Raw genomic sequence first — 288,358 nt, 5'->3', positions numbered from 1 at the left:
GAAAAATGGGAGGGAGGAGAATAATGGGAGAAAACAGCGTCATCCAAAGGACTCAAAGTATTTGCTTCATGCACCTTCATGAACATTTAAAACATATATTTAGGAGAAAACCATAATTCAAAAAGATACATGGACTGCGATGTTCATAGCAGCCCTATTTACAATAGCCAAGACACAGAAGCAGCCTAAATGTCCATTGACAGATGAATGGATAAAGAAGATGTGAGATATATATATATATATATATATATATATATATACACCCACACACATATATATTTATATATTTAGAAATTTCCAGGATACTACTCAGCCATAAAAAGGAATGAAATTATGCCATTTGCAGCAGCATGGAGGGACTTAGAAATTATCATACTAAGTGAAGTAAGCCAGAGAAAGACAAATATCATATGATATTGTTTATATGTGGAATCTAAAAAGAAATTGATACAGGGACTTCCCTGGTGGCGCAGTGGTTAAGAATCCGCCTGCCAATGCAGGGAACACAGGTTCGAGCCCTGGTCCGGGAAGATCCCACATGCTGTGGAGCAACTAAGCCTGTGTGCCACAACTACTGAGCCTGTGCTCTAGAGCCCGTGCTCCACAACAAAGAGAAGCCACCGCAATTAGAAACCCACGCACCGCAACGAAGAGTAGCACCCGCTTGCTGCAACTAGAGAAAACCTGCGCACAGCAACAAAGACCCAACGCAGCCCTCCCCCCCAAAAAAATGATACAAGTAAACGTACATACAAAACAGAAATAGACCCATAGACATAGAAAACGAACTTATGGTTACCAAAGGGGAAAGGGTTAGGGAGGGATAAATTAGGAGTTTGGGATTAACATATACACGCCACTGTATATAAAATAGACAACCAACAAGGACCTACTGTATAGCACAGGGTACTCTACTCACCATTTTGTAATAAACTGTAAGGGAAAAGAATCTGGAAAAAATATATATATATATGAATGTATAACTGAGCCACTTTGCTGTACACCTGAAACTAATACAACATTGTAAATCAACTATGCTTCAATTTAAAAAATTAAAAATAAATAAATAAAAACATACATTTATTTTGATGTACTTCTTATTCACTAGACTTGGAGCCAAAAAACCTGTGTGAATCCCAGATCGTTGGGTCAGTTACTCAGTCTTGCTGTTTCTCAGTTTTCTCATCTGGAGAAAATACCTCCCAGCATTGCCCTGAGACCCTCCCTCATCACATATTCAGGCGCTGTTGGTGGTGCATCTGCTGTGTGACCCCACTGTTTCTTGGGCTGGGAATGCAGCAGAGAACAAAACAGAAAAGAGCTCATGCCTCCAAGAAGCTGATGTTCTCGGGGGCAGGCTTCCAGATTGTTCTCTAAACTATCGAGCATTATGCACAGTTAAGGAATTCCTGCTCTTCAAGGTAATAGTGAGTGGAGCTGTGTATTACAGAGTGGGAGCTAAGTCACAGAGCATAGGTGAGCAATGGTGGCCCTAAGCAGAGAAGGGAGGTCACCTCCCGATTCTGTTCAGATTCTGTTACCTGTGGAAGGAAATGTGCCCATCTGAAAACCTGACTTAGCTGATAAAAGCAGAAGAGCTCTGGAAGAATAGGCATGAAGCTTCCCTTGGAGAAGGATTACAGACACTTTCACTCAGCCACAGCTGCTGAGTCAGGAGCAAACTGGGCCTCTGTGTGATTTGGGGAGTCTGGAGACAGCAATCCTGTTGGAGGAAAATTTGCTCCCTGCATTCAGTCTTTGGCTCCCTCTTGCCTTTCTGACTTTCTCTTAAATCCATGCCTTTCTTAAATCTGGTTCCTCCTCACGTCTTCCCAAACCCACACAAGTGCTGGCACACACGTAAACATTTCAGTCATCATGCTTTCCAGTCGGATTACGATACTAGGCAGCTAGCACCCTTTCCATGTTCTCACCTTTCTCTTGCACTTTACAGAGAGCCAATTTACATGTAAAAAATGTTTTTAACAGAAGCACACAGAGCACTCACTTAAAACATTTATTTTTATTGTGGTAAAATATATTGGGTTGGCCAAAAAGTTCGTTGGGTTTTCCTTACCATCTTATGGAAAAATCCGAATGAACTTTTTGGCCAACCCAATACATAACACAGTATTTATCTTTCTAAACATTTGTGGGGCTCTTTTGGTTTTGCTTTTGTTTCTTTGGTGTTTTTTATTTGTTTGGCCGAGCCGGGTCTTAGTTGCGACACGTGAACTCTTAGTTGTGGCATGCGAACTCTTAGTTGCTGCATGTGGGATCTAGTTCCCTGACCAGGGATCAAACCCGGGCCCCCCTGCATTGGGAGCATGGAGTCTTAGCCACTGGACCACCAGGGAAGTCCCTGTTTTTAAAAGTTTGTAAGCATACAATTCAGTAGCATTAAATACATTCTCAACGTTGTGTAACCATCATCACTATATATATCTAAAACTTCTTCTTTTTTTACTCTTGTGAATTTGTTTTTATTGGGATATAGGGGATGGGTTGGGAGATACCTCTGTGGGTTATGCCCCAGCAGGGAAATGTCCATCCTCATCTCCCTGCGATAGCTTCTGAAACGTTTTCTTTTTCTTGGAGCTGCTGCCCTTGCTGCCAGCAGCCTTTTCAGCAGTTGAGTGGCTCCTCCCCGGAAGAGAATGTCCTCTTTTTCTTGGGGGCACTCTTGTTTCCTGACTCTTCAGGGTCGCTCACTGGGAAAACTTCCACTGCCAGCTGTCTCTTCAAGATCACTCCTGAGCAGCTCCTCCTTGAAAAAAGATTTCTTTTTCTTGGGTTTGGAGAAAGAGACAGATGTATGTTCCATCTCATCCTCCTGAGGAGCCTTCTGGGCTTTTGCTTTGTCTTCTTTTTGTGTCTTTCACTTGTCCCCTCACTCTCCCCCTGGATACCACTACTGTTTTCTGAAGATGCCGGGGCCATGGCAGCCAGTCGTCCCTGCCTTCTCCAAGCATTTCTTCTCCTGCCTAGCTCCCTAGTCATCTCAGCAGCTGCTCCCTCTGCCTGAACCATTGCTTCCTTCACGGTACCCAGTTTCTTTCGTGGACTCTCTCCAGTCTCATAGAAAGACAGCTGCTCCTCCACTTCTTCTTGAAGCTCTTCCCCAAATACCCTCGTGGGCACCAATTCATGAGGCAATACCGCATTTCTTTGCCAGGTATCAGGAGATGCGGCCTTTGTTCTCGGCAGCTGCTTGGCCAGTGAAGATGGAGTGGAAAATGAGACCATATTCTGGGGTGTTACCCTTTGTCTTCAAGGCTCCAGAAACTAGGTCCCTTTGCTGGGCCCAGGGAATCACTCAGACATCAGGACTGACCATACCTACAACTGTTCATTGTCTCCAACAAAAACTCTGTATCTATTAAACAATAAATCCCACTTCTTTCTTCCCCCCAGCCACTGGTAACCTCTACTCTACTTTCTGTCTATGAATTAGCCTGTCTTCGGTACCTCATATAAGTGGAATCATATAATATTTGCCCTTTTGTGTCTGGATTATTTTTTCTGGTGTAATGCTTTCGTCTCATCTGAGTTTTAGCATATATCAAAATTTCATTCCTTTTTATGGCTGAATCACATATATATATGTGTGTGTATATATATATGGTCACATTTTGTTTCTCCATTCATCTGTTTTTGGCTGCCTCCACCTTTTGGCCATTATTAATAATGCTGCTCTGAACATGGGTGTGCAAATACCTGCTCGAGCCTCTGCCTGCAGTCCTTTGGGATATATACCCAGAAGTGGCATGCTGTGGAGCACATCAAAAGGCCACTTCCTTTGCAGTTGATTCCATGTCGCCGAGTGTGCAAGCTGCCTCTCCAAACTGAACACTTCATGTGGGCTTCACTCTGTATGTGAACCACATGGAAACTAATGCCATGACCTTCACTGCACCATGTTTCTTGTGGATTCAGACTTCTGGCTGGGCAGGTCCTTAAGGATTATCTAGGGCAACCCTCTCAACTTCCAGATGAGGAAAGTAAGACTCAGGGAGGTTAAGTGCCCCGTGGAAAGACACTGAGTGAGTAAATAGCAGAACTGAAATTCAAACCCATGTGTCCTGATGCCAGCCTAGCCCCTCCCTGGTGCCACACCGCCTCTCATTTCCATAAGTCTGCTTCCTTTTGCTTCAGCTGTGCAAAGTCTTTACTTATTTGGGAAATCATTATGTTCTCATTCTTTTTAAACTTCTCCAATAGTTATGCAGTTTCCAATTCTGAAGGCTAAAATTATTATGTGGTACCAAATGAGACATTATTTGTGGACATTAACTGTGTAACATGGGAGAGATGCCACAAATCCCACTGCTGACTAAGCTTCTTTCTTATTTTATAAAACTTTCCATTAGCTGGTTTTCCAAATAAAAGAGTTGCTTCCTGGTTTCTGTGGTGATTTCTAAAATTTTGCTCAAACATTAATATCTGTATGAGACCGAACACAAATTCAAAATACCAGAGGTTTGTGATGACCAGAGCTATTACAGCTTGTGATGGACCCTGCGTCCGCCAAATACTTGCCCAGCTCTCCATCACGGCTGACCAGGGCCACCGATCAAAAGGCTCCTGACCCACCTGGGTTTCCGTTTTGGTGTTAACATGAACGCAGCTGCTTGGCTTTATTCGTATTCATTGATTTTTTTCTGCTGATCATGTTTTTTTAATTTTATTTTATTTTTAAGGGCAGTTTTAGGTTCACAGCCAAATTGAAAGGATGGTACAGAGAGTTCCCATATACCTCCTGCCCCCACTAATGCATAGCCTCCCCCATTATCAACAGCCCCCCACCAGAGCGGTGTATTTGTTACAAGTGTTGAACCCACATTGACACAACATAATTACACAAAGTCCGTTGGTGTTGCACATCCTATGGGTTTGGACAAATGTATAATAACATGTATTCATCATTATAGTATCATGCAGAGTATCTTCATAGCCCTAAAAAATCTTCTGTGTGTCCATTGCTCTTTTTGTTTTGTTTTGGGTTTTTTCTTGGACATATTTCATCCTTCTCTAAACCACCCACCCTCAGAGGCATTGCAACTTCCTCTCTTCCGTCCATAAGTCACCTTAAAGCACACTAGTGGTTTCTAGGACTTCCTCAGTGTTTTTCTAGATGTGTCTGATGAAAATGTACAGGCTTTCCTGGAAGAGGTCTGACTGATCTCTTCACTCAACTTTAATAATTCCACAAACCCTGTAGATGTGGTAGGGAGGGTGGTTGCAGACTCTAGAACGAGACTGCCCTGGTTCACATCCCAGCTCTTGCCTTTGTCCTCCAGAAAGTTACCTAACCTCTTTGTATCTCATTTTTCTCATCTGAAAAATGGGGATGATAAAAATATAACCTACCTCATTAGGTAACTATGAAAATTAATTGAGTTAATACATGTATTGGTTCCGGAAAAATGTCTGGTATACATTGTAAGTGTTAAACAAATTATTGACAAAACTCCTGACAACTCCAAACTAGGCATTGCCAGGTTTGGGGGACATAAAGATGAATAAAACACAGATTCTGATTTCAAGAGGATTATTCAGAGGAGAACCCCAAAAATACATACATAGAAAAATATCAATAACAACATTTCATATCCTTATCATGAACATTTTTAAAAATTCATTTATTTATTTTTATTTTTGGCTGCTTTGGGTTTTTGTTGCTGTGTGCAGGCTTTCTCTAGTTGCAGCGAACGGGGGCTACTATTCGTTGCAGTGCGCGGGCTTCTCATTGAGGTGGCTTCTCTTATTGCAGAGCACGGGCTCTAAGCATGCGGGCTTCAGTAGTTGTGGTGCACGGGCTTAGTTGCTCTGCGGCATGTGGGATCTTCCCGGACCAGGGCTCGAACCCGTGTCCCCTGCATTGGCAGGTGGATTCCTAACCACTGCACCACCAGGAAGTGCTATCATGAACATTTTTACACAAGGTAATACTATGTCATTTTTGTGTTCCATATGGAAATTTGTTGCTATAGCATTAGTTTTGAATATCACTGAATAAATACTTTTCATTTAGAATTTTTAAATGCCACCATCCTTTAATTCATCTGCACATTGGGCATCTACTATGTTCTAGGCACTGTATTAGGCACTTAGGATATAAATGTGATACAGACACAAAATGTTAACGTATCATTCTTCCCAGCCTTCCCTCTTCCTCCTCTCTGGGCCCCACTCGAGAGTCTTTGTGGCTGCCTACCTGGTTCCTGGGGCTTCAAGGTAAAGAGGAGAGCTGAGAATTGAGAGAAGTTGACTTAAGCTACATAGTTGAGGTGGCGAGGAGGTGACAGAAGAGATGTGAGGATTTGAGTGAGTTTGGAAGAAGAGAAATTTTGGTGTGATGAGTGATAACTTTGGGGAAATAGATGAGTGAAGAGGAATTTTAGAACTTTTGCTGGGCACTGGGCAATGTAAGTCCTTCTTCCTTGCCTCTTCTAGAGACTTCAGTCAAGACTCCAATTGCTTTTCAGTGCTTTTGGATGTGAAACTGGTACTTCTTTTGAATATGGTACCATACTGAGACTGGCTGCACTAGCCATCTTCTAAGAATGCCCCCAGTGAGCCTTGTCTCCTGGTATTCATGCCCTTGTGTCGTTCCCTCCCACACTGAATAGGGATAAACTGTGTAACAGTAGGATATTGTAGAAAGGAAAGAGTGGACCATATGAGGTTATATCCTAAAAGACGTTGTAGCTTCTACTTCACTCTGTGGATCACTTACCCTCAGGTAAGTCAGCTGCCATGTTGTGAGGATGCTCAAGCAGTCCTATGGGGAAGTCCATGTGGGCAAGAACCAGCTTCCACCCCCACCCCACCAAGAGCCAACACATGAGTGAGACTTCCTAGAAGTGCATCCCCCAGCCACTGTCAAGAAGTGGAGCCTATAGCCTTGGCCGACAGCTTGCGGCAACCTCATGAGAGATCCCCAGGCCAGAACCACTCAGCTAAGCCACTCCCAAATTCTTGACCTGTGTGAGATAGTAAACATTTACTGTTATTTTTAAATTTTTAAGTTCTGGGGTAATTTGTTTTGCAGCAATAGATAACTAAAACACTGAGGGTGAGGTGGCCCAGCTTTATTTTAGTTACGCAAGTATACCTGAGTTTCCCACCTCAGCCCATGAGTACAAAAGGAGACGCAGCAAGAGGGATACTTGGATTTTGCTGCTCTCTTGCCTCTTCTGTCGAAGACCTGGACTTGCAGTTCTGTAAATTAGCTGTTCCCCCCTCCCATAGAAAAATATGCCCCTGGCCAAGCACCAAAGTCAGTGCCCCTGGCCAAGCACCAAAGTCTCCCACAGGGCATCACCCCTACTTTCCAAGTATTGCTTCTGAAGAACTCACTGGACCAAAGCTGGGAGATGCTCTGTGATGAAGTGGCAGGAAGATGATTCTCTCCTCTTCACTGTGCTGCCCTTGAGCTACAGTTTTACAGAGATTTTACGAAAATAATTCCATTTTTACTCCCAACCCTCTCTCTCCTTAGGTCTCAGACATGTGTCCATGGGTTGGGTGGGGACAGAATCAAGTGACTGCTGTTATCAGGATCCTCACCATCCTTTAGTGATTCAGACTTTGTTACTAGGCCAAGCTCAGCATGGCTACGGGTAGCTCTAGGCTGAGATCATGCCAGTTTGGCAATGCTAAGGAAGAAAAGAACTTCCCAGGAAAGGGCTCTAATTGGCTGGGCTGGGTCTCATGACCACCTCTTGGGCTGTAGTGAGGGGGAAGCCAGGGAGCTGTGACAGGCAGCTGCTATGGTCTGAATGTTCGTGTCTCCTCAAAATTCATACGTTCCCATCCTAACCCCCAAAGATGACGGTATTAGGAAGTGGGGCCTTTAGGAGGTGTTTAAGTCATGAATAAGGAGCCCTCATAAATGGGATTAATGCCTTATAAAAGCTATCCCACAGAGATCCCTAGCCTGCTTCCACCACGTGAGGACACAGCAAGAAGGCATCAGATACGAACAGGGAAGAGGGCTCTCACCCAAACACGACCATGGTGGCACCCTGATCCTGGACTTCCAGCCTCCAGAAGTATGAGAAATAAATTTCTGTTGTTTATAATCCGCCTGGTCTGTGGGTTCTGTGTGTGTGTTTTTTTTTTTTTTTACCAACCAGCACCATCTGATGATGGTGTTAATATTTTCTTTTCTTAACATCTTTATTGGAGTATAATTGCTTTACAGTGGTGAATCAGCTATACATATACATATAGCAGCCCAAATGGACTAAAACAGCAGCTTCACCAGGAATACGTGGAATTTGCCGAAGGAACAAGGCACACTCTTACCCTCAAAGCAGCGGTTCCACCGCTGGAGGTCAGACTGGTATGCCTAGACAGGTCTGGAAACCAGAGGATGGCCAAAAGCTCTACTACCTCATGTAGCCTGACACAAAAATGCACTGTGGTCATATTACCCAGCCATGAAAAATAATGAAATAATGCCATTTGCAGCAACGTGGATGGACCTAGGGATTATCATACCAAGTGAAGTAAGTCACACAGAAAAAGACAAATATCATATGATATCGCTTACATGAGGAATCTAAAAAAATGATACAAATGAACTTATTTACAAAACAGAAACAGAGGGGCTTCCCTGGTGGCGCAGTGGTTAAGAATCCGCCTGCCAATGCAGGGAACATGGGTTTGAGCCCTGGTCTAGGAAGATCCCACACACCACAGAGCAACTAAGCCCATGCGCCACAACTACTGAGCCTGTGTACTAGAGCCCACGAGCCACAACTACTGAGCCCACGTGCTACAACTACTGAAGCTCGTGTGCCTAGAGCCGGTGCTCAGCATCAAGAGAACACACCACAATGAGAAGCCCACCTGCCCACCGCAACAAAGAGTAGACCCCGGGCCTTCCCTGGTGGTGCAGTAGTTGAGAGTCCGCTTGCCGATGCAGGGGACATGGGTTCGTGCCCCGGTCCGGGGAGATCCCACACGCCGCGGAGCGGCTAGGCCCGTGAGCCATGGCTGCTGAGCCTGCGCGTCCGGAGCCTGTGCTCTGCAACGGGAGTAGACCCCGCTCGCCGCAAATAGAGAAAGCCCGCGAGCAGCAACGAAGACCCAACACAGCCAAAAATAAATAAATAAATAATAAATTAAAAAAAAATACAAAATAGAAACAGATTCACAGGCATGGAAAACAAACTTATGATTACCAAAGGGGAAAGTGTGGGGAGGCATAAATGAGGAGTTTGGGATTAACAGACACATACTACTATATATAAAATAGATAAACAACAAGGACCTACTGTATAGCACAGGGAACTATATTCAATATTTTGTAATAATCTGCAAGGGAAAAGAATCTGGAAAAGGATATATATATATGTATATATATATATAGCTGAATCACTTAGCTGTATACCAGAAATTAACGCAACATTGTAATTCAACTATATTTCAATTTTTGTTTTTAAAAAGGCCTTCCCTATTTAAAAAACTGTACTGTGTTCATGTTAAATGATGCATTGAGGATAACCAGCCATATCCGGAAAGTGGGGATTTTATAGGACAAATGGTCTGGTTTCTTCAACAAATAAATGTGAAGAAGACAAGGGAGGGGTGTAAGAGAAAACTGACAATGGATTAAAAGATACTTAAGAGACATATTAACCAAATGCAGTGTGTGAACTTATTTAGATTATGATGTGAAAAATCCAACTGTAAAAAGCCTTTTTTTTTAAGATAACCGAGGAGTTTAAACACAGATTGGGTATTAGGTGAAATTAAGGAGTTATTAATTTTGTTAGATATGATAATTCTATTATAGATATGGCTTAAATAAAGCTCTTATCTGTTAGAGGTTCATATTGAAGCATTTACAGATGAAATGATATGCTGACTAGTATTTGCTTTAAAATACTTTACCGTAGGGTCAGCAAATTTTTTCTGTGAAAGGCCAGATAGCAAATATTTTAAGCGTGTGGCCCACATGATTTCTGTCACAACTACTCACCCTTGCTGGTGTGATGCAAAAGCAGGTATAGACAATACAGAAACTAATGGGCATGGCTGTGTTCCAATAAAACTTTTTTTACGAGAAGAGGAGGCAAGTTGGATTTGGCCCATGGTTTTGGCCAATCCCAGCTCTAGTGCAAGGAAAGGAGAGGAGCAGGTAAGTGAAAAAGATTAACAAAATGTTGATAATTGTTGAAGTTGGATGAGGGGTACCTGGTGGTTTATTACACTATTTTTGAATATTTCCACAATAAAAACTTCAATCACCCTGAAGAGATCTTTTTGGAAGGAAAGAGAAGTGTTTGCCTTTGACCTCTCTACTTATCTCCTCCACTTTATTTTTGCCTGTCTTATTCTGTTTCACATGCCCATGCACATACACACTTCCGCTCTGATATATTTTTTAATCAAAACGAACTTTTAGACAGCCCTGTCCTGATGAGGAATGAAGCGGAATTCTATGGCAAATCCTCATGATGGGGTCCCATATTCTTTCCCGGGGGAATCACAGGCTGTTTCCTTTCAGAGCTTTTATACCCTTGTAAACATTTTTCCTAAAATGGAGATTCCAGGCCTCCGGGCCCAAGCACACCACCCTTAGGGAAGCATTGTTGTTTTCTTATTTCTCAGCAGGAAATAGGAATGTCCCGGGGAGGATTAGAAAATTACCAGACAGATCTGGTGAATGGCTGGGAACATGGACTGGAGGGTGGAATCTGGTCAGAACATCTGGGAGTTCAAAGAAAGAAGTATTCAGCTATTCCTCAGCCTCCATAAATTCTCTTAAAAGTAGATAATTATGAAACAGACAGAACACAGTGAAGCATGTTGTCAGAGGAAAGGAATTACATACATCTCACTTGTAACTGCTTTGAATGTGTAGGCTGAGCACATAACGTCATTTCAAATCAGGGGCTGACGATCTACTGAGGAAAGAGGAGCCCTTGACCCTTTTGTTCCCAGATCCTTCAGCAGATGACAGGGGCACCTGCAAAAGCTGGTCCTATCTTCCACCTGCAGGAACAGAATGCTCTCCATCTGTCCTCCATCAGCGTCAGCCGCTGAGCCTCTGCCCCTACCCAGAATGATTTCTCCCACCCTCCATTTGACTTGCAGCTCTTGTAGATGGGAAAAGGTCTTTCCTGACAGCACCAGCTCCTGGTGGCCTCTCCTAACGAGCTTCTCCAGCACATTCTGATGGTACCACCTGTTACCACTTAATTGTATTGCTCTGTGTACCACGGAGGATAAGTAATGCTGGCTGCTGAACTGGATGAACCCCAAATTCTCAGCGACTTAACACAAAAAGTAATATTCACTCACAATACAAAGTGGGTGTTCCTGACCAGGTAAGCTTTCACATAATCATTCAGGGTTCCCCAAGCCCTTTCTATTGTGTGGCTCCACCCTCTTCTGGTCCTTGGAGCCTTTGCTATTGGCAGATGAGGAAAGAGAGCATAGGGAAGTTCCACTTACTTCTTTTGTACAATATCATGTCTGTGAGATTCATCCACATTGTGGCTTGAAGCAGTAGTTCATTCTCTTTTGTTGCTATATAATATTCCATTCATGAATATACCACAATTTATACATTCTACTGCTGATGGGCATTTGGATTGCTTTCAGTTTTGGACTATTATCAACAAGCTATTATGAATTCTCTTTTGGTGTACATATCTATACATTTCTTTTTAAAAATATTTATTTATTTATCTGGCTGTGCCGGGTCTTAGTTGTGGCATGCGGGATCTTCACTGAAGCATGCGAGCTCTCAGTTGCAGCATGCATGTGGGATCTAGTTCCCTGACCAGGGATCGAGCCCAGGTCCCCAACATTGGGAGTGTGGAGTCTTAGCTACTGGACCACCAGGGAAGTCCCTATCTATATGTTTCTGTTGGGTATATACCTAGCAGTAAATTTGCTGGGTCAGAAAGCATGCACACATTAAACTTTAGTAGATATTGACAGTTTTCCAAAGTGGTTATACAAATTTACATGCCCATCAGCATTTCATGAGACTTCCAGCTGCTGCATATACCTGTCGCCACTTGGTACTACTGTCTTGTCTTTCTCATTTAGCCATTCTGGTGTGAGTGCAGCGGTATCTCATTGTGGTTTTAATTTGCATTTTTCTAAAAACTAATGGTATTGAACACCTTTTAAAGGCTCATTGGCCACTTCAGTACTCTCTTTTGAGAATTTCCTGTTCAAGTCTTTGGTCAACTTTTCTTTTGGGTATTCTGTCTTTTTCTTATTCTGGATACGAATTCTTTGTCAGTTATATGGATTGCAATTATATTCTCACACTCTGTGGCTTGCCTTTTCACTCCCTTCATGGTTTTTTTTTTTAACATCTTTATTGGAGTATAATTGCTTTACAGTGTTGTGTTAGTTTCTGCTTTATAACAAAGTGAATCAGCTGTATGTATACCTATATCCCCATATCCCCTCCCTCTTACGTCTCACTCCCACCCTCCCTACCCCACCCCTCTAGGTGGTCACAAAGCATGGAGCTGATCTCCCTGTGCTATGCGGCTGCTTCCCACTAGCCATCTATTTTACATTTGGTAGTGTATATATGTCAGTGCCACTCTCTCCCTTCGTCCCAGATTACCCTTCCCCCTCCCTGTGTCCTCAAGTCCATTCTCTACATCTGTGTCTTTATTTCTGTCCTGCCCCTAGTTTCATCAGAACCATTTTTTTAAAAATTTAGATTCTGTATGTATGTGGTAACATACGGTATTTGTTTTTTTCTAGAAAAATTGTAATGAAATATGGAGTACAGTCTTTTCTTTAATGGGCGGGACTTTTTGTGTCCTGTTAAAGAAATCATTGCCTGTCCCAGGGTCACAAAGATATTCTTCCATGTTTCCTTTGTTATCTTTTGGAAACTTTATTGTTTTACTTTTCACATTTATGTCTATAATTTAGCTGTAATTTATTTCTGTGTTTGGTATGATGTAGCAGTCAAGGCTTTTCCCATTTGAATACCCAAGGGGTCAGCACCATTTACTGAAAAGACCATCATTCCCCTGCTGTATTACAGTGTATCTCTGTTGCAGATCAGTTAATTACACATGTGTGGGTCAATTTGGGGGACTCTATTTTATTATTTTAGTCCCTTTGTCTATCCTTTTACTAATACCACATAGCTTTATTTTTAAAAAATTTTTAAATTTAATTTTATTTATTTTTTTATACAACAGGTTCTTACTAGTCATCAATTTTATACACATCAGTGTATACATGTCAATCCCAATCGCCCAGTTCATCACACATAGTTTTAATTATGATGTGATAGTTTACAAATCAGTAATTTACATCCTCTAACTTTGTTCTTACTCAAGATTGTCTTTGCTGTTCTTGGTACTTTGCATTTCACAATTTGCTTGCCAGTTTTCACACGCACATGTAAATCTGTGGGGATTTTGCTTGGGATTGAATTGAATCTACAGATAAAATTGGGAAGAGTTAACAGCTTTATAATATTCTTCCAATCTATGAACATGGTATATAACTCCTCTTTCTTCCTTCTTCAATTTATCTTGGTAATGTTTTATAGTTTTGTGTGTAGAGGTCTTGCACATCCTTTGGTATGTTTATTCCTAGGTGATGTTTTGTGTGTTATTGATAACGGAATTGTTTTTTTGAAATTTTGCTTTCAAATTTTTTGGTGCTAGTATGAAGAAATACAAGTGACTTTTTTTTTTTAAACATCTTTATTAGAGTATAATTGCTTTACAATGGTGTGTCAGTTTCTGCTTTATAACAAAGTGAATCAGTTATACTACAAGTGACTTTTGTATACTGACCTTGTATCCAGTGATATTGACCCATTTCTTAACTATTTTGGTCTCTCCCACTCACGCAGTTCATTGACCAGAATCCAGTCACATGACCACACCTAAATACAAGGGAGGCCAGGAAAAGGAGTTTTAGAGAACACAGCAGATTCTTCCATACTCTACATTGAGATTCTGACATCCATGCTTTTATTCTGTCACTATGCTACAAGGAACTCTAAAGCTCTTCAAGTCTGAAGACGGTGTTTTAGCTAATTTATAACTTGCAGAGTCCTTCAGAATGCTCTAGTTGGAAAAAGACTGCTTTACAGAGTGTAACAGTTACACTCTGTTACTTTGGATAATCGTGTGGCCCCAAGGTGATCATAAACAACATACAAAAAATTGCCTTAAAACCACATGGCAGGATCCTGCTCCACAGTGGACATAAAGATCATTCAAATTATGCTTATGTTTCTATGGTTCTAGACTGGCATAGAAATAAAGCACATGACACACACTTAATGAACCTGCAGACCATACTCCCTACCCCACCGCTCACTTTTAGTATAACTACCCAAGGAAGAAATTACACATAAGCAAGTTGCTTTATCTTTTGAATGACTTGGTTCAATTTTTGCTCTCATAAGGTTGTGATCTCACGTTTTAATTGCTGTTACCAGATACAAATGATTGACTTGCTCAATTAATCTAATTTGGTTATAAAATGGCACAGCCGCTAAGCCCACGACTCAGTCACTGAACTCTGATGACCTGTGTTGGGCATTGCTGAGTCCTGATTGGCTGAGGGTGGTCTTTAGTCTATCAACCATGAATACAAAATACGGTTAATGGATTCTGTAGTGATCAGTTGTGCTCTTATATTTACACAGAACACAGTTTCATTTGTTCTGAGTACACATCTGACAATGTTTAGGTCAATCGATTCTAAGGCTGGGATGCTCCAAAACAAAATGTCTCCCCCCCAGACAACAGCTGGAAACACATGAACAATTCTGTCACATGTTCTGTGTAGATCGTGCTGGTGTCAACAAAGGAGAAACCTGAGTGTGAACAGAGCATTGCCCATTCTCACCGAGGCCGGGAAGGTGTTTGATGAAGTCTACCATCAAGGTCTGAGGCTCAGAAGCAATCCTGCAAGGCTTTGGACCTCCAAGGAGCAGTCACGGGCCCTGGGTGTCCCTTCCAGAGCAGCCACGTCTGGCTATGCCTCACGCCCCCAACCCCATGTCTAGCTCAGAGAGGGAGGGTAGGAAGTGTTTGTGGAAGGAAGAACGGGCTCAGGGGTCATTAACGAGCCCTACGGAACTTTATTCTCACTTTCTCTCTTCTTCCCTGTCTCTCCTCTCCTCTGTTCCTCACTCCCACTATCATAGCAGGTGTTTAGCTAAGAGTTTCCTACAGAAGGTCTTCTCACCTCTCATACTCCTTGCTCTACTCCCCACTTCCACCCCCAAGACAGAGGGCTTTTCCCTTAGATGGCCTTCCTATTCTTCGTTTTGTTTTGCTTCAATATGTTTAAAAGTGTTTTCCCCCCATGTGTTGCTGAATCACATCTGAGCTTTAATCAGTGGCTTAAATTAAAATTCTAAGGCCAGAAATAGGGGATGGAAGTGCTGAAGACAAAGTAGCTTCCAAAGACACCCTCCTCCCCCCAAAAATCCTTATAGCCTTTCTCCTGCTCCACTGGGTCAACTGAAGTTCTGGGCACATTCTGGTCAGAATTCTTGGTGTGCATGTGTTTTGGGGAGTGTTTGTTTTGTTTTGTTTTTCAGGAAAACCAGGATGGTGGGGCAGGGTAACCTTGGAATAACAGAGAGGGTAGGACTAGGACAGAATACTCCCATGATCCTTGTCTCACTTAGGGCTGGACCCAGCTGAAGGGAGCAAAGTGGCTTATCTAAAACACATGCTCTGACAAAAGTATTGGGCTAATAATGGGTTAATAAATATGTTACCACTTTTCTAGATTTCATAGAATTTTGGAACCAAATTAAGAATAGTAAGAGTCATCATTTATTGAGCATTTACTACATGCCAGGATTTTTTCATCCTTTTAACAACCTTATGGGGTAGGGTAGATATTACTATTGAATTGAGGCTTTCGCCCATGTGCCATAGCCGGTTAAGGGTGAAGCTAAGGAAAAGGACAGTTTTGCTCATCTACTCCAATGCTATTTGATTGTTATCATTTCCATGGAGGTAACATAATTGCAGGGCAAATGGGATCTTTTCAGGAGGCAAGTATTGGAATTTAATTTAACACAGTCCTCTTAAAGGTTAAAGCAAGGTCTAACTAATTATCTCTATATTCTGGCCAGTTGAGTAATTCCTCCCTGGAGCCCCTTGAAAAGGCAGCCACAGGTCTTGGGTCCTGGGTGCCCCTGCTGAGGTGCCCAAGTTCCGGCACCAGTAAAGTTTGGGACTGAGTTCGAAGGACAGGGCCCACTGACATTCTCAAATGGTCCAGCAGGTGGCAGTGTTTCCCACACCAGCAGAGCCGACCGGGGTCTACTCTGAGAGCTCAGGAAGAGACCTGAAGACAAATTTGTAGGGGCAGACCATACCACCTGCCTGGATTTTTTTGTTGTTGTTGTCTTTTTCTACATTTTACTTTTGAAACATTTTAGTAAAAATAAGCAAGGTAGGCTTTCGTGAAGATGGCAGAAGTAAGAGCAGGTGCCTCCTTTCTCATGTCACCAGATGCCCTTGGCTATCTAAGCCCCTCACTGTGATGTTCCCAGTGGAGCTGTCCTGCTAGAAACACCCAGGAAGATTATTTCAAATCCTCAACTTCCTCCTCCTGTCCTGCCACCCCAGCACCTACTGCCAGTTTGCTGCCCCACTTCCTTGAAAGCCAGCTCCCACCATTCAGCACTGTCCTTCTTAGCTGCGAGTCTCCTGGGAAAACCAAGCACACTTCCTGGGGGAGGCGCTGTCTGAGAAAAATCCTGGGACCCAAAGGAGTAACTAATGGCCACAGCTGTTGGCTGTAAGGAAGACCCGTCAGGACTGATGGAGACTTTGCCAGGTCCTTGCCTGCACGGCCCTCTGGTAGCTACTGCAAGTCCAACTACAAGCAACAGTGGGCAGTGTCTCCTCCCCTGCCCACAGCCTCCATATAAATATTTCTTTCTACCATCTGTCACACAGCCTGAAGTCTCAGTACTCGAGACATACTTCTGATTTTGACAATGGTCAGGTTTTCAAGAGCTTCCTATTAAAAATGTAGATGTAGCAGGGAGGGCATCAAACTGGGGTATAAATGCTATGGCAGTGGAGAGGGGCTGCCTCATGGGAATTGGTAATTGACAAGAGTGTAGATAAAGATGGCAAGAAACTCTTTGGTAATTTTCCTAATGACAATGTAGAACATTTTTATATGCAAAAGCTGAATTAATTTTAAAGTTAATTAGGAGCTAAACAGCCCGAGAAATTTTGTTTTTAAATAACAGGCCACTTTAAATAATGCTTCAGAGGCCAAAGTTTTTTTAAAAAAATCGTTGTACAAATTCTGATGTCAAACTATCTAAGCTTTGCTATAATACTGTCTTCTCTTCAATATGTGATGGTTAAAGAATGAGGTTAAATGAAGGTGTAGTATTGCAGGGGAGCATTTTAAATCACAGAAGTAAAATATTATAATATTTATAATTATGATGAGTTTAAGTTTAGTTTTATGGGGAAGATTTTTTCTGCCCTAAAATTGTTCCTGAAACGGCAAGTTGTTTCCATTATTAATAGTTGAAGTTGTTAGGAAAGAAAGAAAGAAAGAAGGAAGGAAAGAAAGAAAGAGAGAAAGGAGGGAGGGAGGGAGGGAGGGAGGGAGGAGGGAATAAAGAAAACCTCAGAGTTTTGGTTGGAGGGACAGGCTCAGCCAGGCAGAAGATGCTAGGAAATTTGGGGGGAAAACTTTTAATGTCTAGCCTTTACCTATTATCAGCTAACTGTTATCTAGATTGTTAAATGCCTACTGTATGCCATGTGGTATAATAGATACTTTGTATACATCATTTTGTTTAGTATTGGACCATTTTATGGATAGGAAACCGAGGCTTCACAAAGTTAACTTGTCCAAGGTCACCAAACTTATAAACACTAGCCAGGATTCAAACTAGAATTCAAGCCCAAATTCAAGACCTTTCTGCCCTTCCTACCTGACCCCTCTGCCGTTATGCCAGCGAACCCAACATCACAAACCGTGGAGAAGTGACCAGAGACTAGCAATCTCCAAAAGTCCCCATAATATTTGTCTCAAGATTTTATTGAAATGCAAGGACACCATTCTTATAATCCATTCCCCTGACTTCCTGAGTTGTCAAATGGTCCCCATGAGAAATGCTATACTTGGAAGGATTGTATGCTTCTGTCCCTACAATCAGGACTAGTATTCTGACTTGGAGACTTCCACGCAATGCAACACATTATTCAAAAGGGTGATTTGGCCAGCCTCTGAGACACATAGGCATCACTAAGCTCTGATTCAGATTCCACGCACTTTTTTTGTTCTCAGCACATGCAACTTAGCACTCCTGGCAGCTCCCATCCCCCGACATACATATATAGGTTTGGGTGCCCACACGCTTGCTGACAGGCACTTGGCTGTCCAGTGGCTCCAGGGAGGGTAGGAGACATTAACTCGTCCATCTTCGAGTGATGACAAAGCGAATGTTGTTGTATGCAACAAAGAGGCAGTTTGTTTGGCTCTCAGGCATCGGTGATCAGCGCCAGTCCATGGTTCCATGTAATGGGAATGATACTTCTGAATATATATTAAACTGGTATGTTTTTCTTTCCACTTAAATCGTGATGTTCTGCGGCTCTCCACCCATTTAATCAACGGGTTTCCATGCTTCAGGGAAAGAGGTGCCAGTGAAGACAACCAGGTCATTGCTCAGCTTTGGCCGCCAAATTCTTGTTTGTTTGTTTTTTAATCCCTTGCAAGGCAACAGTGGCCTCCAAAGTGGGGTGTGGCCAGGGTGCAGAAAGAATATTAGTGCTTATTTCTATTTTCATTTTTATCTTATCTTTTAAAATGTCTGTTTTTGGATGGATGCTTTATAAAGCATGTAATGTATTAATTACTACAGTATTAAATGTATATAATTCTAAGACATACACATATGATGCACATATATATCAAATATATATATATATATATATATATATATATATATGTACATATTCAGGTTTTTTTTACTGCTATGGGGGGGAATGCATGATCAAAAAACTGAGGCCAGGACTTCCCTGGTGGCGCAGTGGTTAAGAATCCGCCTGCCAATGCAGGGGACATGGGTTCCAGCCCTGGTCCGGGAAGATCCCACATGCCGCGGAGCAACTAAGCCCATGAGCCACAACTACTGAGCCTGCATGCCTATAGCCCATGCTCCACAACAAAAGCCACCACAGTGAGAAGCTCGTGCACCGCAATGAAGAGTAGCCCCCGCTCCCCGCATCTAGAGAGAGCCTGCGCGCAGCAACGAAGACCCAATGCGGCCAAAAATGAAAAAAATAAATAAGTAATTAAAAAAAAAAGAATCCACCCGCCAACGCAGGGGACACAGGTTCGAGGTGTCTTCCTGGTTCTTCCTGGTCCAGGAAGATCCCACATGCCATGGAGCAACTAAGCCCATGAGCCACAATTACTGAGCCTATGCTCTAGAGCCTGCGTGCCACAACTACTGAGCCCATGTGCCACAACTACTGAAGCCCACGCACCTAGAGCCCGTGCTCCGCAACGAGAAGCCACTGCAATGAGAAGCCCACGCACCGCAACAGAGTAGCCCCTGCTCGCCGCAACTAGAGAAAAGCCCATGTGCAACAACAGACCCAACACAGCCAATAGATTAATTGATTAATTAAAAAAAAAACTGAGACCACTGATTTTGAAACTTTGTTTTAGGAGATCATTTTTCCACTAAATTTTAAAAGCTGCCTTTAACTATCAAAAGTAATGCTTGGAGTTCTCTACATTGACTTTTACTACAAAATGTACGAAAAGAATACTTAAGTACAACTCTTCTAGGGGAAAAGTAGATAGCACCTTCAGTGTGGGAAAGTGGTAGTAAGAGGAGGAAGAAAGGCAAATAGGGTGTGTGTGGGGACATGTCCCACTCCCCACTTGGGCCTGAAACCCTGTTGGGTAAATCTAGGAGACTCCCAGGGCAATGGGGTTACCCCTCCTTTCCTCAGGCACCTTAGGAAAGGTCAAACATGGGCCTCCCAGGCTGAAGATGGTGGTGAGGTAGGTGGGCTGCAAGGTGGTCTCACAGAGCCCTGAGCCTTACAGTGGGAATACAGAGGCAGCCAAGTGTCCCAGTCCCTCAAGGGGGTTGAGTAAGGACACAGGCCATTGGATTACAGAAAGTTGGAGGACAACGAGAGCCCACAAAATGTGAGAACCAAGTGAGTAGAGAAACTATAGACACAGGAGCCAAAAGAACCCAGTGAGACCAGCTTCACCTGAATGAGCACTTGGGAGGCACTGGATGTTCAGAAACCACACCCAACCAGCCACTCTGCAGTGAAGACCAAGAAGGACATGGACGACCGCTCCCAGACCCTCCACCCCCATGAGGTCATGTGCATCTCCCCTTCCACTCAGATGCTTCTACAGCCAAACACCATTTGTTATGGGTTGAATTGTCTACCCACCCCCACCCCCCCATTCATACATTGAATTCCTAACCCCTAGTACCTCAGAATGTGACCTTATTTGGAAACAGGGTGGTTGCAGATATAATTAGTTAGGATGAGGTCATACTGGGGTAGAGTGAGCCACTAGCCCGTATGACTTGGATCCTTATAAAAAGGGGACATTTGGAGACAGATGCACACAGGGAGAACACCACGTGAAGAGACACGGGGAAAACATAGCCTTTTACTAGTCAAGGAGAGAGGCCCGGAACAGATCATTCCCTCCCGGCCTTTGAAAGGAACCAACTTTGCTGACACCTGACCTGGTACTTCTAACCTCCAGAATTGTGAGACAAGAAATTTCTGCTGTTTAAGCCACCCAGTCTGTGGTATTTTGTTACAGCAGCACTCGCAAACTAATACCATCTTTGCTAAAGATGCAAGGTAGATGGGGAGAAATCTGAAAGACTAGACCTTAAATTCAAGAGGGGCTGGGAGAACCTGGAAGGGACTGTTCTAAACTAAAAGAATGTGAGTTCTCTTGAGTTACCTTTCATGGACCAGTGGAAGTCCTCTGCCCGCAGCAGAGAAAACAGAGGCCTTCGCGGAAGATAAGCATAGTCGCAGACATAGAAGCCTGGCCTTTTTTGCACATCGGAGTGTCCTGAGTATCAGCCCGACTAGTCTCAAGTCTCTGAGATTTCAGCCTACCCTGGTCTCTCTCTCCGCGTGACCAGAGCCCACCTCCCAGGTATTTTATGGTTTCCAAGCTGGTCGCGTATGATATCATAGTCTTATAATAGGTCCCAGCCTCCTCGCTCCTTGCTTTAGTCCAGGGAGCAGACTCCTAAGCTGTGTGAGGGGCAGCGTCGTGCTGGAGCTGGTTTGTACCAGCTCACAAGAGCCGGCTGTTGAATTTTCAGGAATTTTGTGAGCCAGTCATTAAACATAGCCATTATTAAAAATTAAATTTAAAAACTTACAATCAAGTCGATTATATGTTTTCAAAAGTAATACTCAAAAATCCTCACTTCCTAATACTTTATTATATTTTACTATTAGATATGCTTCTGAGGTTACTTGTATCTATTACACCTCTAGGGAAGTATTTTGAATTGCTACTGTGCATCTCTTTCCAACCCCGTGTTCAGTGAAATCACATTGAAGTCAACTATGGTGGGAGTGTTTACACCACAGAAATTGGCTACATATCAGTGCCCCCTCCCCACCCCCAGGAGAGCCAGTTGTTAGGCGTTTACCAGCACACACACCATTGCGTAGATGCTGACGTGGGCCTCGGGCTCTTTGTTCTGATAAAGTAGTGCATCAGCTGAGATACCTGAAGCAATAACTGTTATCAGGTGTGCCCAGATCTACTTTGTGCTTTAAACTACCCAGGAGCAAGGAGAACAAATCCAGCCTTCCACAGTGCAACAGAGAGAGACACTCAAATAAGTGTGACCCCATTGAGACCACCCGTGTGTTCCCAGATTTTGGGTGGGACACTAAACAAATAGCTACTGGCCTCAATACCTGTTGAAGAACAGTGTTGAACCGGGAACCTCTGAGCTGGCTTCTACCTAACCATCCCTATTGCTGTAATATATCAGGACTAACTCTTCTAATCCTGCTTCCCTGAAGCAAGAGAACAAGGGAACTCAAAGGGCCCCAGATCTTCAGGACTGAATCAGCGGACTCTGCAATCTCCTCTATAAACACCTCTCCTCCACTAGCTAATGCTGTATTTTAACTAGCCAGCGAGCTGAGTCCTTGGGGATTCAGCTCTCTTTGCATAGTAATAGGTGTAAAAATAGCAGGTGACCCCACTTCAGTGACAGGTGCCAGGCAAAAGTGTTTCTGGGACCACAGTAGCATAGCCAGGCATGGGGGCTGACCTGGGCTCGTACTTAGCTCCTCCGCTTACAAACTGTGTGGCCTTGGGCAAGCGATGATCCTCTCAAGCCTCCATTTTCTTTTTCTTTCTTTAACATCTTTATTGGAGTATAATTGCTTTACAATGTTGGGTTAGTTTCTGCTGTATAACAAAGTGAATCAGCTATATGTATACATATATCCCCATATCCTGTCCCTCTTGCGTCTCCCTCCCACCCTCCCTATCCCTTCCCTCTAGGTGGTCACAAAGCACCGGGCTGATCTCCCTGTGCTATGCGGCTGCTTCCCACTAGCTATCTATTTTACAGTTGGTAGTGTATATATGTCCATGCCACTCTCTCACTTCGTCTCAGCTTACCCTTCCCCCTCCCCGTGTCCTCAAGTCCATTCTCTACATCTTCGTCTTCATTCCTGTCCTGATCCTAGGTTCATCAGAACCATTTTTTTTCTTTTTTTTAGATTCCATATATATGTGTTAGCATACAGTATTTGTTTTTCTCTTTCTGACTTACTTCACTCTGTATGACAGACTCTAGGTCCATCCACCTCACCACAAATAACTCAATTTTGTTTCTTTTTATGGCGGAGTAATATTCCATTGTATATACGTGCCACATCTTCTTTATCCATTCACCTGTAGATGGACACTTAGGTTGCTTCCATGTCCTGGCTATTGTAAATAGAGCTCCAGTGAACATTGTGGTACATGTCTCTTTTTGAATTATGGTTTTCTCAGGGTATATGCCCAGTAGTGGGATTGCTGGGTCGTATGGTAGTTCTATTTTTAGTTCTTTAAGGAACCTCCATACTGTTCTCCATAGTGGCTGTATCAATTTACATTCCCACCAACAGTACAAGAGGGTTCCCTTTTCTCCACACCCTCTCCAGCATTTATTGTTTGTAGACTTTTTGATGATGGCCATTCTGCCCGGTGTGAGGTGATACCTCATTGTAGTTTTGATTTGCATTTCTCTAATGATTAGTGATGTTGAGCATCCTTTCATGTGTTTGTTGGCAGTCTGTATATCTTCTTTAAAGAAATGTCTATTTAGATCTTCTGCCCATTTTGGATTGGGTTGTTTGTTTTTTTGTTATTGAGCTGCATGAGCTGTTTGTATATTTTGGAGATTAATCTTTTGTCAGTTGTTTCGTTGCACATATTTTCTCCCATTCTGAGGGTTGTCTTTTCGTCTTGCTTATGGTTTCCTTTGCTGTGCAAAAGCTTTTTTTTTTTTTTTTTTTTGCGGTACGCGGGCTTCTCACCGCTGGGGCCTCTCCCGTTGCGGAGCACAGGCTCTGGACGTGCAGGCTCAGCGGCCATGGCTCACGGGCCCAGCCACTCCGCAGCATGTGGGATCTTCCCGGACCGGGGCACGAACCCGTGTCCCCCGCATCGGCGGGCGGACCGTCAACCACTGTGCCACCAGGGAAGCCCTGTGCAAAAGCTTTAAAGTTTCATTAGTTCCCATTTGTTTATTTTTGTTTTTATTTCCATTTCTCTAGGAGGTGGATCAAAAAGGATCTTGTGATGTGTGTCATAGAGTGTTCTGCCTATGCTTTCCTCTAAGAGTTTTAAAGTGTCTGACCTTACGTTTAGGTCTTTAATCCATTTTGAGTTTACTTTTGTGTATGGTCTTAGGAAGTGTTCTAATTTCATTCTTTTACATGTAGCTGTCCAGTTTTCCCAGCACCAGTTGTTGAAGAGGCTGTTTTTTCTCCATTGTATATTCTTGCCTCCTTTATCAAAGATAAGGTGACATGTGCATGGGTTTATCTCTGGGCTTTCTATCCAGCTCCATTGATCTATATTTCTGTTTTTGTCCAAGCCTCCATTTTCTCATCTGTAAAACAGGGGAACAAGGGAGATGTCAGAATTTGAATGAGCAAGAGATAGAGATTTAAGTATATATTTGTCAAAGTTACAATGTTAACCAATGCAATACAGGGGAAAATAGTAATTTAACTATAAAGAAATAGGAGGGGTGTCATAGAAGTGGTGACATAATCTAAATCCTTGCTATGACAGCAGAACATCAGACGTCAAGCATATTATTTAGAGATCAAGAGGTAGCCCCCAGAGGCAATAAAAACATAACAGGTAAAAGTACTTACCTTTAGAGTTTGGGATTCAAGATGGGGAGAGATGTAGCTGTAGCTTTTCATTGCCGGATTTTCCAAAGGTTTTGCTTTTTATTTATTTATATTTTTTGGCTGCACTGGGTCTTCATTGCTGTGCACGGGCTTTGTCAAGTTGTAGGGAGCAGGGGATACTCTTCGTTGCGGTTCATGGCCTTCTCACTACGGTGGCTCCTCTTGTTGTGGAGCACGGGCTCTAGGCATGCAGGCTTCAGTAGTTGTGGCACGCGGGCTCAGTAGTTGTGGCACACAGGCTTAGTTGCTCCGTGGTATGTGGGATCCTCCCCTACCAGGGCTCGAACTCGTGTCCCCTGCATTGGCAGGTGGATTTTTAACCACTGCACCACGTGGGAAGTCCCTGTTTTGCTTTTTAATCCTGGTCATGTATTACCTTGATTTAATTTTTTTTTTTTTTTTTTTCTGTATGCGGGCCTCTCACTGTTGTGGCCTCTCCCATTGTGGAGCACAGGCTCCGGACGCGCAGGCTCAGCGGTCATGGCTCACGGGCCTAGCCGCTCCGCGGCATGTGGGATCTTCCTGGACCGGGGCACGAACCCATGTCCCCTGCATTGGCAGGCGGACTCTCAACCACTGCGCCACCAGGGAAGCCCAATCGGGTGATTCTTAAACGCCCAATTCATCCATTCACTCATCATCCACTCAGTAAACAAATATTTATTTAGTGCTTACCTTGTGACAAGCACCGAGGATAAAGCAGTAAACAGAACAGCAGAGCCTCTTGGACTCATGGAGTTTATATTCTCTTTTCACTGATGAAACTTTTGTGGGGACCTCCCCCTGGCAGTGCTGTTCTGATGCCTCTTGCTGGGAAGATAGTGGTGAAGGGCACAGACAAGAACTTTTAGATTTACAACCCTGCTGAATAAATCCATGGCTATCAGTAAAAGCTACTTCCACACTCAAACCAAAATACTCGCAGCTCCCAGGCAGGCTGACAGCCCCAGAGCCCCTGTCTCAGGCACAGGAGCCCTCCTGGCCTCCTCCTCTGGGCTCAGCATTCCCATGCGCTGGGCTGCTTCTCCCCCTCCCTTTCCGCCTCCCTGGTCCTGACACAGGGGAAGAGCCTGAGCAGGCTTGGGACACTCCTGTCCTGCCTGGGCTGTTGTTAGCAGGGGAGTCAAGGAGAGAAAGTACTGCCAGGGCGTGCAGGGTGAGGCAGGAGAGGCTGACTCTGGGTTGGCAGCGACTGGGACACCCCAGGTCAAGTGCAGGGAGATACTGCAGAGGCTCTGAGACGGACCAGGGACCCAAGGTCACAGAGCTCACCACACACATCCTTCCTGGTATTTTCTCTCCAGGAACAAATTTTTGACTGTAAAATCCTTTGTAGCAGTGCAAGAGAGGGAAGATATAGTGTTACCTCAAATAAAATCTTGTTACTGGGTTATGCAGGCTCCACACAGAACCCAGAGGCTGGGGCCAATCAGCCCTTGACTCTTTTTTCCAGTTGCCTATGCCCACACCTACAAGATAAACAGAGCTATCTGGCCACCTGACCTCCCGTGACACAGCAGAGTCCCAGCACTGACCTTCAGCCTTCTTCCGCAGCATCTCTGGGGTCTCCCCGACCCTCTCATCTTCCACCGCACCTGGCCTGGGCACCCAATGCTATTTCCCTCAGCCTTCCCCTTCCCCCACACTCTGCCTAGCTTCTGTAATTAGCTACCATTACTTCAGTAACTATGCGTGCACTGGGTTCCTTGGGACTGGCATGGGGAGCTGGGATTTAGGAGCTGCTTCACCTTCAGGGGTCTGGGTCATCTCTTGATTTAATTGGCCTTCTCCTACTCAGTTAAAGCAGTTGAAGGAGAGAGTCTGCAAGAACTTCAAAGTAAAGGAGGAGGTCACAGCTGGGGTCCCTGGGAGTAACGGGTTCACCCTCACTTTTATGCAGAGCGGAGCGCCCTTAATTTCTTCTCTCCCTTTCCGCCCAGATAACCTCCTTGGTTTTTAAGATTCAGTTCCAACAGCTCCTCTTCTAGGTCACAGTCTCAGAGCCCTCCAGTCCACAGCGACCTCAAGTTGCTCTGAGTTTGTAGAGCTGTCACTGCATATGTAACAAATACAATCACTGTTGCTGCGTGTCTTCTCCTGGGTTGAGAAGTGGCCCCATTGGTTATTGGCCACACGGGTCTCTGTGGAGAGTACGTTTGATTGCAGAGTCTACGTTGGCAAACTCCTTGGGGACAGAAGCCATGCCGCTACCTCTGGAAACTGCTCTCGCCCCTTGGCGTCTTGATAGTAGTGGCAGGTACGGATTTCCTTGCTGATTGATGGCTGATTAAAGATGGAAACTTGCTTCGTCATTTGATTTCACTCCTGGTAAGACTGGGAAGTAGCTGGCACTTTGGGGAGGAACCCAGACCTTGATTATTCTTTGCATCATATGCTGTTCCAGCAAAAAACTGAGGCTCAATAGGAATCCAAAGGAGTGGAAATTACAGGGAACGTTGTGCTTTTCTAGGCTCGTGTTCCAAAGCGATGATAAAACATCCAAGTACACTTCCATTCCTAGCTCAGAAACCACAACAGATGGGGGAGCAAGTGTGGGCAGTAATTAGAGGCCAAGGTGAGGGAACAGAGTCATCCATCGGGCCCTGGAAAACCTCATCAAAGGAAATCAACATAGAGAATAAAGCCTCCCTAGGTTTGTTTTGGAAGAAAGTTCGGAGTTTTATGTCCTGGCTCCTACAAGTACAAGAGACCTGGCACTGGCTTGGGCCATCCAAATATGAAACCCAGTGATTATGTGCTGTGGGCAGAGCCAGCCTGGTTTCTCAATGCCACATCCATTTCCTGTGGTGGGTGTCAGGTCTACAAGACACGGTGGTGCCAAGTTTTCTCAGCTCCCTTCTCAGTGTGGGGAAGTTAGAACACAGCCGAAGAGAATGGTCTGGAAGCACACAGTGAGCCACTGTGAAGATGGGTTGAACAAGATGGGCCAGGTTTCAACCAGAACGGCTAGTTCTTTTTTTTTTTTCCTTATAAATTTATTTATTTTTGGCTGTGTTTGGTGTTCATTGCGGTGCACGGGCTTCCTCTCATTGTGGAGAATGGGGGCTACTCTTCGTTGCGGTGCGCGGGCTTCTCATTGCGGTGGCTTGTCTTTGTTGCAGAGCACAGGCTCTAGGCGTGAGGGCTTCAGTAGTTGTGACTCACGGGCTCTAGAGCACAGGCTCAGTAGTTGTGGTGCACGGGCTTAGTTGCTCTGCGGCATGTGGGATCTTCCCGGACCAGGGCTCTAACCCATGTTCCCTGTATTGGCAGGTGGCTTCTTTACCACTGTGCCACCAGGGAAATTCCAGAACGGCTAGTTCTTTCTGAACAGAAGCAAAGCCATGGAACACGTTCTGGTGGAAAAACCAGTCTGGGGGGAAGTGGATCTCCTGGATCAAGAGGTACCAAAGGCAGGAAGAGAATAAGGAAGCACCTTCTCTGATCTGGACTAGTGAATGGTTTGGCCAACTTCATTGTCTTTCCCAAGGACTGCGTGGAAGCATCCAGGGATTTCGTTTGTTTATTTGTTTTGTTTTGTTTTAATATTTATTTATTTAGGCTGCACCAGGTCTTAGTTGAGGCATGCAGGGTCTTTAGTTTCGGCATGCAAACTTTTAATTGCGGCAAGCATGCGGCATCTAGTTCCCCAACCAGGTATTGAACCCTGGCCCCCTGCATTGGGAGTGAAGAGTCTTACCCACTGGACCACCAGGGAAGTCCCTCCAGGGATTTTTGAATCCTGTGAGAGGTTTAGGGTCCATATTAGGATCCATATTAGAGAGAACAGTCCCTGCTCTCTCCCTTGGCCTTAGCATTGGCAAACTCTGTTAAGGGAGATGGCTCCTTCCCCTTTGTCCCACCAAATCAACTAAATAAAAATGACCTAATTTGGCAAAAATAGTCATTGGGTACCTTCACATACAGGAGCTATGGGAGTGGGAGGTACCCAAGAAAAATAACTTGTGGTCCCCACCATTTTGGAGCTCAAGGAAGGAGATGGCCACTGGAGATGCCAGCGCTGGGAGGGTCCCTCCAAAAAGGAGTCCTTCCCAATGTTATGCACCCCCATGGAGCAACACTCCAGGGTGTCTGTCCCCTTATGCCCATGTGACTGGGAGGCACAGCTCCTGGGGTGAGGACCACCCACAGAGCTTCTCTGAAGTCAGGGTCTTCAAAAGACCGACACAGAAGTCCTGTTAGCTCTGCCCTCTGAAGTTTCGAGGATAGGGCCTTGCCCATAGCGAGTGCTCAATGATCTCAGTAGGCGATGAGTGCAAATCTGCTTACCTCATGTAAACCCTCTACATTTTTAGGAGGCACCCGCTACTGACGTGTGTTACTCAGCATTATGGGAGTTACATTCTTTCATACTGTGGTTGGCATGCAGTTTACTGCCTTGGTGGAGAGAGACAGCCAGTGAGCAGGAAAACAGTGTGCTGCTGCTTCTTTTTTTACCCCACTATGGACATGTGCCAAAAATTCCTTACCTTTTTTCCCGGCTTTATTGAGATATAACTGCTTGAAATTTTTTTAAGACGCAAAAAATTTTTAATGGTTTAACTTAAAGAATAATTTAAACTATTACTTTAAGATTGCATTTGCTGGGACTTCCCTGGTGGTCCAGTGGTAAAGACTCCACACTCCCAATGCAGGGGGCACGGGTTCAGTCCCTGGTGGGGAACTAAGATCCCACATGCCGCACAGTGCGGCCAAAAAAAAAAAAAAGATTGCATTTGGTAACATTTATATTAATATTTGTTTATGGGAGCAAATCTGGAAGAAAACCAGAAAATTATTCAAATAATTTTTAATCTCTTGTAACTGCATAGACTAGAGTTAGTCACTGCTATCTTTCTCTTTTTTATATATTTATATTTTTTTATTGAAGTACAGTTGATTTACAGTGTTGTAGCTACTTTTCTAGAAGGTATGAATGCTTCTAGAAGAATGCTTCCAGTATTCTTTCTCTGCCTCCTCTTTTATTTTTAAAATTGAGATCCTATCGGGGGTGTGTGTGTGTATATATGTGTGTGTGTGTATGTATTTATATAATGACTTTTATTTAGTCACATTGTAATTAATGGCAACACATATTTCTTCATACACTCCTAAAACCACTACCACAAACAAGATATAGAATATTTCCGGTACCCTAAAAAGTTCTCTGTGCCCTCTCTTGGTCATTCTCTCAATCCCCAGCTCCAGGCAACCACCGAGGGACTATCTCTCACCATAGATTAGATTTGGGTTTTTTTAGTGTTTCATATAAATGGAAACACACAGTATGTATTCTTCTGTGTCTGGCTTCTTTCATTCAGCATAGTGTTTTTGAGGTTCATCCACATTGTTGCAGGTACAAGTAATTAATTCCTCTTGATTACTGAGTAGTGTTCCATTGTATGGATACACTACAGTTTATCTATTCACCTGTTGATAGACATTTGGATTGTTTGCAGTTTGGGGCTATTATGAATAAAACTGCTATGTACAGGTCTTTGTGTGGACATGTGCTTCTTGAGTAGACATTTAGGATAGACTTGCTAGATCATAAGGTAGGTATACATTTAAATTTGTATATTTTTCAAAAGTCAAAGTGTTGGGGCTTCCCTGGTGGCACAGTGGTTGAGAGTCCACCTGCCGATGCAGGGGACACAGGTTCGTGCCCCGGTCCGGGAGGATCCCGCGTGCCGCGGAGCGGCTGGGCCTGTGAGCCATGGCCGCTGAGCCTGCGCGTCCGGAGCCTGGGCTCCGCAACGGGAGAGGCCACAGCAGTGAGAGGCCCGCGTACCACAAAAAAAATAAATAAATAAAAAAGTCAAAGTGTTTTCCTAAGCATTTGTACCATTTTACAGTCCCACCAGTTGTGTACAAGTGTTCCAGTTCCTTCCCGTCTTCACTAACACTTGATATGGTCAGTATTTTTAATTCTAGTCATTCTGTTGAGTGTGTTATTATATACAGTGTTTTTTATTTAACATTATATCATGAGTATTCCCCATGATATTAAATATTCTTTGGAAACACCATTTTGTGTGGATGCATTATAATATCATTATGTGGGTGAACCATACTTCAGATAAGTAATTCCCTACTGGTGAACATTTAACTTATCTGTTGTCTTCTTCATAAATAATGCTGTTAAAACATCTTTGGCAGAGTAAGTGGTTATTTCCTTAGGATAAATTACTCAAGTAATTCTTTCTTATGGTAGAAAAATACAGAAGCAAAAAGAAAAAAATCATCCAAAATTTTACCACTGTGAGAAAACCATCTTCAACACTTTGGGGTATAGTCTTCCCACCAACTAGCTAACCAGCTAGCCATCTACATTTTTTAGAGTCCATTTTTTTGTTCACTGCGCTAAACTGCATCTCAAAATAAGGTCAATTTTCTTTAAAGCTATGTCCATTTTAAAAAATTAAAAAGGATCATAGTAGAGAATGAACTTTTTTAGGGCTCTTGATACATATTGCCAAGAGCTCATTTCTAGCATTTTGGTGCAAGGAAAAGGGATCCTAGCATTTCATCTATCCAATGGGCAGCTTTGGATGTTCCCAGTGGAAGGGGTCTGAACCTTAAGGATAATCCCCTACCTTAAGGGCAATCCCCTGCAAATCTCTGGGCAGACTCTAGAGACGTTATCTCTACAAATCTCAAATGGAGCCTTAACCCTCTCCAGAAGAAGCAGAATGTACAAAACTAGGAAGCAAAAAACAAGCTTCTTTTTACAGGCACTCTTGTCCCCATGGAATATACATGCATAGTCTATGAAGCATTCTGATGGAATTCTCCCATTTCTGAACTTTGCAATGAATGTACTGCTCCAATATAAAATAAAAAATAAAACTAAAAAACTTTTTTAATTAAAAAAAAAGATAAAACAAATAAACAAACAAAAATGTACTGCTGGACACACCCTCTCTGGACCCAGGGAGGAATTTCCTAAATGGTGGGTGTGTACTAAAAGCAGAGAGAGGCTCTGAACTGGACTGTGGAAACAGGTCCTGACAGGGAAATGTCTCATAGCCCCCAGGCTGGTGAGCACCTGGGGAAGTCACAAGGGTAGAAACCACCACTCTCAAGAGGGGAAGGAGGGAAGAGAAAAATTCATTTACTTGTTTGTTTGTTTTCAACCAGAGGTTATAGTTATAGGAGTGTACACACAAGCAATCACTTCTTAGAAGCAACACTTAGAAAATGTGCCCATGTTGCCTTTGTACTTCCAGGCAATGGATTAGGTGCTCTATGTGCTTTGACCACTTTAATATTCACAGTGACCCCATGAAGCCATTAGTATTTTTACCCCATTTTTTAAGACAAGGAAATAGAGGCTCAGAGAAGTTAAGTAACTTTCTTGAGGTCACACAGCTCATGTGTGTGACCTGAGACTCTCTGACCAGATCCATATTAGATGGACCCACATAGCCCCATAATCCCCAGTCCTTTCCCTCTCCCTCATACTTGGCAGCTCTCTGAACTGTGCCCCAGTAATACCGCCTCTGCTCTGTTCATCATATTCATACGTGCATCTACAGCTGGTCACACTGGTGCTTGGGAAAGTATATACACCAGGATGTAAGAAATATGAGTGATTCTCCCAGGGCTCCCAGGTGAGGGAGGCAGCATTGTATAACGCAAAGGGCACTGGCCTGGGGATTAGAAGGGCTGAGTCCTATCTCGAGATCTGCCATAACAGCCTAACGACCACAGGTAAGTGATTTAACCTCTCTGGGTCTCTGTCAGTTCCTCCAGCATCATTTCCCCATTTAATCACAAGGCCTCCCTCAGGGGTCCTTGTGGGGACTAGTTGAGACTATGTGTTTCATTATGAAGCCTCTTGAGCCACTCAGCTGCCAGAGCAAACTGCTTGAATGGAATCCAAGGTCTGTCCATTTGCTGGTTGTGGAACTCCGAGTAATTTATCTAACTCGCTGTGCCTCAGTCTCTCCTCTGCAGAATGCACCTACCTCATAGGGCTACTGTAAGGTTCAAAGAGGTCATTCCCGGGACAGAGTAAGTAGTAGATACATGTTATGATTGCTATTCATAACATGTAATCTGTACATCCCCATACTTGGGCTGGTTTTTCCTGTTGCGTAAGCCCCATTCTGCCTGTCTCACCCATGATGATGGCGTGAATTTCACACAGGCCTCTGATTCTCTTCATTCAGAGATCTGCAACAGGGCAAGACATACTTGGTGTTATCTGAAAGTGTTTAAACCCAGAGCCAGGAAGACAGTTGACTACTGCCCCCAGCTCTTGGTTCACCGCACAGTGATTGTATCAAGGGCAAGGTGCTCTCCCAGAAATACTCAACACTAGGATGGTGTCTGGAGTGCAGTTCCACTGCGTATGTGTTCCTTTGTGATCTGAAACCAGGGAAGAGCCAGGGCTGCAGGAAGAGTGGGAACAGCAGGGGAGGGCGCTGTACAGACATTACTCGTCTGCTCTTCATTTAAAGACTGAGGAGGGCATGGTATCCTTGCTCCTGTATTTTAATAAAATTGCCCCAGTGGCACGTTGCCTGAAAACCTGCAAGCGAATCACACTAATTCAGACCAGGTGGACTTTGTAAAATGTCAGCATTTTCGACTATTTCATTCAATTCAAAATATTTTCTAATTTCCCTTGTGATCTCTTCTTTGACGCACCGGACATTTCCAGAAATCTTTCTTTTATTGATTTCTAGTTTAATTTCACTGTGGTTAGAAAACATACTTTGATTTCAATTCTTTTTTGTTTGCTAAGGTTTACTTTATGGTCCAGATTATAGTGGGGCATATTTCACGTGCACTTGAAGAGAATAGGTATCCACTATTGGGTGGAATATCCTATAAAGGTCAATTAGGTGAACTTGGTTAATAGTTTTGTTTTGGTCTTCTCTATCTTCACTGTTTTTCTGTCTGCTTTGTCTGCTTATTCTATCTTGCTACTGAGAGAAGAGTCTTGAAATCTCCAACTATAATTGTAGGTTTCTCTATTTCTTCTAATAGCTTTTATTTTAGATGTGTTGAAGCTCTATTATTGGGTACTACACATTTAGAACTGTTATGTCTTCTCAATAAAATTATTTCTTACCATTATGTAATGTACCTCCTTATCCCTGGCAATATTTCTTATTTTTGAATCTACCTCAGCATTCTTTTGATTTATCCTTCTCTATCCTTTTACTTTTAAACTATTTGCATCTTTATATTTAAAATGTGTTTCTTATAGGCAGTATATAGTTGGATCTAGCTTTTTCATTCAATCTGATCATCTCTGCCTTTTACTAGGGGTGTCCTAGACTATTTATGTATCTAATTATTGCTATGTTGGATTTAAATCTACCATCTTGCTAATTGTTTTCCATTTGTCACATCTTGTCTTCGTTCCTTTTCTCTCTTTTTCTTCTTTTGAATTACTGTTTTTTAATTATTCTATTTTTACCTCCACTTAAACTATTTGAATTGAAAGTATTCCCATACATACTGAAGCCTTTTAGCATACAGATTCATTTAATGCATTGTCAACTAGAAGTCCTTTTTATTTTAATTGAAAGAACAGTGGACTTTGGAATCAACCAAACCTGAGTTTGAAATCTGACTCTGCTGCCAACTGGCCATCTGGCCCTTGTCACCTTAATCTCTATAGGATTCAATTTCCCCATTTGTAAAATGGGATGATCATTACTACTTTTCAGACTACAAAGAGAATCAAATGAAAAAATTAATTACAGTATCTAGCATGGGCCTAGAACACAATAAATGCTTAATTAATGTTCTTTGCTTCCATTTCATTTGTTTGTTTTCTACACAGCTCTGTTTCTAAAAGAGGTTTGAGCACTATTAAGGAAGCAAATACCTGGCCTATTTACTACCACTCCTGTATCTTCCTTTGAGCCCAGCGCAGACATTGCTAATCAATCACAGTGTTGTTTTAAATATATATAATAAAAGATTATATTATAAATAAATATAATCTTTCTTTCTTTTCTTTCTCTCCTTTGTTTTAAATGCATAATCTTTCTCAACATTGTGCCAATCAATTGGAGATGGGCCAAAATATAAAACCTATCAACCACCAGAGGACTAGCACATCAACCCTACTTAAAATCTTTTCAATACATTCATAATTTTAATTGGGTTAAATCCCCTCTTCCTCTAACAATTTTTTATCTGTTTATTTATTAAGCCCTTTGCTAAGGTATATTGCAAGGGAAAACTTTAGTTAGTTCAGCTCCAGTGATTTCAAATGCTGAATCAATGAGGTTTTTACTTGGCATCTGTGAAACCAGACACCAGAGAAGAGAAGGGGGAGAAAGAGTTGCTGGCCAGAGGTCAGGGGCAGGGCGGCAGGCCAGCTCATCAGACTCCTTTTAGAGCCTGACACAAGCATGTGATGAGGGCGTGGCGTCCCGTGATGGGCACCAACTATTCCTCCTGGGGCCTCGGGTGTCACTTAGCTACAGATGGACAAAGAACAATCTGTCATTTGCTTTGAAAAAAAGCCTTGACCTTGCACCACAGCAAAGCACCGCACAGTCCTCGTTCAGCTGCTTCTCCCCCACCCAGCCCTGAAAATAAAGCCTTCCTGTCCATGTTGCCGGGGCCGTTCGCCATTCCAGAGACTTGCTGGTGTCCAGGGACAGACATGCAGCTTTGTCCCCCAGGATCCTGAGCCTGTTGGGTGGGGACCAGCGTGGTCAGTGGTGCCACGGCTGCCCTCCTTGTAACCGCAGGAGGGCCTGACTTATAACAGGGTCCGTTTCTTTTTTTTTTTTTTTTTTTCGTTTCTTGTTATTGAGGAAAACAGCAGGAGAACAACCTCATTGCCTGGAGGGAGATTAGGAGAGACCCCTGGAACCACCACTCAGCCTGACTCGGCAGGACACCTGTGTCCTCCTCTGAGCTTTCCTTCCTCTCTTCTTACCATTTCTCCTACTATTCCTGTCCTAAAAACCTTCGGAATGAAACCGAGCAGGACCCTGTGGGGGCTCCTGAGCACGGAAACCTTTCCATGTCCTCCGTTTCTTGTTGGTAGGTCAAGGGATACATATAACGATATCTCTGAGCTCTTCTGCAGAACAAAAACCCCCAACAAATGGAAGATGCTAACTACTTGATGAAGCCTTCTTCAAAGATCAGGAGACCACCTGAGGCCAGATTAAGGGAGTACAGGCCCTGCACACACCCTGATCGTTATCAGCAACCCCGCCCTTGAACCATTGTTAAAAAACTCCTCACCAAATTCCCCCAGGTTAGGACACACAGTTTTTGAGGCATGAGCCCGCTGTGTCCCCCTTTGCCTGGCAAAGCAATAAAGCTATTCTTTTCTACTTCACCCAACACTCTGTCTCCAAGATTCAATTCGGCACCGGTGCACAGAGGCCAAGTTTTCGGCGTCAGTAACAGCAAGTAGGGGGTTGAAATTTCTTGAAGTTTCCCACATTACATGTAGAATGGTGTGTGCTTTCACCAGTTTGGACCGCTGAGATAAACGGGGAAGAGTGCTTACATCTCATACACCCCTGTGATTGGGCGGCTATGACCAGAACCCTTCCAAGCGAGGATCCAGAAAGACTGCCTTCTCTTCCATTTCTCACAGACAGGACATCTTGCTCTGGCATTTATTATTTTACTATTTAGAAGTTGTCTTGGTCCAAATGTGTAAGAAGGGCAAAAGATAAAGGCATAGATGGATACACACACATGCACATACACACCAGGATTCTTACTCAGAATTGTTAGTGGTGCTTTTGAAATCTTTCTGCAAAGCAGAGGTGCAACTTAAACCCATGGCCTTTTGAGTTCCTGTTGCCTCAAATACTGCTTCATGTTCATATCCATCTAGAAATGTCACAGATTTATGCCCACTTGACTTAGTCAAGTAATAATGGTAATGTATAAAGACAATAATAATGGTAACAATAACAAAAACCCAGCCCCTGGACCCAATAGAAGCTGTCACTCTCTAGACCTCCTTTCAGCTTCACCTGAGAAATTCTCTCTGCTCTCCTCTTTCTTCAAAGTTCACTTAAGTGTCTGGGCTTCTGTGAGCCTTTGGTGATTCCCAGGCAAAAATCATCATTCAGGCTCTATGCTTCCATGGCAATTTGCCCCTGAAATTTGTCTTCTGTCACGTGATATTAAAATGAACTATTTTTGCTTCTTCTTATAAGACTGTGAGGTCTTTAAAGGCAGAGAACAAGTCATTTGTTGTTCCAAGGGCCCAGCACACGTCCTCGATAATGCTTAGTTGAACTAAATGGAATTTATTTGAATTGAGTTAAACTGGCTCATTAACACAAATTTCAGACATGAATATATTCCAAGGTATATGATATGAAGGTTATTTGATAATATCTCTGCAATATCAAAAGACCAAGGAGCAAATATTCTCATGAGCCATGTCCAGGTTTGCAATCCACCTGATCGCATATGCGTACTGTGTGCAAGGCAGTCTCAGCTGGGTGCACAAGATTTATAATTTTGTGTTATAAGAATGTGATAAGGGGCTTCCCTGGTGGCGCAGTGGTTGAGAGTCCACCTGCCAATGCAGGGGACACGGGTTCCTGCCCCGGTCCGCGAAGATCCCACATGCTGTGGAGCGGCTGGGCCTGTGAGCCATGGCCGCTGAGCCTGCGAGTCCGGAGCCTGTGCTCCGCAATGGGAGAGGCCACAACAGTGAGAGGCCCGCATACCGCAAAAAAAAAAAAAAAAAAAAAAGAATGTGATAGGGACTTGCCTAGTAGCGCAGTCATTAAGAATCCGCCTGCCAACGCAGGGGACACAGGTTCGAGCCCTGGTGCGGGAAGATCCCACATGCCGCGGAGCAACTAAGCCTGTGCGCCACAATTACTGACCCTGTGCTCTACAGCCCGCGAGCCACAACTACTGAGCCCACGTGCCACAACTACTGAAGCCCGCGCGCCTAGAGCCTGTGCTCCACAACAAGATGAAGCCACCGCAATGAGAAGCCCACGCGCTGCAACGAAGAGTAGCCCCCACTCGCTGCAGCTAGAGAAAGCCTGCGCACAGCAACGGAGACCCAACGCAGCCAAAAATAAATAAATTAAAAAAAAAAAGAATGTGATAGAGTGAGGCAATTTTGAAATGATGGCTAAAATATTGTGTGAGATGTTTCGTGTAGATGCCATGTGTTGTTCACAAAGTTGTCTCAAATTAGAACTATAAATTTAACCATAAGTTCGAGACAGTCTAGGAAAAGATTCAAGGATCCCCTCCAGGAGTCCATTCTAGAAGTTTTACCATCCTTAGTGATCAGCCAGTAATCACATCCTTTCGGGGCTTGCCTACGTCATCTCATAGTATCTTCCCCACAACCTTATGAGGCAGACAGTATTGACCCCCCACTTCTTAGATGGGCAAACTGAGACAGGATGCGGGTAAGTCAGGCTCATAGATATTAAGCAGGCTGGCTCCAGAGTCCATGGTCTGTACATTCTAGGTGTTATACACAGCTGCCCTGTACACTAATCTACTTCAAGCACACATGTCCTCAGATCTAAGTCAATCCAAATTACTGCATGTTTATCTCTTGATTTCCAGTTGTGTCTTCTGTAGAAAAGAGAAAAAGATATTCAGCACTCCATAATCACACCATGAATATTTGAAGACAGTTCTAAAGTTGTTTCTGAGTTTTCTTTCTGCAATTTAAATAATTCCAATTAGCTTAATTTTTCTCTCAGAGATTTTTTCCCCCCCATCTCATAAGTCACCCACATTTTTCAGGCGCATTTTTTTTTTTTTAGATAGACTTCCAAATTATGAAGATCCAAACTGGATAGGAGTATTTTCCAGTTAAGGCCTGACCCAGGCCATATGCGGGAAAAGTATTCAGGAGTTTTGCTTATCTTTTCCTCATTAACATTCCAGTATCATGTTTTTTTGTTTGTCTGTTTTCTCAATAGTTTCTCTATTGCTAATTCTGTACTTGTGACATAGTTGTTAACTTTGAAAATCTCATGTTTTTTTTCACTATAGCTCTTGTGAGCCATTTTTCATCTTGTATTTGTGGTATGGGTCATTTTTTAAAAGTGTGTCAAGGCCAATCTAAAAGGGTCACAGGGAGTTTAGTTCTCACTATTTGGGATGTTAGCAACTCCACCTAATTTGGTATCATCCACCAACACAAGATGCTTATTCTCAACTCCATCATGTGGGTCACTGAATAAAGTATTTATATAAACCTCTTTTCCCATAAATATAATTTCCTAGCTTCCAGATTGCCTGGAAGTGCTGAACTGAATTAGTTTAATCCTTTCCAAGAACTGTAGTTGATTATCTGAGCTTTAGGCCGACTTACGAAAAAAAAAATCAAGATTCACTTTTGAATTTGAAGAAATACTGATGTTTGGCCACTGCTCAGTTCCTGGAAGACAACCAAAGTTGAATTTTTTCTAAATACAAGAGAGACAGCAATGTTCTTTGGAAGCAAAAGCTTGGCCTGTATATACGGAACTCACTGAGAGGGCTCTGCCCCTCATCTTCTTTCTAGACATTCCTTTCTAGACTGACATTCCTTGCAATCTGGTAGCAAGCCAGGGCAACGATAAACGTAAGGACTGGAAGTCTTTAAACACAAGTTTTTATATTGTTTATTTTATATCTTGTGTCCTAGAAAGGAGAAGACAGGCCTTCTTTTATAAAGGAAGTTGCATGGTTTTTTCTTTGCTTTCATGTTTGCAGGGCCAACTGATGCATTGCTCATGCCAATAAACCCCAGACCTGGAGAGCCACCTGGAGAGTTTGGAAAATTCACATGGTCGGTCTCTCCCTAGACTTCCTGAATCTCCATCTTGTAGGTGGTTTTTTTTTTTTTCTTCCAGTTTTATTGAGATATAATTGACATACTGTACAATTACAGTATGTAATTGCACAGTACAAGTACAGTACAAGCACTGCACAAGTTTAAGGTGTACAGCATAACGATTTGACTAACATTCATCATGAAATCATTACCACGGTTTAGGGAACGTCCATCATCTCATATAGACACAAAATTCAAGAAATAGAAAACAAATGTTTTTTTCCTTGTGATCAGAACACCCAGAAGTTACTCTCAACAAATTTCACCTATAACATAACACAGTAGCATATTATCACGTCGTACATGACATTCCTAGCACTTATGTGTCTTACAACTGGAAGTTTGTAACTTTTGACCACCTTCACCCCATTCCCCCTCCGCCCACCCCCACCTATCTCCACATTCCGCCTTTGGTAACCACCAATCTGATCTCTTTTTCTATGGGTTTGTTTCTTACTTTTGAAGAATAATTGACCTACAACACTACGTTACTTCCTGGTGTACAACATAGTGATTTGATATTTCTATACACTTCAAAATAATCACCATGATAAGTCTAGTTACCATCTGTCACCATACAAAGTCTCGGGTTCTCTGGTTGTAGGGCTCGAGGTCCTAGAGCTGATGTTGGCCTACCGGCAGGTGGGGCTGAATCTCGAGAATTGGCTGCAGGGCCAGGGGGCCTGGGGCTACTGCTGGCCCACTAGTGGATGGAACTGGGTCCCAGGATCTCTGGCTGCAGGGCCTTGGGAGTCCCAGAGCTGATGTCGGGCCGCTGGTGGGCAGGGCTGAGGCTTAGGGGCTCCTGGGGCTGGGGCCCTCCCCCGCCCCACTGATGGGTGAGGTTGCATCCCAGTGCTAGTACCAGCCCATTGGTGGGCAGGGCTGGGTCCCAGGGTAGCCGGGGCCCTTAGAGGAGCCTAGGGCAGCTGACCTGCTGATGGGTGGGGCTATGTCCCAGCCCAGCTAGCTGCTTGGCTAGGGGCATCCCAGGACTGATACTGGGCAAGTCTGGGTCCTGGGGCTCATAAGCTAGAGGGAGGATTCTAAAATGGCACTTGCCACCACCAGTGTCCTTGTGATAGAATGAGCTCCCCAAAATGACTGCCACCAGTGTCTTATGTCCCCAGGGTGAGTCCCAGTTATCTCCTGCCTCTCTGGGAGGCTCTCCAAGGTCAGCAGGTGGATTCGACCCAGGCTCCTTTCAAATGACTATTTCTGCCTTGGGTTCCAGAGCATGTGAGATTTTGGATGTGCCCTTTAAGAGTGGAGTCTCTTTACCACAGCCCTCTGGGTCTCCTAAAATTAAGCCCCACTGGTATTCAAAGCCAAACGTTCTGAGGGCTCGTCCTCCCAATGCAGGACCTCCTGGCTGGAGAGCCCAGTGTGGGGTTTGGATCCCTCACTCCTTGGGGAGAACCTCTGCAATTGTGGTCATCTTCCTGTTTGCAGGTCCCCTACCTGCAGGTGTGGGTCTTGACTATACTGTGACTCCACCCCTCCTACCCATCTCATTGTGGCTCCTTTATATTTTCAGTTGTAGAAGATGTCTCTGCCAGCCTTCAGGTTGTTCTCATTGATAGCTGCTCTATAAACAGCTGTCATTTTGGTTGAGCTCAGGGTCTTCCTACTCTGCTGTCTTGGCCACACCCTTGTAGGTGGTACTGAGATGTGGGGGAAGGATATCTCTATTTTGTAAAACCTCCCCAAATTGGTTAAATCATTTGTAGTTAAATCCCTGTAATGAAATACCAAGTAGCCATTTGAAAAGGGAATAAATCTACATGTGCTTATATGGAAAGGTCTCACAGTAGCCACACAGAATGCGCAGTAAGTTCCCATATGCCACGAATTCATCCTGAATTTTTGATATTTATATATACTTACATACATAACATATATGTATACCGTGTACATTTAGATGCGTCACCAGAGGCACCTGTCAATCAGAAAGAATGCCACCTCTAGTACCAGAGCACCTGTGCCCAGTGTAACACCTTGAGATTACGGATTGTAGGGAAGAGAGAGAGGGTCCCAGGGGAGGGACCAGGGAGCCTGGGGCCTCAGGGGGCTGGGAGCAGTGTTTATTTACCAACTGACATGGAAGTATTTCATCATTTCCACAACTGGGTGAGGCTTAGTCCTGCATTTACATTCATAAATCAGTCCTGGAGGGATACCTAATAACCTGAAACTAGCAGTCTATCAATCAACACTGGCTGATTTAAGAAGAAAGAGAATTTACTGGGAGTACATTGGGTAGAATCACCAGGAAGGCTTGGAAAACATACAAGAATTAAAGGAGAGTGGACAAGAAGCTATAACCACAGACAAGACCACACTGCCGAACCAGTCCGGTAGCCCCCTGCTGCCACCACGCCTGGTGACTGGAGGCTGCCACTGGCACCACTGCCACCTGCAGACTTTGGAATACACTTTGGAAGCACTTAGCGCGTCACCTTCTGACTGTTTAGACATCACCTTCCCCCTCACTGGAGTGTGAGCCCCTTGAGCATAGGAACAGCATCTAATTAATCTCCCAGTTTCCAGACCCCACCCCAGTCCCTGGCACAGAGTGAGCAGAATGCTGAATGCAACAAATGAACAAATAGAATTTAATTGCCAGATATTAGACGAATATAGGCAGAGAGAGTGACAGCTGTATCTGGCCGTGTCACCTTAGAACCTCAGAAACGAACAGGTACACACGCTTTCTCACCCTCCATTTCTACCTTATGGCTGGTCAGATGTGGTTTCAATAAAAACACACGGCTTGGGTTTCATGGTGGATTCATTCTGTATCTTTCTCTAAATTGAACATTCTTTTCAGCAGAGATTTATATAAAACCATGGTGCCATGAAGTGACTATCTTAATTTCAAATGTGAGATCAAGATGAAGTGAATCTAGGGGCCAACTGTACTTGCATCTGTTTTAGAACTTTTGTTTTAATTGCCCACACACATTGAAAGAATATCCAACCACACCTCTGAGCCATTCCTAAGCAAGCAACTAGAAATCAAACTTGCTTCATATCTACCAGGATTCCAGAGAGAAGAAGCAAAAATAAACTCTGTCTTAAGAGCTGCAGTGATTTCCATAAGAGCCACATCAAAGCCAGGAGTTGAGAACATATATCAGAATTCGGTCTTCACTGGACCTGCGAACACACTATGTAACTCTTTCAAGTTTCATCTGCTTTTTTCCAGGCCATGGGGAGTTGGAAGATGAAGGATAATAACATGCTAATAACAATCACAATACAAAAATAGTAGGTGGTCTTTATTTATGATTATATACTAGCCACTCACAGAAAAAGACCTGGTACAATTAACTATAAAATGTATAAGCTCAGAGAAATGAAAACTTATGTTCACACGAAAACTTGTACGTGAATATTTATCGCAGCTTTATTTGTAATAGCTCAAACTGGAAACAATCCATATGTCCTTTGAAGGATGAATTAAACAAGCTTCGGTACATCCACATCACAGAATACAGCTCAGCAATAAAAAGGAGCAAACTATTTTTTTTTAAGTTTTATTTTATATTGGAATATAGCTGATTTACAATGTTGTGTTAGTTTCAGGTATACAGCAAAGTGATTCAGTTATACATACACATATATCTATTCTTTTTCAGATTCTTTTTCCATATAGGTTATTACAGTCTTGAGTAGAGGTCCTGTACTGTACAGTAGGTCCTTGTGGTTTTTTTTTTTCCTAGCCGTGCCACACTGCATGCGGGATCTTAGTTCCCCGACCAGGGATAGAACCCGTGCCCCCTGCAGTGGAAGTGCAGAGCCCTAACCACTGGACCACCAGGAAATTGCCCTCCTTGTTGATTATTTATTTTATATATAGTAGTGTATATATGTTAACCCCAACCTCCTAATTTATCCCTCCCCCCACCTTTCCCCTTTGATAACCATAAATTTGTTTTCTAAGTCTGTGAGTCTGTTTCTGTTTTGTAAATAAGTTCATTTGTATCATTTTTTTAGATTCCACATATAAGTGATATCATATTTGTCTTCCTCTGTATGACTTACTTCATTTAGTATGATAATCTCTAGGTCCACCCATGTTGCTGCAAATGGCATTATTTCATTTTTTTATGACTAAGTAATGTTCCATTGTATATATGTACAACATCTTCTTTATCCATTCATCTGTCCATGTCTTGGCTATTGTAAATAGTGCTGCAAAGAACAAACTATTGATACATGTAACATCCTGGATGAATTCCCAGAAAGTTACATTGAGTGAAAAAAAACCAATGCCAAAAAGTTAGGTACTGTATGATTACATGTATATAGCATTCTTGAAATGAAAAAATTATAGAAATGGAGGAGAGATTAGTGGTTGCCAGGGGTTAAGGAGGCGGTGGGGACACGAAAGAAGTGTGTGGCTGTAAGTGTAACATGAGGGATCCTCATAGCAATGGAATGTTTTGTATCTTGACTGGATCAATATCAATATCCGGTTGTGAAATTGTTCTGTAACTGTGCAAGGTGTTACCATTGAGAAAACTGGGTAAAGGGTTCACATGTATTATATCCTACAACTTCATGTAAATCTGCCATTATTTCAAAATAAAAAAAATAATTTAAAAAAGAAACAAAAGAAAAGGTATAAGCAACACAAAGTTGTGAAGATAGAAAATAAAAATCTGAGAGACCAAAGCTCTAAGTTCTTATGATTAAGCAGTAAATTTATTTCTGTGCTTCCTTGAAGCAAAAGATAAAGAGGAAACCAAGATAAGTCATATATTCTTGTTCTGTGATGAAAGTAATCACAGAAAAGCTTTTCCCCTGGCAGTCAATTCTAGAAGAGAAATGAACTTAAAATAGAACCTTCATGTGGTAATATATATTATATTGAGTAATATATTACCATCTGCCTTGATCTAGAATTTATGACAAGGTACTGTTATTTTTATTATCTGCGCTACTATAATATAGTTCCTTGAGTTGGGTGATGCGTTTACTTGAAGAAACTCAATGCATTTCACATTATATTATTTCTGTGATAAATCAGAAAAGGGGAAGCACAAATGACCAATATGAAGAGGTACGCATCCTTACTATTAACAGAAAGTATAAATTAGAATGAACATAGAATTCCATTTTTCACTACCATAGAATTGGCAAGGATTCAAAGGAATGGTAATGCCCAGGTGAGGGGTGAGCATTCTCATACACAGATGGAGGTAGCCTTGCTTTGGGGCTAGCCTTGGGCAGGAAATTCAGCAATCGTAAGGTCTTGAGAAGGAGTGTGCTCTTTGATGCAGCGATATCATTCACAGGGTTTTATCCTAAGGAAAAGAGCAGTAGTTTGAGAGACAAGGTATGTATACAAGACAATAGGTGACTGGGCAAGGACACTGTGACATACTCATACCACAGAATACCACAGGGCAATTAAAATCATGTTTTAGATGGGTACTGGCTGAGTTCACGATGTATTTCTCTCTGAAGGAGGGAGGCTGCAGACAAGGGTACACTGCACGACCTCATTTTTGTTTGTATATAAATGCACACAAATGACTGAAAGGAGATTCACCTAACTATTAACAATGAGTTATCCTGAGTGATGAGATTATGGGCATTTATTTTTCTCTTTGTGTTCTCTAAGGTTTCTTTTTACACTGAACAAGGATTACTTATGTAAATTAGGCAGATGATATCATTAAAAATTATTTCCAGAAGAAATACAGGTTGATATGGGGCAACCACCAATAGACTTAAGACTTTGATTCTAAATAGCTCCAATGTTCTGACACTGGCCAGCTGATGGAGGACAAGTGTCCCCCGCAAAGGTCCTAGGCGTGGGTGGCTATTTTTGTGCCAGGTTTCAGTGTGACCTGAGCTCTTCGGCCCCAGCGCATTCCCCTTTTGCTCTGCTTAGGCCTCTGGAGACACAGGAGAAGGAAATGAGAACAAATCATTCTGCATAAGGAGGACAAGGGAGGCCAAGGTGCAAAGCAAGTGGTGCAGGACACCAAGCCCCTTAGCATGGCTCGCCTAGATCACCTTGGGCACCACCTCACAGAGAGAAACTCAGAGGCAGAGAACAACTTTATGAACCCACTGTCAGACACAGACTGCTCTGGAGACGTCCTGCAAAAACAAGAGCACAGTTCACCCTGTGCTCTCAGTCCCCTGAAACTGCTTGCTTTCTGGAAACTGAAACTTGTTCAGAGGGAGGAGAGCTCAGTGGCAATGGGCTTGGAGGAGGCACATTTATTTTTCTTTCTTGGTATGAAAATTAGCTAGAGTTCCCTGGTGGCCTTGTGGTTAGGATTCCAGACTTTCACTGCCGTGGCCCAGCTTCAGTCCTTGGTCAGAGAACTGAGATCCCACAAGCCACGCAGTGCAGCCAAAAAAAAAAGTTAGCTGGAGATCAAAATGCCATATGCCAAGTTCTAAGTAGGGTGATTTGTATCTATGATGGAACTGAAGCTCAAAACAGAGGTAAAGGGCTTCCCTGGTGGCACAGTGGTTGGGAGTCCGCCTGCCGATGCAGGGGGACACGGGTTCGTGCCCCGGTCCGGGAAGATCCCACATGCCGCGGAGCAGCTGGGCCCGTGAGCCATGGCTGCTGATCCTGCACGTCTGGAGCCTGTGCTCCGCAACGGGAGAGGCCACAACGGTGAGAGGCCCGCGTACCGCAAAAAAAAAAAAACAAACAAAAAAAAAACAGAGGTAAAGATGGAAACGCGGACATGGTTGGACAGGCTGAATCCTAGAAGAGGATGATGATTCAAATGGTATAGGACCCTGTAGCCTGAACAAAGGCGGAATAGAAAGGGTTTTGCAGCCCCTGGAAAAGGTTAAGAAATAAGATACCATCTTTCCCACGTGAGGAAGTCCTCATTGCTCCCCTAGCAATCCCCACAGCCCAGCTCAACTGCACAAGGCCCCATCACCACCCGATTTTCAGGTCTGAACCCTGTGAGAACCCCAGGAAGCATCCCCAGATACCCCCACCCCATCTCTGCCTATCCAGACCCCTCACATCTTCCAGAGCCGTCTCTATGCCCATCTCCCAATCCCTTGACCTGAGAGGCCCTCTCCTTTAAGCCCTACTGCATAGTGTTTCTTGATTTCTGACTTCTAGCCTCCTTTTTGCGCACGTGTTTATCTTATTCTTCCGCTTCTGCGCCGAGGGCAACCTGAACAAAGACCATATGTGGTCCAGCTCTATGCCCACATATCAGGTGTGACATAAGTATTTGCTGAATATTTTTTTAAATCAACTTTTTACTTTAGAACAGTTTTAAAGAAAAATTGCAAAGATATGATAGAGAATTCCTGTATCCTCACATCCAGTTTCTGATTATTAACATCTTATATTAGTATGGTACATTAAGGAACCCATATTGATACATTATTATTAACTATAATCCATGCTTTATTAGGATTTCCTTAGTTTCTACATAATATCCTTTTTGTTTGTTTGTTTCAGGATCCTATCCAGGATACTAGATTAGATTTAGACATCATGTGGACATTTCTCAGACTTTCCTTGTTTTGTTTTGTTTTTAATCGAGATATAATTCACACACCATAAAATTCACTCTCTTAAAGTGTACAATTCAGTGATAGTCTATTGACAAAGTTGTGTAACCATTAGCACTATCTAATTCCAGGACATTTTCATCACCCCCAAAAGAAATCTTGTTAGCAGTCTCTCCCCATTCCCTCCTCCCCTTAGTGTCTGGCAACCACTAATCTACCTTGTCTTTATGGATTTCCCTGTTCTGGACATTTCATATCATTGTAATCATAGAATAGGTTGCCTTTTGTGTCTGGCTTCTTTCACTTAGCATGATGTTTTCAGGCTTCATTCACCTTGTGCCATGAATTAGTACATCATTCCTTTTTTATGGTTGTGTAATATTCCATTGCATGGATATACCACATTTTTGTTTATTCATTCATCAATTGTTGGTCATTTGGTTTGTTCCACTTTTTTGGCTATTATGAATGATGCTTCTTTGAACATTTGTGTACAAGTTTTTGTGTAAACATATGTTTTCAATTCTCTTGGGTATATATCTAAGAATGGAATTGCTAAGTCATATGGTATATGCTTAACTTTTTGAAGAACGGATAAGCAGTTTTCTAAAGTGGCTGCATCATTTTACATTTTCATCAGGAATGTTGTGAAGGTTCTGATTTCTCCACATTCTTATCAACACTTGCTCTTTAACTTTTTGCTCATAGCCATCCTAGTGGGTGTGAAGTGGGATTTCACTGTGGGTTTGATTTGCATTTCCCTAATGACTAATAAAGTTGAGTGTTTTTTCATGTGCTTTTAGCCGTTTGTATATCTTCTTTGGAGTAATGTCTATTCAAAGCTTTTGCCAATTCTTAAATTGGATTATTTAGTTTTTATTGTCAAACTGTAAGAATTCATTATGTATTCTGAATACAAGACCTTTATTACATATAGGATTTGCAAATATTTCCTCCCATTCTGTGAACTGTTTTCACTTTTTTCTTTATAACAGCTTTATTGATATGTAATTCACATGCCATAAATTAATCATTAAAATGTACAATTCCATTTGTTTTAGTATATTCACAGAGTTGCTATACAATCATCACCCCATTTTCTTGATAGTTTTCTTTGAAGCACAAAAGTTACTAATTTTGATGAAGTCCAATCTATCAATTTTTTCTTTGGTTGCCTATGTTTTTGGCGTCATTCATATTTAAGAAACCATTGCCTAACCCAAGATCATGAAGGTTAACACCTATATTTTAGAGTTTTCTAGTTTTAGTCCTTGCATTTAGGTTTATGGCCCATTTCAGTTAAAGCTTATATACAGTGTAAGGTAGGAATCCAACTTCATTCTTTTACATGGGAATATCCAGTTGTCCCAGCACTGTTCGTTGAGAAGACTATTCTTTCCCCATTGAATTGTCCTGGCACACTTGTCGAAAATCAGTTGGCCATAAATGTATGGGTTTATTTCTGGACTCAATTCTATTCCATTGATATAAATGTCTATTCTTATACCAGTACTAAACAGCCTTGATTTCTGTAGCTCTGTAGTAAGTTTGAAATCAGAATGTGTTAGCCCTCTAACTGTTTTTCTCTCCAAGACTGTGTTGGCTATCTGACTATTACATTTTCATATTAACTGTAAGAAAATTAAAGTAAGAAATTTCAAACTGTCTTCTAAAGTGGCTGCATCATTTTGACTCTGCAATGAATAAGAGTTCCTGTTGTTCTGAATCCTCATCAGCGTTTGGTATTGTCAGTTTAGCCATTCTAATAAGTGTGTAGTGGTATCTCATTGCTTTTTTAACTTCCATTCCCTAATGATAAATAACATAGAGCATCTCTTCATATGCTTGTTTGTCCTGAGTATATATTTTTTTTTGATGAGGTGTCTGTTCATACCTTTTGCCCATTTTTTGACTGGAGTGTTTGTTTTCTTGTTGTTTTTAAGAGTTCTTTGTATATTTTGCATACAAGTCCTCTATCGGATACATGCCTTGCAAATATTTTCCCCCAGCCTGTAGCTTGTCTTTTTGTTCTCTTACTTGAATATTTTGAATTAAAAAAAACCCTCTTGGTAAGCTTTAACAATGCGCCTGCTTAAAAACCATTAAAGGGTACCCATTCAAGACTGCTGCTTTGTGAATTACAAAAAGGGACTCCACCTGGAAAGTTCCAGAATGAGGTGAAGATATGCATTTGGATCTCATTCCCCATCCACTTCCTTTGCTGGTGCCTTTGTGCAAGACAAAAACTGCACAATCACACTGGAACAACCCACATTGATCTTAAGTGTATCCATAATAGACTTATAGAACCCTCCATGATAGGGCTCTTGCTTATTCTCCAGCCACATCTCATCCTTCTACCCTTCCTCTCTACGGCCTCAAAAGCCTTATCTCAGCAACTTGAAGGAGCTTTGCTTCCAGCCTCAAGACTTTCATATGTTTCTTCTGCCAGTGTGGCGGGCTGACTTTTCAGATGACCCGCAGTGATCCTTACCTCCTGGTGTCCATGGCCTTGGTGGTCCCCTTCCCTGGTGAGTGGGCTAGACCTTGTGACTTGCTGCTAGTGAATAAAGTAGAGCAAAAGTGATGGAATAGCACTTCCAACATTAGGTTGTAAGTGACTAACTTCTGTCTTGCCTGCACATTCTCTCCTCCTCTCTCACTTGTTCTCGCTAATGAAGCCAACTGACATGTTGCAAGCTCCTTTTGGAGAGACTCGTGTGGCAACGAACTAAGAAAGGCCTTGGGCCAATAGTTTACGAGGAGCCGAGGCCTCAGTCCAACAGCCTGTGAGGAACTCAGCCCTACCAATAACCACCTGAGTCATACTGGAAGCAGATGAGGCCTCTCTTTTGCAATATTCATCATCATTGCAATTAGTTCATTATCTGAGTATTCATTTCCTATCTGTCTTCCCCAAGACTGTCAGTTCCAAGTCAGAGCTGGCTATATTTTTTCCATACTGAACTCCCAGGACCAAACAGGGTGCCTAACACAGAGTGGAGATATAGCAATTGTAGAATGAAAAAATGAATCAACAGTTAAGGAATTAATAAATGAAGTACACTGAAGCCTCATAGGTCAGAAAGGAGGCAGGAAAAAAAAGCCCGGTGCCCTAGTAAAGACAGTTATAAAAGTCCCACAGTTCCCAGGGTTTATTTTTTTTAAATATCAAAAAAAAAAAAACCCAAAAATCAAACCATGTCAACATGTTCTAGATAAAAATTTGTTATGACAGTGTGTAACCAAATGCTCTATGTAAATAAAAAGTCCAAGAAGGGTTCGTTCATAGTCCAGGATTTTTTTCTCCCCGCCCCTTTTTTTTTCCTCTCCCCCTCTTTTTTTTTTCCTTTTCTTTTTCTTTTTTCCCCCCCTCAGGATTTTGATTTTTAAAAACTTTGCAGTTTTAACAGGAATAACAGGAATTGACCTGGAACATAAAGGATGAGAGTGAAGGCAGAGTGCCTGTTGAACAGAAGCTGTCCCACATGATCGACAGGCTGGAGCTGCTGTTCCTCTGCTCTTGATATTAAATCTGGAAAAAGGCATCCAGTTTTTTCCGTTAAATGAATTTTTAGCTAAATGCAGAAAGGAGGATTTTTGAAGTTTGGGGATAAACCTGTGGCCACAGAAAGGTAAATTCAGACCAGTTATTTTAGTTGGCGAAACTCCTATAGGACTTTTTAAATGATGATACTATATAATCAGCAGCCAATGAAAGGGTTTCATCAGCGGGCCCTAAGCTCCACTGCCTACCAAATAATATCCAGCTCACTCCCTGGTGGGGCATGTGGAGGCTCGGCTGACCTTTGCAGCCCGCTTTTCTTCTGCTCCCCCTCACACACCTTCCCCCTCGCACACCCATGGCTCTTGCCTTCCTCTGTCACAGGGCACACCTTTTCATCTCTGTGCCTTCGCACATGGTCTTCCTCTGCCTGGCGGTCCCCCTTTAGTGCCACCCAGTCCCTGCAACACCAGATTCAAATCTCAATGCTCCCAATTCCCCCAGAAGTGAGGGCTCTACTGATCTGTCTCAAAGGGCACTTGGATTTACCTCTTTAATGGCCTCTAACACATTCAATGGTTGTATCATTAGCAGGCATGTGTTTTACTGATCCTCTCTACTACTCAGACCAGAGGATATGGTCTCTGTCTTGATGACCTTTTTTCCTTACATTTTCCAGCACAAGGCTTTGAATGGAGCAGGGGCTTGAAACATATGTGTTGTTAAATGAATAAATGAAAACAATGAATGAAACATATATGCTAAAAGGCTTTTAAATGAGTCAGATGTACTTTACATCCCAATGCCAATAATAATATAGCCATAGAAAGAGTTGTGTTTTTTTTTGTTTTTTGTTTTTTTTTCGATACGCGGGCCTCTCACTGTTGTGGCCTCTCCCGTTGCGGAGCCCAGGCTCCAGACGCACAGTCTCAGTGGCCATGGCTCACGGGCCCAGCCTCCCCGTGGCATGTGGGATCCTCCCGGACCGGGGCACGAACCCGTGTCCCCTGCATCGGCAGGCAGACTCTCAACCACTGCGCCACCAAGGAAGCCCCAGAAAGAGATTTAATGTTAAAAATATTTAATTTGCCTTTTTATGAAATTTTGTTTTCAAATGTACCAATAACACTCTCTCATGAAACAAAAAGGAACTTATAAATGAATAAACAGAATGTTTCTTCACTAGTCCACTAGAACACTGACTAAATGTCCTAATACATTACTCTAAATGGTCATGTAAAAGCCAAGGAAGTAAATAAATAACAAAGCAAACTATTAAATATAGGAAAAGGAGCTTTTCAAAAGCTTTCTAGAATTCTTTAGTCTATTGTTGAACTTATAACAAAATAATTTGAACAAATTTTAAAGTTTAATAATAAACACTAGTCCTGTATAAAGTGATTAAGTCAAAGTAGTTTACTTCAAATACAGGAATTACAGAAATGGAATGTACAGATTATTTAGGGAATGTTGTTTGAGAGGACAGCGTTCTCATGACTAAGTCCAGCGTATCCTGAATCCTCATGTTATTTCTTTCTATCATGGAAGACTGTCTCCCAGACTTCATGCTTTCCTCTGTATCGAGGGGGATAAGGGTATGGGGGTTGAACTGACATCGCGGCTCCCCCAGGATGCCAACTCTGTGGAAAGAATTATTGGTATAGCTGAATATTTGCTGAGGCCAAAGACTAAGGTATTGGGTTGGCCAAAAAGTTTGTCTGGGTTTTTCTGTAACATCTTATGGAAAAACCCAAACAAAGTTTTTGGCCAACCCAGTATATGGCTGACTTGTGCATGTGTATAAAGCTAAGACTGATACACACACACACACACACACACACACACACACACACACATCTATTTCTTAACTATGGGTTCAAAAACTCGACCCATAGCAAGATTTTGTACTGGTCCTTCCCTTATTTTCCAAAGATGACTCTTCTAATATTGAAAACCTCAGTCTTATAAAGTCTGCTACTCACTTCACCAAATTAGAACTATTTGAAGTCTAGCATAACTTTGTAGTTTTTTCTAGTCTAGATGGGTATACCAAGAGCTGATCTGGAAAGAAAACATGTTGAGAGGAGCAGGGGATGGTAGGAAGATGATGCTTCCAGCTTTGTTCAGCTTTCTGGCAGAGGCACCATGTCTGAGCCCTTGCCCCTCCTGGATCCCACCTAGGAAGCAACACTCAGCCTTCTCTCCTTCCTCTCTCCTTGGGCCACTTACGTTGGCATGTGCACAGAGTCCAGATTTTCCTTGTGCTCTTGCATCCGGACTGGGAATTTCATGCCTACTTGACAGTACTTTTTCTCAGAGATATTCTGAGCTTTTTCTCTGAGAGAGGGCAGCAGAGTAGACATGACTGGAGAGCGCATGTTAATGGCTTTTTTCATCGCTGGGCGCTTTGCCATCATTCTCCTGGGGGTGGGGGTGACATTTAGGTCACATCATCTTGTTTTCTAGAAATGTCCTTGAGCTTAGGAGAGTCAAAAGGTCATACCTGAATTGTACAAAAGTCATGCGTTTCTTTTCCCCTCCTGACTCTTCATCCTCGCGCTTCCTTCGAGGAATGTTGAACATGTCGGAACGAAAGAGCCTCCCTATTTCTTCCTCAATCTCTGTGAAGTGTTGACGTCGGAAGACAATCCAGGCTACATACGTACAGAAAGTATAACAGGACTACGACAGAAACAGACGAGACTCGGAACCCACAGTTACGACATGAAAAGCTCCCACCTGTCTCTAGAACACTACTAAGTAGACACAAACCCAGGTGCCCTGCTCTCTCCACATGCCTGAAGGGCTGCGGAAAATTATACATGTACTCACCTTTGCAGAAGGAAAATCAGACCAAAGATTTAAGGAGTGGCACACAGCTTATTAGTATCCTTTGTAGAAAGGATATTCATGAAAAACAGGTGCCTGACAAATGTCTATCGCTTGTTGCTGTACTTCATGTTTCATATCAAAGAGCAGAGCCCCTAAACGTAAGTGACTCACCTCAAAGAATTTCCAGTCTTTTTGTGTATCTGATATTTTCCCCCTGAAATATAACAAATCACAACTATAGGTTGGAAAGGGAAGTTCAATATTTCAGTGATCTAGGCAACCCCTTATCTTCAAAAGGCCTTTTGCAGATCGTTACCTGTGGTCCCGTACCTATTTAGTCACATAAATGCTATCAAAAGGCATTGATAGGGCTTCCCTGGTGGCGCAGTGGTTGAGAGTCCGCCTGCCGATGCAGGGGACACGGGTTCGTGCCCCGGTCTGGGAAGATCCCACATGCCGCGGAGCGGCTGGGCCCATGAGCCATGGCCACTGAGCCTGCGCGTCCAGAGCCTGTGCTCCGCAACGGGAGAGGCCACAACAGTGAGAGGCCCGCGTACCGGGGGAAAAAAAAAAAAGGCATTGATAATGAGTGCCAATGTCTTTTTCTTCAACTTCTTAGGTTACCCAGATCAAAACCTCTAGTGTTTGGTCAAAAGTTAATCAACATATCCTGTGATAAACCATAATGGAGAAGAACATGAAAAAGAATGTATATATATGTATAACTGAATCAATTTGCTATACAGCAGAAATTAACACAACATTGTAAATCAACTATTAAAAAAACTAAAAAACCCCACTAAAGTGGGGTTCATAAAAAAGCTAATCAATATAAATTCAGGATAAACAAGCCAGCCCTCGCTGTATTCTTCCAAATGTTTCTAGTAATGTAAGTGTTAGGGACGTGAGGAGAGTGGAAAGGTGGTGAAGAGGTAACACAAGGTGTTAGTAGGTATGGAAGTAAAGAACTAGAGGCTAAGTCTAAAATAAAGGAAAAGAAAAAAAATCTTAAACAATGGTTATGGCTATTGGGTACAGAAAGAATCAGAAACAAAACAGACACAGGTCTATCTGTGCCATACAATCAACTGGCTGGGAAGAAGAGTGCGCTCTTCCTTCTGAATGAAGTATGTAGACCGAGCCTTGTCTCTTAAAGGTAGGCAAACACCCAAGAGTCCTTGCAACACAAATTCAGTGTTAAGGGTACTGGCACGGGCACACTTAATAAACTTGGCCTCCCTCTCCATTCAGAACACAGGCCATTCTAATTCTGATTGCCAGCCTTGGGAAAGCAGGCATGGCCAGGGGAGGACTTGAGAGTTGAATGACGGGGCTATGCACCTGCACTCACTTGATCCGTCTTGGGGGCCAAGGCCAGACCCAGGGCACACCAAGGTTGATCCTGGGTCTGCTTCTGCTTTTGCTTTGGGTTTCCTTGGAGTAACTGACTCCTAGGATTGGCCCTGGTATCAGGTTCTCCAGAACTGTCCCGACTCCCATGGTCTGCGGAAGTTGACCCAAACTCCTCAGGACCTCCAGCTTTTTCACAGAGACTTCATGGTCTGTATGGGCCCAAACTAGCCCTCCATTTGGAGGAACCACTGAAGAGGTGGTTCAGCTTTTACTGGGGTGGGTCCCTCCCCTCTGGCTGATGCTTCATTTCCTCACGTGCAAGTCTTCAACAAAGAATTAAGGCAACAGGAATTACAGTGAACATTTACTAAATATGGACTGTGTGCCAAATACTATGCTAAGCCCTTTACATTTATGATCACATTTAATTCTCATAAGATTGCATGGTTATTCCCACTTTACAGGTGGGGAGACTGATGTTGAGACTGAAGTCCAAAGACATATATTTAATTAGGGACAGAGTCTGAACTAAAAATCAGGCCTGTCAGGTCTCCACATTTGTCCTTGTAACTCAGAATGCTAGGAAAATAAGCTTTTTCTTTAAAATATTTTAGAGATGAAACCATTAAACAACAGAGCCCAGCAGAAACTTTTTAGGACAAGCCTCCTTCTGTGTCACCTAAAGCCTTTACCCAGCAAGAGTGCTTCTGTGGATTCCCGCCCTTCCACTGCCTCTGCCAGCTGAAACCAGAGACCATGCACACCTGTCAAGTGGAAACCAACCAGACTCTGGTTTTGGAATACTGAGTTGGCCTGTGTCCTTGAGAGAAGGTTTAGAGCAGTATTTATGCTGGCACAACCCAAACCAGCACCATCTCAGCAAGGTTTTGAAATGACAGAGTGATTGACCAGGAAACACACACTTTCTCTCCTTTTCTTTCATTTTTCTTTTTTCAAACATTAGAAGAGAAGGTACCATGAACCTTCTCTCCTTTCCCTCAAGTTGTCACAAAACTGGGACTTCTTTCTCTCTTAAAGTCCAGAGCAAACTGATACAGCTCACAGTTCAGAAATTAAGAACAGAATGTAGTGGGTTTCTTCTGACCATTATTTTTTTTTTTTTAATTTCTTTTGACCATTCTGATTTAGCTCTGCATGTAAAACTGAAATGAGTTCAGGAAATGGAGACAGAGTACATTTGGGAATGAGCACATTTAAATCTTCCAGTTCATCTCTTGCTGGTGAACACTGAGTCATTTTCCTTTTTTAAAAAATTATTTTTATATTTTAATTTTATACATATAAAATAACTATATATTCTATAATTTTAATAAGTACATAATAATTATAAATTGGTTACAAATTTAGAAATGTACTGAGTATAAATAACAAACTTAGGCCCTCCAAATCCTCTACAAATTGAAACAGGGTTGATAACAGCACAATCCAATAGAAATATAATGCAAGCCACAAATGTAACTTAAAACTTTCTAGGAGCCACAGTAAAAAGAAACAGGTGATATTAATTTTAATAATATATTGTACCCCAACCCCCCAAATATTATCATTTCAATATGTAATCAATATTTTAAATTATTAATATTTTATTCATTTTTAAACTTTTTGTATAGCATATATTTTACACTTACAGCACATTTCAACGTGGACCAGCCACTTCCAAGTGCTCAGTAGCCACACGTGGCAACTGGCTGCCGTGCTGGTCAACAAAGACGCTGTACATTTACCCGTGAAGGCGGAATCCAAAGGAAAGAGGGGAAAGCCAAGCTGTTGGTAAACCCAGAGATTCAGTGGCCTGTTATGTGCTTTCTTATTCCTTCTTGCTATATTAGACTCTTAACTCTAAACTAAAATGAGGAGAGCTTATATTTTTAGTCATTCCTGAAGGGGTGCAAAGCCTAGGGCCAGACCCATGGGGTTCTGGGCTGGAGAGAGAAAAAAACTGTGCTCCCACTTGCCCCCTGCTGCCTTAGGTGAGGTCAGGTTTAAATGATGGTCAAGGCCTGCTCTGTACAAGGGAAGAGAAATTTCAAAGGAATGTGTTTGGGGGAGGGAAAAGAGGCCTTGGTGCAAGTGACTGGAGGTGGCAGGGGGAGGGCTTAAAGATGATTTAAACACCTGAGCTTCAAAGAAATGCCTTTCTCCCCATCCTCGTCCCCACAGCTAGCCTCTTTGGTCACCGGTCAGGTGACAGCTGCACTGACCGCAGAGGAGGAGGGTATACCTCCTAGGTAGAGGTGGGGTTGGAGCCAGAATTGGCCATAACCAAAGATCAGATCTAATTCTATGGCTTGTGCCATGAGGAGGTTTTCTTATCTACCATGGAAAACACAGAGAGCTTTTACTGAACATGTTCATCAAAATTTTGCCAAAGCTTTTGTAATATCAGGATTTCACAGATGCATTTAGAATAGAAAGGCATGTCCTCCTACTTCTCAAGAAACATGAAAGCACTAAATTAACAGCCCCCAAATTGCTGGTTCTACTGAAATCGTTAATTTATCTCCAGGGATAAGGTGTTCTAGTCCAATATTAAGTATGCATACATTAGAGAGAAAAATCAGAAAACACACATGAAAATGCACTCATGCGAATATCAGCTTGTTCACATTGGGAAGAAGTTAAATAATGATATGTTAAAATCAGGTAATCACTCACAACCGGCCAAACACTGTCCTTATCTTCTCCTAGATAAAAACAGCCAAAAGAGCAATGTAAACTTCATTCAAGGACACAATCAACACCCACCGCCAGTTAACAACTTTTACTGGTAAGGACATGCTATAATCTGTTTTCCTCAATATCCTTTGTTCAGCAATTTGACCTGTATAAAATTTGTTATGTGAATGGTGGCTGGTGAGCTCCAAACTGATTCTTCTCCAAACTGCTATCCAACAAGCAGGAGGAAAGTAGGTGACATTGCCTACAATGGCAAAAAGACCAACAGCTCCTGGAAATGAGCTAGTACTAAACTGAGGCAATCACTTGCAAACATGAGTTCCTTTAAAAGTTTGTATAAAAAATATATTGTAATAAAAAGGTACTGTTAAAAGTACAACTTAAGTGGAGGTTCTATATCTAGGAAACTAAAAGATATGATAAAATCTCTAATTATGGGGCTTCCCTGGTGGCACAGTGGTTGAGAATCCGCCTACCAATGCAGGGGACACGGGTTCGAGCCCTGGTCTGGGAAGATCCCACATGCCGTGAAGCAACTAAGCCCGTGCACCACAACTACTGAGCCTGAGCTCTAGAGTCCATGAGCCACAACTACTGAGCCTGCATGCTGCAACTACTGAAGCCCGCGTGCCTAGATCCCGTGCTCCGCAACGAGAAGCCATAGCAGTGAGAAGCCCTGTGCACCACAACGAAGAGTAGCCCCCGCTCACCACAACTAGAGAAAGCCCGCGCTCAGCAACGAAGACCCAACACGACCAAAAATAAATAAATTTATTTTTAAAAAATCTCTAATTATGATACATTTACAGTTTGTTTATCATCCCCAAATTAGTTTGCAATGCCTACGTTCTTTTAAAAATTGAACAATATGGGCAATAAATTTTTAAAGTTTTTTTAGAGTAGGTGTTTTTTTAACCTTGTTATGGACTGAATGGTTGTGTCTCCCCCTACCACCCTAATGCATATGTTGAAGCCCTTAAACCCCCCAATGTGGTGGTGCTTAGAGGCAGGGCCTTTGGGAGATAATTGGGTTTAGATGAGGTCATGAAGGTGGGGCCCCATAATGGGATTTTTGTCCTTTTAAGAAGAGGAAGCGAGACTAGGGTTCTCTCTCTCCACCATGGGGGACACAGTAAGAAGGCAGCTATCTGCAAGCCAGGAAGAGGACCCTCACCAGAACCTGACAATGCTGGCATCCTGGCCTCAGACTTCCAATTTCTATCATTTAAGCCATCCAATCTGTGACAATTTGTTATGGTAGCCTGAGCTGACTGATACAAAACTTAAATTCTAGTTTTCTTAATTAGAAGTGACGCTTTAAAGAGAGAAGAAATTAATGTTGAGAAAAGGTGATTTTTACAAGTGATTAAATAGGAAAATTTATAAAGCTATTATTTTACTATAATACCTTTCTTAAAAGTTCTGTCAAGAAGAGAAAACACCACTTCTTCCTAAATAAGGGAGTCTGTGGCAAGCTGAATCTCTACCAACAGCTCTAGGGACCCGGAAAGGCCTTCTGTATTTGGGCCACAGGAATGTTTTTTGATGCTTAACTCTCAATCCCCAATTTTAAATCTCTCTCTATTCCTTCTACTACTACACCTCACAAGAAAGTTCTGACCAGGCCAAAGGGAAGCCTTCAAGCCAGTCACCCACCCGAGGAGTCCCATGTCTGGCAGGAATGAGCCTGCTTTAGTGTCCCCGCTGCCCTCAGACATTGGCTGGAGACAGTCCATGGGAAGAGTGGCCTCAGCACAAACCTGGTAGTGGATTCAGAGTGCGGCAGCAGGGGCCGCTGGTCAATTACACCCTGCACTGTAGCAGATCTGAGTGGCACGTTTTCATGGCTGCTGCACTGGAAGACAGCACTAAACCTGTCAACTCCATAAAAGAACTGAACATAGCAGTGAAAACTCTCAAGAGCAGAAATGATGTAGTAGAATAAAGAATGAATGTTGCTGGAGATGTATTAAGAGGGCATTCCCAAATCATGGTAAACCACACAAAGTGAATCACAGAGATGGTAGACATGGGAAGCAGTCTGAGTATAGTTACCACTGTGGACAAGACAGGTGCAAGAGAAGAGAAATGGCCAACAATGCCAAAATATAACCAAAAAACAAAGACAATGAGCCTGAACTGAAAATACATTGATATAAACATTAATAAACATCAAGTCCCTATTTGAGAGAAATCTCACATGCATTTTTGTTTTTAAACTTTATAGACCAATGTATGTCCTTATAAATAGCCAAGAAGAGTGGAGAGAACATATGCTTGCCCCTTAGACCCTGGAGAAGCCTGGAGAGAACCTATTCCAACTAAACAATGAAGTTATTAAACCAATACAGTCTCTGTTCCACCTGATGTTTCTCTTTGTAGGTGGAAGGAAAAGGTTTCAAGACTCAGAAAAACTGAAAAAAGAAAAAATTTAACCACATGGAATTGTTATAAAGTTCACTACATGAAAGGGTAGAAATCCACACTCTCATGAAAGACATTAAAATGCGGATAGAGTAAAATGTCTAGTAAAGGTTAATGGTAATGATAAAAAATAAAGTAAAATAAATTGGAAAAACCAGGTGAGAACAGCAAAGTATAATATAGAATTTCATTAAGTGTTTTAGATTCTCAAACTATAACAAAGCAGTGAGGACAAATCATACAACCTTAAGAGAAAACAGGAAAACAGTAAATATTATAGTCTAGGTCTCAAAAGATCCAACAACTTGTTTGATAATGCAAGGCACTTTTTTTTTTTTTTTTTTTTTTGGCTGTGTTGGGTCTTTGTTGCTGCGCATGGGCTTTCTCTAGTTTCAGCGAGTGGGGGCTACTCTTTGTTGCAGTGCCCGGGCTTCTCATTGCAGTGGCTTCTCTTGTTGCAGAGCACGGGCTCTAGGCGCACGGGCTTCAGTAGTTGTGGCACGTGGGCTCAGTAGTTCTGGCTCGTGGGCTCTAGAGTGCAGGCTCAATAGTTGTGCTGCACGGGCTTAGCCGCTGCGTGGCATGTGGGATCTTCCTGGACCAGGGATCGAACCCGTATCCCCTGTATTGGCAGGTGGATTCTTAACCACTGTGCCACCAGGGAAGTCCTCCATAATGCAAGGCACTTTTTAAATCGCCCATAGTCCCTTTACTCTAACAAATTATCTGTTTTTCCATTTATTTTCTTGTCCATAGTAACATCTATTCTTGAACAGGACTTTCAAAATTTAAACATATACATCATATTTAAATATGCATTCTCTTTGACCCAGGAATTCTACTGTAAAAAATGTATCTTTAGGACAAACTAGACAAGTACATCAAATATAGGTATAAGAAAGCTCATTGCAGTGTTATTCCTAATATTTAGAAAGGAAATATTCCAACTGTTCATCAATAAGTTAAATATATTTGGAATACCAGGAAGCCATTGAAGGTGATGTTGTAGAGTTATATTTACTACCAAATCCCACAGATTAATAGCAATAACAGTAATAACAACAAAAAAGGAATAATAATAGCTAACTTTACTGAACACATAGTATGTGCCAAGGATGGGTCTAAGTGTTTTGTATGTATTACATCACTTAATTTTCACAACTGGTCTATTAGGTAAGTATGTTACTGGGTACGTTTTACAGGTGTAATGTTATAGAATAATAAATCCTATTTATTTACGTAAAATTGTGTGTCTGGGTGTGCATATAGAGGTGTTTGAAAGGGTAATAAATGAAATGTTGACAACAGATTTACCCTTTCCTTCTTATGTACTGATTAATTATTGTACACGACTATGCATTAATTTTATAAAAAGAAAGAACAAAACTATTGTTGAACATATAGGGAAACAAGGAGTTATTTTCTCGACATGATAAATAATTCATCACTTAAACTAAGGGTCAAACAATAAGTAAATAGCATGTGCTAGCTTATTCTCTTTTAAAACAGAAAAAAAATAAGGCTGACTTCAGTCACTTCTTTAATGGTATTAGATACAGGAAATGCTACTACTATAGCTAATTAAAAATTTTAAATATGACTCTAGGAAAAAATGAAATTAAAAACTACCTTTTACAGATGATATGATTATATACCTAGAAAATCCTAGGAGATAAATTAAAATTGTACATAGGCAGGAAATGTGTTTAACATATGTGTCATAGGTTATGACATAAACTGATAAAACCAAATGCATTCTTACATATTTTTGTCATCAAAAATATATTACCAAACATGCATCAACAGGGAAATAATCAGTTAATGATAATAAGCCCGTAATGTCCATGGTTTAAGAACTATTCCATTTTTAAAAAAGAATATGGTAGATCTATGTGTACTAATCTTCAAAAATATCCAAGATTTACAAGTGAAAAAAGCACATTTCAGAATGACAACATAGCATTATCCGATGTATTTAACAACAATGTAAGTGCATACGTATAATTGGATAGAAAACCAAGAGGACATACATTGAGCCAGAAGTAACAGTACTTACTTCTGGGGAGAGATTGATATTGAAGGATGGTGGAGGAAGTAGGAGACTTTAACTTTTAACTCTACAATACTAACTAACTATAAACTATATACATAACTATTTAAATTTTTTACCCTTAGGATATGTTCATGAAGTACTTATACAATTAAAAACAAATAAATAAACCAAAACTTCACATTGGTATTTAAAACATTGATTACGTGAATACATAAGTGCTAATCTAATTTAGGACCACAGAAATTTCTTTAACAATTACTATGTAAAACTTTAATGGACAAAATAAAGAACAATATGAATAAATGGAGAATACAACTTACAGCTCTTTGAGAGGATTCAAGATAGCAAAGATGACACTATTTCCTAAGCTAAAGTATAGGTCTTAATACAATAAACAATAAAAGGTTCTTGGTAGATATTGCTTAGAACTTGTTTAATAGTGAAATTGATCTCAAATAGGCAAGATCACCAAATACAAGGTTTCTGGAGGTAATAGGAGTGAGTACTTGTTTTCAGCTAAATCACCTCCTTTCCAGCCCAGCTCACTGCCTGCACTCCCTGAGGTCCACTGCTCTTCGCCTTTCCTGCTTTGGGTGCCCAATCTCTGTCTATACCTCTATTGCACCAGTCACTAGTCTCCTTACCTGATGACTCCTCCAATAGACTGTATGCTCCTTGAAAGGAGAGACCATTTTCCTTGTACCCTGGCACTTAGCACCACAATTACCACAGAGCAATAATGTTTGTTGAATAAAGCAAAGCAAAATACAAGCTGTATAGTTCTGATGTTTAAAAGAGAAAAACTAATCAAAAAAATTCAATAGGAATTCCCTAAAATGGGTTAAAATATTAGAAAAATTCAACATCTAATAAACAAGAAATGTTACAGTGGAAAAAATCACTAATAAATATTACAGGAAAGTTGGCTATTAGTAAAGAAAAAATATCTTAGATTCATAGCTCATCTGATCAGATATAGCAAATTTCAAATGGATCAAAGCTTTTTTTTTTTAATCCTATTTTTAAAAACTAAGAAAGAAAGGCGAGGAGTTTAGCCTGGAAATGAACAGAATGAACCCAGCAATGCAAGAACTTGTATGACTATTGAATAGCATCAGAAACAAGGTGGAAATGTTCAAATAAATAAAAACTTAAAACATTTTCATAATGTGTAAAAACGTAAATATCAAAATGAAAGCAACAAACTAGAAAAAACAAGTAACCAATCCTTGCTATATGAAATATAAATTATACAAATTCCCAGTTTCCACTTGATAGATGGTTAAAACTAGAGGAGGAACAGGCAATAAATTATTTTACGCAAAAAAAGAACACAAACTCTATAGTCATGAAAAATATTCAGTCAAATAAAATATCCTTAAGATTTTTATATACCTTTAAGCTATCAAAAATATTAAACTAATAAAAACAAGTATGCTTATTGCTTATGGTGATAAAGAATGTTTTAACCTTTTTAAAGGACAATCTGGCAATATGTAACAAGAGCTATAAAATTGTTCATGCCTTCCAGATAAGTACATTCTGGGTAATAAGCCGTAAGTAAACAGCCCAAATGAACAAAGTTATTTATATAAAGATATTCAATGCAAAAACATTAGAAAGCAGAAAAACTGAAACCACACAGATGTACACAAGAGGAATTGTTAAGCAAACTGGTATATTATACAACAGAATGACTACAGTTGTTATTCAAAGTGGTAGGTGAGATTATATAAGCAGAATAATAGAAGGTACACAGAAAAAATGTGGAACACAAAAAAGTATGTACAATACAAATATTTGTATTTTGAAAATGTGGGGGAATGTGGAGAGAGAGAAATCATGTATTGGGTTCTTTTCCAATAAAGTTTTTAAAAAATGTAAAAGGTCTGGCCATGACCATGGCATGGATCTTGAGCCTGTTGTGAAACTACTACTTAAGAGAAGGAGATTTTGGGTTAAGGATTGGAGTTTTCTCTCCTGTGACCCCGAATTTTCCTGTGATAAGACACTTTAAAATTTTAATTACAGTAGTGTATGAACTGTTATCCTAAGGTAAAAATTGCCTTCCCACAAACAGGGTCATCTTACAACTCCCACCTTACGCACTTATACCCACAACTGTTGCTGCAAAACAAGCAGCAGGAGGGGAGGGGACACACCCAATACCCGCTTCAACACTGGCCCATCACTCAGCCTACTGCCCAAGGCAGCCAAGTGGCCCTTGTCAGACAGCAAGAAGCCTTCCTGGCAGAAAGCAAGATTTCATTGAACTGATATAACCTGAGAGAAATTTAAACCCAAATAGTAGAAGGTTGTTAAAACATCTGCCACACCTGAAACTAACACGATATTGTAAACCAACTTTAATTTGAAAAAAGAAAAAAAAATATCAGCCAAGATTCTGGGATTCTTCCTATATTCATTTGGCTCTCTCAAACAAGACGTCACATGTGTTTGGGACAGAGTCTCAGTTGAGCCCAGTGATTCTGTACAACAAAAGAGGAACCTTTCTCAGGGGCACCAAAAGTCAAAGCTGAGGGTTGTAAGGATGTGGATCTACACACAAGTGAAGATCTAACAAAATCCTAAGTGGGGACGTACTTTCCGCAGCACATGTGATGCTTATCAGGCATTCCCAAGCCCAGGACGAGGACACAGTACTTCTGTGCCAAGTATTTCTGTGCTGCTTCTAACTTACTGATAACCAATTCCATCTCTTTTTTCTCTACAAGGCCCCTGAAAAGAAAAACAATAATCTGGATTAATGTTGGCAAATGTCTATATTAATTAGTAAAAAGTCAGAAGTATAAACTATTTTGAAAGAAACCTGAGTCAACACACCTCACTTATCATTTCATTTATTTTATTTGAGCTGTGGCAGAGAAAGTTCCTCAAAGCCCTTTGATATTTATCATTGTAGTCAGCATCTCAAGTTTATGCTGAATATTCACTTTTTTAATAGATTCTTTATAAATTGTATATGTATTCTCAATTTTATACACAGGAAGTCCTAATTTATATAGAACAGCTCAACTAACAAATTCCCTATACTAGTTTCTGTGGCAGTTAGCAGCCAATTTTCCTGCTGTTTTGCTAAAACAGCCATGGAGACTCTTTCCCACCTTAGCTTCCCCTGGGTTTCTGATGTTATTACTAAGTTCGGGGGCTCAATGTTTGAACTACTCAATGTTTGCCCACCCTCAGTTCTGTGTTTGCTAAGGAGGCATCTGTGGAATACCACTCTGGGAACTTTGGCATCAATTACAATCACCTTGCTTCCCTGTGAAAACACAGCCCCAGTTCCGATTGAATTGCAAATGTACTTTCTAAAAGGCAACCTGTTTTTAAGTTACAGCATGTCTGAAGCCTAATTTTAGACATTTTTGCCGTACAGTACAGTAGGAGACATTGCCGACAATACATTCCAATGATTGCTATTGAAAAATGAAGTGTCACTAACTTTGTCCCTGCCTTTTTATTTTCAGAAAGATAAAAGCCAAACGAAATGCACCCTAAACAAGAAAGACAACCTGCCCCTTCTGATGTTAACCACTAGACTGACCGCATGAGGATAAGCTGTGGGGAAAGGTGGTGGGTTTAAGGATAATACGGATGTTTCAAAGCACAAAACATTATCACTGTGGTGAGAAGGCCTGTGAGTAATTGGAATAAAATGAGTTTCTGGAATAGATAAGGTGGGTTCCAACTTTAAATGCCCAAATATCATATAAACCCAACATACAAACCCACGAGCACCCCGGTGACCATCACTGTGCCTGCCTCCCTGTTGCCTTCCCTCATCCTCACCCCTGCTTTGCCAGGCCTGCCTATAGTTAATCTCTTCTTTTGCTGTTGAAAACAAAGCAAACCAAACAACAACGAAGAAATGCTTTGAAACGTTTCCACCAATGGTTCTCAAGTTTTAATATATGTAAGAATTGCCTGGGGTATTTGCTAAAAAGTGCAAATTCCCAAGGGCAACCCCTCTTCCAGATTTTGGTTCAGGAGGTCTGGGTAGAGCCTGGCATTTAAAATAAACCCAGGGGGCTTCCCTGGTGGCGCAGTGGTTGAGAGTCCGCCTGCCGATGCAGGGGACACAGGTTCGTGCCCCGGTCCGGGAAGATCCCATGTGCCACGGAGCGGCTGGGCCTGTGAGCCATGGCCGCTGAGCCTGCGCGTCCGGAGCCTGCGCGTCCGGAGCCTGTGCTCCGCAACGGGAGAGGCCACAACAGTGAGAGGCCCACGTACCGCAAAGAAGAAAAAATAAATTAAAAAATAAACCCAGGTATAACCCTTTGGAAAAATTTTTAGTAATAGTTTCAAGTGCCATACAATTGGTCATAAACTTTGATCCAACAATCTCTCCTGGAAATTTATTCTTTGTAAAAGATCATCCAAAGTTAGGGGAGAAATCTAATGCATGAAGATATTCAATGCAATTATTATTTATCTATTTGACTATCAGAAAAACTGGAGACTCCCAAAATATATAAAATAGAGGGATAATAGGAGTAGTAATACAGGCTGTAGTAATAGAGCCAAGTACTATTTAAGGATTTGACATTAACCTAACATATGAGTCCCCCCGTGGGATTGAAGCCAGGCACCAAAGTCTGTACCCTTAGCCACTATACTACATTGCTTCTTAATAGGTAGGTCAATAAGTTATTAACATACAGTAGCTTGATGGACAGTTATGCCACCATTAAAAATTATGATTACAACGATTGTAATAACTTGAAAATACTTATGATGTTTAAAACTGCATACATAATTGTACCTTTGTTCAGAAGCTGTAAGTCCTAATTACAAATGGATAAACTCAGGGACAGAGAGTCGAGTTCATTGGTAAGGGATGTGGGGACACCACACAGTGGTTTAGGCAGAGACTTTGGAGTTAGAGACCTGGATTCTAGCCTCAGCTCCATCACTAACTTGGCATGTACAACAGCCATTTAACCTCTCTGAGCCTTAGTTTCATCATCTGTTAAATGGGGATAAGGGTTTTTCTTCTGGAATTAGGGCATTTAGTCATCTAAGACCATCAAAGTGTATCTTTAATATCCTTCTGTAACTCTTCCTGCTCTCCTCTCACAGGTTATAGGCTTTCCTTCCAAGGGCCAACCACTAGGCTAAGATAATATGCATTAACTCATCTAATCTGGACAATAACTGTAAAGTGAATGCTACTATTATCCCTATGTTATACCTCACTATTTTGACGGAAATTAATTTATTTCTTAAAGTTATTTATATCCAGATATCTCAATGTAATTTATATTTGTTTCTATTATAATAAATAAACCAACTGACTACTGGAAGCTTGAAAATGAAAAGTTGTTATGCTTTTTTTAGAATCACACCACAGAACCACTAATTTTAAGGCTTGGATTTTTCTTTGTCATTCTGTAACTGATTCCTTCCATGAAAGTCTACCATATATCACTGGGTTCTAATAATTTTTAGTATATTTTATTTTATTATTTTTTAATAAATTTTTAAATTTATTTATGGCTGCGTTGTGTCTTCGTTGCTGTGTGCGGGCTTTCTCTAGTTGTGGCGAGCAGGGGCTACTCTTCGTTGCGGTGCACAGGCTTCTCATTGCAGTGGCTTCTTTTGTTGCGGAGCATGGGCTCTAGGTGCGTGGGCTTCAGTAGTTGTGGCATGCGGGCTTAGCTGCCCCGCAGCATGTGGGATCTTCCCAGACCAGGGCTCAAACTCGTGTCCCCTGCATTGGCAGGCAGATTCTTAACCACTGCGCCACCAGGGAAGCCCTTTAGTATATTTTTAAAATAACTAAGAAACCTTTCTTCTGTTATCTATTTCTATAAATTAAGAAATGAAACAATGTCTTTGCTTTTTTTAAAAATTTTTATTGGAGTATAGTTGCCTTACAATATTGTGTTAGTTTCTACTGTTCAGCAAAGTTAATCAGCCATACATATACTCATATCCCCTCTTTTTTGGATTTCCTTCCCATTTATGTCACCACAGAGCACTGAGTAGAGTTCCCTGAGCTATACAGTAGGTTCTCATTAGTTATCTATTTTATACATAGTATCAAGAGTGTATGTATGTCAATCCCAATCTCCCAATTCATCCCACCCCCCCACAACGTCTCTGCTTGATTAGCAACAATCCACAGAATTAGAAAAAAACATACAAAATATAAGCTAATATGCTATCAAAATCTAATAAATTTCTTCTTTGGAAATAGTTAAGACTCCTCAAACCTTCTGAGCCCACAGCTGGCTTGAGCCCATTTGCTTGCTACCACAGAAACACTTCATGTTCTCTGGCTGCTCTGCTAGATGTTGCATATTATAATGGCTTTACTGTAGTAGTAGTGTTTGAATTATTTATTTGGTTCTTTACAAAACTGCTATCCCAAGACATTTATCTATCCACAAAATTTTTCAAACTGCCTGTTTATATGCAAGGATCTTGCATTTTGAAAACATTCTACAACAACAAATTGATGACTCTATCCAGCATTCCTAACAGCAAAATCACTGGGTCGGTTCCACATATAGTGGGGAGGGCAGCCTGGGCACTGGGAAAGTTCCATAGCTTGCAAAGGTCACCAAGCCTGAGAGGCATTGTTCTGCTCTGGATTCTGAGTTCCCAGACTTTTGCCCTGTATAGCTCTGAGCCACCTCCACCTAAAGTGATTAAATTCTTCACATGTAGCCTAAGAAGTCGTTTTCTTTTATGATATATAATATCATTTTGGTCATATCTGTTAATTTTTTAAATTCTTAGTTTTTTTCATTAGATGCTTACAAACCCTTTAGCAAGAACTTTGTAAGCAAGACAAACACAGAAACAATATCTCTATCTGCACTGTCCAATATGGTAGCTGTGAGCCACATGTAGCTACTGAGCACTGACTGTGGCTAGTCTGAATTGAGGTATATTGTATTTGTAAAATAGACACCATTTCAAACACTTACTACAAAAAAGTAAAGTATTTCATCAATAACTTCCTAGTATTGACTACAGGTTGCAATGATAATATTTTTGAGTCATTGGGTTAAATAAAATATCTTGTTAAAATTAATTTCACCTGTATCTTTTTACATTTAAAAAATATGGCATCAGAAAAGTTTAAATTACATATATGGCTCTCACATATTGGGCATACTCTTCTATTGGGCAGTGCTGGTCTACATTATTTGCAATATTTAGTTAACAGAATACCCATCTGAATTATTCAGTGAGACTTAAAACTGATGAACCCCTTCCTGTAAAATGTTTTAGCATACTCCAAGATTTTTAAATTTCCATCATCTCTTTACCCTAGACAAAAGTTAGTTTTAATACTGGCAGTGATAAAGCATTAAAGTGCACTACAGGGAATTCCCTGGCAGTCCAGTGGTTAGGACTCGGTGCTTTCACTGCCAGGGCCCCGGGTTCGATCCCAGGTCGGGGAACTAACATCCCGGAAGCTGCGTGGCATGGCCAAAAATAAATAAATCAATCAATAAAAATAAAGTACACTACAAAATTCTACTTACACCACACAGCTTTTGGGTTTCTTTTCCTGTGAGATTTTTTCCAAGTAATAATATAAATAGTACAACAATGCCATGAGGAAATTGTCAAGATTCTTATTCCTATGGGGAAATTAAAAGAAAATAATGAAAACATATTTCAAACATAAAGCTTGTCATAAAAAAATATATGGGCACACAAGAATAAGTAGAAACACATGTTACCATACCCATCACACAACTAATTTACCATTTAAAATTCTATCTACTATAACTGTTGAAGATATAAGAAACCTGATTTTCGTAAACAAAATTTTTTGAGAGGTCACAACTGAATTATAGTTTTGCTTACCAATTAGTTTTCATTTTTAAAGTGTTTTTATAATACAGGTAATTTTTTGTTGTTGTTTAAAAAATGTACACAAATGTGGGCTTCCCTGGTGGCGCAGTGGTTGAGAGTCCGCCTGCCGATGCAGGGGACATGGGTTCGTGCCCCGGTCCGGGAAGTTCCCACATGCCGCGGAGCGGCTGGGCCCGTGAGCCATGGCCGCTGAGCCTGCGCGTCCGGAGCCTGTACTCCGCAACGGGAGAGGCCACAACAGTGAGAGGCCCACGTACCGCAAAAAAAAAAAAAAAAAAAAGTACACAAATGTAACAAGTAAAAAGACTCTCCCCTCACTCCTTTGTCACCATCCTACTCCTTAGTGGTAGCCACTGTTAAGAGTTTGGCATGAATCCGTCCTAAACCTTCTAGAGCATAGGCAATCACATATAAGGTCCTCCCCCACCAGCACACATACATATGCATGAATATATGTCTTACTTTTTTTTTTTGGTAACAAATGGGATAATGCAGTATATACAAGTCTTTGCAACTTGCTTCTGTCACTTACCTGTGTAACATGGACCTCTTTCCATGATACCATGTATAGATTTTCCTCACTTTTTTAAACAGGTGGATAAAGTATGCTATAGCTCATAATTTATTTAACTAATCCTCTACTGATGGATATTTGGGTTTTTAAAAAATATTATAGACAATGCTGCAGTAATTATTCTTATAGCCACATCTCTGAGTAACTTCCTAGAAGTGAAATTGCTAGGACATAGAATATCTGCACATTAAAGTTTCATAAGTTTTGCTCTCCAAAAAGACTGCATCGATTTACAATCCTATCTCATTTGTTTTAAAACTAGAAGGCTTTGCTTTCTTTCTAAATATTCTTACAAGATTTTTGCTGCTTCCTTTCTAGCCCCAAATGGAAATTCTTACTCTGGCATGCATTCCTTAACCATACCTTGAGAGCAAGATGAAGATGACCATTGCAGACTTTTTTTTCACAGTATTGATAACTACCTGTCCTAGGTTGGGTTCTCCCAGAAACACACCATGAGACAGATTTGCGAGTAAGTAGTTTACAAGGAAGTGATCACAACAAACATCAGTAGGGGAGTGGGGAGGTGAGATGGAAAGGGGGTGTTAACAAGTTCATTATCACTGTGGACCAATGTAGTTCAGTACCATGAGGGACTCTAGGAGACAGCGTAGAAAACTTAGAGTTATCCTGACAGATGGAAGCTGGGATATTTATCTACCAACTCTCCCTCCAGCATATCACTGATTGGAGGCTGCTTCTCGGGCACTGACTTCCTAGTGCCCCAAGCTTGTCCTGTAGCCCTGCAGGCAGGCTGAGTGTGCTCCTGCCATAGAATAAAGCTTCAGGCAGAGAATCTCAGGTGTTTGCCATATGCAGCCTTTACTGAATGCTGAGGGAATCTGTGAGCGCTGCCCACAGCATAGGATACCCAACTCTCACTGAGCACTTACAAGTGCAGCTGCCAGGAGAAGCACCTTCCACGTACCGCCACGTGGAGACACCATTACTTCCAATTTTGTATCCAAGGAAACTGAGGCTCAGGAAGATCAAAAAGCTCACCCAGAGTCACACACTTAGTACTTGTTGGGGCTGCCAAACCTAACTAGTGGAGAAAACTGATCTTCAGTAAATGAGTATACCCTTTAACCAACATATACATAGCGCAGTCTCAATGGGACTCTGACGACGTGCTCACCATACTCCTTGCCCTGGACTTCATTTGGGGCTCCTGTAACTTCTGGCTTCCTCTCTTTGGTCTCAGTCTTGGAAACTGAATCCTGAGAGAATGGCTTGCATAGAGCCAGCCCTTTCTCCAAAGATCAGATTTGTCTTCATTTATCAGATGGGATGATTTCAAAATAAAAGATCTAAAATGTCTCACAAGCATTACATACCTCAGAAATGTTGTAAAAGAACAGATATGCTGCATCTCAGTATCTTGTAGCAAAAGCAAAGCAACAACTGAAAGGAGAGAAGATGGACAATTGAAAGAGGGACAAAGAGCTGCCTTAGAGGTTGACACCAGGTAATACATGTAAGGATGATGAAGCAGTTACTCACGTTTAGCATCGTGGAGTGTAACGTTGCCCTGCTGACTTCGTTTCTCTAAGCCTTTGGGTGACTTGTCGTCTCTTAAAGCAAACCTTTTATCTGTCAACCTGTTTTGGGGATATAACAGTCTATAGTAGTGCTTTGAAAGGTTTTAGTTGTATTTTATCTACCCTGAGGCACATGAGGTGTTTACTATAAAGTAAGGAGACCCTGAGTGTCATGTGTGGGTTTCATTTAATGTAGGATCATTTTGGAATACATTTTATTAAACATTGTATTTATTATGCTAGGGGTAGGAGGAATGCACACTGCCTTACATAAAAGGTAAATACCAATTTGATCCAAAATAGATCATTTAAATCATCTATTTTTGGCATAGCTATCATTTTCATTTTTTTTAAAGAAGCTGAAAATTTGCTAATAGCCAAATTATCACAGGGATACATTATTGGGATGATTGTAACTCCCACCATAATTGTGAAATAGTGCATGTTCCTTCCTTGATGGCTATTTGCATTTCAACCTAGGATGATGGGAATGATATTTTCTTAGCGTCTGCAGAGGCTTAAGCCATTCTGCTGAGAGGTGCTATCAGCAACACTGCCATGGTGCTAAGTTAAGCTACCTGTCTAAAGCTGGACCATCAATTTCAGCAAAGTGAACTGCTTTGCCTTTCTTTCCTCTTTCTCTGAGTTCTACTGCAGGTGTAAAACTGTAATAGAAATGAGAAAATTAGGAACTTAACCTTTTCCCCGGGGGAAACTAATCAGAGCATGACCATAGCTCATGGAACCTGAGGACCAGCACATATTGTGAGTGTCCTGGAGAGAATCTGAGGCACAGCTGTACTTAATTCATGTATTTACATGTAGTACAATCATCTAAAAAAGATGAAAAGATCAGACTTTATATTCAGCCTTTACGTATCACTATCCCCCTGAATACCACCATACACAAAACATTTCCATCTGAAAATGCTGCAGTAACTTCAGAAGAAACAGAAAGCTCGTGATCAGTTTGGAAGGATTTTTTGATTTACTGAGTACTTGTTATGTGCTTCTAAGCATGACCTCATTCAATCTTCACAGCAACTCTATTAGGAAAATATTACTATTATTACAATTTTTACATATGAGAAAGATTGAACCTTAGAAAGATATTAAGTAACTGGACCAAGATCACTTAACAAGTGCCAAAGCCAGGACCGGGCACAGGTTCTCTAGCCACAGAGCCATGTGTTTACCCACCAGGCAGTCCTGCCCCCCAAGCAGCCACCTCGTTATCACTGCTGTGGACTCTTCTAGAAGCTTGAGGATCTCGAAGAAGGTTTCAGGACCCTTTACTTAACTCAGGGTTGCTTTGACTCTATAGTTTTTGTGCAAGCATTACCAAGCAGTAATGGGCCTAACTAACAATGGACCACAATTAAGCAACAAATAAATGTGTACTGAGGCCATACTCTGTGTCAGGCATTGCTATAACATTGAAAATAAGTGGTGCGTGATTACAGTCAATGCACAGACTCTCAGGATTATCAGCAAATGCTTAATAGGAAAACAGAGAAAAGCGTTTTGAAGACTAGAAGGATGTGGTTCCTGCCTCATAGAGAGTTCATTTTCTAGAATTGTGGTGTCTACCAAATACATTGGTTTGGTGACCATTGTGGATTATGACGTTTATTTTTCTGCCTGAAACAATGCCATGTTGATAACACCACCCAGAAGCTTAATCTCTGCTCACAGTTACATGTCTCTCTGTTAAGTTTAAGCATAGATATAGTAAGTAGACGCACTTTTCCCCAGATTTTAGTCATTCCCTAATCATGCATATATACTCTTTATCATCTCTTTGTCAACACAACAGTTTTGAAACAACTTCCTTTAAAATTTTTCTGGGATTGGTTACCCACAAAATCATCATTTTAGAGAAGTACCTCCCATGGGAATGATAAAGTTAACCAGTTTGGTACTTTCTTCTTCCAGGAGTTTTTGCCAACATCCTGGCAATATTCAGGTTGTAGACTAGGTTAGAATCTAAAAGCATATACATGATATCACCTCAAGGGAATGATTTTTTGTATTTTTCTTTCTTTTCAGACCACTGGCACCAAGTTGGTTAGTGGATGTAGAAATTTCTAAACTTTTCATTCTTTCTTGTCCTCTTCTTATCACTGGTCTCCAAGAATTGGGTATTTAGAGGGAAGGTGTGCTGAAATACTGAGGAGGTGGCAGGAAAAAAGAAATGAAAGGATACCAAATGGTGTTGGTGGGTACCTCCAAAGAGAGATGGGGCAGAGAGGAGGCATAGTGATGAAGAGAGCTATCTTCCACAGCTGTATACTTCTGTATTATTTCAGGTTATTTTAATAACAAGAATGTATTGATTATCTGCGTTCCTAAAAAAAAAGTTGATAGAGGAAGAAACAGTACATTGTTGATACATTCTGTTGACAGGCCATTTAGATAGCCTTTAACAAAATCCTCAATTCCCCCAAACATTCAGACATTTTCTAAGAGCTCTCTGAAGTCCATTCTACTTGCTGGATATCTAATGTGTGGCATTAATAGAACCACCCTAAACAAGAACACAAAGTTGTTTTCAGTTTTCTCTTGGACCGTCACAACATTTTGGCCACTTACAAGCCATTGGCTGTTAACTTTCCTAACAGGCTAAAGAAAACTCAGGTCACCAGCCCTTCCCAGGGTTTCTCTTCTCTAGAAGATGAGGGAATATAGATAGAAACACCCAATTTCAGTTAGTGTCAAATGAAATTGCTTCCCTCCTAACCTTGCCTCAGTCCCATCCCTATAATTCAACATTTTTTGCCCTATTAGTTAGTTTGCCTGAGTTGATTTGAGACAAGAGAGCCTTAAGATAAGGAAAGGATACATTTGGATCAGGTCTATGAACTAAGTCAAATGAACTTAGAATTATAAAATCATAAGATCATAGAATTTGGGGGTTAGAAGACATCTAAAAGATCATCTGGTACATGGCTATCATTTTACTGATGGAGAACTAAGGCTCAGAGAGGCTGACCATGTCTCAGTATTTGAAACTTGTGGCAGGTAGTGCCTGCTCTTAGCCAGTAGTCTGGCATTTACTGCGAAACCTCTAGTCCTTATTCTCTGACCTCTGGACACGTCTTCCCACACTTGCCTGAATGGCTTTTCACTTGACTGAAGTCATTCTCCGGATCAGATGGTGAGATGGATGTCTCTTTGTGAGTGTCCTGCCATAGCTCTAAAAGCAGCCTATGTTCACAGTGCATTTGGAATCACTAAGAAGCATCACTAGTAATAATTAAAAATTGTCCTTTGAACTGCACCTCTGATTGGCTCCCAAACCACAGTCTGACCTAGATCTGTACCTTCTTCCGGTCTCCGTAGTCTCCCTCTCAATCTGGCAACACATTTAGAATCACAGACCACACTGTGTTGATGTGATTTCCTAATATCACAGCACAGTCACATCATTTCCCTTTGCCCTGAAATAAATGAGAAAAAGCAGTCGTATTTTCTCCTAGAACCCATCACTAAAATGCGGAGGGCTGGACCACTCCTGGCTTCCACACCAGTTAGAGCTCTTCAGTGGTTACTAGAGTCTTTGGTTAGGCTGTGTTGAAAAACAAGAGAAGTTCGAGGCTTCTGGAGGTGTAGTTTCCTTGGCTGTATGTCCTCAGGGGAGTCCACGACCTTGGCAAACACTCAGACAGGCGGCTGGTTCTCTCCCAGCTGGGAGTAGGGGGCACTTGCAACATGAATGGCTAGGACTACAGACACTGTGTCAGAGAGAAGCATGCCTTGTTGGTTGGCCCATTACTTCCCCATTTAAAACCTTTCAATCCCCCCCCACCCCCGACCCCATGTGGCCTCTGAATAAAGTTTAAATTCGTCAGCATGGTCTGTAAGACCTTTCACGATCTTGCCCTGGTTTAAAACTTCTACTTCCTCTCTTAACACTCGCCTGGAGCTCTACACCCAGCGTACTGACCACTTGCAGTCTCAGATGTGTCTGGGCCTCTGCACGTGCTGTTCCTTCTGCCTAGAACGCACTCTCCTACTCCACAACCAGAGCTCCCTTTGCCTTGCCAACACCTTCTCCTCCTCAGGTCTTAGACAGCGCCTCCCCTGGGAAGCCCTCCCTGTCTCTCCTGTCCACTGGCTTCAGGAAATGCCCCATTTAGGTACTGGGTCAGGGCATTTGGGTGAATGCAGGTTTCCGGAGCCCTGGCCCAGCCCAGTGTGGCAGTGGTGGCAGTTACTGAGGAGGGAGCTGGAAAGGGAGCAGCAATCTCGGGGGAATGAGTCAGGGTCGGTAGCACTGCTACCAAAAGATTCTCCTCCCAGTAGTAGCCTGGGAGGGTCTGGTTTACTTTCAGTAAGGAGAGCGGCATAGATATATCTTCCTGCACCTTCAAATTCCCAAGCTTTCCTGTGTCTATTACTTCCTTCCCACCATACTCAGCGGAAACTCTGCTTCTACCTTTTCCAAGCTAATCTGCGCTCTTGATCCCATTCCCACTTTCCTTCTCTTCTCTTCCATCTCTTTTTTCTACCCAAACAAACTCAAAATTTTCCTACCTTTATAACAAAAGCAACAAAAGTCCCTTCCCTTAGTACTGGATCCCCTAAAGGCTACTGTCGCTTTCCTTTTTCACTGGTAAACTTACTGATGAGAAACTAGCAAAAATAGAGTACTCTTTATCTCAGATTCTTCTCCTCTAGCTACTGTAATCTGATTTCTACTCACTGCCTTCCTGAAATGGCTTCTCACCTAAGTCCCCAGCGACCCCTAAATCCAAAGGCTTCTTTTTGCCCCATCCTGAGCTCTCTTTAGCATCTGACATTGCTGACCACTCCCCACTCAAATTCCCTTTCTTATTTTGCCTTTGAAGGTCTTTGTGTGTCTCAGGGCTTTCCTCCTGACCCTTCTAATCATGCTTTCTCTTCAGTTAGCTCCTCTTTCTTTGCCTGTCTGCTATTCCTGAGGGCCACGTGAAGATACCTTTCAAAACCTTAAGACATACACACGGATTAAGAGACATATCAAACCAACTGCAATGTATGGAAATTGTGTGGATCCTGACTGGAACAAACTTTTAAAATATTAGACAATAGGAGACATCTGGATACAAACTGCATATGTGACAATGTTAAGAAATTACCTTTTGTATTTTTAGGCCAGTAAATAGTAATTTAGTTATAGTTTTTAATAGAGTGCCTATTTTTTTTGAGATATGTACTGAAATACTTATAGATGAAATGATATGATATCTGGAATTTACTTCAAAATAATCAAGGGGTGGAGAAGATGAGGGTATAGATGATACAAAGTTGACCTTAATTTGGTGACTGTTGATGCTATGCTATGGGTATGTGAGGGTTCATTATCCCATTCTCCCTACTTCTGTTTATGTTTGAAATCTTCCAATATAAAAAGTTTTAAATATTTATATTTAGTTAAAATTTTAAAAATAACACTATAAGAGAAAAAAAAGCTGGCAACAAAGTCAGATGTACAATGATTTCAGGTACTGGAATTATCAGTCACAGAATGTAAAATAAATATAATCAGTATGTTGAACACAAAAAAATAAAAATAAGGTGGTAAGCCTTAACACTGGTGCACCGGTGGTCTTTGGGGGCAGAACTGTGGCAGAACCCCCCACTTTCTACTTTGTACATTTATATACTTGTTTTTCAACAAGTATGTGCAACTTTGTAATGAGGAAAAAAGATACGGAAATGGAGAGTAAGTTAAAAATGTATGTGTGTGTATACATACATAAAAGAAGATTTGGAAAGCTATACAATAACTGTTACCATGTTAACAGTCATACTCTTTATGTGGGATTGTCAAGTTTTTTTGGTTGTTTTCGCTTAATGGTATTTTCTGGTTTTTAAAAATAATATGATATTTTAAAACTTATTTCATAATTTTTAGAAGTAGGTATTTCCTAGGCTTCTGGCCTCAGTCAGTTCACTTTCCACTGTAATTCTGCACCGGCCCCTCTCAGGAAAACCAAACCCCTGCTTACTGAATTCTTGACCTGGACATCTCACAGGCAGGTCCAGTCAGCCTGTGGAACGCGCAGATACACAGGGCCGACTGTACTATGTCATTTTATATAAGGGACTTGAGCATCTGCACATTTTGGGACCCGCAGGGGGCGGGGGTGTCTTAGAACCAATCCCCTGCAGATACCAAGGGCCGACTATATCTCAAATTCTGCACACTGAAAAAGTAACCTTGTTACCTTTCACCCCTCCATAAACATACCGGATCTGCCACCTTCCTTGTCTCAATAGACAATGCTGTCACCCACTCAGTGACCCAGACGTTCTTGCCTCCTTCCTCCCTTTGTCTCACAGCCAGTCTTACCAGCTACTTCCCCCTGCACACAAGGCCGGATTTATCTGAGTTGCCTTTAGCATGACTCTTTGACTCTGTTCTCCTGCAAGTCTCCATCTCCCCCTTAGAGTAATGCATAATTGTCTTGTCTCCCGAGTTCTAATCTTGCCCCTCCACGTTACTATGGGAGAGGGCTTTCTAGAGCACAGATGCAATCCCATGACACATGCTCACAAAGGTTTGTGGAGTGACACCAAACAGAACTGGTGTGAGAACAGTGACTGAACAAGCCTCTGCCTCTGCAGCTTCCATTCTTACCACTGTCTCCTCTCCACCTTCTCTGCCTCAGCCCTGTCTCATCACCATGAATTGGGGTGACATAGTGTCTGCAGCATTGTGTCTGAAAAAAAAAAGAGCATGTTCCAGCTCATGAGTCCTCTCTGACTTCAGACCTACATTTTAATGTGTGATGGGACATGCTTAGACTTTAAAAGGGAATCAGTATCTACATTTCCAACAAAGCCAAACATTAACTTTGGCCTAAAACATACAAAAGTCTGCTTTCCTTTTCCTTAACCTCACCCCTAGCAGCTGGACTCCCAAGGTAATCCTAATACTCGGGTTTGCCACACAGTTGCTTAAACACAAAGCAGCTCCACTATGAAAAGGTTGCCCCCATCTATTCTTCATGGTAGTCCTTTCCCCATCTTTAACTACACCCAGTTTGTGTACTTGACACAGTCTGGTGTTTGGGGGGTTTTATTTTTACACTGTTTAAATTGAGGTAGAGCTTCCATTTATGCAGTAAAGCACATAAATCTTAAGTGGACAGCTTGATGAATTTTCTTTTTTTTTTTTAACATCTTTATTGGAGTATAATTGCTTTACAATGGTGTGTTAGTTTCTGCTTTATAACAAAGTGAATCAGTTATACATATACATATGTCCCCATATCTCTTCCCTCTTGCGTCTCCCTCCCTCCCACCCTCCCTACCCCACCCCTCGAGGTGGTCACAAAGCACCGAGCTGATCTCCCTGTGCTATGCGGCTGCTTCCCACTAGCTATCTATTTTACGTTTGGTAGTGTATATATGTCCATGCCACTCTCTCGCTTTGTCACAGCTTACCCTTCCCCCTCCCCTTGATGAATTTTCTACTATGTATATACCCATGTAACCACCACCCAGATCGATATATAGTCCATTTCCAACACCTCAGAAGGTTCTCTTGTACTTTCCCCTGCCAGTTGATAACCCGCAAAAAGTAACCACTATTCTGACCTCTATCAATAGAGTTCTTTTCTTTTGTCTGTTACTGTAAACTTTTATATAAATAAAATCATACAATATTTACATTTTTGTGTCTGGCCTTTTTCATTCAACATTATGTCACACAATCTACCTTTTAAATCATACCATCCCATGTATATTCTCCAAAATCAAGTGGGGAATATACATGGGAAATCAATCAAGCCATTTTAAAGAATAATTTGGTAACGAACCAAAAGAAACTTTAGTTTATGAATATGAATGTTTTATGAATAACAAAGTCAGTGTGAAACTGATATCTGTAAATTTGTTAGTAGGATCATACAGGAAAAAGTGCCACTTGGGGTGGGTTATTATTAGATTAGCACTGAAAAATTAGTTTGAAAAATACTACAAAATAACTTCATTTATAAAGATCAGTATGTAAAAAGTATGGTGCAATTTTTATCATAAGAAGAGAGGATTGAGATGGCCTTTATATATATACGAAGACTGAGAAAAGAAAATATTGGCACTGAAAATTTGCACCCACATTTTCTTGTGCTTTACCGTGTATATTTTGACTCCTGTGATTATCCTGTCTGTCTAATCTCAGAGCTATCTTGCTGTCTTTGTCACTATCTCACATTCACTAAGTATGATGTTTCAGGAGCTACTCGACTGAATCTTCTGTGACATATCTGAGAAGAAAAATTGAACTCACTGCTGTGGAAATGACAGATTACTCAAACACCGAAATAAATATTCCATGAAATGTAAACTTTTGATTTTGACTTTAATATAATGGTTAGCCTTTAAATTATTCATGTTTAAGTGCTATTAAATATTTAATTATATTTATAATGTAACTATAAATTACATCTGCACAGCCAACTCCTTTTCTGACCTCCAGCCCCATTTGACCAACAGCCTAAGAGATGTGTCCACATTATAGCAACCTCAAACACATCACCAGTTTTGCCTCTTTTATTCTGTATATGGGGGAAGGGCAATCCCAGCCAACAAATCACCCAAGCCAGACACCTGGGAGCCAACCTAAGCACCTGCTTCTCCCTCTCCCTTCACTTTCAGGCACTATATGGTATCAATCAATTCTATCCAAACATCCTGTCAATTTCATCTCTTGCATATTTCTTAGTCCTGCACCCTTTTCTCTCTGACTCTGTTTCTTACCTGGATAACTATTTATAAGCCTCCTACAATTAGCCTTCTAATTGGCCCTGTGCCTCTAGTCTTCCTCTGCTTGAATCTATTTGGTTGATTGTACTTGTTCAATAAACATTTGGTGAGTGCCTACTCTGTGAAGTTCTGCAGATGGCTCCAGGGACATGAAGATGACTAAGACAGTTCCTGCCATTGAGGTCTTGCGGTCTATCAGAGGGAGACAGTGTATAAAGTGGAAAGGACTTGGATAAATCTTGGTTCAAAATGTCAGTTCTGCTGCTTACTGGCTGGATGACTTTGGTTCAATGGCTTAGTCTCCCTGAGCCTTGTTTCTTCATCTATGAAATGGAAATATTAGTGCTCACTTTCCATGGCTGTTTTAAGACTCAGAAAAATAAGCAAATGCCTGCGATATAACAGGTGCACAGCAGATAGTGGCTAGTTTTGTTAGTTTAGTGATAAACACTTTTAACAGAGTCAGTCTTTTCTCAATGGAGAATTAAAATTAGTTTTTCTAACCTAATAATTTTACCTTGTAAAATTTACGGTCTACTGCAGCAGGTATAATATATGGTCCCATTAATGTAAAACTCTATTTCTATAACTCAAAAAGGCAATTTTATAAAGTAGTTAAGAATATGGGCTGTTAACCAAGTAGACCTAGATTTAAAACATCTTAATCACCTCTGAGCTGTGTGATTTGGCCAAGTCACTTAGTTTCCTGCACCCTTCTTAACCCTTTGACATCAGCTTCTTCACCTGTAAAAGTGGATTAACACCACGCAGCTGTTCCAAAGGCTTGGTAAACTGATGAGCACGGTGTCTGATACATAGGAGCAGCAGATAAACGTCATAAGAAGGGGATGTCAGGAAGGCTGCCCAAATGGTTATCTCTGCATGCTGCGATTGCAGCAGATCTCTATTTTATTCTTTATACTCTTCTGTGCTGCTTGAATTTTTTTTATCCCAAACACACGTAATGTTCATAAAAGCTGTAATAAAGTTTTGTTAAAATTTACCTTCTGAATTCAAGAGTTCTGGTTTCATCTTTCCAGTACCACATCCCTAATCGTAATCCCAACTGCTGTAAAATGAAACGATTGCGGCAAAGATAAAGGTTCCATTTACAATCCACATGTCACAATGAACTTTTAACAATAATTCTCACTAGTTGCTGTTTAACTCTATTCAATAAAGATGTAGCGTCTTAAACTGTTTTGTTTTTTTTTTTTTAACTTGAAGCCAGGATTTTATCTTTTTTGATTGTTTTGGGGTGTAGTTTCACTAGAAAGGAAGGAAGGGAGGAAAGTAGGGGAGAAAGGAAGGAAGGGAAAGAAGAGAGGAAGGCTAGGAGCCTGTGTCATCTCACCATAGTAATTTACTGATTAACTGGGACTTAGACCACAATAAACTGGTGCCCAAGGCAGCCCCAATCTTTCAGAGGAGTTAGACAGCAACTCTAATCCTGACCCCACCCTTCGGAGGAAGTGGGCGAAGTACCAGGTTATCCTTTCCAAGCCATGGTAGCTACCAGCCTCCAGCCTCTCCTCTGGGGATCCCACCCAGGGCAGGACCGCTTCCTCCGCAGGACGGCTATTTATTTTCCAGCCAACCAATTAGAGGTGGTGCGGTGGAACTTTCCTATACCTAGATATCTGTGGGGGGAGCCGGAATTCAATTCTGACCGTTTGCCGAACGCACCTCCATCGTCTGGTTTTTGTAGACAACTAAGCCCAGGTCTCCTCGAGTGAGGTTCGCCCCAGGCTAAGGCGGCGCCCCTGCCTGGGGAGGACTGAGAGCAGGGCCTTGGCCGAGGGAATGGAAGGCGTCGCTGCACCGCCACCGAGCCCCCGTCGGGCGCCGCGGGCGGGAGGGGGTCGGCTTTCCACCCGCCACGGGCTGGGGGCGGCCCAGGTGCACTTACATCCGGCTAGTCGGCCTGCGAGTCCAACCGCCGCCTCCTCGAATAAAACTCGGGCACACGATACGTGGTCTTCCGCTGGCCGCATTAGACCGACCGTCGCGGAGGCAACTAACTGCCCGTGAGCGCTGAGAAACCCCGCCGACGTTGGGCGGGGGCGGGACCCTGCTTCCTCCGCGGCGGTGGCGGGTGGGCGTCACTGCTGCCCATGCTGACACCTTTGGCTGCTGTGGCTCCCTAGCGTCTCACAGCAAAGCTGCACCGGGGTTCCTTCTTTAGAGGTCAGTTCTTCGTGCCTTCCCACCGAGAAGTCAACTGCATCACTGTTTTTTTTGTTTTTAATTAGAATAACTTTTTTTGTTTGGAGTGGACAGAGCAAGCTCCTATTCCAACTCCCTGCTCCAAAAATCCACTTAGTATGTTATCCTCAGATAGAAGATGTATCAGATATTAAACTAATAAGAACAGATACTACACTTGATCTTAGCCAAAAGGTCTTCAGTTCCTTAGGGAAGCTTCCCCTTTGTTCCAAAGTTTAATAGCACTAAATGAAGTTCAAATCCAGGTTAGAAAAATAAAAACAAATAAAATAAAATATAAAACATACAGGTTGGGACTAGGTTAATTTAGGGCGGGGCGGGGCAGGAGGGGAGCAAGGGAGGAAATAAGGTTTTCAAAACTGGGTTCTGCTGCATAACTAGATGTGGAACCCATTTGAAGATATCCAGATGAGGGGTTTACGAGGCTCTTTAAGGAGTAATGTGTGTAAAGCATCACCCTGTATAAGTACTCAAAATTAGTGTCTCTCAAAGTAGAGAAACTTGCTTTGTATCAATGGGTTTTCAACTGATAGTTCTGTATTTACACTTTTCAAATCATGTGTCTTGTAATTTCTTCTTGCAACTGAGTTGATATGCAGACTGTTTGGTATTTTTTTCCTTCCATCACTGATGTAAGCAATGCTAGATGACACTACATGACTGGGAATGCCTAATATATTCTGCTTTTGTTTTATCCCCACAGCTTAATTAGCGTTAAAGAGATGGTTAGTAAATAGTGATTGTATACTCACATAAACTTTAAAAACATAGCAATAGATATCCCACTGCTTCCCCTTCCCTCCATCCTCCCAGTCTCACTACTTGGTAACACACAATCACTGGTCACAGTCGTATAAAATTGTAATCACCTAGATTCATGTTCCACTCACTTGAGTCCACTGCTGGTAGCTGTTCTGTTTGGCTCAGATATAAGGAAACCTACCTGTATGCTGGCAGTGCTGCTTTCAGGCTGTAGCCTTAGAGGCTGGCTTATTACAAGATGACTCACTTAAAAAGAATTTAGCAAAATATCCCAATCACCAAAAGCTTTTCTCCAAGCAGGGTATTTAACTTTGGGTGGGAAGAGGAGAAATAATGAGTTGAAGCTCCAAAAAGGACTGAGAGAGACCAAGGACTCTCGATAGTACCCATTCCCCACACTTCCAGGCAACTTCTTCAGTTATCTCAATGAGTGAAGAAATGCTAATAGAAAACCAAAGATCTTTTATACCTTACCATGTTTAACTTTAGGCTAAAATACAAAACTAAGGTAAAAATAAAAGCGTTGAGAACCCAGAACAATGACCTACAGAGAAGTTACATGACAAGTTACGTCACATGTGGTAGAGGGACATAATATTTAAAGGAAAGCCTCGATAACTCTTAAGGAACCATCTTATATTTCTGTATCACTAGGCCCTAACAAAAGAGGGAATAAAAAAATTGTTTTTATGGCTCTAAATTATTATTTATTTTAAAAGTGACCCACTCATTTCTTAGGTTAGATTTTTCACCAGTTAGGTTTTTTGTTAAATGGCATGAGAAACTCACAACCTAAAATGGAAATATAATTTTCTTTAAAAAAAAACCCAAAGAATTCATGATGCTATAAAGTAGGGATAAAGGTGCCATCTAAATATTTAATAATTTCAAGTGTCCTGTGAGGGAAAGTTGTTTTTTTTTCTTTTTGGCCTAGTTAAGATAAATTCCTCAGGGTCAAAGAACTCAGAGCATATGACATAGAACTAAGTTGCTGGTCTCAAATTTTAGGCCCAAGATATTAACTGGATATAATGCATGCTTACACTATGAAAAAGTCATAATGGACATATTTTCAAAGTGTTATAATTCTACTTTTAAAACGAACATGTAAGAAAACAGCAATGCCAGTATTTGAATCAGCAACTCCATTTTTGATTGCTTATTTCCCCAACCTTCAATTCACAAACATCCCTATCTATACTTAAAGGGGTGGAGGAAAAGAGTCTATGACTTCATTTGTTCTAAGGGAAAGACATTTCAACATTAAGTATTACTCTATTAAATTTTAGAAATACATATACCCTAAAATATTTCCATCCCAAGAGCTATATCAAGAGTAAAAACTTGTATCTTTCTTTAAAGATCCATAATTTTTCTTCAAGGATTTAAATTCTGTATCTAATTTTAATGCTTAAGGATAGTTCTTCACAACAGTTTTCTCATACCTACTTACACATTATACAGAAGCAACTGAATATTCCTGTTGTTCCTTAACCTAAATATATGTATTTCCTTAGCAATTGTCTTGTGACATATGGATCTGAGACTCTTTAAAATTTCAATTCCAGTGTTCAAAAGCAAGGGAAATATACCCCACAATACAACTTTTATAAACTACATTCAACTTAAAGTAGATGAATACCTTATCATGGGCCCAGTATTTGAGCTTCATAAAAAGAAATCTTTTGATTTCATCTAGATAGCCAGGTTATTATATTCATGTTTAAAGTTGTACATAGGATAAAGAAATTCTTAGCTCTCCTTGACATATTGAATAGGTGATACATTAAATATCCTATTATGCATGCTAAATTTAAAGATGTAAAAAGCACTAATATCTCCTAATACACAAGTCAAGTGCATGAATTTCCATTACACATATCAAATTAATGATAAAAAAACTTAGGGTAAGCTTGTTTTGAAATTTCATACATCTGAAATACTGTAAACAACCTGCTATGTCTTATTTTGACAGGTGTATAGATTCATTGCCTCAAAACAGCCATTTTGTTAATCAGACATCCAGATAAGAAAAAATTAAGTCCCCATTCTGATAAATGTACGTTTTCAATCCCTTAGCATTCTATACGTATTGCATTAGCTTTAGTCATGACCACTAGTCCCTAGCATAACATTACTTTCAAGTTCAAGTGATGCTAATTATTCCTTAAACTGTAATGTAGCCTCATCCTAAGATCAAGTACTTTTTCCATTATCATTTGACTACAGCTGATCTAAAATCTGCTAAGGAGTTCCCAGGAGTTATCGAGTTACCAGTTTCAACTGACCCCTGGAAACACTGAACGGCTACTTCAGTGGCTTTATCTTAGCAATATTCAGATCTAGGTAAATTTGAGAAGACAGAATTAAAAACACTCAAGGCTAGGACTTTTACAAATTACTTTTCAAAATAATGGAAAATGAAGTATCTACATAGATTGATGTTAGTGTTACAGCAGGTTACCAGAGACCAGGCCAAAGAGAATACCATTGGTCATTTTTCTGATACTTTAAAAACTAATCTCTCCCAAACTGAGGTCTAAAATGAGTCATACTAATACCAAATTGCACTTACAGAAAGACTCCATTATACTTTATATACTTTGAAGTTAGAGCAAGGGATAAACACTTTCAATAAAGGACTAATAAAAGGTTAAGAATGAGTGTTATCTTGGTAAAAACTCATGTTAAACGTCACTCTAAGGCTACTAATCACCTGATTCTGTTAGTACCAAGGTAGTTTGTCAAATATTTATACGATGCTATCTGCAGTCAATGAAACACCCTAAACGCCTCCTTGCTGAAAACTTTCCACCCTGGCATGAGCACTGAAAAACCCAAGTTATGTCCAGCTTTCAGAGTGTAAAGAGCAACTACCTTTTTAAAAATGTTTATTTTGAAGCAATTTCCAGCTGCCTTTTTACCTCCCCACCCCACCCAAATGAGACCTGCTAAAAACGGAAAAAAGTATACATAAAAAGAGTCAGCTCTTCTGTGAGAGGATCATTACTAAAGCTCAATATTTTTAGGCTGCTTTGTTCTCTCGTTTTTATATTATTTCAAAAATTAATCTCTGCATGATATGGAAGTGTCCACTACTAAATTAAAAATTAGCTTCTATAAGTCACTGTTATGAGCAACATGAAGCAAATCTACATCACTTGGAAGAAGATATTAAAATGTCTGTATGGTGAAAACACTAGGTTAACTATGCATTTTCCAATCAGCTTTTACTGAATTTCTTCCACATTCTCCTTAAAGAGAATCAATCAGAACAAAGCAAATGTGTCATTCCACTAAAATATGAACCCCCCCCCCCGCAAGGATATGGATTTTAAAGCTTAAGCCCAGGATAATGGATCTCAAAGGGTTGTAATATTCCTATGTGACAATCGCAAATCGGAAATACTGAAAAATGGACAAGTTGTATATTGACGAAATACAGGACTATCTTGCAGTTTGTCTTTTAAAAAAGAAATATATTCTAGTCATTTAAGGCAGGTATTGAAAATGCATTATGATTCTCAAATCAGAAGAAAAAACTATATTATCTTCCTCTAACCTGCAAGTAATTTAACTGCTGAAAACATATTCTTCTTGAATTTGCCATAAGCCCAGAAGTTGAGCTGTTTTACTAGAAAATTAAAGTTAACAAATTTGACTAAATTTGGAGTCAGTATTAAGTGGCTTTAACGTTTGCCTGCTGGATCTTGTTTCAGGCACCTGTATGTTGCAGAAAGACAACACCTGCCCCAGCTTTCGTTTAGAGAAAGAATCTTTCTGTACTTAACCCTGGAACATACCTTGTATTCTGTTGGAATATTCAGGTGGATTTTCACTTGAATACTTAAGCCAAGCCTTAGGAGTTTGGGTATACTGTCAGACCCCAGTCTGGTTTCTGTATTAAAAGGGGGGAAAACGTTTACCCAGATCTTTTCCCCTTAAGTTGCTGGTAATTCAAAGCAGGAACCTCATCAGAAAATTAGGCAACACTGAGTTAGATAAATTTCATCTTCTACTAATATCTTAGTTAAAGACTCACATGGGTAAAACAGAAAGAAGGGAAAATTGAAAACTCCAACACAATAATTTTTAGATCAATTTCAGCTTTACTTTTAAATTTGTACTTATGCATTTGTTTATAAAAAGTATGCCTGTCCTTAACATTACTGCAATGTTCACTTTCCTCTTAAAGTAGTACATAAAAATAAACAATTCAAGCTTCTGTATATTTTATTGTTACCAAGCTTCCACGGAACATGTGTGCAAACTTCAGGTTTCCCATCTCAAAACTCCACGTACAAACTAAGCTAACCAAAAACGCTCAAGTCAGCAAATACGCAAAATGCATTAAAGAGAAACCTCAAATAATGTTTTAAAAAGCCAAACTTTAGAACTAACCTTTTATAATTAAACTAAGTTGTTGCACCTTTCCTTTCATATGCATACACCGGGCTAAACACTTCCAACAATAGATCTCATACTTGGCACAAGGACATTTCAAAGAAAAAACAAAAACAAAAGGAAAAAGAGAGAAAGGAAAAGAGGTTTACGCTGACTCGAGTCCAAGTTTAGTCCACTTCCTCGATGGTCGGTCCCCCGGAGGCTCCTGAACCACCGCTGCCGCCGCCGCCAGGGCCGCCTTGGTAAAGTTTGCTGATGATGGGGTTGCAAACTCTTTCGAGCTCTTTCTGCTTGTGTTCATACTCATCTTTTTCCGCCATCTGGTTTCGGTCAAGCCAGTTGATCACCTCCTGACACTTGTCGAGGATCTTGCTTCTGTCCTGTTCGCTAATCTTGCCCCTCAGTTTCTCGTCTTCCACCGTCTGCTTCATGTTGTAGGTATAGGACTCCACGGCGTTTTTGGCGGCCACTCGGTCGCGATTGGCCTCATCTTCCGACTTGTACCGCTCCGCCTCCTGCACCATCCGGTCAATGTCGTCCTTGCTCAGACGACCCTTGTCGTTGGTAATGGTGATTTTGTTTTCTTTACCGGTGCTCTTGTCGGCGGCGGTGACGTTGAGGATGCCATTGGCGTCGATGTCGAAGGTGACCTCGATCTGGGGGACCCCGCGGGGCGCCGGGGGAATCCCGGTCAGGTCGAACTTGCCTAGCAGGTTATTGTCTTTCGTCATGGCCCGTTCGCCCTCGTACACCTGCACCAGCACGCTGCTCTGGTTGTCTGAGTAGGTGGTGAAGGTCTGCGTCTGCTTGGTGGGGATCGTGGTGTTCCTTTTGATGAGTGGAGTCATGACGCCGCCAGCCGTCTCAATGCCCAGCGACAACGGGGTCACGTCGAGTAGCAGCAGGTCCTGCACGTTCTCTGACTTGTCCCCGATGAGAATGGCCGCCTGCACCGCGGCTCCGTAGGCCACCGCCTCGTCAGGGTTGATGCTCTTGTTCAGCTCCTTGCCATTGAAGAAATCCTGCAGCAGCTTCTGGATCTTGGGGATGCGAGTGGAGCCGCCCACCAGCACGATCTCCTGGATCTGGCCCTTGTCCAGCTTGGCGTCGCGCAGCGCCTTCTCCACCGGCTCGAGGGTCCCGCGGAACAGGTCGGCGTTGAGCTCCTCGAAGCGGGCACGGGTGATGGACGTGTAGAAATCCACGCCCTCGTAGAGCGAGTCGATCTCGATGCTCGCCTGAGTGGACGAGCTCAGGGTGCGCTTGGCTCGCTCGCAGGCGGTGCGGAGTCGCCGCACGGCGCGCTTGTTGGGTGCAATGTCCTTCTTGTACTTGCGCTTGAACTCCTCCGCCAAGTGGCTCACCATGCGGTTATCGAAGTCCTCACCGCCCAGGTGGGTGTCGCCAGCCGTGGACTTCACCTCGAAGATGCCGTCCTCGATGGTCAGGATGGACACGTCGAAGGTGCCTCCGCCCAGGTCGAAGATGAGTACGTTCTTCTCGCCGCCCGCGGAGCCCTTCTTGTCCAGGCCGTAGGCGATGGCCGCCGCCGTGGGCTCGTTGATGATGCGCAGCACGTTGAGGCCCGTAATGGTGCCCGCGTCCTTGGTGGCCTGGCGCTGCGAGTCATTGAAATAGGCCGGGACGGTGATGACCGCGTTCTGCACCTTGCCCCCCAGGTAGGCTTCGGCGATCTCCTTCATCTTAGTGAGGACCATGGAGGAGATCTCCTCCGGGAAGAAGGTCTTGATCTCTCCCTTGTACTCAACCTGCACTTTGGGCTTCCCTCCCTCGCTCACCACCCGGAATGGCCAGTGCTTCATGTCCGACTGCACTGTGGCGTCCTCGAACTTCCGACCGATCAGCCTCTTGGCATCGAAGATGGTGTTGGTGGGGTTCATGGCCACCTGGTTCTTGGCGGCGTCCCCGATAAGGCGCTCGCTGTCGGTGAAGGCCACGTAGCTAGGGGTGGTGCGGTTGCCCTGGTCGTTGGCAATGATCTCCACCTTGCCATGTTGGAAGACCCCCACGCACGAGTAGGTGGTGCCCAGGTCGATGCCGATAGCCGGGCCGCGGGCAGACATCCTGACTGAGACAGGCAAGTGACGTTAGACGACAACACCTAGGGCAGAAAATCCGCTGCCTCAAGTAACGGCCGCCTCGCACCAAGCACAGCGAGCGCAACAACCGTCTCCCTCTCCCCTTGCTCGGCTCCCCACTCTTATAGTCTCCTCCCTGCCGCCTTCAGAGCCAATCCGCTCTCGGGACCGCCCGCCACAGGCTTGCCTGGGCCGGAGTGACCCGCCTGCGGCCCAACAGACTTCTAGTTGGGTGAGGGGCGGGACTACGGCCCGCGCGAGGATGCGACGGGCGGACGTTATGCAAGTGAGGCCCCGCCCACGCGCCCCAGGTGGTCAGTTGCCTCCGAGGCTCACTAGCAACCGGCGGCTTGGGGGCTTCAGGCTCGCGCCCCACGCGTTTTCGCGATCTTCGCCTTTCCTAAGGCGGGATTCGTCGACGTCCGTTGGATTGGCAGGAAACGCGGCCAATAAGCAGCGCGGACTCCCAAGTAGGGTGGGGAAGGAAGTGCTGGGGCGTGGCGCCGGGAGGAGGCGCGGAAGGGGAGCGCCGAGAGGGGAGCTACCTTGGCCGATCGTTCAGTTCTTAAGGCCTGAAATGCCGTCCAGTTCCTAGTGTGTCCACCAACCTAGCTCGTAGGGGCGGGGTAATTCATTCTGAGTTGGTGGCCAGTAGGAACTAGGGCCAGAGCAGGCATTTTTCTTCCGCCGGCGCGTGGGCGTTGGCTTGGCTTGGCCTGGGCGTTGGCTTGGCTTGGCCTGGGCCTGAGGGCCGCTCTTGACCCCTGGGAGGAGCGGGCGTAGGGGGGTTAGACAAAGAGAAATGACGCGGAAGTTCCTAGGCTGGGCCGTCGGCCTCCTGGAATTTAATTTTGCGTGCTTCGCAGCGTCTCAGTGGGTGTGAACGCTGGATAAAAACTGCCTGGCGGGCGGGGACAGCAGGAGCCCGGGAGAGCGCCCGGAGAGGCCGACCGTTTTTCCGCGCCGCGCGCGAGGCGGCCTGCAGAGTGGGAGACGAGATTGGTTGCAACTCGTCTTCCCAAAAGTGTAAACTTTCTCGACCTCGCTTTCCGTTTTCCCAGCTTGTCCTGCCACTTTAAGCGTCCTAGTATCACCTCCCTGTTCTCTCCACTGCTTTCTTTATTTTCCGTTTCAAGTGCTTTAAACGCCGCTTTGAGTTCTTCACGAGGAAGTCTATAGTCAAAACCCACAGTTTGAAGTACCATAAAATAACCCAGCCTCAACGCCTCTCACGATTCTCTCAACCCCAGGTTAAGCATGCGCGATCATGTTTATGACTGAGTTATGTTTATGAATGAGCTCAACTGAGTGAGATTATTTTCTTTAGCTATGCTGAAGTTACACTAGAGGCGTAAACTCTTCAGAGAAGGTAGATGAAAAGGAGCGCAACTTATTCTATAACGTTTAAGAGTAATATATGGGAGTAGGTCTGGAAGTATTGTCTGGCACCAAGTGATAGGTGGTAGAAGCAGTCTCCTATAAATGGGCTCCGGAAGGAGGACAGTAACAAAACAGCGATAACCCTTCACATTATGTGGGGAAGTTGGAGACAGTCATTCAATTAGCTTTAAGAAGTCCCAGGATGTGAGGTAAAAGACAAATGCAAAAATAATCTGTCTTTATGAGGTTGAAAGCCCAATAAATAGATAAAAATAATTCGAGGGGCTTCCCTGGTGGCGCAAGTGGTTGGGAGTCCGCCTGCCGATGCAGGGGACGCGGGTTCGTGCCCCGGTCCGGGAAGATCCCACATGCCACGGAGCGGCTTGGCCCGTGAGCCATGGCCGCTGAGCCTGTGCGTCCGGAGCCTGTGCTCCGCAACGGGAGAGGCCACAGCAGTGAGAGGCCCGCGTACTGCAAAAAAAATAAATAAATAAATAAAAAATAATAATTTGAGAGAAGTGCTATAGGGAACACAGAGGCGGGGGCACATCCAGACAGGGTAAAGTATGTTCCTGAGGGCTTCCTGGAAGAGGTGACATGCCTGGGCCAGGTGCTGACCTTTGCCGTTCTTTGCATGGGTTGTAGCATGGGCAAAGACGAGAGCGGCGTGAGCTGGCGGCAACTACAAGGTCAGTGCGGAAGATTAGTGTCACTACATGGGGAGGGATACGAACCAGAAACAGTCTCTTCAGGAGGACAAGATACATTTAAAAGCTTTATGTGCCGTGATATTTTTCCTGAGGCTGTGGGAAGGGGAAACTCCTTTGAAGGAGGCTAATGTATAGTTAATATCAAAGTTGTTTAGGACAGTGCTCGAGAAAAGTTTCTGAGAGACGCAAAAGTTATCTGTGACCAAAAAGTAATGTTGACAGAATCCAATTAAGTCAATCAATGGACATTCAAGTTTCTTTTATCTAGTTGTGTATGTAATTTCCAATTTTTAAAAACACATCTATTAATTTGTAAATCTCATTTCACAATTCACATCTCTTTTTCCACGAAAGAAGTTCAGGAAAAAATTTGAACCAGGAAAACTTTTTTTTTTTTAATTAGGAAAACAAAGATCAAACCAAGAAGTTTCTATTGAAGTTGCCTTAAATTTTGAGTACAGATTTCTTGATTTTATTCTTAGAAATTCTTGTCTTTTGTGTAGTTAAAAAAGGGAGTGGAGGGAATTAGTGGGCTGGAGAGCAATACAAATTCTTTGTAGAACTAATGATATGATGTAATTTAGGGACAGGGTCCCGACTACAACTGAAAGCAGAAGAGAATTGTGAGAAACACAATCTCTTCAGATCTCTTGTGTTCAGACAGTCCTCACACGCTTACCTCAAGCAAAGCAAGATTGCAAAAAAGCAGACATGCCAGTTCTTAACGCAAACACTAAAATTACAGCTTCAGAAGGGAGAGGTTCTTTTGTATAGTAACTATGTCCTGTATGCACAGTTATTGCAAACAAATCTTGCAATCTAACTACCACATTCATCTTTTTTTAAAATTTATTTTATTTATTTTTGGTTGCATCGGGTCTTCGTTGTGGTACATGGGCTTCTCATTGCAGTGGCTTGACTTGTTGTGGAGCACGGGCTCTAGGCTCATGGGCTTCAGTAGTTGTGGCACGTGGGCTCAGTAGTTGTGGCTCGCAGGCTTTAGAGCACAGGGTCTGTGTCCAGTAGCTGTGACACACGGGCTTAGTTGCTCCGCGGCATGTGGGATCTTCCCGGACCAGGGCTTGAACCCGTGTCTCCTGCATTGGCAGGCGGATTCTTAACCACTGCACCACCAGGGAAGTTCCACATTCATCTTTAACACAGCTTTCTGAAACCAGAGTAGCAATTTTATCTGTATTTTCATTAGGTATATGTATTTTTCCTGCTGTAACTTTTCACCTAGTAAATTGATATTTCATAAGTTTCATACTTTAAATAGCATCCTGAGCTTTTCTCAAAAAGACACAGTATTTGCATTTTTATTTCCTATGAAATAAACTTTTACAATCCTAGAACATTATCATATACTGACCATTCTTGGAGTTTTTATATTTTTCCTTATTTGTATTGATTTTTAAAAAATGTTCTTTTCTATTTGATGATTGTGGCTCATAATTCATTAAACATGTAGCCCATTAAAAATGGTCAAATTAGCAAATTTATGATCCAGTGAAATTCATCAATGCCAGTAATGGTGCGGCAAAACAGGTAAACCCTACTGGTGGGAATGTAAAATAGTACAATCTTTCTGGAGGGCAATGTGACAATATATTTTCTTTACCTTAAGTATGATCATACCCTTCATTTAGCATTACTCTGTGGAATTTATCCTAAGGAAATAATATAACATGCAGGTATATTATTTATGATAACAATGATAAAAGAGAAATGGCTTAAATATCTGACAATAAGAAAATGATTTTTTGAATTATAGTCATGGATTATTATGTAGCCCTAAAAATTGTTTACAAGATTTTTAATGATATGGGAAAATGTTCTTGGTATAATTAAGGGGAAAAATAAGATACAAGGCTTTTGTATATTCTTATCCTATATGTAGGATAATCATATATATGAAAATTGCATAAAAATGGTTATCTTTAGAGGGTAGGATTATCAGTAATTTTTCTAAATTTTCTTGTACTTTTACAATTGATTTTTCAAGCTTGACTATTAACATTCAACTGAAAGTTTGCTAATCCTACTGTTTACATAGAAATTACTACTGATTTTCAACAGGTGTAATCTGACAGATTATAAATACTAGGGTGTTTCAAAATATTTTTAAAATCCAAGGACTGAGATTTTATACAGTCTAGAAAAAGCAAGAGCTTTAATATGTATCAAATTTTCTCTGATTAATTCCCCATACCCAGAAGAGTACCTGGAAAACAGTAGTAATTTACTAGCTCAATGTTTATTAAAAGTGACCTGAGGCATATTATTTAACAACAAAAAAAAAAAACTGGAAATAATAACTTGTTTTTTCCTGTATAAGAGGAAGGTTCTCTGCCTACCTCTTATATTTCTGAACTAAATAATACTGCAGAGACCAAAAGTTGAAACAAATTTACATCTGAAAATATTTGTACCTAGAGATACAAAGATGAATAAGATGAGGTCTAAAACTGTGTGCTTGGGTAGTCAGGCCTGCCCTAAGGAGACTAAGTGAGCAAGAATACATTTTTTTCCAGAATTACTAGGAAAAAAATTTACAGATTTTCTGGAACCCTCTCAATCCCTACCCAGGCACAACCTTCATAAAGGTTGTGGATTGTTTTGAAGAGGTAATGTTGGCCCGAAGAGAAGGTGGAGTCAGTAGCAGCCTATAATTTGAGGACCTATCAGCAAACTGGAGTTCAACTATTACATTTAAGATCTCTATAAATACTACAATTTTATAATTCTTTGGATGTACCTTGTCCCAAAACATTTCTCCAGTCACCTGTCACTCTAGGAAAAATTTCACCATCTGTTTCTTTGAGTCTTAAGAAACTCAGTCTTTGAAAGTTCTAATTGAACTGTAGATACACAGTAGCCTGGGGTAGGACACTACCATGCTTAGCCTTGTATGGCTAAGCATGGTAGTGCTTGTATGGAAGGCTAAGCGTCCCAAACCTGGAAGAGAGGCTTTTCCAGAAAAGAAGTGAATCTGTGCAATAGCAGACAAACTATACCTTCTTCAGTTTTGTAGAGTGCTAATCTCGAGGACAGACCTTTGTGGAATAGTCTGAAATAATCTGAAAGAAGTGAAGCTGTTGTCTTACAAGTGGAGACTAAGATTCAACAGGCCATTATTGCTAATGCTTATTAACTTCTGTGAAATTATGGCAATTATCTTTCAGGACTTACCTGAAATGAAGAGAAATCTCATTGCTTATCACTTGAAAAAAGAAAAACAACGTCTTAAACTGAAAATGAACAAAATGAATTATATTGGTAAGGAAGTTATTTCTCTGAATAAATTATTTTGAGAAATGGATTAACCCTCTAAAAGAACTAAATACTATGTCAGTGGATTTTTATAAATAATTATCTATTTTTATATTATGAGGAAACCTAATTTGTTGCCGTTTGTGTTTGCTCTGAGATAGTACTTTTCTAGTCATTCTATATTGAAAGAAACCAGGATTTGGAAATAAGAATTTTAGTTAATCTTTGTGCACTTCATAAGCTGCTCAGAAATACCATAATTAGCTATATCAAATACTTTATTATTTTGGTATTATAGAATGAAAAGGATTGATAACTTTTCAATCAAATAATTTTTTTGAAAGAGCCAGGTTGGAAAAGTACAGTATAAATAAAAGTAATATACAGACATTTTAACTTCTGGACATAGAGGAGGAAATTTTATTAGGTAAAGCAATGGATTAAAAAAGTAACAAAAATTCTCTATGTAACCCAGTAACTCCATTTTATACTAATATACAGAAAATAATCACATTATGGAATGCATTTATATCACTTATAATTACTGTAATTCATTACATTTGTAGTTTAGTACAGTCAGAATTTAAGCCATATTTCTTTTGTAAATCTAATTCCACCAGTAAATCAAAAATTATCTGTTGAGTTTCTATTATATTGATCTGACACCTTTAACAATTGATAGTATTCATCTTTACTGTTTCCTATTTATTTGTTAGAAGTCTGCAGTTCTATATGCTTCTTCATGTTTCTAGATGACTAGCTATAGTTTTTGTTTTTGTTTTAGACTCTAACACTTTAAGCTTATTTGTTATATTTCTCTTAAAGCAGGTGAATTCATATGAATTTGAAGTCTTTAGTGGATTTCTCATCTCCCTTTTCACCCCTGTACCCATTATCACATTCTAATTAACTCTTTCTGATTTTTTGTTAGTCTAATTATTAGAATGAATAGTCATGTTACTCCTACTTTATAGCTAGAGATGTTAATTGACTTAAATTCTTCATCTGCTATTATATATACTCTAAGTTAGATCTCTTTGTGTAACTCCTTATTATAACATTTGAAAACGTAGGCATAAAAACAAAATAAACATTTCTGAAAATATATAACATCTTGATATTGCAGAAGAAACAATAATAATAATATTGATGATGATATTGAGTTGGGTATGCTGTTAACCAAAACTACAAATATACTCACAATATGGAAATAATATGGCTATAAGATTCATATGGTTGAGAAATGTGTATCTATCTATCTTCAGGTTAAAATATTATCAAACATTTCATTTTCCCATGAAAGGTTTTTTAAACATGTTAACCATTGTTTCATTCAATACTTAGTTGAATTTTATCTTGAAATTTTAAAGCTGAGAAGCATGGTATTTTATATCAATACCAAGAAAAATGTTTAACAGAAGCTTATTCTGCCTTTTTAGGTTACATTGCTAAGTTGAGAAGAAAATAATGTGTCTTAAGATACATTCTTCTTGGTTGTCTGTGATTTGTGAAAATATACCACTGTTGAAATAATACCACTTCTGTTTTTCCTTCAAGTAACAGACTTAAAAGGGAGCCTCATTAATATTAATAATCAAGTTTGTGACTGGTATATACAGTGAAAAAAGAAGAAAGGCAAATGTTACATTACAGTAAGCAATAACTAGATTATCTTTTCTTGGTAAAATATTGGTCTTACACGATTTTTTCTCTGTACCCACATCTTTTTTTTTTTTTTTTGCGGTACGCGGGCCGTTCACTGTTGTGGCCTCTCCCGTTGAAGAGCAACAGGCTCTGGACGTGCAGGCTCAGCGGCCATGGCTCACGGGCGCTGCCTCTCCGCGGCATGTGTGATCTTCCCGGACCGGGGCACGAACCCGTGTCCCCTGCAATGGCAGGCGGACTCTCAACCACTGTGCCACCAAGGAAGCCCATCTTTTTTTTTTTAAGATTATTTTTGATGTGGGCCATTTTTTTGGAAGTCTTTATTGAATTTTGTAACAATATTGCTTCCGTTTTTATGTCTTGGGTTTTTGGCCGCGAGGCATGTGGGATACTAGCTCCCCAACCAGGGATCGAACCTGCACCCCCCTGCATTGGAGAGTAATGTCCAACCACTGGACTGCCAGGGAAGTCCCCACATCTTTTTATTTATGCTGTAAGCTACAGATTTTGGGGTGAAATTTTTGAAACTACATTTCATGATATGTAAACTGTAATTCCATTTAAGTTTAGAGTTATATGCGTTTACACAGATATGTGATTACCTCACTTTATAATGTATTTATAGTAGCCTAGCAAGCCCTTTTCTTTTAGGAGGGATTCTTTATAATTAGTATATAGATAATTAGTATATGGAGTTTTATTTTAGTGTAGCTTTAACCACTGATGTTGTATGAATATTCTAGTTATTTTTCTTTAGCTGATTTTTCACAACAGGAGAGTCACCATGAATCGATTTTGTCACAACAAAGTGATTCCAAAGTAATCTTTACTGAGTTTTCTTGGATCCTTGCAACTGGAACTTTTGGGGTTGATGAGGTTTGTCAGAAGACAGAAAAGATGCTGTCACTTCAGATCTGATATTCCTGGGTCTGGACTTAAAGATTATCTGTTGAAGATTGATTCTTCCCCATGTCCTCTCCAAATTCAGATCTCACTTCTCCAGAGGTTTAGAAGGCCCTATTTGACCACTGCCACACAGAAAAAGACAAAACTCAAGAAAAATAATATTACAAGTTGACTGCTCTACAAGATACAACATAATTCTTAGGTCAGAATTTCATGACTTGGCACCAGGCCAGCACACTGTTACTAGAATAAAGAATGGGAACAAAAGCACAGATCCTAGAACTTAGATTTATTTAATTTATTCCCCAATGTAACTCACTGTACCCTTTAAATATAAGGTGTTCTTTTTACCAATATAATTTTTCAGCTATTGGGGCACCTTTTTTTTTTTTTTTTTCTTACGTGAGCTAGAACGGGTAGGGCTCATAAAGATGTAACAGAAAGATAGGAGGGCAGCCAGGTGGAGGAAAGTAGGGAGGAAGGAAGCAGTTAAAAATTGTTTTCTTAAAAAAAAAAAGTGTTTTCTTTCAACTAAAATAATTTTACAATGAACTTGTTAATAGCAAATCTCTGAATGAAACAGATCTAACAAGTTCGTATTCTTTTTACTGAGTGCCTTCAGCCATCAAGCTAACATTGTTTTTCTTCAATGTTAAGTATTTTACACTCTGCAAATGAAAATAAAGTACACACACACACACACACACGCACACACACACACACACACACACACACACACGAGGAAGAACTTTCCTTCAAATTCCTAAGCTGCCCCAGTGATTCTGGGTAGAATTATATTTTTCACAGCAATGATTTGCCCTAATTTTGTAAAAAGGAAATTGTCTCTTAAATATTTTTTTCCACATCAGGGAACACATAAGCATTTGAAAGAAACGATGACTTTCATAATCTGGATGTTTATATTTCTGTCATCTAAAAATGAGCTCTGCTGATTCTGATTGGTAGAAGCAACTGGTTGAAGTAGAATAAAAACAACATAGTAACTTTAAAAATAAAGCTTAACTGGGATTTCATAAGCTGTCTACCTAACTATTCCTTTCTCAAATAGGTAAGTACAGAGTTATGCAAATTTTCTCAGATAAAATTATTAATATTCCTGACTCATGAAATCATGTCTTTTACATTTGCGTCATCCTTTGGCCCTAGAGTTTCCTGTGATCTTTACTTATTACAGTGGTGATTAGTACATTGATACATTTAATTCAGAGCCAAATACTGAATTGTAATCTTCACACCATCTTTTTTATCAGCAAATGAGTAAGATGATGAGTAAAATTATAAATGGCTTCCTGCCCACTAGTGATCTGTGGTGGATTCTGATAGAAAGGATGAACAATTCTGCCACTAATAATGGACCTCAATGATTTGGTTCTCCTAAAAATAGTAAGAGAGCAACTTATATGGATTTAACTTCTTAATGCTAAAGTCAACTAAGCACATGCATGTAAGTATGTAAGTGGTATTAAATTGTTCAAAATTAGCATGAATTTATAAGCCGCTATTGTCATTTAGTTAATATTTATATTTACCAATATTTAGAGACACAAACATTCTAAACCCTTGCACTTTTGCCTCTTACCCGCATATAAATTTATAAGTGGCTAAATTTCACCTGGTCTTATTATGAGACTCTGCCCATATGTTACCAAGGAATAGGTCCTTGAGTTTGATAGAAGGCAATGAAAGTGGGCCACCTAAGTGATTATATAAATATTATCTATGGAATCTTCACCATTTATTCTTCTATTCTCACTTCAAAAAAAATAACATTTGGCAGTTGGTAGAGAGATCATTAAAGTAGTAGACTTAACATAGTAATAGTAAAACCTATTGTATAGGTTTTAGAAATCAGGCAATAGATGCATGAAATTAAAATCAGATTAGATTGGGAGGGGCGTTGTTTCACTTAAACCATTAGGCTATTCATTGCTTAAAGGTTTGCTGCTAGGTTAGGGTGGATATTCAACTGTTGTTTCCTGAAATGTCATTTCTTTTACAAGTAACATTGTTAAGTTTACACTAGAAATACATAGGTATTTTTGGTAAATTGAATTATAAATGGCTAGAACCGACTTTTATTTTTAGACAAACTTAGATTGCTCTATAAACTTTAATCAATTACAATATGGTAATTAAGTATTTTGTTTTGTTTTTTAGCCAAACAAATGAAAAATTTCTTATCCACATCATCTGTTAAGGCAAAAAGAGGAAAGCTGATTACTCTGGGGTCCTGATTTTTTGTGGGAAGATTTTCAAATGATTTGAGTTAGTCTACTTATCAGTCTCATAACTGATAAAAGGAAATGGTGACTGGTGGGAGAGATTAAAACATCAAGATCGGGAATAGGGAAAACAGAGGGGCAAAAAGTCAGAGGTAGAAATATAGAAGTTGAACTCAAATTAGTTTTTAGTTGAGCACCTATCCTGGGCCCAGAAAAATGGCTGATATACCACTTAATGTTTTAAGTTTAAATAAAGGAAAATTAAAACATAAGAGTAGTTAGTAATTATTTCTAAAGATCATTCTGAATGATCCGCTCAAATACAGATGTTTTGTTTCGGACTGGTGTATTTTCACATTATTCGACACGTTCATTAGGTACCCACTATTACCAGCGACCTTACTAAGCGCAGTAGATGACACATGATGAACAAGGAGCACAGTCTCCTAGAAGCTTTGTCACATGTGTTACTGAGCTGAAGAGGCCTTTCTTTGTACTTTTTGTTAGGCGGAATGTGTAGCTTAGTGGTTAAGTAGGAATGTAGAAATCAAATAGGCCTAGTTTCAAATTCCAGCTCTAGTATTTAGTTTCTGTGTGATCTTAGGAAAAATACTCAGTGTCTCTGAACCTCAGTCTCCCATCTGGAAAATTAGAATACTTACCTTATAAGGCTGTGAGGATTAATTAAAATTAATCTATAAAGCGTTTAGCAGAGTACAAAGAGTGCTAATGAAATGGATGATGGGATTACTGAGAGCCCTGGGATGGGTGGTTCATAGGTTTCCAAATCCGGGCCACAGCTTCAGGTTCTTAACACCAAATCTAACTCTACTTGCTTCAGTTCCCTGGCATTCATCCTGTCACCCCATTTACTGCACCTCAGGTATCAGGAGATGGGAGACATTCCACAAGGATATGTTCCCACAGTGCCTTTTGATACCCTGGGATCTTAGGCATTATCAATGTTAGGATGCCTTTACAGCACAGGCTTGTATCGCTGAGAAGCATATGTTACAAAAGAGGTGGTGGTGGTGAGGAACTGATCAAAGTAGATTAATGGCAAAAAAAAGAAATGTGTAACTCATAAAACCCATTTAGAATTAATATACCAAATTGCTTTATTCTCAACTATGCGTGCACATACACACTCAGGTTTTCTCTTCTGGTTGGTACTAATTTAGTGTTTTGTTAACAACAATGACAAGTTTAATGTTTAACTTAACTGTTAGACTGGTTCTTTGGGGAATTTTCCAGAGATCTATTAAATACAGAAGTTCCTTAACTAGTGATATAGAGGAATAGGTATTGTTTAATCAATGAGAAAGTTGCCAACCACCACGAGCCTCTCTTCCCACTCGTTTTAGAATATAAACTTTGGTATATTATCTCACATATTTATGCATATCCTTGGCATGTTCATAAAATGTTTTATTAGGCATTCTGTAGCTCTAATTGAATTAGTTTAGTCAAATTGTTTGAACCTATTAAATAACTTCCATTCTACTCACCTCACCTAGAAAACTTCAAATGTTTATTTTTTTATTCAATTTTTATACCTTGTTCATATTTTTGTTCTCAACTACAGTACTTAAGTACGATTTTTACTTAGTCTATTATTTTTCCTTTTAATTGGTGCTGACTACTCTAGAAAGCTCTGTCCTTATTTTATTTTTTTGCGGTACGCGGGCCTCTCACAGCTGTGGCCTCTCCCGTTGCGGAGCACAGGCTCCGGACGCTCGGGCTCAGCAGCCATGGCTCACGGGCCTAGCCGCTCCACGGCGTGTGGGATCTTCCCGGACCGGGGCACGAACCGTGTCCCCTGCATCGGCAGGCAGACTCTCAACCACTGTGCCACCAGGGAAGCCCTGTCCTTATTTTAATTCTTTAATTTTTATATCTAGCCCCTGGAATCCTTATGTTCTTTTTTCTAATTTTTGTTCATACTCAAACTTCATGCCTTAAAAATTAGCCATGTACCATTTTACTCACGTGAGTCATTTCTCTGAATATTTTTACTTTAAAAATATGGGAGAGATTAAGACAAATTTCTGAGTTGTAATCCACTACTGCTTTAGTTATGCTTTATTAACCTCTCAGATTCTTAGTCCTGTTTACTAAAAAGTTATAAACATCTGAGCTGCACTGTAATTGGTGCCGAGCTTGTTAAGCACTGACTCCATTCCTCCAGGATTTCTGTTGGAGTAGAAAAGGCCCGTTAAGCAAGACTCTATGTGAGACAAAAAGAGAAACAAGATTCCACATACATCTATCTAGATTTCCCCTTCATTTTCAGATTTGGAGCCTAATCACATAAATTATAAAGGCAGGAGGAGAAGGCAACTTCCACAACCTTGATTCATTGCCTTCACAGCACTGGAGGGCAAGAAGCAATAGTAAGTAGGTACAGCTCTGTAGCTCCACCGCGGGAGAGAGAGGAAAGAAGTGAGAGGAAACAGGGCTGGAGAGAGGTGTTGGATAGTTTTAATTCTCCCTAGTTTTAAAAGGCAAGTAGTCTTTAAATGAACTCTTTGCCTTAATAAGGAAAATTGTACATTATACTCAAAGAAGCTTGTGCTGCTGTAGCTAGTTGCAAAACAAAACAAAAGGTGTGTGTGTCCTGTAACATGAAACTGGGAGAAAACACATCGTGAGGTATGGCTTTCTGAAACTATAAACACCTCAGTTATGTAAACTTAGAGATTATTTTTAATGTTTATATATTTGCTTGCTAATTCTTGGCTGTTAGTATGTGTCTAAAACTAAACCCCCTTTCCTAATGGATTAAACAATCCTTTTTACAGAGTGGTAGTATTTAGAAAGACCCCTATTCTTTAATGGTGGGAAAGCCATTGCAATAGAGGTTTTGAAGAGGGTCATGGAAAAAAGTGGTCCCAAAGAAAATGATGTCCGCTAAGATGCTATATAGTTTGGAAATTTGTTTTGAGTCGATATTCTCTCTTTACTCTCTGATGGTCTCTGGGTTAGTTACAGAACTCTTATTAGGTTCCTATCAGTAATATATATACCATATTTCATTTAAAGTTGTATTTCAGATCTAATTACTTGATAAACTATTGTACCCAAGGCTAAGATGAATCAATTTTCTTGCTTTTTCTACAATATGGCTTTTAAAAAATTCCTGATTTCTCATTTATCTTTTTGTGTATTTCCCCCATCTCTACTTGTTCTAATACTGCATGGCTCCTGTACTATTTCAATTCTTACTTAACACCTCAACGTTTCCCCACAAATCTCTGAGCTCACACTCTTTCAACTAAACCTATGCTAGTCAATATGTCTCTCAATTCTCTTGGCAACTTGTTCTTTTATGCAAATTGTATACAAAAATATGACTTGCATATCTTAAAAATGTGATGTAAACAAAAAGAACAATACCGTTAAATTACTGTTCATAATCACAAAATTATACTTTTAAATACAGGAGTTATTTAAAATCCCTTTCATTATGAGAAGGGCATTATAATGCAAATATAGGAGTTATTTAAAATCCCTTTCATTATGAGAAGGGCATTATAATGCAAGTAATTCACATTAAAAGGCATTCTATTCAACAGATATGTTGATTGTGGGCCAGTTTTGCCAGTGTTTTAATTCACATGTAATTCGTGTAGACCCTGTGTCAGCAACAACTAACAGTAATACTACTTTATCTTAAAAATGATAAACTATTTCCACTTATATGTTCTGTGATTATTTTACGGTTCTCAAATTTTAGTCCTTTACAGAAAAAAAAATAAAGCATGTTGATAAACTGCAATTTGCCATAACACATTCTCTCTCCAAATCTTAGTATAAAACACAAGACATGACTTTTGCACACTCTACTTTGATAGAACAACCAGATTTGTAATTGATTTCTTTATTTTATTAGATTTGTCAATATACATGGCAGCTTTCTCAAATCTCAAAGTTCCAAAAGTATGTCATTTTAAAGGTGAAAAATCATTTTCCTTTAGATGTCATATTCCTAGAAAGCTATTAAAGTCTATTTATAAACAAAAATAATTCATAAACTAACACACTTGAGAAATCAGAATATTTTAAATTATTTTAAATGAATACAAGATATGCCTTTTTAATTAACTATCATAGTTAAATTTAATATCACAAAACAAAATGACTTGTCCCCACTAATTTCTCAAGTGGGGTAAAGTCATTGGGTTTTACACTTAATATAAGTTTTAAATGTGATTATTAAATGATAATATTTTATCAATTATAGGAAATATTCATTTATAGGAATTTCCTTAGGTTCATCAATCTTTTTAGGCCAAGTTTGAGCCCATGTCAACCTTCAAGGTTAGATTCAGTGCACCTAACCTGCCTATTAAGTTGTCAATTTAAGAATACGAATTTCATTGACAAGACAGGGAATAAACAGTGGCTAAATCACTGTTCAACTTCCAAAAAAAAAAAAAAAAGCTACAGTGAATGGGATAGTTTCAAATAACTAATTATTTAAAACAAACAATTTTTAAAAAAAATTTAAACAGGAATGGCCAATGATGCTGGGTTTAAAATTTCACAGGGTAACTTTAGAAAAAAAAAAAAACATAAAAATAGTGAAGTCATCACCTTATTGATAAAAAACTAAACTTTAATAGTCACTGAAGGGGTAACAACCACTTGTAGTCTACATTTAAAAGTAATTTTAATCATAGCTAAAACAAACTAAAAACAAAGAATTCTATTAAAAATAACAAAAATGATAAACATTTAATAACACCTAAAATGTAGATACTTAAGATCCTAAACAAAAAATATTAAAGGTAAAGGGCCTTAAAATTTTTTTCAACAATTCATCTTATAAATTCATTTTCTAAATAGCTCATATCCTTTGCTTTGGTGTTTTGTCTCCTATCAGCTAAACATTATACAGTAGAAAATCACTTATGTTCTTTTCAAATGCTTGGCATTATAATGTGATCTCATATCTTTCCTCAAATTAAACTTTGCTCCACATATTCCACATGTATACAGGTGAACATCCATGTGCTGTTCCAACTGTTCATTGTTTGGGAATATCTGAAAGCAGACCTGGCATATAGTCTCACCAGCAGATAAATGAGAAATCATATGCCGTACATGGTCATGTTTTCTGAAGTTGCCTTGATCACAAATGGAACAGACATACCTGGCCATGCCTTTGTGCATATCATTGTGGAGTCGCAACTGACGTTCCCTTAAAAACTGCTTTCCACATGTCTGACAAACAAACTGTTTTTCCTTGGTGTGAACAGTATAGTGTTCTCTTAAGTGACACCGCTGATAAAATCCTTTCCCACACAGATTACAAAAATGCTTCCGTCTGTGATCCCTTTCATTCTCTTCCATGATGGCACTCTTGAACATGTCTTGGTCTAGGCAACTAGACATATGTTCAACCACTAGATTTTCAGTTTCAAAACGCTGGCCACAATTAGGACATCGAAAAGGACAGGCAGAATGTTTAAATAACTGCTTTTTTGGGATATTGTTTATCTGGAAATGATTGTCCCTAAAATCATCCAACATTTCAACAAACATATCCCTGATTTCAGACTGTTCGTCAGGATTCTCTTCCATGTCCATCTTCTCCTCAGTACTTCCTAATCCGTTCATTGTCAGGTCTTGGGGCTCTCCACATCTCTGGGCATGTTCCTGAAGCTGTCTACCCTTCACAAGTATTTGTCCACATTTGCCACATGCACAGATATTTTCGATGTGTTTGGCTAAGTAATGAGATGACAGGTCCTCCTCAGTTATTGTGAGCCCACACAACTCACAGGATGCGTTTTCAGTATCCTCTTGTACTGGACTGCTGTTGTTAGGGGGCCTCATATTTTCTAAACCACCTCTTTCATCAGTGTTTATTGACATCCGAGGTTTCAGAGCTTTCCTCCCACTTTTTTTAATACTGACATCTTCTTCAACATAGTATCTATAAAATGTCTCTTCAGGTTCATCTTCTAATTCATCATTGTCAGTGGACTCATTACAGTCTTTATCAGTAACTTTAATAATGTTAAAGTCTTTCAGTTCATCTGTAGGGATATCTTCTGGTTCCATCTTGATAATGATTCTTTTCCTCTCAGCAGCTCTGCTTTTTTCTTCACTGGCTAGTTCAGACTCCACTGTGCTACTTTTTCTGCTTCCAGTGGTTGAAGTTGAGTCATCAGCAGCCTGGCTTGTGTCTCCTCTGTATTTGTCCGTCTGTGCAGAAAATGTCTTAGAAGAATCCTTTTCAACAAATTCAGCTTTGATATTACTGTCTTTTCCATCTCTAATATCCACTATTCTGTGGTAGGATCTTGTATTTTGGTATGAATGTCTGTTAGTACAGGTTAGCACATGCTCATCTAGTAACTTCTCACAGCTAAAGCCAAATCCACAACTATCACAGGTAAAACTCCGTCCAAAGCGTCGTGAGACACGTTCTTTTGGAGTAGATAATTTGGACACAGAACTCTTCTTACATACATCAAATAATGGTTCAGGAAAATTACCTAATTGCAAAGACTCTTCATCAGGCTCTCTATTATGTGGTGTATTTACTGTTGAACTTGGCTCTGCACACCATCTATTGGCTTCACTGCCATTTCTAGCCACAGTGTCTTCATACATTCTTACCCCAAATATCATTTTGCTGTTCTGGTTGCTAGAAGCAGAAGATGAACATTTTGAACTAGAACAATCTGCATCCTGTATGTCTTCTAAACAGTCAGGAACATTGTACAGCTGTAGGTAGTTCATTGCCACTTTAAACTGCTCAAAACTGGAAGGAGCTGTCATAATTTTTCCTAAATACATAAACTGCAAAATAAGATCAAAACACTCAGCACTAATTTTCATGTTGCTGAGATTCAGCTGTGCAGTACTATGCTGATGATTCATGAAAAACATTCTAAAATAGGAGCTACAGGCAGCTAGAACTGCTTTGTGTGCTTGAAAGTAAATGTCATCAATTGCAATACAACAGTCACAGAGGAAACCCCATTCCCTTTGGTTGTTTAGCTGCTGAAGGACGTAGCTGCTGTGGCTGGGCTTTGCCATCTTCTATTAATTAGAGACCTATGTAAAACAAAAATATTAAAGTCAGACAGGATATCAGAAAAGCACTTAAAAAAAAGAATAATTTTGATCATGACCTGTGACTTGTGTGAATTTACTATTACAATCAAGGTATGGCTAGCTTTCCAGTCTAATGTAGTAAAGAGCAATAACATATACCTGAATCATTTTTAAAACTTGAAGGTGAAGATACCCAGCCATTTATTCAAGCATCTCGTTTTTATTTTAAGAAATACAAGCAAAGGTATCAAAAGCAAAAACCATACAGTTTTGGTTTCATTACGCCTTTAGGGAAAAAACGTATACTAAATTTGAAAGGAAAAAAGACACTAGTTTAAAAGTACTTGAAAAAAAAAAAGTACTTGAAGGATACAAACAATGAAAGTTAAATAAAATAGCAATTTAAACTGAAAGTTAGTAATTCAGTCTCAGAGTATTAAAAACTTCTTAGATGATTGATATAAAGGAATGATTGCTCATCCTTAAGTGTGATATGGGTATTCTGGTTGTGTTAAAAGCATCCTTATCTTTTAGATACATAGACTGCTGTATTTATTGATGAAATATCTAAGATATGCTTGCAAATAATCCAGTGGGGTGGGTGTGGGGGCTATAGATGATACAAAACAGGCCACGTGTTGAGAACTATTGACGCTAGGAGGCAGATATAGTTCTATTTTTGCGTGGTTGAAAATTTCCTTAGAAAAATTCTATTTACAAAAGCTTATTAGATTACATGGAAATGGCACCAAGCAAATAGGTTTGATCAATGCTCCTCTCTTTTCTTGATTATTGGAGAGGCAATAATTCTATAGAGTCAGAGTATCTGTCTTATATTGCTTGGCTTGCACTTTACAGTGCATCTATTTGGGAAGGAGATATCTATCCTTAGATTGTAAATTTTTCTTCACTTTTCAATCATTAAAAAAATACAAAAGTAACACACGTTCATTGAAAAAAACTGAAACATAAAAGTACATAGGATAAAAACACACCTTAGGTTGCACACCTCTTTCCAGAGGTAACCTCTCCAATCGTATATCTTCAAATCTGTTTATGCTATACCTACAGAGTCAACAGCTATTGAGTACCTACTACGTGCCAGGCACATAGTTTTGCTTTTGTTGTTGTTTTTGTTTGTTTTTTACCTAAATGGTATTGTACTGTATACACCTTTCTGCAACCAGTTTTCTTCACTTATCAACATATAAATATTTTTAATGTATGGAGCTGACAAGGAATAAAGAGAGGAGAGGAGAATATTAAAAGCACTGTAAGTCCTATTACATTACAAAGCGAAAATAAGATCAAATTTTAGCCTTAATTTTTAATCTGTACACATAATACTTCAGAATCTATCATCTACTCAAAAACAAGTTCTTACACAATTTGACTGAGCATAAGAAGAACATTTAACAAGCTGTTCAGAGAAATAAAACGTTCACTCTTCAGTCCACAAACCCTTCATTCCCTACAGTAGAAATTAAAAGATTATCTAACTTCACTAACTTCCACTTGTTTTTTATAAACTGTTTGTCCCAGATCATATGTGGATGACATACCCCTTTCCCCGACTACCTAAGGCCACTCTGCCTCCTTCTTCCTGCCTGAAGACAGGGTAACACAGTAGGCAGGGGCACCTGGTGAAATGAAGGTGGCTTATAATGAGACCTGCTGCCTTCCTAAACTTGCAACCTCTAGGCCTTTTCTGTAAGCCAAATCAAGTATTTCAAGAAGGTACAATATTTCAGCCTTGTGTAACTCAGATATCTGTACTAGAATTGAAGAGTCATGCTCAGTATGTACCCATATACAAAATGCAATGTATGCGCAGATCTTTATCAATGTGTTATTTATAACTTGAAATGCCTCACAATAAGGTAGTTGTAAGTAAACCAAGGTAAATCTACTTCTTAAAATTCACCATCATGTGGCCTTTATGAAAATTATATTTATGAATGAAGGCTGTAGAAGAAAATAAGAAAAGTTTTCAGGATGGAAAGTCAAGTAAATAAACACAGGCTATGAAATTATGTAACGATTACAATTACATAAAACAAATCCAAACAACAAAACCTTATTCAAAGGGTTAAAACACACACACACACACACACACACACACACACAGAAAAATACTGACCCCAAGCCCATTTTTTGTAGGATGAGATTTCTAGGTCTATAGACATTTTACAGGATTCAGAGAGACCTTTAATGAAAAAAGAGGTAGAGGGATAGATATTATCTCAATTTTTTTTCCCTAGTAATAAGAGCTGTTCAAAAATGAAACGAACTCATCTAGAGGATAATGAGTGCCCCGTGTAGAAGCAGGGATGAAATATTGTTGAGGACAGTATGGTACAGTGAAAAGAGCACAGGCTTTGGATCAGACAGGCCTGAGTTCCAACCTAGCTTTGCCACCTTAGGTAACTTGTTTGTCCTCATTGACTCCAAGTTTCCTGAACTGTCAAAGTGGGGATAATAATACCTCAAAAAAGTGGCATGGACATATATACACCACCAAATGTAAAAGAGCTAGTGGGAAGCAGCCGCATAGCACAGGGAGATCAGCTCGGTGCTTTGTGACCACCTAGAGGGGTGGGATAGGGAGGGTGAGAGGGAGACACAAAAGGGAGGAGATATGGGGATATGTGTACATGTATAGCTGATTCACTTTGTTATACAGCAGAAACTAACACACCATTGTAAAGCAATTATACTCCAATAAAGATGTTAAATAATAATACCTCAAAAAACATATCAGACATTAAGGTTCATAGGAGCAATGTGTAAACTGTATAGTGCTTGGCACGTGATAATTAATGGAAGTAACAGTGGCAATTGTGACAGTGGTGATGCTTCCTTAAGCGTAGGAGGTAAGTTTGACGAGATAATCTTACAGTTTCTTTCCATATAAGAGCCCCGCAGTATGAAAGCCAATAGTTTATCTGTTAAAACTTTCAGGTTTTAAATGCCCTGTGCTTGAAATAATGACACGAAGAGCTTAAAAGTTCCAAGGACCCTTCTAATCTAAAGGAAAAGCAGTTTTATGGTCAGCAACCAAAATTAATGCAGCTACATAGAAGACCGATATGATAGACACATCTGTAGCTATAGTCATAATTCAATTAGTGAACATACATTCTGTATTAACATAAACAAGACACTAAAGCATATAAGAGCATCAACAGCATTTTAACACACACTTATTAATTCAACAAACATCTGTTGAGTATTTTAGTGTACCAGGCACTGTATAAAGTACTGAGAATCAGCAATAGCATAGGTATTCTATAATCTCAAGGATACCTCACTGAGGGGAATTTTAACTTGTTCTAGACGAGTGACTTCATTGAACGTGTACTCAGCAGAGTGCCTACTCTGTAAATGAAGGCACTGTGCTGTGGTGGAGAGAACAGGGCTCCGGGTCAGACACACCCGGGTATGAATCCCACTGCCTCCACATCCCTCTGTATTTCTATCTTCGCCTCGTATGGCTGGAAGCTGAACAAGTACCTTTTTGTCAAAAATTAATGCTAACACTACAGCTCCTAGGCTGACCTAAAACTGTAGTTTCTCCCATGTTATTATGCAAATGCCCAAGTTCTGAGTAAAGTGGATTTTAGGGAGAGTAACTTTTAAAAGCAATCATTCACACATTGTACCAACAACTCTGTTCTTGTTACACCTCATTCAGAAAAGCTTTAAGAAGGCTTAATAACAGCAAAACAAAAACAAATAAACAAAAAGGTGGGAGGTGGAATCATGGGTGAAGGATCTAAATTCCTGTGAGACTTTTAGCTTGTTATGTCTTGAGAATAATTTTTGCATTAAAATGTTTATATTTCACTCACTTTTATTAATTAAACAATAATTTCATTCAAATTCCAAGAGGTTTGCTCTCTTCAATTTTTAAATTATCCTTAATAATGCTACCCAAAATACTTAGTGAACTTTGTTATAGTAAAGCTTGTTACCTGTTTTTAATAATTGCTTATATTTCAATTCTTGTTTTTATAATGGCATTGTGTGATTGCTTTTGTTTGTGTTACTAGCTACATCACTGGTAGAACAAGTTTGTACAGCTAGAAGTTCTTCAAGGGCTGGGGTTGAGAGCAGAAACTTCAAACGTGATCCAAAGCCAAGGGTTCTCCTAAGGCTAGGATACCCAGTGTGGATGCAGTTCTCCAGAGGAATAAGGAGGTAGGTGATGCAAAAAAGTTTACACTGAATTTAAAAAATTTTAGTTTGAAAAAGTTTAACCAGCTCATCTCAAATTCAAAAACAGCTACCAAACACATTAAGAATATTCAGTAATTTAGATATTCATAGGCTTTTAGAGCTTAGAGATCTAATCTAGTCCAACATGCTTATTTCATAGAAGGACAAAGATGTTGTGCTGTTAAACAATGTATCAAGGGTTAACTGTGGTAAAGTATTATAGGTACTAGGATTCCTGCCCACCCAGCTGGGTACTAACCACTGAACTGTGGTTACTACATGCTCCTTGGTATTATGCAGTGTACCCCCATATGTAAAGAACAGTCAGCAAGGACTGGGCATGAGTCCTTATCATAGCGTTTGTTAAGGCCCTTGCACAAGAAACTACGCCCTCTGAACTCTATCTGTAATGTGGTTATACCTGTATATGCACATCTAGTCTCACTCAGTAGACGTGTTCCCTAAATTATACTCTGTAAGCTGTTTCAGTAAATTTCTCACTGACACAGTAAGGTTTCAGAAATACTTTTCCTTCTTTGCTAAGTCTCTTAAATGGAAAAAAAGTTTTGCTGGACGTTTCTTTTGCCTTAGCCTTAGTGAAATGATAATTTAAGGGTCTATAAATAAGCATATAAAGTGAATGAAGAAGCAACTTAAAGGAATTTTTGAGTGACTCCTTCCATAAGGTAAACAACCACCCTCTGCGTCCCAGACTTGCATTATCAAGGACATTCCCCTGAGAAATATTTGCATAGCCTCAGTGAGTCTACAGTTCAGCGTCCCAATCTCTGAACTACTAACAATTACCTCTGGGTCTCAAGGGACATTGAAGTACCTACATTCATTTCCTTGTACCTATTTCTATGTCTTATATGACTGAATGTATGTATATGGATTTAACCTGTGGGCTATAGACTAGCTTCTTAAGAAGCTTGAAATGTAGTGAAAGGATTCTCCCCTGTTTATAAATCAGAGTATCAGAATGTATTGAACACCTACAATGTTCCCAACATGGCATAAAGCATTGAGGTGGAGAAGGATGGTATACAGTAGAGCTAATTACATATGAGGGATTACATTTTATACCAAGAAACGATTTGAGAAAAATTAAGTACTGAATTATATTGAATAAAGTTCAGTATGCATTTAGAAAAAGCATGACTTGTACTAGAACAGTAGTGGGCTTTAGGAAGGATTTGAGTGAAGTCTTGATGAATAAGTAGAAGAAAGAAAAATAGAAAGCGGTGTGGGGTATCTGTATCTGTATTGGTGTGTACGTTAAAAATTGGGGAGAGGTACACAGCAGCATAAACAAAAGCTTGGAAATGTAATGGGAGGGAAGGTAAATTTGTTTTACTGGCCTTAGTACCAATGTGCCAGGATCTAGTCTAAGCAGGTGTGTGTGTGTGTGTGTGTGTGTGTGTGTGTGTGTGTGTGATATCTGCTTAGACTAGAGCCTGGCGCATCAATAGTGAGATATATATATATATACATATATATGTATATATATAGTGTATTATATATAAAACGTGTATGTATGCATTTAAATATGTGTATCATTTTATCATTTAATCCTCAAAACAAACTCTACAAAGTACGTACTGTTTTAAGACCCATTTCCAGATAAGAAAACAGAACACAATGTTATATAACCTTCCTAAGGCCACAGAGGACTGGGTGAGATTAGAACACAAGCAATATGACTCTTGAGCCTGAGATCATAGCCTTAACGACTTTGCCACCTATAAAAATAAGGTCACCTTGGCAAAATTCTTTCCTAGAATTCCATTTTCTAGGGTATACAGTGTTCCAATCTCTAAATTTAAACTTAATTCTTTAGGTTTTCTCCTTGAGGTTTCTAAGAACTGGCTGTACAGGCTCCCAAAGATAAAAGGTTTTAATTCCAGGCATTGAAATTGGACAGACATGACCAAGTTTAGAAAATCTTATTCACTTTTTAGAACAAGCATCCTGGCTGATTATTAGACTGCAAATTCAGTACTTAGTACAGGAAGTTCTGAAATTGTAACTGGGTTATGTTCCAAAACTTTATTTTTAAGTTAGTTATTTGGAACTTGAAACACATATTCCCATAGAAACAAAGCTATAAATGGTGGCTCCATTCTGTGCTCACACCCTAAAGTCTTTAAAAACCCAAATGGAGCTGTGTGTTCATTTGTCCTAACTGTGCTGTAGTAGTACTTGCATCTTTAGGACTAACAGAGGGACTGTACAGCAATGCCTACTACACTCAACTCTTCAGGATGGGGACGAGGCTAAATGGCCTTTGTGTTCCCCGTGCCTAGCACACTGCCCATGTAGTTGGCACTTAATGCATGCTTGTTAAATGAAAGTGTTAAAAAAGAGCCCAGGGAGCAGACACCGATAGATTTGAATACCAGCTCTCCTACTTATTCAGCTATGAATTTTCTTCACCTCTCTAAGCCTGCTTTCCTCATGTATTAAATAGAGATAATCATACTTCTAAACAGAACTCTTGTATAAACTAGAGATGACAAATGTTTGTCTTTTCAATCCAAGAATAGGATTTTTCTTAAACATTAATGTCATCATTGTGAACAAAGTTCACAGAATTTTACCAAGTGATGATCAAGTTCAACCCGCTACATCATAGATAAGAAAACAAATGGAGGCCCTGAGTCACGTACTCAAAGTCACGTCTTGTTTTTGTGGCTGACAAGATGGGACCTTGGTCTCCTCAATCTTGGTCTAGGGCTTCCTTCTATTCTAACAGCTGCCCCCATATATAGCAACACCTAGCTGTCTGCTTGCTTCTCTGCATCAATTATGTCTTCCTGAAAAATAGCTGTTCAAATTTGCAAGGGTTGTTTGCACCTGCACAAAATGGCCTGAGGCTGTTATGCTCTTGGAGACTGTAGTTTGTTGGATGGTATTTTTCTGTCTCCCTACTTGTCAGGCCAACAGCTGTCACTTGTAAAAGGTGTGCTGATCTCCTGCTGCCCGCCATTTCAATCTGTTATGAGTTATGAAATTAGACAAAAACTCATTGAAACTGAATCTACATAAATAATTTAATTTTCTGTGAGGACCTAGGGCAGTGTTCTAAGAATAAGATAAGGTTTTAATTCATGCACTTTGTTTAATCTATCTTAATTGTTGACAGGCAACAAATTGCCTTACTCTTTCGCTTCAGGTCAGGCCACTGGATAGCTGGGGTTGTCAACCAAATAACTGAATAACTGAGGTGTTACTGTAGTTAAGCTCTTAGGTCTGGGAAATGAATTCATCCACACAGAAAGCAAAGGGAACATAGGGATTCCTGAAATTTTCCTCTCTTCCTCCAGGAGTGGAAGAGGAAAAGCATTTAATTCAGGCAGTCTAAATGTTGATCTGTTTATCCTAAAGAGACAACATGGCATCTTCTGACCACCAGAGGGCACTGGGGTGAAGAGCAGGCTTCTCTCAGCAAAAAGCAGCTTCACCAGGAAGTCCCTTTTTGCACGTGGCATTCGTATTCTTAGGGTTCATCTTGTGGAACTTCTATCTATTCCAGCGTACTCACGCTGTGACTTTGTCTAGGACCCACCTAAAACTGCTGCTCCCCCTTCTCCAGCATGCACCAATCACCCGGGATTCTTGGGAGTCACCTGGGACTTCTTCCTCATAATTAACTATTAAGTCTTGCCAGTTTTCTCACTATTTCTCAAATTTGCCCCTCGATTCCATCTTTACCTTCCCTGTCCTCTGAGGCCTCTATCATTACCCCTGAATTATTACAATAGACTCCTTAATTGGTCCCTCAAATCCATCCTTCACCCTCAGATGATTCATAAAGAACAAAAATCAGACCCTGTTATTCTGCTTCTGTGGGTCCTTTCACATACCCTCAGACTGAAGAGCAAACTCCTTCCCAAGGGATACAAAAGCCCTCCGTGCCCCCCCATCTAGTCTCCTATGTGGCTACTTCCTGCTTCAAACTTCTGTTCAAGCGGCATAAAACTACTGGCCACCACCCCATCCTCCAAGCCCATATACTTCATGTATTTCTTACCTCCATTTTTACTCATGCTGATTGGTTCTTCTGTCTGAACCGGCCACATATCTTTTAAGAATCAGTTTATCACCTCCTCCAGAAAGCCTTCTGCAAGACCTCCCTCTCCCACTGTTTTAGGTTTTGATATTACTCTGTGTATTATCTCCTTATTTTGCACTTATTATGCTATTTTTTAAATCATCAGAACAGCAACATAAAGTAGATGTTAAAGCACAGACTAACCAGACTGCCTGGGTTCAAATTCTGGCTCTGTCACTTATTAGGTGTGTGAACTTGAGCAGGTTGCATCCAATCTGTGCCTCAGTTCTCTCATCTGAGAATTGGGATTGTAATCCTTCCTAGGGTTTAGTTACTGTAAGACAGTGTGTCACGGAGCAAGCGCTAAATAAGAATCAGCTACCACAATTATGTATATGTTGGTCTCCCTACTAGACAATGAGCAACTTGAAGGCCAATATTTTGGCTTGTTCGATTCTCTGCAACACAGTGTGTGTACTCAGTAAATGTTGCTGCATGAAAACTGGTGAGGCAAGGGGATATGGGGATATATGTATACATATAGCTGATTCACTTTGTTGTATAGCAGAAACTAACACAACATTATAAAGCAATTATACTCCAATAAAGATATATATATATAAAAGAAAACTGGGGCTTCCCGCAGTGGTTGAGAGTCCGCCTGCTGATGCAGGGGACACGGGTTCGTGCCCCGGTCTGGGAGGATCCCACATGCTGCGGAGCGGCTGGGCCCGTGAGCCATGGCTGCTGAGCCTGCGCGTCCGGAGCCTGTGCTCCGCAACGGGAGAGGCCACAACAGTGAGAGGCCCGAGTACCGCAAAAAAAAAAAAAAAAAAGAAGAAAGAAAACTGGTGAGGCAGCTCTAAGATGATGGGAGGGACTACCCAGTTTCCTTCTTTCAGCAAGTCCACACATAATATTTTTTAACTGTACTGTTTCCAATTGTGTAGCTCCAAGTGCTACATTTTTAACTCTAACCAAAATCCTGAAAATTTCACCCTTATCTAATTAAGTCAATGAAACCAATAAAAAGAGTATCATAAAAAGTATGTTCATGCCAAGAAGTTTAACTCCATTTTGGTCTTAAATCTATTTAACATTTAAGATTTCCCCTCATCCCAAAGCAACTAACACAGCAAAAGCCTTCATGCTTTCATACGTGCTATTCCCTTTGCTTAGAGCCTTTTCAACATCCAGCTCACTCTCTTCAGGACATTCTTTCTGATTCCAGAGTAAGGTAGATGCCTCTTCTGTGCTTCCAAAACAGTCTATACCTACAACTATAGGGTGAAAAATAATGTATCATCCAAACTGGGATGCTATGTCTATCATCACACTCACAGCAGGGATTATAATGATATGGTTCCCCTGCTTTGCTGTAAGCTGCTTGAGATCACGGCACTTAGTCATTGCTGTATCCCCTGAGCCTCTAACAGTTGCCTGACATTTAGTTGATATTTGATCAGTTTTTGAATGAATAAGTGTTGAAGAAAGGAAGTTTTATTTTGCTTATCAATTTTTGCATTATTTCAATTATGGCAACGTTTATATAGTAGTCAAAAATCTACAAAGTGATTTCCCATACATTATACAACTGATCCTTATAACAACCCCGAGGTGGGTATCTTTATTATCCTCATTTTGTGAATGAGGAAACAGGTTCAGTGGTTGGTACTCAAGCGCTCATCTTGTAAGATGGGACTCAAACTCTGACCCTTTTCATTCAGAGCCCTAAGTTTCTGTTTTTGTAAACCAGAAAACACTCTTTCTGGCAATGACTATTAACTAACATGTCCCCTTGGACATTCTAAGCCTCCCAGAGTCACCCCATTCTCATAAAGCCCCATATTGCAGGCAGAATGCCCTGCGCTCCCCATCTCTGCTTCCATCTTCTGACTCCCACGGCCCATCAGAGGAAGCCCTCCCCTAATACAAAAGATTTAAAGTGAGGATGGAGCTCTTCAGTTATCTCTAAAAAGGATCGCATGCATCTCACACAGACAACAAACAGAAAATCTGGTTGGCAATTTAATTCTTTCTTTAATTTGCCGATTTTATTTTGCAAATGATTTGTTCCCAACACTCTCAAATAACAAATGCTGTGATTTAACTTCTATGTACTATTTTGGGGATTTGTTTTCAGAACATCAATTACTTCACAGCTTACTCTTCTTGAATATACCAGGCTAAGGAATAAGTGATTCTGTACTCTAAGACTTCTTATACAGTTGGCAACTATACATGGCACAATATAAGTATACTTAGAAATCTATCTTAAATATGTACCGTCTCCTTCTAGGCCACATCTGAAAACCACAGTCATTAATCCCCTTCTTTCCTCTAATTTCCTTTCCTTGATGTTTGGTATGCTACCTCTGGATATAGATCAAGAGGGACCTCTCATCCCGTAACAGCACAGGGATTATCTTGGCAGTGGCCTTAATGGCAAGTATACCCACTCCTTCCCAACTATAGATTATGAAACTCTTTACAAATGTGAGGATTTTGTTTTAATGAGTTTGGCAAGTATAAATCAACCCATCAAATGCTTGACACCAACATTAACATTAAAAGTGTGAGAACTAGCCCACCAAGCTACAGTAAGTACTTCATAAGGACAAACCTACAATAGCAGCCCTGTTGCATTTAAGCTCTCATGTCTGCTACTTAATCATAGAATTTTAAATCAGTCCAGTGCAAAACATTCCCTTTCCTCTACCTGGCCAATTCTCACCAACCTGAGCAGTGAATAGAGAACATGAGCCCATGAATCATCACGGCCATCCCTAGCCAGGGTGAGGCACACACAGCAGCACAGTATGACCAAATGTTGCTTTCTCTCATTTTAAACAAGAAATTGACTGTTAACAGAGATTACCTCTGGGGAGTGGGAGTCAGAAATGACTTTCATTTTTGTTTTTTATCTCCTTCGGTATGGGCTGAATTTTTACAAAGAGCATGAATTTTATATAAAAGCATTTCCATTCTCAGAAAAAAGAGACACTAATCCCTTTTAATTTGGTTCCCATAAGAGTATAAGAATAATGTCAATATTTTATGGTAAGAGATACCAGCACAAGAAGAAAAAATCAGGAGAAAAAAAATCCTATAGACACCAAAATGACCTCTCAAGCAAATATATCTCAATTTTTTTCAAATATATCTCAATTCTTTTTTGGAAGACAACAGATTGTGGCTTAAAAGTAAAAATCTATGGAAAATTTTCTGCATTTTTATCCCAAATGGTTTCCTCCCCTTTGGGCCAGAAGCTTAATAGGAAAGGCTTAGCACTTTTCCTGGATGGAAGAGAGGCCTGAAAGCAGGCACTTCTTTTCTCTTGCACATTAGAATGTCTGTCCTGCAAGGAACACAGAAATACCCTTAAAAAGCTCCATGGACTATACCTTTCCTGGAGCCTGGCAAAAGAGGAGAATGAGGAAACAGTACAAAAATTTAGCGGTGTTAAAGCGAAATCAAACACAAGGTCAACAGCAAGTGGCTGAGACTGTGCTCTGCCCTGCTAAGGTCCTGGTTAAATACGGTTTCTCTTTTCTCCGACAATGATGCAACCAGGGCTCCCCACTGCCTCCAATTTAGGCCGTGTTGGGGTAGGAAGAATAGAAAGGCTTCAGGTAAGATTGCTCAACGTGAGTTATTTTTCTATACCATGAAAATTTGGTCGTAATGGAGAAATCTACTTTTAAAATGAATGTAAGATGCTGATTGAAAGCTCTACTTGCAGACTGTCATTATTTTATCAATCTTTGGGAAAGCACTGCACCTCCACTAGGCTTCAATTTTCTCTGTTTAAGATGAGGAAGCCCCATCTAGCTTCCAAATACGTTCAGTTATTATTGAGACTTTATTATATCCAGCAAGTGATTCAAAAGGAGTTTTGAGGGTCTGATGGCCAGCCATCATTCAAGCTTCATCGTTTTGTATTCCAAGTGTCCTCATCATATCCATTTGCAATGACAAAATTTCATAATTTCAAAGGAGCGGGTGGTGATTGCTTGGGAGTTATCATGAGAACTGCATCCTTCACCAAATCTGCTCCAGAGTGCTTTGAACTTCAGCTCAAGAAACTGATTCTAAGTCTCAGAAAGCCTGGGACCACTTCTTGGGATCGAGTGTCAAAGGGAAAATTGTTCCTGGCATAGTTTTCCTGCCGTGATACATACTGCATGGAAATATACTTAGGCCAATAAATAAACTGCGTGTACCTACCACGTTGAAGCTTGATTTAGGAATATTATTACATACAGACAAATTCCATACTGTCCCCAGAAAACATCAAGGACTTTCATCAACATCTCCCTGACGCTCCCAATTTGGAAAATGTCATGTCAACCTTTCAGATCACGCAGACGCGCTGCTTAGGTAGGAAGGGAGACTGGGAGGGTGGCTGAGCTCAGACCCAAACCTACATATTTTATTGGTAACAACTCCTGATCTACATCCAACACATTTACCGAACACTAATAGAACTTCTAGCAAGCGCCCACCACTGGAAGCGAAAGCACTCTCTTCCCAAGAAACAGATCTTTCCACCGAAAATCCCCAAACCCGAGACCTACCACTTTTTACTGAACAAAAAGCTTGTGTGCCGGGAGGGAGTGGGAAAAAGCGTGGCAAGAATTTGCACGGCTCTTACGCCTCCTCCCTCGGAGCGCGCCCAAGTCTGCGGCCTCGGGCTCCGGGACACTTCCCCTCCCACCCGCCAAGGAGCTGCGGCTGTAAGTTGAGAGAAGCGGGCTCTGGGCACGTCAATCAACCGGGTCCTCCCGCCTCCCGTCTACACCTCCCCTCCCCCCTCAAAAAAATAAAGGCAGAGAAAGAAAGGAAAAAGAAGGTAACTAATTTGGGAACTAGTCTCCGTGGGGGCTTCGCCTCCGACCCAGGGAGGCCACACGTCCCCGACCAGGCGCGCCGGCGGGCGGCGGGATCAAGCAGGCGGCCCAGCAGCCACCCGTGGCCGGGTCCTCGCCGCGCGCCCGCCGCGCTCCGGCTCCCCGCACTGGTCGGCGCCGCTCCGGACCCGCACTCCGCCAAGCCCGCTGCCCGCCGCCTTCCGGCCCGGGCCAAAGTTGCGCAAATAGCCCCACAACTGGCAAATACTCACCGGCCGCAGCAGGAACCGGGGCTGCGGAGATTTTAGGGAGTTTAAGGCAAATCGGCCACGGGAAAGGCAGGCGGAGGCAGAAGGGCCGAGAGCTGCAGTGGCGGCGGCGCGCGGCGCTCGGGCTGGGCTGCGCGGAGAGGCTCTGGCTCTGCCAGGGACTGTGCTGCAACAAAGGACTTCCGCTGCCGCACAGCCGCGCCTGCCGCACCGCACTGAGCCGGCCCCGCTTACGCGGCGACTCCGGGTCTGCCCACCAGTTCGCTGCGGCGTCCGCCAGCCTTCCCCTCCCTCTCGACCGCCCACCCACTCCGCCGCTGGCTGCTAGGGGCACCCGCGGTCGCCTGTTTGTTGCAACAAGTTTCTGCGTCGGGCTCCGAGGAGGCTGGCGCAACCCGCACCGCGGGGGCCGGCGCGGCGGCGGCCTGACCACCCCTCTCGCCCCTTTCCCAAGGGTAGGCTTGGGACCTCCTCCTCCTCCTGTTTGCACAGCTGGATGAGACTGGGCTCCTCCCGACTCCCCAAGGGCAGGATGCTGCTTTCCCACTCCGTCCAGATGTCAGACCCCGGCCCCAAAGGGCTCAGCAGCTAGGCCTTCCCTCACAGTACGTCCCTGGCGTTCTGGGGGCGCCGGCACCCTCGCCCTGAGCCGTGCACGGCCAGTCGATTCAGGATCGCCCATTCCCCGCGCGTCCCCCACCCTTGCCTTCCGTGGGCCTGTCCGCCTCTGGCCTTGAGTCACTTCCCCCGCCATGCTCCACCCCGCCCAGCCGGCCTCCCCTCCCAGGCTCCCGTGGCTCAGCTTCCCTGGCCCCGCGCCCTCACCCCTCTTTCCGCGAACACGCGGGAGCATCCTTCCCCGCCCCCATCTCCTAACTGAGGGGGTGCTTGTGCTTTTGCACACCCTGGGGAAAGTCCCCGGGTCACGCGGTTGTGTGTGGAGAGCCTGACGCTCAGGCTCGTCTCCACGCTTCCGCCTACAGAGTCGCGACTAGCAACCGTGGCGAAGCCACCCGGAGCGCGGACCTACCCCCCTCCCGGCCACTTGAGCGGGCGGGCGGGCGCGCGAGCGCGCACCTACGCACCTACGCACGCACGCACGCACACCGGCCCCCTCCCCACCCCTCTGGTGCGCCAGCTACGAGGCGTGCGGTCACGTGGGCCCATCCCTGGACGGCTGGCGCGGGAAGCCGCGCGAGAGCGGGCCGCGGGGTGCGTGAGCCGCCGCCGCCGCCGCCGCCGCCGCCGCCGCCGCCGCCGCGTGACGTACGCGGCGCGTGAGCCGCCCCTCCCGCACGGAGGAGTCAGGCGGCCGCCCGCCGCGGCGGCCTCTGGGTAAGTGATGAGGCCCGGCCCCTGTGGGCCGCCCCGGGCTCAGTCCCTCCCGTCGCGAGTCGCATGGGGCGGCGGCCTGCAGCTGCGTCGGTCGCGGGACAGATGCAAGTAGCTGGGGAGGGGGGTGCTTTTGGTCTGTATGAGATGTCAGTCAGGGCAGTGGAGGAAAATGGCAACCGCGAGTGAGAACTGGGCGGAGGAGGTCCAGAGCTGCCCTTCGCTGCCCGCACCAGGCGGCTGCCGGGGCCTGACGCAGGCCCGGAGAGGGCGCGGGGGCGCATTAAAGGCACGGAGTCCTTCCGGCTGCCAGTCCGGGTGCGACCGGCGCGGGAAGCCCCGACGGGCCTGAGGCATTCCCCATGCAGCCGCACCCCCGACCCCTCTCGCCAATGGGCGGGTCTCCAGGTGCCACCTGCGGGACGCTGCAGCCACTGTCCTCCCTTCCCCACCCCCGTTTGTGATTACCCCGTCTCTAGGGCAGGAAGTCCCCACCATCCCCATAATTGTTTTCTTTTTTCAGATTATATTAATCTCACTCTAAGCAAAGTCAGTTTTTCTTTTTAAAGCTTGCTCCATCTATCACTGCCTTCTCTAGCACTCATTATTTGGAGAAAGCAAGCAGGCTGTTGTCAAGCGCCTCTAAGCTGTACCTAGAAATTGACAGCAGCTAACATGTTTCATAAATTAACGCCCCAATGGCATGCATTCTCTTGAGACTAAAGTCTTTTTGGCAAAGCTGTTGATTCTCAAAGGATGTTGTGAAGTGTGTAAAGTACACTTTGTAATCACAAATTTTTTTTTTTTTGTGGTACGCGGGCCTCTCACTGTTGTGGCCCTTCCCGTGCGGAGCACAGGCTCTGGACGCCCAGGCACAGCGGCCATGGCTCACGGGCCCAGCCGCTCCGCGGCATGTGGGATCCTCCCGGTCCGGGGCACGAACCCGTGTCCCCTGCATCGGCAGGCGGACTCTCAACCACTGCGCCACCAGGGAAGCCCTGTAATCACAAATTTTAAAGCTGAAAGGGGCCTTATAGAAAATGCAGTTCATCCCTCTCATTTTACAGATGAGGACACTAGGCCGAAAGACGGTGTAGCTTGATCGAAGTCCCATACCTCTTCACTAACTGGACCCCAAGGCTCTAGATGCCTTGGTCGTTACGCTCCTCGCCACAGCCGGAGTGCGGTGCCAGTTTAACCCACGCACCGTAGAGACTATCTGCCAGAGGTGATTATGCTTGACTTGATTCCGGTTATTGAGAAATCAGACTTGGCTAGTGTGATGGCTCTGGTATCCTAAGGAATGCGGTTGACTATTTCTAGGTGGAATAAGCTGCCTATTAATGTACTTTGGGCTCAAAGCTTGTCGTCGTCGTCCCCCCCCGCCCCCAAATTCAGCCCTATTCTCTGCAAGAATAACCAAGATTTACAGCATTGGTTGGTTCCTTGGGTAAAGGCATCAAAGACCTCTTTAGCAATCTGCATGTGCTTTAATTAAGTGTAAATTATTAATCCATTATCAGACATCAGCGCCTTAATAGGGAACAAAACACCGATGGGATAGGAAGCAGAATAGATGAGTTCTGATGGCTGGGAGGTTATCAGGAAGCAGTGGAGCATCACAGGGATGGTCAGCAAGAAAAGAGGAGGGGACCTCACATGACTTGCTACACCTTTTTGCCCAGCCCTGCTCTGAATGTCTTGGAGGTAGTAGAGGGATTCTGCTCAGGTGTGGTCACTGTTTATTGAGTACCTGCAGTGGCTAGCTGCTTTCATAGATGAATTTTGAATACTTAGCAAAAAGGAGGTAGTATTGTCTCCATCTTACAAGTGAAGAAGGAGTCTCAGAGATTTACCTGGCTTTGATGATGCAGTCATTTGCAGTAGAGTTCAAGCCTAAATCACTTTATCTCCCAAGTCTGGTCAGTGCTCTTTTGCATTAGATCTTGCTACCACTTCTAGCCAGGAAGGGGATGAGAGAATCGCCTGTGGCTGATTTATTGGCGCCTGTGGTTGCCCAGAGAGGCTGAGCAGGACTTTCAGCTGCCCTCTATGCCTTAGAAAGTGGAGCTGTGTGCTTCCACCCTATCTCCTGAGGGGAATGCGAAGGAGCCAGGCTGTCTAGCTGGGGAGGAGGGGCCCGAGTGCCTTGGCCATAAATTACCCTGGCCAGGGCTGTGCTGGGAAGTGTTGCATAATGCCCTCCCCACCACTGAACCGAAGTGATTTATTTACTATGGTCCATAGATGGTGCTTGACCATCTTGTTAAAGAAAAACTTCTCCATTTTAGTAATAACAGGGCCAGAAAAGCGTTGAGGGTTTTTTCCCCCTTGTCTTAAAAAGCAGCACAGGTGCTCTTATCTTGATAAATTATAAAGTATTTCTGCACCACTTCCTGTGCCCCCTTTCTGCTTATTTATTCCAAATTGCATGTGAAATTCAGTCTTTTCAGAGAAGAATGCTAAGAAAAATACTGTTCCAGTTTATAGTTACCAGCACAGGCTGTGGAGTCAGACGTAACTTTTGATCCCCACTTTATGCTATTTGCTAGTTGTGTGTCCTAAGCCTAGGTTTTTTCCTCATCTGTAAAATGGAAATAAAAATAATACATATAGTCATGGTGAGGGTTAAAAGAGATAATGTGCATAGAGCATTTAGCACAAGGCCTTGCACATACTATTTATTCTGTATAATAATAGCTATCGATAGTAACTAAACAGTATTTCCTCTAGGATAGAAGAGATATTGCTACTTGAACTTGCTTAGGGAAAGTGGAGGAAGAGGAAAGAGAGTAACAAACATCAGTTTCAGGATTATTGGTTGAATTTATTAACACTTCTACTTTCCCTTTGCTAGTAGGAATTTTTTTTCTTTCTTTCTTTTTTTTTAACCTTACCTGGAGAAAAAGTGTTTATAGTGTTTTTAGTTATTTTTGAAAATTTTCTAATTCATTTCTTCCCTGGTTACAAATCAGTCATATAATGACTTTTTGTTCCCCCTAAAAAACCCTAGGCACTTTAAGCAAAGGGTTTCATTAGCCCATGTGGATAACGTGTTTGTGGAACATTCCATGGCAAAGGAAGTAGTGGTTCACCTATATTCAGAAGTTATAATCATTCTTGTTTATACCGTATTCTAGGTGTGTACTAGCATTGTTGTTTTCCGGCTTTCTCCTGTCCTGTGAGTAGCTTATTCTTCTTTCAGAAATGCAGACTTTATTTTTTTAGCAGACTAAGAAGAATCTTTTCCTTTCCTTTACGGGGTTCTGATATTTTTAAAGTCCAGTAGAAATTTGCCCTCACTGGTGTTGGCATTCTTGTTTGCCTGGTGTTGCGGCTTTATCAGGCATCCCACATGTTGGTTAGATGGGGGTAGAGATGTAGTAGGCTGGCTGTGTCTGCCAACAGGCAGGAGGCCCCAAACTAACGTTTCCCTGTTCCGTTAAAGGTTTCTAGAGCATGACTGCTCTTCCTGTGTCATTTACCACGTCTGCTTCTTACCCTCTTCTCTTATACTCTCAGTGATTTTCATAAGCAAATGCCTAGAATTACTGCAGGTTTTACCTCACACAATAATTTTCAGATTTGGAATTTCCATGTCATTTTCAGATATTATGAAAATAGGTGTAATAGTGTATGAGAGAGTTAAATACACCTCTTTTTCCTAAGTACTTTTTAAAAAGTTTGAAAATGTTGTGTTCCTCGTCCGCCCCCAATACCCATCCTACTAGTTTGGGAATATTTTTGTTTCTTAATCTGGCTAATATTTTAGTTTAAAGTTAAAATTAGAATTACAGTAGTTGATTTTTGTTCATTTAATGTAACTGGTATAATTCCCACATTTTGAGCACTTCTTGTGAAATTGCGTCTTTTTCTCTGTAACTTTAGTTTGTGAAATAGTCTCTAGGGTTTCCTTTATCCGTTGTTCTTTTAATGCAGTGGTTCTTCATTGAGGCATTATATTAGAATCACCTGAGGAGCTTAAAAAAGGATCTGTGCCTTACCCTCAGCAGTTCTGTTTGGGTTCATCTGGAGTAAGACTCAGGCATCAGTACAACTCTACATGGAAGGTTTTACAATGCAGTCAGCAGTTAGAGCCTCTATTCTGGGGTAAAATTATTTCTGCAAACATTCTCTTGGTTATAAAACGTTACACCACCACAATCATGTGAAAGTACATTAAAAAGTTAAAATCCTTGTATAAAGTCTTATTATGTAGCACTTTGGGTATTTCTCCTTTTACCTTTGTATTTATAGGCATGAGTAAGTATCTCAAAAAGGCTGTGCACATTCCTGGGCCAACTTTCCTGTCTCCATGTCTTAACAATAATTAATAAAGTCACAGTGGTGAGAACCACAAAGAAAATATCTAAGACTTTGTTTTCCAAAGAAACAGATGTCTTACTCCTTTTGTTTCTTCTTTTATTAAAGATTCTTATAGCCTGCAAGAATGAAAAGCTGTGTATTATAGGACTTTATTCTGGCTACCATAGATCTGAGAGTCCAGTCTATTATAATAGATTTTTAAAAATAAAATCAAAGATGTTGGGTGTCAAGCTAAGTTTGAATTCAGCTAACAAAGATACTAGTATTAAGCTGTTCTAGCTTACTTAGTTTGAGCTAACCCAGCGTTATTGCAATCTAGTAAGTAAACAAGGTTTTTGTAGTCTCTTAAATATCAGTGCTATTATTATAAATACCACTTTGATAACAGATAAAGCATTTTAAGATGTAGGACCGTTACATTTGGCTATAGTATTCGTAAATATAATGATAGGTTATTTTTTTGCAACCTCTCTCACATTTTGAATTTCCACCAAAAATTCTCACATGTGACTTCTAAGATGTTTCTGTATACATAGGAAACTTTGGCTATTCCACATACTAAAGAAAATAAAATGAGTGGTCAAAAAATGATGAGCAAAGGCTATATAAAAAGCTTAGCTAATAATCTGCAAAGTAAGTTACATTAGAAAAATGTTCTGAATAACTTTGTGATGTATTGGCTCTATTAACATTAGGTAAAATCTGGTTGTGCTGCCTTAACACATGAAAGGTCTATTATGCAAACAAATCTGGATGAACTTATATATGTGTGTGTGTGTGTGTGTGTGTGTGTGTATATATATATATGACTTTTTTTTTTTAACAGATTTGAGTTTGTTTCATGTTATAAACTTGGAACATTTACCCCCTTATTTGATTCAATATATTTGCAACGTCTGCCATCAGTATATATGTTGAAAGTTCTAGATGGGAATTTTGAAGAAAGGGCACTGAGTTTAAAGTCAGACTTGAACTGAAGTTCTACCAGCACCATTTAACAGCTAGTTGTCTGACTTTGGGTACCTTTCCTGCCTTCTCTGAGCCTGTGGTTTCTTAAGCAGAAAATGGAAGTAATACAGTACCTGCTTCACTACCTCATAGGATCAAAAAAAGATAGAGTAGGGCAGAGGTTCTCAAAGTGTGGTCCAAGGACCCCTTGAAGGTTCCTGAAACCCTTTCAGTAAGTTTACAAGTATCTCCCTTTTGCCAAGGCCAAATTGTCTTAATACATTTGAACCAAAACAACATGTGGCAACAGATTGATTGCAGAAGCAGAGAAAAGAACCCAGCTGTATTTTTTAAAGCCAGGTATTAAAGAGGATTGTAAAATATAAAGCAATGCCATCCTTCTCACTTAAAAAAAAAATTTTTTTTAGAATAAATGTGTTATTTATATTAATATGTAATGGGTTTATTGTTTCAAATATATTAAAATTGAAAAAATTTCTCTTAATTCTGCATATGGTAAATATTGATAAATATAATCCACATAAACAGTAGTTCTTAACAGCCCTTAATACTTTTCTTAAGAGTGTAAATGGATCTTGAGACCAAAACTTTTTAGAACTGTTGATAAAGGGTGATGGCTGAGTTCCTATCAGGACAATTCTGCAAATAAAAATTATAAACTTGAAAAAAAGTTTTAAAAACGACCAGATGGCATTCAAGAGTGACAAAAAGCAAGCAGAAACTGGAATGAGGTCTATGCTTGGAAGAATGGAACAGCTGTGAATAATTTTCCATTTTTATGGCTTTTAGCCTGAGAGAAGGTCCCAGTTGGGGACATGAGGGGATGGCTAAAACTGTGATAATAACCTGTAGTCTTACTTGCTTGAAGAAAGGAGGACAGAGTTCAGAGTGACCACACAGGTAGAAAGTAAGGAGGAAAATCCTAGAAAGGATGTTGGGGGGGAGACCCCAAATCCTGTATCTAAACTCAGCTTGGATCTCTTGCCAGCCCCTAAACGTATACTAGTGTTGAGCAGCCTCCAAACAGCACACCTAGCACTAAAAAAAAAACACCTCCTAGAGAAACGGAAGTAAAAACAAAAACAAATGGGACCTAATGAAACTTAAAAAGCTTTTGCACAGCAAAGGAAACCATAAACAAGACCAAAAGACAACCCTCAGAATGGGAGAAAATATTTGCAAATGAAGCAACTGACAAAGGATTAATCTCCAAAATTTACAAGCAGCTCATGCTGCTCAATAACAAAAAAACAAACAACCCAATCCAAAAATGGGCAGAAGACCTAAATAGACATTTCTCCAAAGAAGATATACAGACTGCCAACAAACACATGAAAGAATGCTCAATGTCATTAATCATTAGAGAAATGCAAATCAAAACTACAATGAGATATCATCTCACACCGGGCAGAATGACCATCATCAAAAAATCTAGAAACAATAAATGCTGGAGAGGGTGTGGAGAAAAGGGAACACTCTTGCACTGCTGGTGGGAATGTAAATTGATACAGCCACTATGGAGAACAGTATGGAGGTTCCTTAAAAAACTACAAATAGAACTACCATATGACCCAGCAATCCCACTACTGGGCATATACCCTGAGAAAACCATAATTCAGAAAGAGTCAGGTACCAAAATGTTCACTGCAGCACTATTTACAATAGCCAGGAGATGGAAGCAACCTAAGTGTCCATCATCAGATGAATGGTTAAAGAAGATGTGGCACATATATACAATGGAATATTACTCAGCCATAAAAAGAAATGAAATTGAGTTATTTGTAGTGAGGTGGATGGATCTAGAGTCTGTCATACAGAGTGAAGTAAGTCAGAAAGAGAAAAACAAATACTGTATGCTAACACATATATAATGAATCTAAGGAAAAAAAAAAAGAAAAAGTCATGAAGAACCTAGGGGTAAGACAGGAATAAAGACACAGACCTACTAGAGAATGGACTTGAGGATATGGGGAGAGGGAAGGGTAAGCTGTGACAAAGCGAGAGAGTGGCATGGACATATATACACTACCAAACGTAAGGTAGATAGCTAGTGGGAAGCAGCCACATAGCACAGGGAGATCAGCTCGGTGGTTTGTGACTACCTCGAGGGGTGGGATAGGGAGGGTGGGAGGGAGGGAGACGCAAGAGGGAAGAGATATGGGAACATATGTATATGTATAACATTTACTTTGTTATAAAGCAGAAAGTAACACAGCATTGTAAAGCAATTATACTCCAATAAAGATGTTAAAAACAAAAAACAAACAAAAAAACTAAACCATGGGGAGGCAGAACTTGGAGTTTAAGTTCAACCTAGTTAATTTGCAAAAAACAAAAACATCAGTACGCTTTAGAAGAATATTACAGTACCTAGAGTCTTTAGTTATCACAGTGTCTAAGATATTTTCCACAATGACTAGACATATGAAGAAACAGGAAACTGTCACCCTAATTAGTGGAGATTGACCCCAAGATGACCCAGAGGTTGGAGAGAACATTTAAAGCAGCTACTATAACTATGCTCAAGGATGTAAAGCAAAATAAGGTTGTAATGTGTGAACAGACTGGAAATCTCAGCAGAGAAGTAGATACTAAGAAAGAATGAGATGAAAATTTTAGTCCTGAAAATATATCTGAAATAAAGAATGGGTTAGATTAGGAATGACGGTGAACTTGAAGGTAAGTAAATGATCTCATCTGAAGCAGAAAGAGAAGTAAATTATTGTGTGTGAAAGTTCTCTATAAACTTCAACACTCTATATTAGCATCAGGGATTAATAGGTTTCTTTCAAGGCCTAAACTCACCTCTTCCCTCTGCATATGGACTGACTTCATAGTTCGTAAAATCAACGCCATCTAAGAGTACACTCAAATTCTCTCTCCTTACCTCAACCATCTGCTTTCCACCATCAGAAAAAGAGATTGCTTTTTTCTCCATGGCTACCTGCTACACCTATACTTTTAAAATTAATTAATTAATTAATTTTTGTCTGTGTTGGGTCTTTGTTGCTGCGCGTGGGCTTTCTCTAGTTGTGGCAAGTGGGGGCTACTCTTCGTTGCAGAACGTGGGCTTTTCATTGTGGTGTCTTCTCTTGTTGCGGAGCATGGGCTCTAGGCATGCAGGCTTCAGTAGTTGTGGCATGCGGGCTCTAGAGCTCAGGCTCAGTAGTTGTGGTGCACGGGCTTAGTTGCTTTGTGGCATGTGGGATCTTCCTGGACCAGGACTCAAACCTGTATCCCCTGCATCGGCAGGCGGATTCTTAACCACTGCACCACCAGGGAAGTCCCTACACTTACACTTTTGATTGCATTCTTTCTGGCTTCTAGAGATTACACCCCTCTTCAGCCTGAAAGTCTTTGATCTGCAGTTCCCTCAATGTCCTGTTCTGTCTGTACCTACCCTTTATGACCTCTGCTTTCTGACATTCCCCTGCAGTCAGATATTTTGCTCTTGCTGCTTTCCCGGACTGTTGTCAGAGGTCACCAGAAACCTCTTGGTCAGCACACTTGGGGGTGTTTGTAATAGGCCTCATCCTGTGTTTCTCTGCAGCATTTTATACCGTTGCTACCTCCTCCCACCAAGGTTCTTGCGTTTTCTGTATCTCTCTCAATGACAATATATTTTCTTATTTCTCTTCTTCTGTCTAGTTGTACTATTCTTGTCTTTAAAGGATTCATTCTTAGCTTTTTTCCCCTCTTATTTCACTCAGTAGTCCCATCTAATCCTGGTGACTTAAGCCTTGTTATTGAAGAGAATCTCCTTTCCAGTGCTGCCTGTTGTCTCCACAGGTAGCTAAACATTTCTACTCAGATGTCCTAGAGTGGACACATCGAACTCACTGTGTCCAAAATGAAACTTCTCTCTTACGAAGCCAGTTTCTGTGCTTCTCCTCTGGCGTTCTGCTATGCTACCTTTGTATCAACCTAGCACATGGCAGTTACTCTGCAAATAGGACCCGAAGCAATGAATGAATTCTTCCAGTTACTCAAGCTGGAATTCTGAGACTCACTTTTGACTTGATCTTCTCTGTGGCTGACCATATCCAGTCCTCTGCCAAGTCATGTCAGTCTCCATCTGGTATATCTTCTTGTATTCCTTTCTTCATTCCCACTGCTGTTGTTTGGATATTGCAGAAGGCTACTTGCTGGTCTTTATTTCTCCATGCCTTTCCCTTGCTAATCTTTTATGTGTGTTGCTACTAGAGCAGTTTTGATTCCCAAGCCTAATGATGGTGATTTTACTCATTTTTTTTTTTTTTTTTCTGTACGCGGGCCTCTCACTGTTGTGGCGTCTCCCATTGTGGAGCACAGGCTCCGGACGCGTAGGCTCAGCGGCCATGGCTCACGGGCCCAGCCGCTCCACGGCATGTGGGATCTTCCCGCACCGGGGCACGAACCTGCGTCCCCTGCATCGGCAGGTTTACTCTCAACCACTGCACCACCAGGGAAACCCTACTCATTCTGTTTTTTTCTGCCTAGAATGCTATGTTCACCTTCTGCCCGTTCATTGAAATCCAGTTCAAATGGATTATTTTTCATTGGGTTTCCTGTCATTTATCTCTCCCTCATAGTGTGTTCTTCAACTGCTGTTATTGGCACTTACCACTTTTACTTCATGTCATAGTTACTGTGTTTTATATTTTATCTCCCCTATTAGCCTATAATCTTGATTGCAACATCATTGTAATTTTTTTCTGTCCCCGTGCCTTGTACAAGGCATGCTTTCAAATATTTTCTCTTTATTAAATTTCTCTTCACAAAATATTTGTTCGATAAGTGAATTTAACTGTTACTCATAGAACATTAACCACAGATTTTTGTATATGTGGCTTTTTAGTGTGCTATTTTCATTTCCACATGGTTCAACAGTTCACTATACTAATGTACTATATGTATAAATATATATATATATATATATATATAGAACTGTTGAAAACATTTATGATCTGAGGGCGGTTTTTTGGGACAGTTTGTAAGACTGGTTTAAGGTACTTCAATTTGAACCATTTTATTGAATCTAAGACATGTTTTCACATTGAAATCTCCAATATAGAGTTTTATTTTGGTTTTTTAATCTCCTTATAAATTGGTGGTATTTTAGAATCAGGAAGATGTGGTAAATAACAATAAATATTGACTTTTGGTTAAATGGCCTTTTGGAACAATACCCACAACCTGGATTTTCGTTTCTATTCTTAGAAGGTAGACTCAGGTCTTTGTAGGTTCTGTTATCTTATTTTTTATCTCATTGCTGCTTAAAAGCTTTTAAAATGAGATGGTATGGGAGAGTTTTGTTTTGTTTTGTATTTTTACTCGGGGGGAGGAGTAAGGGAAACTACTATGTTTGAATTAGTAGGATTTTTGAAAGTAATGGTGCCGAAAGCTCAGTTTCTCTGTACACTGGTGCAGAATCGAATCTTGGAGACAAGAGTTTTGGGTGAAGTAGAAAAGGATAGCTTTATTACTTTGCCAGGCAAAGGGGGACACAGTGGGCTCTTGCCTCTAAAAACTATGTGTCCCAACTTGGAGGATACTGAGAAGTTTTATAGTAATGGTTCCAAGAGGGCATTATCAGCTCATGGACATTCTTCTGATGGGTTGGTGGTGAGGTAAGTAGGAGTCAGCAACATCAACCTTCAGGTTCCAGCTGGTCTGGGGTCTGCATGCTTGTGGGCAGCATACCATTGTTAATCTTAACTTCTCCCACCTGGAGGGGGTTTCAGTATCTCCAAAACAGCTCAGAGATGTTGTTGTGTGTATCCCTTGATGGGGAACCAAGACCTTGCACAAAGACTGCACTATTGTTTCTATGACTGTTTATTTCTCTCTGGTCTAGCATCCCCTCGTTTCCCGAATTAACAACTGCTTTAATCTGCCTGTTGGAATTCAGGGAAGGTCATGGAGGCTGAATGAAAGCTATGTCTTGTAATCAAAGAAATGGGGGACACAGAAAGGCTTTGTGCCCCAGAGCCCCACAGGGCCCTGCTCAGTATCGAATGTATGAATGTAGAGTTAAAAGAAGCAAGTTGCAGGATTCCTAAAGTATAATATTATTTGTATAAAATTTTAAAACATGCAAAACAATACCAAACGTTCTTAAGGAATCTGAACACATGCAGTAAGAATGTGATAATGTACAGGAGAGTCATAAACACCAAAATCAAGATGGTGGTTACCTTTGGAGGCAAGGTGGGTGGGGGGGTAGAGTGTGGGAGAGATGCCAGCGTGTCTCTACCCTGTTTGTAATGTTTACTTTTTGTGCCCAGGGGTGGGTGCTTGTTACCTTGTTCTCTTTACCTACTGTCTGTCTGAAATATTTCAACATTTTCAAACAGTATAGTTCCCCCCACCCTTAACTCTCTGCTCCCTAGTTTCCCTCCCAGAAGCAAAATTGGTTTCTTTGAACCTTTCCAGACATGTGTATATAAACAAGAATATATTTATGTGTAAATTCCCCCACCTTTAAAAATAAAATAACCACTATCACTTTTACATAAATAGTAGTCTTCTCTACACAGTTTTACATTTTGCTTTTTTTACTTACTATGTCTTGGAGATTATTCCATATTAGTACATTATATATGTAGTTTTAATAAAAATAGATTTAACCTTTTATCAATAATAATTGCCTTTATCTTTACCAGTTATAATCTAGACTTTATCCACTAATAAGTATAAATGTTTGTTTTGCTGTGTCACATTTGCTTAAGCAGTAGGAAATCTGGGTTTCTCCGTGGTTCTTCTTTGCAGGCTTCCCAGGGTGCTTGATGTGTAGACTGTTCCCTAGGCTCCTTCAGTTGATGAGTCGTGTTTTTTTCTGGGAGGTGGAGAGGGAGGACATTGGGGCTCTGGAGTCCATTTGCCTGGGTTTACGAGCAGCGTGATCTTGGGTCAGTTAACTCTCTGTGCTGATTGTTTCTTCATCTGTAAGGTGCATTGAGTATTTCCTTTCTCATAGAGTTGAACTGAAAATTAAATGAGTGAAAAATGCCTGACATACAGGAAACAGTATAAACCGTTGACTGTTTTTATTATATTATCCACCACTCAGCATTTTACTGTCCAAGCTACTGCGAGTCTTCAGACAGCTAAACCCACACTCTCATCACTGACCTCCTTAAGACTTTGGTCTCTCTGGTTAGTAGGAAAACTTCATTTCTTTTTTTAGGACCTGTTTTTTTAGAGGAGGTTCTCCCAGCACCCCAGGGATGCCCTTTCTACCACAGGTGCCTTCTCTCTGCACAGTTGAGGTGGAGAAGGTGGAGGAAGGAGAAGGTGGCACAGCCTCCCACCTCCCAGGGCCCTCACGAATGTTCTTGCTGCTCTGCTCACATTAGACTTCTCCGCCAGAATTCTTTTGCATGTTCTTCCTCATGCGTGATTTTTTCCCATGACACCAGTGGTCCCATCCTTTATTCTACTTCATCGGGAACCTCCATGCTTGTATGTGTCTGAGTCCAGTTAAGGTCAGCGCTTAGGTTCTTTCCCATTGGGCTCCAGGCCCCGTGTGAATCTGGGGATGTGGCTTGACATCTATTTTAAGGGCTCCTGTGACTGATAAGTTACCCAAACATTATATGATAGGAGGCCAGTGTCCCCTGAGCATAACAGAGGATCCCTAAGGAGCAGTGACAGCTCTAGCCCAGGCTGGACACACTGTAATGTTATTAACATTTATAGTCAACATTTGAATAGTAGTTTCCATTACAAGGTGCTTTTCACATAACTTATCTCATTTGGCCCTGAGGCAAGGATTAGTACCTCATTCCCATTTTTGCCAGTGAGGAAACTGAGGACTAGAAACTGTGGTTGCATGGATAAAAAAGGACAGACTTCCTTTCACGTCTTTGTCACCACACCAAGCCACCTTCTTGCCAGATTTTAAAAAGGCCACATTTTATCATTTCAGCAGGGTTGAAATCAGTTGTCATAATGGGGTATTTAATGTTAGCTAAGTTTGGGGTAAAATTAACAGTATTGAAAACTGTTGAATAATTTCATTTAAATTTAGGTCTCCTTGTATTCTGTAGGTTTGTGTGATCTATAGCCAACCTTGTAAAAAAAAAAAATCTATATTATCCTTTTTCTCAGAGCCGCAATGGACACAGCTAGCCATAGCCTTGTCCTTCTGCAGCAGCTGAACATGCAGCGAGAATTTGGTTTTCTGTGTGATTGCACAGTTGCCATTGGAGATGTCTACTTCAAAGCCCACAGAGCAGTGCTTGCTGCTTTTTCTAACTATTTCAAGATGATATTTATTCACCAAACAAGGTAAGGATGTGCTTTTGTAAATCAGAAGTATTTTTGATACTGTGATATAGCTAAGCCTTATTATCTCATTTTGGGGATTCTTTGTTACAGGATCACCTTAGGAAATAATAAAAATTTATAATTTTTTTACACATCTGTCATTAAACTCTGTGTAGGGTTCATGGTAGAAGATAAGAATGAAAACAATAATGGCTAAAATCTATTGAAGGCTTATACCAAAAACAAGCACTAAGCATTTATCTAATGTAAATTCTGTTATCCATACTTTTTTAGAGAAAAAGAAACTGTAACTGAGTCGTTAAGTAACTTGTCCATCTAGGATTATACAGCTAATATATTAAACTCAAATGCAAATCAGTGCTCTTAATCACTAAGTCATTGATTTCTATTCCATAACACTTTCATAGCAAGGTTTCAATGTCATAACTCTGCCCACTTTATATTCCGTATTACAGTTCAAATGTCGTTTGTTTCAAATGTTTTTTCAAAAAAAATTTTTAAAATCTAGATTGCCCCAGCATGGGGTATTAAGGAGGGGGCTATAAAGTGGTATCCAGATTCTGAGCTCTTGGAAGAAAATAGCTTTAATACCTCCTAGGTTAAAAGTGATGCAACACTGTATGATTTTTTTTTTTTTTTTTTTTGCGGTACGCGGGCCTCTCACTGTTGTGGCCTCTCCCGTTGCGGAGCACAGGCTCCGGATGCGCAGGCCCTGCGGCCATGGACCACAGGCCCAGCTGCTCCACGGCATGCGGGATCCTCCCGGACCAGGGCACGAACCCGTGTCCCCTGCATCGGCAGGCGGACTCTCAACCACTGCACCACCAGGGAAGCCCTGTATGATATTTTTTAAAAGACCTTACATGGTGGGACTTCTCTGGTGGTCCAGTGGTCAAGACTCTTTGCTTAAAAAAAAAAAAAAAAAAAAAAAAGACTCTTTGCTTCCAGTGCAGGGGCCATGGGTTCAATCCCTGGTCGGAAACTAAGATCACATGCCAGGTGGTGCAGCCAAAAAAAAAAGTTTATAGTCTAAGAGAGAGGTAATGCATGTAAAGAAAATAATTGCAGTGTAATTGATCTCTTTGCGCCTCAGTTTCCTTCTCTGTAAAACACTAGAATAATATACCCACCCCATGGTATTGAGAAGATTAAATGGATTAATAATATTAAAATGCTTAGAACAGAGCTTTGCACCGTTAGCTGCTGCTATTAATAGTTACTGTGATGTCTATAATAGAAGTGCTGCACAAGGTAGAGTGGAGTGTCAGCAGCCTTATTTTGAGAAGGTTGGCACAGGTTTCACAGAGGCTCTGAATGTTGCAGGATCAGGAGGAGTTTTTCAGATGTTGTAGAGGAACGCAAAAAGTTACAGTTGCAGGCAAAGGGGGAAAATGCATGAAAACATATGCAGATATGAACCAGGCTAACACATTCAGAAAATGGAGTAGATCAGAATGATTGGAATATATGACACAAAGGGGAGAGGAGGTTAGAGTCGGGGACAGGTCATGGGTAGTCTTTTCTGCCATGCAAAAGAGTTTCCTCTCCGACTTAAGGGTCAGTGTAGAAACTAGATTAGAAACACTACCTTCACATAAGCCTCATCTGAGAGCAGTGAGTTGGTTCAGCTCTTAAAGCACCTGTTGTGTACCAGGCACCATGCTAAACTAAATCCAGGCGATACAAAGGTAGCAGGCCTACTTTGTGGTATCTCTGTTGAGCAACTAAAAATCCTCAGTTAAAAGAGCTCTGTGCTGATATAAAAAAAACCCTGCCACAGACCATGGCAGTGAGGTAAGAAGTCACAGGTAAGAGTGAAACCCAAGAGGGAATCCTAAAATGTCAGGACTAAAGAAATGGATTGCGGGTGTACTGACACTTGCTTTCTGATGTATCGACACAAACTTTTGCTTCAGGGAAGGTGAGTGTATCAACTGATTCCATTGTTCCTTGTCATCCAGCATTTCCCTCAGGTTGTTTTTATCCTAATTTTGCAGGGTGTTTCCTGATTTCTTGTTACACAGTTATTTCCATCTATTTTCTGAATTCTAGATTCATATGTGAAAATTGGGCTTGAGATTAATTTAAACCTTTTCAAAGTTACACTTGTATTCGTTTGTGATTTAAAGAGTAGATATATTAATACAGTTTGGAAGCCAAAATAAGGTTAGTGTGATTTAAAATTCTAAATAGTACCAATTCCAATAGACCCTTTTAAATTTTTTAATTATTTTTTATTATGGTACAATATATGTAAACATAAAATTTGCCATTTTAACCATTTCTCTTTGTACAATTCAGGGGCATTAATCACATTCACAGTGTTGTACAACCATCACCAGTATCTATTTCTTTCTTTTTTTTTTTTTTTTTTTTACCAGTATCTATTTCTAAAACTTTTTATCACCCCAGAAAGAAACTGTAACCATTAAATAATAACTCCCCATTTTCTCTACCCCCAAGCTCCTGGTAACCTCTAATCTATTTTCTGTCTCTATGAATTTTCCTAATCTAGATGTTTCTTATAAGTGGCATCATATAAAATTTGTCCCGTTGTGTCTGGCTTATTTCACTTAGAATGTTTTCAGGGTTCATCCATTTTATACCGTATATCAGAACTTCATTCCTTTTTATGGCTGAATAACATTCCATTGTATGTATATGCTGCATTTTGTTTATCCATTCATCTGCTGATGGACACTTGGGTTGTTTCTAGCTTTTGGCTAATGTGAATAATGCTGTAATGAACTTTGGTCTATAGGTATCTATTTGAGTTCCCGATTTCAGTTCTTTTGGTTATATACCCAATAGACTGTTAAGTTTCTTAAGAGCAGGGTACCTATTTTATTCATCATTTTTCTACCCCCTGGCATGCAGTTTAAGTGCATATCACTTAGGAGTCACTAATTAAATGTTGAACTAATCAGAATATCTGTGTTTCTTAACTTTAGGCAGTAGATTGAATACATGAAGACTTGTTGCTGCGCCATAAAACTGGTATACAATGAAAACTTAAGCTTTTGTTGCTGAGTTTCATCAAGGCAGATTACTAAGTTAGAACTTCTTAGGAAGAAACTTCTTTAGCCTAAGACTGTGTACTGTTAACTAAAAGGCCAACCGGGTTGTTTCATTCTGTGTGGGTCTGTTTTTTTGTTTTTAACAGTGAATGCATAAAAATACAACCAACTGACATCCAACCTGACATATTCAGCTATTTGTTGCACATTATGTACACGGGGAAAGGGCCAAAACAGATTGTGGATCATAGTCGTTTGGAGGAAGGGATTCGATTTCTTCACGCCGACTACCTTTCTCACATTGCGACTGAAATGAATCAAGTGTTCTCACCAGAGACTGTGCAGTCCTCAAATTTATATGGCATTCAGATCTCAACGACCCAAAAAACAACTGTCAAACAAGGGCTGGAGGTCAAGGAAGCTCCTTCCAATAACAATGGAAATAGAGCTGCTCTCCAGGGTGACCACCCCCAGTTGCAGCTCTCTCTTGCTATTGGGCTGGATGATGGCACTGCAGACCAGCAGAGGGCCCATCCTGCTGCCCAGGCCTTGGAGGAGCACCAGAAGCCCCCCGTGTCCATCAAGCAGGAGAGATGTGACCCAGAATCTGTGATTTCCCAGAGCCATCCCTCACCCTCTTCAGAGGTGACAGGCCCTTCTTCCACTGAAAGCGGTATCAAAATACACCTATGCCATTACTGTGGGGAACGTTTTGATTCCCGTAGTAATCTAAGACAACATCTCCATACCCACGTGTCTGGATCCCTCCCATTTGGTGTCCCTGCTTCCATTCTGGAAAGTAACGACCTTGGTGAAGTGCATCCACTTAATGAAAGTAGCGAGGCTCTTGAATGCCGCAGGCTTAGCTCCTTCATTGTCAAGGATAATGAGCAGCAGCCTGACCACTCACACCGGGGTGCCACAGAGCCTTTGCAGATCAGTCAAGTGTCTTTGATCTCCAAAGACACTGAGCCAGTAGAATTAAACTGTAATTTTTCTTTTTCAAGGAAAAGAAAAATCAGCTGTACTATCTGTGGTCATAAATTTCTCCGAAAGAGCCAATTACTGGAGCACATGTATACACACAAAGGTAAATCTTACAGATATAACCGATGCCAAAGGTTTGGTAATACATTAGCCCAGAGATTTCAGCCATATTGTGACAGCTGGTCTGACATCCCCCTGAAAAGTTCTCGCTTGTCGCAAGAACAGTTAGACTCACCTTGTGCCTTAGAGTCAGAACTCACACAAGAAAATGTGGATACTATCCTGGTTGAGTAGCAGTTTCTCCTTCAGGATTTTTGTATCAGTTCTGAAAAAGAAAACTCACATACTTTTTTAAATTCATAAATTGTTTTTCTCCTCAAGTTCTATTGACTTTTTCTTTACCATTTATCCATAGTTTTAAGGTTGTATGTATTAGATCTTCTTATTGTAAGATATATTGATACATAGCTACTAAAATGTAACCTTCAATTAGGGCTGTGAAGTTTTCATAAATTAAATCACAATTTAGAAATCAGAAATCAATATAGAAGTATGGAAGTTTTTCCAGGTTGTAGAATCTGTAAAATCAAATTGAATATGAAATAAGTGAAATCTTTTTTAAAGAATATTCTAGACTATCACTTCTGGTTAATGTTCCACACGAATTAAGCCCTTATGAGGATTATTTTAAAATATTTTCTGCCATACAGGGAATTAATAGTTTTTAGTGCATAACTACATGTTATAATGTATAAATCATTTGTTTTAAGGCATAGCTATACCAAATCATGAGTAGTTTTAAATTACTTTTTACTTACTAGCTCTGCAACATCTTATGTGGCTTTATTTTTTTTAACACTGAGCATACCTCATTTTCAATAAAAAATATTTAAGAGAGAGAAAGGGAGAAGAGTCAGAAACACACACACAAACTTAAACAGTAAGATACATACACATAGATAAGCATAGAAGTCCCTGGTGTTAGAGACAGAAATTCAGATAGATCTGTGTTGACTGACGCCCTAGTGTTGTTATCTTAATCTAGAGTGTTTTCTTAAAGACCTTAAGGGAGGGGCTTCCCTGGTGGCGCAGTGGTTGAGAGTCTGCCTGCCGATGCAGGGGACACAGGTTCGTGCCCCGGTCCGGGAAGATCCCACATGCCGCGGAGCGGCTGGGCCCGTGAGCCATGGTCGCTGAGCCTGTGCGTCCAGAGCCTGTGCTCTGCTAGGGGAGAGGCCACAACAGTGAGAGGCCCGCGTACTGCAAAAAGAAAAAGACCGTAAGGGAGTTTGAGATTTTTATGACCAGAGGTTTACATGAGCTTATGAGGTAAATGATAAAATACAAATTATCTTTCTACCCACAGTATCAGAAGATTTTATAGGCTACCTGGGTTGACATTAATTTTCTAATAATCACCTGAAAAGGTAATTTTTCAGTGGCACAATTTAAACTTTTTTCTGGTCCATAAAACCAGTAGAGTAGATATAGTCAGTGTCCTAGAACTATCCATGTGTCCTAGAAAATCCATGACAGCCTTCCCTCTATGAATCAACTTAACTCCCTTTTATATTGGTGAAACTTACAAAGCTAAAATTCCAGAAAAATTAAAATTGGTGGACTGAATGATAGATTCTCCTGCTCTGTGTAGCTGGGAAATAGCTGGTTAAACTTCACCACAGAGTATAGACGTAAATTGTTTCTGAGATGTTTAAATTTAAAATACTAGATAGTCAAGGATAACAAAAGAGAGAGGCTTCAGAACAGCCTTATCTTTTTTTGTATGCTGCCCTGCTAAATTCTAAACCTCACAGGTATCTTAGTAAATTTAATAAATTTGGTTTGTGAAGATTAGAATTAAACTACGTACAGAAACTGTTTGATCTCCTTCCTGACTGCTCACTTCTGCGGTTATTTCCTGACATCAGAGTTCCTCAACAGTATCCGAGTTCAGTCAGGATGTAGCTCAAAGAGAAATCCAGCTCATTCTGAGGGCACAAAGGTTTTCTCTGGGTTATCAGTGAGTTTAGGTGAATTATGAACTGATAAGTTTTTCTTAAGGAGTGAATGAAGAAAACCAATGGGCATTGTCTAAGGTGGTTGAGTTTCTGTCGTAGACATGGATGGGAAGCCTTGTGGGGCTCAGGTTGACACATGTTAAGAGCAAAATCTAAGTAGCTATTGATACAGAGTCAGTTGTATTGGGAGTAGTTAAAACAAATGTATTGCTCTTTAGTGTCAGAACTGCATCTAATCTTATATGTAAATCATTTAAGTAATTATTCAAACTCATACTGTCCTCAAAGACTTCATCTCATAGGATGATCACAAATATTAACATTGATTTCATGTATCTTAGGCTATTCTAGATATATTCCCTAGCCTTCTTCAAGTAAAGTTTTATTTTTCTCATTTAGATAAAAATTTTCCTAATTTTTCTCTTCTGTTTTCTTTCCTACTTGCTCAGTCATTAGTCGTTGACACAAAAAAGTGTGTATAGCTAAAGGGTGGGAGTAAGTGTGCATATGAATTGTGGTGTAGGGCAGCAGTTCAGGCCAGAGTCTGGATGTGGCAAAAGTTTGCTTTTGGCTGACTGTTCATGATAGACAACATTAACTTAAAGCAGAGATATATCTACTTTTGTTGGGAGTTAAGAAAAGAGTGCTTAACTGTATTTTTATTCTTATTCATAAAGTTCCTTTTAATATTAGGAATTCAAAACAAATGTTCTTTTCCCTCATCTTCACAGTATTCTGTCTGTATTAGGAAGTGGGAAAATGATTACTCCATTTTATAAGAAAATATCCCAAAACCTGGGTTCCAGAGAGCCAGTGAATCACTATTCACTGTGGGAAATGACCCGTTTTATCTTTTTCATTCATTCAACAGGAATATTTTTAAAATAGCTATTTTATGACTAACACTGTGCCCTGAGTGTATTTTTTTAAGACATGATTCCTCACTAAGAAAAATCTACTTTGTATAAAAAAGTCCTTCCAGCAAAACCCTTTAGTTTTGACTACATCATTTGTAAAATGGAGCTATTATCTTAGCCATATAGTATGGTTTGCATGATGATTACCAAACTCTTAAAACTGGAAATGCTGTGTACACCTTAATGTATTGGGCAAGTACTAGACAGACATTTTCCCTTTGGATCAGCTTAGAATTTTCCCTTCTTTCTAGATCCCACATATAGTTGTTCTCTGGAGGAAAACAGGCTGTTTCAGTATTTGTCCTTATTAGCCTATTGTCAGAACTCAGTATCTGATAAGTGCAGTCTGCCTTATAAGAAAACCAAAATTTCTTGATTTATCTCCTGAGATTATTATCTCTTTCTCTGATTTTCTGACTTCCCATCTGTAAAGTGTCTGTAAGCAATCCCTACCTCACAGGGGTGTTGTGAGGATTTGTATTAAAACTGTGTTAAGTTCTATCAGTATTACTGGTAAAAACCAACCATATAAAGAAAACTACATTCTACATGTTTTCTGCAGCTAAACCTATTAACTTTAGTATTCCAACTCATAAATTCTAGAATGTCTTAAAAGCAGTCATGTACTACTTAATACTCAATAATTAATTGGCAGAATTCTTATTATTATTATTTTTTTTTACAAATACTCTAGAAACAGCAGTGTTGCTAGAATTCCTATTCTACTTACCATAGTTTAACCATCAGTATTTCTCTTCAGCCTTTAACAAGGAGGATATTAATTCTTTGGTGTTATTGGGAATGAAACTTTGCCAAGTGCAACTTTATTTAAAGTTCCCCCAAACATATTATTTACATATAGGAAAAGGAACAAAAGCAATGGAGAAAATACCATTTTCATTTCTCTGATGTAGGTCATCTAAAAAGTAGATGTAGACCAGAAATGGAGCAGGGCAAATAACCGAGTAATTCATTATGTTTTGTCAAAATAGTAAGGCTTCACTTAAAACTGAAGGAAATACATATTAATCATGGAAGAAGATAGTCTGGAAAATGTATAATTCCACTGATGTTTATTTGCACAGGCAAATTCTTGATGTTGTAACTCAGATCCTTGAGAAGTATCCATTTGTTTGTAGTAATTGAGGTAAAAATAGGCGATGTGAAGAATTTTCATAATGTAACTTGTATCTTTGTATGTTTTAAACTAAATGTAGCTCTATGGTATTTTATTATAATTAAATTTTGAATTCCTAAGAATGAAATCTGTACGTTTTTATTCTTTGCTGTACTTCTGTGTTTGTATGGTTGGACTTTTTTGAAAACTGGTGAGATTATACAGTCCTATGCCTGGCTGTCTTAAACATAAGGAATTACAAACTGTGATTTTTGTCTTCAAGACCTGGAAGAATCCTTTGTGCTTCAGTGTATATCTGTGCCACACTTGATTAATTAGTAGATATTGCTCCAATGCAATTGATGTTAACTGTCATCAACTCTTCTATTTTGTGCCAAATAAAGTCATTTAATCAGATTAAATAACATATCAACTTAAAATACTTTCAAAGAAACTTGGATTTCAAAAACCTGTACCAAAACAAAAAGGCAAAAGGGAATTCCCTGGCGGTACAGTGGTTAGGAGTCTGCCCTTTCGCTGCCGAAGGCCTGGGTTTGATCCCTGGTCGGGGACTTAAGATCCCACAAGCTGCACAGCACGGCCAAAAAAAGAAAAAGAAAAAAAGCAAAAACTTGTACAATGAAAAAGGGCCCCTGAAGAAATCTTCAAAGTACTAGTAATAGTAACACATAATACAGGAGACTGAAATCAATAATATATTGTATGGTTAAACTCTTCCACCTAATGTATTGTGAGTTTGCTTCAGAAACATTATTTCAGAAAGTTTCGTATTCTCCATTTGGAATGAAAACTGTGAATTTCATGTATTTTATCATGACACATAAATTAATGTGACTTGATCATAAACAAAACCTTTTATTAACTCAGCTTATAGAATGTGTTCTTATTTTACAGCAGTGTCTGCCAAATGTTGTCTTCCTAGTGTTGAGGTAAGTAGTCTCTATACCAGGTAACATTTTGGATGTGTGATGCAAAAATGCATCAGTGAGTCCAATTCTTACCAGCCATAATCTGTGTTAATAGAAAAGTGGTGTCCTAATCAAGTGCTTTCCAACTGCCATCTCTGGAAAGAAAGGTACTATGTAGTCATTTCCCAGAAGTTTCTTGCTTTGCTCCTTCCTTTCTTCCCTATTTTCTCTCTCCTCCAGTAGCGTAACCTGCAACAGTGGTTCTTAGCCAGGACGTATCAGTCAGGTTCTCCAGAGAAACAGAACCACACTGCGTGTGTGTGTGTGTGTGTGTGTGTGTGTGTGTGTGTGTGTGTGTGAGAGAGAGAGAGAGAGAGAGAGAGAGAGAGAGAAAGAAAAAGATTGAGTGATTGATTGATTATAAAGAATTGGCTCATGCAGATATGGAGGCCAAGTCCCAAGATCTACAGTTGGTAAGCTGGAAACCCAGGGAAGCCAATGGTGTAGCTCCAGTCCAAACTTTGCAGTTTGAGAATCACAAAGGCAGGAAAAGACCAATGTCCCAACTTAATAGGCAGAAGTTACCCTTACTCTCAGGAGGGTCAGCTTTTTCTATTCAGGCCTTCAACTGGTTGGACAAGGGCCACTCACATTAGAGAGGGCAGTCTGCTTTACTCAGTCTACTGATTCAAATGTTAATCTCATCCAGAAACACAGACACATCCAGAATAATGTTCGACCAAATATCTGGGTATCCCATGGCCCAGTCAAGTTAGACACATAAATTTAACTATCACACGGGGTGGTCCCCTTGCACCATGGTGAAATTTGGCAATGTGGAGGTGTTTTGGGTTGTCACAGCTGGGTGGGGTAGGGGAAAGTTGCTGCTGGCATCTAGTGGGTAGAGAGACCAAGGGTGCTCTAAACATCTCACAGTGTAGAGTATAGGCCCCACAACGAAGAGTTTTCCAGCCCAAAATGTCAGTAGTGCCGAGATAGGCTACTCCTGGTCTAAAAGGGCAAAGTAAGTTTTGTGAGGATTGTTAAGAGCCAAAGGATACAAAACTTAAATTTAGCGATTTTTGTCCCAGTCATCTTTGAAGTTAATACAGTTCTCATGGAGTATGAGATGTGTTTGTTCAGAATTAAATTTCTATCTGTATTCACTTTTATGCCATCTTTTCAAAGGTACAAAATGTGATTATTAAAAATCATAGATGTATTAAGCAACAAGACAGTTTTAAGTCTGTTCATAATAACCTTTGAACTAAACAATTGTGTCTGTAATAAGGTCTCTCTGAAATTAAAATGTGATCGTAGTTTGTAATTTGTGTAAATATTTAATCTGGCCAAAAGGTGGCACCAGTGTACCTTTTAAAAGCCTATTTTACATTATGCTCAAATTTGGCATCACTGTTTGCTTAATTCACATTTATTTAATACTTAGCTATTCCTGAATCTTGCTTCACTTTATAGAGTCATGACTAATGAGAATCTTCCTTGAATCCCATAATATATTAGGTACTGAAATATATTGACATCTCTCTTTGATCAAGATGCTTCCAATTTACCTGTACAGCAGCAGATAACTTTTTAAAATATCACATTTAGTGTGCTTGTTATATCAAGCATTTCTGCGGATTCTTGTAAGTCTTTAACATTAAGGCTTCGGAACTTTAGTCTCAATCACATTTGTTCTTCTAATCAGACATCAAACTCAGTTTTTGGTGTTCTGCCTGGTCAAGAGATAAATCCAGGGACATTTGAGTAAATACTCCCTAGTTTCTTACCTCTTGCTTCTTTTCTTCATAGCCACAACCTCGGAGTTTGGCCTGTATATTATTTTCTGAAATATACTTTCTCTTTCAACTGTGATTCAACAACTGGCTTTCAAAGCTGCTGTTCTTTATCCCTTTCTTCCCTCACTTCCTTCCACCAGTTTCATTCTCCGAGACGGCTGAGACATTCTCTAATAGAGTTCTTGTACCTTCCAATACTGAGTGAATACAGGCTACCCTTTCCTCCCCATAATTTCTGCTTACAATTTACTATTAATATTATCCTAGGACTTTGCACCTCATCACCAAATGCTTCTCTTAAATTTATTTTACAACTGATTAGCCAACTTGGGCTTGGGCAACTTGGGAGAATGAACCTGCTTCCTCCCAGATAAATTCTCTTCCAGTATTTATATAATGTTGAAACTTTTTTCATTGAAACAACTTGGTGATATTCTATCAAAATAATGGAAATAGAGGATCTTCCCTTAAGCTATTAGAAAACCTTGGTGTCCTTTTATGTCAGAAATCTGAAGGAATAGCGGTGCTCTGGGAGAGCTTCTCTGCACAACTGAACTGGTCCTTGCTCTCTTGGGAGCTGGGGGAGAGGCTTGTGCAGGAGGGAGGCCTGGGAAGGAGGCCTTCATCAGCTACAGTTCTTACCCACTGTCTGATCTATGTTATTACTGAATTTCAGGAAGGTTCATGTTAGATTTTTGTGGACCAAACAGGCCTTTGAGGAATGAGATCTTGTGAATTTAGCTCTGCCACATTTTTCTGTAGTGGAAGCCATATGGTACTTAGTCCAAACCATATGTAGGAAAGTACCTAATTGAAAAAAAATTTTTTTTTTGGTTTCTGGCATTTGTACTAAGTGCCTTGTAGGGAGGAAAATCTAAAGAACCTATGGTGGTTCTATAGGAAAAGGATACAACATTTGCAAAGATAAGGGAAAAGGTTTTAAAATGCAGACCAAAGATTCCAGTGGAGTGAGTCTCAAAAGATTTTTTTACTGGACCGGTTCTCATTTCCCAACATTGCCCTTCTTTCACATATGTGCATAGTCTGTGCTGTGAGCTCGGTGGTACCTGTCCTCTCTTTCTATCACAACATTTTAAAGTGTGGGAGGAAAGGCATATAAATGGAAGGCTCCTTTTTAAAATTTAAAACATTTCCTGTTTCACTGTTAACATCACCAGTTTTGCAGATCTCTCAAACTGGTGGTTATGTTCAGACCCACCACATAGAGCCATGCAAATTATGCACAATAAACTCTAGGGGGCGTCACTCACCAAATGCGTGCTTCTGGAGTTGGGCTGTATAGTTTGAACAGCTGTGCAAGGCAGCCGTGCCTTTCCTTATCCTGGTTTAAATGTTGAGTCTAAGAAGCCCTTATTTTGAATTTCTGCAGCAAGTAGCAGTTTTCACTGATGCAGCCAGGAAATTATATTGAACTAAAATACACAGGTGGTATAAAGAACAATGAAATCAGAATAAGAAAAAATGAATACTCTCTAGGTGACACAACTATGTGTTTGTCAAAATATGTAGAACTGTGCACTAAAAAGGGTGTATTTTACTGTATGTAAATTGTACCTTAATGAAAAAAAGGTTAAGACCACCCAGATAAATATAGAAAGTCTTGGAGCTTAATGAGCCATGATGATTATCATTCACTTTTAATCCTTCCATAGGTCAGAAAAAAACACCAGCCAGATATTGAGTATAGAGAAGAAAACCCATGAAACTAAAAAGGTAATTCTGAAATTCACTCTGAAATAAGCCAAATTACTGATAAGGCTGTTTGTGGCACATCTGAAAGGTTGACTTTTTTTCACCTGAATTGAATAGTGAGTGACCAATTATTTTGGCATTCCGTGCATGTTAGCCTTCACAGAGTACAAGAAGAGTTCTAACCAGTTATTTTGATCAGGGGGATAGAAATACTCTAAGTTTTGGGTTTTTAAAAATAATTTTATTTATTTTTGGCAGCATTGGGTCTTTGTTGCTGCATGGGGGCTTTCTCTAGTTGCAGCGAGCGAGGGCTACTCGTTGCAGTGCGCGTGCTTCTCATTGCGGTGGCTTCTCTTGTGGAGCACCGGCTAGGTGTGCGGGCTTCAGTAGTTGTGGCACGAGGGCTCAGTAGTTGTGGCTCGCGGGTTCTAGAGCGCAGGCTTAGCAGTTGTGGCATACGGGCTTAGTTGCTCTGTGGCATGTGGGATCTGTGTCCCCTGCATTGGCAAGCAGATTCTTAACCACTGCGCCACCAGGGAAGTCCTCTAGTTAAGTTTTTATGCCACAAATGGCTATTCCACATGGAACCTCTGCATTGTAATTTATATATGAGGATATTTGATTGGTTTGAGCATGCATGCCTGTAGCTGCATTACTCTTACCTGTGACTGATCACAGATATGGTCCAGAGACCCACTTGTAGCTATACTGACTGGACCTTCCTGTGTTCTGAAGGTACAGACGTCAAAGTAGGGATTTGGGAATAAAAGGTTTGAGTACAAGTGTACAAATGACTGCATCTGCTTTTGTGTCACCCTGTGCTCCCTATCTCCCAGGAATATGGAATTGGAAGGCCTGTTTTTTATGGCAACAAGTATAGCTGTGAAAAGTGTAGGAAAGGCTAAATCTCTGCCCTATAATTGCACTGTCATAAATATCAAGATAAGGCCAAAAGTCCTATTTGAGTTTAGCCACGAAACAAATTGTGAGGAAAGTGCGTCTCGTCTTGCTAACATGCAGAAACTGCTGGACACCACTACCATTGCTATTATGATAGTTTGGAATTTACAGAGACAGTTTTAAGTTTGGGAGTTTCCCAACCTAGGAGCCACCATCCTCCCCTCACGTAGGTTTTCCTTAATTGTTCGTGGTGTCTGTGCCCAGCTTTGCTGAGGATTTTCTGTGAATGTATAGTGTGCTCATGTACATATATACATATACTTGCTTTTTCCCCTAAGTTCAGGAACTTAGCCTCCAGTGATCTCAAGCTTCAGGGAAAAAAAGAAAGGTGTGTACTTCTCCAAGGGATTGGGAACTCCAGAATTCAGCGTTAAGGGCAGAATTGCCTGAGAGGACAAGTGTTGCAAAAGGTTATGTACTTTTCTCTTAAATTAGAAAGATGTGATTTAATAAAATTTTTTAAATTCTGCAAAGTGTGAAATATTAAATACCCTATGTACAGTGTACCTTAACAGGACATTTTATTTTGGAACAAAGTTTAGTTTTAGGACTTTTAAGATGCTATCAAGTTTAAATTGGTCCCAAGATTTGGAAAGCACATTCTTTCATAGTGCCTATTTACTGTCAATGGGCTGTGCTTAAGAAAAAAACAGGGTTGCTGATGTTAAGGGAAGAAAATCAGTGTCTTAATAAACACAGAACTTTTGAAACACCCAGCTTTAGCAGGCACCATCTGAATAAGCATTTCCACATAAAGATCGCTTAGTAATTTGGAAAACCATACAGATTATTACCAATTTATAGGTTAACACAGAAAAGACAACTAGTGACAATAGCAAGAGACGATGAAAACAAGTACACTTCTGTCAAATTCGTAGATGGCATCAAGGTCAGAATTGCCCTTTAGATGGAATTATTTCAGTGAAATTGAATTCAAGTTAGAGGTGTTTGTGTTTCTCTTTGCTGGAGGTGGGCTCTTTTAGGCATGTCTTGTAAAGTTTGGCCAACACTCAGGAGAATAGAACTTTTGGTGGTACTAACTCAGTAGTTTCAATCAGTGTGATCTTTATGGTTTTAGGAAATTAATGTACTATATACCACGTTTCTCTTAAAAGATTTGGATAAATAAAATAAACATGAGCCAATATAACATTTATTTTGTATTAACAGTACATATATTAATTCAGGTTGAAACCTTTTTTCTACAGAGTATGATTTCTTTAATATTCGCATCTGATCCACAATAATATAGTACTAATTTTAATGAGAAATACAAATTGGAACTTCTGCTTTCATAATAGCTCATCCACTTAACATTTTTACAAAGAACTACTATAAATATGAAACATTATGCAGGCTTTTTTCTGCACCTGTTCACAAATCAGAAGGAATATACTTTTAAGCTATTTAGCAACCGAATGCTATCAAACTGCCCCTGTATTTATATGAGCATCTCCCCATACCAGACAAAATGAATCTCTTTCTCTTTAGTCTCCATGCACTCACGATGCTGCATTACTGTGGTTCTTTGCCTTAACCCCTGTCCAAGTTTCAGCTGCTGCGGCTCCCTAGGTTGAGCTCTTCGAGGGCAGGGAGCCTGTCCCCTTTATCAGTGTTTGGCATGTGTCATACCCAACACATGTTGAATAAATTAAATTTAATCTAAATTTAAGTAGTTTCTTTCTGTTAATTTTTTGTAACTAAGTAAGGATTACAAAAAAACTTCAAAAATGTGCCATAAAATGTACTATATATTGAAATTTTGAATTCTGTATAATGAGAAACTTCATGTTTGTGAAGCAATAAAACATCATAGGAATTTGAAACTAAGAAACGCTAAACCTTAAATGAAGATGTTTAAAAATGCAGAAAGGGCAGGCAGAAAAGTCCACCCCTAATGTATTGAGTATCAGGTGAAATTAGAAAGCAGACTTCACACATCTGAATAAAGTTGACATTAAAGGGGTATTGTCAAACAATGGGATTCTAAAGCCTAATAATTATGTTAATTCTGCTGTAAATCCCCCCCAAATTAATTATTAACTATAAAAAATAAGGCAACTTGAAGTTAGAAACTTATGAAGTTAACTCTGGATTTTTTGCAGAAGCCAGATTCGACTGGTGCCCTCTCATGATCCATTATTTCTAAAAGCCTTTAGCTGGAAGGCTATTCACACATATTGGTGAAATAACGTAATCTCTCAGAAATAAATCAGAGTTTTTAAGACTTCATTAAATAGTAGACCAATTAAGATCACAAACTTCGTGCTGTCAAATGGATTATCTTCAAAGAAAATTATGCTGACAGCTTTTCTGAAGAACTCCATTTGTGCCAAATGCTTACTGTTCCTTGAGGTGGAGGAGGTGGCAGGGAACATGATTCCTCTTTGAATGTTCTTCTGTTTTCTGCTACCTTTACTTAAATGTGACCAGGGACTATTTTTATATCCTATAAAGTACTTTGAGAAAATGTTAAGTGAATAGTGCTACACAAAATAGAGGAGGATTTTTGTATTCGCTTGTTGTAAAGCAAACTGAATAATACTTGAATCTTAAAAGGGGGAAGATAATGTGCTGAAGAAGTTACCTGATAAACCAACCAGCCTTGTAAAATTGAGTTCAAAGAGAAACTGAATCCCAGCTACTTAATAAATGTTCACTAAAAGCAGCATTTATACCGCAGCAAATTTAAAGGAAAATTAATGTGGTGTTATTAAATTGCCTTTTAAGTGATATTTTAATATTGTCAAATGGATGTGAATTGAATAAGAACCTATTTATATTCATTTAATGTCTTGCATATAAGGTCAAATTGCTTAAAATAAATACCATTAAAATAAAAAAAAATTTTATGAGAAACTTCTAAGTCATCTGATTCCTAATTATTTCTATAACAACAAAACAATTTAGATCACCTTGCAATTCATAGTAGTAGGATTTGGCCATGTAGCAGATATAATCAGATTGAGACCAATTAATTTCTGGAATCCTTTTTCAAACTGGATCCTACTTATTTAATTCACCAGATATTCTCAATAGAAAAGACTGAGGAGAAACCACTTAAGAATGAATGCAAATAGAGTACACATTTCATCACAAAAACTATCAATTATAATACATTCTAACCAAATATGTACCACACCACAGTGGAAAAAAATAGAAACCTAGGACTACTTAGATAAAATGTTACTTTCTTAGAAGAATTTCATTACACATATTTACCTCACGTTTTTAAAACTCCCAAATAAATATACCTGCACATTTCAAAATATTTTCAATAACTGGTAAATGCTATACTTTTTGCTCATTCATAAGAAATTACTAAAAATTTACAATGAAAGTATATGGCTTGAGCCATCCTTGCAGTAAATGAAGGCAGGATTCTTCGAAACACTGTTAAATGCACCAACTTTAATCAGTCTTTTTAAATTGCTCACTTTTAAATATGTAGTTGCTGGTAGCTGTCCAAGGCCATTAGCACCACATATAGTGAATTAAAAAGAGTTTTTAGGGAGGATGACTTAGCATTCTTTTTTTAAAAAATGTTTAAAAATTATACAATTAAATGAAATTGATTTCTTGGGTCATGTTTTGAAAGATCCACTTTTCATCTTGTGAAACTGAAGGATTTTGGTAGCTTCCCTCTTCCTCCCACCCCACCCCCCAAGGTTATAAGCATGAAGGTAGGAAAATCTGGGGGAATACGGGGAATACATTTACACTTCAGCAAAGAATCTTGCTAATAATATCCATTATCTGGTTCAGTTCCAAAGTCAGATTAGGTTCTTCTGCCAGAGGTCTCAATATGTACTTACAGGAAGAAACAAAGATTCTATGGGACAAATTAGCACATACTTTCTGTATGCAATCCATAAATAATGCAGGAAGTCACCAGATCATTTGAAATCATCTAATGTACATTCTTTTCTCCAAGAATGTACAAATACCTTACAACTCAAGCAAAAGCTCTTCATTACTTCATCTACTTTCAGAGTGACACTGTCACTCAGTTTAGACAGTGGAGGACTGTACAATAGGAACCCTGACCTGTGAGGTACGGAAGTGTGTTGCAGTATTAGGGCCATTTCACACAAGGAAAGGTTGAAACAATTACTTATTTTTTCAAAAAATATGACAATCATTGAGATCGATGATTTAAATAACAATAAAATGCAAACAAGCCCTTCTCATTGTTATATTAAGTTCATTTTTTTTTTTTTTTGTAAGGGACTAGCTGGACTAAAAGTACTGATGAAAAAGTTTATTTTCAATATCCGTGTAAAATTTTTACTGGTGTCTCTCAACACATAGGCACAATGAAAGATGTATTTGGCTCATTCTTAGCCAAGCATGAATATTTTCACTAAATTATTATGATTTCCTATGACTTTTACTGCCAGGTTTGCTTTGAGTCCACTCTCCCCTCTTTGAGGAGAGATTGATGAATACAGTCTCCAGAGATTTAATCTTGCAAGATGAATCGTGTGTTATATGTGGTAATTTGTTACTTGGGAAGTTTGTCTTCTCCTGGATGGAAAATAATCCACTTTTTGTTGTTTTAATTTTAAAAAATTATTTATTTTTTGGTTGAGTTGGGTCTTTGTTGCTGCGTGTGGGCTTTCTCGTTGCAGTGAGCGAGTGCTACTCTTTGTTGCGGTGCACGGGCTTCTCATTGCGGTGGCTTCTCTTGTTGCGGAACACAGGCTCTAGCTGCGTAGGCTTCGGTAGTTGTGGCACGCAGGCTCAGAAGTTGTGGCTCACGGGCTCTAGAGCACAGGCTCAGTAGTTGTGGTGCACTGGCTTAGTTGCTCTGCGGCATGTGGGATCTTCCCTGGACCAGAGCTCGAACCCATGTCCCCTGCATTGGCAGGCGGATTCTTAACCACTGCGCCACCAGGGAAGCCCTGTTTTTTGTTTTTCAGCAGATGATCCCATGCGCAAGTGGATTTTTTTTTTTTTTTTTTTTTTGCAGTATGCGGGCCTCTCACTGTTGTGGCCTCTCCCGTTGCGGAGCACAGGCTCCGGACGTGCAGGCTCAGCGGCCATGGCTCACGGGCCCAGCCACTCCGCAGCATGTGGGATCTTCCCGGACCGGGGCATGAACCCGTGTCCCCTGCATCGGCAGGCGGACTCTCAACCACTGCGCCACCAGGGAAGCCTGCGTGCGCAAGTGGATTTTTATACAGGTCTGCTTGGGGCAGAAGAAAGATGGAGATGGAAAATGCACTCCCTGTTTCCACACCTTTGCACTTGATAATTATTTGCCTGTTTGAAGTAATTTGTGAATGGCTTTTGTAAGGAACTTGAGCAAGACTAGAAAACCACTCATGTTTAATCAAACTATTATTTTTTTGGTTTGCAGTATTTTTTTTTTTTTTTTTTTTTTTTTGCGGTATGCGGGCCTCTCACTGTTGGGCCTCTTCCGTTGCGGAGCACAGGCTCCGGATGCGCAGGCTCAGGGGCCATGGCTCACAGGCCCAGCGCTCCGCGGCACGTGGGACCCTCCCGGACGGGGGCACGAACCCGCGTCCCCTGCATCGGCAGGCGGACCCTCAACCACTGTGCCACCAGGGAAGCCCTGCAGTATTTTTTTGAGGTAAGACTACTACCTAGGAGTATAACAGCTATAAGTCACACATTCACAAAAATAGCTCACTTATCACCATTTTATACAACATAAAAGTGCACTGTAAAAAAAAAGTTGTTGAAAACAGAATGCGACGTTAACCTATACACAGTGTTGAACTTTTAAAAAGAAACCAGGCTTTGTGACATCAGAGGACATTAAAGAGCTTATGGCATATGGCAAGTGCTCGATAAATACATCTTGCTTCTCCCAGGCAGTCTAATCTCCACAAACCATTTTAGCAATTTCCTGGATATTACTTTTCATTGCAATCTGTACTGACTTCCTCCAATCCAGAAGTGGCTACATTTCAGTGATAAGGGAGGGTTTTACAACTTAATTCTTTAGCACTTCTGGGTTTGAATTGTACCTTTAAATTCTACAGATGTTAAATCTCTCATTTGTTACTGAATAAGAAATGCCACAAATATGTAAAATAATTTACCATTAAGCATTTTTTCCCTCCCATGATATGGAAATTAAGTCACTGTAAAAGATTGCTTTTTGCATTTTCATCAGAGGCCATTTCATTAACCAGCTGTTCTATAGATAACTGGATAGCATTCTTGACAAGAGAAGAAGCTGTTTCTATTAAGAGTGTTTCATATTGTTCTGAAGTTCTACTCTCAAAACCACTATCATTAGCAAAAACCCCCACTTGCTCATTTTCGATTGAAATTAAGAATTGCTTAGGGACATTTTTAGATTTCTTAACATCAAATTCACTGATTTCAGTGTCTGTGATAATAATAGCAATTGGCTCCATTCTTTTGCTTTCTTCTGGTTTGGGTTTTTCTGCAGTGATTTCATTTACTTGAAAATCTGATTCCTGGCTCAGTTCAGTATCTTTCGGCTTGCTCTCCTCAGCAACAGTCTCTTTACTTTCACGGTCTTTCCAATCTGGTCCACTTTCTAGGATACTGTTTCTGGCTTCTTCCAGAATTTGTTGATCTGGGACTGCAGGTGAGGGAGGGACATCAGAAACCACTGGGAGCTGGTGTTCTGTGTCTGAAGTTTCCAGTGGGCTTGCTTGCTGAGGTTGAATGCTTTGTTTTTCCTCAAGCGTTTCAATATCTTTTTCAAGGATTAGAGTTCCTGTTTGAATAGCAGAATGCCCTGTATCTAACTCAAGTTCTACAGAAATCACTTTCTCTCCAGGAGAAGTTATGCTGTTGTTCACATTTGATTCACAGACCTCATCACTCCCTTTCTGTGAGACATCTTCCCTTACATCCTGCTTCGACTTGGTCTTTGCTGCCTGGTCATCTGATTGGGTCAGAGTTTTTGTATCCAAACTTCCAGCCTGTCGTTGGACTTTGATACTGCAGTCTGAGTCTTCTATAATTTTGGAATGATTACTTCTTTTCTCCCCTTTTGTGAATTTTATACAGGGAATCTTGAGTCTGGATTTTGCCTTTTTTTTAGAATTATCATCCTTAGCATTGATTTCAGGTTGCACTTTGGCCTCAAAGGGCTTTTGCTGCTTTGAAGAATCTGACCTTTTGCTGCGTGTTACAAGGCGTTTGATGGAAGCCCAGGCCCCCCCGGGGGGCTCTGGCTGATAAGAAGCTCCAGCTTCTGGGGGACACTTCCTTGCTGCATCAGCAGCTTCAGAGCCAGCTTTGGGCTTCATTGCTTTGGCTGCTTTCTTTCTTCTCTTGAAGCAAAGCGTCGATGCTTTTTCCTCCTGCCTCTCATTCTGAGGACTAACTTCTGCTGATCTCTTCTCATCCTTGCTTTCTACTTGTATTTCAGGAACTGTGATCTCCATTTTTATATTACACTCTTTCTTTCTCTAGAAATCTATATCCTCTCTTCCTTAGCGGCCTTTTATGACAAAAAATAGGCAAAAATATCACACTAAGTAAAATTTCTTCCCAATGTAATCACTCCTTTCGTCTTACTCCATACAGTTGTTTTAGGTGGTTTTTCCAGTTATAAAAATGCCTTGTTTCACTATCACTTGTAATTTCTCTCTTTAATTTCTTCATGAAAGCCCTTTTACTGGATAGATTTTTGTTTTATTTAAGGGTCAACCTGATAAGAGAAAAGAGAGTGGTATTTTATTTCACCATCAGCCTACTGTTTTCTATAGAGACTATTTCAGTTGAATGCATATGGTTCTATTGGGCATGTTTCCCATATAATAACTTACTAAAATGACTGGAGAATAAAAATTGGGGTTTACTTTTGCCCTATCCAAAAGATTTCAGTGTGAATTTCTTTTGCTGTCTGTTTGTTAAAACTTCATTTTGGATTACTCTGCAAATCTGATATTATTTTATCAGTTCTGGAGTTGTGTTGTCTTTACGAATCGTTTATGACTCTGAATTGCAAGTTAACAAACAAAAACCACCACCACCACCATGAACAACAAAAAACAATGAAGGGCAGGGTGTAATTTTTATTAATGCAATAAAGAGCTCTGAAGTTGCAAAGGATCTTGGAGATTATTTGAGATTATTCAAGTTGAGCCAGATGAAGAAACTGAGCTCCAGAGTGGGCAGCTGGCCTGCTAAAAGCCACACAATTAGATGAGGTCATAGCCAGAGTTAGAACTGAAGACTTTGACTCTCTAATGTTCTTTCCATTATACCATAAGGTTTCTGTTCTAAAAATGTATGTTCCATGAAGGAGGTGCTACTTTTCATACATGCCTTGGGAAATTTTTAACATTACTGTCATTCTCCACTCTTAAATCTGTTTGTGTAATTTTGACTTTTTTTTCTAAGTATCTGCAGTTCAGACATTTTCCATAATAAGCACATAGTTGAAGGTCAGAGTGAATGGTAATAATAGTTGACATTTATTGAGCAACTCCTGTCTATCAGGAAGTGCTAATAAGCACTTTTACATACATCTCTAATCTTCCCACAGCATTACAGAGTAGGTGGTGGTATCACCATCTACAGATGAAGAAATTGAGGCCTAGAGAGGTTAAGTACCTTGCTCTAGATTATACAGCTAATCGATAACAGAGCTCAGATTCAACCCAAGATTGCCTGTTTCTAAAGCCCGTCCTCTGGAACTGGGTTTTAAGAGTTTCATCTGAAAAATGAATTGTTTGGAGATGCTAATCTGCACTAGACTCGCTAGTCAAAAAAATTTTAAAATTGCTTAAATGGTTGTGTTACCATAATGTAGCCCATCAACTGATAACTGAACCAAGACTAGACTGAGTTCTTGCTATTTTAAAATTTAAGCTTTTGCAGTTCTTTATATTTTATTTTCTTGGTTCTGGAACTAATTTGAAAGCCAGAAATAAGTTGATAAGATATGCAATTGGCAAACTGATCAGTTACATATAAATATAAAGGTATATTTTAAATCAATCCACAGAATGGTATGAGGGTACCAATGAATAGAGACGTGAGGTGATCACCTAAAAAAAAATCCTAAGAATTTTAGTTGATGGATGTCCTAAAATAAGCAAAGGGACTCTTTCTTTGTACTGTTTTTTTTTTTTTTTGTAAATCCATCACTGTTGGAAGGTTTATTTGGGTAGCTCTTGATTCTGTGAACCACAGAAGGAATTGGAACTCTGAAAATCAGTTCATGATCTAAGTAAATATTCTCTTAGGTTGAGTGTTACATACTCCATGCCCCTGACAGAAAGGCAAAGTCATCCTAGAACAATGATGGAACTAAAATATGAACATTTTACAGTGTCCCTCCTCATATGATGTTTCCATAAGCACAAGAACCACAGCTGATTATAGCTCCTTAAGTCTCGTCACCTCTCGTGAGTTCTCAGTGCCTGAGAGTTTTTATTAACCAGAGGCTGTATAGCTAATAGAAATACTGAAATCGGATCATGTTTAGGAATGTATCATTTGAAACTAACCTGGATTGCCCAAAGACAACTGCTTGAGAAGCTCACTTAAATGTATATCATGATGCAGAAATAAATACCCAAACAAAACCTAACTGAAATGGGGAAAATGCAGCCTGTAGATACTAAAACTTTGCAGGACATTAGACTGCAAATGATTCTCCCTTAACCTGCACAAATAGTTTTATCGCCTGGGCAATCTTAAAGTCCCTGTTGTAATTTCCTGATAGAATCGCAAGTCTACTGCCACAAAAAATACCCCTTCCCCTTTTCCCGTGAGCAGAGAAGCACGGAGGCAAAGAGCAGCCACTTCCCGGGGAAAGCAGTGAATCTCTCCCAGCGCCAGGTGTGGACCACGAAGCTTTCTCCTGGAGAAGGGCGTCTCTCCTTCGGCTTGAATCGCCTTATGGCAGGAGCTAGAGCGTAACAGAAAGTACTCAAAAAGGAAAGTGCTGGGGCGGGCGTGGAAGACATAACCCAGCTTCAAGCTATCTGCACAATTATAATGTCCAGGAACCCGGCACTCTATTTTCCCCCAAAAGGGCAAAGAAGGAAAAAAGCTACCAGCAACACGAGCTGTAACGCGCAGAGGATAGGTGTGGGCAGAGCTTTTGAGGGTCGCGCTGGCTGGAGATTTCTGCAGACAAACGACCTTCCCGATTCTCACTCCGGCCACCTCGGGCGGCCCGGATTCCCGGTGTCCAGTGGGCACCTCCCGCCCACTTTTCCGCGCAGGTGCACCGGTCCGCACCCTTTACCTGCAACCTACTCGCCCTCTTCACTTACCGCGGGCGCCGGGGTCCCTGGCCGACGCTGTTGCCGAGGTCGCGGGGGCGCTCGCTGGGCTGGGCGCACGGGTAGGCGGGAAGCCACGGTCGCACCCGGAGCAAGCAGCCCTCTGCAGAGAACGCAGCCCCGCGGCGCCCCCTCCCCCAGAGGGCGGGGACAGACAGCCGGCTGCACCAATGAGCGCGGAGGGTGCGGGCGCGGGACGGGGCCGGGCTAGGGGCGGTGGGCGCGGGGGAGGGTGAGGGGGTGATCGGGAGGCCTTTCAGAGAGCAGTTCGCCCAGCCACGGGCGCTCCCAGCCTGGCGCGAATCCCCGGCGCGCGACCACATCGGGGGCCACCGAGAAAGAGAGGGCTGGCAGATGGGGAGGGGACCAGGGTCATAAGCCTCCCATTTTCTCAGACGCAAAGTAGCAAAATCCAATTTTAAATTATGGCACTCCCATTATAAATCGCCCCACTGAATATTTAAGTCACAGCAGATACCACATTTTCAAAGTAGGATTCAAAACTGTGCAGAGTGAATCTCGTTTGGCGAGAAAATTACATGGACTGAGAGAGAAAAACCTCATTACACCCAAACCCACTCCTGGAAAAGTTTTGGTTATCAAAGGGTTCATTGCCAAATCCTCTCAGAGGCCCAAGACACAAACCCGTGTCTTCATAAGTATCTAGAAGGCAGGCAGAGATGATGCAACCTGTGTGCCATCGAGGTCAGAACACAGGAACCCAGCCCCATCCATCCTTTATACCTTATATATATTTCCAAGAATAAGTAGCTTACAAGTTATCCATGTTTCCCTTCAGGATATTCCTAGGTGCCTGCTTAACCTTGTTCCTCTCAAGCAGGGCGTGGAGAATAGGAGACAGCTTTCCTCACAATTCCAGTCCTGATCAGAGCAAAGGGCACAGGCAATATCTACCCTCCTGCCTGACTAGGCAGGCTGTGTATTTTCACACATTTTGAGTCTTTAAACAAGTTCCTAGCCTTAGTGAAAAGCACCATAAGCATTTATTTGTACACATAATCCATTGTGTACAATGCATTTAACACTAATGAAAGGTGTTACAATGAGAGTGGGCTTAATGTTACCTACAACGGCATTCCTGGGAGCTCCAGAGGTGAGGTCCCGTGGGATGCACAATTCCTGCCTTCTCCTCTGGCCCCTCCCAGGCAGATGAAGAACCTATTAAGATGGAGGGAAGAACTACTGAAAAGTAGTTGTACTTAACTCTTTTCTTCAATAGGATCATGATCTTTGAGAGTAAACCTCAGTTACCCATTTTTGGATGTTTTTCCAGGAATATATTTTACCTCTAAGTTTCTATAGCTTCCACTGAAACTTATTAAGCAAAGCACTATTAGGACACAACAGCAAAGCTGAATCTAAGCTGTCAAGATCTTAGAGACAAGAGCTGTAAAACAGGAAAATCCATAAGCATCTAATTTATAGTAGTTATAATTAAGAATTCAATTTATCTTTGTTCATTCATTGAATACCAGGCTGTGAAGATGTTTTATATCCCCAGATGAGTTACTAACCCTGCTTACTGTCAGTTTTGAACTTTAAACAAGCCAAAAGAAATCCATGCCACTCATAACCAACTGAGATGCAATTACTTATTGAGATCCAAGTTTTCTCAAATCTAGCAGATCTGGGAGTTTGCAACAATTTCAGGCAAAAATAAGATGAGCTTATCTAGATGAAGACAGGGTAGAATAGCTGTGTTATTAGGAACTAACTGGAAATGAAATCAGCGATAGGTTAAAAGCAATAAAGGCTATCCTAAGGACTTGTAAGATCTTATCCCACTTGCTTTTCTTAAAAAAAAAACCGACTACTGAAAGGGAACTGAAGAGTGGTTTGAGGTAAGAGGTGAATTGATTTTGTATTTGAAGGGCAGATTTCTGTAAGGTGTATTACATATAACTCATCTCCAACCTCCAACACACACACACTCACAGAGTACAGAACTATAAATAAGATACTGCACTGTCGTTTTTCTTTAGAATACAACTAGAACCCGATGCCATATCTGAGTTAAAAAAAAATGTATCCAGTACCTCATACATGAAAGAAACCTGTCATCCTTGAACTCACTTGTGACAGTTAGTAAGTTATTACCCATATCATTGTCTGCTACTCAATTAGTAGCTTTTCATTATATAATGAGAAACAGGCTCTAAATATATCTCCAATCTGATGAGAAATTATCCTACCTACAGCTTACCTTGTTAACATCACCAGATACAGCGTGCCAATAAAATCACTTGCTTATTTATCTGATCTCTACTGATCATACCGTTTCTCCCATCCTGGTCCCTATTCACCCACAGCCTGGGCCTGTAGCTACCAAACCATGAAACAATGGTTAAGTGTCCATCAGAAGGACTGTTTAAATACTCCACAGCCATATGAAACAAGATGAATCCCAAACTGCTGATGGAGTAAGACCTCCAAGGTATATTGCCAAGTGGAAAGAGCAAATTGTACCATTTGAATTTTTACTGAAGGCATATTTTACTTCTAGGAAAATTCTTGCATTAGTCCATTCACTCCAAGCAATACCTGGTAAAGACAATTTGGCTTATTATATTAGGGCTGTTTATAATTTTTGCCTTATAAACCTCCACTTACCCTCTCCCACCAACTGTGTTCACTACTTCTATCAATATTAAAGATTTAAACCCACACAGCAGGGACTTCCCTGGTGGTCCAGTGGTTAAGACTCCGGGCTTCCAATGCAGGGGGTGCAGTCGGGGAACTAGGATCCCACATGCCGTGGGGTGCGACCAGAAAAATTTTTTAATTAAATAAATAAATAAACCCACATGGCTTTTGGTGATATGAGGAAGCCTAAATTCCTTAAGGTGATCTTTAAGTCACCACGTCTGACAATAGACTGCTTTCTTCCCCTGTTTACAAATTGAATTCCCAGAAAGTCCCATCCAGATGAGGTTTTATAGGACATTTTAAAAAACACTAGAAACAATGAACTCTGTGCAGACAGGGCCCAAATGATGCTTTTGAACAGGAAATGACATCACTGAGTGTGTACAATGTGCCAGGCAGTATACAAAGCATGGTGGAGCTGGGGCTCTGTGCTCATGACCCCTTTGCCGTATGCCCTCCGAAGCACTGTCATCATTTCTTTAAACTGCAAAACCGGCACTATTACAATCACACCTAGGGGATTAAAAATAATAAAACCAAGGACACCAGGAAAAACACTGCTCTGCCCATGCTAGCAGTCTTTTAGCACTGGCACCGGTGGGGATGCAACATCTTCTGGAAGGATCCAATGCAGGAAGAAGAAGGGGAAAAGGGAGGAAAGATGGGAGAGGAAGAACAGAGTTAGAAGATAAAGAACAAGAAGAGAAGTGAAAACATGTGAGGGAAAAAACATCCTGTAGGGAGGGAGAGAGAGCTCAGGCACAGGGCAGAAGCTCAATAAACATGTGCTGACCCAACAGAGCAGAAAGAGCTACCCTACAGTTAATGCTGTATGACCATCCTTCCTGAGGACTTAGTAAAAATAAGTTAATGCTGGGCTTCCCTGGTGGCACAGTGGTTAAGAATCTGTCTGCCAATGCAGGGGATACAGGTTCAAGCCCTGGCCCGGGAAGCTTCCACATGCCGTGGAGCAACTAAGCCCATGTGCCACAACTACTGAGCCTGCGAGCCACAACTACTGAAGCCCGCTTGCCTAGAGCCCGTGCTCTGCAACAAGAGAAGCCATCGCAGTGAGAATCCCGTGCACGGCAACGAAGAGTAGCCCCTGCTCTCCGCCACTAGAGAAAGTCCGCACGCAGCAACGGAGACCCAACGCAGCCAAAAAAATATATAAATAAAATAAAATTTTAAAAAATGGTGCTAAAGCTGTGACAGAAACGGGAATTCTAAGGAAATTCAGGACAAAAACCTGTGTAAGCAATACTTTCTCGGTGTAAAAAAAAAGAACAATACAGAAAAGTATATGACAAAAAGGCACGTCCTCCGGATTCTACTTCTCCCTCAGCCCTCTCAGGAGGTCTCCTGTCCTCCCAGAAACACACAAGCCATGCACCTTTCCCCCTTTAAACACAATGTATCATATAGTACACACTACAACTTGCTTCTTCAGTCCCAGGGGTCTCCCGGGTCACACAGGACAGCAGAGCTAGGGCAGCAGTCTGTTAATGCTACAATTTATATTTGAACACCGAGATTGCAAAATTATTTACTTTTATTCTATGGATGCAGTAAAGTAATTAGGCATGTGCATGAATGATTTGTGTTGATTTATACACAATGGTGGGAATTAAGACTGAAGAAAGGCTTCTGGGAAAACTCCCACTACTTATTTTTCAGAAAATCTTCGGGGCCGGGACTGACTTCTCTCAACTTCCACACACTTCCCGATAGGAGGCCTGAATAAACACTAGCCAAACTTTCAAAGTTGCTTCTTGAAGATGGACAATCTGGAAGGAAAATGAAACAAGAAATAGTTTTTTCTAAGCGCTGAAACATCTCCTCTTCCCTTCCACATAGCACCATCACCCTCTCTCACTGTCAAAGTTGTCAACATTTACCTCCCTTCCCACTGCCAGCTCTTCTGGGGTCTGTCCATAGACTTGAAGACAATGCACAGCATTTACATTATGGCTGTGTGAATACTGTTCAAGCATGGTACCAAGCATGAGCCAGGATGACATTTCTGTGTGCTCCCCCAGCATCTAGCACATGGTCTCTCTGCTGTGTAAGCAGAGGTGCTTCTATGAGCAACCATCCTTACAGTTGCCCAGATGATGGCCACGGTTTGCTTCCACCTGGACCTTTACATTCTTAAACAATGTTAGAGCTTTTCTTTTGCATAATTACCCTTTTGACACCCTTGTCTTTCTAGCTCTCTCTACTCTTTCTCAATTCCTCCCTTCTCCTCTTCCATGTGGGATTTGTAACTCTGGGTCACCTGCAGTTGTCAGGACTCCCCTTCTTTACAGTCCAGACCAGGCTTTGGTTTCCTGAAAACCGTGTCTCCCTTTTCTTTGGTCTTCGCTGTGCTGGAGTACACTGCTAAATCCCTTCCTAGGAAGAGGCGTCGGGGTGCCAAACTGTGCGTGTCTGAAAACCTCTGGATAGATTTGGTGGGTGTAAACACAGGTGGAAAGTCATCTTTCCCCGTAGACCTGGAGGGCATTCCTCCACTGTCTAGGAGCCTTTTACTGCTGATAAGAAGACAGGGGTTCAGGCTAATTCTCAGTTTTTTTCATAGGCAAAAGCCATTTCTTCTTCTTTGGAGAGGATTTTTAGGATTTTCATCTTTGATGTTTCTGAAATTTCACCTGGATATGTCCAGGGGTGGTCCATTCATTGTGATGAGTACTTGGGGGCCCTTCACTTAAGACCCAAGAACTCCTGGACTGGTCCTGCTTCTCTTTTCTACTTTCTGGGACATTTACTCACTCTTGTGTGCCAACTGTCTATTCAGAGTATGCAGACCTTCAGCTGCTCCTGCCCTCCAATGTGCCATCACCTCCAAGCCCGGAGCCTCCTGGGGCTCCACAGAGGAGGTCTAACCTCCACTGGGGTCCCTCCTTAGTTCACTGGATGGCGCCTTTCCACCCTACGCTGCCAAACTGTGATGAACCCTCTGCTCTCCTTCCAAAAATGCTGAAATGTAAGTACTTCATTCATTGGTTACACTACTGCCCCCTCTCCTCACTGACGTCTGGAAAGAAATCTTTTGAAAGCACTGAATTTGCGCTTTCATAGCTTTAGCTGGAGTCCTATAATTCATAAACATGCCTCATAAGGAAAAAAGCAGAACTTTCACCAGAAACAACTTACCTGTTTAGAACAGCCCATTCACCTGCTCAGTTTCAGGGTCCAAATCAATATCATAGAAACAGGGCCGGGTAGGGAGTCCAGGCATGGTGCTCATCTAGGAGATGCAAAATAGCATTACAAACAAACTTAATATGATTTTTTTTTCACCTTCCCTTCAGCTAGAAAGCTCAAGGCACAAAGACAGAATATTATTTTATAGTTAACCATAAAATGGCACTCTTCATGTTACATATTAAAAACTAAGTCACTGATCCTGTTATGATCTCAGAGAGAAACCCTGGAGTCCTCCAGCAAACCAAACACCAGATTTCCTCATGGGCTCCCACACAAACTGGTGCAATAAGAGGCTGAGGAGGTGCCTCCACCTTCGTCCCACAATGGCAGGTGCTGGGGGGGCTGAGGAGTCAGTTATTCACCCCCTCGGTCCTCACATCACAAAACCAAAAGGAGGTACAGGGCTTGTCTGCTGTTTAATTTTGTTTTAATGAGTCTTGTGTAGATACCCATATTATTTTTGCTTCAGCAACACAACATTAGGAATCAGTATCCTTTAACTTGGGCCAAGACATTTCTGTACCTAATCTAGATGGTTTTACAATCACTGTTCTTACTGGTCCAATTTGGCCTTCTAAACCTGAACTTGCAATGCTCATGTATTTTATTTACACTTGCTTCTTTTTCTAAAGAGCTGGCTTTGACAAACATCTACTTAGATATAAATCTGTAAGGCTTGTAAGTGGAAAACTCAGTATATTTTTAACCTGTAACAATGTCCTTTATAATGAATACATACATACAAGTTTCAAATCAGATCTAGACAGGAAGAGTTTAAGTGGAACTTCTACAACTTAACTATAAAAATGTCATAGAGGGCTTCCCTGGTGGCACAGTGGTTGGGAGTCTGCCTGCCGATGCAGGGGACACGGGTTCGTGCCCCGGTCCGGGAAGATCCCACATGCCGCGGAGCAGCTGGGCCCGTGAGCCATGGCCACTGAGCCTGCGCGTCCGGAGCCTGTGCTCCGCAATGGGAGAGGCCACAACAGTGAGAGGCCTGTGTACCGCAAAAAAACCCACAAAACCTGGTTCTGACATCTGAGCGCCAATCAATACTTCCTAGAACGTACTACAGGTAGCTGTCATGGGTCTCTGTTCTCACATTCTGTAAGAGATAAGCAACTGCTGAGCGCGGGGACAAGGAGGAAAAAGGAAGGGACTGGTCCTCCGCCCTAGCCTAAGAGCCTGAAGATGACACTAAAGATGAAGGACAGGGCTTCCCTGGTGGCACAGTGGTTGAGAGTCTGCCTGCCAACGCAGGGGACACGGGTTCAAGCCCTGCTCTGGGAAGATCCCACATGCTGCGGAGCAACTAGGCCCGTGAGCCACAACTACTGAGCCTGCGCATCTGGAGCCTGTGCTCCGCAACAAGAGAGGCCGCGATAGTGAGAGGCCCGCGTACCGCGATGAAGAGTGGCCCCCGCTTCCTGCAACTAGAGAAAGCCCTCGCACAGAAACGAAGACCCAACGCAGCCAAAAATAAAAATAAATTAATTAATTAAATAAAAAAGATGAAGGACAGGTGCCCACTGATGTAGACACGCACGTGCACATGGGCAGAAAATTCTGAAGATAATTCCCAAAATAGCGATTAGTAGAATTATCAGTACTACTCTTTCCCAAAGAGGACTTTTTTCCCCTTAAACATTGGTCATGTTGATAATCAGAAAATGTTTTTAAAAGAAAAGAGTACGTGTACATACATATAGGAACTTAGATATAAAACTCCAAAAAGAAGCCACCACACCTTGAATTAGTACATAAAATGCTCTCAAGTCCTCTGAACCCTGTTCAGGCCCCAACAGCGATCAGAAACCCTGAAGAACAGTAATTGTTAAGGCGTCTAGATTATGTGCGGAAACGTCTTGGTCCAGGTGGGCTTCTAAGGTGAGAGTCTGTTCTGGATGAGAAAATCCCAGCCTGACACTTTCAGCTTTGCTTTCGTCTCTACAGCCACCCCTCTGCACCCACACATCAAAGTAGCAGCGACAATACTGCTCCTTCAGCTGCTAGGTGCTGATAATTTCTCCGGAAACAACACACGTTCTGCAGTATTCGAGGTGCTGGGTAAATGGTTTAACGTTCCTACTGAAAGGGAATTTCTACAAACCCCAGGCACTGATGAACCTCGGAGCAGAGCGACGCATGCCTTGTGCCTCTGGAGGGAGGGGCTGAGGGGCACTGGTGCACACACCCTGTCTGACCACCACTGTGACGCGATGATGCTGCCCCACAGAGAGCTGACAAGAGCAGGGCTCACACCTTTAATAACCTGCCCAAGGCCAAAACCAGCAGGGGTGAAAGTGGATTCAGTTTTAATGTTCCGTACTTTCAACTATCATATCACCTCCTACTGCTTTCTTACTATACTGAAAGAAGCTCCAAAAGGAGGTCTATTGGTTTCCTTTACTTGTGTATTGGCTTAGTTTACTATTTCGATCCTGTATTGTGGTAAGAACCATCTGCAGATGTAGGATACTGGGCGGATCTGTGGGGGAACCTGGGCCCAGGATCAATGCAGACTCTGGGACAAAGTTAGTCCAAACTGCAAGTATGTCCTTAAGCTTTCCTCTACCTCCCTATTAGCAATTTTCCTCCTTAAACATGCACGAAACCTGTAAGATAAGATTTGATAATCAAATCATCTCAAAGTGTAAATAAACCCCCTCACCTTTCATATCTACAGGGTTCACTCACATTTTAAGGGGAAAATTCTTTACTCAAAAATGATGCATTCCCTGAATTTCAGGCATAAACTCCAGGCCTGTCGAGAAGACCTGGGAGGTGCAGAGCCTCAAAGGGGCTGTTGGGAGGACCGAGTCAGTCTGTGAAAGGTGCCCAAAAAAGTCAGTTGTGATTATATATAAGCACCACTACAGCCTACCAATCAAGCCCATCCTGGATTCAGTCAAGGTCATACTGCCACTGGGAAACAGTATTATTATTCAGTACAAGCAGTCATAGCATCATCCTTGAACTGAGACCAAGATGGTCCATAGCAAGACGATTCATCGTAACGGGCCCGACTCCAGCTTTCTCCTCAGCAATGAACTCTGCTAATTCGGCATTTGCGTGATGGCTTCAGTAATCAATTTAAGAAGCACGGGTAAACAAGCAGCGCTCTCTGCTTGCAGTGCTCACTCACCGTTCCCACCAGGGGGTACAGAAAGCCAGCCCCAACGCTGGCGCGGATGTCGCGAATGGGGAGGACAAAGCCAGTGGGCACGCCTTTTTGCTCTGGGTTGTGAGACAAGGACAAGTGTGTCTTGGCCATGCAGATGGGCAGATTCCCAAAGCCCTGGGGAAAGACAGGAACAGAAGTGGGACAAATGAAAGGCTGGCAACGCAACCAAGAACATCCGGGCACTGTGCTGATATGGCTTCTGCAATTTATTTGAAACATCCAACTCCCTTTACATACATCTCTACATCACTGCCCTCCTCCAGCTTAGGTATTACTGATTAGAAAAAAAAAAAACCTTTGTTGGGTGAAGGAGGTAAGCACTCACAACCATATCCCACAAGTGAATATTTCACTTTCATTTATATAACCAGTTAAAAATGATAGCTTGGAGCAGACATGAAGGTACGACTAAAGGCTCTCAATAAAGACACCCCATATTTCCTCATGGCTTTCCCACGCTCACATACCACCTCTGGGTAGATAAAGAACTTGGGACCAGACCACCTAATCCACGCTCAGTATTTAAGAGGGGAGAAGGCTGCCGCCCAGAGGAGGGAAGCAATGCCTGGTGGGCTGGAAGAATGCAGGGATTCTGACCCCAAGGCCTGCTGGATAAAGAGCTGAAAGAACCAACCAAACATCTACCTGCTTTGTGTAGACTTCAGCTTTGTGCTGTGCTTCCGGGAGCAATTCAATGTCATCTGCCCCATAGATCTTCTGTGCAATGATCCTGATTTTATCCTCAACTGGGAGCTAACAGACAGGAAAGAGAGGGGAGACCATGACTAGACACCCATGAGGACACGAACCTTTACTTACAGCCATGCTCCAGGTCAGAGTCCCCAAAAGGGCCAGAGAACTTTTTATACACATACACAAACAGGCAAATAGTTTGAGGTTTATTGGATTAGAACTTTGTTTTTCTACCAAGCCCCAGATTTTATACGTGGAAAATGTCCCACAGGTGTAAAATTACTGTGTGTGTGTGTATTTAAGACCTCACTGTCATAAACAATACTGCTCACTACTCAAGAATAACTATTTCTTCATAAATAAAATATAATGCTTCAATAACGAAGATCAGTCTCCTGTCAAAGCAGACCTGGGATACTGTTTATGAACTAAGGCAACTGATGTCCATTCACAGACCCCCTGGTGTGTACAGGACAGGCAGATGCTATCTTTAACACAACATACCGATTGTTAATTGCTGCTACTTAGAAATTGTTATAAAAACAAGACCATCTACATATATATATATTTCTTTAGATCATCTACATATTTAAACAACCTAGTGACTTACACAACCAACATGCAATGGGTGTGGTGGGAAAGGATATGCTTTCCATGGCACCTGTGCAAACAGTGCAGCAGAGGGAGGCCAGTGGTCCAACCAGTGACCTCTAGGTCTAACAAGGAAGCCCAGGGCTGCTTCCTCCAGGGCAAAGCTTTTGGAAGTGGGGCCTGGCCTCTTAAATGCTCCTGGAGCCTAGCTCAAGGCACTAGGATTCAGAGCAAACAGCACAGGGAGAAACTACCCGAAGGAAATGGGAAGGACAGCTACTCACAGGTAACCTGGGGGAGCAAATCACTGAAATTAGGCAATATCAGACTCTATGCCCCCTAGCAACTAAGGCTAAGAGAACACTGAGTTTTGTTTTGTGAAAGAAATATCTTAAATAATGAAAATAAACATTTTCTTTTCAACTAAACAGTGATCATTTATGAAGGGGCTTTGTATAATGGATATAAATAAATATAATTGTCTATTCAATTACAGCTTTATAAAGATCCAACAGGAACTACTTTCATATGCCTCTTATAATTGGAGCTCTATAAATGCCAAGGCATATTCAGAACTTCTGAAGCAAAAGTACTTCCGTTGAAGAGTGATTTAAGACCAACAGATGCTTAGGACAAAAAGTGGCAGCCTCCTGTTTGTCAGAACAGAGAAAAGTTCCAAGTAGAAATGGGTTATAAAGTCCTCATTACCCCACTTCTTCCAGGCTTCCTGCTCGCCTTCAAGGACTGAGTTTCCTAATTCAGGTACTGTGGATGTGGCTTAGAAAGGGTGCCTATAAATGCTTTGTATTTGTGTGCAAACTTGTGTTTAGGGCATTTCCTAAAAAGATGGTTGGTTGAACAGGTTTTCAAACCAGTCTATAAAACTAAAGCTCAACAGGAAAATGTCCATGTCAATAGGAGAATGTTAATTAATTGTAACTAAGATATAAGAGGATTCTACCTGCAAGGGGCAAAGAAAACAAGATTGTTAAAATTCAAGAGTAATAGGGTTTCTTCCGTCTACCTTTTTATGGCTATTTTTGAAAGTTTATGATTATCTTCTAAAAACCAAGCCAAAAAGCAGCCTAGATAATACAAGCAGAACTAGCTTCAACATCCATCCCATGTTCCTAACAGTTTCCAATTATTGTGGGCATACTACTGAATGTCTAATCACATCCTGAAATACACAGAGAACTGAAAACAAAATACAACCCTATAATAACAACATTTTTGTGAACTGTCTTTACTGCATCCCAGAATAAGCAGTGCTTCTGCCTGAGCCAGATGTACCATAATTTACTCAGTGATGGAAAGAATGCTGAAGCCTGCCAAGGTGCTTTGGTTTTGCACCTGAGTGCTTCTCTGAACTTGAGGCAGCGCCCGTACCAGGAAGTGCACTTCGGACCACACTGCTTTCCCCTATATTGGGGAAAATGTTTCTGAGTTTGATGTAGTCCCTTGCCAATTTGCCATGACTCTTGCTTCTATATGTAACCCTCTCTCTCCTGCCAGCAAAGGGACTGTACTGTGAGTCTTTTCAAAGTTAGGATGTGAGCCAACCTCCCGGGGTGTTCTTGCCTGGACGCCCTCCTCTGCCCGTAAGCAGCAACGTGCGTTGTTAAGAAAGCTGTCTGGAGTTGAGAGTCCAGGCTGTGGTCGTGTAACTCACCTACATGGGAATCAAACCCACAGGTTGAAGCTGCTGAACGCAGGCTCTAAGCAGAAGCAGCCACACAGAAACTGCACTGTGCTTTTTGTTTTTTTGCATACAGCAGGTAACCCACCTTGAGGTCATAGAGGAGCTGGAAGCTGCTGGGTGCCTGAGCTGCCCTCTGGACGGCCTGAGCCAGCACCAGGGCGCCCTTGCCCCCTTCTGCCCAGTGAGTGCACTTCACAGCATCAAAAGCCCCATGTTCTTTGGCGAGGCGGGTGATGAGGTCCAGCTCGGCCTCCGTATCTGTCCTGTAAAGGCAACGCTTCATGTTAAAGCACTGACGATGGCTGGAGAGGACAGAATCTGTCATGTTTTTGTCATTAAAACCCATGTGAATTACCCACTGATAAACAGACACTAATCAAGTAATACTGCCTGGGTTTGAACCCTGGCTCCACAATTTACTAGCTTGGTGACTTTCAGCCAGTTACTTAAACTTTATGTGCCTTGGTGTCCACATGGGTAAAATGGGCATAATCATAGCACTTATTTCATTGGGATGTTATGAGGCTTAGACGGTAAATACATGCAAAGTACTTAAAACATTCTAGGCACATGGTAAGGAATCGATAAATACTAGCTTTTCAAAAATTTTGCTTCCTATTTTGCTGTGATTAGACCATCAGAACAAAACCAAAACCAGCATTACGATAACTAAACAACCCACACAAGTTCTCTTACAGGAACACTTCCAGCTCAATACGTTTAACAAATTGTCAAGACAACATCCTACCAGGCCTGGTGAACTAATGGAACTGTGTAGGGCTATGACCTTCTCTTAGCACAAAAGGCCTTTAAAGACCAAAAGGAACAGTTAACTTCTGGCCTGTGTGTTACCCACTTCACCTGGTGGAGAAGGGCACCCACAGGAGCCAAATCTGACTCTGGACCCTCAGCAAGTGAGGTGATGAGTCCCCTGTGACACATGCGGTGCCTGTCATATGGCAGGCTCTCATCAATAGCTCCCAAAGACAGGCTTAATAAGCAATAGCAGTAACTGATGAAGAGAACAAAGCTAAAAGCTGGGCTGTACAATCAGCACCAGGAGATGTTTGCTGGCCATTTCCCACAGTCCCCCTCGACTCTTACACTTTATACTTACTTGAAGGCGTTCACGGCCACTACCACTGGAACTCCAAACATCCTGGCATTTTCAATTTGTTTCTTCAGGTTACTGAAGCCTTTTTCAACCAGCTCCAGGTTCTGCAGAAACAACGGTGGAAGGTCTGTGAGGTCGGAGAGCAGAACTGAAAACAGTTGCAGGTTCTTCTTAAAAGAGAAACTGTCTCCTTGACCCAGAAGCCACTCACTGTCAGGACAAGCCAACAGAGACATGCTGGAGCCTGCAGCCCTAGGGTGAGCTGTGCTCCTGTCCTGGCTGCCCTGAAAGGGTGAGATTTGCTGGTGCATCTGCCCTCATCGTGCTGTATCTTAATAGCTTATTTGCTGTTTGAATGGAATCAGCTGCCTTTAAATAAATTATATCTATGACCCCTGTTTTATAGATTGTATGTACTTATATGGTACAGCGGTACAAACCGACTCTGTTCAGCATGGCACAGACCCTGCCATCAGAAGACAGGGCCTAGCATACATAGTGTGTGGCATTTGTCAGAAAACATGGAGTCGTCAGTGATGCTTTCACGGGTTTAAATGAACTCAACCATAAACCTTTTTTTTTTTAAATTAATTTTTATTGGTATATAGTTGCTTTACAATGTTGTGTTAGAACCATAAACCTTCTTGTGTCAGAAATGAGATAAATACCATTTTTAAGAACCAAATACTATGAAATTTAAAGGAAAGTAATTAAGGAAACACATTTTAAAATATTTTAAAATACGCTTCCTGGAGCACTGCTTGCAGCATGGGAAAACTGCAAACAATACAAAGCTCCTTCAGTAGGGGACTGAGCCAGTGAATCATGACATACACACTCGATAAATATGTATCAGGTACATGTTATGAAAAGTGCGAATATCTGTATTAGCATGGAACCTCTCAAAGATGTACTGAAATGGCAAAACTACGAAGAGATTAATTAATCCCATTTTTGGACAAATACAAAAATACATGTGCATATTCATGGAATTTTTTTAAATGTTGAGAGATACGCACCAACTGTTAACTGGGGACTCAAATCATATATATATTATATTCTTGTATTATTTAATTTTTTTTACAAAGGGTATATTATTATATAAGCTTAAAATATATTAAGTATTTTAAAAATGAAAATATCATAGTCTTATATAAAAATAAGTACACTAGATTGTGAGTAAAACCCGGCAGTAATAGCGCTTGGTTTGTGGATTTCATAAAACAGCAGAAAAAGGTAAGATACAGAAAACAACTGAGATCATTATAAGCATGATTTATGCTTTTTCCCCCTTTAATAATTGAAAACTGAGATTAGAATTTAGTTGACATTCTAAAGAGCACAGCTAATTCCTTACCTCTAGTCACATGAAAACCAATTAATACATAAGATTGAGAACAGTTTTAAATAAGTAGAATTTCTTAAATGAAGACACCAGCTGGGCCAGTGAGGGGCAGTTGCTCTAATTAGATGCAGGAAAGGCTGCGGGGTGGCAGGAGGGCCAGAACTGTGAATTCCCCTCCTACGCATGAATCAGACAAATGACCATAAAAGGCAAATCATAACTCAGAAGACAGGCAAACTGAAGGCACCAGCAATTCTTTGCTAGCTGCTTTTGAATTACTTCATTTGGGGGCTGAGAAGTGACCCTGTACTGCCTGACAATTTAAAAGCCTCCAAAAAAGGCAGAAAAACTTGAATCAACAGTGATAGCAGCCGAGCTTACCATCTCATTCGGGGGCCTAATCTCTCACATGATAACCCCAAACTGGTGCTAGAGATGTTTCTTCAACGGTTAATGATATAAATATGAAAAGGTTTGAGCTCACAATTCCTTGAGCCCCTGCTTAATGCCATAAACCAAATTAGTTTATGAAAACTGCCTAGAAAAATAACCAGGATGCTGACCCTATCTTGGCCCCTTAATATGGATTTAGCTCTGCAGAGGAAAAAGCATTTCAAAAAAGGCCCCTACTTGCTTCTGATATGAACAGCATTTGAGAATCAACGAGCTAATGCAGGGAAGACAAGGAAACTTCCATGAGATTAGTGCAGGCTTTCTCAACCTCAGCACTACTGACATTTTGGGCTGAATACTTCTTTATAGTGGAGAGTGTCCTATGCACTGTAGCATCCCTGGCCTCTACCCACTGAATGCCAGTAGCACTCCCCACCTCAAGTTGCAACAATCAAAAATGTCTCTAGACATTGCAAAATGTGCTGGGGTGAGGGTTGGGATGGGGGGTATTGCTCCTGGTTGAGAACCAACCACTGGTCTAGGGGAGCGGTTTTACTGACATCCTATGCGGGCAATTGCTTTATGAGGCATTTCTTCCCTGTTTCATTTAGTACAGTTCTTCAGCACACTGCAGGCCTGTTAGCACACCCTGCTCCCAAGAGCAACCCTGGGTCATAGCGACAGCCCAGTCATTTCTAAATGGGCCAGGTTGAGAAATGCTGATTCAGAATGTGGTGCTTTCTAGGCCAAGTAATTAGAAGTGACTGAAGTTACCTCCTCTATGTAAGCCTTGGGCAGAGGAAGTCCAGCAGTAACCTGGAAGGAAAAGAAGCAAAGTCAGAGGCATTTTCTACTTCAATTAGAGTTCGGCTTCAAACAGTGCTTTGCTATGTGTTAAAGGCCATAAGCTGCATGCTTGTGGGATACACAGCAGTAGAAGGTTGTTTTCTGCCCTAAGGATTTAGAGCTATGACCAAAACTATGGCACAGAACAAAAATGACTGCTTTGAGCAGAGTGGGAGACCTTCATGGCCTGAATTGAAGAGGTGAGAAGGGATGAATCTATGAAGGCAGGTGAGGGAAGGGATGTGTCCTTGGCAGGGGCAATAACCCCAGCGAGTGAAGCACACAGCAGTGGGGGTGGAGGTAAAGCTGAGTGTAGAGAACAAGGCAGCTGTGAGCCCTGCAAAAGCCACCCTGAGACATCTGCCGTGAAGTCAGATGCCCTGCGGCGGGTCCGTGAGCTGGTCCATGGAGCCAGCCCACTCCCTTGCGGGGCTGAATGGGGCACGTGAGCAACAGGAACAAGAGGGAAACAACACACAAGGATTTTCTTCCTCTGTGGGTGCTCACTGTTCCAGAGGTACCTGGTGGGTCAGCCCTGCTGCATCCACAGGGAAGTGCAACAGGGGTGAAGGCGCCAGTTCCAGGGACCCCAGTGGGCAATGGACAGTGATTAAGAAGCCTTCAGCTTGCTCTGCTCCCTTTCCTCAGAGACACCATGGTGCTCCAACTCCAAAGGGGCCTCTGAGAGGCGGGGCACGAAGCAGGGACCTGAGCCCACGGTCCGGGCCACACGTGGCTCCAGCAGGTAACAGGAGCAGCAGGCGAGGGTCCCGGCAGAGCTGTGCGCAAAGCTCTCCTCTCAGTGCTGCCAGCTTACGCGCCCACAGTGTTTTCCAGACATGAGATCAGGAGAGGAGGTGCAAAGGCGTGAGGGTGAGTGAGGGGGTGCAAGAGAGAGAAATGTTGGTTATGATCAGGAAGGAAAAGGGAGTCCGTCCTGCACGCCTAGCAGAAAGGGGCATCCTGGGTTAGGCGGGGACGAGTACAACTGCAGAGGTGTGCTGGGGTTGTGAGAGCAGTGGCTCTCCCCTTAGTGGGGACCTAATCCTTTCATGGGGTCCAAGAGTTCAAGACTATTCCCATAATTCTAAGACATTATGGCTCTTTTCACTCTCATTATTTCCTGAGTATACAATGGACTTTTCCAAAGATTATGTGACATGTGGTACCACAACAAATCAAATGCCAAAGATGAGACTCCATCAGTCTTCGATTAAGCCAGATACTGAAGAGATCTGAAAAACGTACAATGCCTAAATGTTGTTTTGGAAAATACAGTCACTTTTCACTTAAAAAAATGTTATTTATGTTAATATTTATGTCAATATTTAATTTCTAATATAGTAAATATCGCCAGACATAACTCACCTGAACAAAGAGCTCTTTTAGGCCCTTAATAATTTTTAAGAGCGTAAGGAAGTTCTGAGACCAACATTCTTGAGAACTGCTATAACAGGAAAACCCCTGATCACTACGCTAAGAAACAGTGATTTTCTTCTGTAGGTGAGGGAGGTCTTATTTATCAAGTTACTAGACCAGCTCCCGGAGGACAGGAATTTAATACTTCAACCAATTTCTGAAAACGAGCACCATGTCTTCACATGCAGGTGCTGAAGAAAAGGTGTTAAAATAATAGAGCAGAAAGTACAATTTCTAAGCAGTATGAATTCAGGAAAACACAAAGTTCAGGTTGGAGCTGAAGATAAACCATGCTCACCTGTTTCTCCCCATCACCTGGAGGCAGTCTGGAGCTCCTTCTCCCCTGACTCCAAGCTGTTAGCGGTCCTGCCCAGCACCCACCTCCCAATAAGGGGCTGACCTCTATCTCAGTTAAATGGTTTGATTGGCTGGCTGCCAGCATCACCGTTAGCGGGATTAAAAAGAACAGTCTGAACATAAAGGAGTTTTTTGTAAATATAGCCAAGCACATGTCCTTGGAGGGGTTTTGATATTATCAGGTGTTTTGCTCTGAAAGGTAGGCCATGAAGACAACCTCGGCCCTCTTAAAATGTCAAGAGCTGGTACTGCCTAGAAGTGATAAGGCGGCCAGCACAAGAGCCGTCTGAACATCCCCTGCTTCTGGCAACCCATTAGTCATGAGGACAAGAGCAGCTTAATGAAGAAACTGGCACAAGTCATCCAGTTTCCCTTTAGCCTTCAGAACATTTCTGAGAACCAGCCTCTTCCAACTCCTGATCCTCACCGTGGGGCCGCCTCCGTGCATTTTCAGAGCCCTGACAGTGGCAACAAGCACCACCACATGCGGGCGGAGACCAGAATACCGGCATTTGATGTTAAAGAACTTTTCCATTCCAATGTCTGCTCCGAATCCTGCTTCAGTCACTGTCACGAGAAAAGCAACTGTAAAAATGCCATCCCAACTTCCTTGATGTTAAAAGAAAAAACAGTCTATCACCGATTTCGCAAAAGCACTCGCCTACAAACCCTTCGGGACCAACAAGCTTGAGTGCAATCCGGTCTGCAATGATGGAGGAATTCCCGTGTGCGATGTTGGCAAATGGCCCAGCGTGAACAAATACTGGAGTGCCCTGTGGAAATCAAGACATCGTGAGCGAAGCTGCGCATCCTGCTTCAAAAGGGACCACTCGGTAAGGGGACCAAAATTAGCTGGAATCCAAAAGAAAAAGACTTCCCAAGGGAAAGTATGAAGCCGCCTCTTCTAGATTTCAGTAAAGTCCCAGTCACAACTATGAGAAAGAATGGGAAGAAAGAGATGACCAGGGAGAGAAGGTCTCTGACTCCCCAGGAACAATCTGCTTTACAACCAATCCAGGAAGGCAGGAGTCACTCTGCTCACCTCTAATGTCTGCATGAGATTGGGCTTGATGGCGTCCTTCATGAGTACTGTCAATGCCCCGCTCACTCCCTGCAAAACAAAGGCATGAAGGGTTGATTCCCACCAGCAAAAAACCTACCTTTTGAAGCCAAAATTCAACATTCTTAGGTCTTCCTTTTTTAGCCATCTTGGACCAATGAGTACTTTTACCTAAACTAGACCACCCATTCATTTGTTTATTTATTTTTCAGGATATACAATAAAGTTGCCAATTATCTTAACGGAGAAGAGAGAATGAAAATGACATCCATATGTAAATTCTGGAAAAATACATAACCCTGGAAACAAGCATCTCAGTGAAGCTCTGTTGCTGATCGATGTGGATAATCCATTTTAGACTCATTTACGGTATGGAAACGCTAGTTCCTAAGAATACTGAATTATAGGTAACTTTGGTGTCTGGGCAGAAATGTCTGTAAACCTGATTTAATATGTGTCTCCGGTACCTTAATCTGAAAATTTACCCAGGAGTTCAACACCAACTCTTATATATCAGGTCCCTCTTTTTAAGCCATCCAACCACAGATGAACAAACTGGTATCATTGTAAGATAAAGCTATGGATCCCACTTATATTCAGTTTTAATGAGTTTCTAAGTTCCTGGCTTGGTGTAAAAATTTAAAACAATTTCTGTTCTTATACACATTAACTATGAAAACAGGAAATTAATATTTCCCCCCTTTTCCGGATTCATCTGACAGACCGCTAATCATAGGCCAACCATTTTGGTGTATGTGAACACAAACAGGCTTTTAAAAAAGTAATCTAGGGGACTTCCCTGCTGGCGCAGTTAGGAATCTGCCTGCCAATGCAGGGGATGCAGGTTTGATCCCTGGTCCGGGAAGATCCCACATGTCGCAGAGCAACTAAGCCCGTGAGCCACAACTACTGAGCCTGCGCTCTAGAGCCCGTGCTCCGCAACAAGAGCAGCCACCGCAATGAGAAGCCTGCGCACTGCAATGAAGAGTAGCCTCCGCGCGCCGCAACTAGAGAAAGCCCACGCACAGCTACGAAGACCCGACGCAGCTAAAAAAAAAAAAAAAAGTAATCTATAAGATTATCTCATTTCAAACTCCATAATACCATGTAGATAGTTCAGAAATAATCCTGATGTGGACAATGAATATAATAGCAGGACCATTAGAAGAACTGGCTGAGCTGTTCCCAATGTGGTCATCAGTGTGGATATGGTGCCGAGCCTCATGATGAGAGGCCTCTGTGCAGGGAGGCCTGTCATGGGGAGAGGCCGGGGGGTGACTCAAAGCTCAGCTCTAAGGGCCTCACATGGACTCCTGATGCTCTCTGAAACCGAAGTCAGACACCCTCTCTTGGAAATACTCACAGGCTGAAGATACTGCTCAAACCACCTGTGGTCTATTATTGGAGCATACCATCTATCACTCACTATGGAGTACTTTTTATAAACTTCATAATTATATAGTGAGTAACAAGATCATATGAATTTATTAGTTAATTGCAGCATCTTAAGTATGCCACAGTTTTTGTCAGTGGTAACTGCTGAGAAATGCTGGGACAACAGACGCAGATGGATTGCCAAGTCTGGAGTGCCCGGCTACCCACCAGATCTTCGGTACTAATGGGCTCCCCTTTCTTGCTGGATGCCACCACCATTTTGCTCAGTCTCTCTCTCATATCTTCTAGAGAACTGGTGAGAGCCAGGACAGCCATGATTTCACTGGCCACGGAGATATCAAACTGGGCCTGTTGGCAGGGAAAAGACACATCAGGGAAAACTGTGTTAAACAGAAGCGTGGATTGCAAAAGTAATCCTTGTTTGCATCCCAGGCTTAAACAAATAGCTTAAAAGGACAGAATAAAAGAACAGTACGAAAAGAACTTAATGAAAATAACCTTCCAACAGCAAAAATTTGTAATTAATTATTCTAAGACCTTGAGTAGTCGATTTTTACGCATAAATGTTCTAGTAGGACCAACGATCCCTGTGAAGGCAGCTTGTAATCATGTGATCATGGTTTCCCTAACATACAAGGGACTAACTCAGAAGCTCTTACACCGAAGAGACATACTGCAAAATGGCCACAAAAAAGAAGCAATTTTAATCAATTCATGTACAAGGATATTCACTTGGGGCACTCCACCTCCAGGAAAAAATACTGGGGGAAAAATACACAGGTGACACATGGGATTTACTGCAAAAACTGTCAGGAGTGCTCAATACCACACACCTACTCGCTCTCATTTTACAAGGGAGAAGGCAGAACAACACCTGGCAGTATCAGCTGATCAGGAGGGAATGGAGGAGGATAGAAGCAGCAAGGATCTAGTGCCCATGAACTAATTTACTTAGAAAGGAACAGGCAGTTACCGTCCGTGTGTGCCCCTTCTCCGTGGGAGCCTGTCCAATTGTGATCTTCCTCAGGAATCTGTCATTGGTATCCAGCACTACGGTAGAAAAGGAAGATACAGTAGAGAGGGAAAATACAGCAGATATAGTAGAGAGGGAAAAGGACCATAAAGTCAAAGGAACCAGCAGAATTTTAAGCAACAAATCTAACTTAATGACTATAATATTTGATTTCAAAATTTATGGTAAAGCTAGAATATGGGTCCAAGTTTAGAAATGATGTTTTCATACCATTAATGTGCAGGAATTAAAGACAAGACGGTAGAGTGGCTTGGTTTATTCTTCCTAGAGAATTCAAACAATTAACTAGAAATCTGGAATCCGTTTCAAAGCATATTCCACACTCCACAAAAAAACAGAGCAGGCCAGTTTTTCAAAAGGCCGAGGTTTATGTTGTTCTGTGGGATGACTCACTGATCTTACATAACCCTGAGACACACAAGGCCCATAAACACAGGGCAAAGGCAATGCCTTTTGAAGCAGGCTGGGTAACAGACCTGCTCTTTCCTTTAGCACACTTAGAAGAAGTAAATTTCCATTCTGATGACAGAACATCTTTCCAATTGCATACTCTTGAAAACATGGCAAAGATCAACCTACTAACTAATCTTAATCCCCCCACCTCCTAGGTCTAACTACGGTGAACATTTTAGTGTATTCCCAATTTTGTTTTTTGTATGACATACCAAAAATAACAACAAAACACAAAATGAAAAACAGCAGCAAACCAGTTCACACTCTTTTAGGGTGGGTCAAAGAGGAGAGGCACTTTCAAGGTACTTGATAACATGCCAAAGTATTTTCCTTAAAGACTGTAATAACTTAAACACTAAAAGCAGTGTCTTGTGCAGCACTTGGGGAAACACACACACCACCCCATTTGATAAGTGAAGGATGTAATGAGTTGTTGGAGTTTATCCTTATTTTTTTAAAAAAAATAGTGTCTAGTTCCTTGCATCTAATTTCTGTGTATAGAACAGCCAGTCAATGGGTATGATCCATGTTTTCCCTTGTCTGCTTCTACTTTCTTAGAAAGCATGAATTACATATAAAGCAAAGGAAAAATGATTGTGATAATAAATTTTCAAAATGGATCTTTAGCTTATTCCTCATAAAATATGATACCATATGTCTAAAGCTATTGAAGCAAAGGAAGAGAAAGATCAGTGTGGTTTTAGATATTAGGAGAGTTGCCTTAAAAATGCCATTAGCTAGCACAGTTACTGAGCCAATGACAGTCACAAAAACAGTCAATAAATGGCCTGTCAGCTGCATTCTGTGCATCTAGATGAAAATTTCTTCTCAGCAGTGACAGAGTTTAGACGCATACACTGTTGGTACAAAATAAAACTCTAAGCCATGCTAGTTGACACAGACAAAAGCAACATCTGGCAGTGAAACCAGGCAACTCACTCACCAATCTGCTGGATGTTTAAACCTTGAAGGCTACCTACTTTGTTACAAGAGAGTTTAAGAAAATGAGGTAAAAGTGAGCAGGCAAGCTCCAGACCTACAAGAAAAATCAAGTCACTTATGCCAGACAAGAGTTCTAAGAATAAAGGGCAACATGATTTAAGAAGTGATTAAACATCACTTCTCTACTTAATGACACCAAAACTTTCTGCATAAAATGAAAGTTGCAAAATGTTATTTTTGGTTTATGTATGAACTTCCTTAAAACCCTCCTCACGCCAATGAACACTGAAGAGCCAGCAAAATGTCCAACTAACCAAACAAAAGGAGGTTTGATTACAGCTAATAAGGAGGGAGACTGATGGAGGTGGCCAGGAAAACGAGTGAGTCGCCATCTTAGTCAGGCCTTAACCATGAAAATACCAACACACAAGCTATGGACCTCCCATTTTATCACCTCTAAGGGAGGTCATGGGGCGTGCAGTATAACCAAACCAATGGGGTGTACACCCTGCTCTGGTACCTCTTTGCCAAGTTATAGTTTCTGGATCAATGTCCAATCTTGCAAATCTGTATATCTCTTCATCTGTCAGTGTGGTAGGGTCAGTCTTTTCAATGCCTAGTCTCTGAAGAGGTAGGAAAATTAAAAAATAAGACAAACCAAACAAAAGCAGATATGATTTAAAAAAAAATTTTTTTATCCTTATCTCCAGATAGGGGAAATATAAACCATGTTAAATTCAGAAGGGAAAACTATGATCCCTTTGGCTAAATCTTTATTTCCCATTCACACATGTACAAAGGTATTATTAACATGTTTGTCCCTATCACTGAGCACCAAAGGCATTTCCCTAAACCAAAGCCCTACGTAAACATAGTGACCAAAAAGTGTTGTACCTAACTCACCATATGCAAACATATTGAAAGGAAAAGCTTTTTCAATCAAACAGTTGAGAAGCCCAAGTCACATGCAAAATTAGAAGGGCAAAAACAAATATCGATCAATAAAAATCAATGTAAATCACTTTAAATGCTTTTTAAAAAACTAATATGCTGACCTTTTGAATATATTTAAAGGGATAAATAGTCCTTTCGATGCAGAAGAAAAGAAGAGACATTGCTCTAGCACAGTACATGCTTTTTAAGTAGTACTATCCTTTCACTGCCTTCTTACTATTCCAAAAGGCACAAGAGGGGTTTGTTTCTTCCTCCTCACGGAACTTGGAAATTTATTTATTTACAATGTGTACCATGGTCAAATACTGAAATGGAAAATGCCTTTAAAATGTACTCTCTTTTTCTCTTAACTCCTGGTAGATCTGAGTGGCCCCAGCAAACCCTACTCTTCCCATAGTTCCCTTCCTGTGTTATGAGGACTTTTTTTTAAAACCTCAGGTGTGTTTTCAGAGCTGGTGCTCACTGGCTTGTCAAATAGCATCACAAGCCTGGAACATGACATTGTTTACAGAAGTCAGCAAAACCCTCAGTCACTAAGCTGAGAATTTGCTGTTGACAACCCTTCTTGACTGAGTACCTGGTGGGTAGACTGTGATAATACAGCACAAGAGAGGATGCCTGGGGACCAGGAAACAGAAGATCGACGTTCTAGTTCCAACCTGGTGAGGGGTGCTGTGGCCATTGACAAGTCCCTTGATCTCAAATCCCAGAGCTTTTTAAAAGATCATTTAAACGTTGAGTCCAGCCCCTCCCCACACCTGACAGAAAGTTCCATCAGCAAAGGTAAGATTAGAAGTTGCCTGCTCTTCTACAGTACTTGCTGCCTTGCAGAACACAATTCTTTTACATAACAAGGTAATAGCTGACTTACCTTATGCAAGGATGTTTTGTGGGGTGTGAGAACAAGAGAAGCTAAAAAATATCAAACTGTGTAAAAGTCACTTTTTCTCAAGTCCAGAGAAAAATGCATATATATAAATGTGACAGAACTGTAAAGCAAGTAGGGCAAAATGTAAATCATTACTGCATCTGGAGCTTGTGTACTATTCTTACAGCATTAAAATATAAAGTTGCAAAAAATTAAAAATAAGGTGAATGTAACTACTATTGATAACTAGGTAGCACATACCATTTATTGAATGCTTATATGTGTCAGGCAGTCTAAAGAATATTTACAGATATATAACATTTCTTTCATATGTAAAAGTAACACAAGAATATATTTTGAATTTTATTTTGAAAATTTCCTTGTGCTACCCCTTTATAGCCACACCTTTCCCCAACCCATAACTCCTGGCACCCACTGATCTATTTTCCATCACTATAGCTTTGTCTTTTGAGAATGTCATATAAATGGAAGCATACAGTATGCAACCATTTGCGGCTAGCTTCTTTCAAGCAACATAATGCCTTTGAGATTCATTCAAGTTGTTGTGTGTATCAGCAGTTCATTCCTTTTTACTGTATGGATGTACCAGCTTGTTTATCCATTTATTACAGAAAGATATTTAGGTTGTTTGTAGATTTTGTTTCTATATGAATACAAGTTTGCATTTCTTTTGAGTAAATACCTAGGATTAGAATTTCTGGGTCATATGGTACAGTGTACGTTAAATAACTATATATTTGTAATAGAAGTTCAAATAAAATACAGAAGCAACCACTCTTGCTTAAGGCCCTGATGCTGCAAAGAGCAGGTATTCAAACTCTAGAAGCTGCTATGTTGCCACGCTGGCAACCTGACTCCTATATCCATGCTATAAAGAAGTGTCGTTCTTCTTAGCTGAGAGCAGGTCCTCAGTGCTCTATTGATCCTGGGACTAACCACTAAAAATTCAAAGATAAGTGAGAAACAACCTCTGCCACCCATCTTTATGTATATCATAACCTTATGACTATGGTTATGGACGAACTTGTCCAAAACAGGCTACTCTAAGGAGATTATAACCTCCTTATCAATCACCTAATTTCACACAATATCAAAAATGAACAAGGGAAAAGCTTACCCGTAACCTCCGGATTTGGATATCAGAGAACTTTCTCACTCCATTTACTGATGGTACCAAACGATTAAAGAGGGCCTTAGAGAAAAGGAAGAAGAGGGCTTTTAAGAGAGAGGAACGCCACTGTCTTGCTACCTGCATTATTGGTACCCAAGGGTCCAACATTAATTTGAGTGCTTCAAACCTTCTGAAAGTGCCCGTGGGGGTCTCAGCAGCCTACCTTGTCTGTCTGGGTCTGTTCGTGGAACATCCGGGCATCGATGGCTGCAGCCACAAGGTTATTAGCCGCAGTGATGGCATGGATGTCACCAGTAAGGTGGAGATTAAACTGCAAAAGGGTAGAAGCCACATCAGTCTTCCAACTTCTCTGCATCTTTTCACATTCATTCTATTGCAGCCAAACCAATCCCTATGTTAAAGCCAATGGAAAACTGATGGCAGCACAGCTAGTGGACAAACACCAACACAGCTATCTCTTGAAAACAAATTACTATCTATCCTCAGAAGGAACACTGATTTTCCCTAAGAGACATGGCCAATAACCATAAACGCCACACCCCTGGGATCAGCAGCAACGCTGGATTAGTAAGAACACACTCACGTCCTTTAAACAGTGAGCAAGAAGTACACTGGAGCGACCCAACTCCATGCCTATACGCTGCTCCCACTTCTGTGGTTATTACTTTGAATTCACTTCATGTTTGTTCTTCCCTATCTTATGCTTCATTTAATCACTTGCTTATTATTTTCACTGCAAGCCAGGCTTTGAAGTCCTTGTCATGTCAAAAAAGTAAACTGTTGGGCTTCCCTGGTGGGGCAGTGGTTGAGAGTCTGCCTGCCGATGTAGGGGACACGGGTTCGTGCCCCGGTCTGGGAGGATCCCACATGCCGCGGAGCGGCTGGGCCCGTGGGCCATGGCCGCTGAGCCTGCGCGTCCGGAGCCTGTGCTCTGCAACGGGAGAGGCCACAACAGTGAGAGGCCTACGTACCACAAAAAAAAAAACAAAAACAGTAAACTGTTTAAAAGTTGGCAAATTAAGATGTTTTTCTCTGAAGTACTGCTTCTGTTGAGCAAACAAGTCATTTGCCTACTAAGATCTCTACAATAAACTTTAATCCCAGGAAGGAAAAACTATAAAAAAAGGTCTGATCCAACCAAATCCCAGACCACATTACCTCTTCCATAGGAATGACCTGTGAGTAGCCGCCGCCTGCAGCACCACCTGGAGGACAGGTCAAGGTTGAAGACTCATGTTAAGCACGTTTCACCATGACTTGCAAATCAAATGAAAGCAAATCGGTTTTTGTAACTGCTCCGCATATTATTTACTTTTTACAACCATTTGGACAGATTTGATCAAGTGCTTTCTAATTTTCTTGACCAAACTAAACCGCTTGATCTTGTTCACTCTGAATAGTCTCTCAACTGAAATCTGAATCTAACTGACAAAACCATAAACACATAACATACCTACTCATTATCTTTAGAAACAGGTTCCTCTTGATTCCTAACATTTGTTAAGAAAAACCCAGCCTACAGTTACATAAAGGCAAACCTGTTCAATTTCCTACCCTCATAAATGCTATTCTGGCATTTTAAAAAAGGAATATTTAAAATAAACACAGCAACACAAACACAGAGACTGCAATTCTTCCTAAATAGGACACATATGGTAGAAAACAGCTTAACTGCTAGATTTTTGCTGGCCCATTTGGATTACTAACCAAAATCCAGTTAAAAATGTCCAGGTTTACAGTGAGATAAATGTCAATCTGAGGTAGAGGTTTTGTGTGGGGTTTTTTTGTGGGGCAGAGATCATGCAATGAAAATGGGGCAATTTGTGATAAGAGGAAAAGGAGCATATTGGGTTCAATAAGGGGGAAAAGGCTCATTCTGAAATAAAAGGGGGTTATTAAGCTCAAAAGCAGAACTAAGTTAACGCACTTATATCAAAACAATAGGCTGAAGAAGGACAAAGGCGTACCCCGTGTCAACATTTGTAGTAATTGTTAGAACAAGCGGAATATGTGATACCCTATCGCCAAGCAAATGATGAAGCTGACTCTGAGAACCTATTTTAATTAATAAAAATAATTTTAATTAAATGAACATGTTTGCAGTACTGCAGCTATCAAAAACTGAAGGTGAAGTACAGTTATTGATGTTGTGTTTTCATCTAATCAGAAGAAACATTGGGTTGATGGTATTATCTTAGAGCTTGAAGTAGACGTGGGGACTCACCCTGGTACTTGATGATACTGCCTTGAATTCAAGCTACCTCTGAATCCCAGTTGCTGCTATTGTAAGTGGAGATAAAACTAACCATCTTAGAAGATAAAGTAATAGGCATAAACTGCTTAGCACAAAACCTGGCACGAAGCCTATACTCAATAAGCATATACTTTTCTTATTCCCTCAGTGTGAAACATCTGTAGGGTTTGTCTTTGTCTCTAGAAAGTCAGCATCGTGATCAGCGGCTGTGATTACCTTTATTGTTACTATGAGAGTCGACTATCGGTCATATAAAAGCACCCCTGGCTACATATTACCCATCCCAGAGAATCCCTGCACAGTATCAGACAGTGACAGCAGGAGTTGGGGTGATCCAATGAAAGCCTTCACCAAAAGCACCATGATGCTCTTCTGGGATGTGATGAAGCTGTTTCTAGTGTCTAAATGAGCTGAAGACCCTGCACACATTCATGGGCCAAGTGGGCCAGGAGGACTGAAGGAGGTGCAGGCGCCCTCTGGCCACCCAGGTCTGGTCTCACTAATACCTTTTATTCCGAAGGTGGGGCCCTGAGAAGGCTGTCGCACACACGCGAAGACATTCTGATGGAGATGGGCACTGAGGCCCTGCACCAGCCCAATCGTGGTTGTGCTTTTCCCCTCTCCCAGGGGTGTTGGAGTTATTCTTCAAGATGAAAGCAAAATAGGAAAATTACATTTATGTAAATTAAATTCATGTGTAGCACTAAGTCAGCTCTGATCCTAGAGAGTGACTCTTAATCTGAATAACCAGAAAGATGAAACACATGAAAGGGATCTTTTCCAAGGGTCTTAGTTGTAACTTCCCCCCAGTTTGAAATTAAAAAAGACTTCTGCATTTTAGCTCTTCTGACAGTTAGGGGCAAATATACTCTACTTTGTAAGAGACACTGCTATACTTTTAATTTCTCAATTTAGTCTCAAAAACTAGCTTTTAACTCAGCCAAACAAAAAAATAGATGAATCCTCAACAGATCTACAGAATTAATGATCTGGGGTTTAAAAAAGGCAATTCCATCTGAAGATCAGGTTTTAAGATTCAAACTCTTCCACCTACTAGATGAATAACCTTGACAAATTTTCTCATCTCTATAGAGTTGTCTACTCTTCTTCACAGGGTCGCTGTAAGGATCAAATTAGATAAAATACATATGAAAATGCTAAAACCTGGGCTTCCCTGGTGGCGCAGTGGTTGAGAGTCTGCCTGTCGATGCAGGGGACACAGGTTTGTGCCCCGGTCTGGGAAGATCCCATGTGCCTCGGAGCGGCTGGGCCCGTGAGCCATGGCCACTGAGCCTATGCGTCCGGAGCCTGTGCTCCGCAACGGGAGAGGCCACAACAGGGAAAGGCCCGCGTACCACAAAAAAAAATTAAAAAAAATAAAAAATAAATAAAAATCTAAAACCAAATTAAAGGAACCTCCACATATACATGGCTAAGCGCAAATGCAACCCCTGGTAATAATAATCAGGACTAATATTAAGATTCAACTGGCAAATGGACAAAAACCATACCCGGTCACCACCACGTATTTCCCGTCGGGCTGGTGCTTCAGGCGTTCCAGTACTGACAGCAGGACTTTGGCCTTGGTTTCACCATACAATTCTACCTCTTCAGAGCTCAGACCAATTTCTCGAGCCAGGTTACCAATGGGCTTTGGCTTGCAAGACCGTGATATATCAATGTCACTTAGGAGAAATATAGAAAATATGTATCAACCTTTATTCACGGGACTCAATCAATGCCATCCTAGTAATGACCCACCTCAACCACGTTCGGAGGGGGCATACACATAACCATGGTATCCATCAGCTAAAACCCCACCATCCACAGTGTGAAAAGAGCAAAAGCTTCTTTTTACCTTGGCACGGGTGTCTTCAGGTTAAGTTTGTTATACTGAATGATCCACTTCCCTGGCTTAAATTTCTCCAGGAAACGCTTTGCACTCTCTACCGTGCTCTAAACAAAATGACACAAATGGACCTGAGAAGAGGTGATGATTTTAACCTCCACCTCAGTTCCTAGTCCTGGTCACTCAAGTTCAATCACAAAATGAACAGCTTCAGGATCCGCCTGTTAACATAATTCAATTCGAGGCCGGAGTCTATAGGCAGCAGGATGCCCTGGGCTGCGCGCCTCACCCCCACCAGCTGGTGTGTGTTACAAAGGGCAAGAAGCCAAAACATACTGAGTGAAGCCAGGCTGCTCGTACTTTTTTCCCCTTAAGTTATCACATTCCAGAGTAAATCAGAATCATGCTACCCCTACTTCCCTCTATTAATACGATTGATTCTACTTCTCTCTACTTCCATTTCCTTTTTTTCTTCAACAGATTCACATCCTTACTTAGATTCTGAGTAGGTTCTATGACATTTCTACTTGGAGAGAAATGCAGTACCTGGAATTCTATCAGCTTCGTAGAACTATTACAAAAACGTCCATTCACACTTACCTGCATTAGCATCACCACCGTCATTGGCCCGACGCCACCAGGAACAGGAGTAATGAAGCTTGCCCTCTCCTTGGCCTCCTTGTATGCCACATCACCCACAATTTTCCTCCCACTTGATTTTGTATCATCTGGTCAAAGAGGTAAAAAAGTCAAAGCACAGTCTCAGAATCACAATCTTCATGTTTATTTCTAAGTTATGTGATCGATTACAACAGCTTGTTCCAAAAACTAAGTCGAGTTTAGGGTGTGTAGTCCCATCTGGTTCAAGTGCCTACTTTACTTAAAAGCTGTGGGATGTGATAAAAGCTCCCCATTTATGATAAAAACTCTCGAGAAAGTAGGCATAGAGGGAAGTTACCTCAACATAATAAAGGCCAAATGTGACAAACCCACAACCAACATTGTTCTCAATGGTGAAAAACTGAAACCATTCCCACTAAGATCAGGAACAAGACAAGGTTGCCCACTCTCACCACTCTTATTCAACAGAGTTTTGGAAGTTTTAGCCACAGCAATCAGAGAAGAAGAAGAAATAAAAGGAATCCAAATTGGAAAAGAAGAAGTAAAACTGTCACTGTTTGCAGATGACATATTATACACAGAGAATCCTAAAGATGCTACCAGAAAACTACTAGAGCTAATCAATGAATCTGGTAAAGTAGCAGGATACAAAATTAATGCACAGAAATCTCTTGCATTCCTATACGCTAATGATGAAAAATCTGAAAGAGAAATTAAGGAAAAACTCCCATTTACCACTGAAACAAAAAGAATAACATACCTAGGAATAAACCTACCTAAGGAGACAAAAGACCTGTATGCAGAAAACTATAAGACACTGATGAAAGAAATTAAAGATGATACAAACAGATGGAGAGATATACCATGTCCTTGGATTAGAAGAATCAACATTGTGAAAATGACTATACTACCCAAAGCAATCTACAGATTCAATGCAAGCCCTATCAAACTACCAATGGCATTTTTCACAGAACCAGAACAAAAAATTGCACAATTTGTATGGAAACACAAAAGACCCCAAATAGCCAAAGCAAACTTGAGGAAGAAAAATGGAGCTGGAGGAATCAGTTTCCCTGACTTCAGACTATACTACAAAGCTACAGTAATCAAGACAGTAAGGTACTTTAAAAAAAACAACAACACAACAACAACAACAAAAAAAACAGTATGGTACTGGCACAAAAACAGAAATATAGATTAATGGAACAGGATAGAAAGCCCAGAGATAAACCCACACACATATGGTCACCTTATTTTTGATAAAGGAAGCAAGAATATACAATGGAGAAAAGACAGCCTCTTCAATAAGTGGTACTGGGAAAACTGGACAGCTACATGTAAAAAAAATGAAATTAGAACACTCCCTAACACCATACACAAAAATACACTCAAAATGGATTAAAGACCTAAATGTAAGGCCAGACACTATAAAACTCTTAGAGGAAAACACAGGCAGACACTCTATGACATAAATCACAGCAAGATCCTTTTTGACCCACCTCCTAGAGAAATGGAAATAAAACAAAAATAAACAAATGGGACTTAATGAAACTTAAAAGCTTTTGCACAGCAAAGGAAAACAGAAATGAGACGAAAAGACAACCCTCAGAATGGGAGAAAATATTTGCAAATGAAGCAACTGACAAGAGGATTAATCTCCAAAATATACAAGCAGCTCATGCTGCTCAATAATAAAAAAAAAAACAAACCAACAACCCAATCCAAAAATGGGCAGAAGACCTAAATAGACATTTCTCTAAAGAAGATATACAGATTGCCAACAAACACATGAAAGGATGCTCAACATCACTAATCATTAGAAAAATGCAAATCAAAACTACAATGAGGTATCACCTCACACCGGGCAGAATGTCCATCATAAAAAATCTACAAACAATAAATGTTGGAGAGGGTGTGGAGAAAAGGGAACCCTGTTGCACTGTTGGTGGGAATGTAAATTGATACAGCCACTATGGAGAACAGTATGGAGGTTCCTTAAAAAACTAAATATAGAACTACCATACAACACAGCAATCCCACTACTGGGCATATACCCTGAGAAAACCATAATTCAAAAAGAGTCATGTACCAAAATGTTCATTGCAGCTCTATTTACAATAGCCCGGAGATGGAAACAACCTAAGTGTCCATCATCGGATGAATGGATAAAGAAGATGTGGCACATACATACAGTGGAATATTACTCAGCCATTAAAAGAATCAAAATTGAGTTATTTGTAGTGAGGTGGATGGACCTAGAGTCTGTCACACAGAGTGAAGTAAGTTAGAAAGAGGAAAACAAATACTGAACACTAACACATATATATGGAATCTAAAAAAAAAAAATGGTTCTGATGAACCTAGGGGCAGGACAGGAATAAAGACGCAGACAGAGAGAATGGACTTGAGAACACGGGGAAGGGGGAGGGTAAGCTGGGACAAAGTGAGAGAGTGGCATTGACATATATACACTACCAAACGTAAAACAGATAGCTAGTGGGAAGCAGCCGCATAGCACAGGGAGATCAGCTCGGTGCTTTGTGACCACCTAGAGGGGTGGGAGGCAGACGCAAGAGGGACGGGATATGGGGATATATGTATATGTATAGCTGATTCACTTTGTTACACAGCAGAAACTAACACAACAATGCAAAGCAATTATACTCCAATAAAGATGTTAAAAAAAAAAAAAGCTGTGGGATGACAGGTGTTTGCTATCTCCTAGGGAGAAACTTACTTTACCTGCAAAATTCCACAAGATGCTTAAGTGGTTTTTCAGAACCAGGAGAAACCTTTTGTCTTCTGTCAGGTGGCAAATAAAATACCAACTGTGTTTTATTCTTAAAGCCAACCACCAAGTATACAATGAGCACCTTTTAAAATGTTAATTTGTCAAGGCCTTCAAAGGAATTTTTTGGGTGCACAAAGCTCCAGCTATATCGCAGCTGCCAGATATGGTTTCTACAGCAACTGTCAGCATTTTGTAAGCTCCAGGCATGAGCTGGAGGAACAATTCAACATCCAATTCCAAAGACGAGCAGCTACTTAAATGTATGCAAAAAGGCAAAGAATATAATTACACTCCCGTTAAAAGGATACAAGAACAACTACAAATCTTAGCAGCAAAGAATAGCTATTCAAGAGAACAAGACCCCATGATGCATCACTGCTCACTCACTCCTACACTTGGCTTCAGTGCACTTCCAGGAGGGGCTGGGGACAGGGCTAGACCTTGTGGTTGGTTCTAAGGCAGGACCTGGTAAGATCTTAGCCATTTCACCTCTTTGATCAGATTGCCACAACTAAGAAAGGAAGCCTCAGGATTCAGCCAAAAAGCCAGAATTAAGCGACTTCGGCTCTAGGATCAGCTCTTTCACTAACCTCGAGTCTCCAGCCCCTGTGGGCTCCTTACTGATCAGAAGTCTAAAGGGGCAAAGAAGGATGAACACTACCTATTTCACAAGCTTGAGGAGAATCAAGTAAATTGTGTGTGTTTCTTGAGATTGAAAAAACACTCTCCGGGCTTCCCTGGTGGCACAGTTGTTAAGAATCCGCCTGCCAATGCAGGGGACACGGGTTCGAGACCTGGTCCGGGAAGATCCCACATGCCACGGAGCAACTAAGCCCGTGCGCCACAACTACTGAGCCTGTGCTCTAGAGCCCGTGAGCCACAGCTACTGAAGCCCACACACCTAGAGCCTGTGCTCCGCAACAAGAGAATCCACTGTAATGAGAAGCCTGCGCACCGCAACAAAGAGTAGCCCCCGCTTGCCGCAACTAGAGAAAGCCTGCGGGCAGCAACAAAGACCCAATGCAGCCAAAAATAAATAAATTAATTAAAAAAAAAAAAGAAAAAACACTCTCCAAACATAAGGGTTTCTCTTCCTACCCTAGATAACATTAGATATTTTCTATATGTACTCTCAGGAGCTGGTGAACACAACCCCTTGTGATGGTTTCAGGCTTCTAGATTATAAGGCAGCAAGCTACGGCAATGGCAGAACATTTCCTCTCATAATCACTAAGGTCGTTTCAAAATGCCAGGGAAATAACGGTTGAGGGTTGCCCTTGTATGGGTTTCAATTGTCTAACACACCGAAGTTAGCTAAAAATACCCCTGTACCTCCTTCTATTTATGAATGTTAGTCACTTTCTCCGTGTGTTTCTGCACATACAGGAGACACGTCAATTACTGCACAACCTCACGCTGCACTGGGTGAGCTCAGCTCTGCTCCTTAATCAAACGCTATCAGGGCTGGCTTCCGTGCCCTCTGATGTACGTACAGGTTTCACGGAAGGTGTGATGTGGTCAGTGGAAAAGTGACTCTGTCTCTAAGCACATGGCTTCAGTAACCATCAAACGTTTTGCTTATCTATCCCAGCCCTAGAATTTCTCTTTCATCTGGAACTATTAGTGCAAAACTAGTTAAGATCCAGCTGAGGGACTTCCCTGGCGGTCCAATGTTAGGACTCTGCGCTTCCACTCCAGGGGGCATGGGTTTATAATCCCTGGTCGGGGAACTAAGATCCCGTGAGCTGCGCGGTAGAGGAAAAAAGAAAACCCAATCCAGCTGAGCCTTGAGTCCTTCACATGTAATTTGGGGGCCCCAATAACAGGGTCCAGTATAGAAGCCACTACGCTGGATAGGTTGAGACTGGATTGAGAGGGGTTAGGAATCTGTTCCCCCCTTTTATAACCCTTCCAAATAAAACACTATTAATCCAGCCCTTTTCAATTATCTTTAGTAAACCACCAGGAAGAACACTTTTACACGTTTCTCTGGCCAATACTTTCTGCTCTGTACTTGAATCTTAAAAAAATATCCTCAAAAAGAACCCCAACAAAACAAAAACCCATAACAAAAAAACAACAAAAAACTACGTACCTTAATTCATCCTTAATTTGGAAAATAACTTAAGATGTTATCCCTGAAAGGACCCTGCAAACGATTTAAATCAAAATATGAACCAAGAAGTGGCCCTGTTGTGGAAAGTGGTGTTTCAAGAATGAACATTTGAACCCTCCTACACTGTTGGTGGGAATGTAAATTGGTACAGTCACTATAGAGAACAGTATGGAAGCTCCTTAAAAAAACTAAAAATAGAGCTACCATATGATCCAGCAATCCCACTCCTGCACATATATCCAGAGAAAACCATAATTTAAAAAGACACATGCACTCCAATGTTCACTGCAGCCCTGTTTACGATAGCCAGGACATGGAAGCAACCTAAATGCCCATCAACAGAGGAATGGATAAAGAAGATGCGGTACATATATACAATGAAATACTACTCAGCCATAAAAGAGAATGAAATAATGCCATTTGCAGCAACATGGATGGACCCAGAGATTGTCATACTGAGTGAAGTAAGTCAGAGAAAGACAAATATCATGATATCACTTATATGTGGGATCTAAAAAAAGGGGTACAAATGAACTTACCTACAAAACAGAAATAGAGTTACAGATGTAGAAAACAAACTTTGGGTTACCAGGGGGTAAAAGGGGAAGTGATAAATTGGGAGACTGGGATTGACACATTCACACTATTATATATAAAATAGGTAACTAATAAGGACCTACTGTATAGCACAGGGAACTCTACTCAATACTCTGTAATGGCCTATATGGGAAAAGAATCTAAAAAAGAGTGGATATATGTATATGTATGCCTGATTCACTTTGCTGTGCACCTGAAACTAACACAACATTGTAAATCAACTACACATCAATAACAATTAAAAAAAAAAAAAAAAAGGAATGAACACTTGCAAAGAGCAGTCCTTAGGTCCTCCTGCTCACCCTCGGATCTGTAACAGTGATCCTGCCTTCCTTGGGGAACAGTAACGATACTTATTCACCTATATCCCCAGGGTCAGAAAAAGTACAGCTGACCAGGAGGAAAGGTACTGCTCTGACCTTATTCATACTTTACCTTCTACATGAGGAATAAATGTGAATAGGAGGTTAAGTTTCATGTGTAAGTCATACGAGACTCAAGAGCCCTACCCAGGTTTTTCTTCTTTCCTCTCTCAAAACCAGTCTAAAACAAAAAAAGTCAAAAGCAGAAATATGATACAGAAGATGCAAGGTTTTAAACAGAATGAGCTTGAATGTCACGTTGCAAGTACTGAAAGTAAGGAGTTGTAGGAGAGCGATATCTTTATCACCCATCAGATAATTACACTACAAGAAAAGGAGTGATCAATTATGAGCTACTGTCTTAAAAACATGGTACGGAGAGTGGGAGGGAGGTTAAAAACGGTGAAGGCTTGACAGTGACTCATGTTCCTGGCAGCTTAGTGACTATATTTCAAACTTGAGATGGGAGGGGAGGAAAAAGAATATTCTTGCTATAACTCTTTTTAACATTCCAACAGATATGGCTGCCAGCAGTCAGAAGGCACACGCTGGACACAGCACCTAGAGGCAGACTAGTGGAGGAAAGGCACAGGACACCAAGCATGATGACATACAATGAGAGAAACACCAAGTTCTGCGGGAGGGGAGGCAGGGAGAGAAGGATTTTCAAAGAAGGAGAGATCACCTCTTGCTGAAGGAAAATCAGACAAGGTTTGGAAGGAAGAATGGACATTTTGGACAGAGAGGAGGTGGGGAGGAAGTCATTCAAAGTGAAGATCACGGTTGCGCTTTATTCAGTTGTGTAGACCAAGGCCTGGAGTGGTGCCTGGTGCACAGAAACAGTCGCTTGATTAAAAATTGTTCCTTTTTTGAACCCACGAGGTATGTATACAAGTATTCACTGAATTGTCCTTTCAGATTTTACATTTGAAAACTTCATGAGGAAAAGAACAGCCTGCCCCACTAAAGATGCAGGCAGAGGGGCAGCAAAGTACAAACAGGCATGTGCAGGAGAGCATGTGGTCCATTTTACAACAGTTTAAGACAGGTATTCACAAAGTGTGTGTAAGAAAGAAGGCCACAGAGGTGGCTGAAACTAGTATGGGGCTAAGGAGTCTGGCAGGTAACATGGAAGAAAGAGGCTCACAGGTCCACATCAAGACCCATAAACATGGCAAGAGTGCACAGATGGATCTGAGTGGGAGTCAGCTGGCGGTAGGGAGACCAGGGAGAAATTTATAGCAGTGCATCCAGCAGAGAGGGTGACTCTCAGTGGTGACACTGAGAACAGAGAAGAAAGGGAAAAAACTCATAAAATTTAAAAACGGATCCATACATGGAACGACTGGGAGGGAAACTAAAAGGTTTCAGACTTGTGGGAAGGAAGAATGGTGATGATATCACTAACCAAAACGGCGCAGTGAGGAGTAACTTAGGGACGAGGATACAAGGACAGTTTTGGACATGACTATAATGTTGGCTTTATCCTTGACCTAGAAACAGCCCAGGCCAAACATCTTTGCAAAGCCCTAACTAGAGGACTCTTGACACAATGTGTCCCTCTCCTGGAGTCTCACAGTGCTTTGCAAAGATCACACTATATTTTAACCATCCTTTGTTAAAATCCATCTCTACGTGATGATAAAAGCGAGAAATCATCTTGCCTCCTCTCCCACCCTCTCCCTGGACAAGGTCATCTTGGACTGCACGGCACGGCACAGTGGCTAAGATCACAGGCTCTTCCTGCAAGGGGCAACTATGCTGTCTACTAACTTCACGCCCCCATGTGTAGGCTGATCACTCTAAACCTTAGCACTTCAAGCCTAAAATGGGACAAGGGCTTCTCGCTTGGGCTTCATCTTCCTCTGCCCAGCCCGCCTCCAGAAACCACCTTTTTCCCCCAGCAACACTCACCTGGGACATAATTGATTCCACAGTCGATGACTATTGCCCCAGGTTTGATCCATTCCCCTTTCACCATTTCAGGCTGACCAGTTGCAACTACCAGGATGTCACCTTTACTTACCTAGGGAAAGACAGTTCTGACTTCAGAAACTAAACAGTGAAACATAAAAAAAATCTAGAAGTGGAAAGGACATCCGTAAGCTTTGTATGAAATTCTTCATTGTCGTCAGCTATTTTATGCAGGCCACACACTGTCTCTGACAGCTCTTCATATACTGTGCTCATTCCTACACACGTCAAAACCTCCCCTTTCACTAGATATTTTACTGAATGGGGAACCTGATGAGAACCTTTGAGACAGGGAGGAGTACAGGCTTGGAGCCACAGGCCTGGGACAACGTCCCTGAATTACATGACACCTGGAGACTGCCCCCTCTTCCCCAGAATGTGGGGACCACCACCTTCAGCAGAGCATTGCTTGGGGAGGATTAAAGAGGTGCTGGGCCTCTCTGCTGGTCTGTCGCCACATTTAAGAGACTGCACTGTCAATGGGATGATTCCTGGGAGTCATTCCTGGGAATTCCTGGGCTCAGGAATCTGATGCAGGGGTCAAGAACAAGCTGTGACCGAGGTCACAAGACCACTGTCCATAACCTGCTCTGGACACCTCCACCTCTGAGACCACCCACTGTCGCATACGTGGGATCTGGCTGCCATGGGTCAATCCCAGTTCCTATACTGCTAACCCCTATATCTACCATGAGATGGACTGGCACAGAAAGAATACAGTCCAAACAAAAATCTGCATAGACTTGGACAAGTTTTAAATTTGAATTTGTTTCTTCATCTTGTAAAACAGACAAGAATCACAGAATTGTTAGAGGGGTTAAACGCGGTAATGAGGTAATAAAGTACATGGCAGCTTCTGGCACTTAAATATGAACCATCCCCATTAGGCAAGAACCCCTGCCACACACAGGAACGGGCATGCAAACGCGTGCGCGCGACCCCTTACCTCCTCGCCTAGGTGGGCAGTCTTGGAGTGGCAGGTGGTCACTGTGGCGTGGCTCCACAGAAGCAGGTCATGCATTGGGGCACCAACTATTTTACTGCGCCCGACCACCACAGCGTGCCTTCCAGCGATCTGCACCCCTGAAAGAAAAGCCAGCGTGCATCAGAGAACTGGGGGAAGCTGCCCTCCTTCGCATATCACCTAAATGGGAGAACTCAGGACAAGTGCACAAAAGCAGGTTCTTAGCATCAAAAAGCAACCTTCCTAAAACCATCCCTTCGTTGGCTACTCAGGGTTTCAGCTACAAGTTGGGACTTGTACATGTGTCCTTCTTGCTGTGGGTTTCTGAGAGGAGCTTAAGCCAAGATCCATTCATCGAGCCATAGGAGAGTGGGGAGAAAACCTACACTCAAATCAGAAAGAAACCCTGACATACAGCTAAACAGCCATATGGAAAAAGAGGACATATTACATTACATGGGAAAAACAGTTATAAGAAACAGGGTGAACGTAATGGGGTGGAGGGAAATTAGATTAGTATCAGTAACTCTTTAGTTCCTCATCCAAATTTCTCTTTTGGCTTAGGGCCTGAGCCACAGGGTTATTTGCAGGGAAGTGATAAAGGGGAACTTAACTGTAGTAAAAAATTTTCTTTTTGTTTACTGAGCACCCATTCTTCTGGCATTATCCCAATGTCCTTTTCAGGACTGACATACTCTCCTCAGTAGAGATGGTGTGGGTGAACACCCAAGAGTGAACAAGTGACCATATTTCATCCCCTGGACAATGAGATCCATCCCATGACTCTTAGGCACAAGGATGCAACAGGCTGGAGCTGCTCGGGGCCACCAAGTAGAGCTCAGAACGAGCCACCACGCAAAGGGGAGCAGAAATAAGGTCCTGAGGACTCTACTGAGCCCTTCTACCCAGCCCCACTGAAGCAAACTCTTCCTTAAGGCAGCTTGTGTTTAAACTGTGCTTCTTGTGTAACATTAACTCTATCCAAAAAAGGCAAGTTTCTATATAACGCTAACATCATGAACATCTAGAAGTAAAGCCCTCAAAGTGTGAAGTGTTTAGAAGGTAACTTTCTATACTTTTTAGGGTACAGTAAAGGACCTGAAGCTGCATTAGGGCAAATGGTTGCTTCAATATCAACAAGAGGAGGTGGGGAGCCTACAGCTGCCACGGCTCATGGGATTTTTTTCTATCAAGTTGGAACACACTGTGTGCTAAACATGCCGTAGAGTATAAATTTTGCTGTAGGACTGAACAATAATAGCTGTCCGAAGGCTTACAGATTGACCTTTCCTTGCCAGCCACAGAAAGTTTTCACGTACGTTAGCTAACACTTTCCACTTTAAATTTCTGATCCACTTCTTTTAAACAGGGCACACTTCCTTGTAAAAAATAACCTCTGCTAACAAGTATTCATGATGAAATTAAAATACCAAGAGGCTGACTAGGTAACAGGGTAATACAGCCAATTATCCAAGGAATCCATTTCCTAGATCTACAATGGTGACTCGGGGCCCATTCTGGGATTCAGACTTTTCACTCTGCACCCTACAGACTATCTGAATCTTTATTATCATATAGGTTACTTTTTCACACAAAATAAATTGCTTTGAACTCAAATAACTCTGAGTTCAAATCTTGGCTCTGCTGCCTCTTGGACAAATTACTCAATCTCTCTGAGAATGTCTTCTCAGCTATTAAACAATAAGAATACCTACCTACTTCATAGGGTTGTTGAGAAAATTGAGAATTTAGGTAAAGAAGCCCCTAGCACACAGGTCCTGTGCCAATCAAGCCCACTTATTTAGGGCTCACAGTGTATCTCCCCTATACCTCTGAAGGTCAAGACCAGGCTCCATGAAATGGTGCTTTGTTTTTGTCTGTTTGTTTTCACCTGTCTCCTTGATGAGTTCCAAGCATCCTTTGGGTGTACAAGGGATGAAACAGTCATTTAGGTCACCTCTAGCAAGTTTTCCAGCACTGATGCTAGTCAATCTAAAACAAGGAAAGTGATAGGTGTCTTTACTCTTTAGAACCAAAATGATGTGTTCCTGAAGTAGAAATATATTATAGTCGCAATCATGCAATATGGTACAGAAAGCCAAGTCACACTCACCCGTCCACATCCTTTTCGGGTGCAATAGCATTGACCAATGCTTCAGTGTTAATGGGATTCTCTGAATCTAAAGGTAGCTGCACTATGAAACCATGCACATTGAGGTCTTCATTCAAAGATGTAATGCACTTTAACACCTAAAAATAATACCACATACAACTTATATACCACATAGAAATCAACAGTGTGGAGAAACACTTTCCAAGTCAGAAGTCCCATTTTCCCCCCGAGAGTTTAACTGTAGTCCTCTCAGAATGTACCTTGCCTTGGATCCTGAGAGCAACTCTACCTTAACACAGAATGTAACCTTCAGGTGTCTTGCAAGAAATCCAACAAACAAAAGAGCTAAGAACTTTAATAAACTATTACTGCAACAGTAAAATCCATGGTACCATCACCCAAGTCAAGATTTCTGTGATGACAGAAATGTTCTGTAATTTGTACCTTACAATAGTGGCTACTAAAATACTTGAAATGTGGCTTGGTTCAACTGAGGAACGGAATTTTAAACTTTATTTCATTTTAATTAAATGACCACATGGGGTTAGTGGCTATCCTGCTGGACAATGCAGATGTAGAACATTTCCACGACCTCAGGAAGTCCCTTTTCCCTCCTGCCGCTTCCCAGTTAATCCCCCACAGTTCTGACTTTACTAACCCATGATCTGTTCTGCCTATTCTTGAACATCACAGAAATGAAATATACATTTCATTTTTCAAGTGCAGGTAACAACAGGACAGTGATCAGTTTTCAATGAACATCGCAGGTGATTTGCAAACAAATGATGCAGCAATCACACTGTGAGTACCAAACATTCATACCTAGCACTGCCCCATTTACTCTGTGGGTATTTTCAAAGATTTCCTGAAGGCTGAGTCTGTGAAGAAAGAATTACCTGGAGGTTTCTTGTATGCTGAATGCATCAGTCCCTAAAGTTGCACTAAACTAAAACCAGAGAGGAAAGCACTTCAGCTGCCCTCTTAACAGTTGATTCTTAACAGCTCACCTCAGATTCTGTGGCCGTTCGCGGTAACTTAATGTGCGTGGCTTTGATCCCGATCTGCAAGAATGAACATTTAAAACAGGTGCATGGCAAAAGGACTTGAGACATGGGCCCATTTCTTCTACAGATGTGACTAAGACAAACCAGGAGGTGGCAGGCATCATTTCACCCTCATATATCCTGAAGAACGAGTCTCTCACTTTGACCCATCCATCGTTTACTTGTTAACTGTCACCACGGCACTTAAGCAGTTTTATGTCCACTATTCCTGCTCTTTATTTGTTTTTTGTTTTGTTTTGTTTTGTTTTTGCGGTATGCGGGCCTCTCACTGCTGTGGCCTCTTCCGTCGCGGAGCACAGGCTCCGGACGCGCAGGATCAGCGGCCATGGCTCACAGGCCCAGCCTCTCCACGGCATGTGGGATCCTCCCGGACCGGGGCACGAACCCGTGTCCCCTGCATCGGCAGGCGGACTCTCAACCACTGCCCCACCAGGGAAGCCCTATTCCTGCTCTTTAGAAGCAAGCAGATCACTGATTAGAAAACACTCCAGGGCAAACCAGAGGCTGAAGCTCTGTCACCCATTTCTAACTTGCAAAATACATAAACTGAAGTCTGCTGTGGGCGATAAAAGTTTTTGTGGGGGGAGCACAAAGGGGAAGGGGTGGCAGATAGGACCTGGGGAGGGGGAGGGGTAAGAGTGGAGGGCGGGGGCATTGGTGCCGCTGTTCTGGGCTTTACCTCTTCAGCAGCCTTCAGCTTCACATTTATATAAAGATTAGAATCATCTCTGTTGCCGACCTAGAAAAATAAAAACATGCAAATCAGACGATTAGGGAAAGGCAAAGTGTATGGAAAAGCTTCTAAAATTTTAGTTTTGATAAAAGGAATATTTAATCACGAGACTCCTGTTAGGGTGGACCTAATCCTAGCTCACACGGAAGAGACGCCCATGCCAGGCAAAGGGCAGTCTGCTGCCCTCAAGACAGAGGAAGAAGCACGCAGAAGCCAAATCCCCTGCCCCACCATGCTAGGTGTCACTATGTTCCCTGTTTCTTTAATCATGGACATATTTAGTTTTCCATTGTAATCATTTATCTAAAATTTTCCTTTACAAATATTTTTCCACGTTTTGGTGGTTGACATTTGTCCTTTTCAAAGTTGAAATGTCCTCTCGGGGTGATATGCCACAATAAGTTTAGTTTCTCCCAAAACTGCAGAGGGAAAAACGGTACGTCCTTGACACCAAAGGTAACTGATGCATGGTTGCTTTAAACAGGACAACTGTGGAGAAAGAATCTGGCCCTAGGAACAGAGTATCTCCAGGTCTGGTCACGCTGATGCTGTTACTGGAAGCTCCGCTCAGGCTCACAGAACACGGCCTTACTCTTAGCTGCAGGTGTCCTTTATAGAGAAGTCTCAGTTTTGCCAGTGCTAATTTGAATTTCAAGAGCCAGATGAATGCGGTGAGGGGAATTTGATTTTTCTATGGGTTATTTGCACCTAAGTGCATTAGGTGCTTCCTGTGGGGCTTCCCTAGAATTTTAGTGCCTCTCATGTTTTGTTTTCGTCATTTTATATATATGACCTCTGCCCCTATCATCCAACCTTCATTGATTCAGTTACCAGATTTAATACACTCTGGGATTTTTAGATCAAAGTAGGAAACAGAGTACTGTTTTTTCATTTTTATTAATATTGTAAACAAAGAATTTTGCCTGCCATTTCAGTTCTATAAGGATCAAGTCATTAGCCCCTGCAGTTGCTGACCTGCAAGTACACCCTGAAAGGAATTCAGGGTGCAGCATTCCATGTTTTGGAATATACGGGCCCCTTAGATAGTTCAAATGCATGTCTTAGGAAGAATTTCAATGACCCCAGATTCTTGCATCTTCCCACACATAGAAAAGCCCTAAAAGTATTAACTGAGGGGACTTCCCTGGTGGTGCAGTGGTTAAGAATCCACCTGCCAATGCAGGGGACATGGGTTTGAGCCCTGGTCTGGGAAGATTCCACATGCGGCAGAGCAGCTAAGCCTGTGAGCCACAACTACTGAGCCTGCGCTCTAGAGCCAGCGAGCCACAACTACTAAGCCCGTGTGCCACTACTGAAGCCCACGCACCTAGAGCCCATGCTCCGCAACAAGAGAAACCACTGCAATGAGAAGCCTGTGCACCACAACGAAGAGTAGCCCCCGCTCACCACAACTAGAGAAAGCCCGCGTGCAGCAGCGAAGCCTGACACAGCCAAAATTTAAACAAATGAATAAATAAATTTATTTTTTAAAAAAAGTATTAACTGAGATAGCTGATCCTGTGACCAGCAGTAGCCTTTCACTGAGATCTTGACTGCCTGTATCTCCCAGCCCAAATTCACACACACACACACACACATTATCTATATACTGGCTCCTCCCCTACCTCTTTGGAGCAGTTTCTCTGAGCAATTAGAGACTGTCACTGTCTCCTAGGCTATAGCACTCAGTAAGACACTGAATAAACTCAACTCACAGCTCTCACGTGGTACGTTTTTTAAGTTGACAATATTTATAACTACAATTAGTTATTACGACTTAACTCGGAGATTAAATGGTTTTATCACTCACTGCCGGTTTTTTTTATATAAATTACAACTTCTCTGTTCTATGCTTTATCTTCACCTCTCATGTAGCTAAGTGCAACTGTAAGTCACTTTTCCAGGAATGGCGTGTGGGCATTTTCCTGAGTCTGTGTGCACCTGAAAATATTTCTCTGCTGTCTTTGCACTTGAAGGCACGTTTGGCTGAGTTTGGAGTCATGACATTTTCCTTCAGAGTTGCTGTCTTTGGCATCTAGTGTGACAGAAGTCTGAAGTCTTTTGTTGTTGTTCCTTTATAGGTAACTTTTCTGTCTGAATGTTTTTGAAGGAATTTTTCTGAAACTCCAAAACTACCACCAGTTTTTTAACAGAAAGCTTAACAGTTATGAGCATATGTCAAAATCTTACTGTAATCCTAATGCAAAGAAAAAGACCTCTTAAGATCCAGTTCAAATATTCTCATCTAGGCATTTCATAGGGAAAAATGGTTATATAATCATTGATAGACTGGATGCAAAAAGAATGTTCAGTTGAAGAACAGTAGATTCTTGACTGACAGGCAAGTGGGTGGATGGCCTACTGGTTTCCCAGAACAAATCTTAATCCCATTATAGTTTATTAAAAAAAAAAAAAATCACTTAAGCATTTTATCAGAAATACCAATTTCTTCCTTGAAGGAGGTGAATTACATCATCCAAAAAACGTCCTATTGAGACAGAAAAGGAAGTGGGCAGGGCACAACCATTACAAGAATGACACAACCATTAAGAACAGGATACCACAAAAATTGGTTAGAACACATTAGGTCCAAGATGGCGGAAGAGTCTACTTCCAGTGGACCTTGAGCCTCATTATACACTCATTGTAATACATTAGCATATGCTAAATGACACACCCATGGGTGCCATGACAGTTCCGAGGCTGACCATAAAAGGCCCAAAAGCAGCATGATGGCCCAATTCCTGGAAGTCCCTGCCCCACCTCCAAAATACCTGGACTAATCCTCCCACTTGTTTGCCTATGAAATTACCCAGCCCATAAAAACTAGCCACCCCCACACCACGGAACCACTCTCTCCTTTTAAGATGGCCTACGCTGTCTATGGAACGTGTACCTCTCTAAATAAACTTGCTTTCACTTCACTATGGCTCACTCTTGAATTCTTTCCTATGCAAGGCCAAGGACCCTCACCTGGCAGCCTGTCTGAGGGACTCACCCGAGACCTGGGATATGACCATCCTCTTGTGCCCCATTTTTCCTACAACACTATCTTGGAACAAGTTAGGGATTTTTTTTTTTTTTTTTTTTTTTTTACACCAGGAATCTACAAACTGTTTCTGTAAAGGGCCAGGCAGCATATATTTTAGGTTTTTCAGGCCACATACTCTGTCATACCTTCTTTTTTAACCATTTACAACCTGAGCAGTTTTGGACATGGGCCACAGTTTACCAATCCCTGTTTTACACCATAAAATATCTTGGGTATTGGTCTACTGATTAATTTTTCTTCTGCTCCAGGAGCCTTTTGTAAACATTCAGGCCAATTGAGTTTTTTTTTTTTGTTTTGTCCATGTCTTTTGTGAGGACTGAATAATTTACTATCTATAAAGCGCTTTAGGGCTTCCCTGGTGGTGCAGTGGTTAAGAATCTGCCCGCCAATGCCCGCAAGCCACAACTACTGAGCCTGTACTCTGCAACAAGAGAAGCCACCACAATCGCACACCGCCAAGGAAGAGTAGCCCCTGCTCGCTGCAACTAGAGAAAAGCCCATGCGCAGCAATGAAGACCCGACACAGCCAAAAATAAATAAATTTATAAAAAGCACTTTAAATAATACCTGGTAGGAAGCAAATGTTATTATATTATTAATAACTATTTTATGGAAATACAGCCTCATTTGTATCTCTCTTTTTTTTTTAAATTTTTATTCATTTTTGGGCTGCGTTGGGTCTTCGTTGTGGTGCATGGGCTTCTCACTGTGGTGGCTTCTCTTGTTGCAGAGAATGGGCTCTAGGTGTGTGGGCTTCAATAGTTGTGGCTCGTGGGCTCCAGAGCACAGGCTCAGTAGTTGTGGCACACAGGCTTAGTTGCTCCGCAGCATGTGGGATCTTCCCAGACCAGGGCTCAAACCCATGTCCCCTGCATTGGCAGGTGGATTCTTAACCACTGCGCCACCAGGGAAGTCCATCATTTGTATCTCTTGTGATGAAAAGCCAAGTCTTAATTTCCATTAAATATTTAACTATTTGTAAGTTATCAGTCCGCTGTTTTAAAAGAAATTCCAACTTGTAGGTATATATGCCTGGACCAGATCCTGAATACCCTTAATACAATGCTAATGAATTAGAAAAACGAATGGGAAAAGCAAATTGATTTTGGAGACAGATAGAGCTGGGTTCATATCCAGACTCAGTACCTTCAGGTCTGTGGCTTTGGGCAAGCTACCCAAGATCTTTGACCACCAGTTACTGTTACTGAACACAAGTTAGGGTGCTCCAGGCACAGTGAGGCCAAACAAACTGAAATGTCGGAGTTTGGAGCAAAGAAAGGTTTATTGCAGGGCCAAGCAAGGAGAATGGGTGGCTTGTACTCTAAAACCCCAAACTCCCTGATGGTTTTGAGGGAAATGCTTTTATAGGCAAAATTTGGGTTGAGGGCTACACGGTGTGTGACTTTCTTTTGATTGGTTGATGGTGAGGTAACAGGGCTGTATTCCAGGAATCTTGCGCTCAGCCTGTAGTTGCCATCCTCCACCTGGGGGTCTCAGTTCTTCAGAAGAACTCAAAGATATTGTTATGTATATTCCCTGAGGAGGAACTAGGACCCTGCTCCAAGGCTGTGCTACACCACTGTTTCTAGACTGTTCCTCCCATGTTTCTGCATCCCCTCCCTTCCCTGATTAGCAACTGTTTGAATCTGTCCTATGGAACTCAGGGAAGGTCAAGGAGGCTGAATGAAGCCTATTTCCAACAAACAAGATATGGGGGACACAGGAAGGATTTGTACCAGGGAGGGCCCCACAGGGTCCTGCTCGGTTTCATACATCTCCCATCTTGTAGGGGTAGTATAAAAGTCAGAACCACTCGTAATATATACAAATCATTTGAACTACAGCAGTCACTCTACATAAGCAGTACTGTTGTTCCTTCTGTAAAGGATGGGGAGAGTGGGTGTAGCTGGATGGCAGATTTGCATTTTGACAAGGGCTACATTTGCAGTTAAAAGGACTGAAAGCATCCAGATCAGAAGCCTGTAAGCAGTTGACCAGTGGCCCAGAGGGAGGGAGCAGTAGAAATCAAAAGGAGGGAAGATATCCCAAGAGCTTATGAGAGGCATTACCAATAGGACCTTAGTCCCTAAGGGGATGTAGAGAGCAGGGAGATGCCCAAAAGAGACAGCTCAGGTTTCTAGTTTGAGTGTGTGGGAAAATGGTGGTGCCTGTCACCAGGATGGAAAAAAAACAAGAGGTCTGAGGTGGCACAGATGTGATTACAACATAATCTGTGAGCCTTGCATCATAGAAAGATGTTGATTCTGGTGCTAAAGTACAAGATTAACATATTCTACCACTGTTTTATTGCAAGGACATAAGAAACAAGCTGCAGAACAGTGTTTATGTAACAAAAACACTTTGCAATCAATAAATTTAAAATAGGAGTTTGGAAGTCAATTTTTAGAAAGCAGGAAAAAAAAACCCTCGATATTGCTACAAAAAGGTTTACAGAAACATATTTCTTGTCTACGACATTTACTCATTCTACAACAAACAATTCACAAGAATAAGCCAAGAAATAACTGGTCCCACAAAAGTACCAAGTGGACACCCACAACATATACCTTCGATTCTTAGTAATTTGCAAAAATGGAAAATCCACCACAGCACAGGACATACCAGGCAGAACGACAGGCCTTCTGTGCTTTTCTTCTCAACTAAGGCCTCTCAGATAATGAATAGCAATGGTGGAAAATATTTAAGTACTATTCACTCTGAAATTCTTGATGAACATGGATCAGAAACTTAGCAAGGGATTAAATGATATACATGGAGACATACATACAGAGAGAAATGTGAAGTGAGGAAGCAGGTGTTTCTGAAGGGAATTTCAAATGCAAGCTATCAGCTTCCTGTCATCCCAATCAACCCTTCAAACATTCATCTGTACATCTGGCCACATGACACATATTTATTAAATACCTCCTGCCTATTTATTGAAGGCCTCTTACTCGATGAATCTGGAGCTCTTGAAAGAAACCTCAGATAAGAAGTATTCTCCCATGTAGCTATGGGACTGGGGGAGCTCACTTAGGGAAAAAATAAGGTAGAAAAGAAGTCTGAGGGCTGAGCGTTGAGGTATTCGAGTGGTCTAGGTATCAGGAAGGTATCAGGAACAACAAGCAAAAAAGATTAGAGAAGGAGTGATGTCCTAGAAGCCAAGAGCCTAGAACCAGAAGAGATCCAGGTTTACAAGTTCCTGACCTACAGCTGATATCTGGGGTCAGATAAAACTGCGTAAGGCAATGGTTCCCAAAGTGCGGTTCACACACTTTTGCCGGAACCCCAACACCCTTTCAGAAGATTTGCGAGTGCCATAATACTATGATGTCATTTGCCTTTTTCACTGTATTGACATCTGTATTGAGGCTGCACAAGTTAGGCTGTGTAAGACTGCTGATGACTTAGCACTAAATCAAGACAATGGCACCAACCTGTACTAGTCACACAGTCTCAGTAAAAAAAAAAGACACCAATTTCACTTAGAAGTGCTCTTGATGAAGCAGTAAAAATTATTTTTATTAAACGTTGACCCTTGAGTACATGTCTTTTTAATATTCTGCATAAAGAATGGGGAAGCACTTCTGCCGCATACAGAAGTGGTTGTCACCAGGAAAGGCACTTGAGCTTTCTTGCCTTGCAAGCAGAACTAGCAGATTTTTAAATGGAGCACCATCTTTACTTAAAAGAACAACTGACAAATAATGATTATTTGGGCTTGAATATCTGGCAAATATTTTCTCAAAATTGGATAAAGTGAGCCTGCTACTTCAAGGAAAATAAGTAATAGTATTAATTACCAATGACAAAATTTGAGCTTTCAAGCAAAAATTGGTATTTACGTACTCCTGTGAGCTTGACAACTTCTTAACACTTAAAGACTTTTCTGATAAGTTTGTTGGTGATATTAATGATTATGATTTTTAAATATTGCATAATGAAACGTGTTAACATTTGGAAGACCTGCATAATTCAGTGAACCATTATTTCCCAAATGGGGAATGAAGGACATAACAAAACCAGACACAGGTAAATAGCCATTCAAACTGCAACATGAAACAAGATTTTGATTTAACAAAGTATGAAAGTTCACTGATAACAGTTTCAGAGTCCACACTGCAACTACCTTTTAAAAACTTTACTTACTGAGTGCTTATAGTATTAAAGAAAAATATCCACAACTATCTGGGAAGACTATTAAAAGAACCCTTCCTTTTACAACCATACGTCTGTATAAGGTCAGATGTTCTCCATATATTTCAATCAAACCAGCATAGCAAGAGATTGAATATAGAAGTAGATGGGAATCCAGCTGTCTTCGATTAAGCCAGACAGTACAGGGTTTTGCAAAAATGTAAAACAATGCCCCTCTTCTCACTCAATTTTGTTTCTAAAAGTTACTTTGTCATAAAAATGTTACTTATGCTAACACACAGTGAGCTTACTCTTGGCATTTTTAAATATACAAATGCCTTTAAAACTCTTAGTTTTAATTTATAAATAGTATATATCAATGGATAAATCCGTATAAACGAAAGTTTACTGGTGTAAAGGGGTCCTAAGACCAAAGGTCAAGAGATACTGGATTAGGGAAAGGTACCCACAGAGAACAGTAGAGGGCCAGGACAGGCCAACACATAGAAGTTGAGCTGAAGAGGAGGAGCCTGCAAAGAGAAACTGAAAAGGTCTGAGGTTTCACAGAAGCCAAAAAAAAAAGAGGAAGAGCTTTGATGTGCCTGTTGTCTTAAATGCTATCGAGAGATTGAGAAAGGAAGAAAGATATTAGTAGAAATACACTATCACAATACCTGTAAAATTGCCAGACCTGGTGTGAAACCAGGTGCTTGCTCCTTCATCTGAATGACTTGGTTCTTCAGTCTCTCCCTGATTTGCCTAGAGAAACAGGAAAAAATTGGAGTTAACATTTAATGTTTCAAGCCACAAATAAAAAATGTGTATTACTGGATGTATTTCTCTTTTAAATTAAAAACACCTTAATTAACAGACATTACCTGATATAATATGTACCCTGTACAACCCATCAGTTTTCCAGGCCTCAAGTAGACATGGATCTTTTCTAACTCTTACTGACACTGACTGGGCCATGGGGTATGGGCCAGTTTAAGACATACTAGTTGAATATATAAAATAGACAATCAACAAGGACCTACTATATAGCACAGGGAACTCTACTCAATATTCTATAATAACCTAAATGGGAAAAGAATCTGAAGAACAGATACATGTATACGTATAACTGAATCACTCTGCTGTACACCTGAAACTGAAACATTGTAAATCAACTAACTCCAATATAAAATTAAAAATAATTAAAAAAAATACTAGTTGATGGCATTCCAAATCATACAGTGAACAAATAAAAACTTGGACCAACAGTTCTGGATATAAGCTTTTTTTTTTTTTTTGTGGTACGCAGGCCTCTCACTGTTGTGGCCTCTCCCGTTGCGGAGCACAGGTTCCAGACGCGCAGGCTCCACGGCCATGGCACGGCATGTGGGATCTTCCCGGACCGGGGCACGAACCCCTGTCTCCTGCATCGGCAGGCGGACTCTCAACCACTACGCCACCAGGGAAGCCCTGGACCAACACTTCTGGAAGGCTGCTAATCCTCATCTTTTTCAGCCTTTCCACTCTTCAGGTGCCGGAGGAAAAACGTTTGCGGGAAAGAACTCAAGCTCACACCTTCTGCTCAACCTACCCTACATAGTAAGATGATCACAGGGTATCCACATAAGGCTGAATGATAAATCAATGAATCCCACTCTGAATTCAATATGAATTTACAAATTATATCCTAATTCACAAAAGAATTTTCCTTACTCAAGGTTGAAAGTATAACCTCATGTGAAACAAAGATACATCAATTTACTAACACACAACTCTCAACAATACAATAAGACATCAAATAAGTTACATTACATCTATAAGTAAACATTCAAAGTAGTCCAACCTTGTCCAGTTACGATACAGTTATTAACTTGAACAGGATCTGTCTCTCCTGAAGAACCAGTTTTGTCATTTATCTTTTTTCATCCTAACCACACTTGACAAACAAATATACCCGGACATTAGCAAGCATCTCTTCCCTCATCCTAATTTGGTTACTCCCTTCCCCAGTTCTCCACACTTGACAAATATCTGGCATAAAAAGGCACAGGAGTCACAAAAATAGATTATGTGTATTAGCCTAGTAAACAGTAAGAATGTTGAAAGATACAAGAAGTCATACCGAAGACTTCAAAATCATCTAAGCTAATAGCCTTGTTTTTTCAAATCAGTATTCTATAAATCGTATCATTCAAAAGAAGTATTAATGGACTGTTGGATTTCCTTTTACTGGGATTTGACCTGAACAGAGTACACAATTCTGCTCTGACACAAGAAAACAGGAGATGCTATAGCTGCCAAGTTTTCCCTAGGCTGCCACTGAAACTCCCCAGCAGTTCCAGCCACAGCTGTTTCTCCTGCATGATGATCAGAAGTGCTGCCCGGGGAGCTGCAGAAGGTCTGTCTCTCCCAGGGGCCAAGTTTCCAGACTCCACTCTCTCCTCTCCCCTTCCTTCCCCCAACCACTGTATGATCACAAAGTGCTAGGCAAAGGTTTCCACTGCTTCTCCTTAACCCTCTGGACCCAAACAAAACCCACGGTTTGGGGTGGGGGTGGGGGTAAAGACCCCACCATTCCTGGCACAATGTGAGACAGTAAGGAGACAGAACAGTGAGAAGAAGTGAACACGTCTGAGACTCTCAATAACCCTCTGAAGTACGCGAGGGAGAAAAAGCTTTCTTATTCCTGCTCACAGATGTAGACACGGGCTCTAAGCAGTCAGGTCGGGTGGCTTTCCCAGGTCCAATTTACAGAAAGAACAGCAAGTGCAAAGGCCCTGAGGGCGTAATTGAGGCCCAAGGGGAAGCAGTAATCAAATGAGGTATACAGTCATTTATTCGGAATGTGATGGGAAGCCATTAGAGGGTTTTCAACAGGGCTGACATGATTGGACTTACATTTTTTTTTAAATAGATCTTTATTGGAGTATAATTGCTTCACAATGCTGTGTTAGTTTCTGTTGCACAACAAAGCGAATCAGCCATATGCATACACATGTCCCCACAACCCCTCCCTCTTGAGCCTCCCCCCCATCCTCCCTATCCCACCGGTCTAGGTCATCGCAAAGCACCCAGCCAATCTCCCCGTGCTATGCTGCTGCTTCCCACCACCCATGTATTTCACATTTGGTACTGTATGTATGTCGATGCTACTCTCACTTCACCCCAGCTTCACCCTCCCACCCCATGTCCTCAAGTCCATTCTCTACGTCTACCTCTTTATTCCTGCCCTGCAACTAGGTTCATCAGTACCAAGAATATGGAACACTTCATGAATTTGCATGTCATCCTTGCACAGGGGCCATGCCAATCTTCTCTGTATCGTTCCAATTTTAGTATATGTGCTGCCAAAGTGAGCCCTGGGCTTACATTTTTAAAGGATTATTCTGGCTGCTGAATTGGGAACAGACCCGAGAGGGAACGGTGAGAATCAGGGACAGCAGCAAGAAGTCACTGCAATTGCAAAATCCAGGCCAGAGGGGATGGTGCCTTGGATTAAGGTATCAGTGGTAAGCTGGCAAGAAGCAGATGTATTCTAGATATACTAAACATGAAACACAGAGGAAATGCCAGGGCTACAGATGACTCTCAGGTTTTGGGGTGTGTGAAATGGAGCTGGGAAGACGGACAACTACAAATACTTTAAGAACAGAGCAATTTCATACTGATACAGTGAATTTATTTACCAAATCTTATAAGGATTGTAGAATAAGTAAGCATTTGAGACCCAAGGAAGGAATCTAGGGACAAATAAAAATAATACTTACACCCAGCAGGTAGCAAGCTATAGGAACCCAGTACTACAAGGTGGTATAGGTGGAAAATGTTGTTTCAGCCCAGTAGGTTAAGAGCAAAGAACAAAATGTTCTGTATTTTCTATGCTATAATTTAAATGGGTCTAAGTACGCATTTTTTTTTCCCTAAAAAAGATTATAGCTTGAGATCAGTTATACTGACTCCCCTAAACTTTTTCTAAGAAGCAGGACTGTTTTAAAAGTTGCATTAGCAGGGATATTCTTCCAACTACCAAGATTTGTTTAAAAGCTAACACTTGGGCCTCTGAGATATGACCAGAATAGCAATGAGACATTTTTTAAGTCTCATTTTAAGCCACAATCAGCAAGAACTAGAGAGCCCAGAACACTAAAGCAACCAATGGAAAATTTTCTGCTCTGGTGAGGAAAAAAGTAAAAAAATCAAGACAATTGTAATTACATCTCTGTTAAGTCCCTTAAAAATTTTTTCCTGCCTGGTTTTCTTGGTTGGCCACTAACCGAAGCACCTTAAAACGAAAAGTGGAATAACAAAAGTCAAGTGTCAGGTGTGTCTGAAGTTGAAGAAACTACAGAAGAAGAACATGGAGAGAAAAATTAATACTCCCTCCCTCGTCTATCTTTATTTTAGGGTCATAGAGCTGTGACGAATTAAATGGTGGGAACCCCTTTAATTTTTATAGCTCATTTCCAGCAAGTATAAATGCTATAATGGAACAACTTTCGAATCACTGAAACCTCCTAAATAAACAGAAACTTCCTTGAATTGCAGATGCCTCCCATTTCTATCCTCGGCCCCATGAGTTATACCATCCTGGTAAAGATTCTGGGGGCAAAGTGAGGCAGAAGTGGGCATGTGGAGAAACACCCCGATCCCTGAATAGAACTACACATGCCAGTCACACCATCTTCCATCAACATTCTCTAAAATCTAAGGGAAGACATATCTCAATCTTGATGTAGGAGAAATCAGTACTAGAGTGCCAATGAAGGTAGCAGGACCAAGTAGCAGTAAACCATTGAAGTCTCTCTGGTCCTGATGGACAGATACTAGTAAAATAGTCATAGCTAATTAAACATGAACAGACACAGATGCAGTTTTAACTAAGTTGCTACTGGTATCTAGTGGGTAGAGGCTAGGGATACAATTACATATCCTACAATGCACGGGACAAAGAACAACAAAGAATTGTCCAGCCCAAATGTTAATAGTGCCCAAGGATGAGAAACCCTGCTACTGGCCAATAAAATGCAATGTTTGCGGTTATCTTTTCTAAGGTGCAAAAATCACAGTGGAAATCATTTATAGTTCAACCTGTCAAAATTTGTTTGAATCTCTATGGATAAGAGTTATTTGCGTGACTATCAGTTTTCTCCAAGCTGACTTCTCCCACATATAGTTGTCAAAGAGCCTAGTCAACAAAAGTCAAAGGTGTACATCCCTACAGAATCGCATCACCCTTGAAGAGTCCTAGTCAGAGCCTAATATCTCTAACAGTCACCCAGATCTCTTGCCTCAAGTCTTATACAATTATTCCTCAAAAAGTCCACTATGAATTCCAACTCATTCTGTTTTACATAATGGCCTATTTTCAAATTTTGGACATTTTATGACTGAGAAAAAAAAAGCATTGCTAAAATATAACGTAACAAGGACATTTCAACAGAAGCTACAGGTAGGAAAAGGAGGCGGTAATGGGTATTCAGCTACATGGCTAAGAAATCTACATGACGGGAAAAAAGCTGCCCAGTCAACAAACACTGAAATGTAGCACAGGCTTAAGGAATTTGCAAATGATCTTCCAAAGGTCCACAGAGGGGACTTCCCTGGTGGCGCAGTGGTTAAGAATCCGCCTGCCAATGCGGGGGACACGGGTTCGAGCCCTGGTCCGGGAAGATCCCACATGCCGCGGAGCAACTAAGCCCGTGTGCCACAACTACTGAGCCTGTGCTTTAGAGCCCGCGTGCCACAACTGCTGAGGCGCGCACGCCTAGAGCCTGTGCTCCCCAACAAGAGAAGCCACTGCAATGAGAGGCCAGCGCACGGCAACGAAGAGTAGCCCCCGCTCAACGCAACTAGAGAAAGCCCGCGCACAGCAACGAAGACCCAATGCAGCCAATAAATAAATAAATTTTAAAAAAAAAGGTCCACAGAATAGGGCTTTAAGTAACTAATCAGAGAAAAGTCAAGAACATTCATCTTCAACATGCAGGGCTATTCTAAACAAGGACAGACATTTCTCACCCTCCCCCACCCCCACAAGGAGACTGTTGTTATAAGATTTTACAATGCAGTACAACACAAATGTCTGATTTCATCTGCTTTATTTTCATTTTGTTCATTTGCTGTTTTATGTTTCATTACAACTGTTACACTGCTAAAAAATTCTTCAAATTTTCTGAAAAACTTAATATGTAGTTCCTTGTAAAAACAATTGAGGCCACCTAGTGTTCCAAGAAAGGCATATATTTCAAATTCCTAGTTTGTTAAGTCAAATTAAAAGATTAAATTATGTCCTTGTTGAAGAACATATTTGCAAATGATGCAACCAACAAGGGCTTAATTTCCAAAATATATAAACAACTCACATAACTCAATAAAAAACAAGCAACCCAATCAAAAAAAACGGTCAGAAGACCTAAATAGACATTTCTCCAAAGAAGACCTACAGATGACCAACAGGCACATGAAAAGATGCTCAACATGACTAATTAGAGAAATGCAAATCAAAACTACAATGAGGTACCACCTCACACTAGTCAGAATAGTCATCATCAAAAAATCTACAAACAGTAAGTGCTGGAGAGGGTGTGGAGAAAAGGGAACCCTCCTGCACTGTTGGTGGGAATGTAAATTGGTGCAGCCACTATGGAAAACAGCATGGAGGTTCCTCAAAAAACTAAAAATAGAGTTGCCAAATGATCCAGCAATCCCACTCCTGGGCATATATCTGGACAAAACTATAATTCAAAAAGATACATGCACCCTTATGTTCATAGCAGCACTATTCACAATAGCAACACATCCAATAGCCTGGCCGGGTGGCCTCGTTAGGACCCAGCAGAAGGTCCCACTCTCAGGAACTCTCACTTGCTCTCCTGCACAGGCTCCCAGAGTGAAGCCAGCTTTGACAGTCAAGGTTCCATGGACCTTCAGAAAGGCCCACACTCTGGAGCTCATTACAGGCAAATCTTTTTAAGCACAAAAAGGCCTTCAGGTACTTTATCTACAGGACAAAATGAAAAGCTTATCAACTTCACTGTGGTGAGCAAACTCTTTTTACAGAAAATAGTTCTTCTAGCCCTGTAGCTAAACATATAGTCATGGTTCCATTTTTATCTTCGAAAAATAGGATACATTCTAATTTTAAGGCTCAAGATAATAAGCCAGCTGCCGCAGATACAGCTTGGATAAACACAAACATCACTTGCTTATTCAACAGGTACTCTCTAAGTACCAATTTATTAAAGCTTAACTATGTGCCAGAGACTGCTCTAAAATGCTTTACAAGTCATGACTCATTCAATTTTAACAACCTTGTGAATTAGGTGGCCAACATATAGATGAGGAAGTTAAGGCACAAGTAGGTAAACTAAGTCACCCCCTGATTCTGGAGGAGGGAGCAGCACTGTGACTAGCTCTGGGGATACCACCCACAGGGAGCTGTGTTACAAACACACCAACCCGCTCTGCTCAACCCACAACTCAGAGCACCTTCTCTCAGTGGCCTGACAAGTGGCAAACCATCTGTCTCTTCAGTCTTTCTAAAAGACTTAATCAAGAAAAATGCCACCCATGGAGGGAGCAGGCTCAACTATAGCAAACAAACAGAAGGAAAGGTCAAACAAATCATACAACACTTAGTAGGCCCCACTCTGAAAAGCACACGTATATAAGAATTGTGGTTTCTGGTCCAAAAGCCAAATCAGGGCAGTTCTTCTGACACTATTTTCCACCCCTGCCTTTGTATAATCTCTTTAGGAGGTCCTCCCTTAAGCCAGGGTAGGCTCTCACCACCATCAGTGCTCTTTTCCTCAGCCCTTCTACTCACCTTCAGCTTCTCGGAGGCCATCACTGCTGACCCCAAAGCAGTCATTTAATAACTGGTGAGGTCAAGGGTCCATGGCACAGGCTGTGTTTTTGGTCAGGAACCCTCTTACATTGGCAGGCTCACGGCCCCGCCTCCTTCAAATCTTCGCCCAGAAGTTCCTTTCACAATGAGTATGAGCTTAATTCCCATATTCAAAATTATAACCCCCATGCCTCAGAAATCTGTCCCTTTTCCCTGCTCTGGTTTTCTCTTTGGCATTTCTCACTACCTTACATTCTGTTTTACCAATTTTACCATCTGTCTCTACGTATCAGGACAAGAGACTCCACGAGGGTAGGGATGTGGGCTGTTTTGTTGACTGTTATAGTCTCGTGGCTTTGAAGAGTGCCCGGCATATAGGAGGCACACAGATATTTATTAAGTGAATAAATATCCAAAAATAGATATTTGTCCCTAACCCTCAGATCTCCCCCAATTTTCGAATTCAGGCTATAACCTTGGAACTCCCCTAAGGAAGAAATGGAAGTGTTCCTTCCAAAGGGACACAAGTGGCAACTAGATCCAGGTTTCCCATAGGCAGAGAAGGAATCTGGAATGATGAATTTTGTCCAGTCCTGGCTACCAGAAAGATATAAAGGGAGAATAAATAAAAGTAGAGAAAAGTCAGGGATGGCCTTCTCAGCAGAATGGGAAGCACGGCAAGAGGAAGACTGCTATAAAGAAAAAAAAATTAGTTTATGAAATTCCTTTTAGCAAAAGTAGTAAGTGCCTGACAAAGTAAGAAGCACCATGTACTGGGTTAAGACCTTGGTTCTAATTGAGCCTCTGCCATTAACCAACCAAGTAACCTTTGGCCAAATCACATCACTCTTCTTGCCTCAACTATTTCCTCAGCTTGCAGGATAGGATGGGCAGTGAACTAGATTTTAGAGAAATTCTGACTGTGTAATTCTTGACTTGCCCCATCCTTCCTCCCTCAAGGAAGAAATTTTACAATTCATATACTACATCAGACAAGAAACTGCCCAGGGAGCTTGAAGGCTTGCAAATTGGTCCCCAGAGAGGCCCAACAGTGGTGGCAAACAAGGAAGCTGACCTGCAAATCTGGGGAATGAGGGACCCTTCCCTTTGACTCCAGGATCCCTGGCTGCAATGCAAGAAGTTCACTTACCTTTCCTCTCAAGAGTGTCCCTGGCCTAGTAAAAGAGGAAGGTAGGGACACCCTGCCCAGACCTTCTACCTGCAGCCCAACCTGCTCAAGTTCTAAGAACCACCTTCTTGTTCAGGATTCCCCCAGGGCCGTGGCCAAGGCTCAGCTGCCTGCTGCAGCCTCAGCATGGGGAGCTGAGGGACTGCACTACTTCATCAACCAAGCAGGCTGTCCCCCGTTCCAGAGCTCCTCTCCTCTGCAGAACTGCGAGCTCTACCTGCTCCTGGAGTCAAGCTCTCCATGAAGGTCAAGGTGCCAAGCTGTGGCAGCATCTGAAAGAGCCATTTTATAAGCACATTAAAGAAATATCTTCAGTAAGCACAAAATCCTTAGTCTTGGTGCTTGTTTATGAATTGTGTTAGTAGGAACTAGTATCAATTAGTTCAATTGATTGCTCAACCACGGGGCACTGTAAAAGGTTAGCTATATTACTTCTGAGCCAACAAGGGAGAGGAACAGTACCTGGAACAGTCATTTCCGGAGAATGCTTTCAGTACCTGCCACCAAATCACTGCCCTATTCCTCCTCATTGATGAAACTTGGACTTAAGCATTAAGGCTTTAGGGACTTCCCTGGTGGCACAGTGGTTGAGACTCCGTGGCCCCAATGCAGGAGGCCTGGGTTCAATCCCTGATCAGGGAACTAGATGCCACATGCATGCCGCAACTAAGTTCGCATGCCACAGCTGAGGAGCCCGTGTGCCGCAACTAAGACCCAGCGCAACCAAGTAAATAAAAAAATAATATTAAAAAAAAAAAGAGTTAAGGCTTTAGATAAGTGGTTCTCAACCTTCAAGATGCATTAGAATCAAACAATGAGCTTTTAAAAGATTTTTAAAATATTGAGTCCAGTGGCTTATTGCTAGAAATTCCAATTAAATCAGGCTGTGTGGTACCAAGCATTGAAGCTTCCTATGAATATAATTTAGTAAAACTACCTTGGAAAAGATTGGCAATTTCTACTTATATAAAACTGCTCCTATATATGTCCTATTACTCCACAATTCTACTCTTAGGGATGTAACCAACAGAAAGGTATATATTATATGTTCCATGAAAAGACCTATGAAAGAATGCTCATAGCACTATTCATAATCACCCAAAACTAGAAACCAAAATGTCCATGGATAAGCAAATAGTGGCATATTCACATAGAATACAAAACAGCCATGAGAGTAAATGAACTACAACTACCTGCAACATGAAATAATTTAAGAAACACAACACTGACTGAAAGAAGCCAGACACAGAAGACTTTATACAGTATGATGTCATTTATATAAAGTTCAAAACCAGGCAATACTAATCCGCAGTGTTGGAAGTCAGGATAGTGATTACCTTTGTTGGGGACGGTGATGGGATGGGAGTGAGAGAGGGGCTTCTGGAATGCCAACAATGTCATTGCTTACTGGGTGCTACTCAAGTTCAGTAATGAAAAACTCATTGAGCTCTACACTGACGACAGTTGCACTTTTCTGTATGTATTCATATGTAAATAAAAAGAAATATCAAAAACGAAAAGCTCCCAAGGTGATTTTAATCTGTAGCTAATGTTGAGAACCATTGAAATAGATCTCAAGGCCAGACTTCCCTGGTGGTCCAGTGGCTAAGACTCCACGTTCCCAATGCAGGGGACCTGGGTTCGATCCCTGGTCAGGCAACTAGATCCCACATGCTGCAACTAAAGATCCTGCATGCCGCAACGAAGACCCTGCAGGTGGCAATGAAGATCCTGGAGCAGCCAAATAAATAAATAAATATTAAAAAAAAAACAAACGGAATGAATCTTAAGCAACTATCACTGTCAAAGAGATAATGAATCAATCATCTCTGTATACATTAACTAATTACTAATCGTTAACAGCTAACTTGTACTGAACACTTATTATGTACCAGGAACAATTTTAAATGCTCTTCAGTTAGGAACTCATTCAATTCTCCTAACAATTCAATGGCCTAGATATTATCTTTATTTTACATTTGAGAAAATTCTGGCACAGAGGATAGCTAATTTGCTTAATGCCACAAAACTAGTAAGGAGCGAAAGAAGGTTTCTAGGTGTTTTGGATATAGACACAAATAAGACAATGCATGTATTTGCCCTTATGGAGCTTACAAGTATATTTAACTTGCTCTCCACTCAACCAAAACATATCCAGTAAGCACCTATTCTCAGTAGCCTGCCAAGAAGCAAACCTAAACTACCTCTTCACAACCAGTCTTTCTAAAAAGACGATTTTACCAAGAAAAGCCACTGATTAAGGGACTGGGTTTGAAATATAAGCAAACAAAAAACGAAGGTCAAGCACAAACAATGCAGTTTAGCAAACCACATGCAGAAAAGCACTCAGATGTACGTATTGTGATTTCTAATGTAAACGTTTGGGGTTCCTCCTCACCAATGTGAAAGATTCACCACCATCTAACTTACATCTCACCTTCTTTGTCCACCATCTCTAGCTTCCAGGAAACTCAAGGTGGGTTTCACTGCCAATGACTCTATAATTCACTCAAAAACCTCTGCTCACAAAATTAGGGCTTCATGGGGCAATTATTGTTGCCAGCTACAGTTGTTACCAAATAACTGGTGAGGTCCAAGGTCCCAAGAGCAACCTCCAGGTGGATCACACAAAATATATCCTTTCCCCTTCTACTTTCATCTTTCCCCACCAGTCACCTCCCAGACAAAAAACAGCCAGGTGTTACTCCCAGGGAATTAACTCTGGCAATCATATACACTAGCGAAATATTCAGACTTCCCATAGGGTAGAAATGGCAGAGGTCAAAAGAAATAGAAAATACTGTCAGGACTCAAGAGCCAAACCAGAAAGTAAATCTAGGACCAGGAAACAGGAGATAGCTGTTAGAGGGGCATGAAATTGACGGAAAAAGAAAACGTTTAGTGGGTTCCACTTAGCAAATGATGACTCTGGTGCAGTGGGTAAAGCTATGGTCTGGAAGGAGACTCTCTGCCACTAATCAGACTTGTAACCTTGTTACCTCACTAATCTCAGTCTCCGCACCTCCAAATTACAGGGCAAGGGAATTAACTGGATTTCTGAGTTCTGACTGGGATGCTGCAGGCAACCCAAACTACTCTCTCGTCTGGCAGCTGCACTTCTGGGAGCACAGTCGTCGGGGTGAGTAAGAGGACTTGTCCCAGAAGCATAGGAGCCAGCTGGCACAGCCACCAGGCCCCTTTCTTTGGTTGTAGGGAACCGGCCTTCAGGTGTGAAGGGCTCAGGACAATGTCCCCCCTCTCCACCCGGCTGGCCAGACTCTTAGGCTACAAGTCTCCCTCCCGCAAAAAAAAAAAAAAAAAAAAGGGTCCTTAGGGACCTGCACACCCTGCTTACAGCCCTTGCCGGCAGCCCAACACGACCTAACAACAACAGGTCCTTACGCAGAGATGACCTTCCCGTTCAGGATTTCCGCCGGCGCCATGACCTCTGTATAAGTCCGCAGCCCACAATGGACACCGACAAAATCGAGGCTCGACTCGCTCCACTGCGGCGCGCGATTGCCCAACACACGCGCTTAGCGACTGCCCAGGCCGACCCTGCTACTGCGCGTGCGCCCCCCTGGTCATGGATGCGCGCGTGCGCGGTCCAGACGGACGTAGGCCCCTTAGCGAAAAGCTGAGGAGTAGAGGGTCTGAAATGCCACGGGAAGATGAGGGAACTCTGTGGAAGACTGGATGGAGGAAATAATTGGCTGGTGGAAGGACCCTTGCGAGAATGCGCCATCGTGTGGGCAGGGAAGCAGCTGAAGAGGGAATCACCCCCGATTCCAGCCTTTAGGTGGCGGGGCAGTGGGCGGAGCCAAGGGGCGGTCTCGCGGGAGACCAGTTTGGCGGGCGCCGGAGGCCTGCGTGGGCTGAGGGGGCGGGGCTTCTACTGGAGTGTTGTGCTCCGGCTCCCGCGTGGGGAGCTTAGGTGGGCCCCGGGCTGGCCGGCAGGGGGTAGGCCTGCGGAGTGTGGGGCGGCGTCCGGCGTTCTCGCTCCCCGGCTCCGTCAGACTGGTGTCGGGACCCCCACCCCGAAACTGAATCGGACAGTCTGGGTGGCGCCTCTGTTTTAAAAATCTCCTCAGGTGAAGCTGATACTCCGCCATGGTTGAAACCCAGCCCGCTGTTTCAGGCCAGTGCAGCTGGAGCTCCGCGTGGCTCCCTCAGGGTGTGGATAACCCCAAGTTAGCCAGTACGGGGAGGGTCGTCAGCTTTGCGAGTCTAGATTTTGCCAGATTCCCCCACGCAGATCTGGAGTTGGAGAAAGGACGCGGGCCTTACATAAACAGGATGCCTAGTGACTGACAGGGGCAAACACTCCTCCCTCTTGGAAGGCAGCCGGGGTGTTTGCGAGGACTGGGCCTGCAAGTTTCTGATTGGTTCCAGGACCGACACACAGATACTAAAATCCTCAAATGCTGAAGTCCGTTATAAACAATGGCGTATTTTTTACATACAACCTAAGCACATACTCCCGTGCATACTCCTGAGATTACTCTAGATAAGTAATCTCTAGATGACTGATGCAAGGGAAATGCTATATAAATAGGTGCTGGTATGCTGCAAATTCAAGTTTTCCTTTTTGTAAGTTTCTGGAACTTTTTTTTTTTAACTTTTATTTATTTATTTTTTTATCTTTTTGCGGTACGCGGGCCTCTCACTGTTGTGGCCTCTCCCGTTGCGGAGCACAGGCTCCGGACGCGCAGGCTCAGCGGCCATGGCTCACGGGCACAGCCGCTCCGCGGCATGTGGGATCTTCCCAGACCAGGGCACGAACCCGTGTCCCCTGCATCGGCAGGCAGACTCTCAACCACTGCGCCACCAGGGAAGCCCCTGGAACTTTTTTTTAAAAAATAATTTTTGACCCAGGATTGGGTGAATCTGAGGATGTGGAACCCAAAAATACTGAGGGCCAACTGTATAATAACTTTAAAATGTTAAGGACTTCTGAATACATACCGTCACATTATGTTATACCTGGACAACTGAAATTAAGACGAAAATTGAAGCAGATGTTCCTGGAAAATTACAGGTAGTGAAACTTTTGTGATTGTAATACTAAATAGATATTGACTACAGCTTCTTGTTTGCTGAGGAAGATGACAGAAACCCCGATTTACAGATGGAGAAATAGACTTTGAAGGATAACTTAGTCAAAGATACATAGCTGTGCCTAAAATTAGGACCAAAACTGGATGCTTCACATATGTTGCCTTTGCACCGTAACGGCCTGGTTTTCAACTATAATATCTCTATGTGACCTGTACAATTCATTCATTCATTCACTGAGCAGATAGTTATTGAGGAGCTACTGTGTCAACAACACAAGACATTGCTCTAGGTGCTAGACATACCACGGTGAACCAATAAAGTTGCCCCCCCCACATCAGCTAAAGATCAATTAAAGAAATATGTACTCTAATTTTAGATATTGAGACGTAGCTTTTTTTAAAATAGGCAAGCTAAGAGGATAGGGAATGGTGGTGGGAGGCAGGAGAGTGCTGTTTTAGAAGTGTGCTAAGAGAGGCTTCTCTGGGGAATCTGACTTGAGCAGAAACCTCAATAAAGAGAGGAAGGTAGGGTGTAAGAAAAAAAAAAGCAAGGGATTGGTTTGAGCAACTGGTAGATGGAGTTGCCATTACAGAGATGAACTAAGTTTTTAGATGTTTTTAGATGCCTCTTAGACATCCAGATGTCTTAGTGATATTCATATAAATGAGAGATATGATAGTTAAATCCATGAGATTGGATGAGCGCCCAGGAAGAGAATGAGTGTAGGTAGAGAGAGGACCTAGGACTGATGCCTGTGACACTTCAATGTTTAGAATTCAAAGAGATGAGGAGGAACCAGGAAGGAAGATTGAAGAGTCCAGCGTGTTATGAGAAAAAACTCTGAGAGCATGCAGACTTAGATGACAAGTGAAGAAGAGTCTCACAGGAGTAAGAGGTAACTAATTTTGCCAAGTATATTGCACATTGGTCAAATAAGATAAAGACTGAGAACCGATCATTTCACAGAGAATAGAAAGATAAAATATTTTTATTCAAATCCTGTTAATGGTAATTGCTTGAAAAACTGTGTATCCTTTCTGCAGAAGTTCCATTTTTACAAAAATTTTGAGGGTTATTTGATAATATCTATCAAAACTTTAATGTGTGCTTTCTTTGATCTTGTAATTCCACTTCTACGAATTCATCCTATAGTAATAATTACACGTATATACAAACATATATGTATAAAAGTGTTCCTCACAGCATCAATTTACATAGTAAAAAACAATAAAATCTCCATCAGGATGGATGAAGTTGTTAAAGGAACAATGGATATGGGCTTCCCTGGTGGCGCGGTGGTTGAGAGTCTGTCTGCTGATGCAGGGGACACGGGTTCGTGCCCCGGCCTGGGAAGATCCCACATGCTGCGGAGCGGCTGGGCCCGTGAGCCATGGCCGCTGAGCCTGCGCGTCCGGAGCCTGTGCTCCACAACGGGAGAGGCCACAACAGTGAGAGGCCCGCGTACCGCAAAAAAAAAGGAACAATGGATATATACTATAGATGCACTGTAAGACAACTTTCACAAATTGTTAAAAGATCAAGGCAGGTTATCCAGTAAAATGTATAATATGATTTATGTTAATATATTCAAACCAGACCTTCTTTGATTACATTATCAAAAACTGCCCCCTCACTTACCTCCTTGTTACTATACATTAGCTTATTTTACTCACAGCACTGAACACTATCTAAAATGATTTTATTTATTTATATACTTGTTTACTATCTTTTTCTTTTTCCACCAGAATTTCAGCTTTATAAGAAATTTCCTGTCTTGTTCATAGTTATGTTTCTGCTGCTTGGGGATGTAATTTTTAAAATCTAGTTTTAGAGGGAAAAAACGGATATTTCTTATTTTCCTTGTTTAGTTATTAAACTATTACTCTCATTCCTATTAATACTAATTTTATCCCTGCCTCATTTTTATATGTAAATAAAGATAGGGGGACAGTCGTTCTCAACCCTAAAGTCACACTAGAATTACCTGTGTAGATTTTTAAAAATATTTGTGCTTAGGCTCTCCACTGCAGACCAATTAAGTCAGAACTTGGGGTAGTGTCAGAGTATCAGCATTTTCTTTTTTTTTTTTCATTTTTTGGCTGCGTTGGGTCTTAGTTGCTGCATGCAGGCTTTCTCTAGTTGTGGCAAGCGGGGGCTACTCTTCGTTGCAGTGAGCGCGCTTCTCATTGCGGTGGCTTCTCTCGTTGTGGAGCACGTGCTCTAGGCATGTGGGCTTCAGTAGTTGCGGCACATGGGCTTAGTAGTTGTGGCTCACGGACTCTAGAGCGCAGGCTCAGTAGTTGTGGCGCACGAGCTTAGTTGCTCCGCTGCATGTGGGATCTTCCCGGACCAGGGATCGAACCCGTAGTCCCCTGCATTGGCAGGCGGATTCTCAACCACTGCGCCACCAGGGAAGCCCAGTATCAGTATTTTTTGAAGTTATCTTTGAGATTCTAATGGGTGGGCAGGGTTGAGAACCACTAGATTAGATGATATTTGAAGTATAATTCTAGTGATTCTGGTATCAAGAATACATAATAGGGACATAATTTCTAAGAATTAGAATACCAGTTTTTCAGACAAATCATCTTTTGCTTTAGGAATTGTAGATGGAATCATCATTTTTCTCCTACTTTCAAAATACTTCTTTCTTGATAAGGTGTAGGTATTGAAGTACAAAAATTTGACCTACTCCAAGAATTTCACAAAAGAAAACTCCAAAATATAAGTTTTACCTTTGCTGGAATGTTTACTTTCAGTGGGATCACTTTCCTAAGAGTTGTTAAGTTCGCTCATGCTTGATGAAGCCAATTTATGTTTTCACTTCATTAATTAGGGAAATAAAGACCCACAGGCCTTACTTTATCACTTTAGGAGGTCTCTTTGCCCTTCCCTGGACCTCTGTGATGCGTTCACCTAGCAACAGCTCCTTTGATGTGCAAACATTCTTTTGGTAAATAGTGCAGGGCAGCCACTCATACTGGACAATTCAGGTTTCTTCTAGAATTGACCTTGGATTTGAAATTTTCTCTTGTGCCTGATATGGTAAAAATTTATGGTTTTTACTTTCCACTAAATGAAGCATAGCATACTGTATCTTTCTAATGTGAGTATTGATGAATCTTATGACTGTGTAAAAAATAAAGTTATGTACAAAGCTAAATTTAACTGAATAATTGTGTCATATTGCCGTATTTTATTTTTTACTTCAGACTCCTATTATATTTTTATTGTATTTCTATAAGGTAAGTTTGGAAGAACAGTACTATCACCTATATAAGTTAACTTTGTATATAAGGGTGGTTTTTTTGAAAGAACTGTTGGGTTCTTTAGTTGTTCAATCTGTAGTTTTTGTTCCTCGTATGCGATGATAGAGATAAACCAGAAATAGATTCTGCTCTTAATGTACCTTTAATTTAGTAGGAGACGTAAGATTTTTACATAATACAATATATATATTTTTAATAAATTTATTTATTTTTGGCTGCGTTGGTACTTCGTTGCTGGGCATGGGCTTTCTCTAGTTGCAGTGAGTGGGGGCTACTCTTCGCTGCGGTGTGCAGGCTTCTCATTGCGGTGGCCTCTCCTGGCGGAGCACGGGCTCTAGGCACACAGGCTCCAGCAGCTGTGGCGCGCGGGCTCAGTAGTTGTGGTGCACGGGCTTAGTTGCTCCACAGCATGCAGGATCCTCCTGGACCAGGGCTTGAATCTGTGTCCCCTGCATTGGCAGGCGGACTCTCAACCACTGGGCCACCAGGGAAGTCCCCATGATACAATATTGAATGAGGTAACAATCAAAGGAAAAGTATAGATCATATACTATAAGAGTCAGGAGGAGAGAGAGATTACCCTCACCTTGTGTGAACCAAGGAAGGAGGTGGTACTTGAGATACTGCAGGATCAGTTCATGCTTCTGGGGATATATTTTGCCCCACATAGTAGCTTTTTTCTTAGAGGCAATATGAGTGAAACTAATAAGTTGTTTTTAATAGAGCATAAGATTCATAAAATGGTAAGGAAATAAAAATAAAAGCAGAGGATAGGATTCTTAAGAAAACCTTTGTCTCCAGTATGATTCTTGTGCCAGGACTGAGGAGCAGTTCATTCTCCCTTTTCAATTCACCAAAATTTTAGTTGTTCTTTTAAGTCTCTTCTCTGGTTCTTAGAAAAGGAATTGATATAGTAATGATTTTAAGTATCAAATAATTAAAATGGGGACGAGACTAAAGTTTCATTAAAGATAACTGTTCTTTAGTAAGTGTCTTCAGTATCAATAAATCTAAATCCACTGGGGTGGTGAGAGATGAGGGTGTTCGGGCAGCTGCTATTACAAGTCTATGTGAAAGTACTACTGGACCATCCTGTACCTTTTTTGTTTGTTTGTTTTGCGGTACGCGGGCCTCTCACTGTTGTGGCCTCTCCCGTTGCGGAGCACAGGCTCCGGACGCGCAGGCTCAGCGGCCATGGCTCACGGGCCTAGCCGCTCTGCGGCATGTGGGATCTTCCCAGACCGGGGCACGAACCCATGTCCCCTGCATCGGCAGGCGGACTCGCAACCACTGCGCCACCAGGGTAGCCCTTTCTTCCTTTTCAGAGATAACTTCTGAACTAAGTGTATAGCCTTTATGTCCATGTTTTTAGATATATGTGAATGCTTCTTATGTCGTTTTGGGGATTTAAAAAATTACATAAATGATATTCTACTAGACATAACTTTCTACCTTGCTATTTGCACTCAATCTTATGTTTTTGAGAGTAGTTCTTTTTGATTCACATAAATTTAGTCTGGGCATGTTAACTGCTGCATAGAATTCCATTACAAATTATAGTAATATATCAGTTTTTATACATTTTAGTTTTTTCTTATATAAACAAGCTAAGTGAGTATTCTTGTACAGCATGTCTCCTTGTTCATATCTTCTAAACTATGAAATAAGAAAAGTTTTCAAGCTGTATTTGAAAGAACTTGACTACAAAATTAATTGCTGGTTGAATATTTCTTACTTTTATAAATTAAAAACCTAATTGAACATAGTATAACTTTTTTCTTTTTATTATTGGTGTTTGAAATCTTAGTGATATTGTGGTGTACTAAAAATAAGACATTTAGCACATTTTAATCAATTTGCCCTTTTGTTTTAGATCTCAGGTACACAGTCAAGTTAATCATTCTTAGTTCATGGTACAGTATCATCTTTCTGTGCAAGACCCCTCTCACTTTATTTTTTCTCCATCTCCGTTTCTATCTCATCTCAGTCTAATATGTTTGACATATGTCTTTGGATATATATGCATCTTAAAAAATATGTAGTTTTGTTTTGTGAATGGATTTTTTTAAAACATAGAATAAAAGAATATAGAAAAAATAGAATAAAAAAATAGAAAAGAACTGTAAAATGTATACACACAGATTAGGTAATAAAAGAAATACCTATGAACCCATCACCTAGTTTCATAAAACACTGCCAGTACCTTAGAACCTTCCTGTGTGCCCCTTACTAACTGAATCCCTTTACTCCCACCTAAACTTAAAAATAGTGGATATTTGAGTTTTGTGTCTATCATTTCCTTGCTTCTCTTCCTAGTCTTATCACTCATATATGTATCCCTAATAAATATTAATTTTATCTGTTTTAAAAGTTTGTTTAACGGAATTATACTGCTTTTGTGTTTTTGTTACTTCTTTTACTTCATGAGATTTCTGTTGATCTATGTACAATTATTCAATAATTATTCTATTGTACAAATATACCATAAGTTACTTATCCATTAAACTCTTATTTAACATGTGGGTTGTTTTCAGTTTTTTGCTTTTTTGAATAACATTGTTAATCTTTGCTTTTAACTGGAAAGTTTAGTCCATTTGCATTTATTGATATTACTGGTTATTTGGGTGTATTTCTATCATCATATGTGTAATCTATTTGTCCCATTATTTTTGTTTCCTCTTCCCTCCTTCTTTCGTACCAGAAACTGATTGTTTTTGTTTTGTTGTGTTGCGTTTATTTCTTTTTTCTCATTCTATTTTTTCCTTTTCTACTAGTTTATAAGTTATATGCTGTATGACTATGGTTTAACTAGTTATATTAGCTGTTTTAACATATATACTTAGCAAAGTTAACTGAAATCTGTATGGTTACTCTTGAGAAATATGAATATTTTATAGTGCTTTAAACTGTTTTTCTCCTCTGTGTATGCTTTTTTTTGTCCTGCATTGGTTCTATTCCTTATTTTCAATCCCATAAATCACACTTTTTAAATTAATTAACACTTATGTAAATATACCCACATAATATTTACTGTTTGTTCTTTTTTTTTACTAGTCTTTCTTGTATCTCAGACTTTGTGAGTTCATTTTCTTTCTATGTGAAATGCATCCTTTAGAATTCTCTTAAGTGAGGACCTATTGGTGGTAAATTCAATTTTTGTTTGTTTAAAATATCTTTATTTTAATCTTAAAACATAATTAAGTATAAAATTCTGGTTGGCAGTTACCTTATATCCTTGATTTGAAGAAATACTACTATTTTATCCACTATTTTGAAATTCAAAAGTATGTTTTCAGCTAACCTATGCATATATGAATTAGCATCAACTTTAAGCTGCAGCCCAGTTGCAGAGATGTGAAAATTTGTGCATCTTAGACTCAGTAAAAGATGATATATTTTTCTTAGTACATTACAGATATCATTTTGCTGTTTCTCAGCCTCTGTTACTATTGAGAAGTCACTCACCAGTCTAACTGCTATTTCTTTGTAATTATCTGTCCTTTCTATTATCTGCTTTTTAGATCTTTCTTTATGTTCTACAGTTTCATTATGAGCGTGGAGGTAAAGAAATTTTTTTAGTCACTTTTCTTGGGATTTGCTAGACCACTTAGATTGGAATCTTTCAACAATTCTGTAAAATTATCAAAACATTATTTCTTCACATAGTGTCTCTTCCCCCTTCTCTAGAATGTAGCCTTCTTGGACTCCAAATAGACGTATGATAGGCCTTCTCATTTCAATCTCTCTGCCTTTAAGCTCTCTTTCACCATTTATTTTTTTTCCTATATGCTTGATAATTTCCTTCATATCTGAGTTCACTCATTCCTCAGCTATGTCTAAGTTGCTTTTTAATGTGTCCATTCAGTTTTCAAATTAAAACGATTACACTTTTTATTTCTAAGAGTCTTATTTGGTTGTTTTTCCAACATGTTTTCCAATATGTTAATTCTTTGTGGTCTCTTGTGACTTAATCATATTTTCAAAAGTTCTCTATTTTTTTAAATATTTAAACATAGTTATTTTGTATTCTCTTATGCAGGCCTATGTTCCTAGTATCTTGGTAAGCATAAAATTCTAAAACTTGATAACTTTAGAAAAATGTATTTTGTTCCTTTAATACATTAAGCACCGTGTGATATATTTATACCTTTCAGAGATTTAGATTAACACATTTTTCTTGGCTTCATTTGAATCATATAAACTTTGTTCTTAACCAGTTATGCTAATTAAAATTTAGAACATTATACACTCTTTTGACAATAGGAGGAGATATTGCAATACAGGTAAATCTCCCTAATTTTTACCCTCAGTAAGGTGTGAAAGAAACACAAAATTGATGTTGATTTACTGAAATCAGATTTTTTTAAAAAATCAATTTGTATAATGATAGAAGCATAGGAATTGATTTGTAATCAAAAATAAAACAAATACTGGTAAATCTTTCATCAGTGACCTTATAATAGTTCAAGTTTCTGTAAAGGTTTTACTAGATGTGAATTAAAATTTCCCCAGACATTTTATATGTGTTTTCTTGATTCCTACACTCTCAGAAATTATGTTTATTAGATGTGCTGCATTTACTTATCACTGGTGTGGTAAATTGTCAGGTAAGAATTTTTAGAAAAATGTAAAGTTGCCTTTTAGGTTAACATGTTACTTGCTACTTTCTTGAGACCTATTTCATTTGTTAGGATAGCACCTCAAAATCAATATTTTAAAGTTGTATTTTATTTAGAGTTACTTACTTGAGTTTGTGTGGGCTAAAACATTGCGGTTTTTGATCTATAGTTACATGTTTAATTAATTAATTTGAAATTTCTTTTTGTAGGCTTGTTTTGATCCACCTCTTGAAGTGGTTCCCACCAGGAACCCAATCACGTGCAACAAAAGGGCAGCTGACCCAGTCCATCCTGACCTTGCTGGTTTGTTGGTGAAATACAAGAATCTTTTAGCTGAGGTATATGGATTACCTGAAAATAAAACACCATGGGAAATTATATCCTCTGTAGGGAGAGAAACATTCTGATAAAAAGCTCAAAGTATTATCTGAACTCAGTTTTGCTGTTTTCTCAATATTGAAGCCTCTTATCACCGAGGAGCACTAATGTAGACCCAAATCTGTCTTTTGCCAGAGAAGTCCCTTTGAATATGGTATGATATGTAGTGCCGCTTTTGAGTTAGTGCTGAATGCTGTAGTATTAGAACATTGCTTAGGAGCTGCTATGCTCAAAATGTATATAATAATAATAGTTACATGTATTAAGCATTTTTCAATGGAAAGGATGAGTTCCCACTTTCCAATATAGCACCAAATGGCAAATACCCACTGCTCTTATTAAATACTTAATGAAACATCTGAGTAATATCAACAGATGAAAAAGAAACCACATTTGTAGGAAATGCCTTGACACCCTGTGATGAACTAGAGAGTGCCTATAGGAATTCTTTAGTTGAACTCAAGCACCCTTAAACATTTGTTGCAAGAGATAGGTAACCAAGTTTGGAATCCCAAAGGCCATTGTCATTGTTAAAGGTAACATGATGTGGCTGCTTATGTCTGTATTGCCTCTATGGTTACCTTTAAGTAAAATGTTCTAAATGCTTTTATTGGGACATTGACCACCCTTTTGAATAAGTAGCTATCTATGGTGTCTGTATTGGTTTGCTTGGGCTGCCAGAATAAAGTGCCATGGACTGGGTGGCTTAAATAACAGAAATTTATTTTTTCACAGCTCTGGAGGCTAGAAGTCCAACGTAAGGTGTCGGCAGGGCTAGTTTCTTCTTTTTAATGTTTTCCCCAGCTTTATTGCCATATAACTGACATAATAACATTGTGTAAGTTTAAGATGTACAATGTGGTGATTTGATATACACACGTATTGCAAAATATTACCACAATAAGGTTGGTTAATACGTCCATCACCTCACATAATTACCTTTTTTTTTTTTTCATGATGAGACAGTTGGTTTCTTCTGAGGCCTATCTCCTTGGCTTGTAGATGGTCATCTGTTCTCTGTGTCTTCACTTGGTCACTGTGTCCAAATTTCTTCCTCTCATTAAGAACATCAGTCATGTTGAATTAGGGCTCACCCTAAAGATCTCATTTTAACATAGTTACTTCTTTAAACACCCTATCCTCAAATACAGTCACATTCTGGGGTACTAGGGGTTAGGACTTCAACATATGAATTTTGAGGGGACACACTCAGCCCATAAGAGTGGCTTTATTCCTTGAGACCTCTTTTCTGCTCAGGACCTCATTAAAGTTCTTTTCTGCTATCTTATCTATCAATAGCCTGACTCCAGGTTTCATGTAGATAGATAGATAGTTAGGTAATTTCTTTCAATTTTTTATGCTAACATTTTCCCTCTTTTAGCATAGAGAGGTGAATAGAAATTAAATTTAAACATAATTTACATAGATACAATAAATCTTATGACACTTTGGAGACATTTCTTAGTTTTTTCTTTCAGGAAAAAAATGTGATGCAAATCCCTGAAAATTGTAGCAGTTTTACTATGGGTAGCATTGTTCTTCTTCTCCACAGAATAACTTACTACTAATAATTCTGAAGTTTGGGATTTTTGATAATTTGGATTTGGATTCAATTAGGGTTTATGTCTATGCCTAATTCATAAAAAAACTTTTAAACCAAATTGTCAAAAAAGACAGGTTTTAAACCTTGTTTAAAGAAAATATGTAAGCTATTTTCAAGAATTTCCAAGTACTTTTTAAAAGCAATTTTCTACATGTACATAAAGCATTTGGTACCTATACATATTTTTCATCTATTTGTCAAAACAGATATCTAAAAGGCTCTACAAGGTCTCATTTTGACTTGATTTTAGATACTATATACATTAAAAAGTATTCCATAGCTCATATTGGCGTTTTCTGAATTTAATAAAAATTAGCGACAGTTTAACTGTGTCAAACTTATTTAAAAAAAAAAAGTCTAGTGATTTCAGTAGAGTACCTTCAGCATGAGTCATCTTTCCCTTTTCCAATAACCTATTATTTAATCCTACAGGAACACAATTGTCTTGATGAGACAGTTTTTCTCTTCACTGCATACATTTAAATCTTTTGTTATAATTAACTTTATCTCTTTGTGGGACATACAAAAATAATTATCATGTGTTTCTGTCCAATAATGGAGAAACAGGTGCAAGAGAGCTATATTTAGGAAAAGCCAGGTATAGAAGGGGTAAATATTAAAGTATTCAGTTGGTGATTGTGTTGTCTAGTTTAGGCAATATGATATTTAGCTAAAACTCTTGCATAGTGCTAGGTGGGCTGCTGTAGTAGTAAAAGTTAAACAGGGAATTCCCTGGTGGTCCAGTGGTTAGGACTTGGCACTTCCACTGAAGGGGGCCCGGGTTCGATCCCTAATTGGGGAACTAAGATCCCACAAGCCATGAGGCGCGGCCAAGAAAAAATTAAAAAAAAAAAAAAGAGTTAAACAACTTGTAAAAAAAATTACTGATAATATGTATAATAAGGTCTAGTGTCTTAAATTGAAGATAAATTTAATGTGTTTTGCCAGTATTTTAAATTTGATTTTCATGGAAACTTTTATTTGTGAGGGCAATATGACAGTGTTTTTTGCAGATAAGGTGTTTTCTTCCCTTAGTGTAGTAAAAAGGCAAACAGTAGAAAGCTGGTAGATGCAGCCAGCTCTGGAGGGGAGAATGGAGGCAATATAAATTTTGCAGCTAAAGAAAAATATATGAGAACCAGTTATTATTAATTTTAATTGAAATTTTTTTTGAGATAATTGTAGATTCATTTGCAGTTTTAAGAAATAATACAGAGAGATCCACTGTAGATTTTGCAAAGTTTCTCCCAAATTTTTCAAAACTATGGTATAATGTAACAGCCTAAATATTAAAATGATACAATACAATCCACCAGTATTATTCAGGTTCCCCCAGTTTTACTTGTACTCATTTGTGTGTTTGTGTGTATCAAGTTCTAAACAGTCAATCAAAATACTGAACAGTTCGTTTTAACAGCACAAAGATCCTTCCCATTGCCATTTGATATCCACACCCACTTACTTCCCATCCCCAAATCCTGGTAACCACTAATCTCTTCTCCATTTCTAAAATGTTGTCATTTTAAGAATGTTATATACTGAAAAAAAGAAAGTCATATACTCAAAAAGCTAAACATAGAGTTATCATATGACCCAACAATACCACTCCTGGGTATATAGACAAGAGAATTAGAAATATATTCACATAAAAACTTGTAAATGAATGTTCACTGTAGCATTTTTCATAAAGCCAAAAAGTGGACACAACCCAAATATCCATCAGCTGATGAGTAGATATGCAATATGTGGTATATCCATATAGTAGAATGTTATTTAGCCATAAAAAGGAATGAAGTCCTGATTCATGCTCCAACATGGTTGAACCTTGAAAACATTATGCTAAATGAAAAGAAGCCAGTCACAAGAGGCAACATATTGTACAATTCCATTTATATAAAATGTACAGAATAGACAAATCCATAGAAACAGAACAGATTAGTGGTTGCCAGGAGCTAGGAGGAGGGGGGAATGGGGAGTGACTACTAACAGGTATGGGGTTTCTTTAGGGGATAATGAAAATGTTCTGGAATTAGATCATGGTGATGGTTGCACAACTGCAAATATACTAAAAACTGAATTGTACACTTTAAAGGGTGAATTTTATGGTATGTGGATTATATCTCAATTTAAAAAGTAAAAAATTGTTCAATATGGCTGCACAAGTCTATGAATATACTAAAAACCACTCAACTGTATACTTTAAATGGATGAACCCATGAATTATATCCTAATAAAGCTGCTTTTGTGTGTGTGTGTGTTACGCGGGCCTCTCACTGTTGTGGCCCCTCCCGTTGCGGGGCACAGGCTCCGGATGAGCAGGCTCAGCGGCCATGGTTCACGGGCCTAGCCGCTCCGCGGCATGTGGGATCTTCCCGGTCCGGGGCACGAACCCTTGTCCCCTGCATTGGCAGGCGGACTCTCAACTACTGCGCCACCAGGGAAGCCCCAATAAAGCTGTTTTTAAAATGTTATACAAAAGAATCATGCATATGTTACCGTTTGAGATTGGCTTTTTCATTCAGCATAATTTCCTGGAGATTTCTTCAAGCTCTTGTATCAATAGTTTGGTCCTTTTTATTGCTGAGATTGTGGTATGTATATACCACAGTTTGTTTAACCATTCACTTGTTGACTTGTTGGTTTTTTAGCTATCACATATAAAATTGCTATGAACATGCATGTACAGGTTTTTGTGTGAACATAATTTTTCATTTCTCTGGGATAAGTGCCCCAAAATACAATAGCTGGGTCATATGGTATTTGCATATTTAGTTTTAAAAGCAACTGCCAAACTATTTTCCAGAGTAGCTGGACCATTTTATCCTCCTACCAGCAACGTATGAGTGATCTGGTTTCTCTGCATCCTCACCGGTGTTTGGTGTTGTCATTATTTTGTATTTTAGATATTTTAATACATGTGTAGTGGTATCAAATTGTGGCTTTAATTTGCATATCCTTAATGGCTGGTGATGTTGAACCTATTTTTGTAAACTATTTATTTATTTATTTAGGCTGGGCCGGGTCTTAGCTGTGACATGTGGGATCTTTTTTTTTTAGTTGCATCATGAGGGCTTCTTAGTTGCGGCATGCATGTGGGATCTAGTTCCCCGACCAGGGATCGAAACCAGGCCCCCTGCATTGGGAGCACAGGGTCTCACCCACTGGACCACGAGGGAAGTCCCTGAACCTATTTTTATGTGCTTATCTGCTCTCCACATATCCTTTCCGGTAAAGTTTCTGTTCAAGACTTTTGCCCATTTTTAAATCAGATTGTTTTCTGAGAGTCTAGAGTCCTTTATATATTCTAGACATAAGTCTTTTGTTGACAATTTTTATCAACAAGCTGTATCTGAGTTTGGGGGTTACCTAAATTTAGCTAAGTTCTGAATATATTTCTGGTTCATTATGTCCAAATCCAACATCAAACTATTCAAAAATTTGGATTCTTTAATGTAAAAGATAACAGGCATACCTCTTTTATTATGTTTCACTTTATTGCACTTCGCTGATATTGTGTTTTTCACAAATTGAAGGTCTGTGGCAGCCCTGCTTTGAGAAAGTCTATTGGCACTATTTTTCCAACAGCATCTGCTCACTTCATGCCTCTGTGTCACATTTTGGTAGCTTTCACAATATTTCAGACTTTTTCATTATTATATTTGTTGTGGTGATCAGTGATCTTTGATGTTACTAATGTAATTGTTTTGGGGACCACAAACTGTGCCCATATAAGATAGCGAGCTTAATTGATAAATGTTGTGAGTTCTGACTGCTCCACCTACTGCCATTCCCCATCTCTCTCCCTCTCCTCAGGCCTCCCTATTCCCTGAGACACAACAATATTAAAATTAGGCCAATTTATAACTTGACAATGACCTCTAAGTGTTAAAGTGGAAGAATGAGTTGCGCATCTCTTGCTTTAAATCAAAAGCTAGGAATGATTAAGCTTAGTGAGGAAGGCATATCAAGAGCTGAGATAGGCTGAAAGCTAGGCCTTTTGCCCCAAACTGTTAGCCAAGTTGTGAAAGCAAAGGAAAAGTTCTTGAAAGAAATTAAAAGTGCTACTCCAGTGAACACACGAGTGATAAGAAAGTGAAACAGCCTTATTGCTGATATGGAGAAAAGTTCTTGTGATCTGGATAGAGATCAAACCAGCCACAGCATTCCCTTAAGCCAAAGCCTAATCCAGAGCAAAGCCCTAACTCTCTTCAATTCTAGGAAGGCTGAGAGAGGTGAGGAAGCTGCAGAAAAAAGTTTTGAGGCTAGCAGAGGTTGGGTCATGAGGTTTGAGGGAAAAGCTGTTTCCATAACATAAAAGGTGAAGCAGCAAATGCTGATGTAGAAGCTGCAGCAAGTTATCCAGAAGAACTAGCTAAGATCAAGGTGAAGGTGGCCACACTAGCCAACAAATTTTCAATGCAGCCTCCTATTGGAAGAAGATGCCATCTAGGACTTTCATAGCTAGAAAGAAGTCAATGCCTGGCTTCAGAGCTTCCAAGGACAGGCTGACTCTTTTGTTAGAGGCTAATGCAGCTGGTGACTTTCAGCTGAAGCCAGTGATCATTTACCATTCCCCAAGTCCTAGAGCCCTTGAGAATTATGCCAAATCTGTTTTGCCTGTGCTCTGTAAATTGAACAACAAAGCCTGGATGACAGCCCATTTGTTTACAACATGGTTTACTGAGTATTTTAAACTTGTTGTTGAGGCCTACTGCTCAGAAAAAAAGATTTCTTTCAAAATATTACTGCTTTTGGTCACCCAAGAGCTCTGATGGAGATATACAATGAGGTTAATGTTATTTTCATGCCTGCTAATACAACATCCATTCTGAAGCCCATGGATCAGGTAGTAATTTCAACATTTTTAAAAAAGATTTTATTTATTTTGGCTGCTCCGGGTCTTAGTTGCAACACACGGGATCTTTTAGTTGCAGCATGTGGACTTCTTAGTTGCATCATGTGGACTCTTGGTTGTGGCATGCATGCGGGATCTAGTTCCCTGACCAGGGATAGAACCTGGGTCCCCCACGTTGGGAGTGCTGAGTCTTACCTACTGGACCACCAGGGAAGTCCCTAATTTTGACTTTCAAGTCTTATTATTTATGAAATACATTTCATAAGGCTATTGTTGCCATAGTGATTCCTCTGATGCATCTGGGCAAAGGAAATTGAAAAACTTCCGAAAAGGATTCATCATTCTAGATGCCATTAAGAACATTTGTAATTCATGGAAAGAGTTCAAAATATCAATGTTAACAGAAACTTGTAAGAAGTTGATTCTAACCCTCACGGATGGCTTTGAGGGGTTCAAGACTCCAGTGGAGGAAGTCCCTGCAGATGTGGTGGAAATAGCAAGAGAACTAGAATTAGAAGTGGAGCCTGAAGATGTGACTGAATTGCTGCTATCTCATGATAAAACTTGAACAGATGAGGAGTTGCTTCTTATGGATGAGCAAATAAAGTGGTTTCTTGCGATAGAATCTACTCCTGGTGAAGATGCTATGAAGATGGTTGAAAGGACAGCAAAGGACTTAGAATATTACATAAACTTAGTTGATAAAGCAGGGACAGGGTTTGAGAGGATTTACTCCAATTTTTAAAAAGATTTCTATGGGTAAAACTCTTTCAAAAAGTTTTGCTGAGAGAAATTGTTTGTGAAAGGAAGAGTCAAATGATGTGGCAAACTTCATTGTTGTCTTATTTTAGGAAATTGCCTCAGCCACCCTAACCTTCAGCAACCACCACCTGCTTAAGTCAGCAGCCATCAGCATGGAGGCAATTTCAATTGCCTCCATCAGCAAAAAGATTATGACTCACTGAAGGCTCAGATGATGGTTAGCATTTTTTAGCAATGAAGTATTTTTAAATTATGGTACGTATATTGTTTTTTTAGAGACAATGCTATTGCACATTTTATAGTATAGTGTAAACATAACTTTTATATGCACTGGGAAACCAAAAAATTCATGTGGTTCGCTTTATTGTGATACTTGCTTTATTGCAGTGGCCTGCAGTATCTCTGAAGTATGCCTGTAATGCAAGAGTGGTGGTTTTTTTTTTGTTGTTGTTGTTTTTGGGGTTTTTTTGTATTCATATAGTCATGACTTTTTAATCACAATAAAATATTGCTCGATGCCAGCTTTTCGTTACATAAGCTGTAATTTTTTTGGACTTTCCTAAATATTCCACTACATGTGTCAGACTATTTTTTTTTTAATTTTTATTGGAGTATAGTTGATTTACAATGTTGTGTTAGTTTCAGGTGTACAGCAAAGTGAATCAGTTGTACATATACACATATCCATTCTTTTTTAGATTCTTTTCCCACATAGGTCATTATGGAGTATTGAGTAGAGTTCCCTGCGCTATACAGCAGGGCCTTATTAGTTATCTATTTTATATATAACAGTGTGTATATGTCAATCCCAATCTCCCAATTTATTCCTCTCCCCCTTAACCCCTGGTAATTGTAAATTTGTTTTCTACATCTGTAACTCGATTTCTGTTTTGTAGATAAGTTCATTTGTACCCTTTTTTAAGATTCCACATATATGCATTATCATATGATATTTGTCTTTCTCATGAAGGAGTGTTTTTAAATCTTAGAGTTTGCAAATCACTGTTTATCTGGAGGAAGTAAAAACTAGAACTGTCAAGTCCTCTGGAGGACTAATTGACAAAGTTTGGTCATTAAAAGGAAAATTAAACTCTAGATCTAGAATCATCTAGAATCAATGTTGTGTGAGTCTGAGACTCATGCTACCTTACGTACTTTTCAAGAAACCTGTTACCTAACATTATCTTAAAAATACCCTAACAATAAGGTAACTAAAAATAAGATCTTAAAACATAGTTCTTATATCCTAGTATAGGGAAATGGGACCACTGCATCACACAACTCCAGGGGACATTCATTATTTACATGGTATCGCTGAACCACTGCAGTTCAGAGAGCCCCCTGACTTACTGGTTAAAATAATGAAGATAATGCTGACAGACCTGAGCAATTATTGTGATTACCAGAAATTGGGATCATTTGATAGGAATCAAGTTTCAGCTCAGCATTTGTTGAGGTTCTGCCATGTGAAAATTACTAAAATAAGGCACTTGGGAGGTGAGGATATAAAAATAAATTAACCATGATTCTCATCCACAAAAAAATTAGAAGGTGGGGAGTTAGGCACACACAATGAAAGGAAATACCAGGTAAACTCTGAGCATAGGCTTCTTGGAGGTAGGGGCAGTTAAGGTGAAACTTGAAGGGCATAGAGGTTGAAGATAGGGGCGTAGGAGGACTCCTCTGGTGGTCCAGTGGTTGAGACTCTGCGCTTCCACTTCAGGGGGCATAGGTTCGATCCCCAGTTGGGGAACTAGGATCCCACATGCTGTGCGACATGGCCAAAAAATAAAATAAAATAAATAACTGAAGATAGGGGTGTAGAACTGTAAAAGTAGGTTGGAGTCAATGAAGTAGCCAGAATAACATGCTATATTGAATTTGAGGTTGATGGGGAATCATCACAGTGTTTTGTTGTTTTTTTTAAAAATTAATTATTTTATTTTATTTTTTAAATTTTTGGCTGCACTGGGTCTTCATTGTTGCACGCAGGCTTTTCTCTAGTTGTGGCGAGCAGGGGCCACTCTTCGTTGCAGTGCGCGGGCTTATTGCTGTGGCTTCTCTTGTTGCGGAGCACGGGCTCCAGGCGCACAGGCTGCAGCAGTTGTGGCACGTGGGCTCAGTAGTTGTGGTGCATGGGCCTAGTTGCTCTGCAGCATGTGGGATCCTCCAGGGCCAGGGATTGAACCCGTGTCCCCTGCAGGCGGATTCTTAACCACTGCCCCACCAGCGAAGTCCAAAACAGGGTTTTGAGGAGAAGTGATATTATACGATCTGAAACAGCTAAGGGCAGAATAGATATTCTTTACTTGTGTTCTTGGAACGTTCTGCTCATACCACTGTTATTGCACCTGCTATGGTATATTCTAGTTGTTTCCAAATTGGTCTCCCTAGTGAGCTGGGAAATTTTTGAGAGTTCTTAATCTTCTCAGGATCCCCAGAGCCTAGCACATGCCTGAAACACAGAAGACACTAAGACTTGTTTGTGGAATAAAGAATGGCTCAGAGGGTTGCTAGATTGGAGGTGGGAAGACCAAGTACGATGTCTTACAACAAACAGTGCATGAGATAGACAATGAAGCCCTGAAACAAGACAAAGATAAATGGGAAGAAAGGGGTAGATATGAAAGACATGAGAAGTACAATGAACAGACCAAATGACTTGAGGGGGAGAGTTAAAAACAAAAGGGTGAGTAAAAAATGACTCTGATCTAATTAACGTATTTTTAAATGAATCAATTTACATATAAATGAATTTTAAACTTTTTTTTTTTTCCCACACTGCACTGTTTGCGGGATCTCAGTTCCCTGACCAGGGATTGAACCCAGGCCACAGCAGTGAAAGCTCAGAATCCTAACCACTAGGCCACCAGGGGGCTCCCACTTTCCATTTTTTAAACATTTGATCTTGCTATTAAGAGATATTTTCTAAATAGATCTTTCATAGAATATTTAACCCATTATTTTAAGTAAATTAATTTATGATTAAATAAATAGGTCTTAAGACAGGATCTGATTTGTAATACATAGACTCAGAGGTGAAGCAAATCACATATTTTGATAATAAATAGAAACTGACGAATGAAGAGTGGAAGTGCTCAAGAAATGCCATAAAAGAATAATTCCTTTACACAAGGAGTAAAAGTTTCACTTGTGTGAAAAGTAAGAAGGGGGTAAAAAATCTGATCCTAGAGTTTAGTACAAGGTAAAAAGATTTAAAACATTTTGTTATCAACCAGTGACGCTGAGTTCTCTTAACTAGTGACTTCACTCTTTTTCTCTAGGGAGAATTTGCTAAATTTATTTCACTAATGATTCTATTCTATTCTAAGAAGTTTTAGTTTAATAATGCTATAATTTTTAAAGTACTCCTGTCCTCACTACTTTATACTGCAAAACCGATTTCTCTTTAGAATTTTGCCAGAATATCCTAAAAGCCCAACTTTAGACTATAAGCCATTTCCATTTCCTCTATGGTAGGAAGGTTATATTTATTCTATGAGGATTGCTCAAGGATCGAAACTATAGAACATCTTTTAATATGCATATTTTTGGGGAAATGGAACAATGTTTTATAAAGAAGATTGGTCATGTGCTGGAAATGGCATTAAAAAGCAATCTAAATGATGAAGTCAGTGCAACCCTGGAGGCTATGGTGCTGACCATGAAGAGTTTACTGAATTCTGAAGATTCTTCTTCACGCTGAGAAGCTTTATCTGGCTTCTAAATTGTAAAATTCATTTTAAAAAATTTACCTCTCTTATGGTCATTTTAAGGAAAACAAAACACAACATAGAATTTGTCACATCCAGGTTTGCATTGTTCTTTGATACCGGCACTAATGGAAAGAAAATTAGGGAGGGAGATAAAAAGGAGACAGATGGTTTCATGAAAGCCAAGGATCAGTCATGGAGTCACTGCAGAAAACAGAAAGCACTCTGACTTTTCCAAAAAAAATTATTTAATACAGAGAATTACATGTATACAAAATGATTGGGAAGTCTTTTTGTGGGAGCTGGGGCCAGCGTTGGATGAATGTGTTCAAAGACACACCACTGTAGATGAGATCTGAAGGTCCAGAAGTTCCTGCTACTGCCATTGAGCATTTCTTGCACAGCCACAGCTGCCTCTCAACTTCCACAAAACTGGTAAATAGGTAATGGAATGCTTTTTCTGTCCATTCTCCAAGGAGAATGTTTTTTCTCCTTGAACTTGCTTACCAGCAGAAATAGCAGTGGGAAGATGGTCTTTTCTCCTTTAATTTAAATTTAATGAGAATGCATCTCTCTTTGGTGCAGCCCAGTTTACATAAAGCATGGGTCTCAAAGTGTACTTACTCTCCAGATCAGCAACATTAACATCACCTGGAAGCTTGGTAAAAATACAAATTCTTGGGCTTCCCTGGTGGCACAGTGGTTGAGAGTCCGCCTGCCGATGCAGGGGACACGGGTTCGTGCCCTGGTCCAGGAAGATCCCACATGCTGCAGGAGTGGCTGGGCCCGTGAGCCATGGCCGCTGAGCCTGCGTGTCCGGAGCCTGTGCTCCGCAACAGGAGAGGTCACAACAGTGAGAGGCCCGCGTACCACAAAAAAAAAACAAACAAAAAAACCAAATTCTTAGTCCCAGGCCAAACTAGAAACTCTGGGGGTAGGTCTAGCAATCTGTTTTTAAAGAAGACTTCCAGGTCACTCTGAAGCATGCTAAAGTTTGAGAATCATTGGCCTAGAGAATCCCAGCCTCCAAAAATGAGTCTGGAAAATAACAGTTTTATTTCTAGTTTTATGGAACAAGAAGACATCAGGAACGGGAATGGATACCAAGTGCCAATGACTGTACCCAGCAAAAGAACATGGTCAATGGTGTCAAAAGCTTCAGTGACATGTGGAATATGATGACAACTGAAAAGAAGTGTTGAATCAGACACAAGAGAAGAGTTTCCATGGTGAGGCATAAAGGATGAGAGATGGAATGATATAAAAATTGATTAATAGTAGATAAAGAATGAGCACAGAGAGTTCTTACCGTCAGTGTGGCTGGGCAATGAAGAGGAGAAATGGGTTTTAGCCTGAGCTCAAATCTTTCACTTCATCTTCACGACCTTGTTTGAGCACCACCCTGCTCCATTTCAGACACTTTAGTTGCTTCTGCAGCTAATTAGCAAAGTTTGTGGAGTGCTTTTTTGGATGACTTAATTTCAAGTTCCAAGGGAGCACAAACTGCAATTTAGTGTACACCTGCAATTTAGCATATGCTTATAATTTAGCGTATAGTTATATTCCAATATGTGCCAGACACTATGCTAGGCCCTTGATATATGTTATTTTTATTTCTTACAACCAGAATGTAAGGCGGGTAAGAAAATTTAACTTATTTGTCTTGGCCACAATCTGTCTTGTTCCTCCAGATTTTGAGGTCTTTCCACTCTTCCATATTTTCTTTCTCTATAAAATTACTGGCTTCACAGGGGTGTGTTTTTTAAATAGCAGTATGATTAGAAAATACATAAAGGTATGTTTTGAGAACATATAAGGTTTATTTCATTGTTTGAATTCCACAGAATGTTTTAGACACCAACGTATACACATACTGTATTAAAAATTTAATTTTAAATGCTTGATCTTCGTACCTCCTTTGCTGCTGGGAATTATAGCATTTCTAATTAATGTAATTTTATTCAGTAACAGAGTATTCCTGAACTTTTTTCTGGTTATAAAGCATATACTGTTTTACAAAGTCAAATGAAAGCATTTCCTCTAAAATCAGGAACAAGACAAGGGTGCCCACTCTTGCCACTATTATTCAACATACTTTTGGAAGTCCTAGCCATGGCAATCAAAGAAAAAGAAATAAAAGGAATCCAAACTGGCAAAGAAGAAGTAAAACTGAAACTGTTTACAGATGACATGATACTATACATAGAAAATCCTAAAGATGCCACCAGAAAACTACTAGAGCTAAACAATGAATTTAGTAAAGTTGCAGGATACAAAATTAATACACAGAAATCTCTTGCATTCCTATACACTAACAAAGAAAGATCAGAAGGAGAAATTAAGGAAACAATCCCATTTACCATTGCAACAAAAGGAATAAAATACCTAGGAATAAGCCTAAGGAGGCAGAAGACCTGTACGCAGAAAACTATGAGACTCTGATGAAAGAAATCAAAGATGACACAACCAGATAGAGAGATATGTCATGTTCTTGGATTGGAAGAATCAATATTGTGAAAATGACTATACTACCCAAAGCAATCTACAGATTCAGTGCAATCCCTATCAAATTACCAACGACATTTTTCACAACACTAGAACAAAAAATTTTACTTGTATGAAAACACAGAAGACCTCAAATAGCAAAAGCAATCTTGAGGAAAAAAAAAACGGAGCTGGAGGAATCAGCCTCCATGACTGTATACTACAGGGCTACAGTAATCAAGACAGTATGGTACTGGCACAAAAACAGAAATATAGATCAATGGAACAAGATAGAAAGCCCAGAGATAAACCCACACACCTATGGTCAACTAATTTATGACAAAGGAGGCCAAAATATACAATAGAGCAAAGACAGCCTCTTCAATAGTGGTGCTGGGAAAACTGGACAGCTACATGTAAAAGAATGAAATTAGAACACTCCCTAACACCATACACAAAAATAAACCCAAAATGGATTAAAGACCTAAATGTGAGGCCAGACACTATAAAACTCTTAGAGGAAAACATAGGCAGGACACTCTAGCCACCTCCTAGATTAATGAGAATAAAAACAGAACTAAACAAATAGGACCTAATTAAACTTAAAAGCTTTTGCACAGCAACGGAAACCATAAACAAGATGAAAAGACAACCCTCATCTTGGGAGAAAATGTTTGCAAATGAAGTAACTGACAAAGGATTAATCTCCAAAATATACAAACAGCTCATGCAGCTCAATATCAAAAAAGCAAACAACCCAATCAAAAAATAGACGGAAGACCTAAATAGACATTTGTCCGAAGAAAATATACAGGTGGCCGACCAACACATGAAAAAATGCTCAACATCACTAATTATTAGAGAAATGCAAATCTAAACTACAATGAGATATCATCTCACACCGGTCAGAATGGCCATCATCAAAAAATCTACAAAAAATAAATGCTGGAGATGGTGTGGAAAAAAGGGAACCCTCTTGCACTGTTGGTGGGAATGTAAATTGATACAGCCACTATGGAGAACAGTATGGAGGTTCCTTAAAAAAACTAAAAATAGAACTACCATATGACCAAGCAATCCCACTACTGGGCATATACCCAGAGAAAATCATAATTCAGAAAGACACATGCAGGCTTCCCTGGTGGCGCAGTGGTTAAGAATCTGCCTGCCAGTGCAGGGGACACAGGTTCGAGCCCTGGTCTGGGAAGATGCCACATGCCGCGGAGCAACTAAGCCTCTGTGCCACAACTACCGAGCCTGTGCTCTAGAGCCTGTGAGCCACAACTGCTGAGCCTGCACGCCACAACTACTGAAGCCTGCACTCCTAGAGCCCGTGCTCCACAACAAGAAAAGCCACTGCAACGAAAAGCCTGCACACTGCAAAGAAGAGTAGCCTCCACTCGCCACAACTAGATAAAAAGACTGCGTGCAGCAACAAAGACCCAACACAGCCAAAAATAAATAAATAAATTTATATTAAAAAAAAGAAGACACATGCACCCCAATGTTCATTGCAGCACTATTTACAATAGCCAGGACATGGAAACAATCTAAATGTCCATCAACAGAGGAATGGATAAAGAAGATGTGGTACATATATACAATGGAATATTATTCAGCCATAAAAAAGAACAAAATTGAGTCATTTGTGGAGACGTGGATGGACTTAAATACTGTCATACAGAGTGAAGTAAAGTCAGAAAGAGAAAAAGAAATATTGTATATTAATGCATACATGTGGAATCTGAAAAAATTGGTATAGATGATCTTATTTACAAAGCAGAAATAGAGACACAGATGTAGAGAACAAATGTATGGGTACCAAGGGGGAAGGGGCGGGTGGGATTAATTGGGAGATTGGGATTGACATATATACACTATTGATACTATGTATAAAATAGATAACTAATGAGGACCTACTGTACAGCACAGGGAACTCTCCAACTATACTCCAATAAAATTTTTTTTAAATAACAATAAAAAGAAGAAATTTGGCTTTACTTTCTTACTAGTTCATCAGGTTTACACACAGCCTATTAAGAAATTTGAGCAAATTAGATTAAATTAAAAGATAATTGACCCTTGAATGTCAGCAGTGCCTCAATTTTCTTCATCTAGTGAACTTTCTTCACTTATCAGGTAGAAGAGCAGAGATTTTTTACATAGCTACGAAGAGTTAAATAACTTACTTCACAGCAGCTGTGCCCCTTGCCTCTCCAATCCTTTTTGGACTCTTCCCCCAGTGGCAGCCATTGGTGGCTCTTTTATGTCATGCGATGTCTCATATCATTCTTGGTTCTCTATAGCTTTATGATCTCTTCTTTCCTTTAGTTGCCTTAAAATATGTATATAATCAATTTAAGCCTGGCTCTTTCTCTTGACTCTTCCCTCTACCCATTTCTCTGATCAGCACAAATAAGGCCAGGAACCAAGTGGTATAAACATAGGCTGCTCTTTAGAAGAGCGGCCTGTGACCACATTCCCTTTTACAACCCATCATAAAACATCCACAGCCAAAGCATAAAGTATTTCTTTTCTGCTAGAAATTATAAAATTCATTATTTGTCTAATTTACTTTTATAACAAGATTTAAACAAAGTTAATGTTGATGAGAATAAAATCACTTATTCCAAACCCTATGTGTCAATTTGACATGATTTTTAAAATGTATTTAACATTGGAATTTACTGTTAGGAGATTCAGAAGTCTTCATTTTATTGTATAATAATGTATAATTTAAATACTCATAATGATCCCACTACTGGGCATATACCCTGAGAAAACCATAATTCAAAAAGAGTCATGTACCAAAATGTTCATTGCAGCTCTATTTACGATAGTCAGGACATGGAAGCAACCTAAGTGTCCATCAACAAATGAATGGATAAAGAAGATGTGGCACATATATACAATGGAATATTACTCAGCCATAAAACAAAACGAAATTGAGTTATTTGTAGTGAGGTGGATGCACCTAGAGTCTGTCATACAGAGTGAAGTAAGTCAGAAAGAAAAAAACAAATACTGTATGCTAACACATATATATGGAATCTAAAAAAAAAAAAGGTCATGAAGAACGTAGGGGCAAGACGGGAATAAAGACGCAGACCTACTAGAGAATGGACTTGAGGCTACGGGGAAGGGATAGGGTAAGCTGGGACAAAGTGAGAGAGTGGCATGGACATATATACACTACCAAATGTAAAATAGTTGGCTAGTGGGAAGCAGCCGCATAGCACAGGGAGATCAGCTAGGTGCTTTGTGACCACCTAGACAGGTGGGGTAGGGAGGGTGGGAGGGAGGGAGACGCAAGAGGGAAGAGATATGGGGACATACGTATATGTATAACTGATTCACTTTGTTATAAAGCAGAAACTAACACACACACACACAAATACTCATAATGATTTAAAATCATGAAGTTTCTAAAACCAAATTTATAAATGATTTTTAAATAACACTTTCCCTTTCTCATTAGCTAAGAAATCTTCAAAACAAACTTTTCATAAAAGAAACTTCATTGCAAGAGATGAAGAATGAGCTAGAAAGTTACAAAGAAAAGAATGTGCAACAGTCATTCCACATAATGTCCCTGAAAGATGATATCAAGGACCTAGAAGAACTTATTGCTTCTCTAACCAGAATTAAATCTTTGAAAGACACCAATATTCAGAGTCTTGAAAGAGGCAACTGGGATCTAACTAGAAGAATTATAGAACTAGAAAACCTTCTAAGGTAGGGAATTTTCTAGTTTGTTTTCAAAAATGTCATTTGTCATAAGCTTGCAAATAGTATATGAACCTCATATCCTGATTGATCACAGAATTTAAATCTAATGGAATTTTAAATACAGACTCAAAATTATATTTAAAAAACATTTTTTACTGAGATATAATATTCATTTCATTAAAATTCACCCTTTTGCAATATACAATTCAGTAGTTTTTAGTATATTCACAAGGTTGTGCAAGCATCACCACTCTCTAATTTCAGAATGTTTCCATCAACCCCTAAAGAAACCCCATGTCTGTTAGGAGTTACTCCCCATTCCACTCTCTCGTCTCTGGCAATCTACTTTCTTTCTCTGTGGACTTGCCTTTTCTGGACATTTCATACGAATGAAATGATACATACAATATACGGCCTCTGTGTCTGACTTCTTTCATTTAGCACAATTATTTCAAGATCCATCACTGTTTAGCATGAATCAGTACTTCATTATTTTATTGCTGAATAATATTCCATCATAAGGATACACCACATTTTATTTATCCATTCGTCAGTTGATGAACATTGGGTTGTTTCCTTTGCAGGGGACTTTATGATAAGCTGCTATGAGCATTCTTATATGAGCTTTTATATGACTGTATGTTTTATTTCTTTTAGGTATATGCCTTAGGAGTAGAATTGCTGGGTCGTAAAGTAACTCTATGTTTAACTTTTTGAGGTTACTTCTGAGCAACTTCCAGGCTGGTTTCCAAAATATTTAATTTTGATGAAGTTTATCTTTTTTTTGTTGTTGTCACTTGTGTCTTTGGTGTTATATCAAAGAAACCATTGCCTAATCCAGTATCACAAAGATTTACACGTATGTTTTCTTTTAATAGTTATTGTTTTAGTACTTAAATTTTTGTCTTTGATCCATTTTGGCTAATTAAAAAAATTTTTATTTTATTGAAGTATAGTTGATTTACAATGTTGTGTTAATTTTTCTGTACCGCAAATTAAGTTATACATATACATACATTCTTTTTTATATACTTTTCTATTATGGTTTATCACAGGATATTGAATATAGTTCCCTGTGCTATACAGTAGGGCCTTGTTTATCCATTCTATGTATAATAGTTTGCATCTGCTAATCAAAAACTCCCAATCCATTCCTCCCCCACACTCCCTTCCCCTTGGCAACCACAAGTCTCTTCTCTATGTCTGTGAATCTGTTTCTGTTTTGTAGATAAGTTCATTTGTACGTTTTTTTTAGATTCTACATATAAGTGATATCATATGGTATTTGACTTTCTCTTTCTGACTTACTCAGTATGATAATCTCTAGGTCCATCCATGTTGCTACAAATGGCATTATTTCATTCTTTTTTATAGTTTTGTCCAGATGTATGCCCAGGAGTGGGATTGCTGGATTATATGGGCAACTCTATTTTTAGTTTTTAGAGGAACCTCCATACTGTTTTACATAGTGGCTGCACCAATTTACATTCCCACCAACAGTGTAGGAGGGTTCCCTTTTCTCCACACCCTCTCCAGCATTTGTTATTTGTAGACTTTTCAAAAAACTTGTTATTGGAGACAAATATACATGTAATAGTTTTTCATATCTTAAGTGTAAATCCTAATGAATTGTGGACTTTTTAATGATGGCCATTCTGAGCCATGTGAGATGATACCTCATTGTACTTTTGATTTGCATTTCTCTAATAATTAGTGATGTTAAGCATATTTTCATGTGCTTTTTGGCCATCTATATGTCTTCTTTGGAGAGATGTCTATTTAGGTCTTCTGCCCGTTTTTCGATTGGATTGTTTGTTTTTTGGTTGTTGAGTTCTGTGAGCTGTTTGTATATTTTGTAAATTAAGCCCTTGTCGGTCGCATCATTTACAAATATTTTCTCCCATCCTGTAGGTTGTCTTTTCACTTTGTTTATGGTTTCCTTTGCTGTACGAAAGCTTGTTAGTTTGATCAGGTCCCATTTGTTTATTTTTGCTTTTATTTTTATTGCCGTGGGAGACTGACCTAAGAAAACATTGGTACGATTTATGCATTTTGACTGATTTTTCTATAGGTGTGAGTTAGGGCGTCCCAATTCATTCTGTTTTTTAAAAATTTTTATTGGAGTATAGTTGATTTACAGTGTTGTGTTAGTTTCTGCTGTACAGCAAAGTGAATCAGTTATACATGTACACATTTTTTTAGATTCTTTTCCCATATAGGTCATTACAGAGTATTGAGTAGAGTTCCCTGTGCTATACAGTAAGTCCTTATTAGTTATCTATTTTATGTATAGTAGTCAAATTCATTCTTTTTCATATGAAGATCCACTTGTTGTCCCAGCACCACATGTTGAAAAGATTATTCTTTCTCCCATTGAGTTGTCTTGACAATTTTGCAAAAAAATCAATTGACCATAAATGTATTCATTTAATTCTGGACTCTCAATTCTATTTCACTGGTCTATATGTCTATTCTCATACCAGTACCACACTGTTCTAATTACTGTAGCTTTGTAGTAAGTTTTGAAACGTGAGTCCTCAAACTTTTTTTTTTTTTTTCAAGACTGTTTTGGCTACTCTGGGTCCCTTACTTTTCTATATGAATTTTAAGATTGGCTTGTTGGTTTCTGTAAAAAAGGGAGCTGAGATTTTGATAGGGATTGTGTTGAATATGTAGATCAATTTGGGGAATACTGTCATATTAAGTCTTTAATCCATGAATATGGGGCATCTTTCCAGTTATTTAGGTCTTTAATTTCTTTCAAAAATATTTTGCAGTTTTTAGTGAATGTCTTACATTTTTTTTGTTAAATTTATTTCTTCATTTCTAAGTATTTTATTCTTATTTATGCATTGGAAAGAGAACTGTTTCCTAATTTTGTTTTTGGATTGTTCATTTTCAGAGAATAGAAATATAGTGGATTTTTCTATGTCAATCTTGTGTCCTGCTAACCTTGCTGAACTTGTTTATTAGCTCCTATAGGTTTTCCTGTGTGTGTGTGTTTGTGTGTGTATTCCATAAGATTTTCTCTATACAAGACCATGTTATTGGCAAAGAGATTTACTTCTTCCTTTTTATTTATTTATTTATTGAAGTATAGTTGATTTACAATGTTGTATTAGTTTCAGATGTACAGCAAAGTGATATATAGATATAGATATAGGTATATATATATATATTCTTTTTCAGATTCTTTTCCTGTATAGGTTATTACAAAATATTACTATAGTTTCCTGTACTATACAGTAGGTCCTTGTTGTGTATTTTATATACAGTGGTGTACATCACTGAATCCCAAACTCATAATTAATCCTCCCTCCTCCACCCTTTGGTAACCATAAGTTTGTTTTCTATGGCTGTGAGTTTTTAAAATAAGTTCATTTGTATCATTTTTTTTAGATTCCACATGTAAGTGATATCATATGGCATTTGTCTTTCTCTTTCTGACTTACTTCACTTGGCATGATAATCTCTATGTCTATCCATGTTGCTGCAAATGGCATTATTTCTTGCTTTTTTATGGCTGAGTAATATTCTACTGTATATATATACCACATCTTCTTTATCCATTCATCTGTCGATGGACGTTTAAGTTGTCCATGTCCTGGCTATTGTAAATAGTGCTGCTATGAACATTGGGGTACATGTATCTCTTCCAATTAGAGTTTTCATCTTTTCCAGATATATGCCCAGGAGTGGGATTGCTGGATCATATGGTAACTTTATTTTCAGTTTTTTAAAGAGCCTCCATACTGTTCTCCATAGTGGCTGCACCAATTTACGTTCCCACAGTGTAGGAGGGTTCCTTTTTCTCCACACCCTCTCCAGCGTTTATAATTTGTAGACTTTTTGATGATGGCCATTGTAACCTGTGAGAGGTGATACCTCACTGTAGTTTTGGTTTGCATTTCTCTAATAATTAGAGATATTGAGCACCTTTTCATGTGCCTTTTGGCCATCTGTATGTCTTCTTTGGAGAAATGTCTATTTAGGTCTTCTGCCCATTTTTTTTTTATTGGGTTTTTTGTTTTTTTGATATTGAGCTATATGAGCTGTTTGTATATTTTGGAAATTAAACCCTTGTTGGTCACATCATTTGCAAATACTTTTTCCCAATCTGTAGGTTGTCTTTTCGTTTTGCTTATGGTTTCCTTTGCTGTGCAAAAGATTTTAAGTTTAATTAGGTATGATTTGCTTATTTTTGCTTTTATTTCCATTACTGTAGGAGACCCATCCAAAAAATTATTGCTGTGATTTATGACAAAGAGCATTCTGCCTATGTTTTCCTCTAGGAATTTTATGGTATCTGGTGTTACATTTAGGTCTTTAATCCATTTTGAGTTTATTTTTATATATGGTATTAGAGGATGTTCTAATTTCATTCTTTTACCTATAGCTGTCCAGTTTTCCCAGCACCACTTATTGAAGAGACTGTCTTTTCTCCACTGTATATTCTTTCCTCCTCTGTAGTAGATTAATAGACCATAAGTGCATGGGTTTATTTCTGGGCTTGCTATCCTATTCCATTGGTCTACATGTCTGTTTTTGTGCCAGTACCATATTGTTTGTATTACGGTAGCTTTGTAGTATAGTCTGAAGTCAGGGCACATGATTCCTCCAGATCTGTTCTGCTTTCTCAAGATCGTTTTGGCTATTCGGGGTCTTTTGTGTTTACATACAAATTTTAAAATTATTTGTTCTAGTTCTGTGAATAATGCCATTGGTAATTTGATAGAGATTGCATTGAATCTGTAGACTGCCTTGGTTAGTATGCTCATGTTAAATAATATTAATTCTTTTGATCCAAGAACATGGGATATCTTTCCATCTGTTGTGTTGTCTTCAATTTCTTTCATTGGTGTCTCATAATTTTTGGTAGGTTTATTTCTAGGCATTTTTTTCTTTTTGATGTGGTGGTAATGGGACTGATTCCTTAATTTCTCTTTTTGATAGTTTATTTAGTGTATAGAAATGCAACAGATTTCTTTATTTTAATTTTCATCTTACATCTTTACCAAATTCATTGATGAGCTCTAGTAGTTTTCTGGTGGTGTTTTTAGGATTTTGTATGTATAGTATCATGTCATCTGCAAACAGTGACAGTTTTATTTCTTCCTTTTGAATTTGGATTCCTTTTATTTCTTTATCTTCTCTGACTTCTGTGCCTAGGACTTCCAAACCTATGTTGAATAGAAGTGGCAAGAGTGGGCATACTTAATGTTGTTCCTGATCTTAGAAGGAATGCTTTCAGCTTTTCACCATTGAGTATGATGTTGTGTGTAGCTGTGGGTTTGTCATATACAGCCTTTATTATGTTGAGGTATTACTTCTTCTTTTCTAATCTGGATGCTTTTAAGTTATTTTTCTTGTCTATTGCCTTGACTCAAACTTCCAGTGCAGTATTGAAAGAAAGTCGTGAGAAACAGACATCCTTCTTTTGTTCTTGATCTTAGGTGGTGGTGGTGGGGAGGTTCAGTCTTTTACAATTAAGTACGTTTTTAGCTATGGGTTTTTTGTAGATGTCCTTTATCAGGTTGAGGAAATTCGCTTCTACGTTTGTTGAGTGTTTTTATCATTAAAAGGTGTTGGAGTTTGTCAAATGATTTTTCTGCATTTATTGGGATGATCGTGTGGTTTTGTCCTTTATACAATGCCTTATTCGTAGACCCGTGGTTACTTAATTGGTTTACAGACAGAGGAGATATTTGATCATGGGCCCTTGGTTGATAGGAGGAGAAACAAAGTCATTAATTTTCCCTCTTATAATATGAATAATATTTAAGTTAGTCATACAATATGAAAAGCTATTGTATTCAGATGTGAATGTGTATTCAGATGTGAAGCTGCTTCTATTCTACATTAGTTAGTATATATTGCCTCAATGAATAGGTTGAAGTTTCTTCTGGGTCTTGCATTTCCAAAATCTCTTTTAAAAAGAAACTATATAGGATCTTAAAACTAAGTGATAAAACAAACCTTTACTCAGGCTGAGAAATTATTAAAATTAAAGGCTAGCAAGAGGGAGAGTAGGATTTCCTTTTTTTCTGGTTGTGCAGTGTATGAAAAAAGAAGACTGACAAAGTTCAAATGAAGAACTGTTTAAAAGAAATTCATCATTCCAATAATTATCTTCTCAGTGATAAGCTACCGCCTGAAGTTGGTCTATAGTTTAACTCCTAACAGCTGACCAAGCATTGCAGACTCTTCAGCACAATTTTTAATACGGCTGTAGAGTGAGTCACTCTGGACTTTTTGTTTTGTCTTTGATGCCAACAAGGAAGATGGCTATGTGGCATACCATACACTTTTTTTTCATATTTATGTTCATGTTGAAGAGGAAGAGAATTGGAAGCTGTTCCTATGGAGTGAACTCTGGAGGAAACTTGGGACAAAGGATTGTTCTTAGGCCGTATCTGGTCCTCAGCCCCTTTAGCTGTCCTCTCTTTGCATTTAGTGCAGTTGGGAATAAATTTTCAGACCCAGCACATTTTGCTTTTGTTCTATTGGTTACTGAAAGAGGTATGTTGAAATCTCCAATTATGATTGTGGATTTGTGCCTCTCACTTTTAGTTCAACTTTTGCTTTATGTATTTTGAAACTATTTGCATTCTAATATAGGATGTCTATATCTTTCTGTTGAATTGTCACTTTTATTAATATAAAATGTCCCTTTTATTTATTTATTTGTTTATTTATTTATTTGTATCTATCCTGCTTAGGATTTGCAGAACTTACTGAATCTATCAATTGATGTCTTTCATCAGGTTTCGAAAATTCTTGGGAATTATTATTTTTTAAATGTTGTTTCTGTCCCGTTCTGTGTCTACTCTCATTCTAAGACTACAGTTGCAGGTGTTAGACATTTTGAGTGTGACCTACATGTTTCTAATATAATTTTTTCAATTAAAATTTTCTCTTTAGATAATTCAGATCGTTTCTTTGATCTGACTCAAATTCACTAATTCTGTAGGATGCAAATCTTAGATAGAAGAGAACATAAAAAGCATGGAAGATGGACTGAAACTTTAACCTAGCCTCAAGGTAGAAAACGTTACCAATACCTACCAATGGTTAATCAAAACAAGAACCAAATAATTAACTGTTTGTATATTTGATAATAAAACAAGTTTTTACATATTCTATTCTCTATTGTTGTATTATTATTTCTAATTCCTTTACCCCTCGTGCAACCCCATTCAGGGATTCAGTTGAAGAACCCATGCAAGTGTTACTAAAATGGGAGTACATTTCTCCCTCATCCCTTGTCCCTCGGTGTCTACAGGAGATGGTTCCAGGACCCCTGAGGGTACCAAAATCTGCAGATGCTAAATCCCTTATATAAAATAGTATAATATTTGCATATAACCTATGTGCATCTCCTGTGTACTTTAAATCATCTCTAGATTACTTCTAATACCTAATACTATGTAAATGCTATGTAAATGGTTGCTGGTGTGAGGCAAATTTAAGTTTTGCTTTTTGGAACCTTCTGAAAAGAATCTTTGTGAATATTTTCAATCCATGGTTGGTTGAATCCATGGATGTGGAACCCTCGAATACAGAGGCCCACTGTGCTTGTACACATGTGGAACCTCCTGATCATCACAATATTACCATAGTAGCAGACAGATATTCATACTCAAATTTCCTCTTGAAAAGGATGGTTTCAAAATTGACCTCCCCCAGGGGAACGACTGCAGTACTTAACACTGGATTGTTGTTCTCTTCATTTCTCTACCATTTCTTGTCTCTCCCTAGAAATAGTTGGGTAACTGCACAGCTTTTTTCATAAGAAATACATTTTTACTTGATACACATGTTTAATATACTTTAAATGGGGGATATTTCTTTTTATTATTTTAATTGAAATTTGAAAATTGGTTTCAAGATATCATTACCTGCCAATATCTTACACAGAGTACATCTGATTGAAAGAAAAAAAGCAGAGCGAAAAGTAGACCTTTTGGAGAAAAAGTTAGCAGGTGTTAACAGATTCACCCCTTATATGAGTATGAAAGAACAAGAAGACAGTTTCATGATGAAGGTGAGAACAAATTTTGATTGATTTTTGAAGAAACAGGATTTTTTATTACCTTGTGTTACTCCAGATGATAATTGGCAAATGTTGAGTGGTTTATTGGTCCTCTTCTTATGGAGGATAAAAGGAAGCGGTACAGCATGGCAGACTGGAAGAGTTTCTGAGGTATGGAGAAAAAGTGCAAGGCAGATCTGAAGGTCTCTGTGATACTAAAGAAAAGGTTAGAGGGAATGGAGCTTTGAGAGAAATGGGAGGAGGTGGTGGTTAGAGAGTGAAATATTCAAGTTTTAAATTTCTGGTATGGGTTAGTTCCTGCTGCTGACAACATCTGGGTTTTTGGAGTTGGGTGTAAGGATTGAATAGGGGTGTAGGTGAAAGTCATTGAAACTGAAGCACAGGAGTCACAAAACTAAACTGGTGGATCATCTACACTGGACATTGAAATCTAGAATTATGGCGTGAGTTGGGTTTAGAAGGAAGAGGTTATCCTTGTCCCTAGTAGATAGCAATTCACAGGATAAATGGAAGTTTTATGGAAGAATGTTGGAGGAGGATGGGAGATGGACTACTGTCAAGGAAGTGGTAAAAGTTTACTTTGAAATCCATGGACCCAAACTGTTTATTATATATTCTGAATGTAAAATAAGGCCCATCATGATCCCCTTAATGTGAGGAGTTCTACTTAAAAAAATTCAGCAACTACTTTCAGAGTTTAAAGTAATTCCAATTTTTAATCACCTCTTTCAAGTAATTCACAGTAACGCTTTCCATGTTTTTGACTTCTCTGACTTATCTGTCACATCTCCGAAAACCTCTCCCACACCGGAGTCCATGTAGCTCTGACCTTTTCTTCCACTGCTCTTTTATTCTACCTCCTTTTTCTGGGCTTTTAGTGAGACAAACCCATCATTACTTCAACAACTCTAGCTCCCCTTCTATTTCCCAGTTTCACATGACAAAAAGCCCAGAAACTAAACTTGTTACAGTTTTCAGAATAGAAGGTGGCAAGAAGTGAAAAGAAGACTTGAATTTATAAAGGCAGAATATTCCTGGGAGAAGTGGGGGGAAGGAGAAGTACAAGCATTATCTTTTATTTTTTTCCTGTTTACAGTGGAAGCAGGGTGCTTGAAAGGGAAAGGTTGGGGGAAAGAAATGTGAGTTATTTATGCTTTTACATTATCAAAGCTGTTACTATTAAATGATGTTCTATAATCATAATTAAATCGTTATGAAAATATCAATTTCCCTGCCAGCTTTTCACTTAATAGTCGTAGAATTCATTGACAATCCTTGCCTGAATCAGTTATTTTTTTAGGAGAAGTAAAATGCTGAGTTTTAAAATTCTATCATTATTCCTACATTTATTAGCTCAAAATATTCTGTAAACAGTTCCTCCATAAACCGGAGCAGTTCAGTTAGCTGCTTCTCTGAGCTAAATTTCCTATGTTCTCAAAGTAGTTTCTCTATAACATCATTTTTTTTTGCCCTCCCCACCTGCCCCCACATAATATTTTAATACCTCTTGATGTTCTAGTTTACCCTTTTGAGTGTGTCCTTGTGTCTCTTATGACTCTGTAACTCTTTATTTCTATTGAGAGCCTTTTTTTCCTGAAGCTTTGTATTATGACTATACTTATATTTCAAAAGGAGGGAAGTAGATGTCTCAATATTAAATTCTATATGGGAAGTTTAACATGTGTGTCGGCATATTTAGGACAACGATGAAGCTATCCTGGTCAAGAACTTTGAGAGAGACAACACTTTTCACTCTGAAGGACCAAAAGATGGACAGAAAATTTGGGATAAATGTCAACAAGATTTGGTCCATAAGAAAAAACAATTACCTGAGTTAGACAGACCTCTGTATTCATTCAGCTGGGAAACTAAAACTGTGCCATCCCTCTATCAGAAATTCCTCAGTCAGTTGTCTACTCTTCCCAGCAACAGTGTTGAACCCATACCAGCCACAGAGGAAGGTGTGAAAGAGAGCATTCAGGAGACTTGTGCAAATGAGCAATCTTGGAAGTCCGTAAGTGTATTGACAGAAGAGTTACTCTTTCAAATTAGTTTTAGGGTGTGGGTTTTGATGTTAGCTGATTTAGTAAGCTCTGTGGCTCTGAGTTTATTTTTATTACTATAGTGATAAAAGGGAAGAGGATGTCCATTATCACAGTAGAGGTAGTATAGTGTGTTTGTTAAGAGCCAAGAGGACTGGTATGAATCCCAGCTCTGCCATTAGCAACTGTGTGCTCTTGGGCAGGTTACTTATGCTCTCTGTGCCTCAGTTTCATTTGTAAATTTTGGCAGGAGTGGGGGTAGGGTTGGGGTAGGTTTAGTTCATGTCCCACAGAATGGTTGTAAGGATTAAATGGATTAATACATGATAAATGCTTCAGTTCAGTAAGCTCAACGAATGCTAGCTTAAAAATAGTGGTGTGGTGAGGATAATGTTTCCATCATGATCAAACACTGGTCAGTTCAGTCAGTGCAGTAAAATAAATTATTAAGTCAGTCATTTGTTTCAATTTACTGGTCAAGTCTATCGAAAGATTGATCCAGCAAGTTTAAGTGGATGTATCTCCTTGTTATGTCCAAATCATTTTAGTAAAATTTCATGACTCTTCACCCTAAAATTCAGATGAAAATAGGTATTGCTTAAATTCAATGTGTTAGTAAAACCTACTACACAGTAGTCTGTTTATTGTACAGTTACAAATTTTTTACGCTCTGCTCTCTTAAAATTCATTATACAGTTTTATTTCTCAGTACTCACTAAAATGTCTTATTTTTATATATCAAACCTTTCTGTTTCTTTTTTAAAAACTAGCTTATACATGTCAAATCTTCTTAAATGTCTTCCCCATTCATCTATTTTAGTAACTTAATGTTACTGCAATGTCAATATAAGTAGAACTTGCAAATAGTTTTGAAAAATACAAATCATGGACCATCAGGATGTTTTATCTCTTTTTTTTCCCTGCAGAGATCTGAAGGCCACCATCAGGAAGTTCAGATGCTCACTAAGCAATTGGAGAAGCAGTATCATCACTGTGAAGAAACTGCTGGAGAATCATCTGACACTGAGGAAAAGTATAAGGAACAAAAGAGACCCTTGAAAAGTCTGAAAGGAAAAATTGCTATTAATGATCTTTTTCCAGGGAGATTAGACTTGGACACGAACAAAGTAAGAATTTCCTGAAGTATAAGGCATTTCTTTGACAATGAAAATGATCATCTTTTATTATACCATCTAATGTTCAAAGCTGTTAATGCTATTTGTACTTTTCTTAGTATTAGGAAAGGGAGGAAAATTTGCTACAAACTTTTGAACATTCTGATTGTATCAAAAAGCCTTTTCTTACTCCATATCTCCCATTTCTCTACTGTACATATTTGATATTTATTGTAAGCATTGTTAACATACTTCTTAATGTACTTTTAAAAGAGGATTAGAGGGAAAGGAGCTCAAAGGAATGACTCTCTAAAGGGGGAATTTCAGGTGTACTGTGTCAGCTAGATATGATGGGCATTGGGAACGGGCTGTTGGTGAAATTCCTCAATAATTACCTTGTAGACAATTTCCTTCTCTATTTTCTGCTTCTCTGCATCTATAAGGAAAAGGTCAATCCTAAAAGTGGAATGGGAATAGGTAGGATGATTTTCAGGAGATTTTGATTCTATTTCACTACCTCTTCACAGAATTGCTTGTCATACCCATACCTATATTATACTATTTCTATAATTACTGTGCCCCAAAGCATAAACTTACTCACTCACTACTCACTCATTTAGTCTCTTATTCCATTCATTCATTCATTGATTCAATATATTTTGATCCCTGAGTTTTTTTTTAATATAGAACATTAAAAATTTTTTTTAAAATTTTATTTTTGGCTGCATTGGGTCTTCGTTGTTGCACGTGGGCTGTCTCTAGTTGCGGCGAGCAGGTCTTCATTGCGGTGTGCGGGCTTCTCATTGCGGTGTCTTCTCTTGTTGCGGAGCACGGGATCTAGATGCACGGGCTTCAGTAGTTGTGGCACACGGGCTCAGTAGTTGTGTCTCGCAGAGTGGAGGCTCTAGAGTGGCCCTAGAATGGAGGCTCAGTAGTTGTGGCACACAGGCTTAGTTGCTTCGTGGCATGTGGGATCTTCCTGGATCAGGGATCGAACCCGTGTCCCCTGCATTGGCAGGCGGATTCTTAACCACTGCACCACCAGGGAAATCCTGATCACTTGGTTTTTAAAAACTTCCAGCACCTGGTGAAGTGGTATCGACAATATACTCCACAGAGTCCAAAGATGAATCCAGCTTCTACCTCTGCTCTTGAATCTGTAATTGATGATGATTCATTTCCATGCAAATTTTAAAAATACTATATTAAATTTTAAGAATATACAAATAGCGCATGCTTTCCGCAACCCTTGAAACCATGTTAAAAGGTTTGAAGGAAACAATAATAATCTTCTCTAACCCCCTTTCTGCCTGTTTCATGTTGGTAACCAATGTGTCTATATCTTTTACAACTATTGCAATGATTATGGAAATATATGAATATATATATGTAGGTGTTGGTATTTTTACAAAACTGGGACTGTACCAGTCAAAATACTCTTCTTACTTGGTAAGAAGTAGATACCTCATGGTCTTTCCTTAGGTCAAAAGATATAGATTTAACTTATTCCCTTAACAGCTGTACAGTATTCCATACTGTGTATATAACTTATTTATTCAACCAATTCCCTATTAAGAATTATTGATGGTCCTTCTCTTATTTCCACTTTTTATGCCACTACAAATAATGCTGAAATAAGTATGTATATACAAATATCTTTCCACACTGGTGCTTCCTCCCCCTATGGGGTTGAGTTCTAAATGTGGAAATATAGGATCACAGTGTATGAGTATTTTCTTTTTAAATTTTTTTCTTTGGCTGCGCCGCACGGCTTGTGGGATTTTAGTTCCCCAAACAGGTATCGAACCCGGAGCCCCAGCAGTGAGAGCTTTGAGTCCTAACCACTGGATCGCCAGGGAATATCCTAAGTATTTTAAAGTTTAATAGCCATTGCCAGAACACTACCTTGCAAAAGGCAGTTCACTTTCCAAATAGCAATACATGAATGTTTCCTCTTCACATCCTAGCCAGCATTGGATGCTGTCATCCTTTTAGAGTGTGTGTTTGTGTGAGTTAGGTTAAAATGGTACAGTTTTTACATTTACCTTACTACTAGTAAGGTTGAGTAACTTTCTTTTTTAATGCTGTTGACCACTTGGATTCCCTTGCCTCCCCATTCCTCACAATTGGACCTCAGATACAGAAGGTTGAGTTAATCAAAGTCCATGGTTTTTAATGCATTAATTTGGGCCATGGAAGGTCTCTCTCTTATTTATTTATTCTTTCCTTGGATCTTGTCCATTGCCTCCCCAAAAGGAAGTCAGTCTAATATGTTTAATGTGTATTTCTTTGTTTATATGTGTTTCTTTAAATGTAATTTTTGTGCAAGTATTTTAAATTTGCATAAGTGGTATCGTGTTAAAAATCTCATTCTAGGGCTTCCCTGGTGTCGCAGTGGTTGGGAGTCCGCCTGCCGATGCAGGGGACACGGGTTCGTGCCCCGGCCCGGGAAGATCCCACATGCCGCAGAGCGGCTGGGCCCGTGAGCCATGGCCGTTGAGCCTGCGCATCCGGAGCCTGTGCTCCGCAACGGGAGAGGCCACAACAGTGAGAGACCCACATACCGCAAAAAAAAATCTCATTCTATTACTCAGCACTGTATTTTTAAGAGCCACTTAATATTGCTATTTGTTCATCTAATTCATTGCTTCTGTCTACTGCATGGAGTACTACAGTGTTCATATCTGCCATGGTTTTAATTTTTTATTTTTATTTATTTATTTATTTTACCTGTCTCTTCTTCTAGTGGTAAATAGCCTTGTTACCTCTATTTTTATGCTACCACAAACAACATCACTGTTAGCATCCTGGTACAAGTCCCCTTTATGGACCCCAGAGAGAATTGCTTAGGGGTGTTAAGTCAGGATTTGAATTGGTGGCTCATAGTGTATACATACACTTAATATGACTAAGTACTGCCAGTCAGCTCTCACAGAACAATAAATCGTCCCACCAGAGATACAGGAGGGTTTTTGAATCTCCACATTCTTGTCATTTCTTGACACTAGCAGCTTCCTAACTTTTGCCATTCCATCAGGTATAAAATGATTGTTAATTTAACTTGCATTTCTCTAATTATTAATGAGTTTTGCATTTCCTTAATGTTTTTCATCTTTTGGTTTTTTAGTTTCTGCCCGTTTGTTTCCTTTACCCATCTTCTTATTTGGGTTCCTGTCTTGTTCTTGTTGATTTCCAGAACGGTATACACATCTTCCTTGCCCTGTTCAGGCTCTAACACTCCATGACAGGTCACCTCTCCATATGTGATCAGGCTCTGAGTCCCTCTGCAGGGCAGCCCTCTTCTGCAGACACTTTTGTCACCTTGCTTGGGTTCTGTAGGCCTGCTATGAGCCTCAGCATTTCCCTTCTCATTCTGCGCAGATGCCTATGGCTTTAGGACTGAATTGTTTAGAAGGGGAAAGAAGGAAAGGAAGAAGAATAGGAGGAAGAAAAATAAGAGCAACTGGTTTATGATTAACCTTTCGAATATTCTGATAAATGCACTCATTTAAACCATAATTTTTCTGTCAAGAACTACTTTTGCTTTGTTCCACAAATATTGACATGTACTGTTTCCCTTATCTTTTATTTTAAATATAGCAATACATTTTTATGTTTCCAAATGTATAGGATTTTTTAAAAATTTGTATTTTATTACAACATGGTAGAAGTATGATATGATCCCTGGGAATTTATTGAGGCTTCCTACATGGCCAGTGATTGGTCTGTTTTGGTAGCTGTGCCATGTGTGCTTAAAAAGAATGTGTTCTTTCTTGGTTGGGTATAAAGCACTATAAATAGCTAATGCTCAAGCATATTATTCGTATGGTTCAGATTGTCTGTACCTCTGATTATTTTTGTTTACTTGATTCTGGAAAAGATATGCTACATTCTTCAAGTATAATTTTTGTTTTTGTTTTTAAATTTATTTTTGGCTGCACTGGGTCTTCATAGCTGTGCGTGGGCTTCCTCTAGTTGCGGCGAGCAGGGGCTACTCTTCGTTGAGGTGCTCGGGCTTCTTATTGCAGTGGCTTCTCTTGTTTTGGAGCATGAGCTCTAGGCGCTCGGGTTACAGTGGTTGCAGCATGTGAGCTCAGTAGTTGCAGCTCACAGGCTCTAGAGCATGGGCTCAGTAGTTGTGGCACACGGGCTTAGTTGCTCCGCAGCATGTGGGATCTTCCCAGACTAGGGCTCAAACCCATATCCCCTGCATTGGCAGGTAGATTCTTAACAACTGGACCACCAGGGAACTCCTCCAAGTATAATTTTTGATTCATCCATTTGTCTGTGCTGTTCTATCAGTTTTTGTTTTATAGATTACTGGAGCATATGCGTTCACGATGATTTTGCTATCCTGTTCTTTTAAGCACTATAAAACATTCTCTTATTTGTCCTTTATAAAATATTGCCTTAAATTCTGTTTTCAGAAATTATGATCACTAATGCAATTTTTGGGGGGTTCATTGTTGCATGATATATCTTTTATTTGGTTTCTTTTACTTGGTCCTAATTTTTTAGACAACCACCAAATTTGACCAACGTGTTTGATTTCTCTTAGTTGCATATTTCTTGAAGCTTCCTCCTGGATTTTTCTCCTAATTTGAGTGTTTCCACAAGAGAGTTTTAAAAAATTGGACCTTTGTGTGGCAAACTTTCTGACACCACGTGTGCCTGATAACACTTTTAGTATGCCCTCATATTTGAATGACAATTTGGCTGGATATAAACTTCTAGGTTCAAAGTTCCTTCATTAAATTCTTTAAAATTATCTCCTTGCATCCTCTGTTACTGTTGAAAAGTCTAACAAAAATGTGATTCTTATTCCTTTGTAGGTGATCTGTTCTTTCTCTCAGGAAACCTTAAAATTTTTCTCATTTGCTTTAATGTTCTTAAATTTCACTATAATGTGCTTAGGTATATTGTTTTACCTTATCTCTCTTATTTGGCACTCCATGAATTTTTAAATCTAAGTCTTTCATCTGTCAATTTTACCATTATTTATTTAAACATTTTCCTCTCTTTATTTTCTTTTGATTTCTTTCTTTTTGTTTTGTTTTTACTTTTCTTCTTTTTCTACTCTTTCTCCTCCTGTGACTCTTAACAGAACGTTGGCAATTCTAATTCTATCCTTCATTTCTTTGCATGATGGTTAATTTTATGTGTCAACTTGACCAAGATATGGTGCCCTGATGCTTGATCAAACATCAGTCTAGATGTTGCATGTTAGATGTGATTAACATAACAAGAAGGCTTTGAGTAAAGCAGATTACTCTCCATAATGAGTGAGCCTCATCCAAGCAGTTGAAGCCCTTAAAAGAAAAGACTGAGGTCCCCTGAAGAGGAGGAATTCTACCTCTAGATTGCCTTCAGACCTGAGCTGCAACATCAGCTCTTCCCTGGGCCTCCAACCTGCCAGCCTGCCCTGAAGATTTTGGACTTGCCAGACCCCACAGTTGTGTTAGCCAAATCTTTCTCTCTTTATACAGACACACACACACACACACACACACACACATCCCTATTGGTACTGCCTTTCTTGCCACCTTCTCAGAGAGTTTCTCAGTCTGATTTTCCAACTCACTCAATTTGTTCTCAGCTTTATTCATCCTATTTATCTCATCTATTGTGTTGTTCATTTCAGCTATTATGTTTGTCATGTTTAATATTACTATTTGGTTGTTTTTACTTTATAATTTCTTGACCTGTTGTTGTAAAGGTACCTTTTAGTAAAGGCAATGTTATAAGTTTTACATTAAACTGAAAGTGATCAGGAAAAACATGGCCTTGCCCTAAGTTTCAGTTAATGGCAAATGAAGAATTAACTCCACAGAATACATTTAAAGGAACAACAGAGGACAAAAATAAAAGTAGCTTAATGATTACACTGTATGAGTTGAATGTTCAATGTAAATTTTATACCTGTCGAAGTAGCAATTTGTAAATATTGTTTGTAGTTTACTCAGTTGGCTTTCTAATGGTATGATTTTTGAAAATTGATAATTTTTGATAATTTGGTACATGTCCTCCTTCCCTTTAGCAGATCTTATTTTGTGTACTGTAATAGGATTTTATAATGTTCTTTCATATAAGTCCTATAAAAGTCCTTCATGTAATTTTTTCTTGTAAAGTTTACTCCTAGGTCAGGAAGGAAAATAGATTTCCTGCCCATTATGAGTGGCATATTTTCCCTATTTCTACTTGAAATGATTATTACTAATATAGATAAAAGCCTTTGATATGTTTATATCTTTAAAAATTATATACCACCTTACTGAATTTACTTATTAAGTCCAATAGTTTTCTTTACTAGAGTTCTTGGATTTTCTGGACACAGTTGAATATTATATTGTTTTCTAGGAAACAATGTATTTCTTTTAGGTTTTCAACTTATTGCCACTGAGTTACAAAGTAGTGTTTAGAATTATTTTCATCTTTTCTATATCTATGCATTCTGTATGTTTCTCCTTTCTAATATTTTACTTTCTCTCTTTCCTCCTTAACCAGGCTTACCTGGGGCATCTATTTTATCTTTCCAGAGAACTAATGGTTCTTTTCCCTATACATTTTACCATTTATTTTTTATGTAAAAGTAATGAAAATATATGGTATCTTTATTAAATCTACACCCCTAATTTCTCTTTTTCTTTATGTAAATATGCTTTTCTTTGGTCCTTTGTTTTAAATCATAAAAGCATCAAAGGCTATAAATATTCCTCTGTGACTTGTCCAATACACTTTAATAAGAAGTGTCCTTTTACTATGTTTTATATGTTTATACTTTTACTATTGGTTTCCATTTCTTCTTTGAGCTGAAGTTATTTAAGAGATTTTTTTTTTACCTTTTACACTTATATGTATATATTATACATATGTACATTTAAAAAAAATTAAATATAACAAGAGTCTTCTATTGAAAAGCAGCAGCCCACTTCTGTACCTCCATCTATCCTATTTCCCAGAGGGAACTACTTTTAACCCCTTTAGCTGTTGCTTCTTGTAGTTAATTCCATTTTTTAAAATAATTTGCTTATATTGCTGTATCTTGAGTTATTTATTTTAGACATTATCTGTTGACTTCCTATTATATGACAGATGAAGGTTTATCTTTTTCCCAACTCCCCCTTCCATCTTCCCAGTATTGTTATATCAATATTTTTAGCTAAATCCATAATCAGCATTTACTTCACTATGACACTAAATAGTGTTTACAAAATGCCAAGTATTATACTCTTGTGACCTTTCCTTTCTTGTAGTGCATGTTATTTTTCCTAGAGTTAATACTTTCCTTGTGTTTCATATGTATAATTTTCAACATTCACTTATTAATTTTTTCCCCAAATACTGCATCGGAGGATCTTCTAATCTATAAAAATCTCCCATTCTTTCTCATCCAAAGTCCTTAATTCTCTTGTGTCGGTCTGGACTGTTTGCTCTGTCAGCCTAGGCACAGCTATAATCCTGTGACTTTTCTTCTCCAATCTCCTGGTTAGCTTGCACTGTTTCATGAATCTCTTGTCTTCCTCTCTTTTGGTTTACTTTCTTACTTTGCTGGGTTATATCCTCTAATAGATTCCTAAGAAATGGTGTCTTGGAGAGAAAAAAATTTTTGAATACTTGCATAAATGACAAGTATTTTTTTACATCTTTATTGGAGTATAATTGCTTTACAATGCTGTGTTAGTTTCTGCTTTATAACAAAGTGAATCAGTTATACATATACATATGTTCCCATATCTCTTGCGTCGCCCTCCCTCCCACCCTCCCTATCCCACCCCTCCAGGTGGTCACAAAGCACCAAGCTGATCTCCCTGTGCTATGCGGCTGCTTCCCACTAGCTATCTACCTTACGTTTGGTAGTGTATATATGTCCATGCCACTCTCTCGCTTTGTCACAGCTTACCCTTCCCCCTCCCCATATCCTCAAGTCTATTCTCTAGTAGGTCTGTGCCTTTATTCCTGTCTTACCCCTAGGTTCTTCATGACATTTTTTTTTTCTTAAATTCCATATATATGTGTTAGCATACGGTATTTGTCTCTCTCTTTCTGACTTACTTCACTCTGTATGACAGACTCTAGGTCTATCCACCTCATTACAAATAGCTCAATTTTGTTTCTTTTTATGGCTGAGTAATATTCCATTGTATATACGTGCCACATCTTCTTTATCCATTCATCCGATGATGGACACTTAGGTTGTTTCCATCTCCGGGCTATTGTAAATAGAGCTGCAATGAACATTTTGGTACATGACTCTTTTTGAATTATGGTTTTCTCAGGGTATATGCCCAGTAGTGGGATTGCTGGGTCATATGGTAGTTCTATTTGTAGTTTTTTAAGGAATCTCCATACTGTTCTCCATAGTGGCTGTACCAATTCACATTCCCACCAGCAGTGCAAGAGTGTTCCCTTTTCTCCACACCCTCTCCAGCATTTATTGTTTCTAGATTTTTGGATGATGGCCATTCTGACTGGTGTGAGGTGCTATCTCATTGTAGTTTTGATTTGCATTTCTCTAATGATTAATGACATTGAGCATTCTTTCATGTGTTTGTTGGCAGTCTGTATATCTTCTTTGGAGAAATGCCTATTTAGGTCTTCTGCCCATTTTTGGATTGGGTTGTTTGTTTTTTTGTTATTGAGCTGCATGAGCTTCTTGTAAATTTTGGAGATTAGTCCTTTGTCACTTGCTTCATTTGCAAATATTTTCTCCCGTTCTGAGGGTTGTCTTTTGGTTTTGTTTATGGTTTCCTTTGCTGTGCAAAAGCTTTGAAGTTTCATTAGGTCCCATTTGTTTATTTTTGTTTTTATTTCCATTTCTCTGGGAGGTGGGTCAAAAAGGATCTTGCTGTGATTTATGTCATAGAGTGTTCTGCCTATGTTTTCCTCTAAGAGTTTGATAGTGTCTGGCCTTACATTTAGGTCTTTTATCCATTTTGAGCTTATTTTTGTGTATGGTGTTAGGGAGTGATCTAATCTCATACTTTTACATGTACCTGTCCTGTTTTCCCGGCACCACTTTTTGAAGAGGCTGTCCTTTCTCCACTGTACATTCCTGCCTCCTTTATCAAAGATAAGGTGACCATATGTACGTGGCTTTATCTCTGGGCTTTCTATCCTGTTCCATTGATCTATCTTTCTGTTTTTATGCCAGTACCATACTGTCTTGATTACTGTAGCTTTGTAGTATAATCTGAAGTCAGGGAGCCTGATTCCTCCAGCTCCGTTTTTCATTCTCAAGATTGCTTTGGCTATTTGGGGTATTTTGTGTTTCCATACAAATTGTGAAATTTTTTGTTCTAGTTCTGTGAAAAATGCCAGTGGTAGTTTGATAGGGATTGCATTGAATCTGTAGATTGCTTTGGGTAGTAGAGTCATTTTCACAATGTTGAGTCTTCCAATCCAAGAACATGGTATATCTCTCCATCTATTTGTATCATCTTTAATTTTTTTCATCACTCTCTTATAATTTTCTGCATACAGGTCTTTTGTCTCCTTAGGTAGGTTTATTCTTAGATATTTTATTCTTTTTGTCGCAGTGGTAAGTGGGAGTGTTTTCTTGATTTCAGTTTCTGATTTTTCATCATTAGTGTATAGGAATGCCAGAGATTTCTGTGCAATAATTTTGTATCCTGCTACTTTACCAAATTCATTGATTAGCTCTAGTAGTTTTCTGGTAGCATCTTTAGGATTCTCTATGTGGAGTATCATGTCATCTGCAAACAGTGACAGCTTTACTTCTTCTTTTCTGATTTGGATTCCTTTTATTTCCTTTTCTTCTCTGATTGCTGTGGCTCAAACTTCCAAAACTATGCTGAATAAGAGTGGTGAGAGTGGGCAACCTTGTCTTGTTCCTGATCTTTGTGGAAGTGCTTTCAGTTTTTCACCATTGAAGACAATGTTGGCTGTGGGTTTGTCATACATGGCCTTTATTATGTTGAGGAAAGTTCCCTCTATGCCTACTTTCTGCAGGGTTTTTATCATAAATGCGTGTTGAATTTTGTTGAAAGCTAATTTTTTTTTTAAACTTCAGGCTCAATTGATAGTTGAATTTAGACTTTATTTTCACACAGAGATTTGAAGGCATTACTCCATTGTCTTCTAATAACTTTTTTCTCTTAATAAAATTAATTTATGTACATTAGTTTTGTATATATCTCCTTCCTAATATTGTGTATTTTCACTTTCTCTTCCTCCTTTAACCAGTCTTGCCTGGAGTATCTGTTTCCTTTTTTGAAAGAACTAGTGGTTCTTTTCAATATATTTTACTAATTTTTAGTTTGTATATAATGAAAATATGTGGTATCTTTATTAAATCGACACCTCTTCTCTCTCTCTCTCTTTTTTTTTTCTGGTAGTAACTTTATAAAGTACAGAATAGTAGAAAGAATACAGTTAAAACAATCAGTATTTCTACCACTTTGAGATAACCAGTGTTAACATATAGGTATATCTTCCTATGATTATTTTCCAAGAATATTTTAACATAATTGAGATAGCATATTTTTTCTTCATCCTGCTTCTGTCATTTAACTCTATCATTAGTACTTTCTCTTAGTAAATATTTTTGAAAACTTTATTTATAATGAATGTATAGTCAATCACATGTAATTTACTTTAACTATTTTTTTGACATTTGCATTGTTCTTATTTCTTCATGTTACGAATAATGTTGTATAGAATATCTTTGTGCTTGAGTCTTTATCTAAATATTTTATTATTTCCTTATAATACATTCCTAGAAAAGTTGAACTAATCTCTACTATCACCTGGTGTTTATAACATTGTCTACTTAACTGTACCCTTGTTAGCCTTAAGCCATCACTTTTATTGTCATATTTTATTTTCTGGATTATTTTAATAATGCATATTTATGGCGAAAACTATTCTACTTATGTAAGAATTAAGTCTACAGTTTGTCAGTGTAGAGTAGATCTGGTATGCTACTGTAGAACACCATCTTAAAGCATAACTTCTTAATTCTAATACTGTTGATTTCTGTAAAGGAAAACTCCCAGACTAAGATTTCCCAGATGGAGCATGGCAAAACATTCAAGCAGCTAGAGAAAGACAACAAGCAAGAAACATTAATGAAAATTCAGCAGAATTTGAAGGTTGCTACAACTCAAAGATTAGAGGAGAAAATTCATAAACTTCAGAAACAGCTCAGTGACTTTAAATTGTCAAATAGAGCTATGAAAACTCAACTGACAAGAGTAAATGTCCTTAAAGTAAGTAAAAAAATGAGACTTTCAAATATTCACTTAAGCTTTGGTCTGTTTCTATTTTTGCTGCATGTTTCTCCTTGAACTTGAAAAATTAACATTAAAATTATTTTACATACGTATAAAAGAATATATATATATAATATTAAAGCATATAGAATAATAAAATTAGATGCTACAAATCTACCACTCATGTTAAGAATCAGAGTATTATCAACCCCACTGAAGCCCCCAGGTATCCTCCTCAAAGGTAACCGGTATTCTAAATGTTAGGTATCTAGATCCCTTGCTTTTTGTTTCAGTCATACTTTTGTCTTTCTTATTGGGTTAATGGTAAAAGTTTTAGTGATTTTTGGGGGGATGCTCTTTGGATCTTCTCTATATCAAGCTCCAGTCGTAGTATTTCAAACATACATTTTATGCCTGAAACCAAATATACACTAGATACTTACTGATCAACTTTTTTTTTGCCAGTTGATTATCAAGAATATTTCTCTTATTGCAGCCAGTTATTTTCTCTATTTCTGTGTTTGATTAGCACAGACTATAAGACTTTTGAGGACATGGAACATGTGTTAAACCTCTTTAAATCCCAAGTGCCTAGTTTATAAAAGTGCTCAGTAACTGTTGGTTATTGATGAGCATGATGGTGGAGAAATGTCCTCTTAATTCATAAGTTGTGGAATTTTCTTTCTTTTCCACTATCTAGCTCTTCCAAAAAAAAGAAAGAAAGAAAAAAGAAAAAGAAGAAAAAAAAAGCATGAGTTATTATGTATCATGCCTGTTATTTAGAGGAATTTTAATCAGTCATCTCCCTTTCCCCCAACCTTATACCCTCACAGGACAAAACAATTGAGAAGCTCAGGCAATCTTTAACAAAAGTTGAAGCAATGAAAGGGAAGGCAGTTATGGAAACAGACTTGGAAACTACAGTAGACTCTGCTGAGCAAGATGCAAGGTGGGACAAAGAGAGGGCCCATCAAATGTTAGAAACTGTCACTCCTGAGCTCTGCACAGCAAAGAGCACACCTGAAGAAGTACCGGGACAACAAGAAGAGGTGTGTTTTTTTTTAATTACTATATTAAGATTATTTAAGTTGAAGTGATAAACACCCACCTCAATTTAGACTCTACCTTAGACAAAAGAGAATTGATAGGCTTGTGGAATCAAAGGCAGTTAAACAACCAGAGCTCTGAGAAGGCAGGCATGCACCTGGGCCACAGATTAGCACCTGGAATCTTCAATATAAGACCTTTCTCACATTCTTCTTGGCAGCTCTCTGTCAACTTGTCTGTCTGGCTGACAGCCACAGAATTTTACAGTTAGATTTTCTGTGACAGGAGAGAGAATCCCAAGAAAGGGTCTTACAAGCCCAGCTTAGGTCAAATGCCTATCCTTAGTGAATTCACAGTGGCAAGGGATGGGATATATGATTATCATAGCTTAGGTTTGTGTACAGGTCCTCTGACTAACCAAAGACAAGCAGGGTAGGGATGAGAGAAAATGAAAGTTAAGGGGAAACCATTTTTGTAGGGCTGGATCACTTTTTTGGACAACAGGGTAGTGCCTCTAAACTTGCTTAGATTCTCACTAGATTTATAAAGCAGATATTTTAAGAGAATTTTCTAAAGCCTAAATGATAATTTGGGGCTCTTGTGGGATTACATGTCACACCTCCATACATGTTTCTTAAGAAACATGAAACTTTTTTTGGGGGGGGGGTACACGGGCCTCTCACTGTTGTGGCCTCTCCCGTTGCGGAGCACAGGCTCCGGATGCGCAGGCTCAGCGGCCATGGCTCACGGGACCAGCCGCTCCGCGGCATGTGGGATCTTCCCGGACCGGGGCACGAACCCGTGTCCCCTGCATCGGCAGGCGGACTCTCAACCACTGCGCCACCAGGGAAGCCCAAGAAACATGAAACTTTAACGAATTTCCTTAAGAGATTCTTAAAACCAAAAGTCATGATATTACCATTTTCTTTTTTTCTCTTTTTTAACTTCTGCATATTCTTTTTCTTAATTGTTTTTATTCTCTCAGTGTCCCTCCCTTATTATATTTTCATTCTGATCTCTTCTTTGGGCATTCTGTAGTTTACTCTTCATTTCTGAGATGTCTTGTTCTTGCTTGTGTTTAATCATCACATCTTTCTTATCCATTAGGCATCTAGGTAATTTTTTTGTCCATTTCTATTCCAAATTATTGCTTTTTTTTTTTTTTTGGCTGCGGCAGCATGCTGGATCTTAGTTCCCCGACCAGGGATCGAACCCCTGTTCCCTGCAGTGGAAGTGCAGAGTCTTAACCACTAGACAGCCAGGGAAGTCCCTCCAAATTATTGCATTTCTGATTCAAAAGGTGTTTTTTCCCCATGTCTGCAAATCCTTGTTTAATTGATATTTAATTCATATCAGGTGTTGTCAAACATGTTGCCTCTGCTTCATGGCAGTTTTTCTGGGGGTAGTATTTTCACCACCTGAACAGTTTGGATGATACTGCTTTTCTGTTTTCTTCTCATAACAATTTAAAATGGATATTTGCCATTTATCTATTCACTTTAAAATCCCTTTGATTGCCCTGCCGTCTCAATTTCAGGTGTTTCTACCTCAGGGTACTTAGGGGGCAGGGTATACTTACGAGGCTTCTTAACTCAGTACCACCCTCTTCTGTTGACACGGTGAGTGCAGTTGCCAAAGTTTACTTAGGAAGTAAAGCCTTTTATTTTGGGGTGGGGGTTTATGTGATGTCTGTTTTTGCAATACTCTCTTGTTTATATAGGTCCCTTAATTTCCAGTGCTTGCTTTTTTTCTTTTCCCTTGGCACGAAGCCTCTAGGGAACACCTCACCCTTCCAAGTAGCTCCCTCTCTGCTCAGAAACCTTGCCCTGTAGATCGGCCATTTCTGCTCTCAAATGCTTCTAAGCCCCTTTCTTTTCCTTCCCCAGTTGCCGGTATTCTGATTCATCAGGTCTCAGACTTGTTCTTCGTATTTCCCCCTTTATGAACTGTCCCTTTTCCAGGACACCAGAGGAAACTAACTGCATACTCCAGCGTGGGCTCTGGAGCTGCCTCTGTTGGTTTAGAATATTTATTTCCCCACTTATATGAAAACTGGAGTCTGTGGTATTCTTTACTTACGCTTTAGGCATGATTTATGGAGAGTTTTATCTGCTCTCCTTGTTGATCACTATAGTTTTTAGAGAATGGGTGGAGAGATATGTATTTAGGGGACAGCTATTACCTACAGCAAATCAGAAGTCCAAAAAATAATTACCTCATGGATGAAAAACAAGCAGCAATAAAATTAGGTTTAGTCTATAAGATTGTAAAAATAAAAACAAATCTTAAAATGCAAAGGTAATTTTAGATTTCTTGTAATTTTTTTTGCTTAAAAATACATTTGAACGTAGAATAATGTACACTTCATAAAGAAATGTTTAATGAAACTAAATTTCTAATAACAATTTCATTGTACATAGTTAAGTAGGTGAGCAAAACTAATGACACATCTTGATTTTTGTGGTTCTTTGTAGCTTGTTGACTTTTGAGAAACTATTAAGAAGATGTTGGGATTTAACATGAAAACAGCAGACAAGAAAATCATCAATCACCTAAGGCTTATTATACAAGTATATGAAGCCTCTGACAAATCAAAGATTGCTTCTGCGTGTGAGACTGGATAGGATAATGAATAAAGAATTTCTGCCAACCAGAACTCAGCAGACATGGACATTTCCTCCAGCATCTTGAATATGGCTACGTTATGAATAAAACACATTTGAAACTTTTCACTTAAATCTCTTCTCTCCCTTGATATTTGGCAATTAGCTTTTCTTTGTTGTAATCTTGTTTTGTACATTTACTTGTGGTCTAGTCTGGATTGTTAATTGTAATATATAGTATCTAATTATATTTATTAACTGTATTTTAAGCAGGATATTAATCAAAACTTGTTCTTAGTTGGAATATTTATATCTATAGTTAATGGCCTGTTTCTAGAATGAGTGGTTTTTTGGTTATACCCCCTTATGAATCTAGGTAAAGTTATATTCTATAATTTGAATCTATCTTATCTATTTGATGAACTGAGAGTTTGAAAATCAGATATGAAATGTTGAAGGGTAGGAAAGTCATTAAGAATTCTTAAAAATGTGCAATAGACTATATTGTGTTTTAAATTTTCTTAGTATTTAATAGTGTCTGCCAGTTTTCCTAGATGTAGGCCGATATCTAAGTTAATGGACTGTTTTAAAATATATAATCTCTAATTTTTTTCATTTAGAATAGGAAACTGCTCATCTTCCAAGGTAGTTTTAGATTTATCCAAGATGTCCTCTGTAGGAACAGGTCAGAATCTGAACAGGCCAGAGTGGACACTCAGCGCCTGCTGTGGTCAATTGAAAAGGACTCCTGTGGGGCTTAGTTTTAGAGGGATCTTCAGGGTGGAAGGTGTGAAGTTACACTGGACCTTATAAAAGTAACACTTTGGAAGAAAATGGTTATCTTGAATACTCATTCAAGGAAAAGATGAGAACAACTTCTAAACTGAGAGCCATAGGTCTCAAATGTGTGCCAAGGCACTCTGGAGCTCAGCATGCCATGGAGTATTTCAAATTTTAAAGGGAAACTGACATTTGACACTAGTCAGGAAAGTACTTGAACTGTTAGCTCCTACTAGTTTATAGTTTGAACACTGGCTCACTCTTCATTCCTTTTGATGATATATATATATATATATATATAAAACATTTTTATTGGAGTATAACTGCTTTACAATGTTGTGTTAGCTTCTGCTGTATAACAAAGTGAATCAGCTATACATATACATATATACCCATATCCCCTCCCTCTTGCATCTCCCACCCACCCTCCCTATCCCACCCCTCTAGGTGGTCACAAAGCACGGAGCTGATCTCCCTGTGCTATGCGGCTGCTTCCCACTAGCTATTTTACATTTGGTAGTGTAGATATGTCCATGCCACTCTCTCACTTCATCCCAGCTTACCCTTCCCCCTCCCCGTGTCCTCAAGTCCATTCTCTACGTCTGCATCTTTATTCCTGTCCTGCCCCTAGGTTCTTCATAACCTTTGTTTTTTTAGATTCCATATATATGTTAGCATACGGTATTTGTTTTTCTCTTTCTGACTTACTTCACTCTGTGTGACAGACTCTAAGTCCATCCACCTCACTACAAGTAACTCAATTTCGTTTCTTTTTAGATGAGATATTTTTAATGAAAACTGCCCAGGGCTTCTCAGGACTTTTGAATTTGTTGCCAAGGGGGGCCCAGCAGTCGGTGGTATCACTACCAAGTAAGTTGACTCCAGGATCCCTGGATGCAATGTAAGAAGTTCACTTACCTTTCTTCTGAAGAATATCCTTGAGGAAATGAAGGGACACCCTGTCCAGAGCCTCCACCTGCAGCCCAATCTCTTAAGAAAACCACCTTCTTGTTCAGGATTCCCCAGGGTCATGGCCCAAGGGTCAGCTGCCTGCTGCGGCCTCAGCACAAAGAGCTGGAAGGACTGCACAACTCAACGAGCCAGGCTAGCTGTTTCCCCACTTCTCCAACTCCTTCTTTTTGAGGAATTGCAAGTACTGTCAGCTCTTGGGGTCAAGTTCTCCATGAAGGTGAACGTGCCAAGATGCGGCAGTGTCTCAAGGAGCCACTTCATACGCACGTTAAAGAAAAATCTTCTGCAAGTACGGAGTCCTTAGTCTTAATGCTCCTTTATGAATTGTATTAGTAGAAACTGATTGTTCAACGAGTTAACTGTAAAAGATTAGCTATGTTAACTCTGAGCAGACAAGGGAGAGGAACCCTTCCACTACCTGGAACAAATCTTTCCTAGAACTGCTTTTATCTTGTGGCCAAATCGCTGCCACTCTGTTCTTCAACGATGAGAATTGAATTTAGATTTAAGGACTTAGACAAATAGTTCTCAGCCTTCAAGATGCAGCAGAATCACCTAATTAAAAAATCATTTTCTGGGCTTATCCAGAGATTCCAGTTCAGTGAGTGTGGTGTGAGGGTAAAGTATGGACATTTTTTTTCAAAGCTCTCAAAGTGTATGAATTGATAAAATTACTTTGGAAAAGTTTGGCAGTGTTATCAGTTTCTAACAAATTATCACAAACTTTGTGGCTGAAACAAATATTTATTATCCTACATTTCTGGAGGTCTCAGAGCTAAGTTCCTTCTGGGGAGGGGAGAATCCATTCCCTTGTCTTTTCCGTCTTCTAGAAGATGCCCACTTTCTTGGCGCATTGCCTCCTTCTTCCATCTTCAAAGCCAGGGTCATGAAGTCCGCCCAGTCTTTTTCATACGACTGTTTCTGTTATTCTCCTCCTCCTGCTTCCCTCCTCTTTTAAGGATCGTTGTGATTACATTAGGCCCACTTGGACAATCCAGAATAATCTCCCTATTTTAAGGTCAGCTGATTAGCAACCTTAATTCTCTTTTGCCATGTAGCCCAATATACTCCAGGTTCCGGAGAGTAGGACAAGCACACTTTTAGGGAGCCATTATTCTAGAAACCTCCCACAGTTTGCATCTAAAATTGAACACAGGCATGCCTTATGAACTAGCAGCTCCACTCCTACATATATAGGTAACAAAAATATGTATGTATATTCTACAAAAAGACATTTACAAAATTATTCATGGCAGCATTGTTCATAATTGCCCCAAACTGGAAACTAGCCAAATGACCAAAAGTAAACATGACAACCAGATCCACTAGTTTAAGCATTTAGATCTCCTTCAGGTGTGGGACAGGGAGAGGTCAACTGGAATGCTGAATTTTCTAGGGGGCCATACAAGAAACTGACCCTAGGTCCAAGACTGGGGAGACGACATATGGAGGACAGCAAGTTTGAGGAGAAATGGTAAATTTATGGAGCTCCATTTAGCATGTGTTCCACTCAGCACGGTGGAAAATAGCAATGGCGTGCAAGAAGACTTTAGTTCTTGTTGAACATCTGTCTCTAACCTGCCATGTAACCCTTGATCAGGTCCTGGGCTGAACTCGAATTTTCTTAGAGGAAATAAGGTTTGGGTTTCTGAGTTCGACTCTAGATTCCAGGCATCCCCAACTATCCTGGCAGAAACATTTTCGCGTCAGATTAATGGAGCTTGCTGCCACATAAGTACAGGAGCCAGCAGGCAGCCACCAGGTACTTTCTTGCCCGGCGACTCTTTCCTCAGGGGCAAGACGGCTGTGTGCAGGTCCGACAAGGTGGGAACAACCCCTCCTCCCCAGTCTACCAGACTCGGAACTTCCAACTACAGAAGTCTCCTTCCGTGAAACAAAGGCTATTAGGGCCCCTTCCCTACTCTGAACCTTTACCTGCGCTCCAACACACCCTAGCGACAAGTGCGGCTGCAGAGGCGAACTCCACCTTCCTGTGCAGCACTCCTACTCAAGCTTCCACTGAGGACTTAGCCAAACTGGAGGAGCCACTCCCTCCAAGAACGCGCGGAACCATCCATTCCTCTTCCGTACAGCTGTTCGCAAGTTTGCGCCTGCGCTCCGCTAAACCAGGTTGCGCCTGCGCAGCCCACTGAGGCGGGAACGTGGGTAACCCTTGGCTGTAGGGCGAGTGCCGTGTGACACTGCGGACGGAAGAGGGCGAAGGAGATGCGGAGGAACTGGTGGTGACTGGCTGACGGAAATGATTGGCTGGTGGAAAAAGCTGTTCCAGATCTCGCCTTCGTGTGGGCGGGGAACCAGCTGAAGAGGGAATCAGCCCTTCGGTGGCGGGGCAGGGGGCGGAGCCGAGGGGCGGTCTCGCGGGAGACCGTTTTGGCGGGCGCGGGAGGCCAGCGCGGGTGGAGGGCGCAGGACCTGTGCTGGAGCGTTCCGGCCCGGCTCCCGCGTGGGGAGCTTGGCGGGCGTCGGGCTGGCCGGCAGGGGGTAGAGCTGCAGAGTGTGGGGCGGCGTCCGGCGTTGTTGCTCCCCGGCTCCGTCAGGGCCCCCACCCCGAAACTGAATCGGAGCGACTGGGTGATGCCCCTGACAGTTTTGAAAGCCTTCTCAGGCGAATCTGTTGCTCGGCCAAGGTTGAAGCCCAGCCCGCGTGGTTCCCTCAGCGTCCGGGGTAACCCCAGGTTGGCCAGTGCGGGGAGGGTCGTCAGCTTTTCGAGTCTAGGCTTTGTCCGATCCCCCACTCACATCTGGGGTTAGATGCCAAGTGACCAACGAGGGCGGACACTCCTCGTAGACGTCCACTCTGGAGAAGTGAGATTGGGCGTTTGCTTGGGGAGCGGGACTGCAGGACTGGAGAGCAATCCTCTGGTCCTGCAAATTGAGTCCGTTGAGTGCTGTCTGTGCTCGAGGAACTTGGCTGGTTCTTAGGCTCTCAGCTTACAGTTATCCCGATGCAGTTCTCTAATTTATCTGTTACTCAAGTAGCACTAAATATCTGGGTTTCTTTTACAGACCATTTCTTAAGATGGTGTAAGTCAATGGCAGAGCTCATCTATTGAACTTTATTCATTTTCCGTTTGGGGGTTTTGGCAGATGGATTTTACCTTATTCTTAAATTCTGATGATATCTTACGGGAGCCACATATATGGAATTAGAGAATCTCTAATTTCTTATTAACAGTTTTCTTGAGATGTAATTTACATACCATGAAATTAACCTGTTTTGAGTGTACAATTCAATGATTTTTAACATATTTAAAGAGCTCTGCAACCATCACCATAATGGAATTAGGCGATTTTTTTTTTTCCTGGTAATTGCCTTTACAAGTCTCAAAAGTTTGTCTAAGCGGACATTTTGGAAATACAACCTAAGAGCCTCTGAAAATCTACGCTCAAGTCGTGTTATACCTGAGCAGGTGAAATTAAGAGGAGAATTGAAGCAAATGTTCCTAGAAGTTGCAGGTAGTGAAACTTTTGTGTATTGTCCAAGTAGATAGTGACCATTCCAAGTGTCTTTGTTTTCTGAAGAATATGGCATAAACCCCATTTTACAGATGAAAAAAGACTTTGAAGGATAAGTTGCTTAAAGCTCCATATTAGTGCCTAGGCTAGGCCCCAATCTTGGATGCTTTATCTGCCTTTGCCACCTCATCGGCCTGGTTTCCAATTATATTATCTATGTATGACCTGTACAATTCACTCATTTATTGAGCAAATAATTATATAGAGTGGCCACTATGCCAACAACAACCAAAAACACTGCTCTAAGTGCTGGAGATACCATAGAGAACCAGCTAAGTTTCTACCTTCAGCTAATATTCTGATGAGGAGACAATGATCCATTGAAAAAATATATACTCTAATTTTACATATTGAGACATGCTTTTGTTGTTGTTGTTTTGGCTGCACCACACGTCTTGCAGGATCGTAGTTCCTGGACCAGGGATTGAACCTGGGCCCTCTGCAGTGGAAATGCGAATCCCTAACCACCGGCCTGCCAGGGAATTCCCAAGACATGCTATTTTAAAAAAAAATAGGTAAATTAAGAGTGTAGGGAATGGTGATGGGAGGCAGGATCTGATTTGAGCAGAAATCTGAAAGAAGAGAGGAAGTTGGGGCATAAGAAAAAGAAACCAAGGATTTGGCTTGAGCAACTGAAAAGATGGAGTTGCCATTTACTGAGTTGAAATATATTAAGTGACACTGTGGAAGGACCAGGTTTTAGGGTTAAGATGATAAATTCAGCTTTAGATATATTTAGATGCCTCTTAGTCATCCAAGTGGAGATGTGGTATTTAAATCCATGAGATTGGATGTGATCTGACCAAGGGAATGGGTGTAGGTAGAGAGAGGACTGAGAACTGATCCCTATGACACTTCAATGTCTAGAATTCAAGGAGATGAGGAGGAACCAGGAAGGAAGATCGAAAAGACGAGTCCATTGTGTTAGGAGGAAAACAGGTGAGGATTCAGCCTTAGAAGACAAGTGAAGAAAGTGTTTTGTAGAAGAAAGGGTAATTAACTATGTCACATGTTACATATTTATCAAATAAAATGAAGACCAAGAATGGCCCATTTGTAAGAGATAAGTAAAATCTTTTGATGTAAATGTTCACACTAGCAGTAACTACAGAAACTTTCTTCCATTTTGAGGAGGTGTACATTTTTACAACCTTTTTGAAGGGCAGTTTGATATTATCTAAAATTTAAATATGTGTTTACTTTGACCAAATAATTTCACTTCTAGGAGTTCATCCTACAGAAATATTTATACATGTACACAAAGATATATGTATAAAGGTGTTTATCACAGCATTATTTACAATTGTAAAAAAAAAAGGATACAGATTTCCATCAAGATGGATGTAGTTTTAAAGGAAATATTGAAATGTATAGATATGAAAGATAGCTGCTATAGACTGAATTTTTTTATTTTTATTTTTATTGGAGTATAGTTGATTTACAATGTTGTGTTAGTTCCAGGTGTACAGCAAAGTGAATCAGCTATACATATACATACATCCACTCTTATTTAGATTCTTTTCCCATATAGGCCATTACAGAGTATTGAGTAGAGTTTCCTGTGCTATACAGTAGGTTCTTATTATCTATTTTTTTTTTTTTTTTTTTTTTTTTTTTTTTTGCGGTACGCGGGCCTCTCACTGCTGTGGCCTCTCCCGTTGCGGAGCACAGGCTCCGGACGCGCAGGCTCAGAGGCCATGGCTCACGGGCCCAGCTGCTCCGCGGCATGTGGGATCTTCCCGGACCGGGGCACGAACCCGTGTCCCCTGCATCGGCAGGCGGACTCTCAACCACTGCGCCACCAGGGAAGCCCTAGTTATCTATTTTATATATAGTAGTATGTATATTAGACTGAATTTTGTCTGCCCCAAGTTCATATATTGAAGCCCTAACTAACCCTCGATGTGATGTTTTTTGAAGGTGAACTTTTGGGAGATAATTAGGTTTAGATGATGTCATGAGAGTGGGGCCCTATGTTGGGATTATTGTTCTTACAGGAAGAAGAAAAGAGATCTGAGTGAAGACACTGCAAGCAAAGAAGTGGGGGCTTACTAGGAACTGAATTGACTGGTACCTTGATATTGGACTTCCCAGTCTCCAGAACTGTGAGAAATAAATGTTTGTTGTTTAAGTCATCCAATCTATGGTATTTTGTTAGCAGCCCTCACCTTGTTAGATGATAAAGTCAGGTTTTCTAATAGAATGTATAGTATGATCTGTTATCTTAATATATCCATAGGAGGCCTGTCTAATCGCACTATCAAGAGTTACTTCCTCATTTCCCTTCCCTGATCACTGTTACATTATTCTTTTCTATCTGCAGCACTTATCACTATCTAAAAGTATTTTATTAATTTTTATACTTGTCCTTCTTGTCATAGGAGGTAAGTTCTATAAGGCTTTTGCCTCTGTCACTTTTCTTTGTATCCCCAGTGCAGGAGTATATAATTTTTAAATACATTGTTTTACGTGAAAAACCCAAACAGACAGTATTCCTGTAGTGGTTTTAAAATGAGACCACAAATTCTTTGATACTCTTTCCTTCAAAGCGTGGTGGCTAATTCCCCTCCTTTTGAGTGTGGGCTGGACTTAGTGACTAGCTTCTAATGAGTAGAATATGGCAGCAGTGGAGGCATGTCTGTAGGTCATAAAAGGCATCATGACTTCCTCCTTGCTCCCTCTCTTGGATCAATCATTCTGGTAAACCAGCTGCCCTATCCTGAGGACATATCAAACAGTGCTTTGGAGAGGCCCTTGTGGCAAGAAACTGAGGCCTGCTCCCAATAGCCAGGGAAGAACTGAAACATCCTGCCAACAGTCATGTGAATGAGCTACCTTAGAAGCATTTTTTTCCAGCCCCAGTCATACCTTCAGATGTTTGCATCTCCATGTGACAACTTGACAGCAATGTCACAGGAGACCCTGAACCAGATCACTCAAGTAAGCCACTCTCAAAATCCCGTTAGATAATACATTTTTGTTGTTTTAAGGCACTGTGTTTTGGGGGTAATATCGTTATCACCAATAAATAACTAATAACAATTTTTGGTAAATATTATATTCTATTGTTTTAGTTAATACTTATTAGTTCCGTTCCTGAGAAAGTCAATTTCTCCCTGCCTTAGTTTTATCATATATAAAAGAAAATGTAAATAGTTGGACAGTCCTTCTCTATCATCACATTGGAATTATCTGGGCAGATTTTATAATATATATGCCTAGTCTCCATCCTAGACCAGTTAAGGTCAATCAGAACTCATGGTAGGGCCCAGGCATACATATTTTTTAAAATTCTCTTTGAGATTCTAATATGTCATCCGGATTGAGAACTTCTAGGTGATCTCTGAGCTTTCTCGTATTGATTCTGTTATGACTAATACATAATTGGGATATACTTTCACTGCTGTAAGAGCATTTCCCTGGAATTAGAGTCTCAATTTTTGAGATATCTAATCTTTGTTTTAGGAATAGACAATGGAATTATTATTTATGCTTCTTCCCTGAAGGGGTAAGTATGTATTGAAGAACAAAAATTTGGGCTATTTTAAGAATTTCACAGAAGAATTACCCAAAATTTGATTTTCACATTTTGGAATTTTTGCTTTTGGTGAAGCATTTTCTTTTTTTTTTTTTTAACATCTTTATTGTAGTATAATTGCTTTACAATGTTGTGTTAGTTTCTGCTGTATAACAAAGTGAATCAACTATACGTATACATATATCCCCATATCCCCTCCCTCTTGCGTCTCCCTCCCACCCTCCCTATCCCACCCCTCTAGGTGGTCACAAAGCACCAGGCTGATCTCCCTGTGCTATGCGGCTGCTTCCCACTAGCTATCTGTTTTACATTTGGTAGTGTATATATGTCAGTGCCACTCTCTCGCTTCATCCCAGCTTACCCTTCCCCCTCCACGTGTCCTCAAATCCATTCTCTACGCCTGCATGGTGAAGCATTTTCTTAATGCTTTTCTAGTGCTTGATGGAATCCCCTTTGTGTTTTCATTTTATTAATCAGGAAAGTAAAGAGTTACACTACTGTTTTTCCATTTTTACTTCAGGATGCCAAATAATTTTCATTTTACTTTTATAAAGTTTGTTTGGGAGAAGAGTACTATCATCATCTATAAGAATGACAAGCTGATTGTAAAATTCATATGCAAATGCAAAGGACCTAGAATAGCCAAACACCACTGAAATTCTTTGAAAAAGAGTAGCAAAGTTGAAGGGTTAACACTATCTGATTTCAAGATTTATTAAAAAAAAAGATTTATTTAAAGCTACAGTAATCAGTACAGTGTGATATTAGTGTAAAGATAAAAGATAGATGGGATGAATAGAAAGTTCAGAGAGAACCACACATATATGGACATCTGTTGTTGTTGTGTTGTTATTTTAAATAAAGATAGAGGGACAATTTAGTGATGAAAGGGGAGTCTTTTCAACAAATGATTCTGAAACAATTGGATCCAGATGCCAAAAAGAAAAAAAAGAAAGAAAAAGAGAGCAAGCTCATGTCTTGTGCCATATATGTATGGCACATATATATATGTCTTGAATCATAGACCTAAATATAAGAGCTAATATTGGGGGCATACAATTATATCTGAATCCAGGTATGGGTTCAGATATAATTGACATTCATGTTTGCAAGAGTGAATGGAGGAGAGCTGGTGTATTGGTTCCTATTGCTGCTCTAATAGATTACCACAGGGACTTCCCTGGTGGTCCAGTGGGTAGGACTCCATGCTCCCAAAGCAGGGGCCCTGGGTTTGATTCCTGGTTGGGGAACTAGATCCCGCATGCATGCCACAACTAAGAGTTTGCATACCGCAGCTAAGAGTCCACATGCCGCAACTAAGAAATCTGCGTGCCGCAACTAAGACACCTGCTTGCCACAACTAAGAGTCCACATGCCACAACTAAGAGATCCAGCATGCGACAACAAGCTCCCACGTGTCGCAGCTAAGACCTGGCAAAGCCTAAATAAATAAATTGCCACAAACCCAGTGCTTAAAACAACACACATGTATTATCTTACAGTTATGTAGGTTAGAAGTCCTACACAGGTCCAGCAAACTAAAATCAAGGTGGTGGCAGAGGTGCATTCCTTCTGGAGGTTCTAGGGGATAATGTGTTTGCCTTTTCCAGCTTCTACATGATGCCATGGTATCTTCTTGTCCTTTCATATTCACATAGGGCCTGGTTTCTTTTTACTCTGACTTTTCTCTTTCTTTTCACTCTGGAATGGTCTCTTCACTCTGCCTTTTCTCTTTCAACCAAATGTACCCTGTGTCAGTAGACTAAAAGAATTCAAAGAATTTTCAAATGTCAATTAAAATAATAAAAAGAAACATATCCTTGTATATATATAATACTAAATATTCTGTTTCTCATCAAACTTTCCTCCATGTATCTATTTCCTAACTCCATCATTACTTCTGTATTACTGGCATTCTGCCGCAAGGAAGAGCTTTCTCCTTTCTGAATTCAACTTTAGAAATTGTCTCTTGACTTCCACCTATGGTGGAAGATTTAGATAACTGGCACTAGTTCTTCATTGCCTTTCTCTCATCTTCACAGTAGAATTATATTATTTTTAGTTCTTCCATAAGGTATCTTTGTGATTTAAATTAATATACTGACACTTTTTTCTTGTTGTTTCAACTCTTTATGATACCTCTTGATCTTTAATTTAGTAAAGTGAAGATTTTTGTTGTCCTTGCTCTTTCCTTTCATTCTCTTTCCCTGTTCTACTTCCTGACTTCTCTCACTTAAACTTTTACTTTTACACCATTGAGGTTGTTATTTACATGATGTCTTGTAACCATTATTAAGTCACTGTGAGATTATCTAGTTTCCCATCAATTTTTCGCTTAATGGCTTTAGAGCTAATTGATGAGCCTTACCTGAATTAATTATTTCACTAGGAATAACAAAATATTGATATTTTAAAATATAGTATTTTTGCTATACAGTACGTCCTTATTATCTATTTTATATAGTAGAAGTATATGAATATAGTAGTGTGTATATGTATATAGTAGTGTGTATATGTAGTAGTGTGTATATGTCAATCCCAGTCTCCCAATTTATCCCTCACCCCCACCTTACCCCCTGGTAACCATAAGTTTGTAATGACCTATATGGGGAAAGAATCTAAAAAAAGAGTTGATATATGTGTATGTATAATTGACTCACTTTGCTGTGCAGCAGAAGCTAACACAACACTGTAAATCAACTAGACTCCAATAAAATTTTTAAAAGAATTATAGTATTTGTTCTGCATTTATTAGCTGCCTGTTATTAGACTCTGTTATTCTAACCATCCTAATTGTTGTAAGGTACAGCTTCAGTGTTTTCACTCATGCTTTTAATACTTTCCCATTGACTCGGAAATTAAATTCCAATGCTTCTGTGTTATATCTAGGCCTTTTCTATTATATTTTCCACCCTTATTTATCTCCCTTACTCCTCTAGATACTATGATCCTGGAAAGAGTTCTTGTGCTCCTCAAAATTTCCCCCCTTCCCCTTGCTTCTCCATCTTTGTTCTTGCTTTTCCCTCTACCTAGATTACACTCACTCCTGTGGAAATTTTTTTTTTTTTTTTTTTGCAGCACACGGGCCTCTCACCACTGTGGCCTCTCCTGTTGCAGAGCACAGGCTCCGGACGCGCAGGCCCAGCGGCCATGGCTCACGGACTCAGCTGCTCTGCGGCATGTGGGATCTGCCCGGACACAGGCACGAACCCGTGTCCCCTGCATCAGCGGGCGGACTCTCAACCACTGCGCCACCAGGGAAGCCCTCCTGTGGAAATTTTATCCAAAGTCTTTACAGTGGCCTCAGACTGGCCTACAAGGTCTTACCACAGTAGAGTTCCTATCTCCTTGGACCTTATTCCCCTCTGCTTTTTCTCTCTCTCGTTCTAGTTGCACTGGTCCTCAAACACACCATTCTCACTTCCACATCAAGCCTTCGCATTTACTCTTCCTACTTCCTATAGCTCTCCCTCCTGATATCTGCAGAGCTCACTCTGTCATCAGCTCTTTCATGTATTTGCTCAAATATCACCTTCTTGGTGAGGCCTTCCCTGACCACTCACTCTGAAATTGCAACACCTCCCTCACCCTTCCTACACTGTCCCCCTTCCCTATTTTATCTTTCTCCATAGTACTTATCTCTGTCGAATATATATAAGTTATTGTTTTAACTTATTTTCTCTTCCACCCTTACTCCCTGCTGGGTATAAGTTCTTTGAGGACAGAGCTTTTTATCTATTTTGTTCACTGCTGAATACTTACCATGTTTGAAATTTAGCAGAATTCAATAAATATGTCTAAAATACTTAAATTTATGGAATGAATGAATGACCAAACCTGCAATGTGGTGAATTTTTTGGTTGTTGAATGAATGAATCCACTTCTCAAGAACCATCTCAAATACCATCTCTTTTTGGAAATTTATTTTTGTTCCTTGGGTCATCTCTATTCCAGATGATCTCTTTATTCTCCAGTTCACATAGAAAATGTTTATACTTTGTTATGGCACTTATATTTTGTCTTATTATTGTACTTATTAAAATAGTGAGTAGATACTATCTAATTTATTTCTGTCCTCAGGAATATGTAGCACTACGTTATGTATACAGAGCACACCAAATAAATATATGTGAAATTAAAATACAAGTATAATGATAAATTCTTTTGCTTTGTTCGTTTTTATTCTTTGGACATTTCCTCTCATACCCTGTTCTTGCTTTAGTGGACTTTTATTCCCCTCTCACTTATTCACTTAATACAGACCTGAAAAACCCTTTTGCTTCCTTGGCACACTTTTGCTAAGCTACATGACATTCATCAAACTCTGGTTCAGAGCATTATGTCAGGATTTAGAAGTCTTAATCAGGATTAGTATTCTAATCCTCAACTCTATCATGAACTGTGATTGTGATCCTGAACTTGTATTTTTTTTTTCATCTGTAGCACAGAAATACAAAATCTTAGAAGTGGACGCAATATTAAAGTTCATATACCACGTTTTCAGTCAACATTCTTTCCAGGTATTTATCTACATCTATTTCAAAATTTCCAGTGACAAGGACTTCCCACCCCCTCCAAAAGCCATTACATTTTCAGACAGCCCTAATTTTAAGAAAATTCTTATTTTTTTAAGCTAAAACCTACTGTCTTCTAACTTTCATCTTTTTGATCTCCTTTAAAATTTTCCTTCTCTATACTCAGTTACTGAATTCTAGAAATGATTTCCCAGTACCATCATTTCAACCCCTGTTACCATTCTCATTTGATGACTCATAAGTCTTTCTTTCTATGTGGG

General features: G+C 40.4%; 7 protein-coding genes, 2 non-coding genes and 1 pseudogene across 21 annotated transcripts; 3 read left to right on the top strand and 7 right to left on the bottom strand.

Moving 5' to 3' along the window:
• Positions 1 to 51,773: 51,773 nt before the first annotated feature.
• On the bottom strand, positions 51,774 to 87,837 carry PPP1R36 (protein phosphatase 1 regulatory subunit 36). Its single transcript, XM_029237151.1, is given in 14 exon segments — positions 51,774 to 51,957; positions 52,547 to 52,738; positions 52,821 to 52,999; positions 53,321 to 53,363; positions 64,281 to 64,415; positions 69,197 to 69,295; positions 71,445 to 71,511; positions 71,611 to 71,708; positions 72,227 to 72,313; positions 79,856 to 79,903; positions 81,407 to 81,481; positions 82,319 to 82,386; positions 87,194 to 87,288; positions 87,792 to 87,837. Coding segments are annotated over 14 exon segments (1,416 nt in total).
• Positions 82,652 to 82,812, bottom strand: LOC114905287 (annotated as a pseudogene).
• HSPA2 (heat shock protein family A (Hsp70) member 2) lies at positions 87,480 to 90,221 on the bottom strand. Its single transcript, XM_029239292.1, has one exon. It carries the CDS (start codon positions 89,876 to 89,878, stop codon positions 87,962 to 87,964), a length of 1,917 nt encoding a protein of 638 aa, XP_029095125.1. The 5' UTR covers positions 89,879 to 90,221; the 3' UTR covers positions 87,480 to 87,961.
• Positions 90,222 to 95,140: 4,919 nt separating this feature from the next.
• Positions 95,141 to 95,209, top strand: LOC114905444. The gene has a single exon (XR_003796269.1). It is a non-coding gene; the product is annotated as a small nucleolar RNA SNORD2 (small nucleolar RNA).
• Positions 95,210 to 97,386: 2,177 nt separating this feature from the next.
• ZBTB1 (zinc finger and BTB domain containing 1) lies at positions 97,387 to 121,380 on the bottom strand. Of its 4 annotated transcripts, XM_029238986.1 has the most exons (3): positions 120,536 to 121,259; positions 105,226 to 107,141; positions 97,387 to 97,949 (listed from the first exon to the last, which is right to left on the bottom strand). In XM_029238986.1, exons 2-3 carry the CDS (start codon positions 107,121 to 107,123, stop codon positions 97,913 to 97,915), a joined length of 1,935 nt encoding a protein of 644 aa, XP_029094819.1. In that variant the 5' UTR covers positions 107,124 to 107,141; positions 120,536 to 121,259; the 3' UTR covers positions 97,387 to 97,912. The 4 variants fall into 4 exon arrangements, with proteins under 4 accessions (XP_029094819.1, XP_029094816.1, XP_029094818.1 ...); XM_029238983.1 differs by lacking the exon at positions 97,387 to 97,949 and having other exon boundaries at positions 103,633 to 107,141; positions 120,536 to 121,256; XM_029238985.1 differs by lacking the exons at positions 97,387 to 97,949; positions 120,536 to 121,259 and adding an exon at positions 121,358 to 121,380 and having other exon boundaries at positions 103,991 to 107,141.
• A 439-nt stretch (positions 121,381 to 121,819) lies between these two features.
• ZBTB25 (zinc finger and BTB domain containing 25) lies at positions 121,820 to 151,637 on the top strand. Of its 7 annotated transcripts, XM_029238784.1 has the most exons (5): positions 133,801 to 135,430; positions 138,594 to 139,537; positions 144,402 to 144,436; positions 147,888 to 147,948; positions 149,166 to 151,637. In XM_029238784.1, exons 1-4 carry the CDS (start codon positions 135,258 to 135,260, stop codon positions 147,936 to 147,938), a joined length of 1,203 nt encoding a protein of 400 aa, XP_029094617.1. In that variant the 5' UTR covers positions 133,801 to 135,257; the 3' UTR covers positions 147,939 to 147,948; positions 149,166 to 151,637. The 7 variants fall into 7 exon arrangements, 6 of the variants coding, with proteins under 6 accessions (XP_029094613.1, XP_029094612.1, XP_029094611.1 ...); XM_029238779.1 differs by lacking the exons at positions 144,402 to 144,436; positions 147,888 to 147,948; positions 149,166 to 151,637 and adding exons at positions 121,902 to 122,272; positions 122,932 to 123,092 and having other exon boundaries at positions 135,251 to 135,430; positions 138,594 to 143,629; XR_003795999.1 differs by lacking the exon at positions 149,166 to 151,637 and having other exon boundaries at positions 144,402 to 144,582.
• Positions 151,638 to 154,360: 2,723 nt separating this feature from the next.
• On the bottom strand, positions 154,361 to 159,259 carry AKAP5 (A-kinase anchoring protein 5). The gene is made up of 2 exons (XM_029238785.1): positions 159,132 to 159,259; positions 154,361 to 156,550 (listed from the first exon to the last, which is right to left on the bottom strand). Exon 2 carries the CDS (start codon positions 156,282 to 156,284, stop codon positions 154,998 to 155,000), a length of 1,287 nt encoding a protein of 428 aa, XP_029094618.1. The 5' UTR covers positions 156,285 to 156,550; positions 159,132 to 159,259; the 3' UTR covers positions 154,361 to 154,997.
• A 4,078-nt stretch (positions 159,260 to 163,337) lies between these two features.
• Positions 163,338 to 221,933, bottom strand: MTHFD1 (methylenetetrahydrofolate dehydrogenase, cyclohydrolase and formyltetrahydrofolate synthetase 1). Of its 4 annotated transcripts, XM_029238777.1 has the most exons (29): positions 221,578 to 221,933; positions 209,821 to 209,905; positions 201,904 to 201,963; positions 201,168 to 201,221; positions 200,161 to 200,297; positions 199,939 to 200,039; positions 198,030 to 198,166; positions 197,024 to 197,135; positions 189,223 to 189,350; positions 188,632 to 188,729; positions 188,285 to 188,458; positions 187,280 to 187,416; positions 185,678 to 185,724; positions 184,722 to 184,829; positions 184,505 to 184,579; positions 183,076 to 183,210; positions 182,065 to 182,167; positions 180,090 to 180,166; positions 179,324 to 179,464; positions 177,704 to 177,772; positions 177,323 to 177,434; positions 177,089 to 177,228; positions 174,814 to 174,855; positions 172,305 to 172,405; positions 171,273 to 171,450; positions 168,847 to 168,954; positions 168,163 to 168,315; positions 164,964 to 165,057; positions 163,342 to 163,594 (listed from the first exon to the last, which is right to left on the bottom strand). In XM_029238777.1, exons 1-28 carry the CDS (start codon positions 221,616 to 221,618, stop codon positions 164,968 to 164,970), a joined length of 2,943 nt encoding a protein of 980 aa, XP_029094610.1. In that variant the 5' UTR covers positions 221,619 to 221,933; the 3' UTR covers positions 163,342 to 163,594; positions 164,964 to 164,967. The 4 variants fall into 4 exon arrangements, with proteins under 4 accessions (XP_029094607.1, XP_029094610.1, XP_029094608.1 ...); XM_029238774.1 differs by lacking the exon at positions 183,076 to 183,210 and having other exon boundaries at positions 163,338 to 163,594; positions 221,578 to 221,925; XM_029238775.1 differs by lacking the exons at positions 183,076 to 183,210; positions 221,578 to 221,933 and adding an exon at positions 216,966 to 217,740.
• LOC114905469 lies at positions 212,394 to 212,500 on the bottom strand. The gene has a single exon (XR_003796292.1). It is a non-coding gene; the product is annotated as a U6 spliceosomal RNA (small nuclear RNA).
• A 352-nt stretch (positions 221,934 to 222,285) lies between the features above and the next one.
• On the top strand, positions 222,286 to 279,260 carry LOC114903920. The gene is given in 14 exon segments (XM_029237150.1): positions 222,286 to 222,373; positions 230,766 to 230,785; positions 231,331 to 231,459; positions 248,395 to 248,651; positions 256,563 to 256,689; positions 258,398 to 258,712; positions 259,667 to 259,867; positions 270,859 to 271,083; positions 271,920 to 272,135; positions 274,608 to 274,743; positions 276,294 to 276,386; positions 276,533 to 276,777; positions 278,282 to 278,591; positions 278,770 to 279,260. Coding segments are annotated over 14 exon segments (2,853 nt in total).
• Positions 279,261 to 288,358: the final 9,098 nt, after the last annotated feature.

The sequence above is a fragment of the Monodon monoceros genome, unplaced genomic scaffold (assembly GCF_005190385.1).
Source record: "Monodon monoceros isolate NGI ecotype Baffin Bay Population unplaced genomic scaffold, NGI_Narwhal_1 Super_Scaffold_21, whole genome shotgun sequence".
NCBI classification, from domain to species: Eukaryota; Metazoa; Chordata; class Mammalia; order Artiodactyla; family Monodontidae; genus Monodon; species Monodon monoceros.
The sequence above is the reverse complement of the archived record's forward strand: the minus strand, read 5'-3'. Positions and strand labels throughout refer to the sequence as shown.

Coding starts and splice junctions, on each gene's coding strand:
- HSPA2 (XM_029239292.1), bottom strand. CDS start 89,878: ATGTCTGCCCGCGGCCCGGCTATCGGCATCGACCTGGGCACCACCTAC.
- ZBTB1 (XM_029238985.1), bottom strand. CDS start 107,123: ATGGCAAAGCCCAGCCACAGCAGCTACGTCCTTCAGCAGCTAAACAAC.
- ZBTB25 (XM_029238780.1), top strand. CDS start 135,258: ATGGACACAGCTAGCCATAGCCTTGTCCTTCTGCAGCAGCTGAACATG. Junction 135,431..138,593: donor ATATTTATTCACCAAACAAG/GTAAGGATGTGC, acceptor TGTTTTTAACAG/TGAATGCATAAAAATACAAC.
- AKAP5 (XM_029238785.1), bottom strand. CDS start 156,284: ATGGAGATCACAGTTCCTGAAATACAAGTAGAAAGCAAGGATGAGAAG.
- MTHFD1 (XM_029238777.1), bottom strand. CDS start 221,618: ATGGCGCCGGCGGAAATCCTGAACGGGAAGGTCATCTCTGC. Junction 200,040..200,160: donor CCCGAAAAGGATGTGGACGG/GTGAGTGTGACT, acceptor TCCTTGTTTTAG/ATTGACTAGCATCAGTGCTG. Junction 188,730..189,222: donor CGGTGGTGATGCTAATGCAG/GTAAGTGTGAAT, acceptor CATTTTGTTTAG/AGCACGGTAGAGAGTGCAAA.